The following is a 272,819-nucleotide window of genomic DNA, read 5'->3' on the forward strand; positions in this document are numbered from 1 at the left end:
CTCCCATTCTTTTTGATGAGACGTCTCGGTTGAACCAGAGGTTGTTGTTGATGTGTTTTTTTTTATTATTTGAAGGCATGTTTGGGACTTTGTTCCTTCCCCCCCCCCCCATTTCTGTTTACATCTGGACAGGAAGGAATAAAAAGGAAAAAGTAAGGTATTGTCAAGAAAGTTTTGGATCTTTGTGGTCTCTGTTTTGTTTGATTACCATTTCTGTTATTCTGTCCATTACGGGATCTGCGTATCCACGTTGTTCTATTTATGTGTAATCCTGTTGTTGCGGTAATGTCATTGTGGATTCTGTAAGTGCTGTTCCATTTTCTCTATTATCTTGACAATAAAAGTTGTTTGGATTAAAAAAACACATGTAGCAGCATTACATTTTGACCTATATTTATGACCACATTTGCGTTTATTGGATATTTTTTATAACAGAAAGTAGAAAATACCTTTTTTTTAAATCTTCTGTTGTTTATATCACAAAAAATAAAAAACCCAGTGGTGATCAAATACCACCAAAAGAAAGCTCTATTTGTGTGGAAAAAAGGACATACATTTTTAGGTACTGTGTTGACCACAGCTTAACCGTGCAATTACCAGTTGCAATAGCACAGAGCCGGATGGCAAAAAATGGCCTGGTCAAGAAGGGGGGAAAACCTTCCGGTGCTGAAGTGGTTAAATGTAATTTTTTAATTTATAGTGATTGAATTGCTTTACAGCACATAATTGTTTTGTATTGCCAGTGGGAAGGTGCATGTTTTTGATTTTACTTTTATTTTTTTTATTTTTATTTGGCTCAGCAAGTAAAGGCTTCTTTCTGGCAACTCGACTATGCATTTTTGTTCAAGTGTTGTTGTATTGCGCTCCTGAAAGCAGAGTTCCAGCCCCCCCTCCCAACAATTAAAAGTCAGCAGCTACAAATACTGTAGCTGCTGACTTTTAATATTAGGGCACTTGCCTATCCAGGCAGGGCTGTAGATAATTTTTTTTATGGGGGTGTTTCAGCTCACAACTGACCTGCATTTTTAACACCCCCACCACCACCAATTTCTCCCCCTTGAAGGAAGGAAGGGAGGAGAGGAAGGAAGGAAGGGGTGGGTGGGTAGAAGGAAGGAAGGGGTGGGTGGGTGTAAGGAAGGGGTGGATGGAAGGAAGGAAGGAAGGAAGGGGAGGGTGGAAGGAAGGAAGGGAGGGGTGGATGGAAGGAAGAAAGGGGTGGATGGAAGGAAAGAAGAAAGGGGTGGGTGGAAGGGAGTAAGGAAGAAAGGGGTGGGTGGGAGTAAGGAAGAAAGGGGTGGGTGGAAGGGAGTAAGGAAGAAAGGGGTGGGTGGAAGGAAGTAAGGAAGAAAGGGGTGGGTGGAATGAAGGAAGGGGTGGGTGGAGGAAGGAAAGGGTGGGTGGGAGTAAGGAAGGAAGGAAGGAAGGAAGGAATTGAGGGGTGGGTGGAAGAAAGGAGGGGAGGAAGGGAAGGGTGGAAGGAAGGAAGGGAGGGGTGGATGGAAGGAAGGAAAGGAGTGGTAGAAGGAAGGGAAGGGTGGATGGAAGGAAGGAAGGAAGGGGGGGTGGATGGAAGGAAGGAAGGAAGAAAGGGATGGGTGGAAGGAAGGAAGAAAGGGGTGGGTGGAGGAAGGAAGGGGTGGGTGGGTGGAGGAAGGAAGGGGGGGGTGGAAGGAAGGGAGGGGTGGGTGGAGGAAGGAAGGAAGGGAGGGGTGGGTGGAAGGAAGGGAGGAAGGGAAGGGTGGAAGGAAGGGAGGGGTGGATGGAAGGAAGGAAAGGAGTGGTAGAAGGAAGGGAGGGGTGGGTGGAAGGAAGGAAGAGGGGGTGGAAGGATGGAAGGTTAGGTCAGACTCACCATGACTCCTTCAGAAGCATAAGAGCTGCCGGCTGCTCTGTGTTAGGTTTCCCACCCACACATCCTTTGAAGCTGCACGGACTGGAGTGTGGGTGGACATACAGCTTCTCTCCCCTCTTCTCCTATTGGTGCGGAGGATGGAGGGAGGAGCTGGGCAGTAAGAAGAACACAGCAGTGGTGGGAGGGAGAGGGGTCCAGAAAGAAAACTGAACCGTTCTGTGCAGCGGTGGGGGCGGTGACGAGCAGCGATCTCCTGTATGGCTCTCATAAAGCAGCTGGAAGCTGCTTTTCCTCCTCCCCCTTCCGCGGCTTTCAGCTGCTTTATTGAAAGTCATACAGGAGATCACTGCTTGTCACTGCCTCCACAACCACACCTCCTACACACCCCTAGTCCTGGCACTGCTTGCCGCCCCCCAGCTTATTTCCAGTGGAAATTTTGAGGGCTGCAGCCTGCAGGGATGGTTGGCAACTCTCCTCTGGGGGGGGTGGTTCAGACCCCCCCTGACTCCCCCTTATCTACACCCATCTATTCAGGGATCCAGCGGTGTCCTTACCCCAAACCAATTCTTCTACTGGCTATTAGGTGCTGGTGCCACCATCTTGACTAAAGGACACCAGCAGTGAAGTCTCTCCTACTGCGCATGCGCAAAGTACGAAGTGCTTTGTGAATGGGCTGCAGTCTTCTGGGACCTGTGAGGTGTGCCAGAGGGCTGTGGGGAAAAGGAGGCAGTGCTGAACTTCCAGTTCAGTTCGCGACTGCGAACTGAACCAGAAGTGGGAGAAGGTACCTGTATAAACCAGGTATCCTCTCCCCCCCAAAAGATGCCAAATGTGGCAGCGGAGGGGGGGGGGGGAGGCAGATAAGCAGAACTTTCACTTTGGGGTGGAACTTCGCTTTAAAAAAAAAAAAAAAAACACACTGTCTTTTTCCAGAGCAGCCGATATTTCTCCAGAGATTACCTATGGGTTTTTCTTTGTATCTCAAACGATTCTTCTGGCAGTTGTGGCTGCAGTCTCTCTTAGTCTACCTGATCTTGGCTTGGTATCAAGAGGTCCCTTAACTTTCCACATCTTAGTGAGTGATTGAACAGCACTGACTGGCATATTCAAGACTTTGGATATCTCTTTATATCCTTTTCCATCTTTATAAGGTTCCATTACCTTGTAATGCAGGTCTTTTGACAGTTCTTTTCCACACCCCATGGCTCAGTATCTAAATTGCTCAGTGCATCTACATGAGAGCTAACAATCTAATTTAAACACAGTCACTAACTGCAATTTAAAAAGCCACAGATGTGAGAAATTATCCTTTAATTGGCATTTTAACCTGTGTGTGTCCCCTTATGTGTCTGTACTAAGGCCAAACATTCCAGGTATGTAAACTTTTGATCAGGGCCATTTGGGTGATTTCTGTTATCATTGTGATTTTAAAAGAAGCCAGACAACTATGTGTTAATGAATGGCAAAATATGATCCCTATATGATCAGTCATATTTTCAATATAAATGCCAAAATGTCATGATTTCTGACAGGAAATGCACACTTTTGAGCACAACTGTACTTCCTGGCCTGAGATGCTGGCTTAGAGTTGCCATAATCAAGGAAAATCCTAGTGCCTATTCCTGGCTGTGTTCACAAATTTCTGACACAGGTCAGCCCCCTACTGCAGCCTCTCCCCTTATGACTATAAGAAATTATAATGTTGAAAAATGATACTGCAGTTGAAAAGAGATGGAGGACTGAACCACTTACCCATGGTATGACATCCTATTAACACCCCTGACAGCCTTTCTTCCCAGTAAAATGAGAATTACAGTTGCTTGTGGCACCAGGAAAATGGAACTCTATCTGGACAGCAGTATACAAAAAGCTCATCCAATATTCTGGCAGTAAAAGCCAATTACAAGCTCATGCTTTGGCAGTCCTTAGCGCCATCTTGCATCTCTAGGATGCTCTCCACATACCCTGCAACATGTTTTAGAGGGTGTTCCTTGTGTGAAACATATAGACTGTTTTTTTTGGGGGGGTTTTAACAAGAAACATGTCATACTTACCTGCTCTGTGTAATGATTTTGCACCCTCCATCCTCCTCTTCTCTGGTCCCTCGCCAGCGCTGCTAGCCTCTCCCCCTTATTGAGTGCTCCCAGAGCAAGCTGCTTGCTGTGGGGACACTTGTGCATGCTTGCTCCCAAGCCCCACTTTGTGTGTCTATGAGACACACAGAGTGCCGATCAGCTTCACCCCTTGCTCGCTCCTCACTGGCTGAGATGGACAGCAGTGGAAGCCAATGGCCAATGTTCTTCTTTATGCTGCAGATATTTCTTAAAGTGTTACTAAACCCACAACAGTAAAATCAGTCTGTATATGTAGTAAAGCATGCTTGTTATACTCACTGTGGAAACTAAGTGGTTAATCCTTCCTATTATGCAAAAAGTCTGTTGAATCCTGTCTTCTCTGATCCTCCCCTTCTTTTGCTGTCCCCATTTCATCTGCAATAGTTAGAGCAGAAGTGGCAAGTCTGCACATACTCTATTTGAGGTGTATTGCTAGATATTTTTTTTTGGGGGGGGGTGCATGTGATAAGCACAGGGCCAATCAGCACTGTCTAGACAGAGGATCAGGGGTTATGCAGCCTCAAAGGACAGTCAGAGGTGCATGAAAACTCCTCCTACAAGATTAACCAGTGCTCTGCTGGACACCGATAGAAGTCACAAGACTTCTCTAACTGCTGATGAGAAAAGGTAGTTTATATTTGCTAAAATAACTATATTTCCATGTTCTGTGTACTGTGGGAGACCAGATATAGTGAATGCAGGGTCATGGTTTTAGGAACACTTTAAGCACTTCCCAACCACCCTATAGCAGTACTACTGCTACAGGGCGGCAGGGCTGTGCAAAATCATGTATATATAAATGATTTTGCATTTAGGTAGGGGGTGCGCCACCATTGGCGGCTACAGATGTCAATCACTGGGTCCCGGTTGGAGATTCCCCACCAGTACCCGGGAATAACCGAGGAAAAGTGACAGGAGAGACCTGTGTGTAAACAACACAGTTCTCTTTTCTGCCAGCAATAACATGCTGCTGTGTACTTTTCTGCACAGAAGAGAAATACATAGTAGCATGTTTACATAGTAAAACACAGCACACAATAAAACAGCGCACAGTTAACCCTTTGATCGCCCAATATGTTAATCCCTTTCTGCTCAGTGTCATTAGTACAGTGTCAGTGTTTTTATTAGCATTGATCACTGTATTAGTGTCATTGGGATGTCAATGGCACTTAGTCAGTTCCCTCCCAGTGTCACAATGCCCACCGCAGTCCCGCTATAAGTTGCTAATTGCCACAATTACTAGAATAAAAAAACGCTAGACACTATCATTTTAATGTAAACCAATTACTTTACACGTATTGGGATTTTTTTCAGCAAAGACATGAAGCAGAATACATTTTTGCCTAAATTTATGATGAATTTTTTTTTTTAATTTTTTTACTGGATATGTTTTATAGCCAAAAGTCAAAAATATATATTTTTTTTCAAAATTGGCGGTCTTTTTTGTTTATAGCGCAAAAAATAAAAAGCACAGAGGAGATCAAATACCACAGAAAGAAAGCTCTATTTGTGGGGAAAAAAAGGACATAAATTTCATTTGGGTGCAGCGTTGCATGACTGCGCAATTGTCAGTTAAAGTAATGCAGCACCGTATCACAAAAAATGGCCTGGTGAGGAAGGGGGGTAAATCCTCTGGAGGGCAAGTGGTTAGGAGCACTTCTTCCACTGGTGCCATATTTTTTCTAGTAACGTGCTGGGGTACCAATGGAGGATAGCCTTGTCTATTGTCAACAACCTACCCTGAGCCATCGAGCTCTCTGAATAGTTTTTTTCCTCTCACTAATTGTATGAACTCTCATCAAAGTCCCAGCACCTCTTGGATGCTTTTTTCTTCATTGAGGAGCTGCATGCAGGCAGCCCATGTAAGTCTATGGGGAAGCAGCAGCTTCATGGACACAACCGCTGGTCCTAATTTGACAGATGTGTGGGTAAATGGCTCCAAGCATAGACAGTGTGTGTTCAGGGCGAGTCTCCTGCATGCCTCTCACATGATCAGAGGCTGTGTCCATGTAGGCTGCTGCATCTCCATAGACTTACATGGGCTGCCTGCAAGCAGCACCTGGCAGCTCAAGCAGCATAAACAGTCAGGCTATTCACAATCTAAGGGGCTCAGCATCTGTGTGAATGAGACCAATGCCTGATGTCCTTGACTCTGCCTTCTGTTATAACGTTTAACAGAACTGTTCTTAGATTCTATGATTTATTAAACAGTTGTTGTCAGTTGACAAGCCCCTGCTTGTAGTCATTTACTAAATCTGAACTCCAGGATAAGTAAATATTGTCTAAATACAAGAACCATGTGCATTCTTCCTTGAATCTTTGTATATATCTTCTAGATCTGTGCAGTAATCCATTGTGAAAACTTTCCTCTGTGCAGGCGCTTCCTGTAATAAAAACCAGCCACTGCTGCCCTCTTTCCTTGTGCAGGGTGACTGGTCTTGTCTCCGCCCCCTCCTGTAGTTTTCTGCACGTAGCTTGTAGTGGGTGGAGCCAGCTGGGTCCCTCCCACACTTCTGCTCTCTGCACAGACTATATACAGCACGGTGATGATGTCACTACTGCTTTTATATGGCCTCACTTTGAGGCATTTGGTGCACCCAAAGTGAATTTATATCCTTTGTGGTTATTAAAGCTGAAATCCAAAAATTTAGCAACTTTGCAAAAAGTACAGGCACACTATGAGTTAAGTTCAATTAGGTTCATGTCACCTTCGGGACTTATCTCTATGACCTATATGTAAAGTTGAGTTCAAAATAATAGCAGTGTGTTGAAAAAAGTGAATAAAGCTCAAAATCCTTCTAATAGCTTTTATTTCCATACACACAAATGCATTGGGAACACTACACATTCTATTCCAAATCAAAACATGAAGAAAAATATATCAAATTTGTGTTGTTCCTCTAAAAAAAATTGAAGAAAAGTGAATATTAGACTGTTCAAAAAAATAGCAGTTTGTATTCTTCTTTACAAACTCAAACATTCACTATATAAACTGAAAAATGTTTGAAGATTTTGCTTTCCTTTGAATCACTTAATTAATATTTAGTTGTATAAGCACTGTTTCTGAGAACTGCTGTACATCTGTGTTGCATGGAGTCAACCAACTTCTGGCACCTGTGAACAGGTATTCCAGCCCAGGATGATTGGACTACATTCCACAGTTCTTCTCTATTTCTTGGTTTTGCCTCAGAAACTGCATTTTTGATGTGACCCCACAAGTTTTCTATTGGATTAAGATCCGGGGATTGGGCTGGCCACTCCATAACATCAATCTTGTTGGTCTGGAACCAAGATGTTGCACGTTTACTAGTGTGTTTGGGGTCGTTGTCTTGTTGGAACATCCATTTCAAGGGCATTTCCTCTTCAGCATAAGGCAGCATGACCTCTTCAAGTATTCTGATGTATTCAAACTGATCCATGATCCCTGGTATACGATAAATAGGCCCAACACCGTAGTATGAGAAACATCCCCATATCATGATGCTTGCGCAACCATGCTTCACTGTCTTCACAGTGTACTGTGGCTTGAATTCAGTGTCTGGGGGTCGTCTGAAAAACTGTCTCCGGCCACTAGACCCAAAAAGAACAATCTTACTTTCATCAGTCCACAAAATGTTTCGCCATTTCTCTTCAGGCCAGTCAATGTGCTCTTTGGCAAATTGTAACCTCTTCAGCACATGTCTTTTTTTCAACAGTGGGACTTTGCGGGGGCTTCTTGCAGATAGTTTGGCTTCACATAGGCGTCTTCTAATTGTAACAGTACTCACAGGTAACTTTAGACCTTCTTTGATCTTCCTGGAGCTGATTGTTGGCTGAGTCCTTGCCATTTTGGCTATTCTTCTATCCATTCGAATGGTAGTTTTTCGCTTTCTTCCACGTCTTTCAGGTTTTGGTTGCCATTTTAAAGCATTTGCGATCATTATAGCTGAGAAGCCTATCATTTTCTGCACTTCTTTATATGTTTTCCCCTCTCCAATCAACTTTTTAATCAAGGTACGCTGTTCTTCTGAACAATGTCTGGAACGACCCATTTTCCTCAGAATTTCAGAGAGAAATGCACTGTAACCAGCATGTACAACATTTGCTGCCTTCCTTCCTTAAATAAGGGCAATAATTGCCACCTGTTTTTCAAAGAATGAATGACCTCACTAATAGAACTCCACACTGTTATTATTTTGAACATGTCCTTTTCAATTAGTGATTCAATTACAAAGAATCAGCAGCATGCATGTCATGACTGTTGGGTCTGTTGGATTTCTATTACTCTACTACACCTGCTAGTAAATTATTTGCCATGTAGAAATATAATTTCTACCAAAAACAGTGATTGATCCGGTTAGTGATGTCTGACTGCTATTATTTTGAACACAACTGTATGTGACAAGTTTATTACACTCCCGGAGGATACACAGGACACTTAAGGCTATGAGGGGGGCGAGAAGCACACAGATCAGCTATGCTCACCACTTCCCTCTGTTGCCCATTCAAAGAAGCCTTTGTATTTTGTGAATGAATTCACCTAATACAAATAACTCCTGTGAATGGGCAAGAGGAAGTGAGGGGCGGGCACAGCAGTTCCAGCGATTCTGCTCTTGAAGGAACTGAAACCACAGCAACATCAGAGCTCCAGAAATTAGCTGTAGCCCATTGTTGGCCAAAAACAGGTCCCAGGAGTGCAGAACAAAGTGTACTCCTCAAACCTACAGAAGTATAGCCAAAAGAGGTTTGGCCATACTTCTCCTTTAACCACTTTCTGACCGCCCACCCTTAATGTACTGTGGCTGCTGTAGGCAAAGCAACGTATCCGTATGATGCTGCCTACTTCTGGGTTTTGGGCGCCCCTAGCTGGCACTTGCTGTGATTGTATACAGTGGGAGCCTGTCAGCAAGTCCCAGCCAATGATTCATGGCCATTATATGAGGATTTACAATACAGAGGTCACCTATGCTAGAGTCTGGGGGAGTCGCTGTCACCCATATATGGTCAGTATGTCCTATTAGGTTCGGAGAGCTTTGAGCGCGGCCAATGGTAGAGCGAGGGGGCGTGTCCGTCGGTCCTCGCTCACTTTACTCACTGTGCGAAAAAAATAGTAATACCTTCACAAACCGAGGCATTATTTTCAATGGATTTTAATTCATAAACCGAAAATTACATTAACTGAGGCATTCGTAAACCGAGGTACCACTGTGTGTGTGTGTGTGTATATATATATATATATATACACACACGTGATTTTGCAGTTCCAGATAGGGGGTGAGTGCGCCCTACCTTCGCGGCCTCGGCTGTCAATCACTGGGTCTCGGCTGGTGATTACTCGCTGGCACCCGGTGATCGCCAAGTATCTCTGATGGGGGAAAGACCTGTGTATAAATAACACAGATCTCTCACGCCAGCTGCTGCACACTGCTTTGTATGGCTCTGCATAGCAGAGCCATACAAAGCAGTGTGCTTACAGTGGACAGCACTCACGCAGCACACTGTGAAACAGCACACAGCTAACCTTTTGATCACCCCACGTTAACCCCTCCCTGCCCAGTGCCATTAGTAGTGTCAGTGTTGTTCTGTTAGCACTGATCACTGTATTGGTGTCACTGGGGATGTCAGTGACACCAAGTCAGTTCCCCCCAGTGTCAGAATGATTGCCGCCACTACTAGTAGAAAATAAATAAAATCCCAGTATATATACCGCCATTTGTAAACGCTATAACTTTCACGTAAACCAATAAATTTACATTAATGGCAGAAAGTATATGAGCGCTAGGTAGTGCAGGAAAAAGCAGCTGACATAAAGGCAAAGCCTCGTAACCTTCATAAAATCCAATAATAAATGTGCAGTGCTAATATAATATATCGCTGCATATTTATTATTCAATAACTTTACACGTATTGGGAGTTTGTTTTAGCAAAGACATGTCACAGAATACATTTTGGCCTCAATTTATGACGAAATTTGATTGTTTACATTCTTTTACTGGACGTTTAATAGCAAAAAGTAAAAATATTTTTTTCTCAAAATTGATTTTTTTTTGTAGCGCAAAAAATAAAAAATGCACAGGCGATAAAATATCACCAAAAAAAAGCTCAATTTGTGGGAAAAAAGGATGTAAATTTAATTTGGGTGCAGCATTGTCAGTTAAAAATAACAGTGCCGTAACGCAAAAAATGGCCTGGTGAGGAAGGGGGGTAAATCCTCTGGAGGACAAGTGGTTAGGAGCACTTCTTCCACTGGTGCCGTATTCGTTGGGGTTTTACTTGCAGGCATTGGGACTACTTTGTGGCGACTTCCCAGTCATGCAGATATAGCGGGTGAGAAGCGAAGTGTGTGTGACTTGCGAGCCCAGGCTGTGCGATGCTCAGTTCCTGTCCTGAATGGGTCACGTGTGTCCTTGCTGCCCATTAAGTCACCTCTACTCACACAGCCGGCCTTCAGCAGTCAATGGAGTTGTAAAGTGAGCGAGGACCGACGGACACACCCCCTCGCTCTACAATTGGCCGTTCTCAAAGTTCTCCGAACCTAATAGGACATCCTGACCATATATGGGTGACAGCGACTCCCCCAGACTCTAGCATAGGTGACCTCTGTATTGTAAATCCTCGTGTTCACTGTGATCACAGAGCGGAGAGTCCGATCCATTCACCGGGCGCTGTACACCACCGATCAGACATGCAGACCGAGACCGAGGGCCGGACACCGGGGATCCCCTACCCTGCACAGCTCCAGGACAGCCCGGGACAAGGTGAGACCGGCACCGATCACTCTATACAGGGCTGGGTCATGTGGGCTGACACTCTACACACTAGCTCTCCACGATTAGCTCCTGTACTACGTACTAATAGAACTATGTTCTGTAGATGGTCCATAGAAATGGATAGAGACGAATATATACGTCTGTATAAATACATCCAGCTGTAATCGCAGTATGAACACCTCTTGTCATATACTATCATACCGTATAGATCACATCACCTCCCCTGATCACCCGACCAGTAATCATTCAGCCCTGGCTGGAGCAGACGATACTTTGGGCAGACTAGTAGATGGAGAGTTGTGGTCATTCAACACGTGGGTGTGTGTACAGTCTGCCAAGGTCACCTCTGCTGGGAGGGAGCCCCACTATACTCAGTAGATGGGCGATCAGCCATCCATCCTGTCATGTCAGGTGTGTCCTCTCCACATACAGAACGTCACTCCAGTTCTCCAGGACATGATCAGAACATGGAGATCATATCATACACTGTACGTGTTGTATGGCCAGGTGAACGCTGCATGGAGTTCTCAGCTGTCCTACAAATAACGTTTTAAACCACAACTAGATATTCTTATCAAACCACAACTAGATCTTCTTATCAAACCACAACTAGATCTTCTTATCAGACCACAACTAGATCTTCTTATCAGACCACAACTAGATCTTCTTATCAAACCACAACTAGATCTTCTTATCAAACCACAACTAGATCTTCTTATCAGACCACAACTAGATCTTCTTATCAAACCACAACTAGATCTTCTTATCAGACCACAACTAGATCTTCTTATCAGACCACAACTAGATCTTCTTATCAGACCACAACTAGGTCTTCTTATCAGACCACAACTAGATCTTCTTATCAGACCACAACTAGATCTTCTTATCAGACCACAACTAGATCTTCTTATCAGACCACAACTAGGTCTTCTTATCAGACCACAACTAGGTCTTCTTATCAGACCACAACTAGGTCTTCTTATCAGACCACAACTAGATCTTATCAGACCCCAACTAGATCTTATCAGACCACAAATAGATCTTCTTATCAAACCACAACTAGATCTTCTTATCAAACCACAACTAGATCTTATCAGACCACAAATAGATCTTCTTATCAAACCACAACTAGATCTTATCAGACCCCAACTAGATCTTATCAGACCACAAATAGATCTTCTTATCAAACCACAACTAGATCTAATGATTACATCACAAACAGATCAGCTTTTTAAAAATGTAACTGATAGATTTACACTTTAGTATGAATGTTTATAAAATATGTGTTTTACTCATTAACAATCATTTGTATTCACATTCTTCTTCCTACAAGATAAGGGAGAGAGTACAGTTACTATAGACCAGGGGTCTCCAAACTTTCTGAACAAAGCCAGTTTTCTGGTCTTCTGACTTAAGGGGGGCCGGACTGTAACCAGCGGGAGTGGAGAATGCAGCAGAGATAGTGCCCAATCATTGGTGTCAGTAGAAGGAATAGTGCCCTATTATTGGTATCAGTGAGAGAAATAGTGCCCAATCATTGGTGTCAGTAGAAGGAATAGTGCCCTATTATTGGTATCACTGAGAGAAATAGTGCCCCAACATTGGTGTCAGTGGAAGGAATGGTTCCCCAACATTGGTGTCAGTGGAAGGACCGGTGCCCCAACATTGGTGTCAGTGGAAGGACCGGTGCCCCAACATTGGTGTCAGTGGAAGGACCAGTGCCCCAACATTGGTGTCAGTGGAAGGACCAGTGCCCCAATATTGGTGTCAGTGGAAGGACGGGTGCTCCAACATTGGTGTCAGTGGAAGGACCGGTGCTCCAACATTGGTGTCAGTGGAAGGACCGGTGCCACAACCTTGATGTCAGTGGAATGAACGGTGCCCCAACCTTGGTGTCAGTGGAAGGCCCAGTTCCCCAACATTGGTGTCAGTGGAAGGCCCAGTTCCCCAACATTGGTGTCAGTGGAAGGACCAGTGCCCCAACCTTGGTGTCAGTGGAAGGCCTGGTGCTCCAACCTTGGTGTCAGTGAAAGGCTGGTGCTCCAACATTGGTGTCAGTGGAAGGCCCGTGCCCCAGCAATGGTGTCAGTGGAAGGCCCCGTGCCCCAGCATTGGTGTCAGTTGAAGGCCCCGTGCCCCAGCATCGGTGTCAGTGGAAGGCCCCATGTCCCAACATTGGTGTCAGTGGCAGGAATAGTGCCCCATCTTTGGTGTTAGCTGGAGTAATAGTGCTCTGTATTTATATCTGTGGATGGAATTATGCCCCATTGTTGATGTCAGTGGCAGGAATAGTACCCCAATGATGGTACCAGTGAAAGGAAAAGTGCACCATCTTTAATGTTTGTGGAAGTAATAGTGTTCTGTAGTTTATATAAGTGGGAGGAATGATGTCCAATGTTGGTTTTAGTGGAAGGAATAGTGCCTCATATCAGTGGGAGGAATAGTGCCCCAAGGACCAGATAAAGGCAATCAAAGGGCCGCATCCAGCCCACGGGCCACAGTTTGGAGACCACTGCTATAGAATAAGGGTTGGGAGGACTCTGTTCCTGAGAGCTTACAATCTAATAGGAAGGCAGAATTATACAGAAGTAATAACTGTGGGGAAGAGCTGATGGAGAAAGACATTCAGTTTTTAGGTGGAGGCAGGATTGGCTTCCATGCATAGATGACGTTTCAGGGATCAGCTTGTAGGTGTAGGAGCAGGAGATAGCTGAATGGATTGGGGGTAGGGATCTATCTATCTATCTATCTATCTATCTATCTATCTATCTATCTATCTATCTACAACAGGTTGAGATGCAGATCAAACAGTTTGCAGGGTACTGCTTCCATTCACAGAATGCCCCACCTCTCTTCCTCATCCAATCAGAGAAAACTTTGCAGTCATTCAGAAATATACAAGGCATTATCTGATTGGTGCCTGTGCCCAGCAAGCAACCCCCTGTGGTGCAGCAAGGCAGCTGCTTGGTGTTCCTGCCTGAACACTGCTCAGGCGCTTGCTCAGAACTGCTGCCATTCATTTTTTTCAATTAATGCAAAGCATTTTCTCATTGGATAAGGTGGAGATTGTGACATCACTCCCCCGTCTCTGCACCATGTCCAAGCAGAAAGCCTCATACTCATTAAAAAATAAAGGGTGTTCTGTGAATGGCAGCATCATTATTCTTTATTAAATGATGGATATTAAAGTATGCAATAAGCCATGGTTCACACTGGTGCGACTTGTCATGAGATTTGACCATTCCAAATTGCATGACAAGGCACACCGTATTGTCGGCAATAGAACTGTTTAAAGCGGTGTGACTCCGTCTTTGTGGTGCCGCACCGATTTGAAAAAAAAAGGTTCCAGCACTATTTTTTGAGATTTCAGGTGTGACTTGTATAGACCTCTGTGCATGAAGTCATACAGATGTCAGGAAAATCGCACCTGAAATCGCATTAACCTGTTGCCCAAGTTGCACGATTTCAAAGTCGGGTTCAGTGTGAACCTAGTGTAAGGGATATTATTTGAGGGACATGATTAAAGCAAGATTTGAGGACACCCTCTTTATTTATTAAGTCCAAGTGAGTGACTGTCCCTGTTTCTTTTATTTTTTCCTCTTTGCTTTAACCACTTCCAGTCCGGACACTTTTACCACCTCCCTGTCCAAGCCAATTTTCAGCTTTCAGTGCTATCACACTTTGAATGACAATTGCGCGGTCATGCAACACTGTACCCATATGAATTTTTTTGAATTTGTTTTGAGACAGATAAAGCTTTATTTTGGTGGTATTTATTCACCACTGGGATTTTTTTTTTTTTTGCTATGTAAATTAAAAAGTCCAAACATTTTGAAAAAAAGTGTTTTTCTTATATAATTTTGCAAATAAATAGTATTTCATCATAAATCTTGGCCAAAATTTATTCTGTTATATTGTTAGTAAAAAAAAAATAACCCAAATTAGTTTATAACCTAAAATTATAATTTTTAAACATTTTTTTGACTTTTTTTATATTATTTTTTTATTTATTTATTTATTTATTTTTACATACTGTCACCCTAGCAGTACAGTGTCACCATGGTGACACTGTACTACTTGTAGGGGGTGATGAAGATTTATTATTTTTTTTTTTTACACTGAGTGCTTTTACACCCATAAAGGATGTAAAAGCAATCATTTCTCCTCTCTAGCTGCATTCTTGCAGCCATTGAGAACTACTGTGTGAGCTGTTATTGGTCACAGCTTGTCACATGGTACAAGGCTGTTGTGAATAGCCTTGTACCATGTGACCTCTGTGATCATTTACAGATTTCACACGTAGTAAGCAATGATGTCAGAAGTGAAATCTTGCTTATTACTCTGCAAGTGATCACTGATTGGCCAATCAGTGATCACATGATCGGGACCGCGTAGAGAGGTCCCGTCCGACGATCGGTGTTCCACTGTGTCCGGAGGACACAGCGGGCACCGGATCGCGGTGCTGCGCGCTCCCAGGGAGCACGCACAAGCAGGGTGCGGGGAGGCCGTTTATAAACGGGCACCCGACCCTGCACTGCCACCGTCCATCCGTTTATATACAATGGCTGGACGGGAAGTGGTTAATTGAAGCATTTAATCCATACAGACGATATTTGTGGTGGAACAGATCATACTGCACAACTTTATTGTTGTAAACTAATAACACTTACCCTAGGTTCACACCTAAGCGTTTTCCACAGCATTTTGCAGAAACGCACTACAGTCCATTTAACATGATTTTCTATGGGACACATTCAAATCTCTGTGTTTTCACCCAGTGCATTTTTTGGAAAGGGTCAGGGACTTTTTTGAACGCAAAAAGTAGTGTTTTTGGTTCTATAGACTTCAGTGGAAACGCTGCAGGAAAGCATGTAGTGCGTTTTTGCTGTGTTTTTGATGCCTTTTTATGTTTTAAATCTGCCTAGCAACAAGAAAAAAACCAAAAACCACATCAAAAACACGTAAAAAACATACGTTCAAAAACACAACGCAAAATGCACTTCAGAAACGGGTCAAACGCAAACTGCATACTGTAGGTGTGAACCTAGCCTTAGAAAATGTTCATCTGAACAGATCTCCTGTATGGTTTCGTCTCTTGCTGCCAATAGCCCATTTGGAGACCTTTTCTATTTAAGATTTTTCTGATGGCAGTGCTTTTGTTCAGGAATGTTATAAAATCAATATCCTCAGAAGATTTTGTTATAACTAGGCAGCACAGCAGCTAAGTGGCTAGCACTTCCACCTGGCAGTACTAGGGTCACTGGTTCAAATCCCAACCATGACACTACTTGTCTGAAGTTTGCATGTTCTCTCTGTGCCTGCGTGGGTTTCTGCTGGTTTCCTCCCACCCACCAAAGACATGCTGGTAGGTTAAATGGCTCCTATCTAAATTGTCCCTAGTATGTGTATGTATGAATGTGAGTTGGGGACATTAGATTGTATACTCCTTGAGGGTTAGGGATGGATGTGAATGTACAATATATATGTAAAGTGCTGTGTAAATTAACAGCTCTAAATAAGTACCAATATTAAATAACAATAATGAATTTTGTTTGTATTTTAACTATGCATATTACATATCTGTCTGATCCCAGTGGGAACAGACAATCACTGTAGTAGCTGCTGCTACTACAGTGATCTTGGCAGTCTGCTCTGCTGCATAGTAACCACAGGGGGCTGCTTGCTTGGCATGGGAGCCATTCAGAGAATGCCTTGCATTCTGTGAATCTCCACTTTGTCCAATTAGAGTACCCATTAGATTGATTAGGAAAAATACATGGCATTCTCTGAATGTCACCCATGCCAAGCAAGCAGCCTTCTGTGTACTGTGCAGCAGGGCAGCCGCATGGTATGGGACCTGGAAGATGCTGAGGACACTGTAGTAGTTACACCAATGGGGTCTCCAAGAGACTTTAGAAACCAATGGATTATCCAATGGTTTCTAAAGTCTCTTGAAGACCCCAATGGTGTGATGTCAGCATGTGCAGTTATAATGTCTCCAGCTTACCATAACAATCACAAGCTGGTTTCACTTTCACTATTTGATACATCATGGAGAATGCAATAGGAAGAGTGAGACTTCCCTTGGCAAGGCATGTGATTGAGAGTCCATGGAGACGTGACAAAGCCAGGCTATTTTGCCACTTGAGCCCCCAGACATATAAGAAGCCTTGTTGTGATCTACCAACTGGAACCCATCAATGGCCTAAACATAAACAGCATGGTAAAAGTAAAAATGGCACTTACTCTCACTGATAGTTTTAAAAGTGTTACTAAACCCATAACAGTAAAATTAGTCTGTATATAGTGCCTTGAAAAAGTATTCATACCTCTTAAAATTTTCCTCATCTTGTCATGTTACAACCAAAAACATAAATGTATTTTATTGGGATTGTATGTGATAGACCAACACAAAGTGGCACATAATTGTGAAGTAGAAGTAACATGATAATTTTTTTTACAAATAAATATGTGAAAAGTAGAACCTCCTTTCCCTGCAAATACAGCTGCAAGTCTTTTTGGGGATGTCTCTACCAGCTTTGCACATAGAGAGTGACATTTCTGTCCATTCTTCTTTGTAAAATAGCTCAAGCTCTGTCAAATTGGATGGAGAGCATCTGTGAACAGAAATTTTCAAGTCTTGCCACAGATTCTCAATTGGATTTAGGTCTGGACTTTGACTGGGCCATTCTAACACACGAATATGCTTTGATCTAAACCATTCCATTGTAGCTCTGGCTGTATGTTTAGGGTCGTTGTCCTGCTGGAGAGTGAACCTCTATCCCAGTCTCAAGTCTTTTACAGACTCTAACAGATTTTATTCTAAGATTGCCCTGTATATGGCTCCATCCATCTTCCCATCAACTCTAACCAGCTTCCTTGTCCCTGAAGAAAAGCATCCTTACAACATGATGCTGCCACCACCATGTTTCACGGTGGGCATGGTGTGTTCAGGGTGATGTGCAGTGTTAGTTTTCTGCACACATAGCATTTTGCTTTTAGGCCAAAAAGTGTAATGTTGGTCTCATCTGACCAGAGCAGCTTCTTCCACGTGTTTGCTGGGTCCCCACATGGCTTCTTGCAAACTGCAAACAGGACTTCTTATGACTTTCTTTCAACAATGGCTTTCTTCTTGCCACTCTTCCATAAAGGCCAGATTTGTGGAGTGCACGACTAATAGTTGTTCTGTGGACAGATTCTCTCACCTGTGCTGTGGATCTCTGCAGCTCCTCCAGAGTTACCATGGAGTTATTCCTCCACATTGTGTAGAAAAAAAAGGCGGTTTGAGCCTGTCTCCTCTGATCCTCCCCTTCTTCTACTGTCCCCAATCCATCTGCTGATAGTACAGAGCTCTAGGAGTCAACAGCACATGCTCAGTTTAGTGCATGTGATCAGCACAGGGCCAATCAGCACTGTCCAGGTCAGGGTTTATACAGCCTCATAGGACAGTCAGAGGAAAATGAAAATTCCTCCTACAAGCTTTAACGAGTGCTCAGCTGGACACTGAGAGAAGTCAGAAGACTGCTATATACTGCTGATGAGAAAAGGTATTTAGCAGTTTATATTTACTACAATAATTGCTTTTCTATATTCTGTGTACTGTGGGAGACCAGATATAGTGAACGCTGGGTCCTGGGTTTAGTAACACGTTAAATATCAGAGTTTTATTGGTATCTGAGTCCACTACAGTACTTTTTTCTGCATTTTTAGCTCCTTTATAAGTAATTTGTTTTAAAGCCTGAATAAAAAGCATCACAATGAACCACAACATGCTCCCATGCATTGCAGTCCATGTGTTAGTGGAATACTATGATACTGGAAGGAGAACTGTTCCAACATGTGTTGCTACATGTTAACGCAGTACACTACAGTGGTGGAAACCAGAGCAAAACCACAGTGCAGTGGAAATCAGTAAAGAAACGTGCAAAACATGATAAAATGTGCATGGGTTAATGTGCACCTTTTGAAGGGGATTTGGTGAAAGTGAACCCCAAACAAAACAACCGTACAAAAATGGGTGCTAATAAAACTAAACAATTTGCAAAGCTAGTCATCCTGTGGAACTGCATGTACATTTGTTATGTGCAAATTGAGGCAAAACCAAATGTTAACATGCTATTTCCTTTCCAGGTCGAATGTTGTTCAGTAAATTAGTAAAAGAGTGCATTGTGGTCACTAGATGGAGATGAATAGGATATAAATACTTATTTACTATGATGATCTGCTGCAGTGGGCATGTATGATTACCCTGTCATCTATCTTCTTGAGTAGTGGTCTTCAAACTTCGGCCCTGGGGCTGGATGTGGCCCTTTGCTGATGATCTGCTCTATCTAGTGGCTGTAATGTTGTATTCTCCTAAATCACATGAACATTTGACCTGGAGGAAAATAGCCTAATAACATTTGATTTTACTCCCATTCACACATAATGAATGTGCATGTAGTTTCACAGGGCAAATAGTTCTGAGAAGTGTTTTTATAAATACACGCCTAAGATCACTATATCTAGGATTAATACACAGTGCAGTTTGTTAGCCTTAGCAGTGCATGCTGGGAAATATGTGGACACTTTTTTTTGCTAAATCCGCACATCAGAGTCTGAGATCTTTGCAGGTGGAAATCATGTAGGGAGCTGAAATGATATAAATCTGTGATAGTTCAAAAATAAGGCATATAACTAATTCAGATGTCTGACAGCTATACAATATTTGTGGTTTAAAAAGTGAAGTTTTGTGTTAAAGGAAACTTTTTAGATAATGAAAACAGCCATTGCTGACTTGCTTTAAGTTCCATACTCAGGGACTGTCATCATTAACCTTGCTTTCTGAGTCCTTACCCTGGAACAAGGATGCAGCCAGGCAAGTTCTGTTGATCCTTGATATGTGTAATGACCCAGGTCAGAAACACTAAGAGGTAACCCAAGAACAGGGGTCTTCAAACTTTCCAAAGAAAGGGTCAGTTTACTGTCCTTCAGACTTTAGGGGGGCTGGCTGTGCCCAGTGGGAGTAAACAACACCTGATCTTTGGTTTAGGGGGAGAAGTAGTTGGTGCGTGTGGGACAAATAGTTCCCCATTGTTGATGTTAGTGGCAGGAATTAAACCCCATCGTTGATGTCAGTGGGAAAAATAGTGCCCCATTGTTGGTGTCAGTGGCAGGAATTATACTCCATCGTTGATGTCAGTGGGTGAATTAGTGCCCTATTGTTAGTGTCAGTGGCAGGAATTATACCCCATTGTTGATGCCAGTGGGAGGAATAGTGCCCCATTGTTGGTGTCAGTGGCAGGAATTATACCCCATCGTTGATGTCAGTGGGTGAATTAGTACCCCATTGTTAGTGTCAGTGGCAGGAATTATACCCCATTGTTGATGCCAGTGGGAAAAATAGTGCCCCATTGTTGGTGTCAGTGGCAGGAATTATACTCAATCGTTGATGTCAGTGGGTGAATTAGTGCCCCATTGTTAGTGTCAGTGGCAGGAATTATACCCCATTGTTGATGCCAGTGGGAGGAATAGTGCCCCATTGTTGGTGTCAGTGGCAGGATGTATACCCCATTGTTGATGTCAGTGGGTGAATTAGTGCCCCATTGTTAGTGTCAGTGGAAGGAATTATACCCCATTGTTGATGCCAGTGGGAGGAATAGTGCCCCATTGTTGGTGTCAGTGGCAGGAATTATACCCCATCATTGATGTCAGTGGGAGAAATAGTGCCCCAATGTTGGTGTCAGTGGCAGGAATTATACCCCATCCTTGATGTCAGTGGGAGAAATAGTGCCTCATTGTTGGTGTCAGTGGCAGGAATTATACCCCATCATTGATGTCAGTGGGTGAATTAGTACCCCATTGTTGGTGTCAGTGGCAGGAATTATACCGCATCATTGATGTCAGTGGGAGGAATAGTGCCCCATTGTTGGTGTCAGTGGCAGGAATAATGCCTCAAGGGCCGGATAAAGACAAGCACCAGGGCCAAAGTTTGGAGACCACTGCTCAAGAAGATAGATGACGGGGTAATCATACATGCCCACTGTTACTCCACTCCAAAATGCACAATATATACAAATAAAAGGACGCCTTTTTGCCATGGCCCTATATTGGGGTTTGATCAAAGATTAAGGCCCCTTGCACATAGGACCATCTAGTTGCAGTTTGTCTCTTCCGCTCTTTTAGCACCCCTGGGAGGGACATATGCAATGTCCAGCCCGGCTGCCTGCAGCCTGTCAAAGTCTACGGCAGGATTAATGCCCCTGAACACATAAGGACCTAAATGTGGGTTCCACTTGGTTCAACATTAAGCCCCATCCTAGAAGACTTTGACAGGCTGCAGACAGTGGGGCTGGATGCTGCTCTTGTGCCTCCTGGGCATGCCAAAACACCAAGAGGGGCACATTACCGCTAGATGGTCCTGTGTGCAAGGGGCCTTACTTTTAACTCATAAACTATAGCCATAGACATTGTATAACAAAAAAATATTAAATGATAAATTCACCTTTGGGAACATGCTGCGTGTTCCACCAGTTTTTAGGGTGCAACATGTAACATTTAAAACACTGTGCAGCACTGTTTAGTGAAATACACCCTCTACTATACAAAAAAATAATATCAGTGCTATATGACAAATAAAATATATAAAGAATGTTCATCAAAATAAAGTCCTCCACAATCAGTAAACAAGGTATTGTGCCTTTAAAATACATGCCACTATTTGTGCTTGATCTAGCAATACTGAGTGACTGCACCTCCACTATACAACCTCACATCAACTGTTTAGTCATAAAGCGCCTTTTGTCCCTTTAATGGACCACGTGGATCTTCTTTGTACATCTCAAATCAATGTCCACAGCTTTTTGAACACCTCCTCCTTAATCGCTACTCGTATGAAAATCAAACTGTACATAGTGCTTTATCCTTTAAAATGTTTAATTGCTTCATAAAACAAAGAAAATTACACTCACTTATGATCAGTGCTAGATCGCACCAGATATTTACAGCATGAATATGAGAAACAGTGGTCCTGTGCACTACTGCCTTCACTGCTATATGAGTGACGCACTCTCTGATCCTAACGAGTGTCATGACGTCATCCAGGGTCCCGTCCTTACGTGTCCCCATCACCTTACACGTGACTTCTTCAGGATATTTCCTGAAGTGCTGCACAATATTGTTTTAAATTTCTGGTGTGCTGAAACATATGAGATTCACATGAGGTTAATAGCTGCTGGTAAAAGGGGGGGTTCCTTAAAGTTTTTTCACTCTTGTAGTTTTTTACTATTTTAGTTTCAATCACTCACAGATATTTTGAGGAGGTTTTTTGAAACTGTTATTTGTCACATTTTTTTTTCACTCAGCAGTTCACAAGGTTTATACCAGGGGTTTCCAAACTTTTTAAACAAAGGCCCAGCTTACTGTCCTTCAGACTTTAGAGGGGCCACAATGTGGCCACTAGGAGTAGAAAATGTCCCAGCATCAGTTGGAGTAAACTATGCTCCATCCTTGGTGTCATTAGGAGGAATTGTGCCCCATTATTGGTGTCATTGGTAGGAATAGTGCCCCATCATTGGTCTCATTAGTAGTAATAGTGTCCCATCACTTGTGTGATTGGGAGAAATTGTTCTCCATCGTTGGTGTCATTGGTAGGAATAGTGCTCCATCATCGGTAGGAATAGTGTTCCATCACTGGTGTGATTGGGAGGAATTGTGCCCCATCGTTGATGTCATTGGGAAGAATTGTACCCCATCATTGGCGCCATTGATAGGAATTGTGCCCCATCATAAGAGTCATTGGGCCCCATTGTTGGTGTCATGGGGAGGAACTGTGCCCCATCATTGATATTATTAGTAGGAATTGTGCCCCATCATTGGTGTCATTGGTAGGAATTGTGCCCCATCATTAGTGCCATTGGGCTCCATTGTTGGTGTCATTGGGAGGAACTGTGCCCCATTGTTGATGTCATTGGCAGGAACTGTGCTGCTTTGTTGATGTCATTGGCAGGAATTGTGCACCATTGTTGGTGTTGGTGAATGAAATAGTGCCCCAAGGGCCAGATAAAGGCAAGCAAGGGCCACATCTGGCTCCCAGTCCACAGTTTGGAGACTACTGGTTTATACATTTTTTTTGGAACATGTAACATATTTCTAATGCCGCAGGTGCTGCTCACTGCCCCCCACCCTGTGACAGAAGTACGGGAAGAAATTCCCCGCCCACACGGCATCATCATTCATTCACATTGTTCTGTGAATGAATGAACTACAAGTCCTGACAGCCTTAGCGGCTGTGGACTTGTAGTTCTCAGTGATCTACCATGGTAGTTCATTGATTCTTCCTGTCAGTATCCTGTACAGGCAAGCAGATATACTAACAGATCTGCAGGAGACCTGCATGGCACCAGCGATCTGCTGATCACTGGTGCAATGCTTTACAGGCTCCTGCAACCAAAAATAATAAATGCACATTTTTTTACCTGAAAAAAAATGTGCATGTATTATTTTTGTGCAAAAGGTGAACTTATCCTTTAAACTATGGTACTATTGGACCCTTTTTACGTGCTCAAGGCAATATGTGTCAATTGTTCTTCAGCCCTCTCCCCTCCCTTTCTTTTTTTTTTCCTTTTTCCCCTACCCACCTTTTTCTTGCTGGATTCCTTTCTCTCTGTTGCTATTACTGTATGCTAAGCACTTGTCTTCTATAGTGTTCTTCTGTTTAAAACACAGATGGGATACATATGTTCTTTGATTTGCTACCTAAAGTTTTGCCTTTGCAGATAGCTTTTGCATTCTTTGCACTAGAAGGATCATTGTTCTGTCTAGGCTGTTGTATTGCTGTGGATATGTCTAATGCTGCACCTAGTGCTTATCTTTTGAAACATTCATGTCTGTATGTAAAACTTAAATAAAGAGTGCTTAATTAACAAAAAAAAATTTAAACTGGCCATACACCATACAAATTTTGTTTGGTTCTTAATGAATCGGATGAAATTTGCTGAATGGGTGGTCCTGTCACCACCCTCCTGCCTAATGTCCTTCGATTGGCTGAAAAGATGCTGAATTCAGTCTGATGCAGCTGATGTTCAATTATTCTCACAGCTGCTGATGCTGGCTATCATAATACAGTTTTGGGGGGATTTGTCCATCCACACTGTATGGCCAACCTTTGGCGGCATTACACAACCACCAGACTTTTTGAAAACCTATTAATGAAACAGAATTGGCCATCATGAATCATGTAAACCCTCTTAGATTGTAAGCTCCTAGGAGCAGGGCCCTCCTAACCCTCTTGTATTAAACTATATTGTTGCTGTATTGTCTCTCTTTATATTGTAAAGTGCTGAGCAAACTGTTGGCGCTATATAAATCCTGTATAATAATAAAAATGTAAAACGCTGTCCACCTATGAAAGGGGTAACACTTACCCAATAAAGATAAACTGGGACAGGGTGGGCAGGCGGGAAGGTCACAGCTAAAACTGCTACACGCCCTTCCTGGTTGCTCTGTGTAAGGCTAAAAGTACTTAATTATGGAATGTTGACGTTCCCACCAAAATGTCAGCCATCAATCTGGTGATCAGCTGTTTTCCCTCTGCCCAGTACAGCTACTTGCCTCTCAGCTTCTCCACAAAAACCCCAGGCAGATCTCACCCTGGAAGAAATCAGAAGAAAACCAGCAGAGCTGTTGAAATATGTAATTTTTTTTATATACTAAAAATTAAAATGAAATTGCTAAAGCAAGAAAAATGGGGTGCGGTGGGGAGTGACCAATATTCTTTATTTTGTGACTCTGACAATACTGGGTCCTACGTCTTTAAAAACAAGTTCTTAGATTGTAAGCTCCAAGGAGCAGGGCCCTCCTATCCCTCTTGTATTGAACTGTATTGTTGCTGTATTGTCTCCTGTTATATTGTAAAGTGCTGAGCAAACTGTTGGCGCTATTTAAATCCTGTATAATAATAAAGTTGGTAATGGCAGTTATACTAGTTTCTTTTACAATATTTTTGTAACAAAAGATGACACCGCTGTGGGCCCAGACGATGCAGCTGCTGGAGGCCTTGATCTCTGACTCCATGCTACATTCCAATGAAGTGTGTCTGGGGACCAGAGTTGTGTGTGAGGAGTGTCCCCACCACAGGTGATGATCTCACAGTCATTGTGAAGAAATCTTAGCAGTATAGAGACCCATCCACGACTTGGTGTAACATAGCTATTCATTTACACTGTATACTTTTAACTTCTTGCCAACTAGCCACTGTACAAATACGGTGGCAGGTCGGCACGGCTGGGCAAAACAACGTTTTAAAACGTGCCTTTGCAAAACAGGTAGGGGGCACGCGCAAGGTGCATGCCTGCCCTACCCGTCCCGCCGATCGCGGCCGCGGGTTTCAGTCTCCGGGTCACGCCAATTAGCGACAATCACTGACAGAGAGCAGGGCTGCAGTAGCTCTGCTTTCTGTCAGTCCCCTATCAGCTCCTGACATGCTGATTCAGAGAGAAGAGTTTATCTCTCTAGATCAGCGTGTTCCCTTGCAGTACACACCCCTGTCCCCTAGTAAAACACTCCCCTCACACAGTTAACCCTTTCAGTAAATAAAAAAGTTAACCCCTTCCTCCCCAGTGCCATTAATACAGTGTCAGTGTTTTGTTTTTTTTTGCAATGATCACTGTATTGGTGTCATTGGGGATGTCAGTGTCCCCAAGTCAGTTCCCCCCCAGTGTCAGAATGTCCGCCGCAGTCCTGCCATAAGTCGCTGATCGCTGCCATAAGTTGCTGATCGCCGCCATTATTAGTATAAAAAAAAAAAAAAAATCCCAGTATCTTTCCCGCCATTTGTAAACGCTATAACTTTCACGTAAACCAATTGATTTACACGTATTGGGGTTTTTTGTAGCAAAGACATGTCGCAGAATGCATTTTGGCAGAAATTTATGACTAAATTTGATTTTTATTTTTTTTTTTACTGGACATGTTTTATAGCAAAAAGTCCAAAATATTGTTTTTTTCCTCAAAATTGTCAGCCTTTTTTTTTATAGCGCAAAAAATAAAAAACGCACAGGCGATCAAATACCACCGAAAGAAAGCTCAATTTGTGGGAAAAAAAGGATGTAAATTTAATTTATGTACCGTATTGCACGACTGCGCAATTGTCCGTTAAACTAGCACAGCGCTGTATAGCAAAAAATGGCGTAAATTGCAGTATCTATACCATAGCTTGTAGATGCTATAACTTTCACACAAAGCAATCAATATACACTTATTGGGATTTTTTTACCAAAAACATGTAGCAGAATACATTTTGGCCTAAATTTATAACCAACTTTGAGTTTACTATATATTTTTTATAGCTGAAAGTAAAAAAAATTGTTTTTCTTTTGGTCTTTTTTTGTTTATAGCGTGAAAAATAAAAAGCGCACAGGTGATCAAATACCATCGAAAGAAAGCTCTATTTGTGTGAAAAAAAGGACGTAAATTTCATTTGGGTGCAGCATTGCATGACCACGCAGTTATCAGTTGAATTAGTGCAGCCGAGTAGCAAAAAGAGGCCTGGTCATTAAGGGGGGTACATTATTATACAGTATTTATATAGCACCAAAGGGTATGCTCAGCGCTGTACAGTAGCAAGGGGGACAGTACATGAGACAAGAAAGTAACAATACAATACACGAGGGGTTTGAGGGCCCTGCTCTTTCGAGCTTATAATCTAGGAGGGAGAGGAAGGTGATACAGGAGGAAATGGCTGTGGGGAATGAAGTGGTGGGAGGAGTGGAGCAGGTCAGCTGTTAGGTGAGGGTGGGGTAGGCTTCCCTGAAGCAGGGCAAGTGTTTAAAGGACTAGTCCATTCCGTTATTTTTTTCATATACAACGTGAAATCAAAAGGTTTTGAGACCAGTACTTTATTTATCTACGTATTCACACTATCACCTTCAAAATAGTCCCTTTGCAGAGCAATACAGCGCTCCCAGCATTCCTGCCACTTTTGAAATGTGTCCTGGAAGTCTTCTTTTCAAAGCGTGTCAAGTACCTTCTGCTATTCGTGCTGGATTTCCGCAATGTTGACCTTTGAGCTAGATCTTCATCTTTGAGTAAAAGGCAAAGTCAGCAGGAGCCAAATCTGGCGAGTAGAGTGGGTACGGAAGTGAGATCATTGCAGTCTGGGGACAAACTTGGCAGCAAAACGGTTCATGTTCAAATCACACTTGAGGATAGCCTGGGCTGTTCCATATGTCACACCAAAAATGGAAGCTATGTTGTCGATTGTTCTCTGACGATCATCATGTACAAGTTGCCAAATGGTTTCGACATTTCCAAAATTTTGGGGGGTTGAGCTCGTTAAGGTGTTTCTGATCTCTCATTGTCTTTCGGTGATGTTCTGCTCTTGAAGCACGCATGCCTCAAACGACTAATTGCAGCATCGCCATAAACTTGCCGAATCATGTCAAATGTCTCTGTGGCAGATTTGCCCAGTTTCATGTAGAATTTCACAGTTGCTTTTTGTTCTAACTTGCTGTCCATGATGAAATAACAGACGTGGTAACACACATGGTCAGAATAGCACCAATTGCACCGCTCCTGATGTACACAGGATGATGTATTTTGACACACTGACTTATGAAAGTCGATGCAACTTGTGACTGTGTGTGTAGCCTTGTGCTGCCATGTTAAAAAACTAGTCTTGAAAATTTTTTATACCACCTCATATGCTGGGGTAGCTTGAAGGTTAAGCATCAACAAAGAAAAGAACAAGCTGGATGTACTGTATAATAGTTATTATATTTAAAAGATAAGACAACATTTCTGTACCACCGCATTGGTTCTGAATTCATGTGACATCTGGTAAAGCTTTCTTCCATGAATGTGATGAAAACCTAGCAAAATCCATGAAAAAGTAAAGAGAAGAGAAGCTGAAATTAAGGCTATGGTAGTCATAGAAAGTAGAAGTCAGCGCTAGAGTGAATGGTGTTGGCAGCTAGCAATGCAAGTTAATATACATAAACCTCTCAAAATATTATATTTTATGGCACTGAGATTGAAAAAAAGATGCTCCCAACACAGGGTGGTTACTGTGAGGATACAAACAAGGCTCCAAAGTGCCACATCTTAATCATAACCATTTATAATTGAAGATAAAGAACCTTATGGACTTTATAGGCACTACAAACAATGGTTCCGAAAATGGAACACTTTATTGAACATGTACAACATAAATAATACATACATATATAAAAAATTTTTTACATCTCTGACAATGATCCAGGAACAAGACTCAGACACCCTTCAGCAGCCCGTACTGCTGTGACTATCTCTGACAATGATCCGTGAATGAGAGTCGGGCACCCTTCAGCAGCCCACACTGCTGTGCCTATCTCTGACAGCGATCCAGGAATGAGAGTCGGATACCCTTCAACAGCCTGCACTGCTGTGCCTATCTCTGACAGTGATCCAGGAATGAGAGTCAGACACTTTTTAGCAGCCTGCACTGCTGTGCCTATCTCTGACAGCGGTCCAGGAATGAGAGTCGGATACCCTTCAACAGCCTGCACTGCTGTGCCTGTCTCTGACAACGATCCAGGAACGAGAGTCAGACACCTTTCAACAGCTCGCACTGCTGTGCCTATCTCCGACAGCGATCCAGGAATGAGAGTCAAGACACCCTTCAGCAGCCCGTACTGCTGTGACAATCTCTGACAATGATCCGTGAATGAGAGTCGGGCACCCTTCAGCAGCCCGCACTGCTGTGCCTGTCTCTGACAGCGATCCAGGAATGAGAGTCAGACACTTTTTAGCAGCCTGCACTGCTGTGCCTATCTCTGACAACGATCCAGCAATGACAGTCAGACACCCTTCAGCAGCCCGTACTGCTGTGACTATCTCTGACAATGATCCGTGAATGAGAGTCGGGCACCCTTCAGCAGCCCGCACTGCTGTGCCTGTCTCTGACAGCGATCCAGGAATGAGAGTCAGACACTTTTTAGCAGCCTGCACTGCTGTGCCTATCTCTGACAACGATCCAGCAATGACAGTCAGACACCCTTCAGCAGCCCGTACTGCTGTGACTATCTCTGACAATGATCCGTGAATGAGAGTCGGGCACCCTTCAGCAGCCCGCACTGCTGTGCCTGTCTCTGACAGCGATCCAGGAATGAGAGTCAGACACTTTTTAGCAGCCTGCACTGCTGTGCCTATCTCTGACAGCGATCCAGGAATGAGAGTCGGATACCCTTCAACAGCCCGCACTGCTGTGCCTATCTCTGACAACGATCCAGGAACGAGAGTCAGACACCTTTCAACAGCCTGCACTGCTGTGCCTATCTCTGACAACGATCCAGGAACAAGAGTCAGACACCTTTCAACAGCTCGCACTGCTGTGGCTGTGCCTCACCTGCTCCTCATCCTCAGTCACCGGCTGCCATATGTTTCACTTCTGCTGGTAGGGGCGGTGCCGACCCACCCCCCTAAAAATGCCACTCTAGGCAATCGCCTTGTGGTAAATGTGTCTTTGGAGTGTGGGAGGAAACCAGAGTACATGGAGGAAATGCAAGCACAGGGAGAACATGCAAACTCAATGCAGATAATGTTCTGGTTTCCAATTTTAACCAAGAACCCAAGGACCATTAATCCTCTGTGCCGACCATTTTACTCGTACAGACTCTTAAAGTATCTCATGCACTAATGGGAAGTGCTTAGTTGCCAAGCGTTCTGCTTTCTGCAGAAGTCCCCTTATTTTTTATAGATTGACTTGCCCCCTTCTTGTCCTGTGTATAGCTTTTAGTATAAATAGACCCAACGGTTTATAGACAGAGTTGGGTTTTTGGTCCTCGAGCTTTCAGTTAAAAAGTTTACAAGTGGTGATGATTCATTGCCAGTACAGTATCAGGTTTGTCAGAAGGCTGTTGCCGGTCTTTGAAAAGAGCAGAGTACTGATTACACGGTATGGATAAAGCCTAGCACTGAACAGCTGCCATCATGTTCAGACCAGATTCTGGTCAATCTCCGTTACAACAAGTCTAAGTATGTTACAAATATGTGTGGCGCCTAAGTCTGCAAAATGTTCTCTCTGTGTCTGACTAATAATAAAATATTACAATAAAATGATTTCTAGGGCAAGGCAAATGAGGCACACAGAAGTGATGTACAAATGACAGTAAACCTAAGCAACCAATTACATTTTACCTTTCATTAGTTTACACCAGATATAATCTTAAAAGCTCATTTTGGATTAATATTATTATACAGGATTTATATAGCGCCAACAGTTTGATCAGAGCTTTACAATATAACGGGAGACAATACAGCAACGATACAGTTCAATACAAGAGGGTTAGGAGGGCCTGATCCTGGGAGCTTACAATCTAGAAGGGAGGGGCTAGCAGTACAAAAGCCAATAACTGTGTGGGATGGACTGGTAGGAGGAATAGAAGATTCCATTATTAGCTGAGGGCAGGATAGTTGCTGTGTTTAACTGTCAATTGTGCACTACAAGTTGCAGTAATTAAGTAAGCTGACTTTATGATTTTCTTTACAGTTGATTCGACTGTATTCCAGACAGGGAATTATCTCAGCACAAACACAACCAGCAATAAGAACCAGTTTAATATATAGGAGTAATTGCCACGTGTTTCCTGAGACCTGCAAGGTGTTCAATAGGTTGAGAAAGGCTAGTCTAGGGTTTTTGGAATAAAGGAAAAATATTTACCATATTCCTCATTCCAGCAGGGTCCCTCCAGCACTGTGACTGGTCCCCTGCAGCCTCCTCCCCTGCAGTCACATGCTTGCTGACCCCACTTCCAATGCAGTGTTAATAGCCCTGCATTGTATGTTATGAAACTGAGGGATGGCCCACAGAGCAGAACTTCAGGGAGTAAATGACAGCAATAGAGCCAGCAAGCCATAACTTATACAATTTTCTTTCATTCCACCATTGGTGGAAGAGAAGAAAATCACTTGATCAGTCAGTGTTGATGGGGGAATCCATCCCACAGCGCTACTGTGTTCTGCCAGCAGCTCTAGCTGGTGGCAGTGATCACATGAAAAAAATCCAACCATCTGGTTGTACTGAAGTTGATCAATGGATCAGCTTCAGTACAACCAGCCTGTCCATGGATGGATCGAATCTTAGACGGTCCCTGCTGATCCAGCTGAGATTTGATCCATCTATGACTGACTTTATGGTAAGTAATCTTTCCTCTTCCTTGACCCCCAAGATATGACAAGCATTTAAACCTTGAAGTGTGGGGGGCCCACTGCAAGAGTAGATTGCTTCTAATTGATGAGAGACAAAATGAGAAAAAAAATCCAGACAATCACATTGGCTGATTTGGAAAGAATTTATTTGCAAATTATGGTGGAAAATAAGTATTTGGTCACCTACAAACAAGCAAGAATTCTGGCTCTCACAGACCTGTACCTTCTTCTTTAAGAGGCTCCTCTGTCCTGCACTCATTACCTGTATCAATGGCACCTGTTTGAACTTGTTATCAGTATAAAAGACACCTGTCCACAACCTCAAACACTCACACTCCAAACTCCACTATGGTGAAGACCAAAGAGCTGTCGAAGGACACCAGAAACAAAACTGTAGACCTGCACCAGGCTGGGAAGACTGAATCTGCAATAGGCAAGCAGCTTGGTGTGAACAAATCAACTGTGGGAGCAATAATTAGAAAATGGAAGACATACTGATAATCTCCCTCGATCTGGGGCTCCACGCAAGATCTCACCCCGTGGGGTCAAAATGATCACAAGAACGGTGAGCAAAAATCCCAGGACCACACGGGGGGACCTAGTGAATGGCCTGCAGAGAGCTGGGATCAACGTAACAAAGGCTACCATCAGTAACACACTACGCCGCCAGGGACTCAGATCCTGCAGTGCCAGACGTGTCCCCCTGCTTAAGCCAGTACATGTCCGAGCCCATCTGAAGTTTGCTAAGGAGCATTTGGATGATCCAGAAGAGGATTGAGAGAATGTCATATGGTCAGATGAAACCAAAATAGAACTGTTTGGTAGATACACAACTCGTCGTGGAGAGAGAACGCTGAGTTGCATCCAAAGAACACCACACCTACTGTGAAGCATGGGGGTGGCAACATCATGCTTTGGGGCTGTTTCTCCACAAAGGGACCAGGACGACTGATCCATGTACAGGACAGAATGAATGGGGCCATGTATCGTGAGATTTTGAGTGCAAACCTCCTTCCATCAGCAAGGGCATTGAAGATGAAACGTGGCTGGGTCTTCCAACATGACAATGATCCCAAACATACCGCCCGGGCAACGAAGGAGTGGCTTCGTAGGAAGCATTTCAAGGTCCTGGAGTGGCCTAGCCAGTCTCCAGATCTCAACCCCATAGAAAACCTTTGGAGGGAGTTGAAAGTCTGTGTTGCCCAGCGACAGCCCCAAAACATCACTGCTCTAGAGGAGATCTGCATGGAGGATGGGCCAACATACCAGCAACAGTGTGTGCCAACCTTGTGAAGACTTACAGGAAACGTTTGACCTCTGTCATTGTCAACAAGGGATATATAACAAAGTATTGAGATGAACTTTTGATATTGACCAAATACTTATTTTCCACCATAATTTGCAAATAAATTCTTTCCAAATCAGCAAATGTCATTGTCTGGATTTGTTTTCTCATTTTGTCTCTCATAGTTGAGGTCTACCTATGATGCCAATTACAGGCCTCTCTCATCTTTTTAAGTGGGAGAACTTGCACAATTGGTGGCTGACTAAATACTTTTTTGCCCCACTGTATATACATGATTTTGCATTTCTGTCAATCACCGGGTCCCAGCCGGTGATTACTCAACAGTGTCCGGTGATTGCCGAGCATCTCCAACTGGGAGGAGAAATGTTTGTAAACAATACAGTTCTCCTACCTGTCAGCTCGTGCACACTGCTTCGGATGGCTGTGCCGCCATTACTAGTAAAAAATAAAATAAAAATTCCAGTATCTATACCACCATTTGTAAATGCTATAACTTTCATGTAAACAATTAATTTACACGTATTGGGATTTTTTTTAAGTTTACTGGACATGTTTAATATAATTTTTTTCCTCAAAATTGTGGGTCTTTTTTTTTGATAGTGTATAGCTAAAAAAATAAAAAGCACATAGGCAATCAAATATCTCCAAAAGAAAACTCAATTAGTGCAAAAAAAAGGACGTAAATGTCATGTGGGTGCAGTGTTGCATGACCGCGCAATTGTCATTTAAAGTAACTCAGCGCCGTAATGCAAAAAATGGCCTGGTCAGGAAGGGGGGGGGGGGGGGTAAATCCTCTGGAGGGCAAGTGGTTACGAATGTCTTATTTCCTTATACCAATCCTACAGACACAATGCTTAAAAACAAAGTTTTATGCACAAGACAAACATTTAACATCTCAGCAACTCTCCCAACAATGGGATCTGCTGTGTGACATCTTCATAGGATATCTCTAGACATTTAACTGCTTGGTGCATATGCAGAAATTTAAATTTATAGGGTCTGTATATTCATTTTTATCCATAAGCATTCTACAGACATATTCAAAAAGTGTGAGTTCCCATAATATAAAGTAATTGTTTAATTTAATGTGTATTTCCATAGCTTATTGAATTACAAATCTGCATTACAAATCTTCATAGCAATGTTAATTGGTAAGATTGTTAAACCATTGTTCTTTAATACCATTTATTCTTTTAAAGTGTCCTAAGATTCATTATTTTGTAATTCATAGGTAGTATATAATTTTTTGTGTTCTTTATACATTTTATCCAATGCCAAAACTTTTTTTTTTGGATAGAGTGATGTGGGTTTATGGATATTCAGTCTCTGTTGTTCTGGTGATCACCGTCAAAAGGACTTAAAATCTGGTTAAATCTAAAATTTCCAGTTGTCATCAGAACAGGATTAGAGGGGCAATCCTCCAATGGGGGGGGGGGGACTTTTTCCAGTGACAACTTTCTAAGAAGGATTTCCATCACTTTGGAGAGATTTTCTTGCTCTTTCTTTGGTGTCTGCAGGACTGGAAGAGAAATGTCCCCCAATAGGACACAGAAGGAAAACCTGGCAGGGCTTAAAGTATAAAACAAAACTTTTTTTTATAGTTTTCGACTATAGAGTGGAGAGAGATTTGAACACCTGTTAGGATTTTATTGCATTTGCCCTCTCTGTTTGTCATGTTTTTTTTATATTTGTCGTGTTTACCATTATCATCAAAAGTGAAAGTAAAAGAAACCCCAGATTTTGGGTTATCTCCAGAAAAGTAATATAGGGTAAATCTTCCAATGGGGACAGTAGGTCTGGTGACCTGGGGGTCCCGAAGGAATTCCCTTAATTTGCAGAGATTTTCTCATTTCCTGTTTTGGCTATGGGACCGGAAGTGATGGGAAATCTCCCCAATGGGAAACAGGTGGTAAAAAATAAGCTGACAGGGGCTATAACCCTGCCTTACTCTATCCAAAATGAAAAAAACATTTTTGCCTATTTTAACCTTTCCTACTCTAACCAAAATGAAAATGTTTTGGCTTTAGATATACAATAAATGAGGGAAACATGAGTCAAGTTAAAACACACCTTCCGATTCAGTACCAACTTGTAAAGACCCAGGTTTTGAAAAATTATAATTCAACAATGAAGTGATTGGCTGTAGAATCATTACTAAATTCCATATATATTCCATGATAGTTAGCTAATTTATTATGTACCAGATGGAGCATTCGCTATCTACTAGCCATATATTTTTAGCTAGGGAGCTAAGGATTCCACGTTTGGGTGTTTATTCTTTTAAATACAATTTGGAAGTAACGGACAAATGAAATAGTAATACCCCTCATGAAAATTATTTCATTTTTTTCACATATTTGAACAGGAAAACATTAGATCTTCATTCAATATAGATAAAGGTGATATACTTGAACAAATGACACTTAAAATTGACATGGTGTGCTCATTCCCACAATCTAAATGAACAAAAATGCTGAATTGTCACATGAAAAAAGATTTCAGATTAGGTGCCAATGATTAGAACCTTCTTAGGGAAGTATGCAGGTGGAACCTGTCTTATTTAAACCTTAAATGTCATGGGTCTGGTGTTTTTTTTGCTCATGTATGGTGTCATCATCCTAAAATCATTAGAGCTCTCTAATGCCCTCAGAAAAAAGGTTGTGGATGTCTATAAGTATTTAAAGGGATTTAAAAAAGATTGCCAAACTATCTGCAGCCGATCATTACAAGAAAATAATCAACATGTGGCTTGAATTTCTTAATGTCTTAGGCTTGTTTTGCTGCTTCGGGGCATGGGCAGCTTACAGTTACAAGTCAACTTTGAATTCTGTTTCATGCCATGGTATGCTTGATAAGAATGTGAGGCTATCTGTCCCAAAGTTGAAGTTGAAGCATACTAGAAAATCAACCAAGGAATGGCTCAGAAAGATGAAATTGAGCATGGGTAGCTTGCAGCCATCAAGTCAAAGTTTGCTTGATGCGAATGTGAGGCTGTCTGTCACAAAGTTGAACTTGCACCAGAAAAAAATGACTAGCAAATTGGCCATGGAACGACCTAAAAAAAAATAGAGGGTTATAGACGGTTTATATAAAACCCTGATTTGAATCTCATCGAAATTTTTTGGGGGATTTTAAACAGGCAGGTCATGCAAGGATACCCACAACATCTTTCAACTGAAGGATTTTTGCGTGGAAGAGTGGTGAAATTTTTCACCAAGTCAATGCCAGAGATTGGGGGGAAATTATGCCAAATGCTTATAAGAAGTAATTTCTGCTAAAGGGGCAATCCCAGTTTCTAAGGCCAGGAGTATACTTAGTTATCCATTACCTGATATTGCTGCTGAATAAATGATTAAAAATGCTACATTTTCAGGTTGTATTGACGTATTTCAGTAGACACTGTCTGAATGAAGATCTAATGTTTGGCGGATTAAAAATGTGGGAAAAGTGAACAATTTGCACCGGTTGTACTTACTTTTCACCACTGTGTATTACTGGGAAAATGAATGCATTTAGAGCATCAAAATAGATTTGAACATGCTTTGTATCTGCAAAATACTTGACCTGAGGGTCTCCATGACAGCTAAGGTGTGACTGAAAACATAAAATATTCCCCTGGAGGGGATTCTGCTAAATGAAAGCTTTTGTCAGCATTGTTTTATTATAGATGCCGGTCACTGCCAAACTGGAATTTCACAGGGGCTAATTCTAAGATACACCTGTCATCAGAATGTTATTTAGCCTGCCATAGCTGACCGTGCTTTTTGAGACTATTAATTCTTTGCCTGTGATATTGTTTTGGCTTCAACACTTTCTGAGTCTGACCCAGAACAAATGTAGTAATAAAAATTTCTGACATGGTATTTACAGTTTGCATGTTCCTGATCTGTGACTAGTAAATACTGAAGTTGGACACAGTAATAAGAGGTAATTAACATTTTTCAGCAAGATATTAGAAATGGCAGTCTCCTGCACTTTAATGGCACATATCTTTTAATCTACTATTATATGCTGCCTTTGTTAATCAGTTTATTGTGATTAAAATTTTTGGAGCTCTAAATAGAAATCTTTGAATAGTGTGTCCTGTAGACACAATAGGGAGTTAGAGAATTTCTGTGCAAAATGAGGGAAATCCCTTCCCAGACGGTTGTCACCAAAACAAGTATCTCAATTAAAATACTTCCTCTCTATTCTTCTGGTGACACTTGAAGATGTGGATTTCTTCTCACTTTCCTTCACTTTCAGTGTTCTGGTGACAGTGTTCAAATAAAGAGAGTGAATTTCCCAAGTGGGGACAAAGTCAGTTAGTAGATACACTTTAACAAATGTTTCTGAAGAGTTGCAGACTACTCACTTCTAGTTTCCAATGGTTTTTATTAAGTAATTTTTACAACAACAACAGGTAATACAAGCAAATAGTATACCATCAAACATACAAACATAAGGCACTAGGAACAACAAATTGTACCATGAACAACTGACAGTTTAAGGCAAAACGCTTAGTACAACCAAAACGAGAGCAGATGTTTTTTTGCCTTGTCAATCTATAAAAAAACAATACAGAACAGGGGAAAGGAAAAGAGAAAGCAAAGAAAAGATTAGAAGAGAGGGTCAAGATAGGAGACATAAAGGCACAGAGATCTATTGAATCCTCAGGTTCCATACGCTATCAAATTTCTTCGAAGCATTTTGCAGGATACAGGTGAGCTTGTCATTTAATCATAATCCAGTTTAGTTTCTTTTTAACATAATCAAGTGGAATAGCCGATTGCTTCCAATGTCTAGCTATGGTGATTCTCGCTGCCAGAAACATGCCAGAGATCAGCTTATGGGAATTCTTGGGAATATTATGAGGGAATTTATGAAAGAGCGCTGTCTCCGGGGATCTGCGTGTATTTACTCCCATCACTGAATTTACCAAGTTAAACATGCGAATACAAAATCTAATTGCAAGTGGACATTGCCACCAGACGTGATACATGGACCCCACCCGGCCACAGCGCCTAAAACACATCGCAGAAGCAGACGGATACATCCTTGCAATCGAAGTAGGAACCAAATACCATTGCAACAAAGTTTTATAATATGCTTCAATAAGGGTAGTATTCATAGAAATTTTTGACAGTGCAAAAGCAATATCTTGCCAATCCGATAAATCATAATTGACAGCTAAATCACTTTCCCAGTACTCCATATAAGGAAGTTTACAAAGCGGATCAGTGAGGAAAGTATATATCATCGAAATACGGCCTTTTGGAGAAGCCCTATTCCGGCAAGAAAGTTCAAAGGCGGTATGCAAAGGAAATTCATCCAAAAAAGCAAGCTTCGAGCAGAGAAATGAGACAATCTGGTTATATCTGAATATTTCAGAGGCAGGCATATGCAATTTGTCCTTAAAATATTGTAAAGATTATATGCACAAACTGTTAGATAGTCTCCTATCTGCAACAAGCCTTTATTGATGCACCATTAAAAAGGGGCCGGCTTCAAACCAGGCACAAATTCAGGGTTACAAATAACCAGAGCTACAGGCGTGTGTGGAGATACCAATGACTTACAATGGCGAACCCTGTCCCAAACTGCCAAAGAAGATGACAGAGTGGGGTACAATATAGGAGGGCATAAGCGATTAGGAAGCCAAAGCAACGCCCCGACCGCGAGAAGGTGACAAGAGAGAGCTTTGATTGAGACCCAAAGGGGAATATTTCCTCCAACGGTGGTGTAAGCCAGTTGGCTGATTTGTGCAGCCTGGAAGTACGCGTGGAGATTAGGGAGGCGACTACTCGCTTCTTGTTCTGAATTTGTCAGCTATTTGCTTTACCCAGAATCAATGGAGAAATAATGTTTAAGCTATGTGAAATTGTTTAGGGAAACTTTCACAATACATTTCCTTTGCAGCTCACCGTTAGCATGGCCTCTGCCAGCTGCAAAAAATATGGCCTGTGTTTTCCAGGGCAATGTTTTTATATGCTAAACTTTGCAATAACTCTTATATCTATAGAATTTCATCACCGGAATAAGCCACATCCAGAAGAATACAAGTGCACTTACCCTCTATTGCTGCTCAGGAACTGCTGCCAAGTTCCTCCATGAGGAGAGTTTAATACTGGTTTTAATATTGATCTGGGAAGTCACTGTTTTCTCCAAGTTTTATCCTATGTTGAAACCTGATGAAGGGGGAATGGTGTTGCCCTCAAAACACGTTGACTGTTTTTATATGACTTTTTTAATCAACAATTAAAATTATCGTGGATTCTTTTTTATATTTATATTTTTTGGTGCTTTCTGTAATTCTATGGTTTAAGCTACTGTTGGGTGCCCTTTGAGGGAAGCCTTGCTGTGTGGGAACAGCCTCGCCAAAGCTATTGAACCTCTTTGAAGTTTTCCTTGGTATACAGTTGCAAGAAAAAGTATGTGAACCCCTTGGAATTACATGGAGTTTTGCATGAATTGGGCATAAAATGTGCTCTGAGCGTCATCTAAATCACAACAATAGAAGAACACAGTCTGCTGAACATAATACTACACAAACATTAGATGTTGCCATTTTTTAATTGCACATAACATGTAAACATTCACAGTGCAGGGAGGAAAAAGTATGTGAGGCCCTAGCTTAATGACTTCTCCCAGAGCTAATTGGAGCCAGGAGTGAGCCAACCTTGACTCCAATCAGTGTGATGATATTGGATGTGTTGCTGACAGCTGTCCTGCCCTTAAAAAACACACACCTGTTTTGGGTTTCCTGGTTTCAAGAAGCACTGTCTGATGTGAACCATGCCTTGCAGAAAAGAGCTCTCAGAAGACCTACGATGAAGAATTGTTGACTTGCATGAAGCTGGAAAGGGTTACAAAAGTATCTCCAAAAGCCTTGATGTTCATGTGTCCACGGTAAGACAGACTGTCTACAAATGGAGAAAGTTTAGCACTGTTGCTACTCTCCCTAGGCGTGATCGTCCTGTAAAAATGACTGCAAGAGCACACCGCAGAATGCTGCATGAGGTAAAGAAGAATCCCAGAGTGTCAGCTAAAGACCTACAGAAATCTCTGGCACATGCTAACATTTTTGTTGACACATCTACAATCAGGAAAACATTAAACAAGAATGGAGTACATGGGAGGACACCACGGAGGAAGCCATTGCTGCCCAAAAAGAAGATTGCAGCACGTTTGAAGTTTGCAAAAGAGCACCTGGATGTTCCACAGCACTACTGGCAAAATATACTGTGGACAGATGAAACCAAGATTGAGTTGTTTGGGAAGAACACACAACACTATGTGTGGAGAAAAAAAGGCACAGCACACCAACATCAAAACCTCATCCCCACTGTGAAACATGGCGGAGGGAGCATCATGGTTTGGGGCTGCTTTGCTGCCTCAGGGCCTGGACGGATTGTTGTCATTGATGGGAAAATGAATTCCAGAGTTTATCAAGACATTTTGCAGGAAAACGTACGACCATCTGTCCGCCAACTGAAGCTCCGCAGAGGATGAGTGATGCAACAGGACAATGACCCAAAGCATACAAGTCATTCAACAAAACAATGGCTGCAACAGCACAGAATACGCCTTCTGGAGTGGCCCAGTCAGAGTCCTGACCTCAACCCGATTGAAATGCTGTGGCATGACCTTAAGAGAGTGATTCACACCAGACATCCCAAGAATATTGCTACACTGAAACAGTTTTGTGAAGAGGAGTGGTCCAAAATGACTCCAGATCGTTGTGCAGGTCTGATCTGCAACTACAGGAAACGTTTGGTTGAGGTTATTGCTGCCAAAGGAGGTCAACCAGTTATTAAGTCCAAAGGTTCACATACTTTTTCCTCCCTGCACTGTGAATGTTTACATGTTATGTGCAATTAAACCATGGCAACATCTAATGTTTGTGTAGTATTATGTTCAGCAGACTGTGTTCTTCTATTGTTGTGACTTAGATGACGTTCAGAGCACATTTTATGCCCAATTCATGGAAAACTCCATATAATCCCAAGGGGTTCACATACTTTTTCTTGCAACTGTAACTAAAAATTCCCAGCACCGTATGGCATTCTGAAGTACACTTTCCTACTTAGCCAGTCATCAGACATGCATCCATAAAAGCATATGTTTGTTCCAATACACTTTTGCAAATTCTGATGGACCACAATTGCTCTGTTTCATATACAGTAGATACACACGTATCCCCTTATATTGTATGCATGTGACATATGGAAGTTATAAGACATAGTTGTGGGTAGAAGAATGTCCATTATAAGGTCTCTCTGAGATCTGAGGAGTGTATGCGTCATCCCATTGTGTATGCTCCATTGATGCGTTGGCATACCTTCTGAATGGTATTAAAGTGTCAATGAATCAACATTTTACTAAGTGTAATTATTTTTAAAAATAGGTATTGTACTTTTTATGACAAGCTTTGAATGGTGCATGTCATCTGCATTAATAAATACTGTACCTGGTTCATCCTGCAATTTCTCCTCACTTCCTTGTCGGTGGTGTCAAGAAGATAGCAGCCGATTCTCCAGCTGTAGCATTGCCACTTTCATTGCATATGCTCCACCAGTGGACTCTTTCCATATGCACGCTGCTCCATGTGACTCTGTCAGACTTGACAGTCTGTCAACTTGTAGATACACATGTCCTCCCTGTCTCCCCCTTTCCATACCGTGTCATACCGGTATCATTGAGCAGGATGGATCTGGCAGGGATGATCGATAGAGTCTTCTCCCTACTAGCCAACCCATATGACACACATTACACAAGCTTGAAGGTTGTGTTATATATTTTGATTGGTAGCCGCTTCTCCAGAGAGCCACGTTGCCAGTCTTTTATCACATATTATTTTTTTTAGTACATGATCGCAACATTGCCAATCTAAAGTCTTTTTACTTCCTATTGTGATATATCTAGCTGTATCACAGGATTATTTCTAGCTCTTCTGCGATATATATAGTGAAAGATGATGAGCTATAGGAAGTTATACTCTGGGTTTAATAGCTCAATAACTCTTGTAACATATTTCAGCATTCAAACCAGTTATGTTAAATTATTTAGGTTGCTTTACATGGTAATTTTCTGTTCTTTTTCTATCATTCCATAGTGGAAAGGAAAGATGAAAACACAGTTGGGGTAAGCACAGAGGAAAGCTTGCTGAATATCTTTAATGTGAACATTCAACTGCCAGGAGGAGATGATGTAGAAATACAGGTGAGTAACCAGTTCTGAGTGGTCTTCTTAATTTATGTATTTTGTAGCAGTGAAGATTTTTTATTTTTTGGGGGGAATAGCAGTGGTGGTTGAATTGTGGAAGTCAGAAATTATAGGCTGTTGGTGCCAATGATTTGGAGTGGTGAACATGCCATGTTTCATGACTCGTTAGCCATGTAAATTTTTGATGTATGATTTAGAGATAGTCATGCAAAGCTGTATGACAGTGTTCTCCAGTTGTGGGGCAGTGTTCTTGCGTTTTGTGTGTCATAGGACCACACAAATAGACTGTGTACACCATGTGACCAAAAGTATGTGGACACCCCTCCAAATTTTTTGTACAGGGTTTCCAGTAAAAGGTATTGTTAATGTTACAGCAAACAGTACAAAGACATTCTAGACCAGTCTTTTCTACCCTTTTTAACGCAGAGGAACCCTTGAAATACAGTGGGGATCGAAAGTTTGGGCACCCCAGCTAAAAAATTGTATTAATGTGCATAAAGAAGCCAAGGAAAGATGGAAAAATCTCAAAAAGGCATCACATTACAGATTAGACATTCTTATAATATGTCAACAAAAGTTAGATTTTTTTTCCATCATTTACACTTTCAAAATAACAGAAAACAATAAAATGGCGTCTGCAAAAGTTTGGGCACCCTGCAGAATTTATAGCATGCACTGCCCCCTTTGCCAAGCTGAGACCTGCCAGTGTCATGGATTGTTCTCAATCATCGTCTGGGAAGACCAGGCGATGTCAATCTCAAAGGTTTTAAATGCCCAGACTCATCTGACCTTGCCCCAACAATCAGCACCATGGGTTCTTCTAAGCAGTTGTCTAGAAAACTGAAACTGAAAATAGTTGACGCTCACAAAGCTGGAGAAGGCTATAAGAAGATAGCAAAACGTTTTCAGATGTCAATATCCTCTGTTCGGAATGTAATTAAGAAATGGCAGTCATCAGGAACAGTGGAAGTTAAAGCAACATCTGGAAGACCAAGAAAAATATCAGACAGAACAGCTCGCAGGATTGTGAAAAAAACAATTCAAAACCCACGATTGACTGCACGATCCCTCCAGAAAGATCTGGCAGACACTGGAGTTGTAGTACACTATTCCACTATAAAGAGATACTTGTACAAATATGGTCTTCATGGAAGAGTCGTCAGAAGAAAACCTCTTCTACGTCCTCACCACAAAAATCATCGTTTGAACTTTGCAAATGAACATATAGACAAGCCTGATGCATTTTGGAAACAAGTTCTGTGGACCGATGAGGTTAAAATTGAACTTTTTGGCCGGAATGAGCAAAGGTACGTTTGGAGAAGAAGGGGCACAGAATTTAATGAAAAGAACCTCTGTCCAACTGTTAAGCATGGGGTTGGATCAATCATGCTTTGGGGTTGTGTTGCAGCTAGTGGCACAGGGAACATCTCACGAGTAGAAGGAAAAATGGATTCAATAAAATTTCAGCAAATTTTGGATGGTAACTTGATGCCATCTGTGAAAAAGCTGAAGTTAAAGAGAGGATGGCTTCTACAAATGGATAATGATCCTAAACACACCTCGAAATCCACGGGGGATTACATCAAGAGGCGTAAACTGAAGGTTTTGCCATGGCCTTCACAATCTCCTGACCTCAACATAATTGAAAATCTATGGATAGACCTTAAAAGAGCAGTGCGTGACAGACAGCCCAGAAATCTCAAAGAACTGGAAGACTTTTGTAAGGAAGAATGGGCAAAGATACCTCAAACAAGAATTGAAAGACTCTTGGCTGGCTACAAAAAGCATTTACAAGCTGTGATACTTGCCAAAGGGGGCAGTACAAGTATTAACTCTGCAGGGTGCCCAAACTTTTGCAGACGCCGTTTTTTTGTTTTCTGTTATTTTGAAAGTGTAAATGATGGAAATAAAATCTAACTTTTGTTGACATATTATAAGAATGTCTAATCTGTAATTTGATGCCTTTTGGAGATTTTTCCATCTTTCCTTGGCTTCTTTATGCACATTAATACAAATTTTTAGCTAGGGTGCCCAAGCTTTCGATCCCCACTGTAACTATCTGGTCTCAGGGAACTCCTGCTTAAAATGTCTAAGTCTACAATTCATGATATATTCGTGTGATAATCAAGAATGCTCCTTACACTTGTGGTCATTGGGAAGAAATACCTCCTTATAGATAAGCTCAGAAGATCAGTGGTGTTAGTGGGAACTTGTCTGAGAGGTAGAAATTGATCAAGGAATCCCTAGCAACCTCTAGAGGAACTCTATGGTTCCACGGAATCCTGATTAAGAAACCGTATTCTAGTTCCTTGTACACTTCACGTTTTGTGACAGCAGTTTGGGGAGGGCTCTGTTCTTTTCCAAAATGACTGTATCTCTCTTCTCAAAGCTAGATTCATACAGCCATGATTAGGGGAGTTTGGTGAGGAGTAACTTGAGTGATGTGTGCACAGGGCCAGTGTTACCACTAGACAAATTAGGCAGCTGCCTAGGGCGCAGCCATGGCCAGGGCCGCCATTAGGGCAATACAGACAGTATTTCGATAATATTAATTATATTTTCCTTGGGCCCCTTCAGGTCACCAAAGGGGCCCAGGGGGTGAGAAGCAGAGAGGCACTCCTTTTTTTGATAATTTTGGGTGCAGGCGGCTAAAGCCGTGCTGAGTTAATGACCCAAAAGCAAAATGTAAAATGTCACTTCTGAGTCCTGGTGTCACTGTCCCCAGACAGGATTAGATGATGTTAGCTGGGGAGAAAGCTGTCTCCTGAAAACTTCAGCCAACCCATTAAGAAGACGTAATTAGCCAATGAGGTGTTGTGCAAGCCGTTCTGCGCGCAACATCACTTCCTCTCAGCTTCCTAGACAGTTTCCACATGAAGCTAACAATAGCAAGGATTAGCTCCTTGTGGAGTTTTATTTTATGAAGTTTTATTTAAAGCCTAATTTAAAAAAAAAAAAATTTTTTTTTGGGGGGGGGGTGCAAGTACCTGGCCTTATTATATAGGGCGCGGTTGTTGGAGCCCAACCTTGGTAGCTGTAAGATAACGGTGCCAGATGGATATCAGGGATGGGTGGATGGGAGCAGTAACACTGAGGCAGCTCTTCTTAGAGTGGAAGCAAGGCTCTAATGCAGTAACATGAAAAAGAGAGGAAGGCGCCTCTAAGTGCAGTATTGACAATTTATTTAGTAAACAATGGATAAATTGCACTTACAAGATAAACATTTAAAAGACTCATCGTGTGGTAATTAGATCCAGGTGGGACATCCAGCCGTCCAGCAGCAAACTCTCTCTATAGGATCAGGAAGTAGAGTCCAGGATGTGCCTGTGCATCAAAAATGAAGCTTGGAGAGCAGTCAGAGGTAGGAGGTGAAGGGGGCTGTAATGCATTTCGGAGCATGCTCAATAGGCTCCTTCTTCAGACCTCTGGATCCCACCTGGATCTAATTACCACACGATGTGTTGTTTTAACTGTTTATCTTGTAAGTGCAATGTATCCATTGTTTACTAAATAAATTGTCAATACTGCACTTGGAGGCGCCTTCCTCTCTTTTTCTAAGTACCTGGTCTTACCTAGAGTACAAAATAGTCTAACACCAGCCCTGCCTGCCCAAAGCTCTGACCTCAACTCTGCTTAACACCTTTTGGATGAATTGGAACATTGCCAGTAAGTGGAAAGCCTTGTTGGAACACTGGAGCCTGCTATGGCAACAGATGGGAAGGGGAAACTCATTATTAATGCCCATGGTTTAGGAATGGGATGTCCAATAAATTGTATACGTGTGATATTGGGTGTCTACATACTTGTAATCATACAGTGTATGTCACTAGCTGTGCCTTTGAGACATAAGTCTTGTTCCCACTATCACAGGATGATCACGATAATGTAATGAATGTGGGGTCGCAAGATGACTTGTTCTGACTATTAGGCCTCATTCAAGAGAATTGCTTTATTTAGTAAAATAATAATTATACTATTTAATTAAACTATTTACTGTGTTTGTTCAATAAATTATCTTCATATATGCAGTAAAATTCAATAGGTAGTCTACAGAGTTGTACCATACCTGTCAAGTTTTTAAAGTATTGTGTTTAAAACTGTAGAAAGGCCTCATTATAAGGCATCGTAGTTATTTAGAAAAATTATTCTCAAGAAGAGTAGGCTCAGTTCACCAAGTTGTATAAGTATCTTTACTGACTGTAATTTTCTGATTTCATTATCCTGGTCTACTAACTTTCTGGATTTAGCCTAATGTGTGGGGCTAGCCAGTGAGGCTGTTACGGAGACCTTATTACTGAACCATTCATTTAAACAACAATCGTACCATAAGTTTGCCTTGTATGTGCGTGTAACGTGTTGTATGCATGTTATTTTCCAGTAAAGGCTTCCTTGTGTAGTCATCCAATAGTCCCGAAACTGCTGCTGGGTGCTGTCATTTTGACAGCAGCCCCAGTGGACTCAAAGCTTTCATTCAAGTGATAACTATACTCCCTTACACTTTTCTTCTATCTGCTACATGAATAGATTAGCTGGAAGGGCTGGGAGGGAGTTGCTGGGCCAGCACAGACAGCAATTTCACACTTTCAAAAGGGCAAAGAGGGCTATAACATGGAAGGAGGAAAGGGAATTTGATAGGGAATTGAATCTTCTTGAAGTCAAATTTGCTATCTCAAAGGCACATTGCAAGCAAATAAAAAATAATTTATGGGAAGGAAAACGCTGCAATAAGCAGGTAAACTTTTTTGTTCTTTTACCTTCAGGTTTTTAAACTGGTGACAGGGTCTATTTAATTAAAAAAAAAAGTATAAAAGATAATTCGATAAGTGAGAGGAAGAGATGAGAGAAGTAAGGGGGCTGTGGAAGTATTTAATATGAAGGCCCTTCTAATCATATCCATATCCTTGGGTTGTAATAATCCCTTAATTTGACAATGCCTTTGTACTTCTCAAGTGCCTTAATGGAACAAAAATGTATTATACTGCAGCTTACTATTCCTTAGATGTGGTTGTTGCATTATTTTCTATTCTGCAGAAAATTCTTAACAAACTCAGAATATATCAATTACTTAATTAAGTGTACTGTCCTTGTCACTTCCCTGGCTTGAAAGTATGCCCTACTAATCCCCTTATCTTCCATGCAATCATGGCTACATATATACACAGTATACATTAGAGGAGTGAGTGGCAACCCAGGGGCAGGAAGTGTATTATTCACAGGATTACCAGGTGAAAATGATAAAAAAAAGCTTGAAAACTAATGCAGCCACCACATCTATAGGCTAGTAAACTGCAGCATATTACAATTTTGTTTTTGAGTTTGGATACTCTTTAGTTCTGTGAATTTTACTTTGGGATGTTATCTTTGTTTTACTTGCACAGGTATCTCCAAAAGAGTTAGTACAGGAGATTATCCAGGTGTTAATGGAACATGAAGATTCCTGTCATAGGACATGCTTTTCACTGCAGTTAGAAGGCAATGGCCTGGACAACTTTTCAGAGCTGAAGTCTGTGACAGGACTGAAAGATGGTTCTGTTTTAAAAGTGGTGGAAGGTAAGAACAACCTTTATTGCCCGATATTAAAACCAGAGGAGGGGCAGCTCCTACTTACGCTTGTACCCATATGGCATGGCTATCTTAGCATGCTTTATAGTACTTTGGCTGCTTAGCGTGGTCATTTTTTTGTCTTTTTCAATTAAATGATATTGTTACATTGTAAGCAACATTGGGGTAGATTTACTAAAACTGGAACAGACAGATATACATAGTAACCAATCGGCTTCTATCTTTAGCTTGTTTAGTTAAAGTGGTTGTAAAATTTTTTTGTTTTTTTTTTAATATTAAAAACGTCATACGTATCTGCTCTGTGCAATAGTTTTGCACAGAGAAGCCCCAACCCTTCTCTTCTCAGGCCCCTACTGGCGCTCCAGGCCCCTTTCCCCTGCCGAGTGTCTCTAGAGCACTCATGCGTGCTCGCTCCCAAGCCGGCCTTGTATGTTGATAAGACATAGAGAGCACGGCTCTCAGCCAATGAGGAGAGAGAGGCCTGGGTGAGCCAAGACTCTTGTGCACAGCTCTGGATCGCGATCAGGCTCAGGTAAGTATTGAGGGGGCTGAGGGGGGAGCTGCACACTGAAGGTTTTTTACATTCATGCAAAGAATTTCATAAACGTAATAAACCTTCAGCCTTCAGAACCGCTTTTAACTTTTCAAATGCAAGATAGACGATGATTTGTTGTCATACACAGATGCTGCAGATTCTGGCTGCTCCATTCTTAGTAAATTCCCATCAATGTCTTTTTTAATGGTAATTTTCCATAATTACCCAATGCTTATTTACTGTGAGAGAAGGGGAAGGGATAAGAGCACAAAAAAAAATGATGGAGGCATGAATACGAGAGATCACCTCCCTGCCTATCAGTTGCTATAGTAGGCTTGTATGAGTTTTTACTGGTTTCTGAACCTGTGCTTTATTATGTAATGCTACATCAACCAACAAGTAATGGCTTGCTTATGTTTTCATAGAACCATACACCATCAGAGAGGCTCGAATTCACATACGCCATTTCCGAGATTTACTGAAAAGTTTGGAACTCACAGATGCCTACAATGGAATAGACTGTAGTTCATTGTCCTTCCTGAGCAACATTTCTGAGGGTGATATTGGAGGTAAAACATGAAAAATGATGACCCCTAAAAAAACATTTACAGTGTACATAAGGGCTTTACTTACAGTATATTATTGTAATCTTTTTTTTATTATACTGTTAGTTCAAAATGAAAGCATGTTTATACAGATGTATTGGACATATTGTTGTCATAAACACCTACTGTATACGCCTGCAGTTGTCCCTTGAGAAGCTGTACAAACAAATGAGAACTAGAGCGTTAATGCAACCATGTCATTACAGAAAAAAAACATTTTGGTGCCAATGTGATGGTGACAACAGATGGTGATAGTTGTCCTCCTTTCTAGATTTTTCGCCCCATGAAAACAATGTCAAGAAGAAAAAACGTTCTTCCTCAGAACAAGGGCTGGATCAAATAGATTGTTCTCCTCCAGAATATATTTTTCCTGGAAGTACAGAGCGTCCCCTGCAACCACTTCAACCTATTAATTCAGACAATAAGGTGAGAACGTGCTCTCCTTTCCATTTAAAGCAATTCTAAAGGTTATTTTTTTAAAAAATACCAAACATATCTATACTTACCTGCTGTGTGCAGTGGTTTTGCACAGAGCAGCCCAGATACTCCTCTTCTCGGGTCCTCGCAGGCTGTTCTAGTCCCTCCCTCTTGGGTGCCCCCACAGCAAGCAGCTTGCTATGGGGGTACCCGCTGCTCCTTGTGTCTATTCACACATGGAGCAACGGCTTGGCCCTTCCCCCTCTCTCTTCTCATTGGCTGTGATTGACAGCAGCAGGAGCTTGCTGTCTCAGCCAATGAGGGGACAGGGACCCGGGATAGCCAAGGCTGTCGTTCACATTGCTGGATTGCATTGAGGCTCAGGTAAGTATTCAGGGGGCTGGGGGCACTGCTGCACACAGAAGGTTTTTTGTCTTCACACATAGAATGCATGAAGATTAAAAACCTTAAGCCTTTACAACCATTTTAATACTGTCTAAGAAGCCATCTTAATCATTACTTATTTTGCTTATGTGTGATTGTATGGGTAATGAGATAATAATCAGAACAAATCATCCCATAACATTTAGTGAGAGCTTAGAGAATTAGAGAAGAGTTTTATAAATGCTGAGCCAACAAGCTTGCATTTTATTTTCCATAGTAGGTTCCTTTAAAACTATCTGCTCCTTATTCAGGGAAGCATTTGCACCAATTTTGTTAACAGCACCGACACATGCAACAAGTTCAGGCAGTTCTTACTACCCCCACTTTAAGAGCCTGTCACTATGGCTGTAACAGATTCCTAAATAATTACCACCAGTTTGCAGATTGAAAAACTGGCCATGAATAAGCCCAACTCAAAGCAGGTGTACAGGGACATGCTAGTGGGGCTTGTCTGTGCTGGGAAACTGTCATGTCATATCAGATTCCCGAACAGGGGTTCATCCACAACCGCATTCAGCTGTCAGCCAGGAGCAGGGGCGGACTGACCATCTGGAAACTCGGCACTGCCTGAGGGCCCGGGGTCAGTAGAAGGCCCCATGAGATGCCCCTGGTACCTTTTTCATAGGCTTTTTTGAGTTTGGGCAAGGACACAGGGGCGGACACAGGGGCCCCATGTCCCCTATTGCCCAGGGGCCTCATGAGTTGTCAGTCCGCCCCTGGCCAGGAGATTCCACAGACGAAAGCTGATTGTTAACACTGGATCTGGGGAAACTGGCTAACATCATTACCAAAATATGGCAATGACAAGTCACATAGGAGGCGAGCCTCGTGAAAAACTAGTCTCCACGCTCGCAACGCCTGTTGGGTAGGAGAAGCTGCAGCTATGAAATCCACCCACTGCCATGCATTGCAAAGTGAACATCAAGAGGAGGTAGTCATTCAGTTGCCTGCGATCAGGCTGCGCCCACCCCGCAGCAAAACTTCTCGGCAGTGGCCGGGGAGGGAGCTCACTGCTGCTGAGCTGCACTGAGGATAGAGAGCTGCCATCAACTAAGATAGATTCATGTACCTGTTCCAAACAGCTATATGAATCTTTTTGAAATAAAAACACCAAATGAATAAAGTGTTTAAAGTGGCGCTAAGTGAATTAATCAATAAAAAGTACAAAACCATATAATGAAAATCACATAAATGCCCATAAAATTCAATAATAATAACACAAATATGTGAATAGTCTGTGATTGCTGTAAAAAAATTATTACAAACTAAAAAGTGATGGAAGTGTACACTTAAGTTGCAATCAGCGCGATATAATAGATGTTGATCACATTATTACATTTATTTTAAAATTTTCTTTAGCTATATGAATCTGTCACAAACACCAAAAATTGGCGAGGTGCGAGAGAATTGTAACCAGTGTCTATGACACTCTTTATTAAATCTTCCGTGTACTGTATGTTTCCCATAGGTGCATATAAATGGAAACTCTAGCTTCCTATCTAATGCATATCCCACCATTCCACAGACAGTTTAAAAAGTCACTGTTATGGCAGTTTAGTTTTGGGAGAATTTGAGCAATAAAGTTAAAAGATCTGACAGATTTACTCTCTGTGTAGTATCCCTAGCTGGCTCTACACTGTTTGCCAATACATACACACAAGAGTCCCCAGTCTTTAAACCTGATGTGAAGCCAAACCTTTAAACAAAAAAGATGCTGCATTCTCTCAACCTCTGAAGCCTTTTGTAGACAAAAATTAAAAAGGACCGTTCTATTGTTCCTATCACTGATATCAGCCAACAAGACATGTAATGAACTGTCAAGACCGTAGAAAAAAAATTTGTCAGGCTACAAAGTGCTACAGAAAAATAATGACCGGGGACCCAGGCGGACCTGCTTCATCATTGGGAGCAGAGGGGTTGTCCTGGCCACCTGAGCTGCTCTTCATCATGTTATTTCAGCATGATTATACAAAAGTTGCGGATTCCTTATAATATTTGGAATAACGGCTATTTTGTGACTAGACTTATGTTCTTTGAAACATTTACTTATCCAACACTATGTTCTCTATTATGTCTTTGTGGTTTTTATGTGTACCAGTCCAACTATGTGAATGGTGCTGTTTGAACATCCACACATTTATTATGCTTTGTTCTTTCTCTCTGAAAAGAAAATTCTAATAAAAACGATTAAAACAGAAAAATGGTGACCGATTGCACTCAGGACGCCAATTCACTGTGACCTCATTGGTCACCTGTTACACTGCTTGGTTCAGAATTGGTCACTGAGTCATTGTTCTGAGAGCGATCTGTTGCCATTTTTCTGTAGCGCTCTGAAGCCTTTTCTCACATGAGACTTCTGCTCCTGGCTTGCTTCTCTTTGTTGCTTCTGTCATGTTCGGTAATGGAAAAAGGGAGTGGAAAATATGCCACAATGCTTCAAAACAAGACCTTTAACTTAACTTATGATAACATTTTAAATGATAAGTAGAGAACTCATAACCTTGGACATCAAATAGTAGAAGACTTCCTTTAATGTTAGACATACCAAGGTCTTTCTGTTCGTAAACTTGCTTCTCAATGTAATCCATGTCATATGTGACTGGCCGATGCCTTTTTCTGAAACAAATTAGATATCAGATGGTGAGCAAGTTGTATATTTTGCACAGAATGTACTATTGGAGAGCAGAGTGAGATTTATTATATAGCTTGTGTTAGACCTTGTGGTAGACTAATAAATAGTAAGAAACACTGGATTCTTTTTATGGTGGATCTGTCATTTATATGAAGCAAAAGGCACATGTTAAAAGAAACAAATTATATTGTTACCTTCTTGGATACTAGGAAAAAGAAACTGCTGCATCCAGCCTAGATTGCATGGTCTCTGACCGCCAGTCATTAGGGACTGCAGAGTCTATTTTCATCTAGACAAACCCATCTCTGAGAGACTTGCATTGACAAAAGAAGTAGGGCACAAAAGTGGCTACTAAAATAGATAATTACGCACTATATCCAAATTGTCATTTTACCCTCCTTTTAGCATTTGGGGAGTGTCAGTTATCAACTGGAAGAAGGTCAGAAGAAAAAAGTTCAGTTGCTTCTGCTGTAAAGGAATTGACCTTTCTCCCTCAAGATGCTTTCAAATTTGCACTGAGCTGTGCATGTACAGCTCAGTGTACTTTCTTAGCGCACTTCCGTGCCACCATGAATGAAATCCTGTAAGTATGTGCTGGAGTCACAGCATCCTTGCCTCTCAATCAAGGTGGCCAAAACCCTGAACCCAGAAAAAGCTGGGAAGTAGGCGCTGATGTTGGTGTTGGGGCTGGGGGACACTTCAACGATAGAGGGGACGTGAGTATTGAAGGGTTAGCTTAAAGTGTTACTAAACCCAGGACCCTACATTCATTATATCTGGTCTCCCACAGTACACAGAACATGGAAATGCAATTATTTTAGTAAATATAAACTGCTAAATACCTTTTCTCATCAGCACTTAGAGCAGTATTGTGACTTCAGCAGAGCACTGGTTAAAACTTGTAGGAGGAGCTTTCTTTTTGCTCTAGGAGGGGGCAAAACCCCTGACCCTCTGTCTGGGCTGTGCTGATTGGCCCTGTGCTGATCACATTCACTCTCCCAAGAAAAATATAAACCTCTAGCAATACACACTAAATTGAGCATGTAAAGAAGGGCTACGGGTTCAGTCTGTCTTATCAGTGTGGACATTTTAATAAGAGGGGGGGCTGAGAAGTCATGATCAACTAGGTTTTTTACACAATGCAGAGGATTAACCCCTTAGGTTTCACAGTGAGTATAACAAGCATGCTTTACTGCATATACAGACAGATTTTACTGTTGTGGGTTTAGTAACACTTTAACTTTAGGAGAAGATTCAAATTCCTATTAATTACTGGTTCCTTTTAAGTGTTTATGGGAATTTCGCTCATCTTATGATGGAGATGGCATGCAAGATGGGGCAATAAATGCTATTATTTAAGGTATAAAGTAAATTCCAGTTCTTTTCACTTTCTGACTCTCAGTGTTGTAGCATCCCATCTTACCAACCCTGTTCATTTCAGCTATTTTTGTTTTATACTTTAGCCTCCTCAGTGTCTTAAATCTCTGATTATGAGTGGCTGGAATCCTCCTCCAGGCAATCGCAAAATGCATGGAGACTTGATGTATTTGACAGTGGTTACAATGGAAGACCATCCTATTAATATCACTTCGTCCAACAGAGGATTTTACGTCAACCAGTAAGTGCTGCATCACAAGTATCTGTGTTCAGCTATTTCAGTAGCACATTTTTTACTATGTTTTCGTTTTTACAAATACCTGGGTACTTACAATAAGTTTTCGTTTGTTTAAAACAGCTAAGAAAACCTTACTCTGTGCTCTACCAGGCATTAAATAGAGTAAAATTAGACATTGCAAATATTTTCTCAAGTGGTCAAAATACCTTCTTATTCTCCTCCTTATTGATCTCTATACTTTAGTCCTGTATTATTTTTGTAGCTATATTTCTTACTATTATATTATATTTCTTACTTACCCCATTAGCTCTTGCTTCCATCCTAAACTGATAACTAATACGTTAATAATAAGTCTGAAATCATTATTATTCTTTAATTTTGACACTGGAGGCAGGCCAAATGCAGAATTCTAAAGAAATTAACAATGATCACTCAATCTGATGACAGCCATATACCATTATGTATTTTTATAGAAAGATAATACAATAAGTGTTGCATTTTGGGTACGGTTTAAGTTGCGTATGTAAAGCAAATCTGTCATGAAGAATACATGGGTTCACTATTTTTGATCTCCTGTTGAAAATGTTACATATCTAGTTTGCTAGCCAACTGGTTTTAAGCATCTGTGTTGATGGGCTTTGGGTTCGTGTTGATGGCATCAGTTTGACATTAGTTTGGGATGCTTCTTAGATCTTTCAGAAATTGACAGGTCCATTTGACCTGCAGTTGACCTTCTAAAATGGCATTTGACCTGCTTCCAGCAGGTTTAGCATTACCGTAGACTTGTATGGGAATGCAAAATCTGCTTGAAGCAAATGAATACCCTTCAACCTAATAGTATTTCCATAAGAAATACAAAAATCAGGAATGTCAGAGAAACAAAGACACTGCTCTTCTGGCAAGAACAAGGTACATTTTTCACTTCCTGAAAATATTTTATCCTTGAAAAACAAATGCACCCACCACATTAGGGCTTATTTGCCTTGCCGTCTCTCTGAAAAGTGATCTATGATGGATACGTTTTTAGAGGGTATTTGACAGACAGCTGCGAGGTAATGTGTGGCCTCCTCAGTGCTTGTTTTAAGTCTTGAAAGCCCATGCCCATTGCAGGGTGGTTGCAGTGTGGCCCTATTCACTTGTCCTGTTTGGCAGGCAGTACTACTGCTAGACAGACAGAGAGTATAAATTTTGCTGTAGCCGTGAAGCAAAGCATCAATGCCATAGTATATGTACAGCCCCCTCCAGCTGCTGTTTAGGTTAAGGGTGGCAGTCAGGGAGTGGTAAAACTGTGGTTCAATCACTTATTTTTTCCACCCCCAGGCTACACGTTTAACCACTTCCCGCTCAGTCTTAATAAACAAAAAAATCACCAGGCCCGCATCTATTCCTAGAATGAATTTCATCACTCCTGTACATTGACCCAACTTATCATTTACTTTTTAGGTCAACTGCAGAAACATTTAATCCCAAACCATCCTCACCAAGCCACTTGAGCCACAGTATTGTAGAACTGCTGAACCAAGTCAGCCCAGCATTCAAGAAGAATTTTTCTGCTCTACAAAAGAAGAGGTATAATTCTGAAACATTCTTGCTGTAGAAATGGAATGACACAATACATTGCTATGAGTAGTTTTACAGTGACTAAAATGAAATGGCCTCATTTTATGGATTCAGGATGCATATAGTTATAGTTCTTTGGTTTTCTGATTGTGAAAGTTTAATATCTATTTTCCTTTTACAGGGTAAATCGACATCCACTAGAGAGAATTGCAACCCCATATCAGGTTTATACTTGGATTGCCCCTAATACTAACCATATCATCGACTGTGTGCGAGCAGAGGATGCTTACAACTTGCGCCTAGGATATGAGGAACATATTCCCGGTCAGGTATAATAATGCTTTTAGTTTTAAGATGTTTCCACTGTGCCTTTAAATTACTCTTCTGAAGTCAGGCTTTTTTACATGAACACCAAGAAGAGCATGGTCTCTACTGCTCAAGCTCAGGAAGTCACAACATTTCCTCAAGCTTGGCCAACAATATACCTTGGAGTATGGATGGAGGCTTAAAGCAGAACTAAACTCCATAATACTTACTTTTCAATGGCCTGACGCCCTCAAGCTCCCTTACTGCCATCTCCCCATTTTCTTCCTGGTGGCGGTCTTCAGCTAACTCGATGGCCAAGCGGCAGATGATGTCACTCCGACGCATGTCCAGGGTGCAGTCATCCTGGCACACAGTCACTGTGATGGAATTTACATTCTATAGAAGATCGTGAGCAGACAGGTAGGTTTATTTTATTGCAAAAGAAACATTGCATTTCTCTTGTGCAATAAAGAGCCTGCCTATGCATCGATCACAGCCTATATTGCCAAGATACGTACCTTCCTCACCCCTGACACCACCAAACTTCTAGTACACTCCCTCATCATCTCACGCCTTGACTACTGCAATTCTCTTCTCACCGGCCTACCCAAGTGCAGGCTCTCCCCGCTCCAGACCATCCTGAACTCAGCGGCTAGACCAGGGGTGGGCAAACTGCGGCTTTCCAGCTGTTGTGGAACTACATTTCCCATGAGGCATTGCAACATCACAAATCTGACAGTTACAGCTAGGCATGATGGAACTTGTAGTCCTGCAACAGCTGGAGAGCCGCAGTTTGCCCACCCCTGGGCTAGACTCATCCACCTCACCACCCGCTCCACCTCTGCCACCCACCTCTGCCTCTCCCTCCACTGGCTCCCGATTGCCCAACGCTTCAAATTTAAACTTCTAACCCTGACCTACAAAGCCGTTCACAACACTGCCCCTGACTACCTCACCAACCTGATCCCCAAGTACCGCCCTACCCGTACCCTTCGCTCCTCACAGGACCTCCTTCTATCCTGCTCCCTGGTCTCCTCCTCCCATGCACGACTGCAAGACTTCTCCAGGTCCTCCCCCATCCTCTGGAACTCACTGCCCCAACCATCAGACTGTCGCCTTCCCTCCTCACATTCAGGCACTCCCTCAAAACCCATCTCTTCAGGGAAGCCTACCCCACCCTCACCTAACGGCCATTCTCCCTCTTTCCTCCCACCCCTCATTCCCCTCATCCACTTCCTACTGTACCATTACCCCTCCTAGATTGTAAGCTCGAAAGAGTAGGGCCCTCCTACCCCTCGTACGTTGTTTGTTATTGTTGTACTGTGCCATGTATTGTCCCCCCCCCTATTGTACAGCGCTGAGCAAACCCTTTGGCGCTATATAAACGCGATGTAATAATAATAATATATAACCACTTGCAAGTGACTTGTATCCTCCTTCATCCTTCATTCTGTGCATCAGGCAAGTGCTTGAAGTCCAGCAGTCCACTCACCCTCCACTATGCTCTGCAATCCAATAAAATGGAAGACGTCTGGTTCCAACACTGTGTGATCCACACACTAAAACTGTCACCGGAAACCATGTCCTAAAACATGTCACAGGGTTTAGTCGTAGTGCTAGAGCCTGTTAAATGGGAGCAAGATTCAATACTGCCACGGTGCTTACTTGACCTCTAGAAGATGTAGCCACCTTCCTGACCAGGCCATTTTTTTGTGATATGGCGCTGCATTACTTTTACTGACAATTGTGTGGTCATGCAACGCTGTACATAAATTAAATATATGTCATTTTTTTTCCACAAATAGAGCTTTCTTTTGGTGGTATTTGATCACCTTTGCGTTTTTTTACTTTTTGTGTAGAAAAAAATTTTGTGGAAAAAAAAATATTTTTTTATTTTCTACTATAAAACATATCTAATAAAAAATTCATAAATTTAGGCCAAAAGGTATTCTACATATTTTTGGTAAAAAAAATCCCAATAAGCATATATTGATTAGTTTGCGCAAAAGTTATAGTGTCGACATACAATGGGACATTTACTGCAATTTTTTTTTTTTAAATACTAGTAATGGCTGCGATCAGTGACTTATAGCAGGACTGTGATATAACGGCAGACATTTTTACACTAACTGACACTTTGTGGGAACCAGTGACACTAATACAGTGATCAGTGATAAAAATATTCACTGACACTATACTTATGACACTGGCTGGGAAGGGGTTAAACATCTAGGGTGATCAAATGGTTAACTGTGTGCCGAGCTGTCATTTGTGTACATTAGGAGATGCTTTTACTAGGGGTAGTGAAGAATCGTGCACCTAGCTTTGCAGGGACACTAGATCTTCCACTCCCCCACCTGTCAGAACAGAGCTCTGCCTTGTTTACATTGGCAGAACTTTGTTCTGTATCCTGCCCAACGATCGGCGAGTGCTGGAAGACATCCGTTCACTGGCACTCACAGATCGGCTTCTGCTATGAGTGTTTACAGCAGAAGCGATCCTCGGGCGACATAATATGTGATTTTGCACAGGAGGGCCACCCTGTAGCAGTAACACTGCTATAGGGCGGACCTTAAGTGGTTAATTGGACACAGCAGTTATCCATTATTGTTAAACACACTGAGAAATACATATATGGATTTGGTATTGGTCAGATATCCTGATCCAAAACTAAAAAAAAAGTCCTACAGCAGACTTCTAGATCAACAATCCACAGGCATTTCAGCTTAAAATTAAGTATTATTTGAACCCAACAGTGCCAAATCTGGTGCAGCTCTGCACAGAAACCAATCACCTTCCAGGTTTAATTGTCAAATGTTAACTGAACAAGCTGAAGTTAGAAGATGATTAGCTACCATGTACAGATTCTGAGAGCTTCAGTTTTAGTAAATCTACCGACCTATGTCTAACATACAAAAATGCCACCTATTACTGGGTCTTTGATTTTTCATGAGGGCCAAGTTCACGCTGTTAAGGGTGGTGCGGCTCGTGTTGGTGCAGGCACAGCAGCCCATTCATTTGAATAGGCTGCTGTAACTGTGGGAAACACAGGGAAAAAATGCCTGACTTTTTTTTTTAAATCTGCCACATGAAACCATGCACCCGAAAACACACCATATTTTCTGATGCTTGAGGGTGCCATTATGAATTAATGGCACCCTTGTGCATCTGCTAAAGAGCAGTGTGTTTGGGCTGCAGGTGTGAGAATGTATGCAATTTACACGCATTTCCACTCCCACTACAGTGAAAACCTAGACGAAGTCTGAGCAATGTGGACTGTCTACATTAACTACATTTGTATACAAATTTTTATGGTGATTTGGCAGCAAGAGATACATGGTATTACAGACTGACAGAGAAAATATAACGTTTCTTTTTCTCAACTATGCCAAAGAGTGATAAGAATTTACTAAAAGCAATGGGCAACACAGTGGCTAAATGGTTAGCCCTTCCACCTGGCAGTACTAGGGTCATTGGTTCAAATCCCAGCCACAGCACCTCCTGCCTGGAGTTTGCATGTTCTCCCTGTGTCTGCGTAGGTTTCCTCCCACACTCCAAAGACATGCCGGTAGGTTAAATGGCTCCTGTCTAAATTGGCCCTAGTATGTGTATATATGAATGTGAGTTAGGGACCTTAGATTGTACTCCCCTTGAGGGTTAGGGATTGATGTAAATGTACAATATATATGTAAAAGCACTGTGTAAATTGACGGTGCTATATAAGTACCTGAAATAAATACAGAACAAATTAATAAGGACTTGTTCACACCAGCAGTGTGGGGCAATTTGCCCAGATCAGTTCAAAGCACTGGGTCGTTGTGTGCTGAAAAAAATAGGGCATTTTGCACAGAGCTTTCCTACATGCTGTAACACATCACAAACTGCTATAGTACGTAAGAATTACATAAAAGTTGAGAAAAAAAGCCAGCACTGCCATGCATTTTAATAATATATGTGTGTGGTAAGCAAACATGAATGCACACTGTGTGAATGAGCCCCAAAAATGGTAAAAAAAAGGAGCTCTGGTATATTTTTACAGAATAGTACTGGGGCTTCATTATAGAAAATGTAGCTCATGTATCTTTTTTTTTTTTCACGTAGTTTAAGGTCACAAGACATAATGTGCAGAATGCGATTTAAATAGACAGAAATTTCTGGAGACAAATGACATAATTATCAAATATCTTGATTTCTTTACAGGCATGGTTACTTTGTGTTTTATTTTATATAGATAGTCCTGTCACATAATATAAGTAACAAAAATAATTGGTCATTTGTATCACAGACTAGAGACTGGAATGAAGAGCTGCAGACAACCAGAGAACTCCCCAGGGAGCTCCCAGCAGACCAGCAGCTGCGACAGAGGGCCAATTTTAAGGTAGTTAAAGCACGTTTTGACATTTTACCTATCAATCAAATAGAATGATAAAGAATAACATGTTCAAATGAAATTATTATTTTTTAAATTAGTAAAAATTGTTTTATATTATTATTTGTTTATTAGTATGTAATCATTTTTTTTACAAATAAACATTTATTTCAAGGTTCTTCTATGTCACTCTGTGAAGGATGGTCTAGCCTATCAGGCAGAGTTGAGGTTGGGCCATGTTGTTTCCAATTTTTTATAATAATTTAATGATGGTCTAGGACAGGGGTCCCCATACTTTGTAAAGAAAGGGCCATGTAGTGGTCTGTCCTCTGTAAAGGTGCCTGTATCCTGGTTTGGTGAATTTTGGGCTTTGCCCTGTGGGGTACCCTGTTAACCCTCTCACAACCAGTTACACCAACACCCTATGTCTTTGGGTAGTCCCTGGACGTTGGGCTCCTGCCTTGAGCACTCAGGGGTGGAGGATGCTGCAACACATTTAAAGAGTTTATCGCAGCAATGACTCAGCACCACTTAAATGGTTTGTGACAGCCATAAGCATAGCTGTTGCCTCTTCCATAGCAAGGAGATTCTGGTGCAAATCCTGTGACACATTCAGGCCTGCTCTGTGTGCATAGGCCAACCCTGTAGGAGGTATACATCCCTCCCCTTGCCTCCATGAACCATCTTGAGCACATTGTTCTATTACAGACACACTACAGCTCCAATTGATACTCTGCTCCAGTATTGGCTCAGGTCCCCACATCGGCCTTTATGGGGTTATCCAGCAGCATACAGTCTGTGTGCTGATTGAGGTTTTGTGTAATCCACAGGGGATTCCCTCACCCTCTTGGTGGACATCAAACAGAAGGAAAATGCGATGCAGGGGTAGGACAGCACACTCTGTGCACAGCGCTAGGATGAGGTTACTCAAGATTCCTCCCAAAGCTCTGCACCTGAGACTTTGTACCTCATTCCTTACACCCCTGACTCCCCCTTATTCCCTTGGGAACTCCCCTTTCCTCCTTTTTATTTAGAGAGGAATGTTTAGCCAACATGAGATACATTATGTGGAAAATCTCTCCTCTCCTTTGGCCTGCACGACGAACAGTGGGATGGTGATGAGGAAGTGGAAGGTGAATCCCCAGATTCCAGGAACTCCCGAAAGGATGGGCAGCCACCCTTGATCTTTTCCAAGCAGAAGGAGACCATTAAGGTTTTGGTGGATGAGGTGCACTCCTGTTTAAATCTAGAACCATTGCTACCTGCTGAACCTAAAGCTACCAGTATTGGATCTCAACAAACCTAATAGCTCCTTTCCGGTTCACCCACTAATACAGGTTGCTGTGTTTGAAGACTAGCCGCAGTTGTATTGCTTGAGGATGTTCTGTGGGCAGGACTTAAAAAAGCCTGTGTCTTGTACTGTACAATTAAGAAACAAGGATTTTGATATATTAGTAAAATCTTTTTTTGTGGATTACAAGAAACCATCCCCTCGATGTTGGCATTTTACTTTTATTGCTTGCTAAAAAAAACTTAGAAATGCTGGAAGTGGAAGGAGCTATATGGGTTGTACTAACAACTTGAAAGTGACAGAATATAACCCATGGTCAAGACTTAAAGGGACTTGTTCTGTAGTGTACTCCCAACAGAAGATAAGTAAAAATCCTTATTTCCTTTTTTAGACACTTAGGGTGCTGTACATAGCTTCCTGAAAACATCACAGCACCCTGTTGAAGTATTCCTCTCAGGAGCCCTCAGCCTTGATGCAAGTGTGGATTGGCTCTTCTGATGCAGAATTAATTCATTGCCATTTGCATGCAGACTACCTTAGGTAACACCCACATGTAATTCTGTGCCTGAAAAAAGCTGAAATCCAGTGAGTGAAAGGGATAGGCCAGGGATAGTAAGGCCCTGTTCACACCTATGCAGTTTGCTTTTTGTCCGTTTTGCAGTGCTTTTTGCAGTTTGTTTTACGTTTTTTCTACACACGTTTTTCATGCATTTTTACCGCGTTTTGTGTTTTTGTTCAGCTTTTTTTCTTTTTTAATTAAAGTGGATTTTTTTTTTTAAATAAACAATCTCTCATGAGCAGTATATGACAAAAAAACTGTGAATTACAATCTCCAAAGCAACTCGCACTACCACATATCTATAACCTGTGCACGTAAACCAATTGTTTATACAGTGCCGTGCTTCCTACATCATATATTAATACAACAAAAATAGTGTAAATATGTATCAATATGAAGTAACAACTGTGAACCAATTAAACAAAAACTGTAAAAATGATTTCTTCAGCTTGAATACATTTCATATTTCATCTTCTTCATGTGATTAAATCCTCTACCAAAAACAACACCAGATGTGCCTTCACCTGGAGTTTTTGACCAAACAACGCATGTGTCCCTTGAAGCGGACATGTATTAGTCGATGTATCCTGGCAATGGAATCTTCCTTCACAGATCACCACTCTCCTTAGTCTCTCCTCCTTCACTCACCATACATGGTGAAAAAATATAAAACCCAATAGTGCTTTATCCTTTTAAAAACATATAAAGTGGCCACTCACATAATCCAGGTGCTAAATCTCACCAGATATTTTGTGCAGACAGATAGTATAAAAACAAGCCAGCAAAGATCAATTCCACTCATCTGGAATGACATTGTAATGGTGTGCTAAAAGCATTGTGACGTCATCAAGCCCCTCCCCTACGTGTTGCGCCATAGGGTCATGTGGCTTCCTTAGGGGGATATGATTCATGTAGGGGAGGGGCTTGATGACGTCACGAAAAATGTTTTAAAAATGTATTTTCTTTAGTTCTGCTTATAATAAAGAAAATAAGAAAATACACTCACTTTCCACTTTATTAGGTACACCTGCTCAATTGCTTGGTAATACAAATTGCTAATCCACCAATCACATGGCAGCAACTCAATGCATATAGGCAGCTAGACATGGTGAAGACGACTTTCTGAAGTTCAAACCGAACATCAGACTGGGGAAGAAAGGGGATTTAAAGCGGAGCTTCACCCAAAAGGGGAAATTCTCCGCTTTAAGGACTGCTCCCCATTAAGGATTGGCACCTTTGGGGAGTGGGGGGGAGTGGGTACCCGAATTTGACAGGTACCCGCTCCCACTTCCGATCCAATCACCTAGGCGATTGGAAACAGAAGGTGTCCTCCCTCCCTCCCTCCCTGTTGTCTTGGGACATGTGACAGGTCCCAGAAGACTACAGGACCATTCACGAAGTGCAGCACTTCTCGCCCATGTGCAGTGGGTACCTGGCTGTGAAGCCGCAAGCCATCACAGCCGGGTGCCCACACTGAAGATGCCGGCCTCATGGAATCCAGGACAGTCGGTGAAACGGGCTGCAGGGGACACACCACGGGACCAAGGGACAGGTGAGTGGCTGTTTTTTAAAAGTCAGCAGCTACAGTTTTTGTAGCTGCTGACTTTTATTTTTTGATAGGTCAAGTGGAACTCCGCTTTAAGTATGATGTGTGAACTGTATATATTTTGTATGTGCTGTCAAAAATCTGTATTGATTTTTGGGGTGTCTTTATTGAATATGAACAGGTGTATTAGTGTACAAAGGTATTGGTGTACACGTGTTCTATTTTGGGAACTCTGTCCAGATCTGGGGGGAATGCAGTCTTAATTCAGCTGCTCTGGAGTGTAATCCTTGTATGCTATACATTCCATACATGTGCAGGGTATCAGGTTCTAAAGTTCAGTCTTTACGTACATGGTGGGCATTGTGTCAGATGTGTAAAAGATCACGTGTGTTCAGGAGCTACATTCCATTCATATGAACACATTCTGTGGAATGGATGAAACCACTTCTGTGAGTAGGATTCCTTCGCTTGTTATAAAGCCCAAGCATCAAAAACACAGATGCTTTCAAAAGAAAACATAGATATTCCTAACAAAAAAGATCTTCTGTAGTTCATGTAAAAGAAAATTGTCCTAAAGTATATTTAAAGCAATATTATTTATATTTGAATAGAGTAAGGAATAGTTAAAGTGATATTAAATGCATTAAAAAATAACAAACATGTTAAACTTACCTGCTATGTGCAGTGGTTTTGCACAGTGTCCCCGATCCTTCTCTTTTCAGGTACCCACAAGCGCTCCTGGTCCCTCCCTGCTGCCAAGTGCCCAGATATGGGAGGCACCTAAGCACCCAAGCTACTGCTCTGAGTGTCCATTCACACACAGAGCCATAACGCAGCCCCACCCCATCTCTCTCCTCATTGGCTCACTGGCTTTGATTGTCAGTGAGGAGTGAGAGTCTCCAGAGAGCTGAGGCTCTTGTGCACATCGCTGGATTGTGATGGGGCTCAGGTAAGTATTGGGTGCAGCTGGGAGACTGCTGCACACAGAAAGTTTTTTACTCTCATCCATAGAATGCATGAAGGTAAAAAAACCTTGAGCCTTTCCAACCACTTTAAAAGAGAAAGCATTTCTGGTCATACCTTTTCTCTGGGTGACAGGAGTTCCCATACTTGTGCTCTCCTGTGACCCAAAATTAGCCAACGCTAGCCACATCACAGATGTGGAAAGAATCCCGACCATATTGTCTGATCGGAAGCTGGCTCAGGCTCTCATCATGCCACTGAGAGCCTGAGCAGCTGCTCCCACCCTTTCCCTAGCCTGGCGCTCCATTGAGCACTGCAGGGGCAGTGCTGCATAGAGCACTTACAGTCACCGCTTTCTGCTCTGGGGAGACCAAGAATTGAGCAATCAGCGGTCATGTGATCTCTCACTTTTTAGGCTTAGAGCCAGCAGGGGACAGCTGCAGCACTGGATCAATGCTGCAGCATGGAGGTGAGTATAGATGTTTATTTTATTACAACTCCACACTTTTCCTTTAGGGCTGGTTCACACTGGGATCACACAGAAACACAGCACACATTCTTGTGCAATTCCTGCTCATTCCCGCGTTTTGCAGCCCATTCATTTGCATGCACTACTTTATTAAAAAAAGCACCACACCAAAACGTTTGGTATTACAGAACCATGCAATTTGGTGCCCGCAAACACACTGAGACTGCAATTTGTGGGGTGTTTGGGGTGCTGTTACCAACTGCAGCAGATCACAAAGAGTGCATTTGAGCACAGGGTGGAAAACGTGCATAGAAAGGGCCTTTCCTGCACCGCATTCTGGTGTGAACCAGCCCAGTCAGTATTTCTTTTGCATCTGTGGACTTATTCACAAGATATTTTTCTTCATTTTCTCTCCTGTAGACATAAAGTAAAGTGACAGAAATCTGTTCAAAGTGAGATAAATTCCTTCTTAAAGAATTGTCCCTGAAATAATTGTACTCATTAGAAGACTTTCCCTGTTTTAATGACCACTCAAACTTTGGGATTTTCCTCTCACTTGCTTTCCTGACAGTGGTCACTATAAATAGAGGGGTGAATCTCCCCAGCAGGACACAGACAGCAATAAAAACCTAATAGGAGTTTCAGCCCCTCGCCACCTTTACATTTCCAGCCAGTAGGTGGTGTTCTAAGCCCCTTTCAACATGCTATCCAAAACTAAACAAAAAGTTTTGGCTTTGGATACACATTATAATTTTTCATTTTTTGACCAAGTGCATAAAACATAAAAATAAATCACCAATGATGGCATTAGCATTGACATGATTACACATTTCTTCGCTATCATGCTGTTATGAGGATGTATATTTCTACATAATAAAGCACCGTCACAGGCATTCGCACCAGAGTGGATAAAAGTGTGGACAAGGACTGTTATAAAAACACTTTCAGGTTAGATTGGCTGGTTGTGATTTTGATTTAGAAAGTAATTTAGAAAAATATTCTGTACCCTCAGGATTTTCAGACATGAATCAGAAGTGGGTGCAGGAAAGGCACATTCTGTGCACATTTCCCTCACTGTACTCAAATTGCCTGTGCTGCAGGCGTCAACATGCTAAGGAAATTTGTAAATTTAGTTTATAAAACGTTTTTTCCATTTTCACTACATTCATTGTTTTCCACTGATGTCAGCACTTGGACTTTGTGCTTCTATGTGCAATGCAAACAGATCATGGCTAGTGGGATAGGCCAGCTGAGTGCTGTACATAGCATCCTGCTCTAATACCCTCTCTCCTCTGGTGCAAGCAGAGTGCTGGTTCTTGAAAGGAGTTATTCAAATACCAAAATGCCTTTTGATGGATTTATGTCAGTCTGGAGGAGTGGGAGTTCCTAGACATGCTGCATTTGTATGCATACTGCCATAAGTGATGCTGACATGTGATGCTGAACTTCCATGATTGAAAAAAGTCAGTTCTAAAAAATAGAAGTGGTGGGCCAGGGACAGGTTGGGTAGAAAAGTGCAAGATGCTACTGAATGTCCTCCAGCTGGGAAATGAGTTGGACTCCATCTAATGTGCTTCAGATTTTAATGCACCCTATGAGAAGCTCACAGTGTGCAGCAAAAACAATAATCCATTCCAGTGTGGGCTAGAATTGTGCTTCAGTTTCCCACACAAGCTGGTATTAGTAAATCACTGAGTTGCTCCATTGTTGGGTTTTACACGTTGTGTACTATACTGAACATAGTGAGAGCTGTTCTTTTTGATTATATTGCAGATCAATTCTGATTTTGTTGGAGCCTCCACTCGAGGAGCAATGGCAGCCATCGATGGAAATGTTATGGCCATTAACCCCGGGGAAGAGACAAAAATGCAGATGTTTATTTGGAACAACATTTTCTTTAGCTTTGGGTTTGATGTGAGGGATCACTATAAAGAACTGGGTGGAGACCATGCAGCCCATGTTGCTGCCAGCCATGACCTGAAAGGTGTACAGGCTTACAGTGACCTGGACATTGAAGAACTTTATGTCTTGGGTACTGTGGTTCTTGATTACCGAGGATACCGAGTAACTGCTCAGTCAATCATACCTGGAATTTTAGACCGTAAAGAAGACCAAAGTGTCCTTTATGGATCCATTGACTTTGGTAAAACTGTGTCAACAAGTGCAAAATATCTCTCTTTACTACATAAGGCCTGCAAACCACTGAAGATATTGAGGCATGCTGTTCTGAGTGAGAAGAATGAAGAATTGCTTCTATGTTCCTCTGTGGAATGCAAAGGGATTGTGGGTAATGATGGACGCCACTACATTTTGGACCTCCTCCGAACATTTCCTCCAGATGCGAACTTCCTTCCACTGCACGAAGAATATATATTACAAGAATGTCGTAACTTTGGATTTCCAAAACCTTACCGACACCGTCTCTGTAGTCTTCGCCAAGAACTCTTGGAAGTCTTTGTACAACACAAGTAAGTCATGCAGCAAGTGTAGATTCATTAACAAAAGTATTTAACATAATAAAGGAATACTAATTTTGAAGCTGGTTTGAATATTAGAGCTGTGATCTTAAAGCTGATCTCTAAGACGACCCACATCTAAATGATCAATGAGTTAAAAAAAAAACGACCTGCCTAAAAGTACCTTTTACTTACCTATAGCCATGGTCGTGTGATACAACAGGTCCTGAGTCTTCCATAGATTTACCTGGAGATGGACTTTACAATTCTGTAAGATGAAACAAGAACTATTTTTTTTTTTTTTGCATTTTACAGAGTGATTTTTTTTTTTGTCTTTTCTTTGCTATCTATGGCTCTGTTCTGGAAATTTCTCCTTCCTACTTATATTGGTGACAGTACTGTCACCGAGCAGAAAGCAAAGTCAGAGGAATCTCAGACAGGAACCCATGTAGCAATAAACGTTGATTGAGATTCTAGCCTTCAACCATTCTATTTCTGTTGTGACCCTTTTAGGGAAATCTCCTCCTTAGCTTCCTGCCTCTAATTAAATCTTCCTGGGGGGACACAGTCAGCAATAAAAACCTAGCAGGTGTTGTGTTTTGTGCACTTGATGCCAAATGATGTCTTCTTTGATATAGCCTAAGGGTTGCATCTCTACAACTGCAATGAATTTGGTGAGGCAGCTCCCTGACCAATAGGCCATTAAGTGGCATTTCATGTAAGTTATAGAAAATACAAAACAAAGAGGGCTTTTGACAGCTCTTGGTCCCCACTAGCAATCAGTAGCTGGCGGGACAAGCTGACGATCATATGATGACTGTGACAGCTAATCACAGTGTTTACATGATCACCAATCTTTCCCACTCCAGGCCATACAGATCTTAATAAAAGGATGCAGGGGCTGGGTGGGAAGGTGTTAAATAGTGATATTAAATCAAATGTATAAGCTACCGTATTTTTTGCTCCATAAGATACACCTGACAATAAGACGCGCCTAGGTTTTAGAGAAGAAAAACAAGAAAAAAAATATTCTGAACTAATGGACTGCAGACATAGTACAGGAGATGACCAGAGACTGCGGACACAGTACAGGAGATGACCAGAGACTGCAGACATAGTACAGGAGATGACCAGAGACTGCGGACACAGTACAGGAGATGACCAGAGACTGCGGACACAGTACAGGAGATGACCAGAGACTGCGGACACAGTACAGGAGATTACCAGAGACTGCGGACACAGTACAGGAGATGACCAGAGACTGCGGACATAGTACTGGATATGACCAGAGACTGCGGACACAGTACAGGAGATGACCAGAGACTACGGACACAGCACAGGACATGACCAGAGACTGCAGACATAGTACAGGAGATGACCAGAGACTGCAGACATAGTACAGATGACCAGAGACTGCGGACACAGTACAGGAGATGACCAGAGACTGCGGACACAGTACAGGGGATGACCAGAGACTGTGGACATAGTACAGGAGATGACCAGAGACTGCGGACACAGTACAGGAGATGACCAGAGACTGCGGACACAGTACAGGGGATGACCAGAGACTGCAGACATAGTACAGGAGATGACCAGAGACTGCGGACATAGTACAGATGACCAGAGACTGCGGACACAGTACAGATGACCAGAGACTGCGGATACAGTACAGGAGATGACCAGAGACTGCGGACGCAGTACAGGAGATGACCAGAGACTGCGGACACAGTAGAGGGGATGACCAGAGACTGCGGACACAGTACAGGAGATGACCAGCAACTGCAGACAGTACAGGGGATGACCAAAAGACTGCGGACATAGTACAGGGGATGACCAAAAAACTGCGGACATAGTACAGGAGATGATGACCAGAGACTGCAGACAGTGCAGGAGATGACCAGAGACTGCGGACATAGTACAAGAGAGGACCAGAGACTGCGGACATAGTACAGGAGATGACCAGAGACTGCAGACAGTACAGGAGATGACCAGAGACTGCAGACAGTGCAGGAGATGACCAGAGACTGCGGACAGTACAGGAGATGACCAGAGACTGCAGACAGTACAGGAGATGACCAGATACTGTGGACCTTTGGGGAATGAGGGGGAGCTGGTACCTGAATTTGTCAGGTACCCGCTCCCACTTCCGCAGAGTTGTCCTCCCTGTTGTGTGGGCACCCGGGTGCCCACTGCGCATGCGCAAGAAGTGCTGCGCTTTGTGAATGGCCCGACGTCTTCTGGGACATATGACAGGTCCCAGAAGACGCTGGACCATTCACAACACGTAGCGCTTCTCGTGCATGCGCAGTGGGCACCCGGCTGTCACAGCCGTGTGCCCACACTAAAGATGCCGGCGAGGGAAGGAACAGGTAAGGTCCTGCTGCAGAGAAGAGCTAAGCTGACAGCCCAGTGTTCTGACACGGTGTTGACGGTGGACATACTGGACCGGCCGCTCCATATTTGCTCCATAAGACGCACTGACATTTTCCCCCCTTTTTTGGGGGGAAAAAAGTGCTTCTTATGGAGCGAAAAATACGGTATTTATTGTATGCATTATAAAATGTGAAAGATTACAAACTGTGAAATGTTAGACTATGATTCACTGAATGTGTCACTGGGGGTCACAGCGATACACAGTGTCAAACTTTGGAACAAACTAGTGACAAATGTATGGTGCTGTATAACATTTAAGAGTCTTAAACTACTGTTTGAAATCTGCATTGGACATGAGACGGCATCGCTGTTTTATATAGGCCTCACTTTGCACCCCTCTGTACTGCTTTTCTGCCTCATTTCCTGCTTTTACAGGTATGCACAGTTTATGAAGATTGTAATGGAGAAGTCACAAAAAGGGGAATTGCTTCAGCCTGATGAGGATGAACATGGATCGCCAAAAGGTAATTTACTCATAATTTAAGATCTGAAATATCATCGTCATTATACTTATCCTGTCTGCATGCAGTGATTGCATCGACAAGATAAAAGACATACACATGCATCTTAAATTAAGAAAGTTGGTTTCCTCACCATGTTCTTATACAACCAGATATGTTCAGCTGAGATTAAATACATTGCCTTGAAAAAGTATTCATACCCCTTGAAATTTTCCACATTTTGTCATGTTACAACCAAAATGTAAATGGGATTTTATGTGATAGACCAACACAAAGTGGCACATAATTGTGCAGTGGAAGGAAAATGATAAATGGTTTTCAAACTTTTTTTACAAATATCGGAAAAGTGTGGTGTGCATTTGTATTCAGCCCTCCTTACTCTGATACCCCTAACTAAAATCTAGTGGAACCAATTGCCTTCAGAAGTCACCTAATTAGTAAATAGAGTCCACCTGTGTGTAATTTAATCTCAGTATAAATACAGCTATTCTGTGAAGCCCTCAAAGGTTTGTTAGAGAACATTAGTGAACAAACAGCATCATGAAGGTCAAGGAACACACCAGACTGGTCAGGGATAAAGTTGTTGAGAAGTTTAAAGCAGGGTTAGGTTATGAAAAAAATATCCTAAACTTTGAAGATCTCACGGAGCACTGTTCATTCCATCATCCAAAAATAGACTATGGCACAACTGCAAACCTACCAAAACATGGCCGTTCACCTAAACTGACAGGCCAGGGATGGACAGCAGTAATCACAGAAGCAGCCAAGAGGCCCATGGTAACTCTGGAGGAGCTGCAGAGATCCCCAGCTCAGATGGGAGAATCTGTCCACAGGACAACTATTAGTCGTGTGCTCCACAAATCTGGCATTTATGGAAAATTGGCCAATACAGTTTTCGAGAAATCATGTGGGGGACACAGCAAACATGTGGAAGAAGGTGCTCTGGTCAGATAAGACCAAAATTGAACTTTTTGGCCTACAAGTAAAACGCCATGTGTGGTGGAAAACTAACACTGCACATCACCCTGAACACACCATCCCCACTGTGAAACGTGGTGGCAGCATCATATTGTGGGGATTCTTTTCTTCAGCAGGGACAGGGAAGCTGGTCAGAGTTGATGGGAAGATGGATAGAGCCAAATACAGGGCAATCTTAGAAGAAATCACAAGTGTAATAAAAGCGCCACACCCTTAATACTTTAAAGCAGCAATTCCACCTCAAAGAAACCAAATAAATTTCTTAGTGCTATAATTTAAATAAAGGAATGCGCTAAAACCACAAACTATTCCTAATTTAGTGTAGAAACATTATTGCAAAAGATATATATATCTATTCTCAATTAATATCAAAAAATATCAAAATTATGTGCAAAACTATTTTTTAGTGCATAAGTAATTTAAATAATTAAATTTGTGAATATAAAAAAATGTCCAATTCTGAATTTCTTCAAATGTCCAAACAAATCCTTTTCAAATTCAGGTGCTCTCAAAGAAATTGTGCCAAAATCCACCACCAAAGTAAAGTTGGGTAACTCACCAGAGCTCCATGCTGATCAATCTCTAGATCAGCAAAAAACGCTTTTTGCTCTGGGAGCAGATGCAATGAATCAACTTCTCAGGTGTGATGATCAATAGCTACACAATCATCCATAAGGTAGGTATCCACCACTCAATATAATGGTTCCAGGAGCATTATATCACTCTCTCTTTTTATATCTCTCCACCGAGGTCATGTTTGGGAATGAAAAAGAAAATCATGGTGCAGCTAGTTTTTTTTATAAAAGTATCCAACAATTTAATAAAGATTTACACTCACAAAAAGGGTGTCTTCACCGACACCAGTATAACAGCATAAAACAGCAAATGGTATAACAGTCTCCTGTTCCCCGCACACTCACTACAGCGCTCGTGACTCAATTTTCTCTACAGACGTCAGCATCCAGCAAGCCAAGCCCTACTAGTTTCGTCATGAATGACGTCTTCAAGTCTTCTTGAGACTGCCCCTTGAAGACGTCATTCATGACGAAACTAGTAGGGCTTGGCTTGCTGGATGCTGACGTCTGTAGAGAAAATTGAGTCACGAGCGCTGTAGTGAGTGTGCGGGGAACAGGAGACTGTTATACCATTTGCTGTTTTATGCTGTTATACTGGTGTCGGTGAAGACACCCTTTTTGTGAGTGTAAATCTTTATTAAATTGTTGGATACTTTTATAAAAAAACTGGCTGCACCATGATTTTCTTTTTCATTCCCAAACATGACCTCGGTGGAGAGATATAAAAAGAGAGAGTGATATAATGCTCCTGGAACCATTATATTGAGTGGTGGATACCTACCTTATGGATGATTGTGTAGCTATTGATCATCACACCTGAGAAGTTGATTCATTGCACCTGCTCCCAGAGCAAAAAGCGTTTTTTGCTGATCTAGAGATTGATCAGCATGGAGCTCTGGTGAGTTACCCAACTTTACTTTGGTGGTGGATTTTGGCACAATTTCTTTGAGAGCACCTGAATTTGAAAAGGATTTGTTTGGACATTTGAAGAAATTCAGAATTGGACATTTTTTTATATTCACAAATTTAATTATTTAAATTACTTATGCACTAAAAAATAGTTTTGCACATAATTTTGATATTTTTTGATATTAATTGAGAATAGATATATATATATCTTTTGCACTAATGTTTCTACACTAAATTAGGAATAGTTTGTGGTTTTAGCGCATTCCTTTATTTAAATCTTAGAAGAAAACCTGTAGAGTCTGCAAAAGACTTGAGACTGGGGTGGAGGTTGACTCTCCAGCAGGATAACGACCCTAAACATACAGCCAGAGCTACAATGGAATGGTTTAGATCAAAGCATATTCATGTGTTAGAATGACCCAGTCAAAGTTCAGACCTAAATCCAATCGAGAATCTGTGGCAAGACTTGAAAATTGCTGTTCACAGACGCTCTCCATCCAATCTGACAGAGCTTGAGCTATTTTGCAAAGACGAATGAGCAAAAATGTCACTCTCTAGATGTGTAAATCTGGTAGAGACATATACAAAAGACCTGCAGTTGTAATTGCAGGGAAAGGTGGTTCTACAAAGTATTGACTCGGGGACTGAATACAAATGCATGCCACACTTTTCAGATATTTACTTGGAAAATATTTTGAAAACCATTTATAATTTTCCTTCCACTTCATAATTATGTGCCACTTTGTGTTGGTCTATCACATAAAATCCCAATAAAATACATTTACGTTTTTGGTTGTAACATGACAAAATGTGGAAAATTTCAAGGGTTATGAATAGTTTTTCAAGACACTGTAGCTCTTAGTACGCAATATGGCCAAAGATTTGTGGACACAAGACCGGAGGAGTAACTATGAATCATGGAGCCCCATAGCACACCTTAGATAGGGCCCCTGGCTAATTCTTCCTGTAGCAGCTGACAGTGTCATCTGTGCCAATACTGTCACCAATATTAACATAAAATATCAAGGACAGACAGCTGTCAGCATAGTCCGAACACTGTTAGGGAACAGTGCTTTGGATAAATGTTATACTTTTAGTCACGATAATAGTAATGATGATTCTGTTTTATCTCATGAAAAAATGATTACTGTTCTTTCACACAATTGCTTTATAACCTCAGTACAAATGTACTTACTCTTTTTTTCACAGATTTACAAACCTTAGCCTTCCTATAAAATTTTAGATGAGGAGAAACCCTGTGATTTGTGACTGTATTAGGCATACAGGGTTAATTTCAGTCTGTAGATGTTCAGAGGGTAATAAATCTACACTACTAAGATAGCTAAGTAAATTTTTCTTATGGGGGGGGGGGGGTCTGTGACTAACAAGGTCAAGGATCTGTCAGCCTTCTATACAGGAACCTTCACAGCTCCATTAACAAGCTCCCTAGCCCCCTTGGGAGCTGCATGGGCTGCTATAACTATTGTTATGTCACTGCACATTTATATTTATTTCAGGTACTTATATAGCACTGTCAATTTATAAAGCAATTTACGTATATATTGTACATTCACATCAGTCCCTGTCCTCAAGGAGCTTGCAATCTAAGGTCCCTAACTTACATTCATACATACACATACTAGGACCAGTTTAGACAGGAGCCAAATAGCCTACCAGCATGTCTTTTTGGAGTGTGGGAGGAAACCAGAGTACCTTAAGGAAACCCACGCAGGCACAGGGAGAACATGCAGACTCCATGCAGGTAGTGCTTTGGTTGGGATTAGAACTGATGACTCTAGTGCTGCTAGGGAGAAGTGCTAACCACTTAGTCACTTTGCACAACCATCACACCTACTACAAGGCCAAAAATAAGTGAAAACCTCCAAATTATTGTGTTTAGGGGTTTCCAGTAAAGGGTACTGTTAATGCTACAGCATACAGTAAATTGTGTGCTTTTAACCCAGTGGCAATAATTTGGAGAAGGCACTTTTCTGTTCCAGTATTACTGCACCCCACGCCTAAAGCTAGTTCCACAGATATGTAGTTTGATGAGTGTAGCATGGAAGAACTTTTAATTGGCCTGCATGGAGTCAAGGCCTTAACCTTACTGAACACCTTTGTGATGAACTGGAATGCCACTTAATGAAACTTGTAGTGTAACCAGTAATACAATATCACTTTGTACAAGGGCCCCTCTTAGCCACAGCTCTGTGCTGGTATTGCACTGTATGTTTGTTACATCCAAAATAGGAGTTACTAAAGAAATGAGTTTATAAGTTTGCTACATATTAAAATGTAATAACTAAAAAATATTTTAGAGGCTAAGTTAACCTTTTTTAGAAAAAATTAAAAAATAAATTAACACCCTATATCCCTGGTGCCCAACCTGTGGCCCGAGGGCCGCATGCAGCCTTTGGTATATGATGTGTGGCCCTCGGACCTCAGCAGTCTGTAGTGGGAACATTGAATAGGGTAATAGCTTTGATCTTTAAAAGCCTCATGTAACATGTTCCCAGTTTCATATTGCCTTCTGCACCAAATCCCCAGCCAAAAATGTAGTATGTTCACACTCTCTGACCCTCATTTCCTCTATTAGGTCTGCAGTTCCTGAAAGTCCTCTTAAGCATTACATATATTGAACATTGTATAATAAAGGCATGCGCTAAATAAAATATATATCCATATTATTAAATGTCCATAATCAATCTGTGCAACATAATTAAGTGTTCATAATTAATTTGTGCAAATCAAAGATTTTTTAGATGTATATAACTCCACTGTGAATTCATATATCAACATAATTAAATATCCAAAATTAATATTGTGAAAATTCAAAGTCAAAAATTTTTTTTTATAATAAAAATATATATCTCCTCTGTGAATTCATAAAAATGTGAATAATCCACCACCAGATATATTAGATGGACTCATCAGAGCTATATGCTGCTCAAATTATAGAACAGCAATAGCGCTTTTGCTCTGGGAGCGATGTGTAAACGGTATCCAGGTGATAATTGTAGTAACTTTTCAATCACATCCAGGTAAATACTAATGGTAATCGGATTTCATTGAAATAATCAATACTCTACAGCCATAGATCTCAAGATGCATCTCTCCATTAACTCCGTATCTCCATATATGAATCTCACTCAGGGACAAAGGAAAAAAATTGATGGTGCAGTACGTTTTAAACACATGTAAATTTATTTAAAATGCCGAACAACTCACAAGAGAGGTGTTCAGACAGACACCAGTTTCACCAGCAATATGCAGCACTGCACTGACAATGATCTCCGCTCACCGCGGATCACCTCCGACACACACTGCCAAAAGAGCGTCCTGACGTCAGCATCAAGTAGGCCACGCCCAACGCGTTTCGTCACCACGACGTCATCAAGGGGCGTATTGCTGGTGAAACTGGTGTCTGTCTGGACACCTCTCTTGTGAGTTGTTTGGCATTTTAAATAAATTTACATGTGTTTAAAACGTACTGCACCATCAATTTTTTTCCTTTGTCCCTGAGTGAGATTCATATATGGAGATACGGAGTTAATGGAGAGATGCATCATGAGATCTATGGCTGTAGAGAATTGATTATTTCAATGAAATCCGATTACCATTAGTATTTACCTGGATGTGATTGAAAAGTTACTACAATTATCACCTGGATACCGTTTACCCATCGCTCCCATAGCAAAAGCGCTATTGCTGTTCTATAATTTGAGCAGCATATAGCTCTGGTGAGTCCATCTAATTTATCTGGTGGTGGATTATTCACATTTTTATGAATTAACAGAGGAGATATATATTTCTATTATAAAAAATTTTTTTTGACTTTGAATTTTCACAATATTAATTTTGGATATTTAATTATGTTGATATATGAATTCACAGAGGAGTGATATACATCTAAAAAAATCTTTGATTTGCACAAATTAATTATGGACACTTAATTATGTCGCACAGATTGATTATGGACATTTAATAATATGGATATATATTTTATTTAGCGCATGCCTTTATTATACATTGTTTACTTTGCTAATAATAATTTTTGGTTGGGTTTTGCTGCTATCATATAATTTTATAGTGTGGCGCTTTTTCTATTTTGATTCATTTGATATATTGAACATTATATGTGGCCCTTTAATTATGCCAGGGGTTGCATTTGAGGCCGGTTTTAGCTCATTGACAACCACTGCCCTGCGCCCTCCCCAATCCTTGGTCCTCACTGCACTTACCTTTGTGGGTGATTAGCTGTCACTGCCACACAGGCGTTATTTGAGTATTTGAAATCCCCACTCTTCTTCCCTTTTTTTTCTGTTGGGCTTCTGGGACAGATCAGAGTGATTCTGACCGGTCAGTAATGGCACCTGACCAGTGCAGCCAATTAGAATCACTCTGATCCATCCTGCACATCCTACAGAAAGGAGAGGAAAACAGGAATTTCAATCCCTGGATTACAACACTGGCTGGGTGGGCACTGACCGCTAATCTCCCATGAAGGTAAGTGCAGCAGTGACTGGGATGGGGGCTGAAAGGGCATAGGGTATAGGGTGTTAGTTCACCTTTTCATTTTTTTCCCCCTAAACTTGAATCTATGCTTTAAGTATTGAGTAGAGTGGGGAGATCTTTGAGCCTCTTGTTACTCTTGTGTGGTTCCCTACCAAGGAGCAAACAGCAAAAAATGATATAGGTTTAATTTTTTTCATTGCTTTTTGTACACCTGTCGTAAAGATTTCTCTTCACATCCTGTTCAATTGATGATGGTGCCCAGGAGAGAATCTGAGCAGAAAACTCCCCAATGGATAAATAGTCAGCAGTAATCAAGGTTTTGACCTTTCCACCCTCTATCCATAGGCAAACAGAAGGTTTTGGCTGGGGATTCACTTAGCCATTGTGTATTCTAGAGATTTACATACATCTGTTTCAATTACTGATAAGCTAAGGTTTAAATTGCACTAAAATGCTATTTAAATTTTTTCTTTGCTTTAGATGAACTCAAGGGAGCAGACATTGTAAGGGAAGCGTGTCGACAGATTGGCTCTGTATCCGAGTATATTTTTGATATACAGTTTAATCCAGATGTGTACTCACCAGGTCAGTATTTATGGTAATGCAAATGCTTGATCTACAATCAATCATGTAATAATAAGGAGAAAAAATTACAAAAAACATATATAGATAATATGGCAGCGATTGCCAGTAGTAAATATTCCCTGCAGACAGTAGGCTTTTAGTAGGATAACACCTTTTCCTTTTGCTTAGTGGTTCGGTTTCCGGAGTCAAAAAACAAGGCCATCCAAATACAGAAGAGATTGCTGAGTGAAGCTGCAGCCTTTCTCCTGAGTGTACAAATCCCCAACTTTGTAAGTGCTCCAATGATTTCTGATGTGTATATAGTATGTACTCTTTTGTAAGCATTTGTATGTAAAGAAGGGGTAAGTACTTGGCAGTCATGCATACAGAATTTAAATGTAATACTTAGTGCATGTTGCTTGATGCATCATTGTGTGCCGTGGTACTTATTTCAATTAATTTCTTATGGATCCTTAAAGTGGTAGTAATATCTGCTTTTTGATTTATAATTACAGGTAAGCCTATCATAAGGTTTACCTGTAGGTGCAGTAAATATCTCCTTGCACAGTTTAGGAGATATATACTTTAGTAGCAGCCGGTGATGTAGCAGAGCTCTGTCATGGCTGTGACTCCCATGCACATGCGTGGGAGTGACGTCAGCTCGGCTCAGCCATTCAAATTGCCAAAGCCTGGAACCCGGGAAGGAAGACCAGGTGAAAATGGAAGCCCCAGCAGTGATGACAGAGCGCCGCTGGAGGGCTTCATTTTAAGGTAAGTCTGTCATAAATTGCTAGTGTGCAATACATACTACCACATTATCACATTGTCCTGTAAGGGCCCAATTTTAAAAAAAAACATAGCTGACCATTTTTTTCCTCTGCATGTGTTTTCAGTTGTATGCATTCTGGTAAATCGAGGGTCAAGTGCATTGTTTACTGCACAAATGTGTGTTGTGGGCACCTTTGAGATGAATGGGAAACCCCACAAAACAGAAGCACATAGCACGTGTTCAACATGGGTTGATGCACATTGATTGCTCCTTTTGTAGTAACGACCCTAGAAAAATGTTTAGTAATCAAAGTACAACATAAAATTGCAAATCAATATTGATTTTTAGCAGAATGGGACCGCTCAGGCAGACTCAACCGAACTTCACTTGATTTGCTGTTAATGCCATACAGAAAAGTTTACCTAATGTCCTTGCAGGAAACAATTCTCCATGGTATTAACTGCAATATACTGTATAATCACGTATGTTGATTTATTTAGCATTAGGATAATAGGAACCTGAAGTTTATGTGATACATAACATTCATTAATGATCTACTTTAACAAGGAATATTTAGCTTCCTATATCAATCAATTAAATTGTTAGATTAAGATTTATACAATGTTATGCGATTGCTTAATACCTTTCCATTAACTATTTCTGGCAGATAAAGGCATGCCTGGGGCATATTATTATTCCTCTGGATGGAAAAACTCTTACAGAGGCACTTCATCTTCATGGGATCAATGTGCGGTATTTAGGCACTGTGGCTGCTATGATTGATACATTAGAAGCACGTCCCTCTCTGGATCATCTTTATGTAAGCATCATGAAATCAGGTCTAATGTATCATTGTATTATTTAGACTTACTTTGTTAAAAACCTTCATGTGAATACATTGTTTCTAGCTTCAGAAATCAGCAGGTATAGTATCTACAGTAAGATATTACTGTCTGGTTTGAATACAAAGCCATACTAGGGCCATATAAACACTTGCATTGCCGAAGGTCCATATCTGTCTGATATCTTCATCCTCATAGCTGGGCAGATCTGTTACAGATATGACCACCTTCAGACCAAAATTCTAATTTATTTATAATCTGGCTTGGAGTCAGAAGTTGAAGTAAGTTTAAGGTCTCATTGGGTGATGAACCCCGTCCTCCTTGCAAAGCTGCATTTTGCAGTTTTGCATCCACCTTGGAGCTGCATACAGTCAGCCCATACAAGTGGGTGCATACGCAGTGCCTGCACAGACACAGTTGGTGGATTGGGTGCACTAATCCGAGTGTACAGTGTCTGCATTTGGATCTGTGCACCCATTCCTACCCTCATATCAAACTTTGACTTGCAACTTGTCTACATCCATTTGTATGGGCTGCCTGCACACAGCTCCAAGTATATGTGGCTCTGCACGCAGGACAGGGATCATCACTCGTCTGAATTAGCCTTAAAGGCTAGAGAATAGTGTTAGGACTGTTGCTACGGTAAATGTTTCGGATGAGTTATCATTGGCTGGCATGGGTACTTAAAGTAATAATATACATCCTGCCCTTTGATTGGTTGCTTATCCATATCCAGACATGTATTTTTCCTGATTAGACATGAGCCTATCCATAATTATCACCCAGTCCACCAGTTGATCTGTTTCGTCTTTTGTCTTTCCTTTCAGTTTACTCTATTTTTTAAACTGTTTTTAATTGACTTTTTACCTTTTTTTTTTATAACATACAAGCTGGTATCATTATAGCAAGAGGTCTGGAAAGGTGCAGGGCATACCTCCTGCAATAAAAATACCATCCCAATGCCCTCCTCATTTGGGAAGGTATTAACCAAAAAAGCCTACCTCTGCCTTCCACCAAAACCAACAGACAGAGATCTTTCACATACTATAAGCCTGTTAAAAAATGTATTAAAAGTGTTTAACTACTTGCTGACCAATATACGTATATAAATGTCATGTCAGCAATTGGTATTACAAGATCATGGCTGCAGCTGCAGCCTGGGTAGTGTTTTTTCAGCCAGCGATTGTCTGTTTTGTTAAAGTGACCCAGATAGCTTTACAGCTGCTAGATCACTTTTACAGAGCTGTGAAGGGTTGATCTTCTCCCGCCACCACCTGCAGTGGTTCCCAGAATGTTCTTCTGGGAGAATGAAATGCCCACCTCTCACCAAGAGTTCTACAGTTTTTTTTATTGAAGAAAAGTTTCCTTTTCATGATATAAAAAAAAATGTGTTAGTTTAGTTTGGAGCACCAAAGCCTCCCATGTGTCACATAGGGTGAGATTTAATAAAACTGGATGGAGCACTAAGAATCTGGTGCAGCTGTGCATGGTAGTCAATTAACTTCTAACTTCAGCTTCAGCTAAGAATCAGCTTCTAAATTCAGCTGCTCCAGATTCTGTGTGCACCAGCTTTAGTAAATCCCCCTTGTAGATTATAGTTGCTAGACACCCAAGCTTCTATTCCTACACCCTGGGGACACTGAAACAAGCAAGACAGTGGGCACAATTCACTAAAGCTTATCGCATGAGTTAAGTCAGTCACATGACCACATATCGCATGCGATACTGAAAATGTCAATTCACTATTGCTAGTATGCGGTATTTACCGAAAATAGCAAAAACACTCAGTAAATACCACATAAAAAGACCTTAAAGTCAATTCACAAAAAGAAATAAATCATTAAATGCATGCGGTAATTAAGTAGTAGTCCAGGCATTCGGAATGTACTGGTATCTGTCAGTATTATCAGAGGTAGTTAAGGAATAGGTGGCCGCGGAGTCCCTAACAACCTATGAGTCATCAGTTGTCAGAGGGGTTCCCCACTGACAGCTAAATGTAAGGTGAAAAAAAATTGCCGGCAATTAAAAAATAATAAGAAAATGGCGTGGGGTCCCCCCCTCCATCCATCTGAGTCTGGTTTGGAGTTTGAGGGGACCCCCCCACACCAACATTTAAAAAAAAAATGGCATGGGGTCCCCTCCAAAATCCATGCCAGACCCTTATCCGAGCATGCAGCCCGGCAGGTCAGGAGAGAGGGGGACGAGCGAGCTCTCCCCCTTTCCCGAACCATACCAGGCCGCATGCCCTCAACATCGGGGGGGTGCACTTTGGGGCAGCACCTTGTCCCCATGTTGATAGGGACAAGGGCCTCTTCCCCACCCCACAACCCTGGGCTGTGGTTGTGGGGGTCTTTGGGCAGGGGGCTTATCGGAATCTGTAAGCTAAAGGGGGCCCCCCCTATGTGAATGAGTATGGGGTACATGGTACTGCTACCCATTCACAAAAAAAAACAAAACTGTAGTGTGAAAAAAAACAGGAGACAGTCTTTGACAAGTCCTTTATTAAAAGAAGGAAAATAAAAGAATGTCCCCCAAAGTAGATCCAACGTCAAGACTGTCTCCTGTCTTTTTCACACTTTTGTTTTTTAGTTTGGAATAGGTAGTGGTACCAAGTACTCATTCACATGGGGTGGAGGCGCCGGGATCTGGGGGCCCCCTTGCTAAAGGGGGCTTCCAGATTCCGATAAGCCCCGAGCCCACAGACCCCCCCAACCACAGCCCAGGGATATGAGGAAGAGGCCCTTGTCCCCATCAACATGGGGACAAGATGTTTTGGGGAGGGTAGCCTTCCTTACCCCAAAGCACCTCCCCATGTCGAGGGCATGTGGCCTGGTATGGTTCAGGAGGGAGGGGCACGCTCGCTTGCCCCCCCTTTCCTGACCTGTCGGGTTGCATACTCAGATAAGGGTCTGGTATGGATTTTGAGGGGGACCCCCCACGCCATTTTTTTTAAAAGGTTTGGAGTGGGGGTTCCCCTCAAAATCCATACCAGACCCAAAGGGCTTGGTATGGATGAAGGGGGGCCGCCGTTTTTTAATTTTTTTTAATTGCCGTCAATTCTTTCTTTTACATTAAGCTGTCAGTGGGGAATGTTTTTCACTACTAAAATACTTGATAAAACAACTTATGCGGTATTTTAGTACCGTTTTTTAGTGAATTCAAACTTGTGTTTAAAAAAAATGCTGTGCGGTATTCTATTGCATACTCGGATGCAGTAAGATACCACTTAGTGAATTGTGCCCTTTGCCACATATCTCTATATTGTTCATTTTGTCTGTTTTAATGTATAATCTGATACCTGTTGGCATCAAAAGCTGGTGGTAGTCTGTACCTGGCCTGATTATTGCTTGGATAATAGTGTGCCAATGGGCACTTTAAGAGCTTCACAAGTATTTATAGTGGTTTAATTACAGTTGTATCTGGGTCAGATTGAGATATTCGGTGAAAAAGAATGTATTAATAGAACAGTTTCATGAGCTGCAGATAGTGATGCACGTTTGTAGTAGTAGATTCTGTAAACTGCCAAGACTTTAGTAAACACGGCTGAAATGCTGACTGTGTTTTACTTTTTTTTTTGTTCTCCAACAGAGAATTATAATCACGGAAATTGTCACACGATCAGCCAAAGCAATCCTGCGGCTGTACTTGCAGGTACATGCTAATTGTGAGAAGAAACTTAGTATGAATGCTTTTCGTATGCTAATGCTTTTACTAGAATGAATCTAATAAACTCTGTTACCAAAAATGCAATTCAACTTCTGAAAACCTAAATTGATGAATTGCAGGGCTGTTGTGGGTCAAGTTACCTAAAATGCTGGTTTTAGGTCATATGTCCCAGAACCAAAGAACCACAAATAGCCCTTTTATAAACCAGTCAGGTAAACCCTACATTTTATTAAAAATTATAGAAAAAGCTTAACTGGTTGCCAACAACTCCTCTTTTGTGCTCATATTTTTCTCCATACTCTATGAATCAGTCCAATTGAGCGCTTTCTGTGCACCGCAACACAAATTCATTGTCACTTTTGTAGTCAGATCGGTCTTTTCACTTGTGAAAACTAAGCTATGTATGACTACCTTTATTTTCTAAAATGTGTAGGTAGGTGTTTTGATTTTATATGCAAGGATGCTTGTAACCAAACTTGTTCTTTGTGTCAGGGAGTAGAGACGTCTGCCTTGTCAGCTGCTGTGAGCCATTTTCTGAATTGCTTTCTGAGTTCTTACCCCAACCCTGTGGCCCATCTGCCTCCTGATGAGTTAACCTCTCGCAAAAGGAAGAACAAGAAGAAGATGCGTCCACTGGAAAATGGAGACAGCACTACATGGACCAGTATGACTCCAGCTGACCTGTGGAGACGAATCCAGCGCAATGCAAAAGACAGTTTTGATTTTAAACTATCAAGGTGAAATATGAAAACTACTGGATAGATTTGTTTTCCTTCTTTAAAGTGACCATAGATGGATTGAAATTCAGCCAGCTCAGCAGGGACCAACCAAATTTCAATCCATGTGTGGTCACTGCAGTTGAGCAGAAGTTGAGCTTTTGATCGACATCTTTTCAACCTCCCTGTTGGATAAAAGGCCGTAGCCAATGGCACTCGGTGCTATCAATCTGTCCAGTGAGGAGGGACAGAGCCACTAGAGCCGATGCGTGCACGTCGCTGGATTGTGATCGGGTTCAGGTAAGTGTAAGGGGGACTGGGGGAACACACGCCGCACAGAAGGTTTTTTTTTACCTTAATGCATAAAGATAAAAAACTTTAAGGCTTTAGAACCACTTTAAAAGTATTCCTGAAAGGGACAAAAAATTTTCAGTTTGAAATAACTTGTCAGTATATACCATAAAGTGCCAGATCTTATCTTACTTGTTATGTCACATCTTCTGACAGCACCTCCAGAGCACTTCGAAGGTCCTATGTAAATACCGGCATTTAAAGTATACCTAAAGTGAAAACGTTTCTTTTTTTTTTTTTTGCTTTTTGGATTTTTTTTTTTACTTTTTGGATAGAATAGGGAATAGCTAAGAACAATTTTTTGATGTTCGTATAATGCTAGTGAGATTTTCCTTCATTTTCCGCCTCAGAGACACAACAGAAAGTAAAAGGAATTGTCTTCACTCTAATAGGAACCATCTCTTAGACAATTGTCACCAAAAAAAGTGTCCCCATTGATTTTACCTTTATTCATATTCCAGTGGCAACTCAAAATTTTTAATTCTCCCTCACTTCAAATACTGGTGACAATGTTCACCGGGACAAATGTAGAGGGTGAACCACTACAACGGGGACACAGACTGCAATAAAACCAGACTGAAGCTCTAACCTTTCCTTATTGGGTCTAAAAAAAAACTAAAAAAGAGAAGTTGGCTTTAGAAATCTTTTTATATGCTTCATTGGGAGATGAGGAGGGATGCGGCTACTCACCCCATACTCAGGAGGTTAGCACAATTTGGGTGGCTTTGACAGTGTTGTCACCTTTTAGCACAATCTGGCTCCACCAGGTAGCTTGGTCATTTTTTGTCTACTGCAGGTTTACTTTGACCACCGTAAATATAACTATGGCTTGATAAGTAACTCATTGAGAATGTGAGTGTATACATGTACATTTTTTTAAAATTCGCCTGAACCTATTTGCTTTTTTACATATAATGATAAATATTCACTTTTCAGAGTTTGGATGTAAATAATATGGTTCACATGGGGATGAGGTGTGGGGGTTACTAAAACTGGAGCACACAAAATCAGGTACAGCCATTCATAGTAACCTGTTAGTTTCCAGATTTTAATTATCAAAACTTCATTGAACAAGCTGAAGCTAGAAGCTGATTGGCTACCATGCACAGCTGCACCAGGTTCTGTAGACTTCATTTTTAGTAAATCCCCCAGTGGTGTCTATTGACCAATATTCCTGGCACATTTTTGTCAATAAAATTAGAAAGCTAGTCTTCTCTTCTGCCAGACTGAAGTGAAGGCAGGGTAATTGTTAGAGAGCCTCCTTTTCGCTGACATTACCCTGTTCTCCAAACCTGTTTCCTCTCTATTTCTTGACAAAACATGAATGGGGGGCTGGAGATAAATTCCCATGTATTTAATCACATATTTATTTAAACAAGTCATACACAATGATGGCTGATGTCTCATATTCCAGCGCAAGCACACAAACATACACACTTCTTATATGGGCAGTAAACTCCTTAATAAGTTGTGGTATCCTTAATTCATGCTTGTAAAAGTTTTATCCATTATAACAATACAGCCAGGAGATGTGCTAATTAATATTGATGAACTATATATACTGCTCCAAAAAATTAAAGGAACACTTTTTAATCAGAGTATAGCATCAAGTCAAATAAACTCCTGGGATATTTATCTGGTCAGTTAATTAGCAGAGGGGGTTGTTAATCAGTTTCAGTTGCTTTGGTGTTAATTAAATTAACAGGTGCACTAGATGAGCAACAATGAGACGACCCCCAAAACATGAATGGTTTTAAAGGTGGAGGCCACTGACATTTCATTCCCTGCTCATCTTTATTGACTGTTTTTCACTAGTTATGCATTTGGCTAGGGTCAGTGTCACTACTGGTAGCATGAGGCAATATCTGCACCCAACAGAGGTTGCACAGGCAGTCCAACTTCTCTAGGATGGCACATCAATACATGCCATTGCCAGAAGGTTTGTTGTGTCTCCCAGCACAATCTAAAGAGAATGGGGGAGATTTCAGGAGACGAAAGTTACTCTAGGAGAGCTGGAAAGGACCGTAGGAGGTCCTTAACCCATCAGCAGAACCGATATCTGCTCCTTTGTGCAAGGAGGAACAGGATGGGCACTGCCAGAGCCTACAAAATTACCTCCAGCTGGTCACTGGTGTGAATGTCTCTGACTAAACAATCAGCAACAGACTTCTTGAGGGTGGCCTGAGGGCCCGGTGTCCTCTGCTGGGCCCTGTGCTCACTGCCCGCCACCATAGAGCACGATTGGCATTTGCCATTGAACACCAGAATTGACAGGTCCACCACTGGTGCCCTGTGCTTTTCACAGATGAGAGCAGGTTCACCCTGATCACATGTGACAGACGTGATAGGGTCTGGAGAAGCCGTGAAGAACATTATGCTGCCTGTAACATTCAGCATGTGCATTTTGGTGGTGGGTCAGTGATGGTCTAGGGAGGCACATACATGGAGGGACACATAGACCTCTACAGGCTAGACAATGGCACCTTGACTGCCATTAGGTATCAGGATGAAATCCTTGAACCCATTGTCAGACCCTACACTGGTGCAGTGGGTCCTGGGTTCCTCCATGACAATGCCAAGCCTCATGTGGTGAGAGTATGCAGGCAGTCCCTGGAAGAGGAAGGAATTGATAGCATTGAATGGTTGCACCTCAGACGGTCCAGGAGCTCAGTGATGCCCTGGTCTAGAACTGGGAGGAAATACCCCAGGACACCATCCGTCATCTCATTAGGAGCATACCCCGACATTGTCAGTCATGCATACAAGCACGTGTGGACCATACAAACTACTGAGTACCATTTTGAGTTGCTGCAATGAAATTTCAGCAAAATTGACTAGTCTGCTGCATAATTTTTTCACTTTGATTTTCAGGGTGTCTTTGAATTCAGTCTTCTGCAGATTGATACTTTTCATTTCCTTCAAACAATGGTACATCCTTACATTCCTAACACATTACCCAGTCCATACCAGTATAGCTATCCAGCATGATATTTTTCCCCATTGAGATCTGATGTGTTTTCAAAGTGTTCTTTTAATTTGTTTTGAGCAGTGTATTAATATAGTTTCCTTTAAATCATATATTTGTCTCTAATCTATACCTTTATTCTGCATTCAGTGAATCTATGGAGCACTTGGTTGAGAAGCTTAGCCTGCAGAAAGTGACGCTGCTCCGGGAGTTCTGCATAAAGACTGGAGTCCAGGTACTGTCTCAACGTGTACAAGGAATGTCATGTTACTGTCTGCAGGGTTCAATCTGCAGATGTGGCAGCTTTCTGACATATGCTCAGAGTAATGTCATTCAAAGACAAATTGTTTTCTCTGTGCGTTCCCCTCCACTGTAGTAAGTTAATTTAAAATCTATGATTAATCTGTAAATCAGAATTACTGTTTAATTCATATAGAAACTGGTAGTTGACAGGATTTGTACTTGGGTGCTATTTAACTAATATGGAGCATTTGAAAAACGTTGTAGGTCACAAATTCACACCCGTGACCAGAGCCTGAAAAATAAATGCATGCTGTCATGGATTCCTCTAAAAAAGCAATGGGTCTTGTTAATGAAAACGCAGTTTTCCCAGGTCACACTTTCCTGCAAGCGGCTGTTTAATAGTGTTGGGTGCTGCAGTGACCATGGCTGGGAACCGCTGACAATCCAAAAGGAAGAATGTCACCAGCACACCAAGGAATCCTCAGTAGGGTCCAAAGCTGTATATAGTGGTCACATAAACAGCGGCAATGTTTCGGAGCCACCCAGGACCCTGATGAAGGGGTAAACAATTGATGAAGGGTAGCTCTGAAACAGTTGATGAAGGGTAGCTCTGAAATGTTGCCGCTGTTTATATTATGTGACCACTAAATAAAGCTTTAGACTCTTCTGGGGATTCCTTGGTGTGCTGGTGTCATTATTCCCCTCGGATTGTTTATGAAAATATCAAGGGAAACAATTGATCTAGTCCATTGTGTTTCCCCGTGGAATCAGATTTGTTGTTGTGAGGCTACATTCATTGGGATGATTATTGATTCAGACAGTGAGGTCAATCACTCAGTGGGCTCTACATGGCATTAGAAACCCACAAGCTGGTGGTATAAGTTCTTTTGCCTCAAATACTTTTAGAAACACACTGTACATTGTATTTCTTTCTTAGGTTCTTCTCCGGGAATATAATTTTGAAAGTCGTCATAAGCCAGCTTTTACAGAAGAGGATATCCTAAATATGTTCCCTGTGGTCAAACATATCAACATTAAGGCCAAGGAGGCCAATCAGCTGTTCCTTAAGGCCCAGATTAGCATCCAGCAGGGTAAGACATTTTGTTGCTTTTCATTATGATTTTTCTTGCAGTTGGCAGACTTGCCACTTTTAAAGTTTAAAGTTATTTTCTCTTCACCTTTAGTAGACTAGAGCCTATGAAAGTTGGTTCCCAATAGGTCACTATGGCTAACTGCAATTTGCCTCATTGAATAAAGTATCCATAATTTCAAATTTTAGACCTCGTTCACACCATGCGTGTAGAAAAACTGATGGAAACTGACTTGCAGGTTTTACATCAGTTTTCATGCACACTTCAGTCAATTTTGTACACGTTGCAGATTCCTGCTCAGAAAAAATCAGCACATGATACTAGTGTTGTGGAGTGAACAGGGCATATAGAGAACAATTAATTTTATTGTGCCCTTGCAGAACACGTGCAGAATAACTGATGTCTCTGCACCATGGGCCCTTATCGTCAGTTCTGGAAATAGTTCAGTGGTTTTTCAAATTAATATTTGTGCTAAAAATAGGCTTAACTGACAAGATTATGTGAGTTATTGCAAAGAAGAGAGCTGTCATATGCTATTACTTTATGTAAAGAAACTTTCAAGTATATAGTGCAACACTTTACTCACAAAGTGTAATTTCAGGAATTCTATAGCAAACTAAAAATGATTACCCCTGGATTAGTATTCTTTTTAGTCACCAAAACAACTACTGACAATTGGTTTGTATTTCCAGGTACAATAAAGAATTTCTTATCTATGTGCTTGGACTGACCTTTTGTAAAGGGAAAGTTTCTTATGAGCGTTCATTTCTGCTTAGAAGTCGCAGGAACTACCTACACATTAAAGTAGATCTCAACCCTAGTTGAAAATATTTAATTTGCTAAAGAACTGTAAAACAATTGTCAGTTTGTTTCTTACCGTTTTAAAAAAAATGTTACTACTTTTGCCTTTTTTTTGCATCTCAGTACTGCTGACTTCATCCAGCTTCTTTCAGTCACTTCCTCTCTATTGCATTCTGTCGGCTCCACAACATTGCTCTGAATCAGTTTTTTTTTATGGCGCCAATGGTTAAACAAGCCTCCACAGTGGGTTGGCATGGCTGCTTTTAGACCAGGGGATCATGTGTCAGGGTGACAACGCGGGAGCACAACTGCGAAACATTCGTTGCTGTGTAACAGAAAGTGTCCAAACAAGAATCTTCATGGCCAAATCACTAGGGGGGTTAATTAACTAAAACTAGATAGTGCAAAATCTGGTGCAGCTGGGCATGGTAGCCAATCAGCTTCAAGCTTCAGCTTGTTCATTTAGGTTTTGACAAAAAAAACTGAAAACTGATTGGTTTCTATGCAGAACTGCACCAGGTTGTGCACTCTCCAGTTTAAGTAGATCAACCCCTGGGTGCTGATTTAATGAAAATGCATATTTAGAAAACTTTGGAAACTGCATTAGCCCAAATGTATGGGCCACATACTGTGCTGGCTACACTCATTTGATGAATAGATAAATATTGAGTCCTTGATCTATTGAACCCTAATGGTTAGTTAGCACACTATATTGTACATTACCATGTTAAAGTTTATATCAGATTTTAGAGATCAGGTTTAGATATATTTTAAGTGCACTTACAGCAAATGTGTTAGGTATTATTATTATCAATTATACAACACCAACATTTTATTCAATTTGCTAAAAAGGGTATATAGCAGTATGCAGATGTTTTATCCATAATTTATATATTGTACAGTCACATTAGTCCCTGCCTTCAAGGAGCTTACATTCTAAGGTCCCTAACTCACATTCATACATACATAAACTAGGGACAATTTAGACAGGAGCCACTTAACCCACCCGCATGTCTTTGGAGTGTGGAAGGAAACCAGAGTATCTGTAAGAAACCCTCACAGGCACAGGGAGAACATGCAAACTCCATTCAGGTAGTGTCCTGGTTGAAAATAGAACGAAGGACCCTAGGTTACACCTCTATATCCATATTAACAATACTGACATGCTAAGCACACTCTCTACTGTTTAACTATCTAATAACAGACCTTCCAATGGTCTTTAAGGCTATGGCACTGGGCTGCTTAACAGTTAGGGTAAGGCTTAGGCTTCCATACACTATACAATTTTCTTGAGATTTTTGCTTTAGATTTACCTTTAGGTCAAACCTAACAACACTTTCAGTTGTATCCAGTTAGGAAGCCTCTTTCACTAAGGTAAATCTAAAGGAAATTGGACAGAAAAGTGTATAGTGTATGGCCAGCCTAAGTCCAGAAGAGAATGGCACTTTGACTGCATTGCTTGTCTAGGCAAAACTTGATGATATTCTTGATGTGTTCAATATTAGTGATAAAGATCACTTTTCATTTCTTTGTTTTGGCCTATGTGGTTTTCAAAGACTGTTCATTGTTTTTAAGATAGAAATGCAGAAAGGGTATTCAAATGCACTTCTGAAAAATCCAGTTGATCCAGTTGATATTTTTTTCATCATTGTTCTGTTCACAATAGCTAACGTGATTATTTGTTTTCCATACACTACGGGGGAGATTTACTAAAACTGGTGCACTGAGAATCTAGTGCAGTCGCGTGTGGTAGCCAATCAGCTTCTAACGTCAACTTCTTCAATTAAGCTTTTGACAATCAAACCTGAAAGCTGATTGGCTTCTATGCAGAGCTGCACCAGATTTTGCACTTCCTAGTTTTAGCAAATTTAGTAACCCTCTGTTTGTTGGCCAAGTGAATGCATCTGCATGTAGGCACTCTAAAACATTCATTAACAACTGGAAAATTTTATTCTGTGTTCATTTCTTCCATCTCATTTATTGAATAACTAATAAGCCTTGTAGCAACATTTTCCAGGTTTACAACCAACTCTCAGAATTAACTTGTTACCTTCTGTGTTTCACAGGTGGCCTTAAAGAAGGTGTAGTTTTATTAAATGAAGCTCTGGTCCAGTTCAACAGTGTGTATGGTGCTGTACATCCCGAGATTGCGGTGTGCCTGCGTTTACTTGCCCGAATCAAGTTCCTTTTAGGAGACATAGCAGAGGTGAGAATTATGACTTATTCTGTAGAAAGCATTTTAAAAGCAAAAGACATGGTATAATTATCTTTAATTGGCCAACCTTCTACATTTAAACTATTCTGCATAATTAGCCTGTATTGTAGAAGTAATGTTACGCAAAACAATTGCAGAAGTATCCACTGTTTGCCAATCCCTGAGTGGATAACTCTTACTTACATATCAACTGCCAGATTTACAGTTTAAGTTATTTCCTGCACCTTCATCTGCTTGTATTTCAAAGATTTCTATAATGTCTATAGAACCCAAATCCATTGCAGTAAAAAGGAGGCTGATAGGACTGGGAAAAGATGCATTACATTAAACGGATTAGTTGGCAGAATTGGGGGATAGGAGTAATTTGCATTTACACACTACTGTCATGTAATCCTGCCTGACCATTTGGTTCCTTGGGTAACCATACTTGGCTCAATAGCGACAATAGTTGGTCCTTATTTTGAGCATTGTTTGTGATAACCTCCAGTTGTTAACAGTGAGTTCTTGCAGCAGTTATAAGAGTTTTTGTTTTTTTTTATCACACATGACCATTTCTCTACAATGTTCTATGCAGAATAGGGGATGGGTGAAAAGTATTGTACGACATTTGCGTTTGAATTCATGAGGATATCTTGTATTGGAAACAAAGTGGATAGTTATGTGCATTCACATACGCTGAATATAGAGAAAATAAAAGCAGAAATGGGAATTTATTTGACTTTTGTTTCAGAGCCATTTAAATAAATATATATAATGTGAATTTTATTTGATTAAAATGCCAGCAGATATAACTTTTTATTAACTTATTTATTCGATAAGATAAATATTGAAAACCATCTCAATACACATTTTAGAACTAAAGTGCAGGCATGAATTAAAACCCACAAGTTAAAATTACTACTGGATGCTAACATTTATAGGTAAAGTTGATCCAGGGAATATCCGATTGCCTCTCTGGGGATCAGGAAGGAATTTTTTTCCCAGCAGGAGCAAATTGGATCATGCTTTGCTGGGTTTTTTTGCCTTCCTCTGGATCAACTGTGGGTATAGGATAACTTTTTTTTTCTATGGTTTAACTGGATGGACATTTGTCTTTTTTCAGCAAGACTAACTATGTAACTATGTAACTACTATTCAGTAATACATAATAACCAAAGAAATATATTGTCTGCTAAACACTTCAAATCCCAACTCGAGCTACAGATATTTTCTTTTTTTTGATGTTTTGGATATAGTGGGGATTAGAGCGTCTTTCAAGTTTTAATGCTGTGTCTGTTAAGTTTTTCATCATATTTTAAATGCTGTCTGTGTCACTGTTGAAGGGATTTCCCCTCACTTCCTGTCTGTCAAACATTCCAGCAAAGAGATACTCCCAGAGCACTCTAAGCAGTACTCTCTTTTTTTCAGTTTATATTGACTAACAATAATTTAAAAAGGATCCTGGCCAATAACAGTTCCCACGCTTTCTGAAGACACTGGATTGAGTCTAGGTTTCTTGAGAAGTGTGCACAGGGAATATTTTTTTGGCTGGGATCCTTTTAATTTGATTTTAGTTCTGATTTACGTCTGTGTGGAAGAGTAGAAAACATGCTCTGGGGTTTTTAGTTTGAATTAAAAGCTATCTGTAATGTGATCGCAGTGACCAAACACATTCAAGCTTCCAGCACAAGTTTCTATAAGGCAACACAATTCGATCGTAATTCAAACACTTTGATAAATGAGGCCAACAATGTGGGTGTATTTCAGGACTGCCATAAAAGATCACTTACCAGTTTTTACTTGAAAGCATTAAGTCTACTAAAATGTCAGATAATTTAGAGGAAATATCTGTACAAAAAAGTTATTTACTATGCTAATTATCTCATGTTTGGCACAGTTTGGAATATTAGCCTTTTTTACGTGTTTTAATCTTGCTAAAGTGTAAACTTTAAAATGTACAACACACAGGAACCAACTGCTTAGAGAGTGCCTTGAATTGCTAATTCTGACATAGACTAGTAGTACTGCATTCAACTGCAAGACATACAACAAAGTTTAATAAATCTGTTCTTTTTATTACCAGGCTCTGGATAATCAGCAGAAAGCAGTGATAATGACGGAGAGAACACTTGGATATGACAGCACAAACGCCATCCAAGATTATGTAGGTTTTCTGTGCTCTATGCTATACATTCTTGAGTTAGGCAGAATTAAAGGGCAGCTTTACTACAATTAATCCCGCCACCCCCTTGGCACATAGCCTGCCTGGTAAAAATACTTACCTTCCTCCCTGTTCCATCATTGTTACATAACACAATGCAGAGGTAAGGGCCAAAGTCAAAGTTTGCCTTCCAATTTTGGAAAGCTGTTTTCTTTATTTAGTTTTATAGTGTGATGCATGCAGGAGAAGATCATCTCTGTGTTTAATTGGTAGTGTTCCATTAAGTCAAGGTTGATTCGGGTTGTTTTAACAGTAATTAGTGTCATAGTGCCATTTTCACAAGTCCTCAAGTTCTAAAACTTGAATGACATCAAGCCTGCTTGTGTTAGTGTTTGACACTTAACAGGGTGGATAAAAATCAATGACTTTTTAAAAAAAAAAAAAAAAATCTGATTTTTTTAATTGAAATCTGATTTTTTTTATTTTTATCAAATGTATTTTAATAAAATGCTTTTGGAGTAAAAATCTATCTAAAGATTGTTTTTTTTGTTTAAGATACATTAATAATTTAGTTTATTCAGCATGAAATGGAGCTTAGTTATGTAATATGTGGCTGTATATTCTGCAATATTTACATTTTTGATAAACTAATTCAATAAATCCAAGCTGAGATAACATGCACTGCATTGATGCATTCACACAATTTTACAGTAACCATGAGAAAAAACATGAGATAAAAGAATTTGAGTAGTTCTCCAACTACGTGTGATGAACCTATTGACCTAAAATCGGTTCTGATATCGCTGTTTTACTAACGGCTTATTATTCTAAAAAGGAAACCTTCATTTGGTTTAAAAATATTAAAGATTCTAACTACCAGCTAGAATGAGTCGGATTCCTTACATTTAAAGAGCACCTGTCATTTTAGATCCATCATAGCAGCGCCTGTTGCGGGCATCCACTCACCTGCTGCCGCCACATCTCTCACCTTTTTGTGTCAGTGCTGCATCACCAGCCGTCCCAATAAAGTGAATGGGACTGTCGGTGAGTCAACAGTTGGTCAGAGGAGGAGCCGCTGCAGGACAGAGATGACAGTTGCTCTTTAATTATGATTTAAATCAAGCCTTTTCACTAGTGATTTAAATCATGATTTAAATCAACTTGATTTAAATCAAATCCACCCTGACACTTAATAAATGCAAATGTCATTGAAAAAATCCAAATTATTTGTAAAGACCAGGGCATATTTTTTATGTTTTTTTTATGGGATTAGTTCATAGAAATTAGATTCAGCTCCACCAAACACCCCCTTCCCGAATGCACCTCTCTAGCAGTTTACACATAACAGTAATCTATAGCTCGTTGTTATCAGCATGCAGTAGATCACTGTTACAATGATCAGTTGCTGAACGGAGAGGTAGGAAAGGACTGAAGAAGCTGTGTTGTACTTCAAAATGGCCAAGGCGCACACTGAATAACCAGTGATGTCAAGGTGGTATCACATGATTTTCCCTCCAACAATAATGTGGAAGTATTGTGCTACAGAATGCCCAGGGGTTGATAAGCTCTTGGACTTAGTACTGGACTTTATGCTGAAAATACTGGCTGTCAGTGACAGCTGAACACCTGCCAGAAAATGCTGCAGCAGCTTTTATTAGGTGCATTTAAAACGGCACTGGGTGCCCCTGTTTAATACCATTTTAAAGTCGTATCTGTTAAATTAAGATGCTAAACCCCAAAAAGTGATATTTGCTGATATTTTAGTTTTGGATGATAGATGTGTTGAGTTGCTCACTATCTTTTTATATTTCTTAGAGTTTCTGACTGCGCTGAAAGCAAATCTGTCAGCCATTTTAAACATTTTAAAAATTAAAGTGGCATTAAAGTCATTTTTTTTAATGAGTAGCTTATGGTAGGACTTGCCGGCTCTTGCTGTTCTTTTTGAAGTTTCCGCTTTGGTTCTTCATCTGCTAAGTGTGCCCCAGCTGAGATGGCTGACTTCAGGTATGTGGGTGCCCCCTGTGCCCGCCGGTACCTATGGAATCTGTAGTTTGTGCGTGTTCCCTTTCAGAATTACAACCTTAGGTGCAGCCATTACCAGGCAGAACATGAGGGACACAGAGCCAAAGTCATGCTGATTTGGGGGCTGCTGTAGAGGAGGAGATTTGTGGCTTTGTCTACATGTCCCTCTTGCTTTGCCTGTGTGTGCAGTGTTGGGAATAAGGTTGTAGTTCTAAATGCGAGCTTGCATGAACTGGAGACTCCAGCAAGACATCTTAGGTCCCAGTGGGCCCGGAGGGCCCAGAGGGTGTTCACATACCTAACGTTGGCCAGTGCAGCTAGGGCACAGTTAGCCGAGAATTTTTCAAAAAGAATAGCAAAAACGTAACTTATTCTATAGGCATCTTATTTTAAAAATTATCTTTTATGTTCATTTAAAGTCCTACCTAAGAAGTGAAACCATAACATTTCCCTATTAAGCTTTGAAACCCTCTTCTGTATACCTCTTATTTTCGATACTAGGGGCCTGAGTTCAGGACAAAGTCCCACCATCCACATTCCCCTGTCCACTGAGAGTGCCCATACTGCCACCCTCCTCTTTCTGCACCAAGTGTGGTTTTTCCATTTGGTGATATACATTGCTTTGGGCATTATACAGAGGTTGTCAGTATGAGAGATTGCCTCTGGGAGTAGTCTCACGCTGCCTGTTATCAGAATGACACCTTGGAGCACAATTTGAAAGCTTTGATCACATTGGAGTTCAATAGCAACTCTGATCTCTTGTCTTTTTGCTCCAGGGTCTCAAAGTAAAAAAATCTAGCATGATACAGCTCCTTCTCTTTCCTTCAATTGAACTTGAAGGATAGGGAGGTCCCATAAAAAGGCCAATACTTTCAAGGCACGCCTTCTATTATGTTCTGTCAATCATCTTAATCGTATCCTATGGTATCTTCCAACAGGTCCTTCTCTCACATTTCTGTTTTGCCAGCGGACAGCTACCAGTGTCTCTGAAGCTGTTATATCGTGCTCGATACCTAATGCTGCTTATAGCAGGTGAAGATCATCCTACCATGGCTACACTAGATGTAAGTACTGGCTTTCTAAGCAAGATTATATTTTATATGAAATTGTAGGGGACATTGAGGTACCTGGATAGAATGGAAAAACCTCATTACTGAACTATGTGGGTGGCTTTTGACCAAAAAATCCTTTTTTTTTTTTACAGGAGTTGAGAATTGTTGTGAGACTAGTAAACATAAATTGTATTTGGGTTTATATAAAAATTGTATATCGAAGAAAAATTTTATATCACTGATTGACAAATACATAGACGTTTCTGATCTAAAGTTGCAAAGTCATAAAGATGTTGTAGTGTAATCTGTTATTTTACAAATGTCAACACATTTGTCAACAAATTTGTGAATGTTAGCATACCTTTTTTTGCATTAAATAATTTGTAGTTTAGACATACAGGTCATTTTTATTTTGAAAAGATCTGGAAAAAACATAAATCAGCAATATACTAGTCAAAATGCAGTTGATCATGAAAATCAGTTTCTGAATGAACATCCAAAGCTACATGTATACAATCCTTTAGATCAGACATTGCTTCCTTATCTCAGTAAGAAAAGGAAAATGCTTTCATTCAACTAAAAAAAAGGAAAATGTTTCTTTCACATGTACCTTTTTTGAGGGGGCATTATTGATCAGGTTATCTGGCAGAATATAGGAACCTAACACTAACTTGCATTGAATCGGTTTTGCACAGGGTTGCAAATGCTGATAATTCTTAGCCACTGACACTAGTACATTTGTTGCACACAAATCTTTCCTATCTTTTTCTTATATTGACCCTGACCACACTGCTTTTATTAGCTATGTTTCTATCATCCACTGTGTTACATGTACAAAAGATAATATCTGGCCTTCATTGTATTTGTGATTGTACTCTTTTGATTATGGAATCATAATTTTGAAGGGACACTATACCACCTCCCTGCTTACCACCAGCAGATTCTGCCAAAGCCATGTGCCTCACTGTTTATGTTGTTTATTTATTTATTACAGATACTTATGTAGTGTTGCCAATTTACGCAGCACATTACATATATATTGTACATTCACATCAGTCCCTGCCCTCGAGGGGCGTACAATTTAAGGCCCCTAAACTCACATTCAGACATACATGTATTAGGGCCAATTTAGACAGGAGCCAATGAACCTTCCAGTTTAGTTTTACTATTTTGCCTGAGCACTGCAAGGCATAGAAGGATCTGCCACTTTGCTTACCTCACTTTCCCAAAACTGGTTATGCAGCTAACGGAGAGTGAACTTACTCCCACACTAGAGCTGGAGGTAAGGGACCCTGAATACCTCAAATCATGTATCAACTAGGGTTCCTCCAGAGCTTGCTAGGGATTGCTTGGGCCCTGGCTGATTGAACCCCCATCTGATGGTGCTTGCATGGTTTCAGGGCCAACAGCAGTCAGCAGCGTGACACCAATGACCTTTTTAGCTAGCTGAAATGGTAGCTGAAATGGTAGCAATCTAATCTCCACTGTAAGGTGTGTGTGGTATGGTGAGTATGCTTCTCACTGATCTCCAATTAATTGGTTTTAATAGGGTTTCCTGGAGATCTGGAAATTATTTCAAGGGTTCCTCAGGGGTAAAAAGGTTGAGAAAGGCTGTTGTATACATATTAAACAATTTTACAAAGTCATAAAAGTCTTTAAAAGGTCTGCTGGCTGCAAAAAATGTAAATTCCCCACAATTAAAAATCATTCTTTTTGTGGAGGTTTAGCCTAGAACATGAAAGCTAATTAAAGGGAACTCTGGTCATACTAACAATTATTTTTTTGTTTTAAATGTGATCTGAGAATTGTGTTGTATTCAGGTGAAACTGTTATCGCCTTCTTTTGTAAGCAATAAATGTATCTGTATTTTTCACTGATCAAATAATACAATTTGCTTAGCAGTGACCACATAGTACACATTCAGAGGCAGGTGTTTGAGTTTATAGTGGACTATTATGGACTAGTATCTTTTCTGCCAGACAGTATGTCCCAGAATAGGATGCAGATACAGGAATCCAGCTATTTTTATGGTTTATGCTTGAAGCTGTCCTTTAAGAAGGAAGTTGGAAAGAGTTTTGGGTTGAGTAAAGCTGCTTTTACATTTCCATCTTTTCAGACTTCATAGTGTGTACTTACCTTTGTATGAGTTACTATATCTGAAAGTTTTGTAGTTTTGACTAAAGATAAATATTTTTATCTATCTATATATATATATATATATATATATATATATTTTTTTTTTTTTAAGATCCTGCAGTAAAAATGTACACAGTGATGGCATTACTGTGCAGAGGTTACTGCTAACCCCTTCCCCAGACTTGATCAGAGCCATGCTGCAATTCCCAGAGCAATACTAAAGGTGACCTGAAAGATCAGAAAATGTAGGACCCAGGAACCCTCTATGTACATAGGAACAGTGCAGTAAGCAGTGATGTCATTTCTTCATCACTGGAATGAGATCAACAGAACTGACTCCTACTGACTCCCACCTTGTTTCCTGTTTCTTATCTTCTCATCTTCACAGAGCAATATCGGTGTAGTTCTACAAGCTGTGTTTGAATGTGACTTGTCTCTACGATTTCTTGAGAAAGCCTTGGAGCTTAACAGAAAGTATTATGGAATGAAATCCTTGGATGTGGCCTTGAGGTATCTAATTTGCAATTATACACTGCATGCCATACGCTGTGTAGGCTCTTTGTTATAGAACTGTTTTCCTATGCTTTGCTTCTTTATTATTCTGTTGAAATTTCTAAATATCTAAAGTTGATTTTTTTTATCATAAATCTTAAGAGTACCCCGCACACTTCACATACAAATTCAGTACAGGTCCATTGACATTTGCTTTTGTCTGCTAAAAATAAATTCAACTTATCCAGCCACTGTTTCGAACAAATTCATCTAGTTTATAATGGAACCATGTAGATAATATAGGTGCAGCGCTATAAAAATAGTATGAACATGAACATAAAATATACAATATATAGGACATTTATCAACGTGCAATAGCGTAGTAGTTATATTAATAATTCAAGGCAAGTGATATAACGTCCAAATGAAAAGACGTGTGATATGGAGATCCTGTAAAGTCCCTGCTTAAAGTAGGAATATGTGATCCAGAGGTGGTAGTTAATGAACAGAATGCGCACTCACCAGAAGTGCGTATTAAATACGCATTAGGAAAATCTCCTGTATCATCAGGCACGTGAAGGCTCTTCTATATTCAGATCAGGCTGCATTCACTATCAACATCTGGTCACTGACAGAACAGGATTCAGAAGTTCATCATTCGATATTCAGTCACAGCATCATGGAGTCACCTTTAAGGCACTGCGGGGGATGGCACTCACAGAGAGAGCCCAATAAGGGACATCACATAGTGTGATACTGTTTGATGAACTTTTATTAATGTATTAATGTATTTGATCTTAATACATTAATAAAAGTTCATCAAACAGTATCACACTATGTGATGTCCCTTATTGGGCTCTCTCTGTGAGTGCCATCCCCCGCAGTGCCTTAAAGGTGACTCCGTGATGCTGTGACTGAATATCGAATGATGAACTTCTGAATCCTGTTCTGTCGGTGACCAGATGTTGATAGTGAATGCAGCCTGATCTGAATATAGAAGAGCCTTCACGTGCCTGATGATACAGGAGAGTTTCCTAATGCGTATTTAATACGCACTTCTGGTGAGTGCGCATTCTGTTCATTAACTACCACCTCTGGATCACATATTCCTACTTTAAGCAGGGACTTTACAGGATCTCCATATCACACGTTTTTTCATTTGGACGTTATATCACTTGCCTTGAATTATTAATATAACTACTACGCTATTGCACGTTGATAAATGTCCTATATATTGTATATTTTATGTTCATATTCATACTATTTTTATAGCACTGCACCTATATTATCTACATATTTTCCTGGAAGGTGTATTGGTTACCTTATTTGGTGTTCTAGCTGCTCTCCTGATACATTATTTCCTTAATTTCGAGGTAGCGCTCACTAGATAACCTATTACTCTATAATGGAACCATATTTGATCCCACAAGTGAAGGGATTTGGTGGGCTGTAAGTTGTCTGATTTTAGCATGTGTGAACTGTAAAGCGAAATGGTGCTTTGCTGTTGCAGGATGACCAGTTCACTTTAATGGTGACCCCACCAGCAGCACCTTATCCTTAATCCTCCTAGGAAATGGAAGAAATACAATGACAGATGGACATTTTTTCTTCTATGCTGTAATTGGACAGGAAGTTAGCTATGGATTGGAAAATATAGTAGCCCCCCGTCTTCTTTTTGCTTCATACCCCTGTGTGGCTGACCAGTTGTATTGCAATGTTATATGTTTTAGTAAAATTATTGAAGCAGAAAAAAAAGTTATAATCCCATACCCACAGTTGATCCAGAGGAAGGCAAAAAAACCCCAATAATTTGTGTAGTGTAGTGTAGTGACTCTGAAAGTACTGAAACCATTGATTCAAAATAACAGAAAACCAGTGTTTACAGAGGGAAAGGTTAGGCATGGATCCTCCATACTTTCCTAATACAGGTGTACTTTAAAGCCTAAGTGTAGCCAAAAGCATAAACAGAAAAATCAGCATAAGGGACATAACTTAGAATCAGTAGGGTGTGTCGCTTGTGCTGATTCCTCTTCTTTCATTAGTAATCCTTCTCCATCTTACTGCAGCTTCTATGAATAGAACAGGATCTCTGAATGAAGGGGGTGGAGCTCTTAAATTGTTACTAAACCCAGGACCCTGCATTCACTATATCTGGTCTTCCACAGTACACAGAACATGGAAGTGCAATTATTTTAGTAAATGTAAACTGCTAAATACCTTTTCTTATCAGCAGTTAGAGCAGTCTTGTGACTTCTATCAGTGTTCAGCAGAGCACTGGTTAAAGCTTGTAGGAGGAGTTTTGTTTCTGCTCTAGGAGGATGTAAAACCCCTGACCTCTGTCTGGACAGTACTGATTGACCCTGAACACATGCACTCTACCAAGAAAACAAAAAACCTCACTAGCAATACACACCAAACTGAGTATGTGCAGAATGGTTATGGGTTTAGTCTGTCTTATCAGGAGATAAGTTGTGGACATTTGAACAAGAAGAGGAGCAGAGAAGTCAGGATCAAAGGGCCTTTTTACACAGTGCAGAGGATTAACCCCTTAGGTTCCACTGTGAGTATAACAAGCATGCTTTACTGCATATACAGACTGATTTTACTGTTGTGGGTTCAGTAACACTTTAATCTTCCACCTGTCCTTCATTCCTAAATCCTGTTCCATTCATGAAGCTGTAGTACAGCTTTTATGAAAGGTTGAAAACGATACTGCTATTGTTTAAGGAGCCTTCATTTTATTACCATGTGATCCTGCCAGTAGACCTGTTATTTTTTAATTTCCTTTAGCAGACCAAGTTGTCCAGCAAAAATGGCATTTGGGGAGGGGGGGGGGGGTTGAGATAAACCTTATAACATTGACAGGGAGTGCTTAAAATGCTCAGCTTCTATCCATACTTAAACCTTCCAAGGTGTTGTAACTAATTTAAAATTGGTGACAACACTGCTGTACAATTTCACTGCAGAGTGAACAGTGTTGTCACTCTGTTAATGAAAGTTAAAAATTAATGGATCTTCTGGCAGACCCAGCAGTTAATATGGTACAGAAGTGATTCAGAAAAAAAACCTGCTGATTTTATGTTAGTGACAGTTTGCATCATCTATGTTATTTTTGATTTTGCCTGTAGTTACACTTTAAAGATAGCAGCCAGAAAGGGGGCTGTTGGGTTACAAATACAAAATACGAGATGGCACTTGCAGGGATATAGAACTCTGTGACTCTTGAAGGTTGCTTTTTGATGTTTAAAATGATGTCTCAGGATATTCTATTGATCCAGAAAATAAGTGTACACAATTTTCCTCTTTGAGTCAATCTCTGCCTGCTGATTTTTGCATAATAGGGGTGTTGCCATAGCTTCATCTGTGACTGTGCACATACCTAGAAAACATTAATTTTGCCTGACACGTTTAAATCTAGCTTCATGCTGTTCTGACAGAGGAAAGCTATATAGCCCTTTGGCTACACGATTTGTAAACTCTTCTCTGACACTTTTCAGGATCATTTTCATCTTTTTCCCCCAGGTATTAACATGAAGCTGCTTATCTGTTACATAGCTACTAAATCTAAATTGCAGGCTAATGTAGAATAAAATGACATTTGGCAAGTCATAACAATTGAAGAAGTGATCTGTCATACCATATCTTTAGGCCACTCACACACCTAGGACCCCTTCACACACACATGCACATACATGTTGTTTAAACCCAGAGGGAGGAGAAGACAATAGACATGAAAAGGGTTTAAATGGATGGGCCACTTCTGTTCCACTAGTTTCCAGCAGAAAGCCACATATATCATAGACAACCCCTTCCAAAGCCTAACTCCAGTTATGCTGTCATTTATATAACGCAATGGACTAAACAGAGTTCAATTATGTTTGAATGGAAAAATACTAATTGTGGCCATTTTTTGTGGAAGCTGCAGGAACAAAGACATTATAAAAAATGGCCACTGACCCAGTCTATAACTGGCCTTCACAACAAGGAGCACATGGAAGGGCGACGCATGTCAAACAACAAAAAAGAAAAATTCCCAGCTCAACTTTCCAACCAGCCTGCAAACAAACAAACCGAATTATAATGTCTAACAGTATGCGTTAAAAACAGGGGTTTAGTTAGCACACATTTGCAAATACATGCGTAAGCTACAGAGCCTCGTCATGGCACCCCGATATTCTGTAGTTCCTAATTCTGCAAATTTTTAGAGCCCCCATAGTAGAGGCACATGTATTTAATGGATAGACCAAGGACAGGTGGACTTGAGGGAGCCCACCCCTACTTAAAGGTACAGGAGCGCACTGGACACCCAGCATGTAGCACAATGGCAGCTAAGGTGTCCAGTGCACCCCCTCACCAACAATTCAACAGTACAAAAAATGGCCGCTGACCCAGTCTATAACTGGCCTTCACAGCAAGAAACACATGGAAGGGCGACGCATGTCAGACAACAAAAGAGAAAAATTCCCAGGTCAACATGCCAACCAGCTGGGCTGGCTGGGGCAGTGGCCATTTTTTGTACTGTTGAATTGTTGGTGAGTGGGTGCACTGGACACCTTAGCTGCCATTGTGCTACATTCTGGGTGTCCAGTGCGCTCCTATACCTTTAAGGAGGGGTGGGCTCCCTCAGCTCCACCTGCCCTTGGTCTGTCCTTTTTTTTTTTTTTGACATATTAGTTTATCTTTTGACATATTACCAGGACTAAAAAACATCCCCATTCACCCTTCACATTTTATCTTTCAGGAACTCTGCTTGTTGTAGACTAAAGGCTGCAATAAGAAGGCCCCTTCTTATCGTATACCAAATTGAGCTTTCCTAATCCCCCTGACACCTATGATGGGAACCGACTTTTCCCACAGACATCAATGATGGGGCACTATTTTGCCCACTGATACCAACAGTGAAGCACTATTCCTCCTACTGATACCAATGACGAGGCACTTTTTCTCTTACTGACACCAATAGTGAGGCAGTTCTCCTCCTATTGACTCCAGCAATGGGGCACTATTCCTCCTACTGCCACCAATGTTATGGCACTATTCCCGCCAATGATACCAACAATGGGCGCTTTCCTCCCATTGGTGCCAACAATGGAACACAGTTCCTACAACTGACACCAATACAGCACTATCCCTCCCAATGACACTAGTATTGCACTATTCCTTCCTCTGGCACCAGCAATGGGGTACTTTTCCTCCCACTGACACCGATGCTGGGACACTATTCCTCACACTGACACCAACAATAGAGCACTGTTCCTCCCACTGATACCAATAGAGCACTATTACTCCCACTAACACCAAGAATGGAGCATTATTCCTGCAAAAGACACCAACATTAGGGCACTTTCCTCCCATTGACACCAACAATGGACTGCTGTTCCCACAACCAACACCAATGCAGCACTGTTCCTCCCAATGACACAAATAAAGGACTATTCCTTCCTCTGACACCAGCAGTGGGGCACTTTCTCTCCCACAGACACCAACAGAGCACTATTTTTCTCATTGACACCAATAGAACACTATGGGGTTGAATTACTGAAGGTAAATATACTGCAACTGCAAGTGCAGTTGCTTTAGATCTGAAGGGAAGCTCTGAAATGAGGCGAAGCTCAGCTGATTTCTCTAATTCAATCATGTGCAAGCAAAAATGATGTTTTTTATTTTCCTTGCATGCCCCCCGCCCCCCCCCCCCCCCCCAGATCTAGAGCAACTGCGCTTTCAGTGCACTTGGAGTGTACAGCCTATATAACTTTAGTAAATCAACCCCTGTGTCTCCCACTGACCCCAATAAAATAGTAATCCTTCCTCTATCACGGACAATGGGGAACTACTCCCCACTGCCATCAATGATGGAGCACTATTCTTCCCACTGACACCAACGATGGCATGCTTTTTCTCTCACTGACACCAACGATGAAGCACTATTTATCCTAATGACACCAACAGTGGAGCACTATTCCTCCCACTGGCACCAATGATGAGGCACTGTTCTTCCCACTGACACCAACAATGGGCTACTATTCCTCATACTGACACCAACAATGACTGACACCAGTGAGAGAGTACTACTTTCCCTAGTGTCACCAGCAGTGGGGCACTATTCCTCCCACTGACACCAGCAATGACTGTCAAGGCATTTATTATTCCCATTGAAACTGGGATATTTTGTGATTCCCACTGACCACTGATGCATTTGCATTTTCTATCCCTGCTGACCTGTAAGTCTGACATTAGGGCATTTTTCTTCTCACAAAAATAGACTGGCCCCCCATTGGTGAATTTGCCCTTTGTTTAAAAATTTGACAACACCTAGTGTAGAGTCCTATTCTCTATTACAACATTCTTAATCATGTAAGCTAGCATTCTAAATAGTTTTTATAACTACAAAAGTAATATATCCATTCTGGTGGAAAGAATTGTTGATATGCCTCTGAGGTGCACCAAGCAATAATTGTATCTGGAAAATAGTTTGTTGTAATAGTAGGTTAAAGTGATAAATGGTTATTGTTAGTGATTTCACCAGTGCCATGTCCTGCTTTTCAATGTCACTCCAGTTCTTAAACAGTAAATGACTCCTATTTTATCTTGCTGCTACCATTGCTGTGAATGTTCCCTAAATGATTGTTTGTTTGTTTTCCTTTCATACAGCCACCATCTGATAGCTCTTGCATATACCAGTAAAGCAGAATTTAGAGCAGCAATGCAGCATGAAAAGGAAACATACACTATATACAAAACAGTGGTAAGTAGATTTGTTGTTTGCAAAAATAACTGTGCAACAAAAACTGTATTAATAAGTGACTGCATGATTCAGATTTTCATGTTACATTTCAATCTAAAGGTGCTTTTCCTTTTTTTTCTGCCAGTGGTGGGCAGGTACCATGTAGGTGTCACGTTATGGAACTGAGCCATTCACAGACCTGCTTTTAAAGTGTTACTAAACCTACAACAGTTAAATCCATCTGTATATGCAGTAAAGTATGCTTTCTATACTCACTGTGGATCCTAAGGGGTTAATCCTCTGCACTGTGTGAAAAGGATGTTTGATCCTGTCTTCTCTGATCCTCTCCTTTTTCCACAGTCCCCAATCCATCTGCTGATAAAAAATTTATTTTACTTAAAAGTGTTATTACACCCAGGACCCTGCATTCACTATATCTGGTCTCCCACAATACACAGAACATGGAAGTGCAATTATTATAGTAAATATAAACCGCTAAATACCTTTTCTCATCAGCAGTTAAAGATAGTGACTTCTATCAGTGTCCAGCAGAGCACTGGTTAAAGACTGTAGGAGGAGTTTTCTTTCTGCTCTAGGAGGATGCAGAACCCCTGACTTCTGTCTGGACAGTGCTGATTGGTCCTGTGCTGATCACATGCAATCTCCCAAGAAAAAAAAAACCTCTCTAGCAATACACACCAAACTGAGCATGTACAGAGTGTCTACACACGATATGTCATATCAGGAGATAAGAAGGAGACACTGAAAAAGGGGAGGATCAGAGAAATCAGGATCAAACAGCCTTTTTACATAATGCAGCGTATTAACCCCTTCGGTTCCACAATGAGTATAACAAGCATGCTTTACTGCATATACAGACTGATTTTACTGTTGTGGGTTTAGTAAAACTTTGACAAAAAGTCCCCTATGTGATGATCTTTGGTGACAGGTTCTCTTTATTGAGACATTCAGGGTCTAAAAGACCCTGGATGTCTCCCCTGTACTGCACTGGATGTATGCAGTGCACATTGCACTGCATTACGTTCTTTCCTGGCCTTGATGGCTGGGAAATCTGTCAATGGGGATGTCAGAGCCTCATTTCCAGGTCTGAACAAGAAGGGGAGCAGACATGTCCGCTCTTATGCCTCCCCTATACCCACCAGCACCTGCTGAACTAGTCAAGGACCCGTAGATGGGCAAGCGGAGCCTGGGAGACATAGCGGGCAAGGAGGCTGGCACTGCAGTGGGCTGTGTGGAAGCATTTGGGTGGTAGCGCTGCCATCTGAATGCTTCCACCAGACAGGTGAGCCCTGCTGCTTGCCCTCAGCAGGGCTAAAGGTTCCAAAAAACCTACCTGCCCAGCTCCCAGAACCTTATGTCCTGGGTATTGTGTGATATGAATTGAACATCCCTGTGAGGCAATCAGATAAAACAAATCCTCCTACAGTTGTACCTGATTATCTGCAGTTGTCTTTCTCCTACATCTATACATCTATTCAAAGAGCAGAATTTACACAGGATCGCTCAGCACTGAAAAGGGGGGGGGGGCTAAAGTTACATCCCCCCCGATTGGAGGGAAGAGACACTCCCCCTTCACACAGCACACATGATCACAGCTGAGGCTGTCAATCTGATGTCACCATTTTTCTCTTGGTGTCAGAAAAACAGAAGTGACTTATGCAGGTAGCAGAGGAACAAGGCAGCAGACAGTAATAATACTTAGTTTTCTGGACTGAGACAAGCACAAACTATAAAAGGAAATGTTTTGATCATATTTCATATCTGAGGTTCACAACCACTTTAATTAACTTGAACTCTTGACAGTAGACGCCACCTTGCCAATTGCGGTTGCAAACTTACAGCAGCCTCCACTATGCCTCAAGAGGCTAAAGAAGTCCTCTGCAAATTTAGAGTTTTGACAAAGTGGGAGCATAGCCACAGTCCTATCATGTCCAAGAATGCAATATGAGTGCCCTTTAATTGTTCACTAGGACATGTGCACTGCAGTATGGGATGTGCTATCAATGCTCTTAAGCCATTTGGGAGTTCCAAAGGTGCAGTAAAGGCTTCCAAGTGCTGCCATCCATGCTATGTACACATTGGTTGGTGACTGCTATCAATAGATAAAGTTAGTATGATGTTTTATACCAGCACGCAATAGCAATGTGAAAATAGCTAAGTATTAAGTAAATCCATATTAATATCTGATATACAGCAGCTGACGTTCTAACAAGCAACATCAAGATTTGTCTTTCATGCCTTCCTTTTTCATTGCTTCTAGCTAGGTGATTCTCATGAGCGGACAAGAGAGAGTTCTGCTTTCTTGAAACATGTGACACAGCAAGCTGTAAACCTGCAAAGAACCATGAATGAAATCTACAAAAATGGATCGATTGCCACTTTACCACATGTCCAGGTATCTATGCAGTAGCCATGGCAGTGAAAGACTTACAAATAAAGAGAAATAGAACACCAAAACTAAACTCCAGGCTTACCTTCACTTTTGCACAGTTGTACATGCTCTTCTCCTGCACCAAATTGCTTACTTTGATTTCACTGCACACTGTAAGCATCTCACAGTGTGTAGTGGAAGCTTCAGGAAGTCGAAGAAAGCCTGCCTCATTTCATTTCTTTCATCTGGGATGACCACTGTTGAGAGGAATGCTGAGGGAAGGTGTTGTATTGTGTTTAGGAACATATGTACAGGACTCCCACCCATTCTACACACACACACACACACACACACTCCATGATCTGCCTACATTGCGTAGAGAAGTACAGTGGTTCCATTACTGGGTCTTAAATAAGGTATGTAATGAAAAGGAAAAGGTTTTAACATGATGAAGGTAAAGGGGGGAACTAAGGAAGGCAAAATAAATGCAGATTAAACATTGGCTTTTAATGGAAATGAGAGTTTTAACATTTCAAAGAAGAAAAGAGGGGCAGTATGTTGGGAATAAATTAAACACTGTGAAAGTGGATAGCTATATGTATTCTCAAGGAAAGAAAGAATCTGATCTTGCTTAACGTAAAACTGGATTCTGGAACATTTAAATCACTTTGCTAGAGAGCCCTGATACCCTTAATAAAATGAATAGTTAGTAGTAATTTTGCCAAAGCTGTATCCTTTAAAAAAAGAAAGAATGCCTTCCTTTTGTCTCCGGCCTAGGAACCCCTAATATAATGTATAGCTCTTGATGAACCCTTGCTTAACCACTAGCCTACAGGGCACTTATGCCCCCTTCCTGCCCAGGCCAATTTCCAGCTTTCAGCGCTGTCACACTTTGAATGACAATTGCGCAGTCATGCAACACTGTACCCATATGAAATTTTTAGCATTTTTTTGAGACAGATAGAGCTTTCTTTTGGTGGTATTTAATCACCTCTGGGATTTTTATTTTTTCTTAAACAAACCAAAAACCACTGAAAATTTTGAAAAACAACATTTTTTCTTAGTTTTTGTTATACAATTTTCTAAATAAGTGATTTTTCTCCTTCACTGATGTGCGCTAATGAGGCTGCAGTGATGGGCACTGATAGGCTGCACTGATGGACACTGATAGGTGGCACTGATGAGGAGGCACTTGTAGGTTGCACTGATGGACATTGACAGGCATCACTGATGGGCACTGAAAGACAGCACTGATATATGGCACTGATAGGCAGCACTGATAGGCGGCACTGACTGGCACTGATAGGCAGCACTGACTGGCACTGATAGGCGGCACTGAAGCACAGCACTGATAGGCGACACTGATGCGCAGCACTAATAGGCGGCACTGATTGGTAGCACTGATAGGTGGCACTGATGAGTGACATTGAAAGGCAGCTCAGATGGGCACTGATATGTGGCATTGATGTGCACTGGTATGCACTGATATGTGGCATTGATGTGGCACTGATGGGCACTGGCACGTGGCACTGATGAGCACTGACTGCTGGCACTGATGGACACTGACAGGTGGCACTTCTGGGGCCACACTGATCATCAGGGCACACTGATCATCAGTCCCTGATGATCATTGTACATGTCCCCTCCGCAGAAAGCCGATTACTGGCTCTCCTCTCCTCTCGAGCTGTCAGCGTGACAGCTCGTGGGGAGAGAAATGCCAATAACCGGCATTTCCGTGTTTACATGTGATCAGCTGTGATTGAAAACAGCTTATCACATGACCAAGCCGACATCTTCAGCTCTTTCCGTGATCCGCTATGTCCGAGGGACACAGCGCATTGGCAATCGCCGCACTGCGCGCTCCCTGAGCCGTGCATGCGCAGTGAGAATGGAAGGATGTCGTATGATGTCCTATCAGAACGAAAGAACTACCTTGTGCCCGTCATTGTACTATATGGCGGGCGGAAGGTGGTTAAACCAATTCATTGGAGGTCAGGAGGAAAAGGGGTCAGTGGAAAAATCGCTCCTTTTATTGGTGGTCAGGCAGAAGAATGCCCCTTACATTGGTGGTCAGTGAGAAGAATGAAAACCTTACATGGATACATGGCAACCCCTCATGGATAGCTAAAAAGATCATTGGTGTCATTCTGCTGGCTTTAACAAGTGGCATTATCCCCAGATCTATGCATGCACTATCAGAGGGGAGGTCTTTGAGGCACCGCTCAAAGAACCCCTAGCAACTTCCGTCAGAACCCCAGGGTTCCAAGAAACCCGGGTAAGAATGGCTGATATAGATCCCACTGTTGATTACACTGCTTATGGTTTACTTTATGCACCTTTTTTAGATTAACTACCTTCTAAATACAGAATTGTGTTGCATTACATGTTAGAAGTCCTTTTCTGCTTGTGTAATTAGAGTGGCTAACTCTATCTGTTGTTAACACTTGTGTAACACCCCCAAACCCTGGAGGAGTTTGAGGCACTCCCAGAGACAGGGTGGACTAGCATTTTCCCAAGGCTAGGTCCATGGCTGAATTGCGGGGGATATGTAACAATTGGGCACCAGTCATTTTAAAGACTTTTTAAAGATTTTATTCCTTACAGCAACACATGGGATAGAGGGATATGGAATTCTGAACACCCTTACTAATTTACATACTCAAAGACTCTATCCATAGACCTCAATACTAGCAAAAGGGGCCTTTAATCTGAAACCAGCAACCTGTACTTTTTCCATAAGCAGTAGAATATCTAACAGCACCAGCAGCAACCTCAGTGATCCTCTTGATGTTTTCCCAGGTACTCCACAATATTCTTGCCTTTGGGATCTCCAACAGTAGAGTCACCTCTGGTACACCATCCCAGGCATCACTGCCCCTTCCAGACTCCTGTCCATCACCTCCTGACACCTGAGCCATTGCCTCTAGCTGCAGGACAGGTAGATAGGCTACCTTATGCAGCTCCCAGACATTTGAACCAAGCACATGGAAATACACAACCTCCCAAGGCCGAAACCCAGGGGGGAAAGAAAGCTCACAAGGTCCACCCAAAATATTTATGCTCTCCCCCAACATACACCATTGGCAACAAACCTCCTACTGGTTGGCCAAAAATATAAAAAATATTTATAACTCAGTATTATTGTGGCATCTCACTCTATTGCTAGAGATACCAGGGACACCAATTGGTAGCAGGAAGCAACAACAGCAAAAGAGAGTTTAGAGGAAAACCAAATGAGTAAACTATATATCAGCTTGGGCTCTCTACCACCCAGTCAAACTAAATTTAGATAGTGTAATTTCAAAGTTACTAATATTGTAAGAATGGCTTAGCTATGGCTAATTTTAATAGACAAATATAGTTCAACACGTAGCTTTTCATTACCTTATTAACTAAAGAGAGGCTATACACAGTTACACGATTATAACAGTGCATTTTCCAAAAATTATTTATATATATATATATATATATATATTTATTTTTTTTGCCCCTGGTCATTTTGACATTTTATCATTTTCATGCAGATTGTCCCTCCTGGGATTGATTCCTTATTGCAACAGCTGAACCTTCTCAATGGGATTTTACGGATCAGTGTCAGGTAAGGGATATAACAAAAACTGGAAACCTATATAGTTCAATGTAGGGTGCATTTTAATAAAATGATTGCCTTGTAGCATTTAAATGTTCACTCACATTTGCCTTATTATCTTGCAGTATTAATGAACTCAATGACGGCAGCAACCTTATACAAAATAAAAGACAGAATTCTACAGACAGTGCAGATGAACACATAGAACAAGTTTTAAATTCTCTAGCTGCTGGGCAACCCAAAGATGGTGATGATAAAAATGATGGTGGTGAGCATTCCAAAGATACAGGTGACAAAAACAATGGCGGTGAGCCATCCAAAGGTGGTGATAACAAAAATGATGGTGGTGGTGAGTCGTCAAAAGGCAGTGGAGATGCAAAGGATGGAGGTGGTGAGTCATCAAAAGACAAAGGAGATGCAAAGGATGGCGATGATAAGCAGTCAAAAGATGGGGATGACAAAAAGGATGGCAGTGGTGACAAGCCCAAAGACGGTGATGACAAAAAGGACAACAGTGGCAACCAATCCCAAGATGGTGATGACAAAAAGGAAGGTGATGATGAGTCCAAAGATGGGGAAGACAAAAAGGAAAGTGGTGAAGAACAGTCCAAAGATGGGGATGAAAAGAAAGAAGATGATCAGCAGTCCAAAGATGGGGATGAAAAGAAAGAAGGTGATAATGAGCAATCCAAAGATGGAGATGACAAAAAAGGAGACAATGATCAGTCAATAGATGTGGTGAAGAAAACAGATGATAAAGAGGAGCAGTCCAAAGATGGTGAGGAGAAAAAAGAAAGCAGTGAGGATCAGACTAGAGATGATAGTGAGAATAAAGAAGGTGAAAAGGATAAATCCATAGACAGTGAAGAGAAAAAAGGAGATGAGGTGCAGTCGAAAGATGGGGAGGAAAAAGTGGAAGGAGACAGTGAGGGACCATCCACACAAGGGGAAGAGAAAAAGGAAGGAGAGAGTGAGAAACTGTCCACACATGGGGAGGAGGAAAAGGTAGATGAGAAGTCTAAAGATGGAGAGGAAATACAGGAAGGGTCTGCAGATCAAGCTACAGATCAAGTGAAGCCAGAGGAAGCTCAAGAGGTGAAGAAGGAAGGGGGGGATGAACAGGTTGATTCTGGAGAGAAAAAGGATGAAAGTGAGCAGGCAGCTAAAGATGAAGGGGGAAAAGAAGCCGTGGGTGAGGAACAGGCTAAAGATGGTGGAGATAAGCAGGAAGGTGGTGAGGATCAGCGCACAGATGATGGGGATAATAAGGAAGGAGGGGAGAAGTTGTCTAGCAAAGAGGAGGAAAACAAAGCAAATGAGGAGCAGGCTAAAGCTGGAGGAGAAGGCTCTGAGGAGTCCAGCAGTGACAAGGACAATACGAATATATCTGTAGAGCAGCCTAAAGACGCTGTTGAGAAGGATGCTGCTGTGGTGGAAAATGCTGATAAAAAAACTACAAGTGATGATCAAGGTGTAGCTGAGGAGCAAAAAAATAGTAGTGAAGAACAACAAGTTGCACCAAATGATGTCAGTGAGAATCCATCCACAGGGGATGAAGGGCAGCAGGATAAGAAGGATGAGTAAGGTTTGGCAGTGAGTGCCCAAAAGAGGGTAGGAAAACAAAAGAAATGTGAATTCTGATCCACAAACCCATCCAAAGCTATTTGATTTCTACTTTCAGATAAGAAATAGGTACACTTAGGTAAACAGTATGCTTTACTATTCTGTCTGGCTTTTTAAGTGAACTCCCAAACTTTTTCATATATATACAACTGCTTATGCCTGGATACAACACATATTTGCACTTTAGTATGGCAGAATAATGGGAAAGATCTTGGCAATGTTCCTTATGCAATAATGCACTTTGTAGAAGATGCAGGTCTATCTCAGGGCTCAGATATTTACAGTATATGCAGATTCAGAAAATAACCGGTATACCTCTATGCAAATTAAAGTCTGAGTCAGGACATTTTTATACATTGTTTTAACTTATTGCCTGTTGATCAAAGACTGGCAGACTTCACAAATGACTGATACTGTGATTTTAAAATGATAATACCAAGTTTATGTATATATAAAAACTGGACTCTAAGTGTAGTTGTTGACAAACATAAGCTAGATTTAATAATAATTTAAGGGGTAATAATGCAAATCTTATGTAGAGATATTTTACTTCTCAAAATTATAAATTGCATAAGCAGAAACACCTTCAATATACGAACTATAAAAATGGTCTCTGCCTATGTGTCTGTTGCAGGTGATTTCTGTAACCTGTACTTTGACCACCTCATGTATTAGAGGCTTTCATAAATATTCATGTTAAAACAGCAACTAGTGGACAGTTGGATATCCATACTGCAATCTGAAGGACCAGAAGCATGTTGTTTAAACTACAAACTGCTTATTATTCAGAATATTGCTTTCAGTGATAAAGCTGCATCAGAAAAATCACCCAATGTGGCCACGCAGTTCAATGACTATTGCATCTGCTTTTTCTTGCATACATTTTTTGTGCCAAGTTTTTTTTATTTAAATACACATTAGATCCAGAATGAAAAGCTGTCAAACATATTTTAAAGCATAGTCATTCATAACTGTACATTTGTACTACAACCCAGGACAGATCTGGTTTTAGGCAAATGGGTTCCAGGGCAAAAAGGATAAATCTTTCTTCTATAATTAACTCCCATTTTGGACATATGGGAAATGAAGAAGTTTAGAGGCTGCCATAGATGACTTTGACACTGACTCGAAACTTCTAGCATATTCTGAGTTCTAATATACAAATAACCACCCACGCCTATGATTACCAGATAAAAATAATAAATAAAATTTGTACTTACAGTCGCTATCCCTTCTCCAAAAAGATCCAGATTATTACATACACCAGATAGCACTTGCAAATCAACACTCAGTACAATGTGCAAATCTCATAAAAGAAAATATTTCCAAAAAATTATATGTATATTTAAAATAAATTGCTGTGCAAAGTTCCAAATATTGTGTACTTGCATCGATTTCAACACCATAAAATTATGGAAAGTCCATATGTTGCAGTGAAAGTGCTTTTGTACACCGATTCCACCATCCAGTGTGCCACCACCAACATGTGTTTAATATCCTCACTCCCCAAATTTCATTGACCTTCTTGTTGTACAACAAAAATTCACCTGCACTTTGCTCCCAGGGACCAGTTGTGATCTCCTGCCAAGCACTTGTCTGTGTTGTTACCTCCAGCAGTCCCAATAGATTTTCCAGTGGCGATAACGGCATCAAGAGGAATCACACTGTACACTATGAGAGGATTCTTCTTCTATCCTTTTGGAAATGTATGCTGTTTTCACCATTGGAAAATCTATTAGGACTGCTGGAGGTAACAATGCAGAGAAGTGCCGAGCAGGAGATTGCAGCTGGTCCCTGGGAGACCACAAAGCACAAGTGACTTTTCTTGTTGTACAACAAGAAGGGCTATGAAATCTGGTGAGTGAGGAGATTAAACACATATTGATGGTTACACACTGGATGGAGGAATCAGTGTACAGAGCACTTTTATTGCAACATATGGACTTTCCATAATTTTATGGTGTTGGGATCGATGGAAGTACACAATATTTGGGACTTTGCACTGTGATTTGTTTTAAATATAGATATCATTTTTTGGAAATATTTTCTTTTATGAGATTTGCACATTGTATTAAGTGTTGATTTGCAAGCACTATCTGGTGTATGTAATATTCTGAGTTCTGACTGCTGCCAAGTGTCCCAAGTGCTGCAGATTGCTCTCAGTACATGTTTCTTTTGGGATATTTCTATACACTGTGTTAGAAAAAAATATAATCCAATTCAAGGGCAACTTTTTATAAAAAGCTGCAATATTAACTGACACATACTACAAAGATTATGCTTGTACAATCCCACTGACTTGGTAGTCAGTGGGATTGTACAAGCATAATCTTTGTAGTATGTGTCAGTTAATATTGCTCCTTTTTATAAAAAAAGAGAACATTGTATAGAATTGTACATTCAAAGCACATAATACCGTTGTCTTTGATCGAATGAAAAATTTGAAGGCCAACAATGTTTTACCAAAGTGTTGAAGAAGTGCCATGTTTGTATATGCTATAGGCATTACCTGCCTTGCCTTTATTAAATCAAAAAGTACCTACACTAGTGAAATGATTTATGCTCAACAAAACAGGCAATGAGGAAATCAACTTCAGCTATTTTATTGCTGAGCATATTAAAACTTGACTACTAAGAAAAGCCTGCAGAAATCACGGGTGTCAAACTGGTGGCCCTCCAGGTGTTGCCAAACTACAAGTCCCATGAGGCATTGCAAGATTGACAGCATGACTCCCAAAGGCAGAGGCATGATGGGACTTGTAATTTCACAACAGCTGGAGGGCCACCAGTTTGACACCCAGGCGAGCTCATACCAAGCCTAAAAATAAGAAACCCGTTTGTAGACTAACACAATGCATTTAGAATATTCATAGAGGATGTCAGATTGAAAAAAGTAGGATAAATAGGTATTTTCTGTATACATGATTGAAAAAAAGCAGGGGAATATGCATATGTTTCAGATATGTGACTCACATAGTTTTTATGAGCACAGGGTTCACTGTAATAAAGGTAGCTTTTTGTTTCAGTACTTTTAATGGTAGCTGCAGTCGGGTGCACAAATCATTTCTTTTCACTAGTTACTGCAATCCAGAATCTTAATAGAAAGGTGTTCTTATCCAGCTATTTTCATACACAGTGGCCTTCATCCACAGAAAACGAGATGTCTGCAGGTCAGGTAAAGGAGCCTCATTGATAATATGGACTTGGCTGCCACTAGAGACACTTTTGGGAGCAAGGCTCCCCCATTTAGCATACCTCCCATTAGTACCATTCCATAGTGGCTGGAAGGAGCCATTGCAAAAACGGAATGGAAATACAACTTTGATATACTTCGTACCACAATATTTGTAACCCAGTATCAAGAAAACAGGTATTCTTTCATAATAATCAAAAGGAATGTAGCGCTAAAATGTACAGATAAAAATACATAAATAAGTAAAAGTCTTAAAAGTCATATTCAAAAAGGTGCAATGTGATAAACGTGGTTCACTAGATGGCTGTTGAGTTATCGTGACTTCCGTGGCTTGTGAGGAATGAGCATGCAAAGCACTAACCAGATAGCACAAAATTTTGTGCGTTGGAGTAAATAAGACCTACTCCAAGGTGCTCTGGAAGCGAACACTCTGCAAACAGGTGAAGTCGTCAGGTGGAGTTGAGTCACCAGATGTCATCAGACCAGGGCAGATTTTCTCATTCCAGTATAATGTATATTCATCAGATTAGATGCATCTTGTAGTACCGATTTCAGCCACCGGGGGGATCATACACTTAAGTGTGAGTCGCCTGCTATGGTGCATCTTGAAGGAGGGGGGGGGGCTCAGAATATCCCAAAAAAATGAGCCCAGAAGAGAGAAAAAGCTCCAATAGTGTAGTATTTATTGGATAAAAAGGAGTTACAATCAAAATCAAGGTAAAAAACGGACACTTACATCCATGAATAGAACAGAGTATAGCAAGGTCAGTAAGTCATGTACAGGGGGGTCTCTCTGACGCGTTTCGTGTAATAACACATTTTCAAAGGGGCCCCTTTGAAAATGTGTTATTACACGAAACGCGTCAGAGAGACCCCCCTGTACATGGATTACTGATCTTGCTATACTCTGTTCTATTCATGGATTGGAGCTTTTTCTCTCTTCTGGGCTAATTTTTTTGGGATATTCTGAGCCCCCCCTCCTTCAAGGTGCACCATAGCAGGCACATAACGCACATAATTTTGTGCTATCTGGTTAGTGCATTGTATTCTCATTCCTCACAAGCCACGGAAGTCACGATAACTCAACAGCCATCTAGTGAACCACGTTTATCACATTGCACCTTTTTGAATATCACTTTTAAGACTTTTACTTATTTATGTATTTTTATCTGTACATTTTAGCGCTGCATTCCTATTGATTATTTTGTATATTATTGGAGGATTCAAGGTATTTCCTCTTTTTTGCTGGCTGCTTATTTTGTTTGATGTACCCAGCGCTCGTATATTACTGCTTTACAGGTATTCTTTCATATTGAGATTTTTTTGACAGGTTGCAGGGACAAGTGAAAATAATTTGTACTTAAAGTGCACTTATCTTTTTTATACGCTCAAGAATACAATGAAATAGCAACATGCAGTAAAATTAAGGTTGATGATTCAAGTGTCCATATTTGTTACAATTTTGGAAAAGTAAAAAATCAATGTTCACAAGCTCTACAATTCATGTAAAAAGAGTCATCAATCACGTCTGCCAAATGGCACTGGCAAATTGTCAGTAACCAGGACATAATGAATGTTTACACGCCAGATCTGTATTCTAAAAAAATTGTTGTCTTTAACACCTTCTTCACAGGAATAAGGCAAATCTGATCTGGCTAATACATTTAACTATGCATTTTACTTCTGTATTCTTTATTTTTTTTCTATTTTTCTATTGTTTGTACTTTTTTCTAAACTATGTTGCTTTCTACGTCTACAAATATGCCATTAATAAATATGGCTGACTTACTGTCTGGTCTTTCTGTTATTATTTTATATTTGCTGTCAAAAGATGATGTTAAACTTTTAGTATTATATCGGTTAAAAGAAAACACTGCAGAACAGTGGTCTTCAAACTGTGGCCCGGGGGCCAGATGTGACCCTTTGCTTGATTTTATTTGGCCCTTTGGGGCACTATTGTATCCACTGTTACCAACAATGGGGCAAAATTCTCCCCATTGACACCAGTGAAGGGGCACAATTCCTCCCAATGTCACCAACAATGGGGCACACTTTCTCCCAATGACATACAATGGGGCCCAATGACACCATAGATGGGGCACAAGTTGTCCCAATGACATACATTAATGGGGCCCAATGACACCAATGATGGGGCACAATTCCTGTCATTGACACCAAAAATGGGGCAGTGTTTTTTCCCACTGACGTCAGCACCTTTTCTACTCTCAATGGTCACAGTCCAGCCCGCATAAAGTCTGAAGGACAGTAAACTGGCCCTTTGTTTCGAAAGTTTGGAGACCCCATGCGCAAGAAGATTACATTTACTGAAATAGCAATGGATAACCCTACATTGTGTTGGGTATGGGTAACACAGCAAGAAAATATTGATAGCTCCTTTATAAAAAAAAAAAAGAAAGAAAGAAAGAATTGGATTGCAGATGATAGGGGATACAGGGCCTGTGTGCAGCTCAAAAGCAACAGTGAGATGTGCGGGTTGATAGAGGAACTTCATAGGACAAGAGGGTCTTCAAAAGATTAGTATTTATTTGAACCAACATTGTGGGGGAAACCGACCCAAGTAAATCAAAGTAACAGCCACCATATCTTACAGTGCTATATGCTAAGGTCAGTACCATCCCTACAAACTATCCATCCAAAAAAATACACAAGGAAACATCAACGAAATGCCTGTTAAGCTGAAAAGCTACCTTTAGCCTGTTTTTGCTGTGAAAGGCAGCTGAAAAAATGTCATAGATAAATTTTGTCTATCTGCTAACTAAACATACACATATTCTAGAATTTCCTGAGGTGATGACCAGTATCTTAATAAAAACAATGATTTGCCCTTGGCCTCAGCCACAACTTATGGTAGTACAAAATGACATCCTGTCCAGCACTTTTACGCCTCATACAATTAGTGTCAGTGGCTTAACCACTTGCCCTCCAGAGGACTTACCCCCCTTCCTGACCAGGCCATTTTCTGCATTACGGCGCTGCGTTACTTTAACTGACAATTGCGTGGTCATGCAACGCTGCACCCAAAGGAAATTCACATCCTTTTTTATTTCCCCATGAATAGAGCTTTCTTTTGGTGGTACTGATTGCCTGTGTTTTTTATTTTTTGCGCTATTAAAAAAAAAAAAGACCGACAATTTTGCGGAAAAAAAAATGTATTTGACATTTTGCTATTAATCATGTCCAGTAAAAAAAAATTTTAAAAATCGAATTTTGTCATACATTTAGGCCAAAATGTATTCTGCTACGTCTGCTAAAAAAAAATCCCAATACATGTAAATTAATTGGTTCACGTGAAAGTTATAGCGTTTACAAATGGTGGTATATTTACTAGTATTTTTTGTCATTTTTACTAGTAATGGTGGAAATAAGTGACTTATTGCGGGACTGCGGCGGGCATTCTGACACTGGGGGGGAACTGACTTGGTGTCACTGACATCCCAATGACACCAATACAGTGATTAGTTCTAATAAAAAGCACTGACACTGTACTAATGGCACTGGGCAGGAAAGGGTTAACATGTGGGCCGATCAAAGGGTTAACTGTGTGCTGTTTTACTGTGGGCTGTGTTAGTGCTTTCCACTGTAAGCACACTGCCCATCCTTGCATGTGGTGACTGCATTTGTTTTGTTTTTTTCAGGCCTTTTTTCCCTTGATTTTCACCTGTAGATTTTAAGTTAGTAACTTCCGGTCTTATGGTGACGCTTACTTAAGCTACTTTATCTATTGAGGAGCAGCGTTGTCCCCGTAGGCTGGTTTGCTGATTGGACTACAATCACCCCCCCCCCCTCATCTCCATTACATAAGGGGAGGAGTGTGGTATGTTCCAGAAGACAGCTGGAAAGGCTAACTTTGTTTGCAATGTCAGTACAGAGCACAGAAAGAGACAAGGACACTAGATTTCTAGAATGATCAACAGCTATTTTTCTATAGCAACATAAATGTGGCAAACCTCTGCACACTACTTTTAGACATTCTTTAGTCCATTTATTTACAAAATGATCAACGTGCACTCCTGCCTGAGATAGCCGCTATCTCAACAGTTACTCCCTGCTTATTAGCCTCATGCACGCTAAGCGGTTTAAAAACACTGCTTTTAGGGGTGACTGGTGCCTCTAAATGCCCCTCCATGTTAGGCTATGTGTCCATGCACACACAGGCATTTAGAGGCAGAAAAAAATAACCCACTGCCAGCAGGTCCAGGAGCAGCCGCAGTTTGGCAGAAAACATACATAATGCGCCTTTAGACATGTTTGCATTCGTCAGCACTTATTATTCTGGTCAATTAAATGAATAAAGCCCTTGATGAGCAAAAACAAAGCTAGATGTGGGTGTTTTATTACCCTCTAAACGCCTGTGTGCATGTACACATAGGCTAACATGCAGGGGCATTTAGAGGCTGAAAAAAATTGCCAGATGCTCCTAATAGCAGCATTTTTAAAGGATAAGTTCAACTTTGGTAGCATGTTACATGTTCCACCTGTTTTTAGGGTGGAACATGCAACATGTTCCCAATACTGCAGCCGATGCCCCCTCCGACAGAAGTGAGAGGAGAAGTTCCACGTACTAGCTGTCAGATTTCGAAACAGCATTTTGTGAATGAATGAACTGCAAGTCCTGACAGCCGCTAAGGCCGTAGCGCTGTGGTAGTTCATTGAATCTTCCTGTCAGTATAGCTGCTTGGAGGTAAAAAAAAGTGCATTTATTATTTTTGTCTGCAGAAGACCTGCATGGTATCAGTGATCTGCTGATCGTTGGTGCAATGCTTTACAGGCTCCTGTAGACAAAAATAATAAATGCACATTTTTTTACCTCCAAAAAAAGTGCATTTTATTATTTTTATTCAAAAGGTGAATTTATCCTTTAATGCTCAGTGTGCATGAGGTCCAGGGATAAAACATGCAAATGTACTGATCATCTCGTAAATAAATATTGTAAAATATATTCGATATGGGTGTACAGTGATTTTCCAACTTTGTGTTGCTGTTGTTGAGCAGAGACAGGGTCATCAGTGGGGTACGCACCCATCTGCTGAGTGTGGGAGTCCTAACTTGCTTGGAGGAGAGTCAGTTCCTAGGGATTTTTCTTGCAGAAAATGTAATTAGCTTGAAACGATAAAACAAATGCAGTCGCTTTATCTAAGTCCTCTTTCACATGGACCTTGTTGGTGTGCGCCACAGCCACCTGTCAAAACTTGGCAATAGCTGCCAGACAGCCCCACACAAACTGATACAGCTGCAAGGCATTGTTACAGCCAAAAAAGTAGGGTGTGACATGTTCGGCATCTGATATCACCTGCCAATGTGCCCCATAGAAGTGAATTGATATGCAACTGTGGATGTGGTTTCTGCCTCCTGACCATCTCCTGATTGCCTGTTAACTATGGCACTACCTGCACAGAGTTTGCATGTTCTCCCTGTGCCTACGTGGGTCTCCTGCAAATTTCCAAAGACATGCTGGTAGGTTAATTGGCTTCTGTCTAAATTGGCCCTAGTATGTGTATGCATGTATAAATGTAAGTTAGGGACCTTAGATTGTAAGCTCCTTGAGGGTAGGGACTGATGTGGTGTGATGTATATACACTATATTGCCAAAAGTATTGGGACACCCCTCCCAATTATTGGATTCAGGTGTTCCAATCACCAGCATGACCACAGGTGTATAAAATCAAGCACCTAGGCATGCAGACTGCTTCTAGAAACATTTGTGAAAGAATGGGTCGCTCTCAGGAGCTCAGTGAAATCAAGTGTGGTACCATGATAGGTTGCCACCTGTGCAATAAGTCCATCTGTGAAATTTGCTTGCTACTAAATATTCCACGGTCAACTGTTTGTGGTATTACAACAAAGTGGAAGTAACTGGGAACAACAGCAACTCAGTCACGAAGTGGTAGGCCACGTAAAATGACAGAGCGGGGTCAGCACATGCTAAAGCACACAGTGTACAGAAGTTGCCAACTTTCTGCAGAGTCAATAGCTAAAGACCTCCAAACTTCATGTGGCCTGCAGATTAGCACAACAGTGCGTAGAGAGCTTCATGGAATGGGTTTCCATGGCTGAGCAGCTGCTTCCAAGCCTTACATCACCAAGTGCAATGCAAAGCATTGGATACAGTGGTGTAAAGCACGCTGCCACTTGACTCTAGAACAGTGGAGATGGGTTCTCTGGAGTGATGACTCATGCTTCTTTGTCTGGAAATCCAATGGACGTGCCAGGGTTTGGCAGTTGCCAGGTACTTTCCTGACTGCATTGTGCAATGTGGAAAGTTTGGTGGAGGGCGGATCATGATGTGGAGTTGCTTCTCAGGAGTTGGGCTTGGCCCCTTCTTCCAATGAAGGGAATACCAGCATACCAAGACATTTTGGACAATTTCATGCTCCCAACTCTGTGGGAACAGTTTGTGGATGTCCCCTTCCTGTTCCAACATGATTGTGCACAGTTCACAAAGCAAGGTCGATAAAGACATGGATGAGCGAGTTTGGGGTGGAGGAACTTGATTGGCCTGCACAGAGTTCTGACCTCAACCTAAAAGAACACCTTTGGGATGAATTAGAGCGGAGACTGCAAGCCAGGCCTTCTCGTCCAACATCTCTGCCTGACCGCACAAATGCGCTTCTGGAAGAATGGTCAAACATTCCCATAGACACACTCCTAAACCTTGTGGACAGCCTTCCCTGAAGAGTTGAAGCTGTTATAGCTGCAAAGGGTGGGCCAACTCTATGGGTTAAAACTAGGATGCCATTAAAGTTCATGTGCGTGTAAAGGCATCCCAAAACTTTTGGCAACATAGTGTATATATAGATACACTGTATATGTAAAGTGCTGCATAAATTGACAGAGCTATATAAATACCTGTAATAAATAAACTGTGGGCCAGCCATGGCTAACAGAGTGATGCACCGAGGATTGAGTGTCAGCACCTTGGCCCACATGAAAGGGGCCTAAGGACTGCTCAGTTACAGCATGCAGTATTATTTTCTTGAATAAAGAAGTACCTCTTTCCTACCTTGAAAGAAAACACTGGCATGAACTGCATTGTGTCATGTACTGCTTAAAAATAGTCTATGGCTAGCAGATGCCTTTGTGGGTGTTTGCGATCATTAGTGACTGCAGACAAACTAACATTTTCAATCAGTTTTTAATCTGATAGGAACATCAGCAAAGACAGTCTGCTTATGCAATAAGCAAATATGGCTGCCCCCATTTACATATACAATTACAAACTATATATAAAAATATGTTCTTTAAACATTAACACACTTTGTATAAGTTAGCTGAAATTTTATCTAAAAGCTCTATCAGCCCTTTCCTCTGAGCTCTTCACAAAAAGTGAATCAATTCTTATTCTTTCCAAAAAAAAATGTAGGATACAGTCTCTGCAAATAACATTTATATAGCAATGAATCTTGTCTACAAATGCAGGCTCTTCTGGGTACTAGCAAATAATTTACAAGATTTGCATATTAAAAAAGTGGTTTTCAGACCCCATATAAGACTTAATGTTTAATAAAGTAGATGTAAGCCCTGACTGCATGACATTTCAGTTGTTAAAACACTGTCTATCATATATTATTGAATAAAATACAGTTTTCACTTTTCTATCCTTTCTTTTTTTTCGCACATCAGTGCTGCTGATCTCCCCCAGACTTCTTCAGTTACCTTCTGTCTATATGTATTTGCTCGTCAGTCTGATGCACATTATTGCTCAGGACTGGCTTCCCAATAATAATGGTAGACACACAATATGTGTTATAACACTCCAGGTTACATATAATATATTCTTCTGCAAAGCAAGTAAATGATTATTGCTAGTTTTGTTAGTGAAACAAAAGTAACAGGATGACCATCAGACTAGTCAGCAAACAGATTTCATGAGGGCTGGGCAATAAGTAAATATCTACTATGGCTGACCTAAAATAACACTGACACTTAATTGCAATATCAGAAGCCAAAACCTCAGTGACCTTTTTCTCAAGCTTGAGGTTCCATCCTTGTTCGTTGAAGACCTTGGGATAAGCTTTAAAGACTAGAGCAGAGATGGAGTTGTTGCTCACAGTATTAAATCCAAGGCATGTTTCAATTTTCTAGTGCTGTTTAGAGGGTAAAACCTAAATCCTGCATTGCTGAGTCCAATTGTTCCTCTGCTGTAGTTTTTATCAAACAGCCACATTATTTACTAAACTGCTTATTTACACCAAGAACAACAAGGAGATACAATTAAAAACAACCTTTTCTGTCTGAGTGGTATTGGCTAAGTAGGCCCCTTTGACACTGATGTGACACAGTGTACCCACGGGTGGTGGTTCAGGTGGTGTAGTTCAGCTGCACTTTCCCACAGTTCTATTATGTCCCACAGTTTCGGTGTGCTTTCAGAAACCTGCGCTACACCTGTGGTGTGGTTAAACCGCACCACATCCATGTGACAGGGACCTTAGGATAGATCGTGAGAAATTACACATTTTAGAGATAAGGCTAGCCGTACACACGTAGATTTCTTTCTTTCATGCCGCAGGCAGACTAAGAAAATATCAATAGATTCCTTCATCTATGTCAGGGGTGGCCAACCTGCGGCTCTCCAGCTGCTGCAGGACTACAAGTTCCATCATGCCTCTGCAAGTCAGTAACTTCCCATCTTTGCAATGCCTCATGGGAAATGTAGTTCCACAACAGCTGGAGAGCCACAGGTTAGCCACCCCTGACTGAATACCTGAACAGTGGCGTCTGGATGTAGTCACTGTACAGCTGATAATTTTTTACCCAGCTCAGTCTAGTCCTTGGTGTTGACAGGGCCAACAAAGCCTTGAGGCTTGAGCCTTGTATGGCCAGCTTAAAGCAGAACTAAGTTCCCAAAAATACCTCCAACATCCACAGATGCAGTAGTCACATCTCTTGCCAGCCACTTTTCTCCTGGGGCCGCTTCTGGGTGCAGGGTTTTTGGCCACATGAATGGGCAGTGGGGGGTGACTTCAAACACAAGCTCATGGAGTCGGCCATTCCGGCACAGCCGGGAATGCACACTGAGCTGCACATGTACAACTTAGTGTACATTCAATAAAGGACTTAACAGGCAGGTATGTTTGTTATTAAAGAAGAGACATAGCATGTCTCTTCAATGAATAGCTTATATAGTACTGGTAAAGCATTGGATCCCTTAGAGACATGTGGGTGCACTGATAAAGAGAGACACCGTTATTCACCTGGCTCTCTTGGCCTTTTGGACGTTAATGGTGCATTTTACCTGTGAGACTTCTGGGCTATTAAACAATTGGAGGGTTGATCTTAGGGGGATGGATGTCTTCAAAGGATATTATCTCTATTCCTATCATCTTTTAAGGTAGTAGCTGTTCCTCCCTCCCCGCGCTTGAGCTGCTTTTATCACTCTGTGCATGCTTTGGCTGGGATGTTTCTTGCGTTGCATTTCATCCTGCACATACCCATTATTCCTTCATGGGGTTGGTCCGGATATGCAAACAATCATCAGTATGGTGCTTTCCCCTGGTATTTTGAACCCCTGAAGAAGCCCACCCGGTGAAACGTATTGCGACTTTCATCACCTCTCCAACTTAAGACTACTCTATTATGTATCAACAAATGACGACATGAGTATTCTTTTGAACAAATGATAGGAGAAGCGTTGGGGTTCGCTGTATTGAAGGGTTGTCATCTATTTTGTTTATTATTGTTGGGGAGAATTTATTTATGCCTATGCTTTTATGTGTTACATATTTTGTAATAAAATTTGATATTTTTTATAAAACTGTCTGTTTGAATACTCTTTCCTGAGGGTACCACGAGCACCTTAAAAATCCCATATACTGTATTTCTTTCTTTTCTTGTTTCAATAAATAGCTGCCTTCATGCAGTTTTTTACAAGCTAGGTTTAGATCCACTTTAAGTCCTAGCACGATTCTGACTCCAGTGTGAGCTGGTGAGAGAAAGGGCTTATTCAAATGTGTGGCTATTATTGCCCCTCTGAAATATGATCCATGTATACATTTTTCTATCATAAGCTCCACTCCCCTCCCATGTCCACTTACTTAGCCTATGCTGATCATTCCCCCGGGGTACTTACTTACCTTCTCCATTTGTGGCAGCTTCCTATGTTGTTTACATTATAGTTGTTAAAAATGTAGTCCTGGGCTTCCCACACCTATACACTAATGTCCCATAGACTTAAATGAGATGCCCATACTGCAGCAACATCCCATCCTTCAGGCAGTCCTGCACTAGTTTTATAATGGCTGGATTTTAAACAAAATGGAGAGAAATGGAGACTGCCACTGTAGGAGGTAAATAAGCATACGGGGCTGGTGGTCAGTTTAGGCAAGTTAAAGGGGCTAAGGGAGGATTTTAGATAATTAGTGAACATGTTAAAAGAATTAAAGTGGTTGTAAACCCTTACATATACCCAGTGAAGTGACTGGCCTCAGGTGATACACAGAGATGAAACAAATTCTCCTTCTTAAGTTGTACTGTACCTGTTTATTGGCAATCTTCTCTTCTCTACATCTGTTAAAAGTGCTGAATTTATAAAGCTGTCAAAAAAAGGGGGCAGAGAGCTGAAGTTACACTCTGCAGAGCTCAGTGAGGACAGCTCTGAGAGCTGATTGGAGGGAATGGATACCCCTTCTCCCCCTCCACACAGCTTACAGGAACAGAGCTGAGGCTGTCAATCTGCTGGAGGTCTCTCCCCTGTCACCTTTTTTCTCTTGGTGTCAGGAAAACTTGTCAGAAGTGATTCATGCTGATAGTAGAGGAATGAAGTAGCAGACAGAAATTACACTTGGTGCTCTTAATTGAGTAAACACTATAGAGGGATATGCTTTGTTCATATTTCATGTCTGAGGTTTACAACCATTTTTAGGGAATCACTAAACGTCAAACTTCCTACACTGACAGATAGCTTACACCATGCTACATCCTGCTACAGACATGGAACTTGTATTAATATCTGCTTGTTTAGCTTCAGCAGAGCACAGTCCTAGTTTATTTACCCATGACTAATAAACCAACACAGATCTGTGCAGTCCTAGATGCATGCATGTATTTGCAGTCTGTACAGCTAGTGTAGGGTACTTAGCAATGTTATATAATTATTCAAGATGTGCAACTTCGTAAGCAGGTTGGATGACTATATACTTTCAATACTATATTGTAAGACTTCGGATGATCTCCAGGTCATCACACGTTTCGTACTGAGGCTCCTCCTGAAGATGCCATACATCTTTAGGGACAGTTTCTAGTTTGGAAAGAGGAAAGCTATGTATGGATGTGTCATTGAAGATATCGCTGTACTTGGGGCTCTCTGGAAACGGTGCTTCTTCTATGGCTTGTAAACTCTGTAATGAAATGGAAGATTATAAAATACAGTACATTTTGGTTTTAACTAAGCTCATAAACAGCACCATGTACTGCCATCTGTGCACTATGCATAATCATTTAAACATCAACAGTAGAAGTTCAGTTTACGGTCAGGCAGGGCAGCTGACCTGATTTTTCTCTGCTGCAGTTAAAGTGTTACTAAACCCTGGACCCTGCATCCACTATATCTGGTGCCCCACAGTACACAGAACACGGAAATTCAATTATTTTAGTAAATATAAACTGATAAATACCTTTTATCATCACCAGTTAGAGAAGTCTTGTGACTTCTACAGTATCAGTGTCCAGCACAGCACTGGCTAAAGCTTGTAGGAGGAGTTTTCTTTCTGCTCTAGCAGGATGCAAAACCCCTGATATCTATCTGGACAGTGCTGATTGGCCCTGTGCTGATCACATGCACTCTCCCAAAAAAAACAAAATCTCTCTAGCAATACACAACAAACTGAACATGTGCAAATGCCTACGGTTCAATCTGTCTTATCAGGAGATAAGCGGTGGACACTTGAAAAAGGGGAGGAATAGAGAAGAAAGGATCAAACGGCCTTTTTACACAATGCAGAGGATTAACCCCTTGGGTTCCACAGTGAGTATAACAAGCATGCTTTACTGCATATACAGACTGATTTTACTGTTGTGGGTTTAGTAACACTTTAAGTAACACTTACAGGGCTTCCCTCAGCCTGTGACTGGACAGTAAACATAAAAGCAGCAGTCTGGTGAGCTCAACTCTGCTCTCTCCTCCTATCAGCATGCTCCAAGTAATGCAAACACTACAGCTCAGTTGATAGGCTCCTTGTGATATTAAAGGCATTTTTTTTTATAACAGAAATGTCATATTTACCTGCTCTGTGCAGTTGTTTTGTGCAGCGCAGCCCTAATCCTCCTCTTCTCAGGTACCCAGCTGGTGCTCCTGGATCCTCCCTCCTGCCGAGTGCCCCCAGAGCAAGCAACTTGCTATGGGGGCATCCGAGCAGGCTTACTCCCGAGCCGCTGCTGTGTGTGTCCATTCACAGACAGAGCTGCAGTTCAGCCTCCCCTCCTCTCTCCTCATTGGCTCAATGGCTGTGATTGACATCAGCAGGAGCCATTGGCTCCTACTGCTGTCTCAGCCAATGAGGAGGGAGAGTTCCTGAAGAGCTGAGGCTTTCGTGCACATCGCTAAATCGCGATGGGCCTCAGGTAAGTTTTAGGGGGGCTGCTGCACACACAAAGGTTTTTTTTACTACATGTATATAATGCATGAAGATAAAAAAAAAACCTTGAACATTTGCCACCACTTTAATTTATGATCATTGAATGATTTATCTTTCAAAAATTGTTCACTACATGATGGTAGTAATGTGAGCTCTGCTGAACAATGTTTACTTTTTCGAAAATGCTTTTGAACGAATTTTCGTATAGCGTATGGCTTGCATAAGAGGCTAATACTAACGTAGGTGATTACACAGCTTGTTCTACAAAAATGATGTATTACTGAATGCAGAACTGCAATAATGTGTATCTTTTATATCTGCCTGGAGTTCAGCCTTAAAGACGTACTTTATACCAGCATTCCAGTCCAGTTGGATGTTTAAGTGTTTTTATGTCAAAATATTACTTCTGCTTCTCAAGTGCCTAATTTTCTTATGCTGAAAGCCCTTCACCGAGCCTTTCCACAGTCCATATTTTGTATATTTCTTACTTCATAGAGAAATTTCTTTCTGCTCAGGACTTTCTGTTCTTTGGGTATGTTCCACATGCATAACAGAGGATTAGATTTTAGATTTTCATAAAATGGAGCCCCTAATGCCTTAAAGTACACCTGTCATGACAAGAATACAGGGGCTACCTTTGCCAACCCTTCCTATTGAATATGCTGTTCACCTATCATGTTCATCAACAATTCTTTGACTGTAAGCAGTATGCAGATAAGTATGGATTTTCCCTCAACTTTCCTGATCTATATTGTACTTCAGTGACTTAGAAAGTACTGAAATCAGTCAGGCACCTAGCTTTTTCAGGAAGACAATACTAAATAAATATTTAAAAATGCACTGAAAAGTTACTGTCCCTTATACAGTATATGTTAAAATGTCATATACAGTGCCTTGAAAAAGTATTCATACCTCTTGAAATTTTCCACATTTTGTCATGTTAAAACCAAAAACATAAATGTATTTTATTGGGATTTTATGTGATAGAACACCACAACAAAGTGGCACATATTTGTGAAGTGGAAGGAAAATGATAAATGGGTTTCAACATTTTTTACAAATATATATCTGAAAAGTGTGATGTGCATTTGCATTCAGCCCCCTTTCCTCTGATACCCCTAACTAAAATCTAGTGGAACCAATTGCTTTCAGAAGTCACCTAATTAGTAAATAGAATCCACCTGTGTATAATTTAATCTCAGTATAAATACAGATGTTCTGAGAAGCCCTCAGAGGTTTGTTAGAGAACATTAGTGAACAAACAGCATCATGAAGGCCAAGGAACACACCAGACGGGTCAGGGATAAAGTTGTGGAGAAGTTTAAAGCAGGGTTAGGTTATAAAAAAAATATCCCAAGCTTTGAACATCTCACGGAGCACTGTTCAATCCATCATCAGAAAACGGAAAGAGTGTGGCACAACTGCAAACCTACCAAAACATGGCTGTCCACCGAAACTGACAGGCCAGGCAAGGAGAGCATTAATCAAAGAAGCAGCCAGTAGGTAACTCTGGAGGAGCTGCAGAGATCCACAGCTCAGGTGGGAGAATCTGTCCACAGTACAACTATTAGTCGTGCACTCCACAAATCTGGCCTTTATGGAAGAATGGCAAGACAAAAGCCATTGTTGAAAGAAAGCCATAAGAAGTACTGTTTGCAGAGAAGCCATGTGGGGGACACAGCAAACATGTGGAAGGAGCTGCTCTGGTCAGATAAGACCAAAATTTTACTTTTTGACCTAAAAGCAAAACACTATGTGTGGCGGAAAACTAACACTGCACATCACCCTGAACACACCATCCCCACCGTGAAACATGGTGGTGGCAGCATCATGTTGTAGAGATGCTTTTCTTCAGCAGGGACAGGGAAGCTGGTCAGAGTTGATAGGAAGATGGATAGAGCTAAATACAGGACAATCTTAGAAGAAAACCTGTTAGAGTCTGCAAAAGACTTGACTGGTGCAGAGGTTCACCTTCCAGCAGGACAAAGACCCTAAACATACAGCAAGAGCTACAATGGAATGGTTTAGATCAAAGCATATTCATGTGTTAGAATGGCCCAGTCAAAGTCCAGACCTAAATCCAATTGCGAGTCTGTGGCAAGACTTAAAAATTGCTGTTCACAAACGCTCTCCATCCAATCTGACAGAGCTTGAGCTATTTTGAAAAGAAGAATGAGCAAAAATGTCACTCTCTATGTGCAAAGCTGGTAGAGACATCCCCAAAAAGACTTGCAGCTGTAATTGCAGCGAAAGGTGTTTCTACAAAGTATTGACTCGGAGGGGGCTGAACACAAATGCATTCCACACTTTTCAGATATTTATTTGTAAATAATGTGGAAAACCGTTTATCATTTTCCTTCCACTTCACAAATATGTGCCACTTTGTGTTGGTCTATCACAGGGGTCTCTAAACTGCAGCCCAAGGGCCGGATGTTGCCCTTTGCTAGCCTTCATCCAGCCCTTGGGGCACTATTCCTCCCAATGATATGAAGCAGTATTCCCACTGACACCAATAATGGGGCACTATTTCTTCCACTGATAACACTTATGTGGTACTATTCCTCCCAATAATACCAATGATGGGGCACTACTCTTCCTTCTACTGACCACCATACCTGAGGCCATGTTTATTCTCATTGATGCTGGGCCCAGAACATTTTCTATTCCCACTGGCCACACTCCAGCCCTCTTAAAGTCTGAAGGACCATAAACCAGCCCTTTGTTTGAAAAGTCTGGAGACCCCTGGTCTATCACATAAAATAGACTAACGCTTTTGGTTGTAACATGACAAAATGTGGACATTTTCAAGGGGTATGAATACTTTTTCAAGGAACTGTATTCATAAGAGAAAGTATTTTTACATTCCTGTCTAAAGGGTAAGTCATCTGCAAAACAAAACTCTGCAATAAAAAGCCTACCTTAAAGATGTAAGTATAGTCCCTTTGCAAAACTCTGGATAGCAATCTAAAAAATAAAATATTTTACAAATATAAGTAATGTATAACATGATATAGAACATACAAAGCAAATAATCTAAAGGGAAAAATCTGGAAAATCAAAAATGCAATTACGGTAATATTTTTTAGCGCTTGTTAACATTTGCTTTGATCTCTGAAGAGTGATGTGCATTCGGGTCAGGCGGTGAGGAGACACTGTATCACCTCCTCATTGCTTGCTTTAACATGCAATTGCACAGCGGCCTCTTTCAATAAAATGGGTTGCATTCTACGGATGCTACAACCAACAAAAGTATTTGCTTTATTAATCTCTGCCCCAGCTGAAAAGCATTGAAATCACAGCATGTGTACACCCCTGGTCGCTGCCTCTGCAACTAAAGGTGGTAGTGGTTGGGGGCAGTAAAAGCACAGCTCAACAGCAGGATTTTCCAGCCCCCAACCTCAGGTGTGAATAAATGTTTCTTTGTGGTTAGATACCAACACAGAAGAGTCCTAATTTGTTAATTTAGTCCTATAGGTTGCAATGTTTGGTATAGCCTGAAAAAAGAAAACTAATGCAGCCTTAACATCCAACAACTGGGAAGATGCAGTGTATTCCATTTTTGGTTTTGGGTTTAGATATGCTTTAGGGTGGGGTAAGAGTAAGGATTAGGCAGGCAGGGCTATGAGATTTTTTTTCTTTATAAATGTTAACTACCTCCAGTCAAGGCCATTTGTGGCACTTTTTGGTTACATGTAACAACCATTTTTTTTGCTAGAAAATTACTTAGAACCCCCAAACATTATATTTTTTTTAAAGCAGAGGCCCTAGAGAATAAACTGGTGGGTTTTGAAGTTTTTTTTATGTCACGTGGTATTTGCACAGCATTTCTTTAAATGAAATTTTATGGGGAAAAAAATACACTTTTTTGAGATTTAATGCAAAAAAACAATACATAATCCATTTTGTGTACAATATAAAAGATGATGTTACACCGAGTAAATAGATACCAAACATGTTAGGCTTTAAAATTCCGCACACCCGTGCAATGACAACAAACAATATAAATTTTACTATCCATAGGCGATGCTTTAAAAACCTTTACATGTTACCACTTTAGTTTTACAGAGGAGGTCCGGTGCTAAAATAATGGCCATGATCTAACATTTGCGGTGATACCACATGTGTGGATCGATTGCTGTTTGCATGCGTGCGTGACCGATACGAGCATGCGCCTTAGAGTGCGAACATGGGAGGATTTTAATTTTAAATTATTAATTTATTTTTTAATTTTTACAGTTTCTTTTCGTTTTTTTTTTCCTTAAATCACTGTTTATCACTAATGTTGCTGTCACAAGAATGTAAACATCCTTGTGACAGCAATTTGCACGTGATAGGTATTCTTTAGGGAGAGATCTGGGGTCTTTAAGAACCCAAATCCCTGCTCTGCACTTAAAAGTATTCAAAACCACCATGATTGGTGTTTCTGAATGTTTTTATTTTTTGAAAATGGTGCTGTTTACTTCCAAGTAAACTGGAAGTGATGTCAGGTCATCACTTCTGGTTTACTATATTGGAGAGCCAATCAAAGCCGATCCCGGTATGCGGTGTCTTGGGTCTCCTGGTGGGAAGGGAGAGCCTAAGAGAGCAGCAGAAGGTGGCAGAACGTCCCCTCCCACTGCTTGTAATAGCGATCTAGTGGCTGGAAAGCTGATCCAATTGCTATTACAAGACAGCCTACTGCTGGCTCTAAATAAGGGTTCCGGGGTGATGCCTACATCAATCCGGTATAAACACCAAAGGTCCAGCAACATACCAGTACCAGTACGCTCAGATGACAACAGGGATATAATTTATGGTCTGCATCTGTACACCCAGACTATGGACATTAACTCTTTTTGGCGCCAGCAATCTCCCGGCCCTCTAAGGGTTCTAAAAGCCGGGAGGCGGGCCTTCGGGTCATGTGACCGCTGTGCTGCTCTCACGGCAATCACATGATTGGAAAGCTCCCAATAAGAGGTATGCATCAGGAGCTTAATGATCACCACTGGCTACCATCCAGGGAGTGCGCTCTCAGTGCAGTAGGTAGTTTTAACAGGGCCGCATATATATGGCTGCTTGATGTTAAGGCTCACACGCCGAGCAACCACATATATGTATGCGGCAAGCGCTAAGAGGTTAAACCATTTAGATATTCTTAACAAGCACAAAGGACCATAACTGACCACTGTGAAGATGTTGCTTTTCAGGGGTCACAACGATGACTTGAGATTTGTAATATCTTAAAGGGTCTATAAAAGAAAATGGCTTAGGGAGCCACTCCAGGCCCCCAATCCAACTGCCTCTGGTCACTCACACTAGAAGGAAAGAGCCCATCCCTGTTCAATATACACACTAAACAAAAAATAAGTCCAAACATCGCATGCTAACAGAAGCTCAGGTGAAAACAGGTAAAAGCGGCTTCAGCCTGCTCCATCCAGGCTACACCACACCTAGTGCTTAGTCACGGAGCAGGGTCTGTTGGTCTACAGATAATAACAGCTCAGACCCTGCAAGTCCTTTATGTTTAAGAGGGGAAGGAAGGGGGGGTGGAGTATATGTGTAGAGGCAGGGGAAGAGAATAAGTTAGAATTTGAGGGGGAGGGGAGAACGTTCCGGTGGCTGTAGGCATAGCAGGGGCAGGGTGCAAGGGAACGTTTCGCATTGACAGTATCAGTCAGTGCCAAACCTCTTAGAAATACACACCTGGTTCTTTACTTTAGCAACTGGCAACATATTCTTTTCTCGTAAAGAAATTAAACAGTGTCTGTATTGTGAATTTTGAAAATTAATTCATTCACAATGCTTATAGGTACATGAATGAGGGCGTGTTTAAATGTGCTTTTACTGCTTGTTCTGTATATGGCATACTTACAGTGTGTGTTATGAGCCCAGGTTCACATTACAGTGGTTGTAAACACTTACATATGCAGAGTGATGTGACTGGCCTCAGGCAATACAAAGCAATGAAATAAACCCTCCTACGTAAGTTGTATCGGTTTATCTACTAAATGCTATCTTTCCCCTACATCCATTGAAAATTTAGAATCTCTCAGCTCTAACAAGCAAGGGGGTGGAGAGCTTAAATTTCATCAGTGAGGAGAGCCCTAAGAGCTGACTGGAGGGAAGGAACACCCCCCCCCCATTCACACAGCAAACAGGGCCAGAGCTGAGACTGTCAATCTGCTGGAGCTTCCTTACCGACACCTTTTTTTCTCTTGGTGTAAGGAAAAAATCAGAAGTGATTCATGCTGATAGCAGAGGAACAAATAAACAGACAAAAATCACACTTAGTGCTCTGGACTGAGTACATACTATAGAGGGATTTGCTTTGCTCATATTTCATATCTGAGGCTTACAACCACTTAAGACTAGAATCAGGGACATCATTTCTCACTTGTGTCCAGCACCAAAAACCCGCAATGAGAACTACCAGAGCTGCGGCTATTGGAGCTTTATAAAATGCTCATCTCTTTACTACATAGTACCTGACTCTACACAGAATACTGATGTAGCTAAATTCTATACAATATATAAAACAACTAATAGCTATCAGTAGACAGTGGTCTATGGCAGCCTTTCTCAACCAGGGTGCCCAGGAACCCTGTTGTGCCTTGAGGTTTCTTCAGGGGTGCCTTAGCAAAATATCTAAAAACTGCCCAAAACTTGTATAAAAGCCAGTGGGTGGAACAAGCCTGCCTTTTAGTTGCACAAAGCCACAGGTTTTCATTGTGCACCATTATGACCTTCTAGTTGCCAGCATCGTGACAACTAATGACATCATCAGTTGATAAGGTGGATGTTGGCTGCCTGCACAGCATCCTAGTTTGACTCTCCCCTGCCCCTCTCTATCAGTGCTGGGGTCACAAAAGCTCAGTGATGGAGAGAATCTGAGGGAGAAGAGAAACATAGGAATACTAGTCAGTACCAGTGTGCAAAAGTGTATTTGCTTTGGAAGAATAAATCACCTCTAATGTCCGGTGTTCTACGTGTGGATGTTGCTGCGTTGTATAAAGCTATTAGAATCGTTTTTCACATATTAGATTGGGGTGTCCTTTTAAAATTATGGACATTCTTGAGGCACCCCATTTTAGAATGCCTCAAGACTGTCCATTATTTTAAAGGGTGCCTCGAGACTGTCCATAATTTTAAAGGGTGCCTTGACTGAAAAACGGTTGAGAAACACTGATCTATGGAAAAAGCAGTTATAGTTATAGAGTACACAAAGAGCTGGATGCATGAAATACATACAATATATACATTTTCTGTTGTACCCGACAAACGTGGCCAGCTGTTCTTCTGATACACACACCTCTGCTGTTTATGACTTTGCTCCTTAGTGTGAATAAATCAAAGAGTGCGCTAAATATAAGTAAATACAAAAATTTTTAGTTTAAAATAATGTCCGTGATAGAAAAAATTTTATATTAAAGTCCATCCACCATAACAAAGTAATTAAACAGTTCTGAAATCTTGTATAAATCAAACACCGTGCAAAAAAAAACAAAAACAATCCACCACCGAATGAAATGGGTACACTCACCAGAGCTCCATGCTGACCAGATTATAAATCAGCAAAGATAGCGTTTGCTCTGGGAGCGATGATCAGCAGAAGTAATCCAAACTGGGAGCAATATACTGCAAGCAGCCAATCAGCACAATATGGAATAGCCTTAACAGCAGGTAGTCATCACGTCTCCATACCATAGATCATGTTCGGGGAATCAAAAAAGGAAATCATGGTGCAGTACATTTACTAGTTTCGTCATCCGACGTCCTAACGGGGGGGAATAATTCGAATGACGAAACTAGTAGGGTGGGGCTTCTTTTGGATGTGACGTCTGGACGCTCCTCGTAGACTGTTGGCTGTGATATCGCGGTGAGCGTAGCTCGTCCCTGCTTTCTTGAGGCTGTCATTGCTGGTGTCGGCTAGACACCCTGTTTGTGAGTGCATTTCTGACGTTTTAATTAAACATTTTGGTTTTAAACGTACTGCACCATGATTTCCTTTTTTGATTCCCCGAATATTGTGCTGACTGGCTGCTTGCAGTATATTGCTCCCAGTTTGGATTACTTCTGCTGATCATCGCTCCCAGAGCAAACGCTATCTTTGCTGACTTATAATCTGGTCAGCATGGAGCTCTGGTGAGTGCACCCATTTCATTCGGTGGTGGATTTTTTTTCACAGTGTTTGATTTATACAAGATTTCAGAACTGGTTAATTACTTTGTGATGGTGGATGGACTTTTATATAAAATTTTTTCTATCATGGACATCATTATTTTAAACTAATAATTTTTGTATTTACTTATATTTAGCGCACTCTTTGATTTATTCACATTTTTACCTTTTTTTGGTTAGGAGTGCAGCTTTTGTTCTATTTAGTTTGTGGCGCTTTTTTTTTTTTTTCTTCTCTATTTCTCATATTATCTTTGCTCCTTAGCGCTTTAGCATTAGTGTATGTAGGTCAGCTCACTAGACAGAGGTGATGTGTCCTGGGTATTCAGCCTTTTCAATCTAAACACTGCCAAATTTCAAATCACAAAGGTGGTTAAAGCCATGTCATGAGATGGTATACAGCTTACCTTTCTTCAATCCCTCTGAAACTGTTGCCAATGATAATTATTTGTGACAAAGCCTCCAATGACCAGTTCCTCCACAGCAAGTTATTGTAAAGAGCCTTGCCACAATGCAGCATGTAGAACACTGTGGGTTTTTGCACACCACGCTTTCCCTCCTAGAATGATAACAGAACCTTCTGTAGCATCTCTTGGTAACTCTATATAGATTTACAAAGCATTAATAAATAACTGTGCATTTCACATTGGAATGGTGCGTGTTCAGAAAAACAGCATAAAAAGCAATGACTGTTCTGCCCCACTTTTATTTTCTGTGTTGTATTGAACAGCATTAGGTTGTTATTGCTCTGTGGTATGCTAACATCTAGTGGAGCTGCTACAACTTGTTTACTCTGTGATTTGGTTTCTTCCTCTGTCCTCCTCTCATGTTTAGTACTTGTTAGTTTCGTCCTAGCTAGACCTTCCCTATTTCTTCCAAGTTCCCTCAGCCAGTGTTAGTTATTTGCAGACACATGGCTTAAACAAGTAATTGGGACTGATTTTCTAAAACTGGAGAGGCATGATAGCCAATCAGCTTCCAATTTCAGCTTGTTCAATTAAGCTTTGACAATAAGTTTCTATGAGGAGCTGCACCAGATGTTGCACTCTCCAATTTTAGTAAATCAACCCCAATGAATATGTGTTGCAGTGTACAGAAAGCTGTCTCAATAGGACTGATTTGTGAAGAATGGAGAAAAATAAGAGCACAAAAGTGGAGCTGTTGGTAGCCAGCTAACCATTTCCACACCGGGCACTTTTACCCCCTTCCCTCCCAGGCCATTTTTCAGGTTTCAGCGCTCTCACACTTTGAATGACAATTGCGCGGTCATACAACATTGTACCCAAACTAAAATTTTATCATTTTCTTCACACAACTAGAGCTTTCTTTTGGTGGTATTTAATCACTGCCGGGGTTTTTATTTTTTGCTAAATTAACAAAAAAAGACCGAAAATTTTGGAAAAAAAAATACATTTTTCTTTGTTTCTGTTATAAAATTTTGCAAATAAATAATTGTTCTTCATAAATTTAGGCCAAGATGTATTCTACTACATGTCTTTGGTGAAAATAACCCAAATTAGGATGTATTTTTTAGTTTGTAGGAAAGTTATAGAGTTCACAAACTATGGTATAGATCTGAATATTGATTAATCCTGAAGTACTGACAGCCAATCTAATTTCTTGAGGGCCAAGAATATCAGAACAGTACAGATATCCCCCAAATGACTCCTTTTTGCAAAGTAGACAGTCCGACGTACTTCATAAGAGGAATGGCAAGTTTTTTGAAGTTGTATTTTTTTGTCATAATTTTTCGGAAAATGAAAAAATTAAAAAAAAATATTTTCACTATTTTTTTTACATACTGTCACCAGTGCAGTACAGCGTTATCATATAACTGGCATGGCGGTGATCAGGGACAATGACTATATATATATATTGTTTTAATTTTTTTTATTATTTTTAATTTTTTATTACATTTTCTTTTCTTTTTTTTAAGATTTTTTTTTCATATTTCACTATGTCCAAAGTAGTACAATGTTACCATAGCAACATTGTACTACTTTGGGGAAGTGATCAGTATTTATTTATTTATTTATTTTTTTACACAATTTGCTTATAGCAAAGAATTACTTTGCTATAAGCAAGCATTTACCTGAATGACATCGATTCATTCAGGGTTTTTTTTTTTTGTATATTTGTTCAAGCCAGTAACTTATTACTAATGTGTGAGGGTCAGTATGATAGCCAAACAATAGTGAACAATAGTAACAAAATATGTCCCTTCTGGCAAGTATCCCTGAGGTCAATACAAACACATAGTGTATATACATTATATATATTTTTATTCCAAACTGCCTACTGTAAAATAAAAAACCCGATTTCTGTTTAGAATCCTATTTACAATGTCTACCTGACATTTATGTACTGTATTTCTTTGCTTTTCTCTTTCACAGCCCCTAGGGATTTACTTAACAAGCTCGTGAAAACAGCAACTACATGCTGCAAGTCATGTCAGCTAGTCTGTAATTTGTCTGATTGGTTGCCATGCAAATCATTGACTTGTGATTCTGGTTTTAAATAAATCCTATTCTGTTGTACCAGCATTTCTTTCTTATATAAAATGAGCAGCACATTATTATCTTACCTCATTTTTGCTAATAACTTTTAAGTCCAGTTCTTGAAGTACAGAAATCTCTGACAGGGAAAATACTGGGTCAAAAACATAGCACTGCTGATATGAGATCTGAAGGAGAAAAACAAAACTTTAGACCCAAATTCTCTTAAATACATTAAGCACATTAAACAGTATATATACAGTCGATGATATTAGATTGATGCCATGACTTTTAAAAAAAAAAACATTTAATTGAAAGGGATCATACTGGACCTGACAGAGGAATGCACTATAAAAGTACAATTAAAACAAGCTTGTTTCACAATAGGACATGTTTTTAACCTGTCCAACCTGTCCAAAGTCTCAGTTTGTTGTGTAAGGCTAGGAAAGTACCAAGCCTGAGCATAAAATGTTTGTTACACCTAACTTCATCCCAAAATTGGAGTCCTGGTCCATTCCATCCCTCTCCCTACCCCAACATTCCTTAAAATGCATGTCGCCATCCTTCTTTTTCCCCCTATATCCCTTAAAATATACATTATACAATCAAGTGTTGGGGGTCCCCAAAACTTCAAAGTCCTCTGATCTACACTTAGTACTTGAATTGCAAGTGGCAATATCAAAGGTCAATGGAGGTACCCACATTGCACTGTACGATGTTATGGTTGTGTCTAAGCTCAGGCTTGAAGCATTTGGTGGCCCCATTAGCAGCTTATACTTACTTTCCCTTTGCTGCTCCATTCTGCCACCAGGATTTGAACAATATTGGCCCTGTGTAAACTCCAAGTTGCAACTTCAAGCTTACATACGTTAAGGAGTCTCTCCATGTCCACATGTGACAGCACTGGGTGCCTAAGAGGCCAATTGCCAATCACAAGTGCTGTCATGTGGGAGGATCAGTAGTGGATCACATGATCCATTGTACCTGAAAGTACAGGTATCTTGTCTTTGCTCCTGGGGGTGAACAGGTTGGAGGGGGGAGCAAAGGTAATCATATGCAGCAGAAGCAGCATGGGCAAAAAAAGGTTCACTATAAAAATAGCTATTTAATTTTGACAACTATGCTTTTCTTAAACTGTCCAAAAAAAGAAAATGTTGCTTCTTAGTAAACAAGGTAACGGGGGTAATCTGTACACAAACACCCCCTGATATCTTCTTCCCTGCTCATATGACTGGCTCGTTGATTATCCACAGAAGGCTGCACAGATCTCAATCTCAAATTTCAGTTACCCCCTGCAGCAGAAATATCATTTAAGATACTTCCAAACACTAATCCACTTATAATGGGATACAGAGCCTGCAGAACTATTAATACAGTGAGACTGATCACAAGATTGTAATGAAGATAGGTAAATGTACTGCCAAAGCAAACATCAATGTCTATAAAACTGAAAATAGTAACTATCTGTAACATGGAGTGGATAAAAACAGAGATCAGGAGCCAGTCAGTCCAATCCAGGAGCCAGCAGGATTTTTAGGGACTAGCTCCATTGACAACAACTAGAGAAAACATCTAAATGTAGGTCATAATGTTCATCAGCAATATGAAACATTGCATATAAAGATTCTGTATCGTTGTGGCTATGCATTTTTGTTTTGTTTCCTAGTTTCCACTAACCATCCATTTTAACAGCTTCAGGACCACCTGCCTCAAATTTACTGCAGCAGAATGGCCCCTCTGCGCCAGATCACATACATGTACGTGGTCCAGTATTTCTGGGTAGGGGGTGCATGCATCGCCAAACCTGTGCTGTCACTGGGATTTTTTTTTTATCAAAGACATGTAGGAGAATACATTTTGGGCTAAATTTAAGACATTTTATTTTTTGCTCTGATATATTTTAGTGTAAAAAAAAATTTTTTTTCCAACATCTTTTTTGCTTTATATAATAAAAAATAAAAATCCCCAGTGGTGATCAAATGACACCAAAAGAAATCTCTATTTGTGTGAAAAAAAGTATATATATTTCATTTGCATACAGTGTTAAATGATCGCTCAATTGCCAGTTAAAGTAGTGCAATGCCAAACAGCAAAAAGAATGCCCTGGTCACGAAAGGGGTAAAACCTGGAGCTGAAGTGGTTTAAATGCTTGTTTATAGGGCCAAATTGTACAGTGGAATACACACACACATAATAATGTGCCCCCCTCCTTCCATAGGAGATTTCCACCAGGGGCAGGGTGTCTGAAATTAAATTGCAGTGCTCTGGGAATCCTTTGTCATGGGTGCACCCTTTAACAAATTATAATTTGTAAACCAGGATAGTGTTTGTGTGTATGTACAGTATGTAAGTATATACATTCTTCATATTCAACAGCAACACAGACAAAAGTAAAATATGTTCAAATGATTGTATGAGTAGTGTAGGGGAAAGCTAAAAACCCCTGTCAACTTTTTTATCTGTTGTGTTGCAGATTTCCCTTCACTTACTGTCTGGTGAAATTGTTGTCATTAAGATAGTAGGGGGAAAACATTCTAACAGAGCCCTGGATGGCAATTAAACTTGACAGGGATTTTTTAATCCCTCCCCAGGCTATCCAAAATTAAAACAAAAGAAAACTTTGGGCTCTAGTTATGTTCACAGTGCATTAAGAGTGCTTTAACTTGCCAGTGAATTTTCACATATTTTACATGGTTTTGCTTGAGTGCAAAGCCAATTTAAACAATGGCGGCTCATAATCCACACTTTTTTGTGCTGTGTTCTCATTAGTACAGGCTTCTACCTTAAACTGTTTGAGGAATAGCAGTAAGAAAGCCAGCTGATGCCGAGCTATGACACATGAAGCGAAATTTCCCAGACCATAACAGACGCATTCATAGTCTTGGAGACAACGATGAGAAGGCACATCTTCCTCAAGGCACTGACTTTTCATTAACTCTCCATTGTCACTGTTGTCTTTTGAAACTGCTGGAGCTATATTTTGACATTTGCAAAGACAACCTGCGGGAAATAAAGATAATAATGTCACTGCAGTTGGAAATGGCTTGTAAAAACTGTGTCAATAAATCTCTGTTTTGCAAAGTTGTGCTCTATAAAGGGCTTCACTTAGTTACATAATTTGGTTTTTACAATGTCATTCCGAATAAAATTCTGAAAGTAAGAAAATCACAGATTTAAAATGACAATATTTCATTTAGATGAAAGCAGTCAACTTTAAGAGTTACAGCATTTTTCTCTAAAACAGTTACTTCTAATAATATCAATACTGGGGTATTATTACTTATACAGCTCTGATATAGTTGCAGAGATTTATAGCTGATGGAAATGCTTTAATATTGTATCAATAAAGGTACTTACATGTGTAGGAAGCAATGCTCTGTATCCACAAGCAAAACATTCTGTAGATATTGCTGCATCCCAAATATATATATATATATATATATATATATATATATATACACACACACACACACACACACACACACGTTTATTGGGTTACAATAACCACTTGCCCTCCGGAAGATTTACCCCCTTAAGGCTAGGTTCACATATATGCGAGTGGTGCCGCTGCGGATCCGTGCAAAAATCCGTGCAGCCGCATCAAAGAATGCGAACCCGCGGGCGGGTGCCATTAATTCTAATGGCGTGCTGCCCGTACTGGAAATCGTAACCGTACTGGGAACCGACTTCTCTGTGTGTTCCGGGGCAGGGGAGTCCTTTCAATTGAAAGGGTTCTCATGCCCATGCAAAACGCGGCCCGCAGGAACGCACATATGTGAACCAGGGCTAATAACTAGACCATTTTTTGCTATTCAGCACTGCGCTATTTCAACTGGTAATTGTGCAGTTATGCAATGCTGTACCCAAACAAAATGTATGTCCTTATTTTCATACAAATAGAGCTTTCTGTTGGTGGTATTTGATCGCCAATGGGTTTTCAATTTTTGTGATATAAAAGAAAAAATGACAAAGTTGTCAGTTAAATTATATTTTGCATACGCATGCCATGGGTATATGTGGAATAACACAGAAAAACACATTCTGCTACTTCTCCCAAGTGTGTGGATACCACATGTGAGAGACTGTTTGGAAGCCTAGCCATATACACGACCCCAAAATCCAATGACCACTTTCAGGCTTTCAAAGGGCATATTTCCTCTTATCACTTCCTTACTACCCATCACAGTTTTGGAGGTCCTAAAATGCCAGTACAGCACAAACACCCCTACCCCCCCCCAGAAATGACCCCTTTTTGGATATTAGACACCCCAAGGAATTTTATAAGAGCCATGGTGAGTATTTTGCATTTATCATTTTTGTCACAGGGTTTTGAAAAAGAATAAAAGTAAAGAAAAAATAAATATTCGTTTTCTTTCTTCTTTCTCCAAAAACTTGTGGCAACAAATGAGATTTGCTAAATACTCACCGTGCCTCTTAACAAATACCTTGGAGTGTCTACTTTTCAAAAAGGGGTCATTTAGGGGGGAGGGGGTATTATCCTGGCATTTTAGGGCCAGCATTAGGAGCTTATGTCAGACATCACTTTACCAACCGCTCTGTTTCCGCCACTCCCCTCTGCCAATCCCTCCACTGGCTTCCGATTGCGCAACGGATCAAATTCAAAATCCTAACACTGACGTACAAAGCTGTCCACCATACTGTTCCAAATTACATCACCGACCTAATATTCAAGTACCACCCAACACGCACACCCTGCTTCTCACAAGACCTCCTTCTCTCTAGTTCCCTGGTCTCCTCCTCCCATGCCCGCCTCCAGGATTTCTCCAGGGTGTCACCCATCCTCTGGAACTCCCTACCCCAACCCATCAGACTATCACCTACTCCCCTCTCCTTTAGGTGCACCCTGAAAACCCATCTCTTCAGGGAAGCCTACCCCACCCCCTGCTAATTTGCCGACCTCCTCCACTCTTCCTACCACTCCATCCCCCACAGCTATCTCCTCCTGTACCATTATCCCCTCCCTCCTAGATTGTAAGCTCGAAGGAGCAGGGCCCTCGAACCCCTCGTGTATCGCATTGTATTGTTATTGTACTGTCGCATGTTCTGTCTCCCTTTGTAATGTACAGGCTGAGCGAACTGTTGGCGCTTTATAAATACTGTATAATAATAGTTACCCAATTTTCTAACCACTTGAAGACCAAGACCTCTTCTAACACTTGAAAAAAACATTTTTCTTTGCTAGAAAATTACTAAATTACGCCAACTTAATTACTTAATTACGCCAACAAAGTATGCAAATTTGTAATATCCATAGGCGACAATTTAAAAGCCTTTACAGGTCACCACTTTAGATTTACACAGGAGGTCTACTGCTACTGCCCTCAATCTGACGTTCATGGTGATACCTCACTTGCATGGTGCAATCTCTGTTTACATACCGCCATGGGACCACTGCTTACGTTTGCCTTTGCGCGCGAGCACAGGGGAGGGGATGAATTTTTTTTTCATTATTTTTTTTGCTTTTTTAAATTATTTTTACACTGTCCATTTCATTTTTTTTGTTATCACAAGACATGTAAATACCCCCTGTGATAGTAATAGGCAGTGACAGGTACTCTTTTCTGGGAAATCTCGGGTCTATTAGACTCTACATCTCTCCTCTGCCCTCACGATCGGTGTGATCATATGCTTTCGCAATTTTAAAATAGCGCTGTTTATTTCAAAACAGAAATGATGAAATGCTCGTAGCTTCAAGTCTCTTAGACCATAGAAATGACTGGAGGCATTCCAGCCTCCGATAAGCTCTATTGTCAGCCAGCGGAACTGCCGGCTGCATTTTGGGTGGACGGGAGAGCCCAAGAAAACCTTGGAAGGCGGCAGGAGGGGTGGAAGAGTCCTTTTCCGCTGCTTGTAAAAGTGATACAGGAGCTAATTACCCGCTAGGATTGTTTTTACATGAAAGCCAAAGGCAAACAGAAAAAAACAATACCAGAATAATGCCTGAAGCTGCAGGCATCATCCTGGTATAACCACCCAAAGTCTAATGACGTACCAGTACATTGCTGGTCCTTGGGCATATATGTAACAGTAGAGAACATAGACATATGATGAATTGGCTCTGTGGACCAATATGACCGCAATTCATTCTTTTTTGTAAAGCCAATGCTGAGGGTTAGGCCCAAAGAAGTTTTAAATTAAGAAACTGTGATAGGTTTCCATGCAAACTGTCTGTCGAGCTGAATTTGGGTGGGCGGCCATGTATTGTTGTGCATATAAATTGCTTTGGCCCACAATCAATTGATACAAATCTTCCATGAAAAACAGCAGAGGAACTGTGTTTTTGGGGACACTAGACAAAAGGAGGCACTGGTATAGTTCTGTTTGTGATCAATATATTGATCTGTACAAACACTATACTAGTAATGGCGGTGATCAGCGACCTAAAGCATGAAAGCATGAGTACAATAGTGTGCAAGCAATCTAACACTAGCTGACCCTGGCTGGGAGGGGCGCTAACTGACCCTGATGCTATCTGATGTCACTAGTGGCAGTAATGAAGTGATCAGTGAAAAAATCCAATTTACAGACACTGTAGTAATGGTACTGGCAGGGTGACGGGGTGATCAAAGGGATAATAGGGGCGATCAAAGAGTTAAATGTGATAATTTAACATGTGAGTGTAAATTGTAGTGCTTTTACTCAGTGCCATGTTCATTCTTCTCTCCCTGGACGGCATAGGGGAAAGTGGGACACACACACATGTGCACGCACACCCGGAAATAGAAAGCGACACAAGATTACATCGCTTTGCTCAGAGCCACTGCTCGCCCACTTTGAAATGTCATGAACGTGTTGAGTTAGTGACAGTTCAATATAATAGCAATCTGTGATTGACTCCAGCTGGTCACATGGTACAGGGTTTATGAATCAGACAGATTTGTTGTCATTGTGATCATGTCATTGCATAGCAATCACATGATCACTGGGTCCCGATTACCGGGATTCTCATTCCATGAGAATTCAATTCAATTCATTTATTACGTGGTGGGGTATGGTTTCATCCCTGCTTGGGCACGCAGCACCCCCCAGTGTTGGCAAAAGGCCAGCAACATACGGTACGTTGCTTGTCCTGTAGGCAGCCAGAAAGTGGTTAATTAGCATCAATGCTGAACAACACAAGCTCAAACCAAGGACGCATAGAAGATATTGTTTCTATTTGCCCTGCTCACACCACACATGTTGAAGTGTGTTGTATGAAAATGTACAAAGCATGCATACATAGAAGTCAGTATTACAGCTTCTATGAATGAAAAGTGAACTATAAACCGTGCCTCCTGCACAGCTCTTATATGTCCCTATCCCACTTAGGACGATTCCAGGCCTGCCACTCCATACAACTTCTCTGTGACCAACAGCTTTAGACGTCCACTTTCCACACTGGAGGAATCTTGCTCAGCTGAGGGCACCCTACCCCATGCCTTGTCTAAATGATATGCTCTACTGGTGCTGCCACCCGAAGGCTTCTCTCCTCCCTATCTATCAAAGTGGGAGCCGGATCTGGGAAGAACCTTTACAGAAGACCAAAAAATCAACATACTTAGTTTTTCTCTGAAATCATCTTTGTGCACGAAAACAGAGGAGAACAACTTTAAGATATTGGCTCGGTGGAACAGAACTCCTATATTGCTACATAAGTTCTCTCCCATCAACCCTAATACTTGTTGGAGATGTCAGGAGGAGGATGGAGCTCTCCTCCATGTGTTCTGGTCCTGCCCTTGGCTTACACACTAATGGTGAGAGGTCCGCTGTATCATCCAAAAACTCATGGACCTTTCTGTGCCTGTAGATCCGGTATTTTCTTCTTTTACATGTTGCCAATAAGCCATCCAAGACTTACAAGAGGTATGTACTATGCCATCTATTGAATGCAGCCAACTTTTGCATCTCCCTATGTTGGACAGAAGAGAAACCACCATCGATTGGGCTTTGGCTACGCAAAGTCGAGGAAATAAACCATATGGAATATTTGGTGCTTTTGCATAGGCATAAACATAAGGTATATTCTAAAACCTAGACACTCTGGAACTTGTTTGTTTACTCAGATGAAGGGAGGTCTCTCCTCGAGGCAGGGGAAGGGTGACCACCTCTCACCTGGCATCTGGTTCCTTCTTTCCTGTCCCCTCTGCCCTCCCACCCCCTTTCTTCCTTTTTCTATCTCATCTCTCTATTTTTTTCCTCTTTCTCTATTTTTCCCAGCTGTATTTCTTTTCTTTTTTTGATTTTCAATTTCCACATTCTTTTCAATTTAATTTTTATATAAAAAACAGATCCCATAATAAGGCTCGTGAGGACTAGTGCCCTGTTACTTATTTTCAATATTTTATCCAAAGAGAGAAGGCAAAACAATTAACAAATGCAAACATTTTTTGGGTTTGAAATAAATTTGAAGGGACCCTCAGTGTATAGCTATTCATGGAAGGTATCTGTAAATGTAAAAACTGTAGCTAAGTGGATTTTATTGAGATGTGGCATCACTTTATTTCTATAACTGGATTTATGGTTTGTAACTGGGTTTGTAAACGAGGGCATACATAATACAAAGTACTCACCTTGACAGGATTTCCAAAAGTCAGAGATTCTTAGGTTTTCCCTATTGGAGGAAAACAAAAAAACATATTCATGGCCAGTACTTTTAGACATGCTAGAACAAAACCATAAACATCATAAACCAAAGACATCATTCATAAAATGTCATACTATTTTCAGTCATAGGTACTGTAAGTCATTTTGATATATTGACACATATAGGACTCATATCTCCTCCATGTGCTGCAAAATGCATTTGGTTTATGTATATGCACTAAATCAGTCACTGCAACCAGCTGTTACTGTATATCCAGGAATATTTTTTGATGTGCTACACAATATATGACTAACATTACCCTTTCTTTATATACTTCTTATGTGGTGGACTTTATAACCTTCAGTTGAGTATGTCAATCCAGCATGACTATTCACCATTTAAATGGACAAAGCTTGATGCACAATGTTTTTGGTACTGCACCAAAATCTACAGTATGGTTACCTCTAACCCAGTCTCCAGGACATCCTTGTCTAAGAACATCGAAATTCCACGTTTTTAACTCTGCCTACATGAAAATATTTCAATGTACACATGCATCTGATTATTTAGAAGCATGCTGGCAATGTTTCCTTTAGTACCGGTTCACATACACTATACTGCCTTAGGACACCCTTCCAAATCACTGGACTCAGGTGTTCCAATCACCTCCATTGCCACAAGTGTATAAAATCAAACACCTAGGCATGCAGACTGCTTCTACAAACATTTGTGAAAGAATGGGTCGCTCTCAGCAGCTCAGTGAATTCAAGTGTGGTGCCATGATAGGTTGCCACCTGTGCAATAAGTCCATCCGTGAAATTTTGCTACTAAATATTCCACAGTCAACTGTTAGTGGTATTGTAAGAAAGTGGAAGCAACTGGGAACAACAGCAACTCAGCCATGAAGTGGTAGGACACGTAAAATGATAGAGCGGGGTCAGCGCCTCCAAACTTTGTGTGGCCTTCAGATTAGCACAACAACAGTGCGTACAGCGCTTCATGGAATGGGTTTCCATGACCAAGCAGCTGCAACCAAACCTTACATCACGAAGTGCAAAGCGTTGGATGCAGTGGTGTAAAGCACACCACCACTGGACTCTAGAGCACTGGAGACGTGTTCTCTGGAGTGACCAATCACACTTCTCTGTCTGACAATCCGAGGGATGTGGCTGGGTTTGGCGGTTGCCAAGAGAACGGTACTTGCCTGACTGCATTGTGCTCCCAACATTGTGGGAACAGTTTGGGGATGGCCCCTTCCTGTTCCAACATGACTGCGCACCAGTGCACAAAGCAAGGTCCACAAAGACCTGGATGAGGGAGTTTGGGATGGAGGAACTTGATTGGCCTGCACAGAGTCCTGACCTCAACCCGATACAACACCTTTGGGATGAATTAGAACGGAGACTGCGAGCCAGGCCTTCTCTTCCAACATCATTGCCTGACCTCACAAATGCACTTCTGGAAAAATGGTCAAATCTTCCCATAGACACACTCCTGAACCTTATGGACAGCCTTCCCAGAAGAGCTGAAGCTGTTATAGCTACAAATCGTGGGCCAACTCAATATTGAACCCTACGGAATAAGACTGGGAAGCAATTAAAGTTCATGTGCATGTAAACGCAGGCGTCCCAATACTTATGCTTGCCGTCACAACCTCTGATAGTGTACCTCGCAACACAGTAAATAAATTGGCAACTTTAGTCACAGAGGCACCAGCTAAGCAGTACCAGCAATTTGTCCTCTTTGAAGCTCAGTAATCTCTGACATGACTCTGTATTACTAACTATCTTCCCAACTGTTAGCTATGTGTATCATCACACAGCGGAAACAAAAGAATGTTACATCAATTCCACTTTCAACACGAAACATGTTGCAACTTTCACATCTGCAAATCATGTAATGTTTCCTTTTTTCTGTCTAACCCTGATAGATAGATAGATAGATAGATAGATAGATAGATAGATAGATAGATAGATAGATAGATAGATAGATAGATAAATATGTACATACACACAGGTTTACTCACATGGTGTCCCTAATTTTTTTAATGACATCTTTGCCATTTACAACCAGATCCAGATCTTGTGAAGATCCTTCAGCTTTACAAAGTGAGTTTTCTTTAATCCGCTGTGACTTCTTTCTTATCTTTCTCTTGCCTACCACCTGCCAGGCATCTGACTCCATACCTGGGAATAGTGCAGACACCTAAAAACAGCAGAAAAATTTGTTAGAAAATAAAAGTCTGAAAAACAATTTTAATATTTCTGACAAAAATAACAAGTAATTGACCAGAGACAAATGATATCTGAAGGGGGAAATAAAAAATACTTTTGTATGTTAAAGGGGAGCTCCAGAGAAGATTTTCTAATTTGTGTTGTGTAATAAAAGGCTCTCAAACCAGCCTTGCAATCAATAGGGCATAGAAACCACGTTTTCCAGCAGTCAAAATGGTTGTGGCAGCACTTCCTCTAACGCATTTCGTCACTTCCGGAAGTGACGAAATGTGTTAGGGGAAATGACGTCCAGACGCAGCATGAAAACCGGAAGTGCCGCCACAGCCATTTTGACTGCTGGAAAACGTGGTTTCTATGCCCTATTGATTGCAAGGCTGGTTTGTTTGCCACAGAGCTGATATTTGATATCCCCAATGTAAGATATTTGTTAAATGTATCCCTATACTTGGAATATCTATTATATGAGTCTCCTTTGCTTTATGAAGAATATGGAGGATGGGCTCCTGAAGTGAAGGAAAACTTGGAAGTAATACTTTTACCAGGAATATCGTGATAAACTTATGAATACTACCAGAGGGTAATGGTATTTAATATCACTATTTGGAGTGGTCACTGAGTGTTCACTATATGTATTGAAGTGTTCACTTTAATATTGGATTTTGGTTCACATTTATTTTAGTTGATTATTAGTAAATACATTTTGGATATATATTTATATTCACATATTTTTTTTTTTTTCCTCTCGCATAATCACTATTAATCACAGTTGTAGTGGTTTGGATTTTTTGCACAGATTTATTGATTGCACTTTTTCTGTAATTTGTTATTTGGAAGATAATGCACTATATGAGTGTTCTTTTTTTTTGAGGTATCACGAGGATTGAAATAGGATTTGGAATCCTTCCTACTGGACCTATTTGTATTTGTTTTGGTGGACTTTTGATTTAGACTTTAATTGGACTATTTTTCATTCATTTTATATATATATATATATATATATATATATATTAATTTTTAGAACTATTTGGTTAGTTGGTTAGATAATATTCAGATTATTCACTTGATATGGTGAAAGAAAGGTTATAATATATCATTGGTTGCTGCAGATCACTATGTGGAACTAATTTTCTGAATACTGAAAAACAGGAGATAGGAGAGGTAGAGGAGGAAGGGAAAACCGAGAGAAGAGGGGAGAGGAAAGCGGGTAATGGGAGAAGGAAGAGGGGAGAGGGGAGGAAGAAGAGGAAAGAGGGTAGGAGAAGAAGAAGAAAGAGGGGAGAGAATAAAGGGAGAAGAAGAGGGTGAGAAAGAAGGGGGGGGGGCGGAAGAAGAAGAGAAGGGAGAGGGAGAAGAGGAAAGGAGAAGAAACACACAAAATGGGGAGATAGTAAATGGGGAAGAGGAGGGTGAGCAGGAAGGGGGAAAGAGGAGGGTGAGAAGGAAGGGGGAAAGAGGAGGGTGAGAAGGAAGGGGGGAAGAGGAGGGTGAGAAGGAAGGGGGGAAGAGGAGGGTGAGAAGAAAGGGGGGAAGAGGAGAGTGAGAAGGAAGGGGGGAAGAGAAGGGTGAGAAGGAAGGGGGGAAGAGAAGGGTGAGAAGGAAGGGGGGAAGAGGAGGGTGAGAAGGAAGGGGGAAAGAGGAGGGTGAGAAGGAAGGGGGAAAGAGGAGGGTGAGAAGGAAGGGGGAAAGAAGAGAGGGAAGATGGAGAAGAGCAAAGAGGGGAAGGAGAGACCAAGAAAGAGGGGAGAGAGTAAAGGGAGAAGAAGAGGGTGAGAAGGAAGGGGGGAAGAGAAGTGGGCAGAGGTGGAGAGGGAGAAGAGGAAAGAGGGGAGGGGGAAAGGGAGAAGAGGAAAGAGGGGAGGGGGAGAGGGCAGAAGAGAAGGATGAGGAGAAGGATAGGGGTAAAGAGGGAAGGAGAAATGAGGAAGATGAAAGGGGAAAGGGACACGGGAAGAGGGGTGGGAAAAGGGGAGGGGGAGGAGAAAGAGAAGGAAAGATGGAAGGGGAAAAAGAAGAGGAGGCATGGGGAAAGGGAAGGTGAGGGGGAAGGGGAGAGGGATGGAGAAAGGAAGGAGGAAAACGTGGTTTCTATGCCCTATTGATTGCAAGGCTGGTTTGTTTGCCACAGAGCTGATATTTGATATCCCCAATGTAAGATATTTATTAAATGTATCCCTATACTTGGAATATCTATTATATGAGTCTCCTTTGCTTTATGAAGAATATGGAGGATGGGCTCCTGAAGTGAAGGAAAACTTGGAAGTAATACTTTTACCAGGAATATCGTGATAAGCTTATGAATACTACCAGAGGGTAATGGTATTTAATATCACTATTTGGAGTGGTCACTGAGTGTTCACTATATGTATTGAAGTGTTCACTTTAATATTGGATTTTGTTTCACATTTATTTTAGTTGATTATTAGTAAATACATTTTGAATATATATTTATATTCACATATTTTTTTTTTTCCTCTCGCATAATCACTATTAATCACAGTTGTAGTGGTTTGGATTTTTTGCACAGATTTATTGATTGCACTTTTTCTGTAATTTGTTATTTGGAAGATAATGCACTATATGAGTGTTCTTTTTTTTTGAGGTATCACGAGGATTGAAATAGGATTTGGAATCCTTCCTACTGGACCTATTTGTATTTGTTTTGGTGGACTTTTGATTTAGACTTTAATTGGACTATTTTTCATTCATTTTATATATATATATATATATTTATTATTTTTAGAACTATTTGGTTAGTTGGTTAGATAATATTCAGATTATTCACTTGATATGGTGAAAGAAAGGTTATAATATATCATTGGTTGCTGCAGATCACTATGTGGAACTAATTTTCTGAATACTGAAAAACAGGAGATAGGAGAGGTAGAGGAGGAAGGGAAAACCGAGAGAAGAGGGGAGAGGAAAGCGGGTAATGGGAGAAGGAAGAGGGGAGAGGGGAGGAAGAAGAGGAAAGAGGGTAGGAGAAGAAGAAGAAAGAGGGGAGAGAATAAAGGGAGAAGAAGAGGGTGAGAAAGAAGGGGGGGGGGGCGGAAGAAGAAGAGAAGGGAGAGGGAGAAGAGGAAAGGAGAAGAAACAAAATGGGGAGACAGTAAATGGGGAAGAGGAGGGTGAGAAGGAAGGGGGAAAGAGGAGGGTGAGAAGGAAGGGGGAAAGAGGAGGGTGAGAAGGAAGGGGGGAAGAGGAGGGTGAGAAGGAAGGGGGGAAGAGGAGGGTGAGAAGAAAGGGGGGAAGAGGAGAGTGAGAAGGAAGGGGGGAAGAGAAGGGTGAGAAGGAAGGGGGGAAGAGAAGGGTGAGAAGGAAGGGGGGAAGAGAAGGGTGAGAAGGAAGGGGGGAAGAGAAGGGTGAGAAGGAAGGGGGAAAGAGGAGGGTGAGAAGGAAGGGGGAAAGAGGAGGGTGAGAAGGAAGGAGGAAAGAGGAGGGTGAGAAGGAAGGGGGAAAGAGGAGGGTGAGAAGGAAGGGGGGAAGAAGAGAGGGAAGATGGAGAAGAGCAAAGAGGGGAAGGAGAGACCAAGAAAGAGGGGAGAGAATAAAGGGAGAAGAGGGTGAGAAGGAAGGGGGGAAGAGGAGTGGGCAGAGGTGGAGAGGGAGAAGAGGAAAAAGGGGAGGGGGAAAGGGAGAAGAGGAAAGAGGGGAGGGGGAGAGGCAGAAGAGAAGGAAGAGGAGAAGGATAGGGGTAAAGAGGGAAGGAGAAATGAGGAAGATGAAAGGGGAAAGGGACACGGGAAGAGGGGTGGGAAAAGGGGAGGGGGAGGAGAAAGAGAAGGAAAGATGGAAGGGGAAAAAGAAGAGGAGGCATGGGGAAATGGAAGGTGAGGGGGAAGGGGAGAGGGTAAGAGGAGAGGGATGGAGAAAGGAAGGAGGGAAGAGAAGAAGGAAAAAGAGATGGAAGAGGAGAAAGGGTAAAAAACAGGAGAAGGGGAGAGGGGAAGAGAAGAGGAAAAGGTTGGGGAGAAGTAAGATAAAATGTTGAGGGAAAAGGAGAAGGGAAGGGGGAAGGGGAGAGGAGAAGGAAGAAGAGAGAGAAGTGAAGATCAGAGGGGAAGAGAAGAAGAGAGGGAAGATGTCAAGGGAAGAGGAGAGGAAGTGGGGGAGATGGAAAAGAAGAGGGAAGAGGAGAGGGGGAAATGGAAAAGAAGAGGGAAGAGGAGAGGGAGTGGGGGAAATGGAAAAGAAGAGGGAAGAGGAGTGGGAGAGGGGGGAAATGGAAAAGAAGAGTGAAGAGGAGTGGGAGAGGGGGGAAATGGAAAAGAAGAGTGAAGAGGAGTGGGAGAGGGGGGAAATGGAAAAAAGAGGGAAGAAGAGAGTGAGAGGGGGGAAATGGAAAAGAAGAGGAAAGCTGAGAGTGAGAGGGGGGAAATGGAAAAGAAGAGGGAAGAGGAGAGGGAGAGGGGGAGAAATGGAAAAGAAGCGGGAAGAGGAGAGGGGGGAAATGGAAAAGAAGAGGGAGGAAGAGAGGGGGAAATGGAAAAGAAGAGGGAAGAGGAGAGGGAGAGGGGGGGAAATGGAAAAGAAGAAAGGAGTGGGGGGGAAATAGAAAAGAAGAGGGAAGCAGAGAGGGGGGAAATAGAAAAGAAGAGGGAAGAGGAGAGGGAGAAAATGGAAAAGAGGGAAGAGGAGAGGGAGAGGGGGAAATGGAAAAGAAGAGGAGAGGGGGGAAATGGACAAGAAGAGGGAAGAGGAGAGGGAGAGGGGGGAAATGGAAAAGAAGAGGAGAGGGAGAGGGGGGAAATGGAAAAGAAGAGGGAAGAGGAGGGAAATGGAAAAGAAGAGGAGAGGGGGGAAATGGAAAAGAAGAGGGAAGAGGAGAGGGAGAGGGGGGAAATGGAAAAGGAGAGGGAGAGGGGGAAATAGAAAAGAAGGGGGAAGAGGAGAGGTAGAGGGGGGAAATGGAAAAGAAGAGGAGAGGGAGAGGGGGGAAATGGAAAAGAAGAGGGAAGAGGAGAGGGGGAAATGGAAAAGAAGAGGGAAGAGGAGAGGGAGAGGGGGAAATGGAAAAGAAGAGGAGAGGGAGAGGGGGGAAATGGAAAAGAAGAGGGAAGAGGAGAGGGAGAGGGGGGAAATGGAAAAGAAGAGGAGAGGGAGAGGGGGGAAATGGAAAAGAGGGGGGAAATGGAAAAGAAGGGGGAAGAGGAGAGGGAGAGGGGGGAAATGGAAAAGAAGAGGAGAGGGAGAGGGGGGAAATGGAAAAGAAGGGGGAAGAGGAGAGGGAGAGGGGGGAAATGGAAAAGAAGAGGAGAGGGAGAGGGGGGAAATAGAAGAGGGAAGAGTAGAAGGGAAGACAAAAGCAGCGGGAAGGGGAGACGAGAGAGAAGACGGGAAGGGAGTGAAGAGAGAGGGATAGAGCAGAACAAGTAAACTATAATGTATGTACACCGAGAGCCATTTATAGGACACTGCTCATCTATCGGCCATACAGCCTTCACAGTAGATGTGTATGTGGACTAATGACATTACACTGGGTACTCAGTCCGCTCGGAACATTCTGTGCATGGAATGTCTGTGGAAGGGAAGGAGCACGTGGTCTCCAGCTCCTCACACATAGGTAATAGAGGGAGTTCGGCTATATACACGGCTGGAGGAAGGGCTGACAGCCGGGATATTCCAGCGATCATTGCATGGGTTAGTCTTGCTTTCCAGCAGCATGCTCACTTACCTCTGCGTTCCAACAAGAGCAATAAGCGGAAGAGTATATGCGTCCCAAGCCTCGCTCCTCCCTCCGCCTGCAGTGACGTGTATGTGGTGCGCTGTGTGTTTGAGAAATGAGGAAGGAAGCAGGGGAATTTAGCTAGTATATCACATGATAGAGGAAGAGCAGGTAGGGAGGTGCGGGCCCAGCATACTGTCATTGTATCACCCAGAGCAATGTGTGTTGTAAAGCGATCAGTTTTGAGTGGACATGTATGCTGGGACTTGTTGTTCCACTGCAACTGGAGACCCTCCTAGATGGGTTATTCCGGGAGACGGACACCACTGTGAGAAGAGGATCTCGGGACCTTTTCCTGACACTGATTGATGTATCTCTAGGCAGAGACCTTTGTTTAGTTTCGGATAATTTGGGAAGGATTAGACCCTCTATACTATGGTATTGTGGTCTGTGTCCCTATTGGGGAGATTCACCCCTTTATTTATAGTGATGACCAGAGAGCGGAAAGCCAACACTTTAGAGTTACCTTCCATTGGGGACACCTGTCTAAGAGGAGGGTTCCTCTCACTTTCCTAGATTGTAAGCTCCAAGGAGCAGGGCCCTCGAACCCCTCGTGTATCACATTGTATTGGTATTGTACTGTCACATGTTCTGTCTCCCTTTGTAATGTACAGCGCTGAGCGAACTGTTGGCGCTTTATAAATACTGTATAATAATAATAAAGAGTGCTAACTTCCTGTTGTAACTCTGGGACAGGAAGTGAAGGGAAACCTCCCAAATGGAACACAGGCTGAGGATTTAACCCTTCCATGCTCTATCCAAAACATATATATTATATATATATACACTTTAAAGTGAGGCTGTGGATTGTTTTTTCCAGTGGGGAAGGATGGATTTTTATTGCTGTCTGTGTTTTGGCTGGAGATATTTCTGCTCACTTTTTGCCCTACTGTCCACTCTGTGGGATAATTATTAATAATAGAGTAGATGTCAGCTCCAGGTGACCACATGGATAGTGTTTCTCCAGAAAGATCGACATCTTCACCATGTCATGTTTAGAATTTCGCTGACTGTATCCATACTCCATCTTTTCCAAGTAGAATTGTCTTTTGCAGTTAGTTGGTTCTCCTCCTAATATGTCCACAATAAGACGTCATCAGCCTAGTCCTCTGGGCTTCCAGTGCAAGGCTGGCCTTGATTTGTTGAAGGATCCATGTGTTTATCTTACTTGCTGTCTATGGCATTCATTGAATTCTTAGCAAACACCAAAGTTGAAAGGTATCCATATTTTTCCTTACTTGCTTCTTCATTATCCAGCTTTTACACATGCGGCAGACCTTGCTGCCCCTCTGACAAGCCATCCATCATGGGTGGCTTTTCAGAAGTGTTTGCCAGGCATTGAGGAACTGATATGAGACTTCTCAGCTGTTTTAACATTGTAAAGCCTGCACCACCATGCCATTGTATTCACTTGAATGGGTCACATTTGGTGGCGGTGGTAATGGCAACAAAGCACAACTTTTTTGCTGCAGTATGTATACTACCCCATCAGGCTGAATGATGAGGATTGGTATACCTGGCTCACATCTTCCCATATAATAAACTTTATTGAGCAAATAAAATGTGCACATAAAATGGCTTACGCGTTTCGGCAATAAGCCTTAGTCATGCCCATCTGACTGCCTTTGCAGCTTAAAGCCTAACTCCAGCTTTTCTATCACTGTAACCGCCTCCCGCCTGCAGTATAAGGAAATGACGGGCGCAAGGCAGTTCTCTCATTCTGGGAGGACGTCATATGATGTCTTCCCACTCTAATCGCACGCAGCGCAGCGATTGATGGTGCGTTGTGTCCCTGGGACACAGCGGATCACCGATCAGCAGAAAGAGCTGTCATGTCATGTGATCAGTTGTGTCCAATCACAGCTGATCGCATGTAAATAAGGAAATGCCGGTTAGCGGCACTTCTTTCCGCACAAGCTGTCATGCTGACAGCTTTTGAGGAGAGCCGGTAATCGGCATTCCTCAGAGGGGACATCTGCACTGATGATCAGTGCCCTGATGATCAGTCTAGCCCCATCAGTGCCACCTGTCATTGCCCATCAATGCCACCTGTCAGTGCACATCAATGCCACATATCAGTGCCTACCAGTGCACATCAATGCCACCTATTAGTGCCCATCTGAGCTGCCTTTCAGTGCCAACTATCAGTGCTGCCAATCAGTGCCTCCAGTCAGTGCCATATATGAGTACTGCCTATCAGTACCCATCACTGCAGCCTCATTAGCCCACATCAGTGAAGGAGAAATATTACAATGTTTTATAACAGAAACTAATGAAAAAACTTTTTTTTTTTCTCAAACTTTTCCACTGTTTTTGGTTTGTTTATCAAAAAATAAAAAAACCCAGTGGTGATTAAATACCACCAAAAGAAAGCTCTATTTGTATGAAAAAAAGGATAAAAATGTCATATTGGTACAGTGTTGCATGTACCCAGTAGGCAATTGGTTAAACAGTTTATTTGGGCCAAGCTGGCTCAAACAAACAATTCTCTTCACTAAGAATTGTAGCTGCTGTCAGCTCTGCATCAGCTATATAAAGCAAAGAGCACTGTGTGCCGGCTGCCAACAGGGACTTCCATCCCATTCACTGAGCAAAATCAATTCATCGATCAATTCCCGCCTTTCACAGATAGCTTTGCATCTTTCCAATGAATACAAGGATTTCACAGACTGGTTGAGGTGGAGAAGCGGGCCGATTATGTTCTGATCCCTACCACAACCAGAGGAAGCCTTGTATTCATTGATGAGTCCTCATGCACACTGGACGTTTTTACAGCTGCTGTTTTTGGCTTTTGACTTTTTTTCCTGCAGCCAGTAAACTCCCCAGCATGTTATCCTATGTGTCCATGCACACAGACTGTAATCAATGTTTTTTTACAAAACCCAGGGCTTCTACAGGAGTTTTTTAGCTGTAAAAATGCTCTAACGGTGCAAATCGCGGTAAACCTGGATGTTTTTTTTTTTACCCCAAACAATTTTTTTTTTTTGTAAAAAAAACCGCTAAAAAACGCAAACACGAAAAAATGCGGCAAAATGCTGGTACACGCTAATACAAAAATGCTAAAAAAAACACTGAAAAACTCACGTTTTTAACATGACTTTACACAGCTAACGTTACAAGCGTTATTAAAACGCCCCGTGTGCATGGAGCCTAAGCGTACAAGGCTTCCTGTGAATAGCTGAGCAGCACACAGCCCCACTCAAATTTTGAATCTTTGCCACTGAGACATTTACATGCAGACAGTTATCCTATTAGCATTACATTGATTTCAGTATAATGCCATTAAAATGACTGCCAACAAGTAGGTAGGGGCCTATTCTCACCAGATGTGTTGGGCTGGAATGGACAGCCTTGCCCAAAGCATAGACAAAGCAAAAAGCTTGTTTCCTTATCCTGTTAGTTCATACCTAGTAAAACACACACAGCACTTCATGTAAAACAGCACACTGTTAACCCTTTGATCGCTCCAGATGTTGACCCCTTCCTGCCCAGTGTCATTAGTACAGTGTCAGTGCTTTTTCTTAGCACTGATCACTGTATTAGTGTCATTGGGTTGTCAGTGGCAGTTAGTCAGTTCCCTCCAGTGTCAGAATGCCCGCCGCAGTCCAGCTATAAGTTGCTATTACTAGTAAAAATTCCAGTATATATCCCGTCATTTGTCTAACTTTCACGTAAACCAATTAATTTACACATATTGGGATTTTTTTTAGGAAAGACATGTAGAAGAATACATTTTGGCCTAAATTTATGACGAAATTTGATTTTTTAATTTTTTTTTACTGGACATGTTTAATAGCAAAAAGTCAAAAATATTTTTTTTCTCAAAATTGTCTTTTTTTTTTTTTTTAGTGCAAAAAAAAAAAAGACGCACAGGCGATCAAATACCACCAAAAGAAAGACCAATTTGTGGGGGAAAAAAGGACAGAAATTTAATTTGGGTGCAGCATTGCATGACCGCGCAATTGTCCGTTAAATTAATGCATCGCCGTAACGCAAAAAATGGATTGGTCAGGAAGGGGGGTAAATCCTCAGGAGGGCAAGTGGTTAATTGAACAAACTGAAGTTAGAAGCTGATTGGCTACCATACACAGTTGCACCAGATTCTGAGCGCTCCAGTTTTAGTAAATCTCCCCCAATGTGCTCTTCTCATTTTAAATCTGGACGTGGTCATTGGATTTATTGTCTAATTAAGTCAATGATGTTGTGGTTGGATAATTAGGGGAAGATAGAGGAAGGAAGTGTGTAGCCACTGGCAGGTATAACACAAGCAGTTGGTTTGTTTCTTTGATGTAGATACAGTGCACATTTGTATACTGTACCTTGATAAAATTCTGTATCGTAAAGACAGGGCAGAGAGAACAGAGGGAGGAGGATTTACTAAGGGGAGAATCCTCACTGAAAAATGTGAAAAGCAAATTACACTTCACTCTTACTACTCAGGCATGTGCAGATACTTTTCATATGATTAGATAATTGAGGTGAATACTAACACAATATTTTCAGTGTAGATTCTCCTTCTTTAGTAAATCAGCCACTATAATTAGCTGAGAGCTCCCTTACATCCTGCCAGTAACATAGACCAGTGCGTGTGCTCCACCTACTGGTGTGTTTGTAATATTACAGGCTAAGTGGGGAGGGGGAGGAATCACGCGAATTGTGTCTTGTGATCATTGATGTGATCTTGACTTGTCTTCTCTTCCTTTGGTGTTTCCAGGCTGACTGGTTTGGGTGGATGGTGAGGAAATGCTGTGAAGGCGACTGCGCTCACCTGTCGCGTGAGGTTGGTGCAATATATGAGATGAATGTTAGATGCAGATAGACAAGGAAAAGAGTGCAGACTATTCACATGTGATCACTCGCGGCACCGAATGGGGGCTTGTCAGGATCTCATGTAAAGTTCTTTTCAACTTAATATGGGGGCACTGCACAGGTGTACACTGGATGATGGGGGCTGTATGTTCAGGATCACTGTCTCCTTGGGGCCTGTCATAGCACTCCACAGATCTCTGATTTGAATAGGTTTCTATTTTTATAGCTTGAAGACAATAATCTGATTAATGCATGGTATTGTTTAAATACAAAAATAAATATTATTTTATTCTATGTAACCCATGGAGTGGTTGTAGTTGATAGTCATTTTACCCATGCTGTTTCTTGTTTATAAATATAGTAGTATTTATGCTTTAGGGCCCATTTAGATTAATGCATGTGTGTAGAGGCACTTTTTTTTTTTTCATGTTAGGTAGATGTGTTGACATTCATGTTGATGTGCATTTTCCCTGCAATTTGAAATTTATAATTTAGAGTTGATAGAGTTAAGGTCGTCATAGATGTATCAAAATTCATCTGGTCCAGCAAGGACCAGGCGGATTTTGATCCATGCTTGCCACTGCAGTTGAACAGAAGTTTATCTATCAATCAATTTCTGTTCAACCTCTCTGTCAGATAAAAGACACTCGATCAGCTCTGATCTGTGTATTCTGACAGCGGGGAGACTCCTCCACTGTCAGAATACAATAGTACAGCAGGGAGGATGCCCCTATCCATCTTGAATGTTTGGGTGGAGGAATCAGTTCAATTTTTTTTTTCATTCAGCCCACTGGATGAATGAAAAAAACTGAACAGTATATGGCAGCTATTGGCCATGTTATATGTGTTTTGATATGTCGCTGTTGAATTGCATAGGCCTTTCAACTTACTAAAATATAGTAAAAAAGGACTATTTTTTTTTTTTTTTGTGGGTTGGACAAATGCATTTTAGCCCATTGTAACACATGTTGAGATGCAACGTTGTAATTGGGGCCTCTGCACAATTGTCTGTTTTCATGCGACAAAACTAATTTCTCTGCAATAAAATGCATGTCAAATAGAAATCCATTTTTTTTGCCTATACAGTATATCTGCACATCGTAGCTTAGGCCCCTTTCACACCTGAGTCATTTGAGCCATTTGAACTAGTACTTTGTCCTTTGACACCAGATTTCAATTTTGTTCTGCGGGGCCCGTTCATACCTGAGTTATATGCCAAAGAAATACAATACATTTTCATGCCTAGCAATGGTCTCCTCCCAATCAGTTGTAGTAACCTGCTTTTAACTGGCCTGAATAATAAAGCGTACTCCCGAAAATGTTTGTACAAACACACTTAAAAAAAAATATGCCAAAATGAACAAAGCCAGTGCTCAAAAATTAAATACTGGAAATAGCTGGATTAGTATGCCACTAGAAAAATGTGGATGTGTTGCCCCCCCCTAATTCCTGCCACTTCTTTTTGATTAATGTTGAAGGATGAGTTGGACCCTCCCACTACCTTTTAGGCTCAATTTTGGGAAAAGTAAGAAATCTTCTTTGCAGGGGGGGGGGGGGGTGCCGCCGCACTGCATGAGTTATTTGCAGTTGGCCTAGGGGAAGGGAAAGCAGTTGTATCTGATTATACACTTCCCTGACAGATGGTGCTCCCCTATGCTCAGGCTGTGAACTGATCCTTAGCGTCCTCCCTTCTAATGCAGGGCTGTGGACCTTGCATCTGTCCAGATGCATCCAGCTGCCAAAGTATAGAGGGAAAGACGCTGTGGGGACAGGCCTTGCACTACAGAGGAGCCTGTGGGAACAGAGGCCTGGGATAGTGATACTGCTTTTCCACGTCCATAAATTAGTATTTAACCTTTCCAGTGTGGGGGCAGCCCCATTGAAAGAGGATTTTTTTTCCCCAGAGTTCACATTTAAGATTTTTGACAGGTTCACTTCAACTTAGCTCTCTCTAGCGGTGTATACTTACCTTTACTTCTCTCACCCGCCACTTCAGTCAGCCACTGTCAGGGAAGGGAAGACCTGTGTAAGCTATGAGTTACGGGAATCATAGCTTGGACAGGGCTACGGCCTCCCTTGTGAAAGTTCTGTCACGAGGGAATGAGTCACATGCTCCTCCATACCTGGAAGATTTGGGTGTTTCCTTTGGCTCCCCTCTGTAAATGAAGCAAAGAAAGGGTGAGTATATGCGGAGGATGGTGTATTAAATCAAACCTGTTGCTTTGCCCTGAATGGGAAAAGCATAAGTTTGTTTTATATTTTTCGGGGGGATACCAGAGGTATAATCTCACTCCTGCTACATTGTAAATACATAACTCAGCACAAAGACCGAGATTTTCGCCCTTGTGGTCCTAGCAGATGGGTTTGTTTGTAACTGAGGCTTGAGAGGCCTGGTCCCCAGAGCTTCTGATAGCTGGTTAATCCATCCCACTTTAATCCACCAATAAATGATCTAGTGGATATCATTTTAATCATAAGTAAGCAGTTTGCAGAATACTTTACATTGACTGTTTTAACTGTGCTTGACTTTGCAGTTGAAGGGAAAGATATGCTACCGCACAATGAATGCTGCAAATTTGTCACAGTGAAGTGTTTGTGGCTGTGATGGGATTAAGTCACACAACTGTCCAGTAACTTCATGGCATCTCCCATTGTAGAAACAAAGCCAACATTATGGTGAGTCTATGTTTTACAGAGCATTTATTTTACTAGCATTTTTATTACTCTACAGGATCTATATAGCGGCAACAGTTTATGCAGCGAGACAGGAAGGGAGGCAGTACAGTTAAGCTGGCCATACGCCTTCCGGCTGAATGAAAAAAATCAAACCGATTCCTCCATTTATGCTAACAGTTCAAATGGATGGAACTCACTGCTGATCACCTGTCAGTACCCGCATAGTGCCCAAGTGGATTCAGGCAATGTTTGGCCAACAATTTTCTGACAGGCTCCTTCAACAAGGTTCAATTAAACAAACAACTTTGTTCAAACAGAGCAGTACCAGCAGGCCATACACTGCTTGAACTGAGGCAAGCAGGAATCAGCCAATATTTGAACAGTGTATGACTATCTTAAGAATTCAAGACATTGATTAGGTGGGCCTTGCCCATTAGAGTTTGCAGTCTTCAGGGGAGGGGCAAGCAATCTAAAAGGTCATAACTGTGGAGTATGAACTGATATAGACTGTAGAAGTTCTGTTTTTAGGTGGAGGCAGTTAGGATGAGTTTTCAGGGATTGCCTAAAAGGGGGGAGTAGGAGACCGCTAGACAGATTGGGGCAAGGTTCTGGAGAAGTCTGGGTGTGAGCATGGAAGGAGGCGACAAAAAGAGCTAGAGAGCCGGAAGTGTTGGGCGGAATGGAGAGGACGGTTTGGGTGATATTTTGAAAGGAGGTTGGTGATGTGGCTGTGGATAGAGTTGTTAGTATTTTGGGTTTTATTCCCAGGGCTAGTGGAAGCCAGTGGAGGGAATGGCAGAGAAGGGTGTGATTGGTAAGATGGATGAGTGAGAATAAAATAAGAATCGTATATGTCAAAATTGTTAAGACACAAAAACAGGAAGATAATGCAATATATCACAACATAACAAAAAAAACCTAGATGATGGGAAAAGGATGGCAAAGGTGGAAATAAGAAAGTCGAAGAAATTAAAAGTGAAGAGACAGTGGTGCACTGCACATTTCCTTTAGGTTTCTTCAATAACTGTCCTTAAAGTAGATCCTTGTGCTTATGGCTAGAGTTCCCTAAACCTTTTTAAACAAATAAATATGCATAATGGTACATAATCAGTATAACTAAATGGGAAAACATAGTCTCCATTTTTAATGAAATTGAAGTTTTCCTTTTAAAGCTGACCTCTGGGCACAAAGGCTTTGATTTAAAAATACTCTTAAAACAACACAAAGGAAATAAAAAACACTTTTTGTTCACTGTAGTCTTTTGCCAGCCCAGTTATTACCTTGTAAAGGTATCATCATCATCACTATGCTGTACATAGCCTATTCAGAAAACAGCACTGTGAGGGGGACCCAGCTCATACCAGCTAGTGCAGACTGCCTGTAGAAAATTACAGGAGAGGTTCAGATGCAAGACCAATCACCCTACGTAAAGAGAGAGCGCAACAGTGACTGTTCTGTAACACAAAACACTCGTGCCAAGTACAGGAGCTGATCCGTGCTGGATTACTGCACAGATCTGCAAAAAAAAAATAAAAGACACCATGTAGGAATACAAATGGCTCTTGCGTTTAGAAAATAGTTTAGCCTGGATTTAAGATTTAAAGTTCACCTTTTAAGGAAAAATAGCCTATACAGGGTCTCCATGAGGTACGAAAAATTCTGCAGCTTTAAAAAAGTTGAATAAGTTAAACGTACTTGTAGGCCATTTATGTCCCCCAGAAGCCTGGCTGAAAATCTCCCATCTGAGCTCTGTGATGCTGCAAGTAGAGACATTGATGTGGATTCTAGTGAGGAAGCGCACTCACTCCACTGATGCTAGGGATGAGCTTCCAGCAGCTACATTGTCCTAGCAACAGGACAGGACACAAATCTATAAGAGAATTTCAGCCATTCTTCTGAGGGGTGGGTGCAAATGGCCTACAGGAATTTCAACTCCATTAGTCACCATTTGTTAACGTCTTCCTACTGACATTATGCAAACAGCTTGCCCTGCCACACCAATGCGTCCTCGAGTTTTTTGTTGAGAGTGCACTCAGAGCACACTGACTGAGCTGTCACCAACAGCTCCCGGTCACAATTTGTAATTGGGAGCCAGCGGGACCTGCTCCTAATCATGTGACAGCCAATCACCGTGATCAACTGATTGGGAAGAAAAACTTTTTATTACCTTCTGGGAACCTTGACTGTATAGGCTATATTCTGTAAAAGATGATCTTGGCCTGTAAGACAACTTGTGCCTACATATGTAACCCTCTTCTAAAAATACGAATTGTTGGTCTGTCTGCAACACTTTCTGAGACACTGCTCTGGATTTGGAATGATAAAAAAAAAAATAGATTGAAGTCAAATCTGATCTGCTTCCGTGTTCCAGATAAGTAACTAAGAAATTACTGAAACCACTGGATCCACACATCAATCAGGCACCTAGAATTTCCAGGAGTGGTCAACAGTAACAGCCTCCATATCCATATTCCCTCAGAATTGGAGACCTTTAATGACTTATTCTGGTGTGAATTGTACTTGTGAAGCGTGCTCAATATACTCTCACCAGCCACTTTATTAGATACACCTGTACAATTGCTTGGTAACACAATTTGCCAATCAGCCAAAACCAGGTAAGCAGCAACTGCAACATCATTTAGGCATCTAGATGTGGTGAAGACGACTTGCTGAAGTTCAAACCGAGCATCAGAATGGGGAAGAAAGGGGATTTAAGTGACTGAACGTGGCATGGTTGTTGGTGACAGATGGGTTGGTCTGAGTATTTAAAAAACTGCTGATCTACTGGAATTTTCGCGCACGTCCATCCTTAGGGTCTGCAGAGAATGATCCAAAAAAGAGAAAATATCCAGAGAGCCGCAGTTCTATGGACGAAAATGCCTTGTTGATATCAGAGTTCAGAGGAGAATGGGAAGGTTGGTTCAAGATGACAGAAAGCCAACAGTAACTCAAATAACCACTCGTTACAACCAAGGTATGCAGAATACCATCTCTGAACACACAACACTTCGAACCTTGAAGCAGATAGGCTACAGCAGCAGAAGAGCACACCGGGTGCCACTCCTGTCAGCTAAGGATAAGAAACGGAGGCTACTATTTGCACAGGCTCACCAAAATTGGACACTAAAAGATTGGAAAAACGTTGCCTGGTCTGATGAGTCTTGATTTCCCTAGAGATGGTCATGTGTGTAAATCCCAGTAGATCAGTTTTTGATATACTTAGACCAGCCTGTCTGGTACCAACAATCATGTCACATTCAAAGTCACCTAAATCCCCTTTCTTTCCCATTCTGATGCTCAGTTTGAACTGCGAATCATTCACCACGTATACAGTTGCTGCCATGTGATTGGCTGATTAACAATTTGTGTTACCAAGCAACTGAACAGGTGTACCTAATAAAGTGGTCGGTGAGTGTAGTTTGCTGATCATTTTTCTTTTTGATATAATTGCAGGTTGAGTTACTTCTTTCTTTATGATGGTTCAAAAGTGAAAGAGGAAGGTGACCCCACAAGGGCTGGAATTAATTACTTTTACCCCCCTCAGGTAATCAACATTATCTGCAAAATTCTATACAAATTACAGATGTCATTGGCATTGTAGAGGCCTAATATGAGGCAGTGTTGCAAAAAATTAGATTTAAGAAAAAAACAAAACTGTAGAAAAAAAAGCAACTGTGGAGAAGAACAGGAGTGACATGTAGTGGTTAAAAATAAAAAAGTGCAACCATTGATGTTTGCACAGGCAGTCTATGTGCATTGGGGTCTGTTTTACAGTCAAGTGTAGCTGTAGTGCAGCAGGCCAGCTCTCTGGTTAATTGTTAATTTGTGCTATGTAGATACTAATTAGTGAGCCAATGAACATGCACACCAGGAATTCTGAACTGCTTGATGGATTTTAGAGAGGGTTCAAGCAGATCTAAATGAAAAGCGACCCTTTGCAGTTGGCACTATAGGGTATATACTGTAAATGTCCGTATAAAGTGTTCAGGTGCCTGATCTACCTTTTTTTGAGTGCTTGTCTACAAAGTGGACCTAAGCATGCCTAGTTGATTTTCAGAAAGTCAGTATTTACATTAATTGATGTATATTTCCAGGTTTTTAGTGTTGATTTAAAGACATTTGCAGCCTTTTGTAGAGGGTTGCTTTAATTTTGTAACAGGCGTACTTTAAATTAACTGCTTGCCAAGATACCATACGCAAGCATTGCATTACTTCAGGACTACAGTGATATATTATTATACAGTGTTTATATAGCACCAACAGTTTGCTCAGCGCTGTACATTGCAATGGGAGACAATACATGAGACAGTACAATGACAAAACAATGCGATACACGAGGGGTTCGGGGGCCCTGCTCCTTGGAGCTTACAATCTAGGAGGGAGGGGATAGTGGTACGGGAGGAATAGCTGTGGGGGATGGAGTGGTAGGAAGAGTGGAGGAGGTTGGCAATTAGCAGGGGGGTGGGGAAGGCTTCCATGAAGAGGTGGGTTTTCAGGGAGCGCCTAAAGGAGAGGAGAGTAGGTGATAGTCTGATGGATTGGGGTAGGGAGTTCCAGAGGATGGAAGAAGCCCTAGAGAAGTCCTGGAGACGGGCATGGGAGGAGGAGACCAGGGAATATAGGAGTCAGATGATGGAACCATTGTGCACAATGGGAGGGCACAGGCATTTAACGCTGCCAGAAGTGCCCAGGGCTGAAGAGTCTAACAGAGGCTGCAGCATTGAGACTGTGTGAAGGTAAGGGACACAGATTACCACATAAGAGCTTTTCCATTGCAGAGTAGTTTTTCTTAAAGCAGGCCTGCAACCTCTTCACCCATTTCCATCATCTTACTCTCTGCCTCTCTCAATAATAATTATTATTATTATACAGGATTTATATAGTGCCAACAGTTTGCTCAGCACTTTACAATATAACAGGAGACAATACAGCAACGATACAGTTCAATACAAGAGGGTTAGGAGAGCCTTGCTCCTTGGAGCTTACAATTCTTTTCATAGCTTTTTTTTTTTTTCTTGTCCATCCCACACTAGGATTCTGGGCTAGGTGAGAATGATGTACACTGGTACCCTCAGCCTCCTGCGATACTGATGTCATGCATGCCAGGACACCTTAGGGAACTCAACAGCGCATGTGCCGCTGCAAGTCATCAAATGGCAAGCTGTCTCTTCCTGGTTCTTGCCGCTTGACCCTGGTGGTGATATGCGTGCGTGTCACTAGGAGGCCAACTGCAAGAACCTGTAGGAGACAGGAGTCCCCTGATGGCATCAGTAAAGAAGATGGTATGATGTTCACATCTGGCACGTTTCAGATGTCATATGACTGGTTCTCTGTTCCACTGTGATTCCTTGTGACAGCCCTGTTGTCACTACTGTGTCCCACAGTGGTATAGTAGTTGGTGGAATGCCAGTGACAGACTTTTGGAGTATCAAACTGTCAGCATTCTTCAGCAGGCTTGGATCTTCCTCACAGCAGTAGGACAGGTAAGTATTGTTTTCTTTGCGTGAATGCCTTTTGTTTATTTGGAAATGCAGCAGAATCACTTTGTTAGTTGCATAAAACAGAACCATAGGACATGAGGCTGCAGGATTGCCCCGACGTTCTTGCTGTATCTGGCTACAGGGTATTTCATAGAAATAGAGTGGCATTTCTTTACAGAAACAGTATTTTGTGGAAAATATACATCATTTTTTTTTTGTTTTTTTCTGATCTTTTATACAAATCCTACTTTCCTACTCCTCATGTTCTACATACTTTATTTTTCCCATTCTCTAATCTCCCTACTTGCTGCTTGTGTAAAGAAAATATTGACACCAAGAGAGGCATATAGTATATACAATACCTCTGAGCAGGAGTGGACTGACAACTCATGGGGCCCCTGGGCAATAGGGGATCATGGGGTCCGTGTCCATGCCCAAACTCAAAAACGCCTATGAAAAAGGTACCAGGGGCATCTCATGGGGCCCCCTACTGACCCCGGGCCCTCGGGCAGTGCCCGAGTTTCCAAATGGTCAGTTTGCCCCTGCCTCTGAGTGACATTTCCAGGTGACTACCTGTCTATTTTTGCAATTCACTACATCTCATTATTGCAAAGTATAAAGAAAACGACTTTTAACATTGTGACCATTCTTCCACCAGATGGCGCTCTTCTCTCATGATGTAATGAAAATACATGAGTAGTTTATTTCATGTTCTGATCTAAGCAATGCATGCAACTGTACTGATAAATGAACTTCTTTGTTTTGAATGAGGATATTCATTGACTGGTAAAGAGTAACAGGATGTTTAATTTTAGATCTTCTTAGGCATTGTGGAGTTTTTAACTTTTTTTTTTCTTTTATGAGGCAACATATTTCCTTATAAAATCATTTTTTTCTGAAAATAAATCAAAAGTACTGTATGTATTTTTTTTTGTGGAAAGAAATCCAAGAAAACATTGGAAGAAAATGCAATGGATACTAATCTAAGAAATTTTGTTCAGCTAGGAAATATTATTATTGTTGTTAATATTATTATTATAAAGCATCAACAGTTTTTGCAGTGCTTTACAATATAAAGTGAGACAGTACAGTTACAATACAATTCAAGAGGGTTAAGAGGACCCTGCTCATAAGAGCTTACAGTCTAATACTAACAAGATTTGCTAACCAGGCAGGTTTATTTACTGCTACTGTGTTGCTAGAGAATACACAATGTGGAGTTGAAAGCCCAATTTATTTCATCTTTTTTCTTGCTGGGTAGTGGGGTAATGGTTAGAACATTTGGCAAGTTTTTATTACTGCCCTCTTGGGGAAGATTTCTTTTCACCTCCTTGACAAAGTGACATGGAGGGGAATTACAGGAACTTAGCAGGTTCTAACACTAAACCCCCTCTCTATCTTAAATTTTATATAAAAAAAAAATATTTGCTGTAGTTATCCTTTTAAATGCTTTTGTGAATAATATAAGCCACAATATAAAAAATGCTGTCTTAAACTTTTTTTTATCTCCTTTTATTTAGTAGTATTGGCTTTTTCAATAGCTTCACCTAAACACATTACCACCATCTCTGCTTTTTAGACATGTATTGACCAGCAAGAGTTACTGTGTGGACAGATTGCTGGGGTTGTTCGCTGCATGACCGAAATTTCAAAGTCTCCTCCGAACCTCATCAGGCTGCGGAAGCTGAAATTTGCTATTCAGGTTCATGGCGAGTATTTGTGGGTGAGTGTGCTTTGTTTGAATAGCTAGTGCAAATACTTTTTCTCCCTTTTTTATGGGTACTATATGAGTTTACCAGTACAATTTATATGTGCTGTTTAAGTGGTTCCCAACCGCGCTATAGCTGAAGGACGGCTGCAGCATGGATATGTAATCCTGGGATGACGTCCATAGACGTCATTCCAGGACACGCCCCCCTGCGCGCCCCCAGCGGCGTGCACCCGGCCCCGCCGGTGATCGCTGTGTCCTACAGACAGCTGATGACATGGTACGGTAAACGGCCAATCATGGCAGTTTTTAACCACATGATCAGTTGTGTCCAATGACACAGCGATCACCGGGTAAATACAGTTGCCGGTTATCAGCTGCACTTTCCTCACTCTGATACAGCGTGAGAAAAGTACTGCCGAGAACCGGCAATTGTCAGCGAAGGGATCAGTACTGATGATCAGTGCTGCCTTCCTGTGCCATTCACCTGTGCTTATCAGTGCTGCCTTCCTGTACCCACCTGTGCCCATCAATGCCACCCATCTCCATCAGTGCCACCCATCTGTGCCCATAAATGCCATCCACCTCCATCAGTGCCACCCACCTGTGCCCATCAATGCCACTCACTTGTGTCACTCAGCAGTGCCACCCACCTGTGCCCAGCAGTGCCACCCATCAGTGCAGCATCATCAATGCCACCTCATCAGTGCCTCCTATCAGTGCTGCCTATCAGTACCTCCTCAATGCCCATCACTGCTGCCTATTCGTGCCACGTCATCAGTGCCCATCGGTGCCGACTATCAGTGCCCATCGGTACTGCCTATCAGTTCAGCCTCATCAACGCACATCAGTGAAAGAGAAAAATTACCTGTTTACAAAATTTTATAATAGATACAAAGAAAAACTTTTTTTTTTTTTTTTCAATTTTTTTGCTCTTTTTTTGTTTATAGCGCAAAAAATAAAACACCCAGTGGTGATGAAATACCACCAAAATAAAGCTCTATTTGTGTGAAAAAAATTATAACAATTTCATATGGGTACAATGTTGCATGCCCGTACAATTGTCATTCAAAGTGAGATAACGCTGAAAGCTAAAAACTAGCCTGGGCAGGAAGGGGGTATAAGTGCCCAGTAGACAAGTGGTTAATTAAAGGATAGGTTCACCTTTGGGAACACGTTACATGTTCCACCTGTTTTTAGGGTGGAACATGTAACATGTTCCCATAGCTGCAGCTACATCCGCTGCCCCCCCTTTCTCTGACAGATAGTATGGGCAGAAGTTTCTCCGTACTATCTGTCAGATTTGAAAACAGTGCGGCCTCCACCCACGCGACCGTGTCATTCATTCACGGACTTTCGTGAATGAATGAACTGCAAGTCCCGACAACCTTAGCTGCTGGCTTGTAGCTTTCAATGAATTACCACAGCACTGTGGAGCGCCATGGTAGTTTATTGAAGCTTCCTGTGAGAATATCTGCTTGCACGTACATCCCGTACGGCAAGCAGATATTCTGACAGGTCTGCAGGAGTGCTGCATGGCATCAGCTGATCGCTGGTGCAATTCCTTACAGGCTCCTTTTGGACAAAAATAATGCACATTTTTTACCTGCAAAAAAATGTGCATTTATTATTTAATATTAAAAATTAAAAAGAGTTTTTTTTAACCCAAATAGAAGAGAAATATTACAGCAGTATTGTGCTACAGAGCCCCCATTACAGAAAAGAAAACGTCTCATCATGCAGTCAACTACATAGTCAAAGAATTGAAGCATTGGCTTTACACCACATACATGTTACAGGTTATAAGTAACTATATCAAGTACATACAAAAACGGCAAACTGAAACATAAACATTAGCCTGAAGGGCCTCGCAGGATTCGCATTTTAACCAGATCCAGTGGTCTCAACCCAAAAAGCCCAAAATTTGCCAAGGCATCCCCTTTGTTGGTATATATATTTTTCTAATCTCAAGGAGTTACCCAGAAAATGAATCCATTCTCTCTGGGAGTTAGGAGTTTTTTGTTTTTTTTAATCCAATTGCTCTCCTGAGGATTTACCCTCCTTCCTGACCAGGCCATTTTTTGCGTTACGGCTCTGCGTTCCTTTACCTGACAATTGCATTTCCAAGAAATCAAAAGTAATTTAGGTGCCACAAATAGAGCTCTGGAAATAGCTACACGGATACATTCTCTAGGCTCAACATCCCCCAATATACTCAACAGACAGCATTTAGGGTCTAGTGGAATTGTTGCTTGGAACACCATGTTAATGGTGTCCTCCCCCCCTTCCAATATAGATGAAGTTTGGGGCAACACCAGAATAGATCTCCATAGTCGCATTGGCATTTTGGGACAAAGGAGATCTGGCTAAATACCCGTTCTATGCAGCCACAGTGGGGTATAATACACTCTGAGTAGAATATATAGTTGTGACAGTCTTTTGAGACTCATTAAGAGAACAAGTGGTAACAGCCTCAAAGGCCTCTTCCCATTGATCACCTGACATGGACCTCAGGTCTCTTTCCCACAGTGCCAAAACCTTTAGGGGGTACTTATTAAGATGTTCATTCAAGAGCTTAAAATCAAAGTGTGGAACAGTAACCTAGAGGATTTGGCAGTAAAAATCAGGTCAAAGAGTGGCATAGGTGATGGACTCCTGCCAGGAGTATCCCCCATCACTCTTAACAGCATGTCGCTGGGGAGAACAAGGCCACCATCATCGTGGAGGCGCAGAAAATGGAATTCACGAGTCTAAAAGTTTTTAATGGGATTACAACAGGGTTGTTGTGCAAAAAATAAAGAAGCTGCGGCATAAGGATCATCTTGATCAGGTTTGTTTTACCCACTACAGACATATTGAACTTGGACCAGATTTTAGTTTTTATCTCGAAATCGAGTAAAGAGTGGAGAAATCTTATGCCTACAAAAATCTGCAAGGACCGGGGTAACCTATAATTCCTTAGTATTTAAACTTAGTAGTGATTGGTATTGGGCAGGAGTGAGCCACGGGCTCATCTGCATCCCCATCTAGTAACATCAGGGCAGATTTGGTCCAATTAATAGTTAGGCCTGAAAAGGTCCTAAATTTAACAATGATGTCCATGACTGCTTGTAAGGATGATGACATGTCTCTAAGCATCAATATCATGTCATCGGCATATAACATGACTTTCTCATGTAAGGGGCCGTATTGAAGGCCAGTGATATCAGGACTAGAGTGAATAAAAGCAGCCAGTGGCTCAATGCCAAGGGCAAATAAAAGGGGCAATAGTGGGCAGCCCTGTAGGGTTCCTCTGTCCAAGGTGAATGGGGCTGAAACTCTACCTGACACTCTGATTGCAGCCTGAGGCTTACAGTATAAGAGACGAACCCAGGAGGTTAAAACTTTACCAAACCCGAATTTGTCTAGCACTGCCCGCAAGTACTGCCATTCAATGTTGTCAAAAGCCTTATTGGCATCAAATGATAGTAGAGCCCTTTGTCCCATGTTTTATGAATGGGATTTGCATGTTCATATATAGCTGTCGTAAATTGACAGCAGTGGATTTGTGTGGCATAAATCCTGCCTGATCTGGGTGGATAATGGAAGAAATAACTGTTTTTACCCGAAGGGCTAGTACTTTGGCAAGGATCTTAATATCACACTGTAATAAAGAGATGGGCCTAATGGAGTCAGGTTCTAGTGGATCTTCCAGGTTTCAGCAATTAAATAATTTGTGCCCTGGAACATGAAAGAGGATGTCGCTGGGAAATGAGGGCCTCAGTATACACCTTATGTAGAAATGGCAAAATTTGTTCCTCATAACGAGCAAACACCTTCACTGGTAGGCGATGATGTGCTTTTAAAAAAAGAAAAGAAAGTATGGCCTAAGCTACAATTTCTTTTGTCCTCCTGTGACCCAGAGTCAGTTTATAGCTGGCTACTGCCCACTATAATGGAGCAGGGCTGCTCCAGGTTTGGAAAGCATCTCGACAGTCAGGATCAGCCTGGCTGCCTGATTAACTGTTGGCTCCACTTCTCGGCCAGCCGCTCCTGTCCCCTCCCCAGCCTGGCACTCCAGTGAGCACTGGAGAGGCAAAGCAAAGAGTGAAGACTGGCAGTAACTTGTTCTCCACACTGAGCAGACGGAAAACTGAGCGATCACCCGTGATGTAGTCATTCAGTTCTCAATCTTAGAGCCCAAGTGGGACAGCTGCAGCATCACACCAATGTTGCACCATGGAAGTGAGTATGTGAATTTATTTTTTTTTTAAATCCTTTACTTCTCATTTAAGTACAAATTTACTAACTAATTTCAGCCAGAGTAGTAATGCTGGGGAAGCAGTGCAGAATCAGCAGCTTATGTGAAAGTTTATATCTTGATAAAACTCTTATTTAAGCAGGGTCTATCAGTTGTACAGACAAGTTCTGTCCTTGTCTTAATGTGGTTCTAACTATAGTTTAAACGCTTCTCGCTACAGTACATACATAGCGGGGCGGCAGCTAGAGGAAAAACTATGTACTGGTACGTCGCTGCCTGTTTACACCAGCCTACTCCTGCTGTGATTGTACACAGTGGGAGTCTGTCAGCAGGTCCTGGCCAGTGATTCTTGGCTGGGACCTGTTTATCGACTGTGTACAATTCCAGCCTAGAGTCCTGTGTTGACTATCTTTGCATAAAATCAGCACATAATACACCCCTTACGCAATTGTTAGGCACTTATTTAACCCCTTGACTGCCCTAGATATTAACCCCTTCCCAGCCAGTGTCATTAGTACAGTGACAATGTATGGTATTATCACTGATCACTGTATTAGTGTCACTGGAGATGTCAGGGGCAGTTAGTTCTCCTTACCGTCAGTGTCAGATTGCCTGCTGCTCTATCGCAGTCCTACTATAAGTTGCTGATCATCGCCATTAGCAGTATAAAAATAAATAGAAATTCCAATATGTATCCTATAGTATTTTTTTCGTTTGTATTTCAAAAAGTAAAAAAAAAAACCAGTGGTGATCAAATACTACCAAAAGAATGCTCTTTTTGTGTGGAAAATGCCATAAATTTTGCTTGGATACAGCGTTGCATGACCATGCAATTACCAGTTAAAGCAGTGCAGTGCTTAATGGGAAATAATGGCCTGGTCATGAAGGGGGTAAAACCTTCTGGAGCTCAAGTGGTAAAGTGAGCAGAAGAAAGTAAAGCCTAGTATATTGTAAGCTCCAAGGAGCAGGGCCCTCCTATCCCTTTTGTATTGAACTGTATTGTCTCCCATTATATTGTAAAGTGCTGAGTAAACTGTTGGTGCTATATAAATCCTGTATAATAATAATAGTATATCTACATTCCCTACCATAGTGGGTATACACAATATATAATATAAAGTACTGGTTGGCTGCAGTGCACTTCAAAACTTCACCAGAAGGTGGCACAATATAAAATGTGTAATTGAATGACTCATTATTACTGCACAGAGGGATATTATGCAGAGAGAAGATTTTACATTTTACTGGGCATCTCTTTGGAAAGAAATGTATTTCCTTTAAAGTCTACCTAGGGCAGATAAACACTGAGGAGTAAAATAAGGGCCCATTCACACCAGCTGTGGTGTGTTAAACATACGCAGAGGTGCCAAGGCATCCCATTTATTAGAATGGCCTACCTAACTTGCCACAACAAATCAGAGATTTTCAGCAGTGCACTGCAATGGTAATGCATTACTGCTTGTTGAAGTGCCATTCAAAATTGATGGCACCGCATTGCATCAACATGCATTACTGTATCGCACTGGTGAATGGGCTCTAAGCGGGTAGTGTTAGGGGGTGATCTAACATACAAATTGATGAAGTGACTTGGAAGGTAGTCTAGAAGGGCTAAACATCCAGGTTTTAGATTGTAAAAGCAGTTGGACAATTATTGTAGGTACCTCTCATCACAGTGTACATTGTTCCTGATAATATGTTACAGACTTTCTAGATTTGATCACGGCACCAGCTCTGCCTCATTGTTTACTTTCTTGTTAAAGGCACTTGGATGCTCAGTGGATGTTGCTGATGTCAGCTGCAAGTGTTTTCTGGAGGATCTTGTTGGGCTCTTCCGGCTCTATAATGGACCCTTATGGCATGCTTATCAGGTAAGTATATTTTTGCTAGAGAGCAGCTGGTTGACAGTTTTACATTGCTGCTTGGAGCTTTAGGTTATGTTCCCATCTCCATGTTGTGGGTGGGGTGCATGGAATACATGGTAACAAGTGTACAAAGAAGCCTAAAATACAAATGATGTGTTTTATATCAGATAGAACTGTACTTGTGTCTGTTGATTTGTTAGGTAAATCATCTTAAAAAAATTCACCTTCATGTAGTGTTATGTGTGAGTAGCTAGATATGATTAAGCAATACAGAACACCAGGGTTAATAATTATCACAGGTGTCCGAGATTGTTTTCAGTGATCAAAAGAGCCCTGACACACAATGCCATCCATGAGTTAAACTGAAAAACAAAATATTTCATCTTTGTGACACTTATGCAGGCCATAGATGGGTCGAAAATCGGGCGATAATAAAGTCGGACGATTTTCGGATCGTTAGTGGGCTAAATGTTCGGCCGTTTTTTGGTATTTTGGCAAATTTTTTTTATCGGTAAAGTTGGAAAAAAATCGGCTGATTGTGCCGATCGGCCGATTTTCGCAGCAATGATGGGCAAATTGGCCGATCTTTTACCGATAAAAAAATCTGCGCATGAGCAGTGACCTGCAAGAGGAAGACAAAAAGAAGAAGAGGATGAAGAAGAGGAGGAAGAAGAGGATGAAGAAGAAGAGGAAGAAGGAGAGGATGAAGAAGAAGAAGAGGATGAAGAAGAGGATGAAGAAGAAGAAGAGGATGAAGAAGAAGAAGATGAAGAAGAAGAGGATGAAGAAGAAGAAGAGGAGGATGAAGAAGAAGAAGAGGAGGATGAAGAAGAGGAGGATGAAGAAGAAGAGGAGGAGGATGAAGAAGATGAAGAAGAAGAAGACAAGGATGAAGAAGATGAAGAAGAAGAAGACGAGGATGAAGAAGACAAGGATGAAGAAGACGAGGATAAAGAAGACGAGGATGAAGAAGAAGAGGAAGATGAAGAAGGGGAAGATGAAGAAGAGGATGATGAAGAAGAAGAAGAAGAGGAGGATGAAGAAGAGGAGGATGAAGAAGAGGAGGATGAAGAAGAGGAGGATGAAGAAGAGGAGGATGAAGAAGAGGAGAATGAAGCTGAAGAAGAGGATGAAGCTGAAGAAGAGGATGAAGCTGAAGAAGAGGATGAAGCTGAAGAAGAGGATGAAGATGAAGAAGAGGATGAAGATGAAGAAGAAGAAGGAAGATGAAGAAGAAGAGGAAGATGAAGAAGAAGAGGAGGATGAAGAAGAGGAGGATGAAGAAGAGGAGGATGAAGAAGAGGAGGATGAAGAAGAGGAGGATGAAGAAGAGGAGGATGAAGAAGAGGAGGATGAAGCTGAAGAAGAGGATGAAGCTGAAGAAGGAAGATGAAGAAGAAGAGGAAGATGAAGAAGAAGAGGATGATGAAGAGGAGGATGAAGAAGAGGAAGATGAAGAAGAGGAAGATGAAGAAGAGGATGAAAAAGAAGATGAAGAAGAAGAGGATGAAGAAAAAGAAGAAGAGGATGAAGAAGAAGAGGAATTCCAGTCCGGCAAAAAGTGTCCCTGCAGAGAGCTCCGCTATTTCTTTGACAGTTCCTTGACATTTATAGCGGTTGCAACAATGTATCTATTTGTTTCTGAATAAAAACATCTGTATCCTAAATGGATACAAATAGATACATTGTTGCAACCGCTATAAATGTCAAGGAACTGTCAAAGAAATAGCGGAGCTCTCTGCAGGGACACTTTTTGCCGGCTGTAGACGGAATGAAAATTGGCCGATTTTTTTTTTTACCGTTGCTGGTAACATCGGCCGATTGAAAGACCGATTTTTCATTTTTTTAAAGAAATCGGCCGATTTTCGACCCGTCTATGGCCTGCATAAAATAGAATTTGCATAATAATTTGGAACAGGGTGTATCTGCTGGACTTTTTTTGTAATACAGTTCAGTGACTGTGATTTATTATTCTATTGGAATGCTGGGACATAATCTGCTAGCCATATAAGGTAACTGATACCTTCAGTCAAATTTCAATCTGTGTGTAGCCCTCTATTCAACAGAAGCTGGTCATTAGAATGCAAAACCAGCATTAGATCAGCCGCTGGAGCGCCAATCAGTGTATTCTGTTGGAGTGGGGGATAGTCCCCACTGTCAGAATACAGTAGCACAGCAGAGCTGTTCCTACATCCACAATGCTTGCAGGAATGGAACAAAAAAAAAATTCAGCGTGCCTGCTTCACCACCCAAACACACCTTGCTGTTTTTCCTCTTCCTGATAGTGGAGAGCATGGAGCTGTCCTACAATGCATTTCCATAGCTCAGGATGTAATCTTGAATAACATGTATTTTATGGTGAATAAGAAATGAATGAATCAGACTGATCATTCACAGCATACGTTAGATGTAAACCCTAAATTAGTGATGTTTACGGTTGATTTACTAAAACTGGAGAGTGCAAAATCTGGTACAGCTCTGCATCGAAACCAATCCGCTTCCAGGTTTTTTTTGTCAAAGCTTAATTGAACAAGCGGATGTTAGAAGCTGATTGGCTATTATGCACAGCTGCACCAGATTTTCCACTCTCCGGTTTTAGTAAATCAACCCCTTTGTTAGCTAAAGCACTGTGTATTTGAGCAATTGCATTTTTTAATTTAAAATACTTGTTTTCACCTTTTTTAAAAGTTTTTACTATCTCAGAGCTGCAGGGCTCTGTCCACCCAGCCACATAATTCTAAAGTTTGGCCAGCTCCTGAGTCCCCCCACCTTGGGCTGCCCTACTTGCAGGGCTCAACAAGGTCACTTTTGGCCGTCTGGCAGAGCCAAGGCTCACTGTCAGCTCTTCCATGCGCAATCCTCACCATCTTCCTGAACAGCCAATGGGAGAAGTTGCTGTCTCCAGCTCTCCTTCCAATTGGGGGAGGTTGAAAAGGGGGCAGGCAGGAAGCTCTGGCCAATGCAGAGGGGAGAGGCTGACGGTGCCAAATCTTCGCTCCCCCACGTAAGGTAGGCATGTCATACTCGGCCAATGGAGGAGAGAAGGTGAGGAGCTCAGTGGGTGGCTGCCAGGGCACCAGGTCGCAATTCCTGGTCACTGTGGCAAACTGACGCCTACAATTTGTTGAGCCCTGGATTAGAACACCAGTTAGGCTTTTAGTGCTATTCAAAAAAGGGAAGTTTGTGAAAAGAGATTCACAGAAAAGCGGCTACATTATGAACAGACCGTGACACTCAGAAAATTTTCCAAAAATTATGCTTTATTACACAGATATAAATATGACATATGGGCATTCGCCCTGGTTTACCATCACCTCAGTATGAGACAATAACACACAGACCTAAAACCATATAAAATGACATCAAGACCGGTCTAAATGTATGTGCAACAGAAAAAGTGACTGCAAGAGTCTAATATCTCTGTAGTACAAACACATAGGTAAACACTTCCCTGAAGAGGTGTATCCAAAAATTATACCATAGGTATACCATAATATTGAATAATGAATTTACACCAATATCATAATGGTGAATCCCGAACAGGGAATCCAAAAATTATACTATGGACTCGTCCATGGAGGACCGCAAGATACTGGATATGTTGATATCTCTCATAGAGGAAAATGAGGATGGTGATGAAAGTATAACAGACTTGGATAATCCCAACAATATAATTAGAAAGGTTGATCTAAATATTAGATCGACAAAAATGCCGAAAATTCGTTCCAATATGAGGATCTCGACATTTCTAGATTTTGTTGCTGATGACCTTAAAAATCTTGAGTGGAAAATGCCAATTGGTGATAACCTTACCAAAAAAGAAAGAAAAGCTCTTAAAGAACTAAAAGAGACCAAAGATATTGTCATTAAGAGAAGTGATAAAGGGGGCAATGTAGTGATTTTGAATGAACAAGACTATGTCAGGGAGGTGAAGCGCTTATTGAGTGATTCATCCACATATAGGAAAGTGACTGCAAATCCTTTCCATCTGGTGGTTAAAAAATTAAATTCCATTTTGACACTAGGAAAAGAAGTGGGCTTGTTAACTAAGAAAGAATATGACTATTTGAGAACTGAAGAATTCAATCACCCTACGTTTTACATTATCCCTAAAATACATAAAAACCAAGAAAACCCTCCAGGTAGACCTATTGTTTCAGCCATTAATGGTCCCCTAGATAAAACAGGGAAGTATATAGATTTGTTTCTTAAGGATATGGTTCCGAATCTCCCCTCCTATGTGAGGGACACTAAGGATGTGTTGGCTAAGATTGAAAATATGACCATTAAGGATAACTCCATTCTAGTGGGAATAGATGTGGAATCACTTTACACCTCTATCCCACATGAATGTGGCGTGAGATCAGTTTCCTATTTTCTTGAAAAAACATATCCTACTTTGGGAGGACAGAATGAATTCATTAGTGAGTTATTGGAGTTTGCTTTAAAACATAACTTTTTTCAATTTAACAATACCTTCTATCAACAAACTAGAGGTACTAGTATGGGAGCACCATGGGCTCCGGCCTACGCATGTCTCCATTTGGGGTTTTGGGAGGAAGAGGTTGTCTTTAAATCATCAAGATTTCTTGCTAATGTCCAGATCTGGTTAAGATATATAGATGATGTGTTCCTTGTGTGGCAAGGAACATCTGAGGAATTAAAATCATTTTTGGGAGAGTTAAATCAGAACTCCTTCAATATTGGACTTACATATATATGTGACGAAAGATGTATTTCTTTTCTGGATCTGGAGATTAGACTTGAAAATGGAAAACTCCTCACTAAGACATATAGGAAACCTACTGCTGCCAATACCCTATTAGAGGCAAGAAGCTACCATCCACGTTCACTGATCTCAGGGATTCCAGTGGGACAGTTTTTGAGATGTCGGAGAAACTGCTCAAACATCAATGATTTTAAAATGGAAGCTCAGGATCTCTATAGAAGATTTAGGGAAAGGGGGTATTCCCACTCCCAAATTAGAAATGCTCGGAGACGGGCATATCAAACTGATCGTGAGGATTTATTATCTACCAAAAAGGAAGTGAAGGCTAGATTGAGTGATCAGCCTGTGAGAATGATTACCCAATTTGGAGCTCAATGGCAAGATGTTAAATTAATATTGGAAAAACACTGGAAGATTCTTACTCAATGCCCCAGGTTGAGCAAGATTGTAGGTGAACGTCCCCAGATGGTAGCAAGAAGAGCACCAAATCTTGGTGACCTCCTTATTCATTCAGATTATCAACCATTAAAACGAACAACATGGTTAAAATCACGTACCAAGGGGATGTTTAAATGTGGAAAATGTCAAATCTGCAAATATGTGGATCGCACGGATTCCTTTTATGATTCAGGAAATAACACTCACTATAAGATTCAGAGTCTTATAAACTGTTCCACAGTAAGGGTATTATATATCTTAACCTGTCCCTGTAAAAAGATGTATGTAGGTAAGACTAAAAGACAACTTAAAGTAAGAATTGGTGAACACTTTAGAGATATTAGATCAAATGATCCTGATAGTAACCTTGCCCAACATTACGCTAAATATCATGGAGGTAAACTGGACGGCACTAAAGTAAAAGGTTTCTATGCACTGCACTTCCCACAGAGGAGAGGTGATTTTGATAGAGAACTGCTTAAAAAGGAGAAACATTGGATATATAAACTTGATACACTGTACCCTAAGGGGTTAAATGTGGAGTGTGATCTCCAAGTGTTTTTGGAAAAATAGGTTTATGGGACTATGTACCGGTGTTGGGAATATTAATGAAAATATGGATGATCTTATGATATGAGTTTTTTATATAGCTCTAAACAATGCAAAAGGACTTACTATCTGGCTAAATGTCCCTTAATACCTTCTGTCTCTGAACAATGACCATACCATAGGATGGATGTTAAAAAACTGGGGTATTTCTGTTATTATGACCCTCATGTGAATTTTCAGATTATATTGCCATCTTGTGGTATTTGTTGGTATTTTCTGATAATTGACATTGTCTCCCCCAAAAAACCCGATTCAGTAGATGGAATTGTTGATTCTCTGATTTACTGCCATGTGGCGGTTAGTTGATGGCATTTCTTAGTTTTTCTTAATGGCTGGAATTGCGATAAACCTGTGTATATTGGGAATATTAACGTAAATATGGATGACATTACGATATGAGTTTTTTATATAGCTCTAAATAATGCAAAAGGATTCACTGTCAGGTTATATGTCCCTTAATACCTTTCGTCTCTGAACAATAACCATACCATAGGATGGATGTAAAAAACTGGGGTATTTTTGTTATAATGACCCTCATGTGAATTTTCAGAGTATATTGCCATCTTGTGGTATTTGTTGGTATCTTTTGATAATTGATATTGTCTCCCCAAGAACCCGATTCAGTGGATGGAATCCATGATTCTTTGATTTATATCGCCATCTCCTGGTTAAAGTGTGATAAAAGCCCCAACAGACTGGTATATGTAATTTATGACCTTTGACTAATATATGTTTTGGTTAAAATATCAAGCCTCTCCCCTCCCTGTGGACTCCAGCCGCCTGCCTTTTTAATTTTAATTAAGACCAGTAGCTGTGCTAAGTATTTAGCCCCCCCCCTTGTTCTCTTCCATTAGGAACAACTGCAGGTCACCTCTTTTGCATTAATGGGTGGGTCTTTACCCACTATAAATAGGATATTGAAATGCAGCTGTCCCATTGGTCCTGACGAAGCTGAGTGAGATACGCCCATCGGCGAAACGCGTTGACGTCATACGTCAGATACGTCACTTCCGGTCATGCGCACTAGGTGGAACGCACGCTGACCCATAAGGAGGAAGCCATCTTCACATGCCATGAGGCAAGCGTGAGCAGTACAGGCGCTGAGAGGGGGCTGGAACCCGCGGTATATCGGCGGATGTCAGCGGTGGTTCCTGGGCCTCTGTGGCCGTGTTTGGCAATATCCATGAAGGACATTTCTTTCATTCCCTTTATCCACGGCACAGGTGGTGAGTGGATTGTTACAGGACATTAGATATACGGTCCTCTGTGATCAATATGACCTACATATCTTATTGAGTGCAAGCTCTGTCAGTGACTTCCCACATTATTTGTTTCACTACAGGATGGGGACATTATGGTGCTTTGTGTAGGATACAGGACATACCGCATATAGCTCAACAGGCAGAAGATTCCTTGGGATATGTTTTGCTTTTCCTACAAAGGGTGGTGTGTAGTCCACATACAGTGGTGAAGACACCATTTCAAGCAGAGTGCTGCAATCTGCACCTTTTCTCCCATCCTGGGAATAAATGGGGCTTATTTCCATTCAAGAGCTTTATGATACAGCTGTTCACATAACAGATGAACGGGCCCCAACCACGTGTGCCGGCACAGGAATGTATTGCATCATATATGTGACATTTATGTCTTTTTCCAAACAGGCCTGAGGCTTACTGTTCCCCTCTTTACGCTTATTGTGCTTACCGCATTTCATACATGTGATATACGTATATCCATAGTATAATTTTTGGATTCCCTGTTCGGGATTCACCATTATGATATTGGTGTAAATTCATTATTCAATATTATGGTATACCTATGGTATAATTTTTGGATACACCTCTTCAGGGAAGTGTTTACCTATGTGTTTGTACTACAGAGATATTAGACTCTTGCAGTCACTTTTTCTGTTGCACATACATTTAGACCGGTCTTGATGTCATTTTATATGGTTTTAGGTCTGTGTGTTATTGTCTCATACTGAGGTGATGGTAAACCAGGGCGAATGCCCATATGTCATATTTATATCTGTGTAATAAAGCATAATTTTTGGAAAATTTTCTGAGTGTCACGGTCTGTTCATAATGTAGCCGCTTTTCTGTGAATCTCTTTTCACAAACTTCCCTTTTTTGAATGTCTTTTTTGGCTACTGAATGGAAACCAAACATTGGGTGACACGATAACTTAATTAACAACCTCTTAATAACTACCTATAATATATAGGCTTTTAGTGCTACCCTTGATCTTGTTAACCACTTCCAGACCGGACACTTTTACCCCCTTCCTGTCCAGGGCAATTTTCAGCTTTCAGCGCTATCACACTTTGAATGACAATTGCGCGGTCATGCAACACTGTACCCAAATGAATTTTTTACCATTTTTTTGAGACAGATAAAGCTTTATTTTGGTGGTATTTATTCACCACTGGGATTTGTATTTTTTTTGCTATGTAAATGAAATGTCCAAAAATTTTGAAAAAAAGTGTTTTTTTTATAACATTTTGCAAATAAATAATATTTCATCATAAATCTTAGCCAAAATTTATTCCGTTATCTTTTTAGTAAAAAAAAAAAATCCAAATTAGTTTATAAGCAAAAATTATAATTTTTAAACATTTTTTTTTACATTTTTATTTTATTTTTTTATATTATTTTTTATTTATTTATTTTTTACATACTGTCACCCTAGCAGTACAGTGTCACCATGGTGACACTGTATTACTTGTGGGGGGTGATGAAGATTTTTTTTTTTTTTTTTTACACTGATTGCTTTTACACTCATATAGGATGTAAAAGCAATCATTTCTCTTTCTCTCTGTGTGCATTCTTGCACTCATTGAGAAGTACTGAGTGAGCTGTGATTGGTCACAGCTTGTCACATGGTACAAGGCTTTTGTGAATAGCCTTGTACCATGTGACCTCTGTGATCATTCACAGATTTCACACGTAGTAAACAATGATGTCACAAGTGACATCTTGCTTACTACTTTGCATGTGATCACTGATTGGCCAATCAGTGATCACATGATCGGGACCTCGTACAGAGGTCCCATCCGACGATTGGTGTTTCACTGTGTCCAGAGGACACAGCGGGCACCGGATCGTGGTGCTGCGCGCTCCCAGGGAGCGCGCACAAGCAGGGTGCGGGGAGGCCGTTTATAAACGGCCACCCGACCCTGCAATGCCACCGTCCGGCCGTTTATATGCAACGGCCGGTCGGGAAGTGGTTAAATGTCACCCATCAGTGCCACCTATCAATGCCAGTCAGTGCCACCTATCAGTGCTGCCAATCAGTGTCACCTGTCAGTGCCACCTATCAGTGTGCATCAGTGCCATATATGAGTGCTGCCTTTCAGTGCCCATCAGTGATGCCTGTCAATGCCCATCAGTGCCACCTATCAGTGTCCATCAGTGCAGCCTATCAGTGCCCATCATTGCAGCCTCATTAGCGCACATCAGTGAAGGAGAAAAATCACTTATTTACAAAATTGTTTAACAAAAACTAAGAAAAAAAAGTTTCTTTTTCCAAATTTTCAGTGGTTTTTGGTTTAAGAAAAAATAAAAAACCCAGAGGTGATTAAATACCACCAAAATAAAGCTCTATCTGTCACAAAAAATTATAACAATTTCATATGGGTACAGTGTTGCATGACCGCGTAATTGTCATTCAAAGTGCAAATCGCTAAAAGCTGGAAATTGGCCTGGGCAGGAAGGGGGTATAAGTGCCCTGTAGGCTAGTGGTTAAAGATTAACACGTATCCATCAATAGCAGGATAGTAGATATAAAAGCTATCCCGAAGGATCCAGACGCAATTTTTATTAAGTGATATATGTAATAAAAATGTTGACTATAAGGATTAAAGCGGAGTTCCAGTCACGCTGGGAAAAAATAAAAGCAGCAACAAAAACTGGAGCTGCTGACTTTGAAAAAAACCAGCATCTCACCTGTCCCTCGATCCCGCTGTGTTCCATCCACAGTCCAGTTCATCAGCCGCCCTGTGTTCCCAGCGCCAGCATCTTCACTGTGGGCACACGGCTGTGACAGCTCGCGGCTTCGCAGCCGAGTGCCCACTGCGCATGCGCAAGTAGCGCTGCACTTTCTGAATGGTCCCGTAGTTTTCTGGGACCTGGCATGTGTCCCAGAAGACTACAGGAGGGAGGGGGGGAAGACAACGTCCGCTTCTGATCACCTAGGCGATTGCAGTGGGAGTGGGTACCTGACCATTTCAGGTACCTGCTCCCCAAAGGTGCCAGTCCTTAATGGGGAATGGGGAACCAGTCTTTAAAGCCGATCTTCCACTTTTGGGTGGAGCTCCGCTTTAAGGTGACTGTGTCTACACAATCTGATTGAACAATCTACTTTAGATCTACCTTCAACTATGTTGTGCAAGGGCCTACAAATTAAATAGGTTGTTTAGGTATGTCTTTCTGTGACATAGTTTTGGTAAAAAAGGAGATTATACAGAGTGTGTACAATCAGATTGTGTAGTGTATGACCAGCTTTAGCAGTATTCAGTAGTTGTAATCTGTTTTTAACACTATTTAGTTTCCTCTCAGGTCCGTTCTCAGGCAGAGCTGAGCGAGGAATGGAACCTTTACCTGGAACACATGCAGAACACTCCTGAGTTACACCGAATCTTCAACTCCCTCAGCCATGTGGACAAAACCAAAGTATGGGTTCCAGTTATGTTGGACTATCATCCCCAGGAACTGACTAAGCCATATTCTTCTTTGTAAAGAGCTCTGGAGATTATAGTTGATGCTATGCATGCACTGCCTTTCCTTTCAGCTTGCTGAAATGATAGATTTGTTAAACATCTCTATTACAGATATTGGCAGTGAAGCAGTGGTTATCAGTCTTTCTGGCATATGGCTCTTTGCCCAGGGACAAGGAACAATGCTCAGTTGGCAAACTTCCTAACCTGTTACTGTAGCAACCCAGAGCTGGCTTTTAAATAACTGTCAACATTGTTGCATAATTATATTTACTGTAAACCCTATTGATGATATCTATGTTCTTATGTTGGGATAACATTTTTTCACAGCTGTGACTGTTTTGTACTAGAAAGTGTCAGGACAGTCATTAAATTTTACATATGCCATGTGTGGACACGTTATAAGTAGCCTTATGAAAATACATTTACATCCATGACAATGTCTAACCACAAAAAAATGCATTTTTAAAGGCTAAGTTCACCTTTGAAATATATTACACCCTTATTTAGGGTGTAGCATGTAATCTGTTCCAGCTCGTGTCCTACTCAACCACCCTCACCTTCTCCCCTGTGACAGTGAGTGGGGGATCCTCTCCCCACAACTGCTGTCATGTTTTAAAATCCGTGCGGCTCTGAGGGTCTCTGCTCGCACAGCCACACATTCATTCACAGGAATCTGTGAATGAAGAAAATAAAAGTCCCGTCTGTCATCACAGCAGACAGATTGTAGTTCTTAATGAAGTTTGTTGACACTTCCTCCAGCCTGTACAGAGGTTCGGGCAAGAAAGTTGGAGTAAGTGACTGCAAGAGCCTGACATTCAGTGATTGTGAGTGCAATGCTTTGCAGGCTCTTAGTGGAAAAAATAATAAATGCACATTTTTTTTTTTCTGCAAAAATATGTGCTTTTATTATATTTTCCTATAAGATGAACTTAGCCTTCAAATCCTTCAATCTGTATGGTTGTTTCTTTTAACTGAAGCCTGACTATTTGCATGTAATGCCCTAAGCACAAAGGCAATATTTAATTGGCATATTGGCTTCAGTAAGCATTTAAATGCTTTAAACAAGTTTCCAGCAGTTTTCTTAAAGTTTTGACTGTACCCTTTAGCAGATTTTATTCAGGGTCAAGTAGCGTTAAACATGTAAAGCTACTTCCAGTTCAGGACAATGACCTTTACATTCTGTGATTATTAGTAACTAATAGTCAGTGGATGTAATCTTCAATATTTTTACTCATGAAGCTCCTGTTGAAGCTGATGTTCTTTCTACTGATTACAAGCTGCCATGTCTGTAAACAGGGGACCAGCCAATACTATGCTGTATGCAAACATGGGAGGGGGGACAGTTCACAAGCTTCACTAATGAATATGTCAGAAGTCTATGCAGTGTAAAAATATAAATATAATTTTGTTAGCCGATCATTCTTACCCCATTATGTTATGCAGGTGGATCCGCTTCTTTTACTGAAGGCTGCACTCATTCTGCAGACTTGTCAGCGCTTCCCTCATGTCCTGGCTGGCTGCATTATGTATAACAATCGGTAAGGCAAACATCCTTTAACTTTTGTTAATAGAGCATGTTATGTAGACATCTTGTTCTGTACGGTGGAATGTAAAATAAATCTGTGCTGAGAGAAATATGGAGGCTACCGTTGCTTGCATTCTTTTGAAAATGATAGTTGCCTAGCTGTCATGGTGATCTTTTGGATTTGAACATTTCCAAGCCACTGACCAGGTATGCAGTATGCAAAAATCAGAATTTCTGCTTAATTGTTCCAGGTCAGTGACACAAAGGACTGAAGCCATTGTATAAACAATACAAATAAAATACAGCTAAAATAAGGTACTTGCTCAAACATTAAGAGCACCATCAGACTACTCAGCCTGCTGCTTTAGCTCATCAATTTAACAGTAAAATTCCAGGACCGGGACAAAGCTTCATAAAACCTTTTAATGGGCCCAGGGAAAATGTTTGTGGATGATCTTTTTCTCCAAAGAACATCAAATTGTAGCATATTTTTACATAAATTGTGATAATAATTTGTGAGTTTTTGTTGATACAGATATTCTTTTGTGTTGTAAGTTGATATCACTATTATTACATTTTTTTTATCTGAGTATGTTTGGGGCAGCACAGTGGCTAAATGGTTAGCACTTCCACCTGGCAGTACACGGTCGTCGGTTAGAATCCCAACCACTGCACCACCTGCCTAGAGTTTGCATGTTCTCCCTGTGCCTGCGTGGGTTTCCTCCGGGTACTCCGGTTTCCTCCCACACTCCAGAGACATGCTGGTAGGTTAATTGGATCCTGTCTATATTGGCCCTAGTATGTGTATGTATGAATGTGAGTTAGGGACCTTAGATTGTACGCCCCTTGAGGGTTAGGGACCGATGTGAATGTACAATATATATGTAAAGCGCTGCGTAAATTGATGTCTCTATATAAGTACCTGAAATAAATAAATGTTTGTTATCCTTCAATCACATCAATATATCGGTCCTGAATGCTTACTATTTACCTACTATGTTCCTATGATAATTTGTGTATCTTATATTTTACAAATAATAAAAACTTTCTAACAAATGATAAACTGAAAGCAAACAATTTATGTTCTATGTTTTTTTCTAGGATAGTGAGTACACAGCTGCCTCCTTCTTTGACTTCCAGGATTCTAATACAGAGACTTATACAAGCTGTAAGTACCCTGGAAAGTATTGTATTTATAACTAACTGTTAAAACACAGCTAGACCCAAAAACAATGTATTGTATGGTAGCTCACCAGTCCTTAGATACGGTGGCTACATTTGTTTTCTTTGTTTTTATGGCTTCTTTCCCTTCATTTCCACCTGTTTTTTCTGCAAATAACCTGTTTCTTGCCCTTGTATTCTCCACTGTATCTATGAAGGGAGCCATGGTTGTCACCTAGGCTGGCCTTTAAACAAGTTTGCCTCTATTCATTTCTATTACATAGGAACAGAGAGATGAGTAGTTTACAGATGAAAGATATTGCTTCATGCTTTCTGGTCAGCTTACAGCAAGTGACAAGGACACAACATTTTTGCCAAGATAATTACTGCAAATGTTCTTAGTCGGGTAAAAAAAAGGGAAAACTAAGGCCCCATGCACACTAAACTTAAAAAACTGCCAGTTCCCTTGGAAGAACAAACGCTGATATAGAGCATTTTTGTACACAGTTTAGGCGAGTTTAGTGTTTTTTTTGCCAGAAAGCTCCAATCAAAAACGCAAACCGGAAGGTCTTTTTTTTTCTGCCTCTAAACGTTGAGCCTAAATGCCTCTAATTATCCTAATGTGCATGGATACATAGGATAACACTGAGCTGCTTCTACAGGCAAAACACAAAACTCCTGTAGAAGCAGCGATTTGTAAGCCAGTGTGCATGGAGCCTAATGCAGACGCCACACTGCAAGACAGACAAGCTGCAATATCACATCTCTGTTCTTGGGTTTAGTTATCCCTTAAATTAGAAGGAAAGGCTAAAGAACAAGCCTACTTTAAAATGTTGCTTCCCCATTGCTCTGCATACATGTTAGCAAAAAATTGCTGTGCTAATACCTCTTCTTTTTTTTTTTTTTATTTCCAGAATTTTTTCTGCAGCCACATGACCTCAAAGCCCCAGCTCCTTACTGTTAGCTTGCAGCTGATAGGAAGGAATTCTCTCCCCCTCAGACAACACCTGAGGCAGTGGGTGATGTCAGCACTCTAGTTGATTCAGCCCCATTATCCAATTTACACAGAGGAGCCAAAGCTTTGTGGTAATGTGACCCAATGGTAAAACTTGGGATTTTCACTATCCATAACATACCAAGTCATGATTTGTTGTAATTGTACCAGAGTAATTGCACTTCTTTAAATATAGCATACGTACAGTATATCCAATTTGGCTAATTTATAAGATATTATGCTGTGCTACCTAGCAACCTGTCAGAAACTAGCATTCATCAGTTTAGAAAGCTGCTAGGTTGGGTTCTTCTAGCACTATTCAATAAAGTTATTGTATAGGATATTTTTTTAATAACAAACAGGTTTATACTTACCTTCTCTGTGCAATGGTTTTGCACAGAGCAGTCCCGATCCTCTTCTTCTCGGGTCCACTGCTGGCGCTCTTGGCCCCTACCCCCTGCCGAGTGAAAGAAAGAAGGAGATCGATATATAAAACAAATCCTGACATTAATTTGTTAAAGCTGTGTCAGTGATGATGTAATATTATAGAAAGGCATTCACAGACTGCAGATCACAATTCACCAAAAACAACCTGCTGCATATAGATGGATTATTAAAGTGTTACTAAACCCACAACAGTAAAATCATTCTGTATATGCAATAAGGCATGCTTGTTATACTCACTGTGGAACCTAAGGGGCTAATCCTCTGCATTGTGTAAAAAGGCTGTTTGATCCTGACTTTTCTGCCCCTCCTCTTGTTCAAATGTCCACGCTGATAAGACAGACTGAACCTGTAGCCCTTCTGTGCATGCTCAGTTTAGTTTGTATTGCTAGAGTTTTTTGTTTTTTCTTGGGAGAGTGCATGTCATCAGCACAAGGCCAATCAGTACTGTCCAGACAGAGGTCAGGGGTTTTGCATCCTCCTAGTGCAGAAAGAAAACTCCTCCTGCAAGCTTTAACCAGTGCTCAGTTGAAGTCAGAAGACTGCTCTAACTGCTGATGAAAAAAGGTATTTAGCAGTTTATATTTACTAGAATAATTGCACTTCCATGTTCTGTGTACTGTGGGAGACCAGATATAGTGAATGTAGGGTCCTGGGTTTAGTAACACTTTAACAAGAAATGATAATAAAAGAATAACCAAATTGTTATTTATCTATATATCCCATCTATGATTCCATCTATCCCATCTATGATTTATTCCTGAGGGAATTCCAGTCTGTAGAGTGAAGATCCATGTAGCTCCTTTCTCTAATAAGATCTGATGTACATCTCCACCATTTGCTGGTCTTTTAGCACTCTCTATGCCATGAAATCTAAATAAACTCATGTTGCCACAGTGAACATCTCTAAAATGCTTGGAAATATTAGAAATGTTCCTCGCATTAGGATTGCCAGCATCATTGTAATGTTCAGATATTCTGACACTTAGAGGTCTGATGGTGCAACCTATATACTTTAGGATGTAAACTGTGCATTCCACCACTTCCACTTTCCAGTCACAGGTTGGGGAGAATACCAAATTGTATTACTGGACTGCAGAAGAGAACAATCAGGTCTGCAGGATGGTTTTGACAGTGTGTCAGTGTGGAGTAAATCTCAGGAATAAATGGAATCAAATACACATCCTTTGGTGTATCTAATCGGTAAGCTGTTTGCCTGCAATGCAGCTTTAAATAGCAGTGACCATGTGCTGTACCTTCTACAGCCACAGATCATTTGGTGGATTTAAAGTTGGTTACACTGAAGACAATGCTCTTTTTATGATTAAATGACCATATCTTTGGTATATCATATAGTACATTTATACCTAAAAAAAGAGCTCATATAAACATCAGATTCTTTGATTAGCATCCTACACCCTACATATTGTAAGCCATTTAGTCATTTTCTTTTTTAAAAATCAACTTTTAATGAATTACAAGAGGTATTTTAGATATTACTTGAATAACATGGGTAGTGAAAATTTTCAGTGTAAAGAGTGGGCCTATTTGTTAATGGTCCAGCTTAAACATTTATCCTTCTAGATTTCCAAACCTTTGAAGTTGGAATAGCAGCTAATAGGATTGATGTGCATATGTTTGCATGGCCTTTGCCATCATTTCCATACATGTGATGAGCAGATGAGAGGTCTGTCATCCACCTAGTGAGAGGCATTGTTCTGTCAGCAAACGGATAATTTCTGTGTCTTGTGGTTTGATCTGACTTTATCCATTTAGTGTAAACTAATTAATCCTATCAGTACTGTTTGCACATCCAGCCTTTGTAAGAGCCGATCTCTGTGCAGGAATGTGTGAGGCCAGCTCCAGCATTGAAGACTAAAATAAGGGATATAATACATGTAGGGTGCAATTGAAACTTGATGGAAACCTCTAGAAACTAATTTTTGTCTTTCGTTTTTTTCTGCCCAAATTACACTTTTTTTCAGCTGGTCTTGCTCTTCTGTCATATGGTACCTAATTGGGTGTTCCTATTGTTACTGACAATATTACTGCATTTATTATATTCTTTTACCCACGTTCCACCTATAATCCTACTGCTCACAACTCCAACCTGAGGCTTTTGAGCCTTCATTCCTATGGGTCTAAACTTTGGGAGCTATATTATCATCTGTATTTAAAAATACAGCTAAAATGTCTGCATAGTTTCCTTTGTCCTGTGCCATCTCCAGTGATAATTCCACTTACTTCAATGTAAACCCACCCATCAAGATTCAGAGTCCACAGTAACAGGCAATGAAGTGAGCATGTTCTCACAAAGTGCTTCGCGTTGTGATGCTCTCCAGCCTTCTTTTCTCCTGGAGTAATTGGGTCTGGTCTTGGATACATCCCAAGCATAGGTTTTCTTTCCAAAGAAGAAGATTTTGTCCATGCTCGAGAATTGAGATCAAAGGGACATCCTGTAATGAGATTCTCATTGAGAGTTCTAGGCCTCATTGTAGCCTTTTTCAAGGGTTTAACTATTGCTCAGTTCCATTCAAGAGCTCTCCAACACAGCATCCTGTCGATCTGGAACTGGCATGCTTCTTCTCTCAACCTACCCATGCTCCTGTCCAGCCAAGCAAGGGACTCCCTATTTTAGTGTATTTCATGCCCTGCCCTAACCATAGGGAATTCTTTCCTTCCCTTTCACTGGAAAATGATAACAATAGATACTGATCTTTCAGGCTGGAGACAAATGTTCTAGAACCTCATTGTTCACCGAACCTAGTCACTGGTGGAGGCCAAGCTCCCAATCAACATCCCTCAGTTCAGAACAGTTCAGTTAGCTCTACAACATTCCTCCCCCCCTTTTGTGAGCAGTCAAAATGCAGTTATACAAGGCCATGGCTGTGGTCTACATCAGCCATCAAGCGGTTACCCAAGGGTGGAAACTCACCACCCAGTGATCACTGCAGTCCACATCCCAGTAGTGAAAAATTGGAAAGTGGACTATCTCAGACGCCACTCCCTGGATCAAGGGAAATGAGCCCTTCACTCAGACATTTTCAGTCAGGTATGTCAAAAAAAGGGTACTCTGGCTGTACACAATCCTAGCTTCTAGATTCAACTAGAAACTTCCTCTGTTTGCAGCCAGGACCAAAGAACCAAGGCTCTTCTAGCCTTAGCCTCGTATGCCTTAATAATTTGCTGCTCTCAGTTCAGTGCAAATCCTGCCTCATCTGCTCAAAAAAGATAGAGCTAGAGAGGAAAACGGTGATTCTAATTGCACCAAACTAGCTCAGAAGTACCTGGCACGCAGACAGACATACTCCAACATCTAACACACGATTCTTTGCCTCTTCCCAACAGGCAAGATCTGCTATCTCAAGGCCTTCTATTCCATCCTGTTTCACAGTCTCTGGCTTTCACAGCATGGCTGTCAAAGCCAAGTTGTTAAAAGAGGGGTCTCTGAGTGTGTTATACCGACCATACTAAAAGCAAGAAAAGCCACTTCCAGGAAGATCTACTCTCATACCTAGAAAACCTTCTTTGCCTGGTATACACAAAGGCACTTAAATCCCAGAAATGTCTTGCATTTTGACCTCTCACCTCTGGCTTTATTTGCCCTTGTAAAAAAACATTTCTTCAAGGTGTATCTAACATTAAGCCCTCCTTGGGATCTCAGCTTGGTTCTCTCTGCCCTGCAGAAACCACCCTTTGAAGCAGTAAGGGATATACCCTTAGAAGATCTTTCCTGCAAAGTAGCCTTTTTTGGTTGCTATCACATCAGTCAGACGTGTCTCTTAGTTGTAAAAGGAGTAGTAGTTGCCATAAGCAGAATACCAAAGTAGGTAATGAACATCCAAGCAGTTTAGCTCATGTGTAAAATCACATATTTTTATTAATCCCTTGTAGGGAAAAAAGGATAATATCCCTGGATGGTGACATATACAATCACTGAATACACATTAAAAACAAGGACAGACAAGCAATCCGGATTGCAACATTAGAATTTTCTGGTGGTTTTCAATAAAGACTGGTTTGAGATATAAAGCAGCATTGTTGCATAAAATGCCAACTTCTGCCATGTATCAAAAGGCTTAGTATTATAAACATATAAGCTATACATACATAGTAATAGCAATGAGTCAAAAAATTAGCCAAGCATGTAGCTAGATATGCATTAACTTAGGATGCGTGGGAACTGCAAAAGATGCAGATTTAAAAAAGGAAAAAATGAGTATGTCCGTTTGTAGAGTGCCAAAAGAAGATTCCATGGAATTATACAGTGTTTTATCCTTTTTTCCCTACAAGAGATTAATAAAAATTTGATTTTACACATGAGCTAAATTGCTTGGGTGTTTATTACCTGTTTTGGTAGTCTGCTTATGGCAACTACTACTCCTTTTACTATATATTATTTTTTGGTTTACACCCACACCAATATTAGGTGCAATCTTTGAGCTCATCAATAGGTTACCCCACCTAACACTTTGTGGTATATTTATATTTTTGAGTACTTGTGTCTCTGAGTTGGCAGCTTTTTCCTGTAAGGAGGACATCTGCTGCAAAATATCCTAAGAATATTTCTCTTCATTGCTGGACTAGTCAGTCATTAGTCTTCAATGTTGCAACTTTGATAAGACAGATGGATTCCCTATTTGTCCAGATGTCAGGATCTCTCAAGGGACATGCTGCTTCAAAGTCCACCATCGTGAGATGGATTAGAAATCCAATCGCTAGAGATTACACACAAGGGAATATCTCCTCCTGCACTTGTCTCCATTCCACTAGATTGATGGGATTTTTCTGGGCATTTTGACACCAGGTTTCAGTAGCCCAGCTGTGTAAGGCCTCTACCTGGTCCTCTGTTCATACCTTTTCAGGGTTCTACCACATGGATATCCAGTCTTCTGCGAAGGCAGCTTTCAGCCTCAAGGTTTTTGCAGTGGCTCTTTGAAGTTGGGTCCTTTCTTATCCTTGTTGTTGTTGGGTCTGTTGGCAGTTCTGTTTGTCTCTCTGGAACTCTCCCTCCTCATTGGCTAAGACAGCAGTGGTAGCCATTGCCTCCAGCTGTTGTCAATCACAGCCAGTGAGCCAATAAGGTAAAAGGTGCGTGTCCAAGCCATGGCTTTGTGTGTGAATATAAAGTCAGGAGAGGCTTCCATCTTGTGCACTGTTGTGGGGAGAACAGCTGGGATGCTTCCCAAGAAACAAACCTGCAGATTACACCAGGTGGGTGACTATCCAATGTAATCTGCAGGGCCCCACTATCATTTTGACAGCTGATCCTGTTCTTTTTCAGGCATGCAATTGCTGACCTATTATTAAAATGGTAACTGCCTAGCTGTCTTTGGACTCTGCATTTCTTTTGCTGACCTGGAATGTTACCTGGTCAGGAAACTTATCTTTCTAAAGGCTTAAAATGTGCAAAAGCCTAGGCATAATCACACTTGATTCTCCTCCATCTCATCATGCCGCTTTGGGTACCAAGAGACTTGTTAAGTCTATAAAAGGCATTCCTTATTCATAAACAAATAAAATGGGTAATTTATGGTGATTGGGTTAACCCTGAAAAGATTTTCACTCCTTAGAGAATCGTTGCAAAATGCTATCCAGTGGAAAAAGAGTTCACTAAAAAGCAGTCAGTTTTGGTAGTAGACTCTGCCGTCTCAGTCTTAAACATATTACTGTTCCTATAGAAGATGTTCTTTGATTTAAAGATTCTGCTGATATAAAATTTTAGGTGCTTTTACGAGGTGGTATCAAAAAGTTTTGAGACTAGCTTTGTTTACAAGACAGTACTTTGTTTATCTATGTTTACACACGATCACCTGCAAAAAAACTCCCTAGCACAGCAATACAGCGATCCCACAGTTCCTGCCACTTCTGGAATGTGTCCTGGAAGTCTTCATTTCATAGCGTGTCAAGCACCTTTTGCTATTCTGAATCTCCGCAATGTTGTCAAACAGCGCCTTTGAGCTGGATCTTCATGTTTGGAAAGAGGGCGAAGTCCACTGGGGCCAAATCTGGAGAGTAGGGTGGGTGTGGAAGTGAGATCATTGCAGCCTGGGGTCAAACTTGGCAGCAACACGGTGCATGCTCAAATCACATGTGAGGATTGTCTGGACTTTTCCATATGACACACTGACAATGGCAGAAGTGTTGTGGATTGTTCTTTGACGATCATCATGCACAAGTTGCCAAATGGTTTCGACATTTCAACATTTTCGGGGGTTGAGCTTGTTGAAGTCCTTCGTGATCTCTCGTCATCTTCCGGTGATGTTCTTCCACTCTTGAAGCATGCATGCCATTCAAATCACCTCATTGCAGCAACCCTGTAAACTTACCAAATCATGTCAAACATCTCTGTGGCAAATTTGCCCATTTTCTCTTTGCTCTTTGTTCTAACTTGCTGTGCATGATGAAATAGCAGGTGTGGTTACGCATGTGGTAAGATTAGCACCAGTTGCACAGCTCCCAATGTACACAGGACAGCATCTTTTGGCACACTGACTTCTGAAGGTCGGTGCTCCCTGTGATTGTGTGTGCAGTCTTGTGCTGCCATCTGTTGGTGTGTTACAAAACTAGTCTCAAAACTTTTTGATACCACCACATAAAGGAACTCTTTAACCTCACAGGCCTGACTCTGAAACTGGCTTTTGCCGTTATTTCTGTTTGTTAGACTGCAGCTAGTTGGATTAGGTCTTTGTACAACCAGCAGGATCCCATCTTCCAGGGCCAAACCTTGGCAGAGCAGAAACTGCTCTCTGCTTTATTCTTTTGTGTTTATGCCCTAGAACAAGTAATGACACAGATCTCTAGGATGGCTCTCATTTCTATTGATATGCACAGAATCCTATGGCTAAAAGTTTGGTCAACTAAAGCTGTTTGCAAACATCGCCTCACACATACGCCCTTTGAAAAAGGACGTCTATTTGGTGAGGTGATTGTGAAATTCATCAAAGATGTAACAGAAGGAAAAGTCATTCTTCCAAAAGGGAAGTTTCCAAAACCCCTTCCTGGAGGGACTTCTACCTCCTGAAATAGAAAAGTGCCTCATCACTCTCCTCGGGCTTCATCTTCAAAGCCAAAGCACGGTCCCTCCTTTCAGCAAGGAGTTGGAACACAAAACCTACCCAGTGCACCCCAAAACCCTCTTCACAATGAGGGGGTGCTTAATTCCTAGTGGGGGCTTCAGTCATTTTCAACACTAAGCCTGTTAGCTGCTAGGATGTGTGTTTTAGGCTCCCAAAACTGGAGTGGAAAGGTGCTTTTAAAGGCTTCAGCAAAGCTGCTTAAAGTGGTATTAAACTCAAAACCTTAAATGAAACATATTGCAGCTTACCAATCCTTATATGTGGTGGCTGCATTAGTTTTTTTTCTTTTTAAGGCGTTTGTTCTCTGTTTTCACCTGTTGATGTGGCCAGTTACATACCTCCTGTATTAGAGTGCCTCCACTTTGGATGAAGGAGCACAAGGGCAACTTTGGACAGCAGAATTATCAGTCTGGGGGATCGGAGTGTTAGATGTGCTAGCAGATTTAGATACACTAACAAACTGAAGCTGAACTCCAACTAACCTTTTGTAAGCAGTTACAGCAACAGTTTTTTTTTTTCATTTTGGAATAAAGGTTTTATATAAATAAAAGATGATCAATGTACGCACCCCTGCCAGTGGTAAATGGTTTGTCTCAGTCCTGTAAGAGGTATATCTGTGCCACTAGGATAACTTGTTCTGTTGAAAAACATTTACTGGAAAGATCACCAGGTTATTATAAAAAAAATGCCTAAAAAAGAAAACTAATGCAGCCATCACATTATTATTATATAGGATTTATATAGCACCAACAGTTTTTGCGTCACTTTACAATATAAAGGGGGACAGTAAAACTACAATACAGTTCAACACCGAAGGAATATGAGGACCCTGCTCATGGAGCTTACAGTCTAAAGGAGGGGGGAGATGGTACAACAGGTAACTACTTTCTGGGGATGATCTGATGGAGATGACTTAAGTACAGTTCTTAGGTGGAGGTGAAGATGGGGTAGGTTTCCCGGAATGACTGAATTTTCAAAGATCACCTGAAGGCAAACAGGGTGGGGGCTGACCAGACATACTGGGGTAGGGAGTTCCAGAGGATGGGAGAGGGTCTGGAAAAATCCTGGAGGCGAGCATGGGAGGAGGTGACAAGGGAGCTAGAGAGCTAGATGTCTTGGGAGGAGCGAAGCGGACAATTAGGACAAAATCTGAATGTGCGGTTGGTGATATAGCTAGGGGCAGAGTTGTAGATGGCTTTGTATGTTGTGGTTAGTATTTTGAATTATAAAAATTTGGCTAGTGGAAGCCAGTGAAGAGATTAGCAGGGGCCGGTGTATAAGTCTAGCAGCAGCAGCATTCATAATAGGAAAGTTAGTGTTGGAGGGTGAGAACATTTTAACCCCTTCACACCGGCGCCTCCTGGCCCTTTAAGTGTTTCAGAAGCCAGAAGGGCGGGTTTCAGGGTCATGTGACCTTCGTGATATACCGTCACGGTGGTCACATGATCGGGAAAGGTCCCGATTGAAAGAGGAGATCGGGACCTTTCGGTGAGTACCAGACATGTGTGTTGGGAGCACGCAGGGCGCACGCTCTCGGCACATATGTCCTTTTTTAATTGAACTCAAATGTGCGGCCACTCAGCGTCTAGGCCCAGACGCCAGGAGGCTGCACATTTGCGTTTGGCCGGCGTGAAGAGGTTAACCACTTGAGCTCCTGAGGATTTACCCCCCTTAATGACCAGGCCTCTTTTTGCTACTCGGCGCTGCACTAATTCAACTGATAATTGCGCGGTCATGCAATGCTACACCCAAACGAAATTTACGTCCTTTTTTTCACACAAATAGAGCTTTCTTTCGGTGTAATTTGATCACCTGTGCGATTTTTATTTTTCACGCTATAAACAAAAAAAGGCCAAAAATTTTGAAGAAAAACAATATTTTTTATTTTCAGCTATAAAAAATATATAGTAAACTCAAAGTTGGTTATAAATTTAGGCCAAAATGTATTCTGCTACATGTTTTTGGTAAAAAAAATCCCAATAAGTGTATATTGATTGCTTTGTGTGGAAGTTATAGCGTCTACAAACTATGGTATAGATACTGCAATTTACGCCATTTTTTTGCTATACAGCGCTGCACTAGTTTAATGGACAATTGCGCGGTCATGCAATATGGTACATAAATGAAATTTACATCCTTTTTTCCCCAGAAATTGAGCTTTCTTTTGGTGGTATTTGATCGCCTGTGCGGTTTTTATTTTTTGCGCTATAAAAAAAAAGGCTGACAATTTTGAGGAAAAAAAACCAATATTTTGGACTTTTTGCTATAAAACATGTCCAGTAAAAAAAAAATGCAAATGTAGCAGGCTCCTTGTACAAGAGGATTCAGAAGGAATCACATGTTCAGCAGTCAGTCCTTTATCTCTCTCTCCTGTTTGTAAAACCTGGGCATTCTGCCAAGTTGATGACTCATCCACTACACAGCAAAGAATGCAGGGAAGGGGAGGAAGCAGGAAGTGAAGGGGAGAACAGGGAGACACGAGGCTGGAGAAAAGACAGGGACACGTGGAGCCCGTCCAAGCAGAGGAGGAGGCACTACAGCACTCAGCGCGGATAGAGGGACCCTGCTGTGTGTTCAGAGTCTGGTGAGCTGTCCCACTGGAGAGAGTAAGACACACCATTTACACTTTGCATATAGACTGGGACATCCGCACCCCACTGCTGGGATCTCACCCATCCGGGGCCTTGTGCAAGCCACAGATCCCTCTGCCTGCTTTGCCCCTCACCACCAGTGTAATTGAGACTGTCTGCCCCGGGGACTGACACATACTGGGAGATTGCATCCTGCGACTGCTCCTGGTCTTGGGGTGCTTTGTGTTGCTTTTAGACACTGAGGTTGGACCCTCTCACCCAGAAACCTAGTGAAATTGGATGTAACCCACACCAGCTGAAACTCCAAAGAAGCCTTCAGCTGCTATTTACTTCATTGTAAGCACTAAACCTGCACCAACTAGAGCTCCACCGTTACAAGGACTGAAGTGGGGGAATCTGGCTTAGTAGCTTTATTAGAGGGACCTCTTTATTGCATTCTGTTCTGACTCTGAGGTGATTTTTGGCTAACGCCCCTCAGAAGCAGAATCATACACCGGTGTGGGTAAAACATTTCATTGATAGAGTATAAGTAAGTTTATTTGTTTGATATCAGTTGAATTCTGCTTAAAGTGCGACTCTGCCATCCGGAGACTCTTGGCTGTGAGGCCCTCTAGTGGCAGACCAAATTTACTGCATTGCATAAAAGAAGAAAAGTAAGTTTGGAAGTTAAAAGGGGAACCCCACCCCTCTACACTGCATTTCATTCTCCATAAAATTGTTCTTGTTTCATTTAACCCTGTGTCAGCAAATTTCTTGGCGGGGTATTTGCTATTCATTACCAGTTGTGCCAGAGGGATTGGGTTTGCTTAGGGTTGGATCTATTGAGCGCAGGACCCATAATATATTCCAGCTTGTCCCAAGGGGCAGTGCTACACAAAAATCAAATTTAGTCATAAATTTCTGCCAAAATGCATTCTGCGACATGTCTTTGCTAAAAAAAAACCAATACGTGTAAATTAATTGGTTTACGTGAAAGTTATAGCGTTTACAAATGGCGGGAAAGATACTGTGATTTGTAGGGGTTTTTTGTTATACTAATAATGGCGGCAATCAGGGACTTATGGCAGCGACAAGCGACTTATGGCGGGACTGCGGCAGACATTTTGACATTGGGGGGCACTGATTTGGGGTACTGACTTGGGGTCACTGACTGGCTCTCTGTCACTGTTTGCCGCCGATCGCCGGGACATAGCCGCTAAGGAGCGGCTGTGACCCGGCGACTGACATCTGCGGCGGTGATCCGCGGGACAAATAGGGCGGCGGCGCGCCTCGCGCGCGCCCCCTATTTGTTTACAAAACACACGTCTTAAAACGTGGTTTTGCCTGTGAGTGCCGCCCTGCCGCCGTATATGTACAGTGGCTGGGCGGCATGCGGTTAAAGAAGGGGGGAAAAAAAGGCTGAGGGAAAGAGATGTGAATCTAAGAATTGGTAAGCTGCAATATAATAAATGTTTGCTTTGGGGTTTAATACTGCTTTAATGCTGACATTGCCAATGCTTTGTGCACACACTACCAAGTGAAGCTCATATGTTCAGTGCTCAGCATAAATGAGTACACCCCTTTTGAAAAGTAAGATTTTAATTAATATCTCAATGAACACAAGAACAATTTCCAAAATTTTGACAAAATTGAGTTTTAGAGAACATTGTTTAGCTCATTACATAAAAATAAGGTTAATAATTTAACTTAATTACAAAATCTTCAGTTTTACTCAATTAGTTGATGCAAAAATGAATACACCCCACAACAAAAACGACTTCATCTAGTATTTTGTATGACCTCCATGATTTGTAAGGACATCACCAAGTCTTCTAGGCATGGAATTAACAAGTTTTTGACATATTGCAACATCTATCTTTTTCCATTCTTCAAGAACGACCTCTTTTAGAGCCTGGATGCTGGATGGAGAGTGATGATCAACTTGTCTCTTCAGAATTCCCCATAGGTGTTCGATTGGGTTCAGATCAGAAGACATACTTGGCCACTGAATCACTTTCACCCTTTTCTTCTTCAGAAATGCAACAGTGGCCTTAGATATGTGTTTTGGATCATTGTCATGTTGGAAAAGTGCATGACGACCAAGGAGATGAAGTGATGTAGCATCTTCTTTTTCAATATAGAGCAGTACATCTGTGAATTCATGATACCATCAGTGAAATGCAGCTTCCCGACACCAGCAGCACTCATGCACCAAAGGACAACACTGCCACCACGTTTCACTGTAGGCATCATGCATTTTTCTTTGTACTCCTCAGCTTTGCGACGCCATACAGTTTTGAAGGCATCATTTAAAAAAAAAAAATGTATCTTGGTCTCATCACTGCAGAATACAGAGTCCCAATAGTCTTCCTCTTTTTCAGCACGGGCCCTAGCAATTTCTAGGCAGGCTTTTTTGTGCATGGGCTTTAGGAGAGGCTTCCTTCTATTTCTTTCTCAGGCCTTGTGACATTTCTCTTCCATGTGGTGCCATTGCTGACAGCATGAAATGGGAAGGAGTTTTCTTTAAGTAACGCCCTTTTATAATCAACTATCTGCTAGACACCTCTTTAATGAAAAATTAGACTCACTTGTAGTTGAATTCTTGTTAATTAGGATTTTGTTGTCTAAAATTTAGCTTTGCTCCTAAGACTTTCATTGGGGTGTATTCATTTTTGTAACATGGTCTTGAATGAATTTGTTAGGAAAAATACTTTTTTGTGTGTGCAAATTAACAAATCGTGTTTGCAATCAATGGCCTGCATTTGTGGGAGTATTTTGTAGTATAGTGTCCCATTGAAAATGTTGATTCTGAAATGAATGTAAAGGTTTTCTGACATCTGTTGGGGTGTACTCATTTATGCTGAGCACTATACAAGGCCTTAGCATTTTGCTTGAAATTGGTTTTTAAAGTGATTCTAAAGGCTTATTTTTTTAAGAAAAAATAAACATGTCTATACTTACCTGCCATGTGCAGTGGTTTTGCACAGAGCTGCCTGGATCCTCCTCTTCTTGGGTCCCCTGCTGGCCCTCCTGGCCCCTTCCTCCTGTCGGGTGCCTCCACAGCAATTAGCTTGCTAGAATGTATAAATCGCATGAAGGTAAAAAAAACCTTGAGCCTTTACAACCACTGTAACTGCTTTACAGAAGGTAGATCAGATCATGAAACAACAGAATACTACAGTCAAAAACCAACGCATGACTGCTTTCAGATTAAATCCCTGAGGACTACAGCCTTATTGAAGTCAGTCCACAGGATACACCACAGATACATCATCACAAATTGACCCCAGATCTCACAAACATCTATTTTACACCACTCAGAACAGAGTTTGTAAATCCGCTATAAGGTCTTGATTTAAAAAAATAATGTACAATGTTGTCACCCACACTTATCTGAACTGCTGAGTTTTTTTTTTTTTGCTGCTTGTTTCTAATGTTCTAAGAAATGTAGCATTCTGTGGTGAAAACTAGTTGGCATTACAGATCTGTGCACAAAAGCATTTATTTAAATATATTTATCAGTGGTCACAAATGATATAAATCCTCTCTCTGTGCACCAAATTCCTTTGCAAACTAAGGTATTACTCCGTAAAAGCAGCAGCAGCATCATCACTGTGCTGTACGTAGCCTGTGCACATAGCAGAGCTGTGGGAGGGACACAGCAGGCTCCACCCACTGCCTGCAAAAAGTACAGGAGGCGGTGGAGACAAGACAGGATGGGCTGCGGGTGGGGTTGGAGGCGGTCCTGGGCAAGGTTGGGTGGGGCAACTGGTGGAGAGTAAGGTTTGTGCCTGGCTAGTAGGTCTAGACTCAACATTTTAAGCCCTGTACTATAGAATGTGTTGGTCACTTCTGAGCGATTCACTGTACCAGTAGGCAAGCTATGAAAATGTTGAGTATTCATTTTAGGACTAAAGCTGCAGGTTATCCCGGTATAACCAATTGAAGTCTTGTGACATACGGGTACATTGCTGGTTATCAAGTGGGTATCCTCTGACTTGTTGTTTAGTAAGGTGTTAAAAAATAAAAAAAAGAAATCTCATGGTAACTCACCCTGTGTAATGCACACACTATACAGTATACTGTAGATATTCTGATTTGTACTTCATTCAGTGACTGTACATATGTTGTGCATGGAAGTCTTTAGCTTTCAATAAAAAAAAGTATTTGATTTAAAAAAAAAAAAAACAAATGCCAGAAATTATAACAGAACACATAAAACATGACATGATGCAGCTAGGACATGCAAGGTGAGAGACAAATGACGTTGATACAAAAATGTATTTACAGTTAAGTGGTTTTCTTTTTTTTTTCCCTGTGTGCGTCATTTTTCTTATGTGTTTTATTCAATTATGACATTTCCGTTTCTTCTGAAACATCCATTACTATTTTTTTTTTTTTATGTGACTCATACTTTTTGTTAGCTTCTTGATGTATTCTATTCTGAGGTTTGCTAGTATCACAAAGGATTGATAAAACAAAGACATTGACTTCATAACTGTGTTCTCTTTGCAGTCACCACCAGCATGCAGCTATCAAAGTCCTGGTAAGAATGCTGATCAATTGTGGATGTAGTAATGGGGGGGTGGGGGAGTTATATTCTGTGGTGACAATTTATTTACTCTGAGATCAGCAGCTCACACGAATGAACCTTGCACTTTATTTATTGGACAGCTTTCATAATTCTCTCTTGACAGGTTTCTTTGGTTATCTTTCTTTAGAAGAGGTTTTTTTTAACTGTACTTTGTTTTCATATGGTTTAAATCCAGCTTTGGACTTACTTTGAATTTTAGTGAGGATGATAGAACCCTTGTTGGTTGTTTGCTGATAATCCAGAGCTCTATTAGTTATTTTGCATCTGTGACATTATTTTCACCAGACTCAAAGTGAGAAAAACTCTCCAACAGAAATACAGACAGAAATAAAATTACTTTTTTATATATGGAAAAGGAAAAGGCTCAAAAAGTGCTTTTAATTTTTAGTTTTGTCTCGGCATACACATTAAAGGGACTTTTACTGTAGATATTTACATTGCCCCCCCTAAGGCAACCCAGTCGGTTGAGCAAAAATGGAAAAAAAAAAACAATTAAATTCCCCTATACACACATTCGAGGTGGATGAGGGAATCCTCCCCCTGTATTATTGTGTTCTGGCAGTGGGAAGCCTTCCCTGCCATCAGAATACAATGATCAGTGCTGTTAGCCATACCTGGGGGCACTGATTGATTGGAGAAAAACCCGATGGTTGTACAAAAGCTGATTGGTAGATCGACTTTTCTACAACCAGAGTGCCCACACATGAATTTGCCCACTCCCTTCTGAACCGGACGAATTTTGATCCATAAAAATATAAGAAGTGCGGCGCTAATAAATATGTGTCAAATGAACCAAAACACAAATATGATAAATAAGCAAAAAATTAATACATCAGATAAATAATAATGTCCAAGTAAAACGCAGGATCTTGCATGAAGTAAAAAGAACCAGGATCCAACAGTAAAATTGCGCACTCACCGGACGCGCTATAAAAAAGCGCATATGTAGTATGACCACTGGAAATCCCTCATCATGCGGGGACAGTAGATAGCCATCCAGGAACAGGTGATCTCAGTGTAATGGACAACTTCCAGATCCAGAAATCCCGTTTAGACTGGGTGAATGATAAGTAAGGGACTCCCTCCGGTGGTGAAGATGAGAAATGGAATTTCCTGAAATATGTTAGCTCCAGATAGGAGCCAAAAAACACCTCATAGTGTAGTATGTAAAAAGCAAAAACGTTTATTCCAAAAATTTAAGAACTTAAAACAGGACAGAAACACTGTGACAGTGAACAATGAATGGGAGTGTAACTGACCCAAAAGTAAGATGGCCGCCGGGCCTCCTCGTGGCTCCAGGCGGCTGAATGTCACGCTCTGCTGGCTCCTGGAGGAGGTGGAAGTTGGATCTGGATCTGGAAGTTGTCCATTACACTGAGATCACCTGTTCCTGGATGGCTATCTACTGTCCCCGCATGATGAGGGATTTCCAGTGGTCATACTACATATGCGCTTTTTTATAGCGCGTCCGGTGAGTGCGCAATTTTACTGTTGGATCCTGGTTCTTTTTACTTCATGCAAGATCCTGCGTTTTACTTGGACATTATTATTTATCTGATGTATTAATTTTTTGCTTATTTATCATATTTGTGTTTTGGTTCATTTGAGACATATTTATTAGCGCCGCACTTCTTATATTTTTGTGTATTTTGAGGGTTTTGCTGTGATTACCTTGAGTGCATTGGCTGCTGCTGAGAGAGCGCTCACTTTTTTATTTTTTCTCTTTTGGGAATTTTGATCCATGTATGGCCGGCTTAAGCTATCACCAATATGAACCATTCTTTTGACTCCTAACAAGTATGCTGACCAGGTAAGTAAGTCAGAGAAAAGGCAAAAGTCCTTTTGTATATGTTAGTGACTCAAAGATAGTGGAGTCAAAGGTACAGCATGACATCATATTTTCAGAAGAGTTTTGTTTTAGTGGTCTCCATATTTAGTCATTATAGGATTAGTTTAGTGGTGAAAACAATAAGCGTTCCAAGTGCAGGATTCAAGTTTTTTTTCATGTTGCCATTCCCCAGAACTGAGTCTGGTGTCTTAGGATGCGGATGTGCAGATAACAATATTAATGGGTCATATCAACTTTCTTTAGTTAACATTGGTTAAAGATCTTTCTGGGCCTCAGCCAATGAGACTTATCAAATCTCTTGAATGACAAAAAAAACAATGCTTTCACCCACCCCACAGTTACCACAAATAAAACTTAAGTTGTCTTTACTTTAGCAAAAACTTTGCGTCTCTGTGCATGTCAGTGCATTTTGTCACAAAACCCAGCACCAATATATGCTAAGCAGGATGTTTCCTATCTGCAAAGTAGCCGCTGTCTCATGAGTGTCTTGGATGTGCTAATGAAAGCTAATTAATACTTATGCTTTAATTTTATAGATGCTTTCTTACCACAAGATGTCTACATGATTCCAGTATATCTAATGGAAAAGGAAGCGACAGCACTGCGGCAGTACCCTGTCCAGTGGATGACCAGGTAGTGAAAAGATTCAGACTGAAGTGTTGGCCTAACCAACTCTGACTCATTGCTTTTTATGTCACTGAGGAGTTCTGATGAAGTTGAACCAGGAATTTCATCGGAGCTCCTCAGAGACATAAAAAGCCACACCTCCACCACACCTGAGCATAATGGGTAACAGAAATCTTTTTTCCATTGTCCAGAACGGAGTGGAAATGAACGTGAATGTTACTGGGAACTTGGGTGTATAGATCATGTTGCCAGAGATATGAGAAGCCAGTGGGTGACTCATCCTGGAGACTAGCCCAAAAGCAAAATATCTGTTGTAAGAGTACAAACTCTTTCTAATTTTGCTGAATTAAACTGAACCTGTGCTTTTCTTGCAAGGCAAACAACAAGTTCACTTTAATGCTACATAACGTACACTCTCTTGATCATGTGATGTACTCTGCTTTAGGGCTTAGAACTATCATGGGAACATGGGTAAAATCATGTAATCTCCAAGTTGGAGTTTCTTCTCTTCTCTCCTGCAAATTGCTTAGCAAGGGCCATCCATTTGTCTGACGAAGCAATGGTCAATCCATTTGTCTGAGGTAACGTGGAGAAGAAGCTTTCTGTAACTGGCTTGGAGTCTACACAGGGCTTAGGACCCTCTTCCCACCTCAATGTAGCAGTACTGAGCCCAAGAATGACTGACCACCAGCGCTGTCATGTAGAGATAAGCAAATTAAATCACATACTTCCTCATACCAAGCAAGTAAAACAGCAGGACAGTGAAGAGATGTTTAGCAAATGGATAGACCAGCACCAAGTGAACTTCTTGCTTTTGACTTGCATGAGCAAAGTACAGGTTCAGTTTAAGACTGTGTTGCTGCTGTTTGTATGCTATACATTTTCTTACTTTCAAATAATGGCAACATCCCCAGTACTGTATAATGTATGGAAAATCAGTGGTAGTCAGTGCCTGGTGTTCTTTTTACATTAAGCAATGGGTTTGTTCTTCATTCATTCACATGCCTGGTGTTCTTTTTACATTGAGCAATGGGCCTGTTCTTCATTTATACATATCGAAAATGAAGAGGTTACTAAAGTTACTAAAATTCTTGCACGACAGAATAAAAATTCGGAAGTGATGTAATGTTTTGTATTGTATTTTCATCCGAAAACTGTACTAATGAAATTAAAATCGTACGCTCTGGTATCATATGAGAAAAATTTTCATGCTTGTCCTTAATTTCGGACGAAAGCTGTGTACTAATGGTCAGATTATTGTACGATCACTTCAAAAGCTGTATTTTTCGTATGATTTTCTGATTGTGTGTACTAGGCTTTACAGTCCACGTTTATATGTTCTGCCTTTGTTACTTTACAACATTACTTTACACATCAACATGCTGTTGCTTTGCTTGCCTTTAGAATACCAAGTTTTTCAAGGAGAACATCTAGCATGTCCCACAGCCTCAGTGAAGAAGCACAGATCAATCAGTCGCATATTTCAGACACAGACTTCCTAGACGAAGAACAAATGCAGGAGGAATCTTCTTTGACAATGACTAATCTTTTAGAGGACTCTGTGGGGATTGTCACTAGTGAACAGGAGAGTGTTATCTCAGAAACAGAGTTTGTCAGTACTACGGTGCCTACTGCGATACAAGGCTCCTCTCCAGTACATTGTACACATCATACAGGTGATAAAATAGAGCAAGAGTCTATAAAAGTAGGTGACCCTGACAATGTATTCATTGATACCAATCTGGAAAATGTTCCTCAGGTGGCTTTTGGTGACCAACCAGGGCATTTATCACAAAGAGATTTTGATCTCAGAAGTGGCTTCTTGTCCACAGGAAGTTATGTAACATGTTATTCTACAGATAATTTGGAGAAGAGCAGCCCTGAATCAGACATCTCCAACCTTGAGGACAGCACTGACACAGTGAAAGCACAAGTTACAGAAGGCCATAAAGAGCCTCCAACTATGGAAAATTCTCCTGAAGACCATCAAGCACATTTACTTAGTACAGTTGTGAGTTCAACAGAATTATTGGACATTACAGAAAGTGACACCCATGTCACTAAAAAGGGTAGCACAGAAATAATTACACAACTGAATGAAATCAGAAGTAATCAGAACAATCTGTCACACAGAACCTCTAGTATCACAGACTGGACGTTAACACTGGACTCCAATCCATCAATCAGCAGCCCCAAACTGGTTAAGATGGTTTTATATGTCCATAATGTGAATGGCTTAGTTCTATCATTAATAGCGGAAAATTATTTCAAAAACATCAAGGAATCCATTCAGGATGTGGTAAGTGTTATCCTGTCTACATCTACAGTACACAACACACAGTTTATATGGCAAGACATATTTCTTTCATGTTCATTGAAGGACACAGGAGTTCAGATACAGTTGAGTTATACTTATGCCTACAAGAGGATAGGACACTGGCAAGCAAAAGAATCACAAGCTAGCCATCCCAGTATATCCCCTTCTCTACCCATCATGTTTTTTTTCTATTGTCCTGGGGGTATGGACATATACACTCCCAACTTATCTGAGCAAAGTCTAACCAATATTTTGTGTTTAGCTTTTTTTTTTTTCTTTTTTTTATTTATGGATTCCTCTTTCATCAACTTCAATAACTCCTTGTCACATCACTGCTTGGATTGGTCTCTATATAGCAGCTATCCAGATCTGAGTTTCCTCAGCTTAGCTTTACTAGGACCCTGCTGGACTGGATGTGCAAGACTAGCCTGGAATGTGACCTTTTAAGCACTGGGCTTTTTTAAGCAGTTCTAGGGGTGTTAACTACATATCCTCTGAAGGATGTGGGATCTGGAACTCGGTAACCCAATTGTTATTTGGTTTTCGTGGGAGGCTTTCTCCGCTCTGTTAGGTGGAGCTGAGTTCTTGACCCTGTCCTCTGGGACCACAATATCCACTCTGGACTTTTTAACTACGTTTGTCTCAACTTACACATCGATCGCAGAGGATTTTAATGCATTCCAGTGTCATCCCCTACAGAGTCTATCTCTGACCCTCTAGAGGTTTTAGCTAAGGTCAGACCACTGGTCCCTGTGACTATCTCTAACTCAGAGTGAGAGTGGTTTCTTTCTGCAGAGACTGTTTTTGAAGCATCTCAGTCACCTGCTATCACCCCAGATTTACAGGATGGTATATTGAATCTTATCACTGTCGTGCCCTATATTTGGAATCTTTAAGGGCTACTACAAACTTAACCTTTACATCTGCTGTTTGAGGCATTCTTCTAGACAGACTGGAAGTACCCTGAAGGGTCTGGGGCCCTACCTGAGAGTGTACTGAAATGTTCCCTTTTCAGAAGGAATTCATTAGATGGTGTACTGTTCTCACTGTGGATCAACCTGTATACCACCTAATTAGGAACACCACTATTCAGGTTGACGTTTTTCTTACCTTTTAAGTTTCTGCTAAGAGACCGTTAGAATCCCTCCTCAAATCTCAGTTTAAGCTTAGTTGGTAGTATAAAGTAACTATAAAACTCCAAGAGTGCTGGTGTGCTTAATACAAAGAACATTAAAAATAAAATATAATATTTTAAATTGGTTGTAAAGGCTCAAGGTTTTTTTTGTAAAAAACCTGATTGCAGCAGTGCCCAAAGCCCTGCCACTATTTACCTGAGCCTCATTGCAATCCAATAATGTGCAAGACAGCCTCGGTTGTCTCAGGTCTCTGCCTCCTCAATGGCTGAGACAGCAAGCGGGAGCCATTGAGGAAGGGGGGGGGGGTGCAAGCCGCTGCTCCTTTTGTGAATGGATAGATGGAGTAGTGGATGCCCCATAGCAAGCTGCTTGCTGTGGGGGCACCTGACGGGAGGGAGGAGCCAGGAGAGCCTGCGGAGGACCCGAGAAGAGGAGCATCCAGGCTGCTCTGTGAAAAACCACTGCACCCAGTAGGTAAGTATAACACGTTTGTTATTTAAAAAAAAAAAAAATGAACCTTTAGAATCGCTTTAAAGAAAGCGTCCAAATTGAAATCAATAAGTCCCAGGAGTGTGTCCATAAAATGTGTGCAAAAGAGCAAGAAAAGAGTGCAAACTGCTAGTGTTTATGTGTAAATGCTACAATGCTTTTCCTCCTTGTATAAGTTCTAGGAATGTGTCCATGAAGCTTGTGCAAAACTACAGTGTACCTCTTCCTTTGGGGCAACTCGGTAACACCATTCAAACTGCATTATAGGCGTTTTAACGCTCGGCAAACGCCTAGCAACTGCCGCTAAACCGCGCATGCGGTGTTTGCGGAGCGTTTGCCAAGCGTTGAAAAACACTCCGCAAACGCTGGACCAACAATTGCCAAACGCTATATGGGTGTTTGGCAAGCATTGGCAAAACAGCCAAGTGTGAACGAGCCCTAAGTATCCTAGACCAAGTATCTACTTTAAGCAACCTTGTATATCAATAAATTCTCCTCCAAATCCACATTGTGACAAGAAAGCCATAACAGAAACAGGTCCAGAAATAGTACAATCCCGTTTATTAAAAGTGTTAAAAACAATGCAATAAAACACTCACTGTTATGTGTGCCTCCTCTAGCACCCTAGACGTAAGCGTAGACACATAAGTCACACAGAATTGGGGTGCAAACACGTATACCTTTCAGCGGATGTGCCATATGGTTCAAAGCCCCACGTCATTACCAGGACATTGTCAGGAGCAGGTGAGTGGGTGGAAGAAATGGAGTAAAGATCACCACTCATGATGTAATGAGCCAAAGTGTATACAGACCCATATTTATTGGGGTCTATGGATCTGGTGAGTGCATTATTTGAGGGTTGTCATGAAGGATGAGGCACATTGTAGCAAAGAGGATAAGTTGCACTGTAGAATTTGCAGATCAACACACGTATTTAGAACAGCCTTTTTGCTGTTTTCCAAGTTTTATGGACACATTCATGGAACTTATTGAAGGAGGTAAAATTCATGCACAAACACTACCAGTTTGCACAGTTTCTTGCTGTTTTACACAAGTGCAATGGGCACGCTCCTGGGGCTTATTGATTTCATTTTTGACACCTTAAGTTAAGCTATTAAATGTAATTTTTAATGTTCTTTGTATTTAGGCAGCACTCTTGGTTTTACTTCTTATTACTTTGTTTTGTATATATTTTGTATTATTAGTAATCTTAATCTGTCAAGCCCTCTAAGTGTGGGTTAGTTTCCTCCATAGGGATCTCTCCTCGGCATGGGTGTACTCCTCGGAATGGTAATGGGCATGGGCGTACTCATTTCACACTTCAAAGAGTGCACAGAGAAAATGGTTAAAACCTTATGATTCAGTTGTGATGGCTTGTTAGAAGCTTCTAAACTCATGTCCCACCTTAGCATGATGTCCATGCAGATGGCTCTGTGGCTGTGCATCGTAATAGGTCACTGGGCAGTCTCCCTTTCAAACATTCAAGTGCAGGGATCCCCCTTCTAGCCTTTGGATAATTCCTTGTTTCTGGTGCCCCATTCAGTTGTTCCTTCTCATTTCCCATATTCTTTGGCTCCAGGCTTTGCATCTTCCCCATTCTGTCTGGGTTCTTCACACCTTGAGTCCCCATGTTCCAGCTCTTATGATATTTGGGGTTCTGGAGCTTTTCTCTAGCTTGGAGAGGTGGCTGAGAGGAGGGGGTTATACTGGAGGTATATTGGGAGCTTGCTTACGACTTTTCTGTTTTGAGCATGTTTTGTCCTCCCTGTAGCCTGCAATAAATCCTGACTGCAACCTCAATTACTGTGTTTGGTACAGAGTGTGTGGTAAGTACAAAATCCTGACATCTTATATGTGCAGGACACAGAAATTGATTCATAGACCATGGGTTATATATATCTACCTTCAGGTGATTAGCTGTCAGCTGGAATGGTTGATGGTAGTTGTATTTCATTCATACACAGAAGTCTGATGAATGATGCCGCTGGGTGGGTGGAGCCCCACACCCCGCATGGCTGCGTTCTTTTTCAATTGTGACGAGTTTGGAGAGTGTTGTCACAATGGAGAGTTGGGGGGATGCAGGGACTGCTGATTTAGTAATATGTTATATGTTACACCCTGAATACAGACATTATATGAAAGGTGAACTTCTCCTTTAATTACTGTGTAGCTAGGCTTTTGTCAGGTCTCATGTGGACCTGCCACAATAGCTCTCATGTGGGAGTTCTTTTCTAGCTTTAATAGTAATTGCAATGTAATGGGTTATACTCGATTCACACATCATTGTAGTCCTTGCTTTGCTGAAAAAATCACCACCTCTGTGGTGCTATTGTATGAGACTCTTAACATTCATATCCCAGAGTGCCTTGAAGACCATTTGCTACAAGGCTCTTGAGTCTAAGTCTTTGAACCGTTTGCTCAAATACTGATGCTCACACTTCTCCTTTTCGGTTGATCCTGCATCGTTCTCAGGCTTATATCCTGACCTTTTCCTGTGTGGGGTACCTGGGTTTTTTCCTGACATCACAACATTATTGTCTGTGCCTGGTCACATGTTCAGCAACATACTCTCATTAGCACCCCTCAGTTGCCACTCCACGAGAATTTCTCTCAGGTTCCGGTGGTGGACTCTTTTGGGGTAGCCCAGACTTTGGTTTCTCTCCTTAGGGTCACTAAGACTCTCCTTCTTACTACTTGGGGAGGTTAACTCCATTGCCTAGAGCCCTTTTACTCATTATTGCCATAACATATATCTCCCTGGCTTACAACCCTCAGATTCAGCTCCGAGCTGTGATATACAGTTGTGGCCAAAATTATTCAACCCCCACTGAAATTGAGTGTTTTGGCCAGTTTGACATTGCTTTTGATCATTCAGTCATCTTGCTTACATTTACATTAAAGAGGCACTTGTAGGTCAGACAAATATAACATAACAGTTATAATGAAATAACCACAAATGTCTTTTCTGTGCTCACAGCATTATCAGTTTTATTCAACCCCCAAGTGACATTCAATCTTAGTACTTAGTACAGCATCCTTTTACAGTTATAACAGCTTTTAAACGTGAAGCATAGCTTGACACAAGTGTCTTGCAGCGATCTACGGGTATCTTCGCCCATTCTTCATGGGCAAAGGCCTCCAGTTCAGTCACATTCTTAGGCTTGCGCACTGCAACTGCTTTCTTTAAGTCCCACCAGAGGTTCTCAATCGGATTTAAGTCTGGTGACTGCGATGGCCACTCCAAAATGTTCCAGCCTTTCCTCTGCAACCATGCTCTAGTGGACTTGGAGGTATGCTTGGGATCATTGTCCTGTTGAAAGGTCCAACGTCTCCCAAGCCTCAGGTGTGTGACGGACTGCATCACGTTTCCATCCAATATCTCCTGGTACTGAAGAGAATTCATGGTACCTTGCACACGCTGAAGCTTCCCTGTACCTGCAGAAGCAAAACAGCCCCAAAGCATGATTGACCCTCCACCATGCTTCACAGTAGGCAAGGTGTTCTTTTCATCATAGGCCTTGTTCTTCCTCCTCCAAACATAGCGTTGATCCATGGGCCCAAACAGTTCTAATTTTGTTTCATCAGTCCACAGAACACTATCCCACAACTTTTGTGGTTTGTCCACATGGCTTTTGGCATACTGCAGTCGACTCTTCTTATTCTTTGGAGACAGCAAGGGGGTACGCCTGGGAGTTCTGGCACGGAGGCCTTCATTACGCAGTGTGCGTCTTATTGTCTGGGCTGAAACTTCTGTACCCACATCTGACAAATCTTTTCTCAGTTCCTCAGCAGTCACACGGGGACTTCTCTCCACTCTACGCTTCAGGTAGCGCACAGCAGTCGAAGTCAGCATCTTCTTTCTGCCACGACCAGGTAGCGTTTCAACAGTGCCCTTTGCCTTGAATTTGCGAATGATGCTTCCTAAGGTGTCTCTTGGTATGTTTAACATCTTTGCAATCTTCTTATAGCCATTGCCCTTCCTGTGAAGAGAAATCACCTCTTCTCTTGTCTTCCTGGACCATTCTCTTGCCTTCACCATGTTTGTAACCACACCAGTAAATGTCTAGAAGGAGCTGAGTATCACAGTCATTTTAAAGCTGCCTAATTGGTGCTTATTATGCTTGATTGCTGCTCGGTGACATCCACAGGTGTTTTCAATACCTGATGGAAAGCACCTGTATGAACCTCTGTTCTTCAGAGTGGTAGTCTTTAAGGGGTTGAATAATTGTGGCAATGAAGAAACCACATAAGAACCATTTACTACTGTATTACATAAACAATTGATGTCATTTTAGTTGCATTTGGGTAGTTACAACGTCCTTGTAGGATTTGATTCTGAATACAATTCCAAATGTACACTATAGTCCCTAAACCCCTTTACAGCATTGGGGGTTGAATAATTTTGGCCACAACTGTATCTTTCCCTTTCCGGATCAGGGTTATGGATTATAAGTTGCCAGTTTTATGGGTTTCCGTCTTCTCAAAACCCTGTCCTTTTGTACAAGTTGTCTTCTATTTGCTGCCTTACGCTGACCATAGACGGTTTGAAACTCGACCGGTTCAGCAGGAACTACTTTTCAAGCTATCACGTGAGGTCGTTTTAACCTAGTATGATGGTAGAGAACACAGTCTATAAATGTATTCCCAGGAAGGAGATTCTGAACCATTTCCAGTGTTGAGGTTCCAGTGGGAAAACTTGTGAACCTCTGATGCGTGTTCTATCTACCTATGGTCTAAACTGGAACTCATGTTATATCTCTGTGATTTATCGGCTGGCCTGACAAAAAAATAACCCTGTATAACAATTCCCTTGGGACATGACCCTCCTGCTTTCCCACATCCTGTTTGGGATTCCTCCCTCCTTTTCCACGCTTCTGATCAGGCATTTTAGCCTTCTTCTAGAGGTTTTGCCCTCCCTGTGCCCATTCTTCTGGAGGTGTTAGGGTTCCTGGGCTTCTTCAGCATAAAGCATCTGCTTTTTTTTTTCTCCTTTGATTGATCACCTTATCCTCTGTTCACATTTTCAAAACTTTTTTTGCAAGGTGGTTGGTTGTTGAAGTCTCTGCTGATGTGTGCTTCACCTGCATGATGCTTCAGATGTCAACTATCTGTCTAGGTCTGTTTGCCCTTCTTGTTTTTTTCCTGTGAGCCTATTACTGTTGTTTTGGCTATTTTGTTGCCTACCCCTTGGATTATTGCTTTTGGGGGTATCCCATGGTCTTAGAATAATTCCTGTGTCCTGTACTATACAATTACTAATTAATATGAATTATCACTTACCTGTAAGTTCCATACCTTTGAGAAAAGTACAGTACAGGACTCGGGTCCCTTTCTTCTGTCCTCTGTGATCGTACTGCTTGCTTACAAAACTGCTGCATGGAGTGAGCATTTTATATCGATACACTGTGAGGCGCTCCCAGCAATGCTTTTTGCCAGTGTCCAATCACCTGAAGATAGCGCCACATGACCCATAAATTCCCATGTCATGAACCTGTTGAAAGGGGTACATCAGGTCTACAATTTTAAATGGATGCTAATATACAGTGCTGTGAAAAAATAAATACACCCCATGGAAGTAAAGGATAGATAAACTTATATACGCCCTAATACATTAAACCCATGTATGATATAAAACTCTGTACAAACATTGCCTTACACATATATCAACATTAAAATGAACAAATGCAAAATATTATATACACACGTTACTGTTATATAGTCATAGACAGGTGTGATAAAATGCTGTAAATGAAGAATGCTTTAAGAAACAGAAGTGTTCATAGTTTATTTTTATCAGTTAACAAAATGGAAAGTAAATGAATAGAAGTGACTACCTTTTACCTTCAAAATAGCATCAGTTCTTCAATTCTTCTAGGTACACTTGCACACAGTTTTTGAAGGAACTCGGCAGGTAGGTTGTTCCAAACATCTTGGATAACTAACCACAGATGTTCTGTGGATGTAGGCTGCTTCAAAGCCTTCTACCGCTTCATGTAATACCAGACAGATTCCATGATGTTGAGATCAGGGACCTGTGGGAGCCAAACCATCACTTCCAGGACTCCTTGTTCTTCTTTATGCTGCAGATATTTCTTAAAGTCTTACTAAACCCACAACAGTAAGATCAGTCTGTATATGCAGTAAAGCATGCTTGTTATACTCCCTACGGAACCTAAGGGGTTAATCCTCCGCATTGTGTAAAAAGGCTGATTGATCCTGTCTTCTCTGATTTTCCCCTTCTTCTACTGTCCCCAATCCATCTGCTGATAGTACAGAGTTTTAGGAGTCACTCTGCACATGCTCAGTTTAGTGTGTTGCTAAAGAAGTTTTTTTTTTTTCTTTGGGAGGGTGCATGTGATCAGCACAGAGCCAATCCCCACTGTCCAGACAGAGGGTAAGGGGTTATTCAGCATCATAGGACAGTCAGATCAGAATGAAAGCTGCTCCTCCAAGGTTAACCAGTGCTCAGATGGACACTGATAGAAGTCACAAGATGAGAAAAGGTATTTAGCCGTTTATATTTACTAAACTAATTGCATTTCCATGTTCTGTGTACTGTGGAAGACCAGATATAGTGAATGCAGGGACCTGGGTTTATTAACACTTAATGATATTGGCTGTATGTTTGTTGTTGTCCTGCTGCAGAATACATTTTGTGGCCAATCACACTGATGGTATAGAATTATGAATAAGTATCTTCCTGTATTTCTCAGCATTGAGGACACCATTGATCCTGACCAAATCTCCAACTCCATTTCCAGAACTGTAGCCCCAAACTTGCAAGTAATCTCCACCATGCTTCACTGTTGACTGCATACACTCATTATTGTACCACTCTCCAGCCCTTTGAAATATTTGACTGTTGCAAAAGGCAGTTTGTCTGCAAAGCATGACTAGTCTAGAGTACCTGCTGCCATTTTTCTCCACCACAGTTTCTATGTTTTCATGCATTGTTAAGTCCCCTTAGCCTTGTCTCCATGTCCTATGTTTCAGGTTAGATGCCAATAATTAGAGTCTGGTTAAGGATTCTGCAGGTGGAATTTCATCTTAAATCTCAGCTATCCTAGGGTCTGTCGTTCTTTTTGCTAAATCTAAGTGGCAACCTTTAAAGGCTTTTAAAGCACTGCCTATGGATAATAATATTTACGCCATTTGTCACTGTTGAACAGGTGTACACAAATTTAAAGCGTGGCATCTATTTACTTGGTGTAATATCATCTTTTATATTTTACCAAACAATTGAGTATTATGTTGTGTTTTTGTGCATTAAAATTCAAAAAAGTTCTTTTTTTTTTCAAAAACAAATTGTTTCAAAATTGCTGCACAAATACCGTTTGACATAAAAATTGCAACATCCACATGATATTTTCTAGCGCCTCTGCTTTAAAAAATATATATAATTTGTGCGGGTTTCGAACTATGTTTTCTAGCAAAAAAATAATTATTTTTAAATGTACACAAAAAAAGTGACAGAAAAGTCCTGGTCTTCAAGTGGATATACAGTACAAGTGTCTAATTCCATTAGCAAGGTTTCATGTCTATACAAAAGCCTTGCATTCCTATGCCATGAATTGTATCCATACAGGAGGGCTTCAGTCCCATGCATTATTATTGTTAGGTTATATTTTAACTTTTGATAAGCTCCTGAAATTATCATGTTAGCCAGCTGTTAGAAGCAATGAGACCAGTCAACCATGGAAAATATTAGATATAGGTAATGAGCAACACCATACTTAAATATTCAAGAGATCTGTGTTTCCTCAACTGATTCGATTTCGTATCAAATAGTGAAGGGAAAGTAGTGAGAGGAAGGTTTAAAACCTCTGTTAGAATTTGATTGTTGTCTGAGCCCTCATGGTGGGTATCTAGTCCCCTCTTCCTAACCAGGAATACTTTTTCAAGGCACTGTCGATCTGTGTCCACTTTGAGGAAACAGATGTACATAGTTACATAGTTAGTCTGGCTGAAAAAAGACAAAAGTCCATCCAGTTCAACCATTAAAAAAAAGTTATAATCCTATATCCACAGTTGATCCAGAGGAAGGCAAAAAAACCCCAGCAAAACATGATCCAATTTGCTCCTGCTGGGAAAAAAATTTCTTCCTGATCCCCCGAGAGGCAATCGGATATTCCCTGGATCAACTTTACCTATAAATGTTAGTATCCAGTTATATTCTGTGTATCTAAGAAAGAATCCAGGCCTTTTTTAAAGCAATCCACTTAGCTGGCCAGAACTAACTTTTGAGGGAGTCTATTCCACATTGTCACAGCTCTCACTGTGAAGAAACCTTTCCGTGTTTGGAGATTAAATTTCTTTTCCTCCAGACGTAAAGAGTGCCCCCTTGTCCTCTGTGATGACCTCAGGGTGAATAGCTCTACACTGAGTTCACTATATGAACCACTGATGTATTTATACATGTTGATCATATCCCCCCTTAATCTCCTCTTCTCAAGAGAGAATAAATTCAGTTCCTCTAATCTTTCCTCATAGCTGAGCTCCTCCATGCCTCTTATCAGTTTGGTTGCCCTTCTCTGTACTTTCTCCGGTTCCCCAATATTCTTCTTGTGAATTGGTGCCCAAAACTGAACTGCATATTCCAGATGAGGTCTTACTAATGATTTGTACAGGGGTAATATGATATCTCTCTCTCTGGAGTCTATACCTCTTTTAATACAAGAGAGGATTTTGCTCGCTTTAGAAACCGCAGCTTGGCATTGCATGCTATTATTAAGCTTGTGATCTACCAGAACTCCCAGATCCTTCTCCACCATTGATTCCCCCAGTTGTACCCCCCCTAGTATGTATGATGCATGCATACATTAAACCTAATTTGCCACATAGTTGCCCAATTAAACAGTACATTGAGGTCGTTTTGTAAATTGAAGACATTCTATAAGGACGTTATTCCACTGCACAGCTTGGTGTCATCTGCAAAGACTGAAATGGGATTTTTAATCCAAGACCCTATATCGTTTATAAATATATTAAAAAGTAAGGGTCCCAACACTGAACCTTGGGGTACACCACTGACAAAGTAGAGTCTATTCCACATTTTCACAGCTCTCACTGTGAAGAAACATTTCCGTGTTTGGAGAGTACATTTCTTTTCCTCCAAACGTAAAGAGTATCCCCCTTGTCCTCTGTGATGACCTCTACACTGAGTTCACTATATGAACCACTGATGTATTTATACATGTTGACCATATCCCCCCTTAATCTCCTCTTCTCAAGAGAGAATAAATTCAGTTCCTCTAATCTTTCCTCATAGCTGAGCTCCTCCATGCCTCTTATCAGTTTGGTTGCCCTTCTCTGTACTTTCTCCAGTTCCCCAATGTTCTTTTTGTGAATTGGTGCCCAAAACTGAACTGCATATTCCAGATGAGGTGTTACTAATGCTTTGTACATGACAAAATGTGGAAAATTTCAAGGGGTATGAATACTTTTACAAAGCACTGTATAAATCTTCTATGTCCAAGCTCATATTTACAATTTGCAGTCAGTAGTTGGAGCTGCACACTCCTTCCACAAGAAAAAAAAACACATTTATGGGACTCAGAAGCTAATGGTTAGATAATACACACAACAGTCTTTTTACAATACCCGACAGATTTCAATTTAAAGAGGAACCAAAAACAAAAATCTATTGCTTAAGAAAACCTATAATGCTCTGTGAAATCTGTTTCATGGGTGATTCCAATATCTAATGTTTCAGCTGTTAAAGATTTGTGAACTTACAAAAAAATGGATTCAAACCTTTGCAGTTTTCCATTAGGCCTAGAAAGGTTTAAGTGCATTCATCCTCTAAATAATTTATTGATTTAACAGTGTGCAAACATTCAGTGATTTTTTTTTTTTTTTTACTTTCAGCAGAGAGAACAATGTGCTGTTAGTGTTTTTACAAGGACATAAGACAAAATTTGGATTTTACAGTATATTATCATTTTGCTGAATGTAGGATGACAGACACATCTATATTAACCTCTCCTGTCTTTTCTTTGGTCTACAGTATGACAGCACTTTGGCTTCTCTGAATGGCTTAGAAGTTCATCTGAAGGAGACTTTAACCCAGGACAGTAACAATGTGGCAAAAACCACTTACAACTTTACCCACTATGATTCAATCCAGAATATTCTCACAGGTGCATAATGTGAACTGCATTGGTCAAATCTGTTTAAAGTATGCTTGCTATACACAGGAAGTTGCTGTTTTCATTTTGTGGGATGCCATAAAACAAACATCAATAAATAAATGGTGGGCAGCATTTTCTATAAATGCGACTGCCTCTGATTGACTGTTATTTGTCATTGGCAATACAATAAGTAGAAACTTAGAAATTGCCTTTGTTTGTTCTCTGTTTCTATAGAAGATATCCAACCTAAAAAGAGAGAACACCACACACTTCTGAATACCAGAGAATCAAGTGTTTATTAAAAAGATGAATGTATCTCCTGCCAGATGTAAGCTCCACCTCTGATGTGTTGAGGATGATAACATGTCAAGGTAGAGCCTGCATCCAGCGAGCCATAAATCTACATCTTTTTAATAAAGGCTCAGTCTTCTGTAATTCAGCAGTGTGTGGCTTACTTCCTTTTGTTGTAGATTTGGATGTATGATGGATAACTACATGCCAAGGCACCCACGGTTGGCTACTGTACTGAATGTGAGCTTGGAGAAATACCTTCAGCAGAATGCCAAAAATGATTATAGTCAGCTAAGCTACAAAAATTGTTGTTAGTTGAATAGACAATGTTATGGTCATAGCATGGACCTTTCTCAAATTAGGCCTATGGGAGGGCATAAAGAACTTCTTTTGTTTGTGTGTGTTGTTTTTTTTTTTTTTTTCTTTTCAGTTCACAATTTATGCTTGGTTTCCCACAGTGATTGCAGACATGGCTACTAAGATTGTTTCCACTCTCGATCCACTGAACAAACTGAGAAAAATGTTGTACCAAAATTGACTTAAATCCACTTTCTAACTAGGATGCTCCATAAGTAATCCCTACCTAGGATCTATGATTAAGCCCTTATTCGGTGAAGTGTATCAGAAGAGGTTCCAGCTAGGGGATTACTATGGGACATCCTAGTGAAAAATTGGATTTTTGGTTGATTTCAGTGCATATAGGAGTTGTGTTCGTTTTCTTCTTGTCCGTTGAGGAACACAACTATTCTTACACCTTCAGATTATACTGCTGCCTGCAGAAGTAATGGACACTGGAGAACAGGAAAACTGTAGGCAAGCCTGAGGTATAATTTTCACATTTGCAGCATGTCCTAGTGTTTTGCTAGTGTCTTTGGAGTATAGCCTTTTTAAAAGTTGTTTTAAAGGCTACCCTGTGAGCTTTCCAGCAACTTCTCCAACACGCAGCTATCCAGCTTGGTCATCCTGGCTCAGACTCTGAGCACAGAGGCCATGAACAAGTTAACAGTACCTCTCCAGCAGATTCTATATTGGATTTGCTTATTACCTTCTGAGCCATCCTAATAAAGCGGACAGTGAGTGTATGTCCTCATTGGCCAGTCCTGCCTTACACCCCATTTTGGCTATGATCTTGCTTTGTCAAACTATGCCTGAATGGTCCAAATTCCTTGAAAAGGATCTTACTGCTGCTGGCATTGACCCTCAGATCATTTAGTGCATGGAACAGATATCTGTGGCTTTAAACTTTAGCTGTGATGGACTTTTGGAAGCCTCCCAGCTTGTTTCCTGTACTGCCCGCATGTCACTAAAAATGCGTGATGCTATGTTCTGCAGTCTAGGACTTTAGCCCATTGGCTAAAGTTTTGGACTGCCAAACTTTATTGCAAGAAACATTTTATATGCATGGCCTTCCATGGACATCTCTTACACCAGTGCTGGACGCCATCATCAAGGATGCCCACTTGGAGGCAAAAGCGCTCATCTTTGCTGATTCTGCACTTGGCAAACATCATTTGGAATACTATACTGATTACAGATCTTATGAGGGCCATTTTAAGTGTGTCTCACTGGAGGCATTATACATGCCTCCATTGAGACTTTCCAATGTGCTTATATGCTCATTGGAATACAGCTTACCTACGGAGAAATTGTCCTATGAAAAAAGTAAAGTTAATGTTCCTCAAGGCTCTGGAGGACAATGCGTCTCTGACTGTACAGACGTTGCAGAGGTTTAACTGGATCCTGCACCTTCAAGAATCACTGGAATAATTTCTTGAAATATTAGGGGCTGGTCTTGGAGACTTCCCAGGCCAGATTATTCATTTTCTAGAAAAAAAAACAGGCTCTTGATTCCATAAGTCATCTATCTTCATCTTCTGTATGATGTTCACAGAGCTGATGGTAGCCTTCTTCAAGACATATTCCTTTGCCCGATCCCACTCTATACATTTGCAAGTTAACATCCTATCATCATGGTTCTGTCTCTGAATAGATCAATTTGGTAAACACAGAGACCAGACTGTCCGTGTCTTGTTTACATTTGGATCTGGTGTTGGAGTAATTTCTTCCCATGTTAATGAAGATTCTGATGATGGATGCCAGCCTGTTTGACTGGGGGGTCCTGAGCACCTTGTTGCTGTCGCAGACATGCTCACCAAAGGGATCTATTTATCCAATTATCATCTTGGAAATTCTGGTGGGCTGGCTGTCCCTCCAACATTGACCCAACCTGTTAAAGGGTCATCCTAGTCAGATCCTGTTGAACAGAATCACAGCCATTTTTGCATACAGTACATCAACCATCAGGGATGTCTAACTGTGACAAATGAGGTAAAATGGATCCTGTCCAGAGTGGAACTTCGGGTTCCAGCCTTGTCAGCCATTTACTTTCCAGACGTAGACAATTGACAGGCAGATTTTCTTAACTGGCAGTGTCTTGACCGGGGAGAGGCTTTCCCCACCTGAAGGTGTTCCAGAAGTTGTGCCACATGTGCGGACATCAGATCAGGACCTCTTGGACTGCATATTCAACAACTGGACAGATTTGTATCCAGGTTCAAGGATCTGCTGGCAGAGGCAGTAGATGCTCTAGTTGCTCCATGGGATTAGAACACTCTAACCATTTATTTTCCTGCTCAGAAGCACTTTCTTTGTCTGCACTGTAGGATCAAAATTGAGGACATTCTGGTAATACTCATTGCTGCAGATTGGCTTAGGTTGATGTGGTATGCCAGCCTGATATGACTTGCAACAGACAAGCCATAGACTCTGCCAGACAATCTGCTTCCTGATTCCTGCACCCTGCTTCCTGATTGCAGGCATTAACAGCATGGCTGTCAATGCCTAGGTTCTAGAGGGACAGGGTTATGTGAGTCTTATTATCACAATGCCCAAGGCTAGAAAGTATAGTTCCCACAAGATCTGTCATTGGAATTGTAAGGTTGTAGTTTGGTTGGAATTTCTCAAAAAAACAGACCCCCCTTCTCTGCAGTTGGGTGTGGACTACACTTAGCTCTTGGTACCAGATCTCTACTTACTTACTTTCTTTCTTTCTTTCTTTTCCTTCACCCCCCCCCCCCCCCCCAAAGAAAAAATCAGGACATTGTTCTCTTGTTTGGTTTAGGCTGTATGTGTATATTTTTCAGCCACTGCTTCTTCTGAAGACTGATTCATTTTTATAATACCTATGGGCTCAAGGAAAGCACCCTGGCTTCTCCTTCCACCATTTCTAGGTGGCTCAGATAGACTATTATTTAGGTTTATGATCTTAAGGATCAGGTTCCTCCCCTTCCTGTTCAGGCTCACTTCAATGGGGCTTGAGTACTTTTTTGGGCTTTTTGGTATCAGGCCTCTTTCCTAAATTTGCAAGGTTGCAGCTTAGTCCTCTGTTCACGCTTTCTCTAACCTTTTCCAGGTGGATGTTTCTGCCTCATCTGATGCCAGCTTCAGACATAAGGTCCTTCATGCAGGTCTTGAGCTGCATGCAGTCACCAGTTCTTGTTTACAATGGGTCTGGTAGCGGTTGTTCTGCTGTGTTGCCCACCTCTGAGTTGGGCTGCCTTTGGATGTCTTGAAGGTTTTAGGACTGTTTCCCTCAATTAATGAATAAGAAAATCAGACTTTTGTACTCACTATTTAAATCGTTGTCTTGATATCCTGCTAAAGATTTATCATTTTGGCCGGCTATTGTTATAGTGCACACACTTCTCTCTGTAAAATAACTCTCCTACCTCCTGGTTTAGTGTTTTCTGCTACTTATGTCAACTCTTTGCTCACTGGACACAGGTCTTGATGCTGATTCTGTGTCCAGTGACGAGGTTGGGTGGAGAATTGATATAGGAAGATGAATTGCTGAACCAGGAGGGAGGAATTGCTTAATTAGGAACTATGCATGTAATCTGTTTCTACAGTGTGCAAATCGCTAGAAGGACTGCACAGAACTATAAATCTTTTTTTTTCTTGCCAGAGATTGTTCCCTCCACTCTTTTTTTTTTTTTTTTTTTCTACTGCCTCAGAATCGGATTCCTCCTATTTCCCATTTCTGACACAGCTCTCTTTTACAGTACATGCATTTTCTGGCATTTTTAAGCTCTTTTAAGATCAATAGAATCGTAAAAATCACACAAAAGCACAGCTACACATTACATTGCTTTTTGGACAGGAACAAATGGTCATCATCTAAAGTTGTACTCAATGTTGTGTCTGTCAATATCCTTTCTTATAGCTAATCTTCCATCTTCATCAAACACTCAAGACCGCCAGTTACTTCGAGCTGCCAACCTGATCCATGCTGACTTTAGTGCACATCCTTCTCTGCTGGAGGTTACCATAAGGTAAGTGTTATTTCTGCAACTGGAAATCTTGCAGAACTGGTTGTTCAGCATTATGCAGAGAACATGCTGAGGGATATTTCAGTCTAATGCATTTTATGATTGAGATGTAAAATGTGGAGTAATTACTGCATTGTCCTGCGGATGGCTGTGTCAACTCTTCATTTTCAGTAGTCCCCTATGTATGATAGAAAACCAGCACTGCGCAAAACCCTGCGAATGCCATCTATATGATGAAGTGTGGTGATGGTAGCATCATGTTGTGTGGATGCTTTCATTGGCAGGGACTGGAAAACGTGTCAGGATTGAGGGCAAGTTAGAAGAGGGCAAGGTAGAAGAAGCCACATACAAGGAAATTTCAGAGAAAACCTTTCTGATATGTGCTGTATTGTAGGGTCAGCTTACAGTATAGTGAACGCAACAGCGTTTCTTAGCACAGAGGGCTGCTGTTTCACATGTGTGTGGGTTGTGATTTGCGTGGGCACGAAAGCCCATTCATTTGAATGGACTCCCATGCCCCGGGGCATGCAGGGAAGAAGTCCTTGCACTATTTTGGAAATCGCAGCCCGCACAGGAACCGAGGTTCCCAGTACGGTTGTGATCTCCAGTGCGGGCGGCGTGCCATTAGAATTAATGGCACCCTCCTGTGGGTCCCGCATTCCTCTATGCGGGTGGTGCAGCTGCAAGTATTTGTGTGAGTCCCGCAGCGACACCACCCGCACAGATGTGAACCGGGGGTTAAGAACACTGTTTGGACTAGTCAAGTTACAAGGTATAGGAGGCTTCAACTGTAGCACCCAACCTCACCAAGGGGCTGCAGGGAATATACCCTATTTCTAATGCTACAGAACGCTGTCATACAATACATGGTGAGACATTGTGGACATGCTGCAGGAGTAATTGGAGACAGACAGCGTTGAGACATGTAAATGCTAAAGATCACTGTCATTACAGCCCATTTACAAATCAGATTTCCCACTCATGACTGCTGGGTTCTGAAGCCTGCACAACAAGTATTAAAAGGCTGCAGGATGGGCACTAGAGTTTTAGCTAGTATTAGTTGTTTCTGGAGTTTTTTTATATTCTATCATTTTTACTTTGTCACTCTTTCATTCTTTATTTACAAATGTATAACTTGTGAAAAAAAGAATAGTTACGACAGTACTGTGGCAAGTATCAAATATGTTATGTTTTCTTCTTTTTGATAACCTTTGTAGAAATGGCTCTTCCGCTGTCTATGGTTGCCAGAGCAGTGTCCACGAGACTTTCTTCCAGCAACTGGCACCTCCCTTCCGGAACTCTGGAGGTCCAGATTCCCAGGACACTGCTTTCATGTTACACAACAAAGCCAAGCAGAAGCTGCTGAAATATGGGCTTAACCTGCTGTAAAACAATGACTCAAAACAAAGCATTTCTTCCTGCTGCCATTATGGGCTTCCAATACACCTTCTACATCTCAATATAAGCACTGCGAGACTTTCACTGCAGTTAATGGACCACATACGAAGTCATACATTGTGAATTTCTCTATTTCATAAACCTGTTTCTAACTAAAATCTTCTGCAATTGTTTCTTTCATCACATATTAAAGTAATAAGTCAACCCTGTTGCTGGTGTGTAAATGTCCAATAGTGACTGGCAGTTGTGTTAAAAGCTATGTTAAAAATTGGCTAGGCTGAAATTATTTTCTTCCATGTTGTTCAACATGTCAGGTAAGTGGCTTAAAGACAACCAATCATGTCTGGGCTTTTGTACAAATCTAAACATTCATTCTTTATAATTTACAAACGTTTGGGCACAGCAGGGATCAGTGGATGTAATAATGTCATTATATATTTCAAAGTGCACTGTAGAAGTAACAATGATGTTTATATTCCAATAGTGTTTATTGAACAATTTTTCAAATAACAGGTAATACAAATGAACAATGTCCTGTCAAAATATGTAGATTATAAATCAATGCAAATAAATTTTATCGGACATAAAATAATCAACTGGAGAGTAGCTATTGGATAATCTAGACCAGGGTCCACAGCCCTTATCCGACCATATATGGGGGACTGACACATTGGTAGAGAAAGGGATCTGGGAAGGGAACCAGGAGGGGGGAAGTTAGGAGGTGTAGTGGCAGGGAATGGGGAAGAACCACTGTTCAAGGACCTGAAATTACACACACAGTAATTGTCATTTGAGGCAGGACAAATGTTGTAGAACATATAGGGAATGGGCGTAACCCACCCTAACAGACAAAAGAGAGAATGATGAAGAATAGAGAAAACAGAATCGAAAAAGAGGAGAGGGTCAAGTTGAGGGACATTAAGGCACATAAATTGTTTTGTCAAATTTTGTAGTATTATTGTGTAGAATACAGGTGAGCTTGTCATTAATCATAATCCAGTTCAATTTATTCTGTAACATTGATGTTTAAATGGAGAGATCACATACCATTCATCCAAAGACACAAGTAGCAGAGCACCAATATTCAGAAAAATTAGGCTGTGAATGACTGCTAGTTATTACCAGTATCTAGGGGCGGACTGACAATTTGGAAACTCGGGCACTGGCCGAGGGCCCGGAGTCAGTAGGGGGCCCCATGATATGCCCCTGGTATCTTTTTCATAGGCTTTTTTGAGTTTTGGCAAGGACACAGGCCACTTTATTAGGTACACCTTGCTAGTACCGGATTGGATCCTCTTTTACCTTCAGAATTGCTTTAATTCTTCGTTACACAGATTCAACAAGGTGTTAGAAACATTCCTCTGAGATTTTGGTTCATATTGACATGAGTTACTATTGCCTTTCTTTCATCTCGAACCAGTCTGCCCATTCTCCTCTGACATTAACAAGACATTTTCATCCACACAACTGCCATTCACTGGATATTTTCAGGGTTTTTTTTATGTACTATTCTCTGTAAACCCTAGAGATGATTGTGCATGAAATCCCAGTAGATCAGCAGTTTTTGAAATACTCAGATCAGCCCATCAGGCGCCAACAACTCTGCCACATTCAAAGTCACTTAAATCTCCTTTCTTCACATTCTGGTGCTCGGCTTGAACTTCAGCAAGTTGAATTCACCACGTCTAGATGCCTAAATGCATTGAGTTGCTGCCACGTGATTGGCTGATTTGCAATTTATGTTACCAAGCAATTGAACGGGTGTACCTAATAAAGTGGCCGGTGAGTGTATAACATTTTCAGAAGGTTTTCAGACTCTAATGCTTAGGACACATGATAAGAAAATTGGATGAAAAATACAGCTTTTGGAGAGATCATATGATAATCTGATTGTTAATACACAGCTTTCGAGAGCCAATCAAAACAGTTCATGTGAAATTGTCCAAAGGGACAAACACCCACATTTTTCTTGTACGATACCAGAACAAAAGATTTTTGTTTAATCAGTACAGTATTCGTCCGTAAAAAATAGAGAGACCAAGACTGTGCATGCTCAGAAATAAAGAATACATAATACATTACATCACTTCCAAGTTGTATTCTGTCTTACGAGAACTTCAGTAACCTCTTCATTTTCCATATGGGACTAGCATGCAAAACAAACCAAAAAGACACAAAAAAAAATGGGCGATCATTTGTCTGATATTCTCATTCTGTGTGCGTGCCTTAAGGATTCCCCAGCCCTAATATTAGCCAAGGTCCTGGAAGGGGCTAAGAAGTATGAGGAACTGCATATATCTGGAATGCAGAGACTCTGTAGTGTCAGAAGTGATTAAAAAGAAGAGGTTGATTTACAACACAGCAATGGTAAATACGTTTAAATTAAATAGCCCAGGGTATGCTTATGTGGGTACTTTAACCAGAGATGATCATCTCAATTGGCATAGGATGGTGACAGGCTCATTTAAAGCTCCCACACCTTTTTCTTTGTTTTTTTTAATTCTTTATTTCTGAAAGGCAATTCTAACAAACAGGATTTCCAAAGAACATATACAGCAAGCAAAGGAAAGAAAAACAACTCCATATCTTTTCTGATGTCTGACCAGTCATGTGGCATGCTGAGTCCTCTAAAGCCTAGTACACATGATCAGAAAATTGTACGGAAAATATTGTTTTTGGAGCGATTATACGATAATGATTGTTAGTACACAGGTTTTGTCTGAAATTAAGGGACAAGCATAAACATTTTTCTCATCTGATACCAGATTTTCGTTTTAACTGCTTTCCCACCACCCTATAGCAGATATATTGCTACAGGATGACAGTGGTCGTGTATATATACATGATTTTGCGTTTATGGGTAGGGGGGCGCACGACCTACCTGCACCGCTATTCGTTCAATCACCGGGTCCAGGCTGGTGAATCCTCAACGGCACCCAGTGATCGCCGAGCATTACTGACAGGAGGAGTGAACTGTATGTAAACAACATAAAAGTGTAATAAGCGAGCGCTGACCTGTCAGCAGCTATGCACCCAAGGTAACCAACAAAACCTTAATGAAATAAATAAATACAATAGTGCAGCGCTAAATTGATGATTAAAATATAACCATAGGTGGAATATATAAGCAATAAAATATGAGCGTACTTATGCGTATAATTATACTTAAAACATATAGATGAAGATACGTAAGATAAATGTCAATCCTGAGCAATGTAAAAAAATTACATGGGGCAAAGTGATCCCTAATGGTGACTATATAGTGCTCTTAATGTCCCCAAAGCTTCAATCGGTGCTTGTGATAGCGGAAGAAATGCGCACTCACCGGATGCGCAATAGTAATGCGCGTTTTTAAGATTTAAGATAGGGTGTTGACTGTGCTGATCGCGCTCCCTGCATGCTCCCAGAACAGGGCAGCTACTGTTCTGGGAGCATGCAGGGAGTGCGATCAGCACAGTCAACGCCCTGCTATCTTAAATTACACTTGCCAGATTTTTTTACTGGACATGTTTAATAGCAAAATGTAAAAAATAGTTTTTTTTTCTAAAAATTGTCAGTCTTTTTTTTTTTTTATGGCGCAAAAAATAAAAAATGCACAGGCGATCAAATAACCACCAAAAGAAAGCTCAATTGGTGGGGAAAAAAGGACGTAAATGTCATTTGAGTGCAGCATTGCATGACCGCACAATTGTCAGTTAAAATAACGCAGCGCCATAACCCTAAAAATGGCCTGGTCAGGAAGGGGGGTTAATCCTCAGGAGGGCAAGTGGTTAATCAGTACAGTTTTCGTCTGAAAGTATAATACAAATACATTACATCACTTTCAAATTTTAAATCTGTCATACAAGAATTTTCATAACTGCAGTAACCTCTTCACTTTCGATGTGAGACTAGCATGCAAAATAAAACGGACAATCATTTGTCCAATATTCTCATCTTGGGTATTGGGATTTAGGATCTTCTCCAGGTAGCAGACAGTCTTTGATGATGCAGAGTAGTACTGATTTGATATCACAGTCCTTCTCCACATCAGGTAATCCAGGTAACCATTAAGAAAAAAAAGTATGGATTTTCTCACTCGGCCTAAAATTTCATTAATCCAACTTTTCCAACATGCGTGTGTTTTCTTTTACCCTCCTCTTTATGCTTGTTGCTACCTGCTTCCAGATTGAATGATGGTCTGCATCTTTTTTTTTTGTGCAACCAGCAGGTTGCACAAAAAAAAATTGACTGCATTCCAGCATTCATACATTTGAGGTGGATGGGGGAATCCTCCTCGCTGAGCTATTGTATTCCGAGAGACTTCCCTGCCATCAGAAAACACTGATCAGTGTTTCCGGCTATAGCTGGTGGCACTGATTGAGCAGAAATATTTCAAGAGGGTGGCTGTAGAGAAGTTGATTGGTTGCTGCTAAATCATACAAATTGTGATCCATGTATGGCTGGCTTTTCTGGTGAGCTCAGCTGTCAGGGACACTGCCTCTTGGGAGTGCGTCATCATGCCAGCCTAGTTTTACAGTAGTGTATGGTAAGTACTATCCTATGCCAGCAGTATAGAAGAGAAAGGACCTCTAACATCACTGAAAAAGCACGGTGATCACTTGCACCAAGGTATATATTTGGGAAATTTAAAAATATTTGGTGGTTGAGGGGGAGAGAGTTAGGAAGACTGGACCTTGAGCTATGTAACAATTTCCTACTTCCAATTTTTTAGCTTGTAAATAACTCACCGCTGCGTAATCGGTTATCAAAAACTCTCATCCATTTTGTCTCCTGAGACTTCAGGTGCGAATACACGATTAGAAAATCGACCGATCGGTCATCCGACAACCGAAAGGCGTTTGTTCGTTGGTCGAAATTGTGGCCCACATTCACCAATCTAAAAAAGTTGTTCATCGGGCAATACGTAGTGTTGACGTCTTCCGTACAACTGGAAGTGATGCAGTGTGCGTGTGACCTTGTAGCCACTCCCTTCCGGCCAGAACAAGCGATATACACAATTAACTGCAATGAGTATAATATAGTTTATGACATTATCTATATACATAAATAGTGATACATGAAATATAATATGCAGAATTCTGGTTTCATCTCAATCTACTTTTAACATTTGGATTTTCCGTTTGTGTTTACGAAGATTTCTTGGACATAAACATCCGAGTCATCTTCTGTTTCCACTCATGCATGATAGCGCTTGATAGATTTTTTTCATACGACCGTTATACCACCACATAGAAAATCGGTTGTTCGTATGCAAAACAACAAAATTTCTCACTGTTGTTCAACTGGATTTTTTCGTTCACAATATTGTTATCGGCTAAAACATCCTGCTCATCAACGAAGAGAAAATCGTTCGATCAGTGGTTCCATAAAATTTTTTGTACGATTTTCTTATCATGTGTACGGGGTATTACTTATTTCTCAATATCCATGTTCAGTATTCATGTGGACCTTTAAGCAACTTTACAAGTCAGTATGAATAGATTGCTGTGTCAGAACATACAGCAACAGCATTACTTTAGTAAAGTTGTACTTTTTATGAGCAAAAAATACTCTCTGAGCTCCAACCAATGACTATGCCCAGGCTAAGAAAGTGTCATCAATCTGCTGCAGGCAGAAAGAAGAATTTCCTCAGTCTCCTCTCCACCAGTGATCATTCCTGCAACATTGGACGGAATTCACAAGGTAATGCTGATCTATGTCAGACATTTGTTAACACACCCATAAGTTACAAGGTAACCAAGATTTACATGATTGTGTCATCTCTAAGCCAGCCAGCATCTCAGTCCAGGAAGAGGATGACCCAGGATGATGCTGAAACAAAGATGGCTATGTCCTACTGGAAGGAAAGACTATTGAAGGCAATGGTAGAGGGGGTACTTTACGCTTTGTAAATGGTCATATACCCCTAAAGCTAGGTATACATAGATTTTTTTTGTTTAGCCTGAAGACTGAACAAAAATAATCAGATTCCCCCATGCATGCTGGTAGACACAGGTGAACAAATCTGCTGCAGGTATTGGATGCAGCCGCTATTCAATTGACAATTTTCTGCCCAGCTTCTTTGATTTTTCAATTGAAGAATGTCAGCCAGGAGGCATCTGACGGGCCAATCATATAGCAAATGTTGGCCGGTTCCACAGGAAAAACTAAAATTTGTATAGTGTGTACACAGCTTTGCACATTATTTAACTTACATGTACACATATAATGAAAAAATATATGATATATGATACTAGATCCAAGCTGACAATTACAGCACACCAATTGGACACCTTAACTTCCTATGACAGTCACATGTCAATCACTAACCACTGTATGTCAACTGCCAGAGAAAGTGGCTGGAAATGGAATGCAACAACGCCACCATCAAACCCGCCCCGCAGGCCAGAGTACTTGGTGTCATTCTGGACTCCAACCTATTCTTCCAGCCCCAAGTCCAATCTTTAACTAACTCATGCAGACTCCACCTCCGCAACATCGCCAAAATTCGCACGTTCCTAACCCCAGAAACCACTAAACAGCTCATCCACTCCCTCATCATATCACGACTCGACTACTGCAACTCCCTCCTCACTGGCCTGCCTCGCCGCTGGCTATCCCCGCTTCAGTCCATCCTGAATACGGCTGCCAGACTCATTCACCTTTCCAACCTCTCCATTTCCGCCACCCCCCTCTGCCAATCCCTCCACTGGCTTCCGATTGCGCAAAGGATCAAATTCAAAATCCTAACACTGACGTACAAAGCTGTCCATCATACTGCCCCAAACTACATCACCGACCTAATATCCAAGTACCACCCAGCACGCACACTCCGCTCCTCACAAGACATCCTTCTCTCTAGTTCCCTGGTCTCCTCCTCCCATGCCCGCCTCCAGGACTTCTCCAGGGTGTCACCCATCCTCTGGAACTCCCTACCCCAACCTATCAGATTATCACCTACTCTCCACTCCTTTAGGCGCACCCTGAAAACCCATCTCTTCAGGGAAGCCTACCCCACCCCCTGCTAACTTGCCGACCTCCTCCACTCTTCCTACCACTCCATCCCCCACAGCTATCTCCTCCTGTGCCACCACCCCCTCCCTCCTAGATTGTAAGCTCGAAAGAGCAGGGCCCTCGATCCCCTCATGTTTTGCATTGTATTGGTATTGTTCTGTCACATGTTCTGTCCCCCTTTGTAATGTACAGCGCTGAGCGAACTATTGGCGCTTTATAAATACTGTATAATAATAATAATAATGAAGGGCATTGGTGCCAGTGACAATCAGTAAGGCTACCCATACATTAAACAATTTTCTTTTAGATTTACCCAAACCATATAATAGGTCAAACCTAAACATTTTCAAATTGTATGCAGTCAGGCAGGCCCTTGCACTACATAGCTGAAGATAAATCTAAAGGAAATTGAATGCGAAAATTGCATAATGTATGGATAGCTTAAGGCTTTGTTCACACAGGCTCCTACTTGTATGAGAAGCTTTTTGCAAAGCATTCAGCAAGGTTCAAGTGATATTTAAAAAAAACATGTTCTACTTACCTGCTTACACACAGAGCTCTGGCTCGGCCCTGCCCCTCTCTCCTCATTGGCTCACTAGTTGTGATCGCGATGGAGCTCAGCTAAGTATTGGGGGGGGGGGGCTGCTGCTGCACACAGCCTTTACAATCACTTTAAATAACTCTTCAATTCCAGTTTTGGAATGCTAAACATAGATCTGTATGGGAGTGCTGCCACTTAGCCCTCTAATGGGGTTTCAACAAGCTTTACAAAGCGCTGAATCCTGCTAGTAGCTTGTTTAAGTGCCTCCCACCCGCCATATAAGGTAATGACGGACGCAAGGTGGTCCTCTTGTTCTCCCACTCTAACCGCGTGTGCGAGACTCCGGGAGCACGCAGTGAGGCGATCGGTGGTGTGCTGTGTCCCTCGGACACAGTGGATCATAGATCAACGGAAAGAGCCAAAGCTGTCGGCTCGGTCATGTGTTCAGCTGTGTCCAATCACAGCTGATCGCATGTAAATGGGGAAATGCCGGTTATTGGCATTTCTCTCCCCACGAGCTCTCAAGCTGACAGCTCGAGGTGAGAGGAGAGCCGGTAATCAGCATTTCTCAGAGGGGACATGTGCACTGATCATCAGGGCACAGCAGTGCCACCTGTCAGTGTCCATCAATGCCACTTGTCAGTGCCCATCAATGCCACCTACCAGTGCCTTCCAGTGCACATCAATGCAACATATCAGTACCCATCTAAGCTGCCTTTCAGTGTCACCTGTCAGTGCCACCTATCAGTGATGGCAGTCAGTGCCGCCTAACAGTGCCAGTCAGTGCCACCTATCAGTGCCATATATGAGTGCTGCCTTTCAGTGCCCATCAGTGATGCCTGTCAATGCCCATCAGTGCAACCTACTAGTGCCTCCTCATCAATGCCCATCAGTGCCACCTATCAGTGTCCATCAGTGCAGCCTATCAGTTCCCATCACTGCAGCGTCATTAGTGCACATCAGTGAAGGAAAAAAATCACTTATTTACAAAATGTTATAACAAAAACTAAGAAAAAAATGTTTTTTCAAACTTTTCAGTTGTTTTTGGTTTGTTTAGCAAACAATAAAAAACCCAGAGGTGATTAAATACCACCAAAAGAAAGCTCTATCTGTCACAAAAAAATGATAAAAATTTCATATGGGTACAATGTTGCATGACCACGCAATTGTCATTCAAAGTGTGACCGTCCTGAAAGCTGAAAACTGGTCTGTGCAGGAAGGGGGTATAAGTGCCCTGTAGGCAAAGGGGTTAAAGGCTTCAACCAAAGCTTGACAAAAGCTCTGTAAAAGCTTTGTAAATGCTCTGTGTACTTACTGCTCTTGTAGAAGCTGAAGCCTGTGCTGTTTAGTAACCAAAATTACTATTTGTGATAATGCTTACTGTCTGTATTATGTTAGTGAATTTGTACAAAGAAAGCTGCCAGTTCCAGACATGGAAGTGAGAGCGAGACGTCAGCAGGGGCGGACTGACCATTCGAGCACTCGGGCACTACCCGAGGGCCCGGGGTCAGTAGGAGGCCCCATGAAATGCCCCTGGTACCTTTTTTATAGGTTTTTTTGAGTGTGGGCAAGGACACAGGGGCCCCATGATCCCTATTGCCCGGGGGGGCCCCATGAGTTGTCAGTCCGCCCCTGGACGTCAGTGTAGATCCTGCCTCAGTTGATTTCATGCGAATGCACTAGCATCCCCTGAAGACATGCATTCACATGAAACTGGTTGGGGCAGGATCTACACTAACGTCTCACTGGCACTTACATGTCTGGAACTGGCGGCTTTCTCTGCAAGTGCACTGTTTTATTTGTCATGACAATCATTTTACTGGCATTTGGATGTTTGGATGAAACCATTTGCTTTTTTATGTGAAATTTCTACTTTTTAATTAACATACATCCTATGTGGTCCACTGCTTGTATTCCCAGACAGTATCAAGCAAACCTTCTGATGATCCCCACTGATGAGAAGCGGTACTGCAGGGTGTCCCCATTGTAAGAATGGAGCTGGTTGACAACGTGAAGGATCCTGTTGACAAAAATACGCAGTTTCTGCTTTCCTCTGCCAGCTTTAATGTCAGTGAGTACATTTTAGCTCTATTGCTCATGTGTGGTGGAGAGGATTTCCATTAGTTGGTGGAAGACACTTTCTCTGCGGTGATATTTATCATATATTTCGAAATTTTTTTGCATTGGACTTTATTTACACTGATTTGTTTTTCATTTTTGAGTATTGTGGATGCTTTTTGCACATTATGAATGTTGTGTTTAGCACATGCTTTAAGCGTGTAATAATTTATATTTAGAGGCACTGAATTATTTTCTTTGTTGTATTTCCATAGACTTGTATGGTACATGCTGGGGGCTGGTACATGACAGCCTTGGCTCAGAGGAAGTGGGTTGAAAGATGATGGCCATCATTGATTCTTCAAGATTGAGGACATGTAGTGGCAGAAAAGAAAGACATGTAGTGGCAGAAAAGAAATACTGTGTGAGGTAGCACCGGAGTGAAGGTGCATATTGCAGCAAAGGTGTTTTTTTAATCCCTTCATGACTATAACATTTTAAAGATTGTGTAAGAGGAGTGTATGTGGGGCAATAGTGTTAGTTACAAATTGTACCATTGGAGGGTATCATCCCTATATGAAACAACATAAAAGAATACATATACTGGGACTTTAAATCCCCCCCCCCCATAGTAAAGTATATACACAGCAAAGAATGTTAAAAAGATTTACATATCTTTATTACTTCAATTTAAAAACTTCAGTTACAAGTTCATAGTAAGATGCCAACTCTACCACTTGTCCTCCACATAAATAAACAGAAGATCTGTAGCATGAAAGTCCTTAGAGACCTTTAGGCTTCATGTACACTACAGCTAATAAACTCACGTTCAGGAGCTGTTCAGCATTTTTTTTCAGCAGCCCCTGAATTCTCCCTAATGTTTTCCTATGTGTCTATGTACAGATATTTGTTTACAGGCAGTTGAGTTTACAGTCGTTTTTTTGAACACACCAAGCTTGTGTTCAGGAATAGATTCCGGGGATTCATCCTCTGTGCACATCACGTCAGGCATCATACCGCTGAGCGAATGTATTTATTTGCCTGACTGTATTTATCGTATGCTTGGAACTGTATTGCTATGTGGTGCGCTGCGTCGCAGTACAGGGTGAGATGTACCCCGATTACACGTAACATGTTGTTTTTGATGCTTCTGCAATAAAAGTATCTTTTCAATCAAAAAAAAAAAATAGATTTTATCGCTTCTCGGCCTTTTAGCTAAGATCAAGTGTAGTATCTGTTCTTATCAGTGTCCAGTGGGGGTGCTCCCGGCCATTCTAGCTTTGCGGGGATGGCTGTTGTATAGTACCTTCACTGGTATGATGGGGGTCTGGATGGCTATTACGGGGGGAACAGAAACCGGGACGCCCACATGTAGCTGGGGCCTGGGAGTAATTCCCCTTTGGAACGTCTGAAGGACCCAGTACCTCCTGATTTGGACGGATCTACCTTGTCTGGCCAGGGGCTGGGAAGGCAGAAAGTCCGCAAACTCAGTGCCCCCTGAGTAGACGCCCTCAGGGGTGCCACTAGTAACACCTGGGTGTGGGACCCCACAGTGTGAAGATGGCACAAGGCCACTGTTTTTCACTCTTTTTGCACAAGTGCCCTTAGGACCAGGCCTTTTGACTAGGACCAGGGCAATTTTTGCTACAGGCCTCAGGGCACGGTCCACTTTTTTATTTTCTATCTATTTAATTTATTCACTCCCACGTTTTGTCACTTTTTCTTGCTTATGTGTGTGTTTTTCACAGGATGGAGGGTGTGGGTCCTTGGGCCTGCCCTGAAGTCTAGGGGGAGGATGTGTGGCCTTTTGGTTCCTTCCTCCCCTGATCCCTAGGGGGTTTTCTCTTCGGGAGAGCCCCCTGACCAAATACTGGGTGTCCGGCTTCGGCTGGACACAAGGAACGGTGGTCCACCAGGCCTTTTGGCCAGGAGGACCAAATGGGAACCTTGTCCCTGTCAGGAGCTTCGTGCCCCGGGGGATCAGGGTAGTGGTCCATCTCCTTCGGGGGAAGGGCAAAGCACACCCCTAAGTGCACTTTTTTGTGTGGTGTTCGCACTTGCACTTTTTTTGTGATCACTTACGGGTTTTTTGTTCTAGTTTGCACGTTTGCGGACTTAAAAAAAAAAAAAAATTGATTTTATCAGCGTTTCAAATGCCAAATGCGCGTAAACGTGGTTAACCACGTTTATAAGCGTTTGCGTTTAGAAGTGTTTTTTAATTGTTCCATATCCAAATGCTGTCCAGAGCCTTTTTTCATCATCAGAAATGCATGCAAAGCGTTTTCCATGTATTCAAATGGACCTAGCACACCAGCGGAGTCAGTTCCAGGTTTCACGTGAAGGAAAAAATGGTAGAACGTGGCTAGATATCGCCCAAATCGCCTACTCTGCTCCTCCCAAGACATCTTCCTCTCTAGCTCCCTCATCACCTCCTCCCATGCTCGCCTCCAGGACTTCTCCAGAGCCTCTCCCATCCTCTGGAACTCCCTACCTCAGTATGTCCAGTCAGCCCCCACCCCGTCGGCCATTAGGCGATCTTTGACAACTAACAGATTCAGGGAAGCCTACCCCACCTCCGCCTAAGAACTGTACTTGAGCCACCTCCATCAGAACATCGCCTACAGCTATCACCTTTTGTATCTCCTCCCCCTTCCTTTAGATTGTAAGCTCCACGAGCAGGGCCCTCCTACTCCTTCTGTACTGAAATGTATTGTAATTGTACCCCATTCTATTGTAAAGCGCTGCGCAAACTGTTGGTGCTATATAAATCCTGTATAATAATAATAATGCATGTTTAGGCTCTTTTGTGCTTTTTTATGCTCCAAAGTTCCTCTCCTGAACGTACAGGATATGGGTTTTTCTTTTTTGACCTCTAAACGCTCCTTCCTCTAAACTCCTATGTGTACATGGCCACTTAGGTTAACATGGAGGGGTGTCTGGAGGCTGAAAAAAGAAAGCTCAAATGCCTGTAAATGGCAGTATTTTTTGAGCTCAAGTGTGCATGGGGCCTAACCTGAGAGCTGGACAGCAACATTCTTCAGCATTTAGGCCAAAGAGGAAATGACGGTGTGGATGCAGGTGAGTAGTTTTTTTTTAAAGATCCTTTTGCTGTTAATTTGCCACAAACAATATAATAATTAATGTGGCATAGTTACATAGCCTGGCTGAAAAAGACAAAAGTCCATCCAGTTCAACCATTAAAAAAAAAAGTTATAATCCTATACCCACAGCTGATCCAGAGGAAGGCAAAAAACCCAGCAAAGCATGATCCAATTTGCTCCTGCAGGGGAAAAATTCCTTTCTGATCCCGAGAGGCAATCGGATATTTCCTGGATCAACTTTACCTATAAATGTTAGTATCCAGTTATATTCTGTGTATCCAAGAAAGAATCCAGGCCTTTTTTACCACTTGCCTACAGGGCACTTATACCCCCTTCCTGCCCAGGCCAATTTTCAGCTTTCAGTGCTGTCACACTTTGAATGACAATTGCGCGGTCATGCAACACTGTACCCATATAAAATTTTTATCATTTTTTTGAGACAGATAGAGCTTTATTTTGGGGGTATTTAATTACCTCTGGGTTTTTTATTTTTTGCTAAACAAACCAAAAACAACTGAAAATTGTGAAAAAAAAAAGTTTTTTTCTTAGTATTTGTTATAAAATTTGTAAATAAGTGATTTTTCTCCTTCACTGATGTGCGCTAATGACTCTGCAGTGATGGGAACTGATAGGCTGCACTGATAGGTGGCACTGATGAGGAGGAACTTGTAGGTGGCTCTGATGGGCAGTGACAGGCATCACTGATGGGCACTGAAAGACAGCACTCGTATATGGCACTGACAGTTGGCACTGACTGGCACAGTTAGGCGGCACTGATAGGCAGCACTTATGGGCACTGATAGGTGGCTCTGAAAAGCAGCTCATATGGGCACTGATATGTGGCATTGATGTGGCACTGATGGGCACTGGCAGGTGGCATTGATGAGCACTGACAGCTGGCATTGATGGGCAGTGACAGGTGGCACTGCTGGGGCTACACTGATCATCAAGGCACACTGATCATCAGTGCCCTGATGATCAGTGTAGATGTCCCCTCTGAAGATTGCCGATTACAGGCTCTCCTCTCCTCTCAAGCTGTCCCAGTGGACAGCTCGTGAGGAAAGAAATGCCGATAACCGACATTTCCTTATTTACATGCGATCCGCTGTGATTGGACACAGCTGATCACATGACTGAGCCGACATCTTCAGCTCTTTCCATTGATTGGTGATCCGCTGTGTCTGAGGGACACAACGCACCAGCAATCGCCGCAGTGCGCGCACCCGGAGCCGCAAACGCCCAGTTAGAGTGGGAGGATGTCATATGACATCCTCCCAGATCAAGAGATCCGCCTTGCGCCCATCATTACCTTATATGGCGGGTGTGAGGAGGTTAAAGCAATCCACTGAGCTGTCCAGAACCAACTCTCCAGGGAGTCTATTCCACATTTTCACAGCTCTCACTGTGAAGAAACCTTTCCGTGTTTGAAGATTACATTTCTTTTCCTCCAGATGTAAAGAGTGCCCCCTTGTCCTCTGTGATGACCTCAGGGTGAATAACTCCACACCAAGTTCACTATATGAACCACTGATGTAAAATATACATGTTGATCATATCCCCCCTTAATCTCCTCTTCTCAAGAGAGAATAAATTCAGTTCCTCTAATCTTTCCCCATAGCTGATCTCCTCCATGCCTTAAAAACCTAAGTCTAGTACACACTATGAGAAAATAGGATGACTGATTGTCCAATTTTACACAAAAGTGCATATCATGATGTAGTCAGAATGGTATTGACTTGTAAGAAAATTCCCATCCAACAAAGGCAAATGTAGCTATATACTAGCGTAGTGGAAGAGGAAGTGTAGGGTCGTTCTTTGCTTCTGATCATGCACTTCTTTTCTGTTCGATTATTTATGTATGATTATTGTACACATTATTATTATTATACAGTATTTATAAAGCGCCAATAGTTCGCTCAGTGCTGTACATTACAAAGGGGGACAGAACATGTGACAGAACAATACAATGCAAAACATGAGGGGATCGAGGGCCCTGCTCTTTCGAGCTTACAATCTAGGAGATTGAATGAAAAGCTGACACTGTCTTCATGTACAATAACATTTTTCTAGCAACCTTGGTTTTTGTCATCTGAAATGTTCTGTGGGCTATTGAAAGCACTATACTAGCAATCATATAATCAGCCGATCGTTCCTCGTACGGAAATGTTTGTACGATTTTCGTATCGTGTGTACAGGGCATTAGATGTGAACACGGGTGGAATATTACACATGGGTGATTTCATAAAGTGCACACCCTGGGTTCACTGGTTCCCCTTTATGTTGGAGTGGATTTAATACAGGAGCATGCACACAATCGTATCTTGTGGTACCTCTTATCACACAGTTACCCCGGTTTATTTGTATCAAGGGCCAGGTTTCCTTTAAGCAATAATAAACAGGTAGATTTTATTTCCTCGCCTCTTTCACTCACTCTCTCTGTTGTGTTGAGGAATGTTTTTTCTAAAGGGCAGTGCCATGAAGTCAAGTTTCAGTTGACACCAGTCTAGTAAAATTTGACACCCACATGTTCCCAGTTGATTGAGTGTCATTCAGAGCAGAATAACAAAGACCTCTGCTTATGACACCTATTGTTTTCTGATGAGGACACTTCACCTTTAGCTGAGAACTATGCAGATATTTCTGTCCAGTGATAAATGTACCAACTCCAGCTACACTATTTTCTCTACATGGACATTAATGAGGTATCTGCACTTAATTGCTATGCACAAGGCATATATTGCTCTGCTCTATATTTTCCTTTATTAATATAAATGAGCTCCTGCCTTGATTGCTATGGCTTGTATGATGAAAAACTAGGCTGAAACGAGCAATCAGATTTGTGATACATCATATAAATGACATTAATAATCAATGGCTTCTGAACTAAGCCTCTCTGGTAGTGTGTGTCTCTTCTGCTTACTGCATGAATATTGTGTGTACATAAAATGTCAGATTCCCAGCAACCTAGAACAAGCAAATAGTTTGTGTGTTTATATTGCTTAGAGCAGTGTTTCTCAACCTTTTTTCAGTCAAGGCACCCTTTAAGATTATGAACAGTCCCGAGGCACCCTTTAAAATTATGAACAGTCCCGAGGCACCCTTTAAAATTATGGACTGTCCCGAGGCACCCTTTAAAATTATGAACAGTCTCGGGGCACCCTTTAAAATTATGAACAGTCCCGAGGCACCCTTTAAAATTATGGACAGTCCCGAGGCACCCTTTAAAATTATGGACAGTCCCGAGGCACCCTTTAATATTATGAACAGTCCCGAGGCACCCTTTAAAATTATGGACCGTTCCAAGGCACCCTTTAAAATTATGGACCATCCCAAGGCACCCTTTAAAATTATGGACCGTCCCAAGGCACCCTTTAAAATTATGGACAGTCTTGAGGCACCCCATTCTAAAATGTGAAAAGCTATTCTAATCATTTTATATAACGCAGCAACATCCACACATGTAGGACACCCAACATTAGAGGCGATTTATTCTTCCAAAGCAAATACATTTTTTCACACTGGTACTGACTAGTATTCCAATGTTTCTCCTCTCCCTCAGTTTTTCTCCATCACTGAGATAATGTGACCCCAGCACTGCTGGAAAGAGGCAGGGGAGGGTCAAACTAGGATGCTGTGCAGGCAGCTGACATCCTCCTTATCCACTGATGATGTCATTGGTTGTCAAAATGCCGGCAGCTAGAAGGTTGTAATGGTGCACAATTAAAATCTGTGACTTCGTGTAACTAAAAGGCAGGCTTGTTCCACCTGCTGGCTTTTTTAGACATTTTGCCAAGGCACCCCTGAAGAAACCTCAAGGCACCCAAGGGTGCCTGGGCACCCTGGTTGAGAAAGGCTGTCTTAGAGTGTAAGCTCTAAGACAAAGGGATTATCTCCTTGGGAGTTAAAAAAAAAAAAAAAAGTAAAAAGTAAAACGGAATACAAAATCCAGTTGCATGATAATGAGTACTTTCAGCACAAGGTTTAACTTTAGCCATAGCAGATGATGCAACTGGGACCCAGGAACACAGGGGGTCCAGAGCGATATGTAGAGGCAGCAAGAGTATTATTTATTTATTTCAGGTACTTATATAGCGCCATCAATTTACACAGCGCTTTACATACATATTGTACATTCACATCAGTCCCTAACCCTCAAAAGGCATACAATCTAAGGTCCCTAACTTGCATTCATACCTACACATGCTAGGCCCAACTTTAGACAGGATCCACTTAATCCATCAGCATGTCTTTGGAGAGTGGGAGGAAACCAGAGTACCCAGAGGAAACCCACGCAGGCACAGGGAAAACATGCAAACTCCAGGCAGGTGGTGCCGTGGTTGGGATTCGAACCAACGATCCTAGTACTGCCTGGTGGAAGTGATAAACATTTAGCCACTGCGCACAAATAAATCTGAAAACTTCAAGTACACATAGTTCAACCTCTGGAAGGTTTTACCCCCCTCATAACCAAAAATTTTTTTTGCTTTTCAGCACTACACTATTTTAACTGGCATTTGCACGGTCATGCAACACTATACGCAAATTAACTACATATAATTTTTTCACACAAATAGAGATTTCTTTTGGTGATATTTGATCACCACTGGGTTTTTTTTGTTTATTTTTTGCAATATAAACACAAAAACACTCATAATTTTGCAAAAAACTCAATATATCTAGTTTCTGTTATAAAACATATCAAATAAGAAAAAACAAATCTAATTTCTTCATATATTTAGGCCAAAATATATTCTGGTGCATGTCTTTGGAAAAAAAAAAATCACAATATGTGAATATTAATTGGCTTGTGTGACAGTTATAGCATCTACAACCTATGGTATATATACTGGAATGTATGCAGTTATGACACTATAGTGGTAGTGGCAGTGATCAGCAACTTATAGTGGGACTGTGATAGTGTGGTGGAAATCTGACAGTAGCCGACACTGGCTGGGAGGTACACTAACTGATACTGACATCAATAGTGACACAAATATAGTGATCAGTGCCAATAGTGTACACGGTCACTGTACTAATGACACTGGCTGGGAAGGGGTTAACATTTAGGGGCAATCAAAGGGTTAACTGTGTGCCTAACAATGTGTAATATGTGCTGCTTTTACTTTACTATCTGTCTGCTTTTTCTCCCTGCTTTGTAAACACATAACTCTATGTGTGAATGGTCAAATCCGATCAGCTGACTCCAGCCAAAATCATTGGCTGAAATCAACTGCCAAACTTGTGCTGTGTCCAATCACCTAACCCGGAAGAAAGATTCGGACATACAGGTACATTTCCCGGCCTGGAACTGCTGCCTGCTCGCAGTACAACTACTGTGGGTGGGCAGCAAGCGGTCAAGAGCCTCTATAACAGTAGTTTCCAGATTTGGCCCTTTGCTTGCCTTTATCCAGCCCTTGAGGCATTATTCCTGCCACTGACACCAATGTTGGGACACAATTCCTCCCACTGACACCAACTATTTTTCCTCCTAATACCTAAGATGGAGCATTGTTTACGGTTCTTCAGACTTCGGGGGGGGGGGGGGGGGGCAGACTGCGCCAAGTGGGAGTAAACTGGCCCTTTGTGTAAACGTATGGAGACCTCTGCTTTATAGGATTGCTATAAAAGAATTTGTTATTCTACATCACCAGCAAAAAATGTTTTTTGTGGTGGAAATTATGCTTGAGGTGATTGTAGCCATATTAGTGCACCTACAACAGAAACAATTGAGTACTGTCCGTGATACTTTTTTTTATTTGCACTAACATCCAGTTTTCAGGACAAGCTTCTACTGAAACTTTGTGTATTAGTACTGCTTGGGCCTTGAAGAAGGGGGCCTCAGAAGCTTGTCCTGAAAATTTGGATGTTAGTGTAAATAAAAAAAAGTACTCAATTGTTTCTGGTGGAAATTAGAAAGGCAGGGGGTCCCTTAATGGTTTTATTATGGATCCTAAATGCATATAGTTACAGCTATGACACATCTATTTGTTATTGCTTGAGAAGTGACATTTAAGAGGCCCAACTCAAAAGCAGTGTTAAGGTTTTAATCAATTCCAACGCAAAACTGGCCATAGTTATAAAGAAAATGAATGCTGGAAGTTGTACCCAAAAAAAGGCAGGCAGAGGGCAAAGGACTAGTCATCAACATGGCCGTGATCTCCCTGCAGCTGATCTTTATTGACTTACCAGGTCTTGATCTCCACTGTGTCTCTATATGGAGCTGGCCATCTTAGTAGAGGCAGCTTTTGCTTCTTCATATTAGAACCTCCACCAAGGAGAACAGTGAGCAACAAAGTAGTGACATGACAAAATCTCTCTCCACTGCTCCTCAGACTAGCAGTCAGAAGCAGCAGTGCCTTAGATCTCACACTGCAGATATACAGCTTTAAGGTTGTAGGGCATGAGTATCTAGGCACACTCATATACCAGAAAATGCTCTGCTATTTTTTTAAGAAACATTCTAGACAAAGGGAACATTTTCAGGGTGCTGCTTAAGTACAATTAACAATTTTGAATTGTCCTTACAACATAGCTAATCTCTTTTTTTAAGAGTTCAGTTTACTTTAGCTGTAATAGCTATCCCAGGATAACTTTCCTTTTTATTTATTTCCATGTACACGATCTGGTATGACTGCTCTCCAACTCCCAGACATGCTTTAGACAGTGGAATTGGGCACCAGATAGCTGGACCCCCCATGTATTATCTACGTGGGAGGTAAAAATTACTGTCTATTGGGGGAGTCAAGTAGCAATACTGTTTTATCCTTTAATCAATTTGCCAGCATATTACACCGTTTTTGTTTTTAAATCATAGAATATTAAAAGGGATCAAATAGTGGACTCCAAAGAACAAACAATAATGGAGATAGGGCATAGGATGAAAAGGCCCTGCCCATAGGCTTATAAAAGAAAGAGTTAGGGAAAAAAACACAATAGTTAAGTCAGTTTAATCTTTCAGGCTAAATCTGTGCTTGTTTTATGTTTTCTTAAATCTCACTTTCATTGCACCAATGCTGTGTCTACTGGAAGGAAGTAGACAAGTAATGTCCTAGCCTTTACTCACATGTATCAGATTAAATGGCCCAAAGCAGTGGTCTACAAACTGCGGCCTGGGGGCCAAATGTAGCCCTTTGCTTGCCTTCCACCCCCCCATATGAGACACTATTCCTATCACCGACACCAAAACTGGAGCATGATTCCTACCACAGACACCAAAAATGGGGTACTATTCCTTCCCCTAATGTCAAAGATGGGCGCTGTTTACTCCCACTGGCAACAGGACACTTTCTACCCCCAGTGGACACAGTCCAGCCCCAATAAAGTAGGAAGGACAGTAAACTGGATCTTTTTTTAGAACTTTTGGAGACCCCTGGTCAAAAGTCTAGTAGAGGAAAAGTGCAATGTACACTGTACAAAGTACTATGTATAAAGTGTTCACATATGGCCTTATGTCAGAATGATCCTCTACGCAGTAAGATTTTCATATTGAAACTTGTCTAATTAGAAACTGACTAAATTAGAATGGTATGCTTTACCAAATGTAAACCGGCTGAAAGAGCACAATGTGTTCATGGGTTTTCCAGGATACAAAAATACATATTCCATGAATCTTCTTCATGAACTTTTAAAAAGGCAAGTATAGACAGCATTGGATGGCTGGATATGCAGCACAATTCAGCCACCATTAGGCTTCTGAATTTGTTTGGCAATTCCCTGAATTTCAAAAGGGTGATCTTATGTGACTGTTCATATTTATTCTATGAAAGGAGCAAGGGGGCTGTTCTATAGACACCTTTGGTGCTGCCTTATAGGGGGAAACCATATTGGTTGGATAAGATTTTACATCACATCTCATTGCTTCTTTCCTGTACAAGCTCTGACCAGTAGTGTTTGCTGCTGCACCATAGAAATGACACTGCCTATCTGGAAGCAAAGCCTATTACACACGAACAAAAAATTGTACGAAAAATACCGCTTTTGAAATGATTGAACAATAATCTGACCGTTAGTACACAGCTTTCGTCCCAAATTATTTGAAGAGACAAGCACAACATTTTTTCTTGTATGATACCATGTTTATTCAGTACAGTTTTCGTCCGAAAATACAATACAAATGCAATACAATACATTCCATCACTTTCAAATTTATATTCTGTTGTACAAACATTTTCGTAACTTTAGTAACCTCTTCACTTTTGATAGGAGACTAGCATGCAAAAAACAAAACGGACGATCATTCTCCGATATTCTCATCGTGTGTACGGGGTTAAGACACATCAGTAGTCTGAAATCTAATGGCTTTGGGCACCTTTAGTCTACAGCTGCCAGAGCAGTAAAAGTAAGATCAATCAGAATAGAGAGATTCTAAGATGACATCTTACGACATTTAAATTATTTAATCAACTAAGGATAGCATCAGTTTTTAATTATCCCAACTTTACAGGCATCTTTTTTTTTTTAAATAGAAGATAGTTAATTATTCTTGTAATAACAGTAAAAAGCACTTGAAAGATTTCCCTGTGAAACTCACATCCATGCAAATATGTTAATTGTTTCTAAAAGTCACTGTTAATTAAATTTTGTTGATTGACACCTTTAGACAGATAAATGAAATGCATAGAATGAAAGTGGCCCCTGAGGGTTACAATTATGAAGGATAATCAATTCTAACTAGAAATTTTCAGGAGACAGAACACCATTTTTGTTTGGTGCATACATTTTGCAGCAGTTTGTTGTACTGGCTTTAGAGCATAACAGGGATGTTGCCTGACATAACAATACATAGCGGATATACAGAAGATATCAAGACATTGTATAGCCTTACATGGGAAAGGATTGCTGGATGATACAAACTTTTTCTACATGGGTATGGGTGAGCAAGCAAGAGAAGATTCACTGCCATGAATTTGTTAGAAATGGCAGATTTCATATTTATATTCTAACTTTCTGTTGAAGGTTCAGGATTTGGGGTTGTTATTCTTATCCTTCCTTCACTACCTAGTGAGTCACTGACCCATGCATGCTAGTCTCATATCGAAAATGAATAGGTTACTAAAGTTACAAAAATTCTCGTAAGATAGAATACAACTTCAGAAGTGATGTATTGCAATGTATTCTTTCATTTCTGAGCATGCATGGTATTGCTCACTTGATTTTTTTTTTTACGGATGAATACTAATGAAAATTGTCCGTTCTGTTATCGTACGAGAAACATTTTCGTGCTGATCTCTTTGCATATTTTCACATGAACTGTCTTGACCAGCTCTCGAATACTGTGTGCTAATGATCAGATTATCGGATGATAGCTCTGAAAAGCGGTATTTTTCATTCGATATTCTCATCGTGTGTATGAGCTTGTGTCAGAGCCCCTTGATATGCATGTACTACTTCCAAACAAATGACTTGCTAAGCATTGATGCTGTTATAACAGCCCCACACCCTGCACCTTCACAACCTGCACCTTTGCTATATATTTTATCATTTCTGTATAATGTGGAATAGACTCCCTCAAGGGTTCGTTCTGGCCAGCTCAGTAGGTTGCTTTAAAAAAATGCCTGGATTCTTTCCTAGATACACATATTATAACTGGATATTAACAGTTAGTAAAGTTTATCCAGGGAATATCAGATTGCTTCTCAGGAGGATCAGGAAGGATTTTTTTCTTCTGCAGGAGCAAATTGGATCATGTTTTGTTGGGGTTTTTTTTGCCTTCTTTATTTTATGGTTGAACCAGATGGACTTTTGTCTTTTTTTCAGCCAGACTATGTACTTACACTTTTATGGCAGATGGGCATTTTGGGTAAAGGAAATATTCTATAAATCACTAATCTAGTTTCTGAATGATCACAGCCTTCAGTGTATTGTCAATTTTAATAATAAATGATTGGATTAGCCTATGCTTTTAGGGACGTGCCAAATGTTCTGCCCTGTTAGAGTTTCAGTATATACATTGCTTAATGCTGTATATGTGTTACATCTCTGAACACAGTAATGATGGCTAAAATAAGGTCCCTACAACCGGAGCCGACACCTCTTGACCCTTCTTTCTTTTTTGTCATGTTCATTACAAGATCATTTTTGCAAAAAAATTAATGAAAAAAATACAGTATTGGCAATCCCTCTAATCTTTTCATACAATGTTTTACTGTTATAATATTAAACATAAAAATATGTAAATTAGTCATTTTGTATACTAATAAGCTACACGGTGCTTTTAAGTTCCAGTGCAAGTTAATTTAACCCTTCCTATCACATTTTTAGTTTCCATTAATTATAGTACTAAAGTCATTATACTATATAGCCAAACTTTTTATGCCCTCCAACCATCACATCTACACTTTATGGCCAAAAGAATGTGGACATCCCTCCAAATTATTGAGTTCAGGTGTTTCCAGTGAGTACTGTTAACATATACAGACAATTTAGATAATTGTGTGCTTTCAAACTTGTGCCAAGTGTGGGTAGGCCGTTTTCTGGTCAAACATGTTTTTGCTTTGTGAACAAAACCAAGTCCAAGTAATGGTTTGCAGAAACTTGAGTGATCTGCAGGGAAGCCTGCTCTGAACCCTATTGAACACCTTTGGGATGAATTGGAATGGAAGTTGGAGGGTGATCTTGTTGTCCAACATCATTACCTCACTTTAGAGAAGCTCTTTGAGCTAAATATTTCCATAAACACACTCCAAAGTCTTGTGGAAAGCTTTTCCTTAATAGCGGACACTGGTATAGCTGCAACTGTGGGACCAGCCCCAGATTAATGCCCATTATTTATTATCACCAAATATAGATGCAGTGGGCCAGTGTCCACAAACGTTTGGTCATATAGTGTACATGCCCATGTCACTTCTCTGAGTATTCTATTTTTAGAACAATGATCAGATTGTTTTTCTCGGTGGAAGGAGAACAACTGGGTCTTGTACACACAAGTGTTAAAAGGGAGCATTCACATCACATTACAGGCACTAGGTTAAAAATAAAAAGTGTATTTAGGCCAGCCATAGACTGAGTGATTTTCTTTCTTGCAACCATAGATTTCAGGAAGGAAATTGCTGGATTCCCCCATCGACACAGTGACTGTTGATAGGAGAATCCATTCCAAGGAGCCATTGTTTTTTTTTCCCGGGACAGGGGGGAGCCATCCCAACTGGGAGAACACAGTGATTACTACTAGCAGTTATAATAGTCACTAGCAATAATCGCATGTAAAATCCAACAGGCTGGTTGTACCCAAGTTGATTGATCAATCAACTTGGGTACATTCAACTTGTCCATAATGGTTCGAATCTTGACCAGTCCCTACGAACCAGCTGAGATTCAAACCATCTATGGCCGGCTTTAGTAGTTGCTTTAAATGTCTCTACATATCAGTACTCCACACATCACAAAATGTTAAAGGAAACCTGATATGAGGGAAACACAACAACTGCATCTCCTATAGAAATTCTATTTGGCTGGCTTCTATACTTTGTTAGTAACCCGAGATAGGTATGTAAATCAGGATGCTGAACACTGACTCAAAAAGAATTGAAGCCAAATACAGCCAGCATTTTCAGGAGAAGTTCAATAATGGCAGCCTCTCTATTCCTATCATGTCAGTTTCTTTAGAATAAATGTGGACTTCAGCAGTCTCATTGATTTGCATTGTAGTCCAGAGGAGAGTGCTGAAAGGAACAAGGCCAGGATTTTCACACAGGCAACAGATGAGCTGACTGCACCTGTGTATACACAACTAAATGTGCTACATACAGCTGCGGGATTTCATCAAAAGCTGCAGCGAGGTACCCCAACTAAAATGATGAAAAAAGCATGAATGGCCCGACTAAGTGAATAAGGAGGAACAGATTAATCATGAAAGTATAATATTCTGTTTTAGGGCAATATTAAAGTGTAGTATATCTGACAATTACAATAACATTCTGCTGAAAGCTGCCACATTACATGAACAGGTCACATGCCTGATGAAGGGGTCCTGCGAGACTCTGAAACGTTGCCTTGCTGTAACTATGTGATCGTTCATTAATACTTTTGGACCCATATTGGTGATCCTCGGTGTGCTGGTGACATTCTCCCTTGCGGATTCGGTTCGGTTCCAGCCGGCGGTCGCTGCAGCACCCACTTATACACAGCCATTTTTAACGCAGGAATGTGTGCGTTTGGATTGTACACTTACATTACATGAACAGACACATTAATATTCGGAACATGTGGCAGATTTGGTTTTATTTAATGTTTTCCTTGTAATGTTTAAAGAGAAAGTTCACCTTTACCAAAAATGCCAATAAGGGGTGTCTGTAGATAAAAACGAACGGGGTAGCTCTGACTAAAGTTGAATAATGCCCTAGGTAGCTCTGACTAAAGTTGAATAATGTCCTCGTTATAGGTGTAGGCCATTTATATACCTTCTGAAGCTTGAATGGAAAACTCCAAGGGCATTGCTAGGTGAGACCTAGTCATTACTGCTCACCTCCACCATCACATGAGTGAGCTCTCAGATCCTGAGCTCAGAGCTACTATATTGGGGGAGAGAAAGAGCATGTAAGGGGGTCTAAATCAGAGAAAAAAGGTGAGCAGCAAAGACTAGGCCTCACTTAGCAACGTCCTGGGAATATTCCAGTCAGGCTTCACGAGTCACATAAAATGCCTACACTGATAGCAAGTACATTATTCAACTTTAGTTAGACACACAGTTTGTTATTATCCACAGATGCCCATTATCTGCATAGGCAGGTTTCTGGTAAAGGTGAACCAACACTGTATCGGCACAAGGGTGTATATGTATGTATATATATATATATATATATATATATATATATAATGGTCTATGTTGTTGAGAGAAATAATCCCTACAGTATATTTAATAGGTAAGTGCAAAAGCAGGTATAGCACACAGTCAAGATATAAACTTTTAGAAGCTGATTGCATCATCATCATTACCTTTTTTGTAAACATTTCAAGAGTCATGAAAGACGTCTTGATTGAATTGTCAACCACATTTTAACATACATCATTTGGACCGATTCTTTTTAATGATAAAGGAAAAAAACCAGAAGTTACAGTAGGTTTTACCTTTTCCCCTTTGAAAAGTGAAAGAAAATGGTTTCATTTTCTTTGCTTCAGTTTTCATAGATCAACCCTGTAAGTCTACATTTGATAAAAAACTAGGTTCAGCTAGAAGAATGTCAAATTTTGTTTTGTGAAGGCGGCAGAATACAGATAGACTCACAATAAACCTGACACATGGCCAACTATATTATATTGGATGATGAACTTCATATATACGACCCAGTCAACTAACCTGAGGAAATAGCTAATGGCCAACTGCTATTTTTTTCTGGAGATGGGCTAGTGCTAAAGCACCACATCTTGCCTTCTAATGTATAAAGGTGGCCACAAGAGTGCATGTTTATTTGACAATTTGTAGGGAAAAAATCTGGGGGAGGTTGGATTGTGCCTGCATTTTTTTATCGCCCTCTAATCTTATGGCTGGCTAAAGCTACACACTTTCTACAGTTCATTAAAACCTTGCTCAAGGCAATCATTTCTATAAATGTGTGAACAGTGTATTGCCTAGTGTTTACTGTGTATTGGTTCCTGTTGTCCCAACACACACTATTGAAATGCAATTGGAATGAGACAGATACTTTGGTAAAGGTTTTCAAAAGGTGGCTATAGCCATGTGATGATTGTCTTTCAGTCTGGCCAGTTATGATAAGCTGAATAATTGCATGTCTGCTGACACTCAGACTTCTACAGACCCACCCTCGCCAATCATTTTCAGCAAGTCCAGATTTTTATTACTGGTGTCTGTAGGCTCACTGGGGTTGATTTATTATATCTGGAGAGTGCAAAATCTGGTGCAGCTCTGCACAGAAACCAATCAGCTTCTAGTTTTTATTGCCAAAGCTTAACTGAACACAGTGAAGTTAGAAGCTGATTGGCTACCATGCAATCTCTAGATTTAGTAAATCAACCCCACAGTCTGACACCCAACACAACAACCCTCTACTAGAATCTTCTTTTATATACAAACCATTTTCTCCCATTAAGGATCCTAACTGTGCTCAGAAAAATGTGTATATGTGATTACTGTAATGTACTTATAATATGAAAAAAATGTATGGCTGATAACTTGGAAAAGTTGCCTCTTTCTTTGGCTTCCTATTTACACTGAGCCTTAAGCCGGCCATAGATGGATCAAATCTCGGCCGGTTCGTCAGGGACTGGCCAAGATTCAATCCATCTATGGGCAGGCAGCTTATATCCAAGTTGATCCATCGATCAGCTTGGGTACAATCAGCCTGTCATACTTTTTACATGCTATTATTACCAGCGACTATAGCCGCTAGCAGTAATTCTGTCGGCTGAGAAGGCTCCCTACCGGCAGAACACTACCGGTATAGCGCTGTGGGAGGGATTGTGTTGATGGTGTAATTGAGCAATTTTCTTTCCTGTGGAAGGAAAAAAAATTGTATTATCTATGGCTTGCCTAATGGTAAACCTGGTCCCAGGTTTTGGTGATAATGAATGGGCTGGATTTCCTTGGAATGTTGCTATTTGGCACTGGAATTTCTGCTCAGTTCAAAACCTGTATATTCAGCTGACAAAGGAGTGCAATTTTATGCCATAAACCCTAAAATAACAGATGTATCTTTCAAAACCAATCACATATTTATGGGTACTTTTTCCTGTCATAAATATAGGAATCTTTTGGAAATTAAAAAATTGACCCCTATACTTTATCAAGATTTTTTTTAAGAGTCTTACGTGGCCTGATTCTTAATGAAATAGAGTGACTATTGAATAGTGGGAATAAAATAATGCTGTACAGGAAAGCCAGGAGGCCTCCTGATTAGTTATTTCTCACCTCCCTTGATCACTGCAGACAGCACCCCCTGCAGAGGCTCATTACTATGCATATGAATGACCACCAGCTCTGCAACATGCATATGCCTTTGTTAAGAAAGTTAAGTAGCCCAAACAGTTGATTTGAACACACAACATTTCCTAAAGCATTGCACTATAAGTTATGGGGATCTGTAAACAAAAAAGAGAATTCTTGTTAAAAGAGCATGCCATATTGGTGATTTAATTATTGTAACCTTGTACAAGCAGAGCTGGCTCTTTGTATCGTGATCTTGTATTCTGCAAGCGTTGCTATGTAACTGCATATACTTGTTAAAATGTTTTAAGTATCTGCAGTTTACTTTATGCACTTTTGCTAGAAACAATTCATTTCTACAGTACTACAAAAGAGGATTGTACTATACAAATATATATTGAATAGAATTTTTGACATTTATTAAAGTGCATACTGTGTGTACAGATCAGTCTACAAGACATGCCCACTAACAGGGGCATAATACCATTTTACTGCAATCTATAAAGATGGTACACTACATCAACTCAACATAATTTGACCACTGGCTGTTACAAGAACAGAACTTTACTATGCTATGAATGTGGCACATTCAGCTACGTAGCAAGAGAGATTACAAGTGTTTTTTTTTTCTAAAAACATGATAAAGGGAATAGACTTATTTAGTATTGGGACAGAGCAATGTGCGATAGATTGGTGAACGATGAATTCTGAATGTTGCCAATGACTATCTGCATAATATTGAAATCTTACTTGCTAAGGGTACTGCATTTTATACAGTCTTACACCCATGTATGGATAAAATGCTTTTACTGGGTTTTAGTAGAGTATTAATAATTTGTAGAGGCCAATCTGCTGACAGCCCAGGGCCTCTGGGCTTCAGCAAAATGGCAGCCTCCAGCAAGAAGAAACGGGAACAACACTGGAGGCAATTTACAGCACACACTAATTGTGGTAGCATAATTATTAATGTAGAATGTATGTTTCTTGCTAAAGAATATTATTTTTTTTACCATGTTGATATTGGTAAAGTTCCACTTTACGTTGGCCAATAAAGTACATTGCTTAAACTCTCAAAATTCAAATCTCCCTGCCATCATTTTTGATTCCACCTGGGCGCACCCACCCAAGCTTTGTGTGTCCTAGCCTTTGTAGTTTATTCTAATTAATTGAAGATAAAGAAAAACAAGAGTGGGACCCCTTAAAGTGCCCAACAGATGTGCAGACCCAAGAACTCAAATACAAATATTTTACCAATAGAGTCTCTGAGAGATAGAATACATTGCTAATATTGCAATAGAAAGTGCAGGAAAACATCTAATGTTAGCTACCCCTGAGGAAAGCAAGTGTCACTGGTCAAAAAAAAAAAAAAAGTCCAGACAGTCACTTGCTATTTTCCTCAAAACAGCTGGAGATGTCATTGGTAGTCAGACAGGTCATAGACATGAACATCCTAATAGGATTGCCATAAAATTGGAGACTAGGGTGTGTGTGTGTAGGATGGTCTAACCAGGTTGTTAGGAATGAACAATACAACTTCTGAATATCCAGAGGAGAACATGCTTTTTAGTTGGATTGGGAAATCTCACATTTCTATCTGTGGTGGTACCTGCTTACTGACCAGTTAGGAAAATTCGACCAGTCTTGGTTAAGTTGTCATGGATAATTACTACTGCATTCCCAGAGAAAGGTGCCCATGGAAAACAGATGAGAAAGCCAAACTGTTAGAGCTGATTCACACATGTGCAGTGTGGATTGAAGCTCATGTTTCACAGGTAATTGACACAGTAGTTGTTTAGCGGTTCAGTTCTTTTTTTTTTCCTGTTCACAACTAAATGACGTGTGGTTTAGAAACGGTTCCCATAGAAGTCAATGGTTTGTAATCCGCACCTGAAGCGGACAGCACTGCTCAGAAATCAGACAGGATGCTTTTTTTTTTTTTTCTTTCAATCAGCACTGAATCCACACTGCTAGTTCACTGGACATATGTGAACAGGCACCATAGGAAGCAATGTTATTTCACATGTCATGCGGATTGAACACAGTTCAAACTTCATCCAATCCACATATATGTGAACCACTAAAGAATTTCTACATAAACATTTTCTTGAGGGAACCATAAAAATAAACTGGGAAATTCCAACCGGCTTATTGATTCCTCCATTGGTCTGCCAGTAAGCGTCTAACAAGGTCATAGAATTTTTATAGACAAATCAATGTTTCACATTTTGGTCCACGTGGGTGAATGACTGATGCAAGCACATTTTATTATGATACATGAACAAAACTGCAGGTCTATATAGGCATGAAATCATCATTGGCGGAGTTGACCAGTTTCAGTCAACAGAAAATCATCAAGTCTATAATGACTCTGCTACCTCTGCAGACAGATTTCCTCTCCTGCCTGAAGACTTGATCAAGCTAAAAATAATTATCAGTTGGATTTTATGAACAGTCATCTCATATCTATGGTCAACTTTACAGTGTTAGAAAAGATTTAAATTCAAATATTAAGATTGTTACCTGGTTTGAAAATTGTCCAGTACTTGAAAATGTGTATACTGGCTATTATGTTAGCCTATACAAAATAAGAACTGATGGGGTATGAGAAAAGCCATAGGTTTTCTTGTAGGCTAGGTAACATGGCAGCTATCGCCTTTACAAATTGTTGACTGGAGGACTCAAAGTCCATTGCTTGCTTTGGATATAAATCATGATGCTTCAAATAATTAATTCACAATAGCTTTCATGTAACGGTTTCTATGGGTAGATACTGTATGTCTTTATACTGTGAAAAAAATGCAAAACAGAACTAGGCAAACAGGTAAATTCTTCTAAATTCTAAAAATCTTAAAATTCTTCTGTGTATTGATATGAACAAGCAAATGTAAGCAAGCCTTCAACTAAAATGTTTTTTAATGTATGTCATACTTTCTGCTTGGCTTTAAGAAAAAATAGGTCATACAGGCCTACTCCCAACACCAGTAAGATTTGCCCATTTTACTGATGGCCACATAAACATTCATTCTCTGGTGATCTATGTGTGTACATTTACACCTGTAGTAGAAGAAGGAGATGAAGCATGCCTAGACAACTTTACTGGCCAAAAGTAATCCAAGATGGCCAATAGCTACTTCTTCCCTGAGATCCGGGGAACCTTCCCAAAGCCTATCCAACAGAAATTTATATGCTTAGCTTAGTCCCACAAACATATGTTGTTGCACATAGCAGATAAATACTACCTGTTCCAACCTTACTGTAAATGGGGATTAATATCAATCAGATAATGATTTAAAACCTGTCTAATTGGGTTCAGTTGCCAGGAGTGGCTGAAGATGTCTGCAGACATAAGACTGTTTGAAGGTCCAGAAGATTGGGCAATTGTCATCTCATGTCTATGAGCACATTTACAGCAGAACTATTTGCTGTCTAATTCATCAGAACATGTTGAATGAAGCAGATCATTCATGTTCTTGTCTTTCCCATACAGTGTTTTCTAACTTCAGTAAAGAGCTTAGGATTCTCATTACCATAATGGTAGCTGTGCAAACAAGTCATTATCTCAGCTTGCGAAACACATTGTTCAGAGGTTTGACACCAATATCCTATATGAAAGGCCTTTTTCCATTCAATGCCCCTTGCCACATCCTGAAAAAGAGGCCTTTGAAGGGGAAATAAGACTGGTGTATTTAAGGGACCCTTGCAGACAACTTAGAAGCTATTTCCAAAGGGAGGAAAAATGTCTACATTGTTGCTCTGGCTATGTGTCCTTCAGGTCTCCTGGGCTTACCCTGTGGTTTTAAGGAAAATCTCTGGACATGTACCAGTGCATGCCAAGCCAGAAAGGACAGCACAAACAAATATCATCATCAAGAAACAGAAAGCAGATAATCAAAATAGCGACAGAATAGAGACAATGATGGCAAAACTGACTGCTGACAGACCAAAAGGACAGGATATCCTAAACTTTCACAGGGCACAATGTAATTACATGAACCAGTCTTGGACACATTGGCACGATTCTACTGATAATCAAGATCCCAAGTCAGTTTACATGTTCAGAGTATTCACCGGACAACTGAAGGCAACATTCCCTCAACGGAATCTCTTCCAATATGTAAGCAGGGTCTACAGGTGCTGCAAGCTTCGGCTGAACTGTCCTAAAATAAAGGGACTCCAGGGAACAATGGTGGATGGTATGTCTTTTTGATACATCTTATTATGTAAACTATATGTTAGAGTTAATGTTATAATGAAAGTAAAGCAGATCAAATGTCTTCTATATCTAAAATGAATGACTATATAATGTGAAAGTTGCCTGAATTTGTTTTTAAAATTTTGGTTTCAGTAGGAAGGGATTTAAACACCCTGTTATTTTTTTCCCCATCTGTTTCTCATTGAGAAGATTTCCCTTTACTTCCTGTCCTATAGATACAACAGGAAGTAGGAGGGAAATGCCAGTTGTCACTAGAACAAGCATCTCCATGGGAAATGTTCCCTTCTATTGCTATTCTGATGGCTATTTAGATTTTGGATTTTTTCTTACTTTCATTCCCAGTAAAATTAGTCACCAGGGTAAAAAGAGGGTAAATATCCCCAATGGGGAAATAGTTAGAAAAAAAACAAAAAAACAACAGGGGTTCTGTCTATTTACCACTAAAAATAAAAAATTCAAGAATGCCTTCATAATTATTTGGGAAGAGAGAATATAACGTTTTGTGAGGCCTATGTGAGCTAGAAAGCATGCAGAAGGAGGCAACCAAATTATAGTTTTTAGTTTTCTTAAAAATATCTTTATTGTCCTTACCAAAAGGAAAAAAAAAAAAAAAAGACTGCCTTCCAGTGAAGTAGGGTTGTTCCTTGTGCATTGATTGATATTATCTTGAGGGAGCAATCCCTTTTTGCTGTGTGTTCTCTTCAGTATCGTTGCATTGTTGGTTTTAAATGGAGCTATATAATCCAAATATCAGTTTGAGACAAAACCGTTTTCTCTACACCAACTCTTCTCAACCAGGGTTCTGTGGCACCATAGAGTTCCTCAAGAGGTTGCTAGGGGTTACTTGAGATTTGGAAGATTGACCTCCCATATGAATGCATCAGCATAAAGATACAGAGCCAAAAGCACTTGGCAAAGCCAGCAGCATTACACCTATGATTTTTTTAGTTGTCTGTAAAGAGGGGAATTCTTCCAACTAACCATCAATGTAAGGAGAATTTTTCCTGATTACCCCTGATAAATTGGCTTCCCACACATGAAAAATATTTTAGGGGTCCCTCAGAGGTCAAAAAGGTTGAAAAAGGCTTCTCTGGACAGTAAGTGTAATCTTTAATTGGTTTTGCAGGCAATGTGTCTTTATTATTGCCTTATCTAAAGTGATACGTGAGGTTCCAGTGGCAAATTTGGCATTCGACAGGAGGATTGCTCTTCTCTAATACTGCCCTTAAAAAAGAATTCTAGGTATGGTATGTTTTACATAGTTACATTGACCAGCATGGACAAATGTAACTATGCATATGCAAAACCTGTGGGGTGCCTCTAGAAGCTGGAAATCAATGTAGTAGACAGCACTACTCTAGTGATCTTCATTAACGTTTGGACCCCAAGCCAAATGGCTGCCCTGGCCAACCTCCTGTGTTCAGAATTCAGCAAGGCAGCTGCTCTGCACAGGACATGAAAACATGTGGAGATCACTGGAGTAGCAGTGTCTACTATAGTGATTTCCAGCTTCTAGAGCAGGGGTGTCAAACTGGCGGTCCTCCAGCTGTTGCAAAACTACAAGTCTCATCATGCCTCTGCCTTTGGGAGTCATGCTTGTAACTGTCAATCTTTCAATGCCTCATGGGACTTTTAGTTTGGTAACAGCTGGAGGGCCACCAGTTTGACACCTGTGTTCTAGAGAGATCCCATAGGTATGGTAGGTATATGCATAGTTACATTAGTCCAAGTTAGACTAGTGTAAATATGCCATACCTGGAATTGCAAGTGGGCTTTACTCCTACTACCTTTATTTAATTTTTTCAGGGTTCTATTGGGGAGATTTTTCTTCACTTCATTTCCTAGAGAGTGGGTATAAACCAAAGTCAGAGGCAATCCCCTCTTAAGCTGGGCATACATTATACAATTTTCTTGTTCAATTTCCTTTAGATTTACCTTCAACTATGTTGTGCAAGAGGCTGCCTGACTGTATACAAATTGAAAGTGTTTAAGTTTGAACTCATATTATATGGTTTTGGTAAATCTAAAGAACAAATGTAGTCAAATATTGTATAATGTATGGCCAGCATTAGTTCTTGCTGGAACAGGCGCTCCAATGAACAAAATCTTGCCTGCATATAGGGCATTGTCAGATTCAGTGACAATAGTGTGTAATGTTAGATGGAGTGTTTATTGCTAGAAACAGGTCTAGCCCTCTAAAGTTTAGTGCTAATGAGGTAGAATGATGAGCACATGTATTATACTAAATCTTCTCAGCATGTCCACCAGTTGGCGACCAGGTGAGTTCCCTCATTGCCCATTGAATCCTAGGACTTTTTCCACACATGAAACTACTTTCTGTGTATTTGTTCCTCCACAGGAACCTGGAGAGTCAGGGATAATATACACAGCTACAACTTATTTCTGATTTTGCCAACAGAGTTAAGCAGTCCATGGCAAATTCTTAGTTTATGTGGACAAAGTTGTAACATTTATATATTTTTTTATGACATGTGCTAGGCCCATTATCATTTTGTTGCTTTTTGCAAATTTGCAGTTGACCCTTAAAGTATAATTAAAAGGCAAAACTTTTTTTTTAGTTTTGGATAGAGAGTGGAGATGGATTAGAACATATATTACGTTTTTATTGCCGTTTGTGCTCCTGTTAAGCTCCTTTCACATGAGTAATCCAATCAGGTCCACCTGTCCGTTGTTCAGTTGGATCTGATCGAACCCTCCATTCTCCCCTATGGAGTAGCAGATGTAAATGGAAGGGGATCTTTTCCGTCTGGGCAGATAAGATCAGGAGGCAGTCAGGTGTAATCAGACAGCCAGTCTGTTTACAACTGATGGCCCATTCAGCATAGACGGCTGTGTCCATGCCTGCTCTGCATGTGTGGATTAGACACAAACCTGTCATCCACCCACTCTGCTCAGCAGAAAAAAAACAGGTCCATTCACCCTCTCTATTTGTTCATTACCACTGAAAGTGAAAGGAAATGAAAATCCCAAATTCTGGGTTGTCCCTAGAAAAGTAATTAAGGGGAAATCTTCCAATGGGGACACTGGTTCTGGTGACCTTGGGGGCCCAAGGGATTACCTCAATTTGCATGGATTTCCTCTTACTTCCGCTTTTGGCTATGGGACAGGGAGTGAAGGGAAATTTCCCCAATGGGGTACAGATGGCAAAAAAAAAAAAAAAAACTGACAGGGGTTATAACCTCCCTTACCCTAGGTTCACACCTAAGCATTTTCCACAGCGGTTTGTGTTTTTCAGAAATGCACTACAGTCCATTTAACATATTTCCTATGGGACATGTTCACATCTCCATGTTTTCACCCGGTGCGTTTTTTGGAAAGGGCCATGGACTTTTTTGAACGCAAAAAGTTCCATTCTTGGTTCTATTGACTTCAATGGAAATGCTGCAGAAAAGCATGTAGTGTGTTTTTTATGCATTTCTGCAGCGTTTTTAATGTGTTTTTGATGCGTTTTGCATTTTAAATCTGCCTAGCAACAAGGAAAAAAAAAACAAAAAAAAAACAAAAAAAAAAAAAACGCAAAATGTGGCAAAAACGCTGTTGCAAAAAAAAAAAAAAAAAAAAAAAAAAAAAACACAAAATGCAACGCAAATCACAATGCAGAAACGGGTCAAAAGCAAACAGCATAGATGTGAACCTAGCCTTACTCTGTCCAAAATTAAAAGTTTTGCCTATAGTTCTACTGCAAGTTAAATATCCCCAGCGGGACGACCATTAAAAAAAACCATAAAAAAAAACCCAAAAACACAATTTTATGGCGTTTTTAACTCATTTTCTAATCAAAAACTATAAAAGGTTTGACTTTAACTATATGAATTTGACTAATGTAAACTAAAAATTCTGGGGGTTTTTTTGGTACAGGGAAAAAAGAAATCAGCCTCTACATTGACCCAGAAAATTTTGGCCTTTCTATTCGCCGGGCTGAATTACATTTGGAGGTTTTAGCTGATGAACAGCTAACAGTATTTCCAGCGTTAACCATCAACGGACACACTCACTCAAGGTATCTACTTTCCAGCATGATGGCTTTGTGTAAATAACTGTTCTGAACATAAAGACTATATTCAAACTACAGGATTATATGTATATTTAAAATGTAACTGAAGATGAAACATTTTTTTTTTAGATTTGGATAGAGTGGAGAAGGATTAGTACACCTGTCACGTGCTAATGTGCCCCTATTAGGGAGAGTCACCATCTCTTTTTGTCCTCTTTACCTTTATCACCAAAAGTAAAAGAAACTCTCAAATTTTGGGTTGTCCTCAGAACAGAAATAGAGGGGATATGTTCCATTGGGGACACTAGTTCTGGTGTCAGAGATTCCCTCACTTTAGAGCGGGGGTGTTAAACTGGCAGCCCTCCAGCTGTTGCGAAACTACAAGTCCCATCATGCCTCTACCTTTGGGAGTCATGCTTGTAACTGTCAGTCTTGCAATGTCTTATGGGACTTGTAGTTTGGCAACAGCTAGAGGGCCGCCAGTTTGACACCTGTGCTTTAGAGGGATTCTCTCTCACTTCCTGTTGTGGCTATGGGACAGGAAGTGAAGGAATATCCCCACAATGGGACACAGATTACAAAAATAAATCTTACAGGAGTCATGACCTTCCCTTACTATTTAAATTGAAAATAATGCCTTGAATTCTACTTAACATACTTTATGCATGTTATTCACCTTTAAAATACTCCGTTATGTAGATATCCAAAAAGTCATGTGACTGCTACAGCACCCTGCCATCTTGTAGATGATGTCAGCAGCCCCAGTAGACTTTGAGCTGTCACACAGGTGGCACTCTATAGTATTCCCCTTTGCTTCTTCCCCAGAAGTTGCATATAGGGAGGTGAAGGGAACGATGGAGGAGCTGGACCAACACTCCCCGAAGAGAAGAGGGCTACAACATGGCAGAAGGGAGGGGACTTTACTAGGGAATTGACTTTTCAGTAGTCAATTTTTTTAGCTAGGCACATTGCAAGTGAATGCAAAATCTTTTGTGGAAAGTAAAGCACTGCAAGTAAGCAATAAAAGTATTTGATTTTCTGTGCCTTTACCTGCAAATTTTGTAAGTTGGCAACAGGGTCTCTCCAAGACACTGAGAAACTACACATGAATATTGATCACTCTTTATTATTAGCCATCGAATAGTTCTATTTAAATAGCAGTGCAGGCATCCTTATTACAGTATTCATGAGCAAATATCCCATCCACACAAACTTTGACAAATCCTGCATCAAGGGACTTAATAAATCAAATTTTGATGATTGTATTATTTTAAGCATTGTATCTTAGGGCTTATTTCTTAATACAAGGTGCAGTGATGTGTAGTAACCAATGTCAATAATCTGAATTTATCATCTTAAAATGGGTGGATTAATGAAAGCTAATTCTGGATGACTGCTGCATGCAATTTCACCTATTCAAAACACAGCTAGGGGCTAGTTGTATCTAAAATGGTCTCCAATAGAATTACATTTAGGATATCTTTCACTGTCTATGGGAAATACTTTTTTTTTTTTTTTGGTGCTCTCAAGCTTTTGCCTGAAAACATGAGAAGGAATGAGAACTGTTCTCATTGACCTTTCCTCCTCATTGCAGCAGAATGTATATCTCATAGTATATGATGGAAGGGCTAAGCACAGGTACAAGATATTCACGAGGGCCAGTTACTAAACTGCATACCTGCATCTTTATCATTTGCAAGGATAAAAGGGAAAACGTCTTAATTTGTTGTAGTTTAGATGGGTACTTTGTTATTCAAAAGTGTTCTGCTGCATTTTGGGAAATTAATTAAGACTTGGTTCACACTCCTGCGTCTTTGAATCTAACTTGTGACACCCAAAGACACAGGACATGAGAAATGCCATGCTTTTCTATGACAGCTGTTCCAATTACTTCCTCTGAAGTTGCTGCAATTTGTGACCTGAGTGCCATATAGTGTAAAAGTTGCATGAAAGGCACACGAAAGTTGCACTGAAAATCATGTGACCTGACCTAAGGAATATAAGTAAAGGCAAGCAAACACAAATCAGTTCTTGCTTATTAAAATGTTCCAAAGAACCAGCTTGATAAACAGCCCAAAGTTCAGGAAAATACAAAAAAAATCTGCCCTTGCAGTGGGTCCACCCTGCTTTTCCTCCTACACTACAAGGGTTAAATGTTTGTTAAATCTAGGGGTAGAGGCTTAGGGGGTAAATACTTACCCTAAGCCACACAGGAACAAAGCTGTAAGCTGACCATACATTATGCAATTTTTTAATTCAATTTCCTTTAGATTTACCTTCAACTATGCAGTGTGAAGGCCTGCCTGATTGAATGCAAATTGTAGGTGTTTAGGTTTGACCTCATATTAGATGGCTTTTGTAAATCTAAAAGAAAATTGTATAATATATGGCCGACCCTACTTTTCACTCCAGCAAGGTCCCTCTAGTACTGCAACCCTCTTTACACGGAGACCGGCGCACTCCAGCCTCCTCAACATACAATACTGGGTTAATGTTCCTGTATTGTACGTGATGATGCTGAGGCTCTGCACACTGATCAGAGCTTCAGGAGGATGAGAGCGCTGGAGCCCACAGGAGTGGAGTGTAAGGTAAGTAAATCTGCTTGCACAGTAACCCTAATGCTGGCCATACATTATACAATTTTCTTGAGAATTTTGCTTTAGATTTACCAAAAACCATATAATATGAGGTCAAACCTAAACACTTTCAATTTTATCCAATTAGGCAGGCCCTTGCACTACATAGTTGAAGGTACATCTAAAGAAAATTGGACAGAAAATTGTATAGTGTATGACCAGCCTTAGGCATAATAAGCATTTAACCCTTGCAGTGGGGGCGGGGATTTTTCATTTTCTTGGAGATGGGCTTTAAGAAACTAATAGGCTTCCTACTGTGTTTTCAGTGGACATTTGAAAGCAAAGGAAAATTGATTGTGGAAAGACATTGCATTGTCTGCTTGTTTGGGAGCCCCCACACCCATTTAAAAACAAACACTCAGTCAAATGCCAAAAAAAATTGAAAGAAGTAAAAAATACTCCTCTTCCACCCCAGACTGCATCTACTTCCTCCAAGTGCTGGTGACATTATTGGGCCTTATTGATGAATCCCAGAAAAAAAATGGAGGATTCCAAATCTTATAAGAGGCCATAGCACTGTGCAGGGACACATTCATAAAAATGTTAAATTCTGCACTCCTAATATTGGAAAAGGACAAAGCAACAAGTTAACATTAATGGTGACCCTGCAGCAGCCTAAACTTATCTTCCTTTTACTCCCTGAGGCTCTTTTTGCTGGCAAGAGAATAGAGGGGAAGGCTTGTGTTTGTTACAATTCATACTGGGTTTCTACATGGTCATTAAACAAATACCAGCACTATCCCATGGAAAGAAAGGGAGTGAACCACTTGCTTCCCCAAATCTGGAAGTATTGGGCATGTCAGTGCAGAGGTGGAGCAGAGTATAAGCTGTTGCAGGAGTAAGCAATTTGGTGAACTAGATTCTTTGCTCCGTGTTGGCAAAGCAGTTTCCCTTTATTGCCTGTATCAAACTGGGACATGTGCCAGACTCAGTTTTGCAGTTTGACTTAAAATAGGAAGTATTGTCATAATTAATTTTTGCATAGAAGAGTGAGGTGTTGGATACAAATGGGTATTTCTAAGTGATTTATTGCACAGTTTTCTTACCTTTACATATTTTATTTTGCAGGTTCACACAGTTGAGGAGTGGCCATATTATTGATTTAATGTTGGATGTAATGTTCCTGTTCCAAGCCTTGAGGGAGAAAGAAACAGACAGCATGGTGAATGAAGAACTGACAGAGCTAAGCCTGACCTTACACTGTATGAAGAATGAACTTCACGTACCCTGCAATTCTCACGGGGTGTCTTTGCTTCACGCTCCTTTTATAGCTCTTCAGTATTAGCTGCAAGACTCAATTGACCCCACACTGGGCTATGTCCTGCAAGCAGGGGATAGCGACACTTAATTTGAGATGATCTTACAAAATGCCACGTGGACCAATGTCGCTAAAGACTGCTGATATGAGTAATGCCTGACTAACCAGCCAAGTTATAGCCTTCATGGAATACAAAGGCGTCCAGTATACCTCCATAATACATATAATTATATTATTTTAATGTCTACACTTGTATATATTTTCTTTTAGCACTTTTCATTTTTGGAATCATAACACTTGAGACGTATTAGAACTGTAGAAGTGGCTTGGAGAAGCTACGAAGCATCTTTAACATTGCAGAACAAGTCCAGTTGAATGCAACTAACTACTGCTAGACATATCATGACCCTCTTTAAAGGAGAACCTTCACAGACATAACACTAGAGAGTATTGAAATGACATAGAATAACATAGCGGCCTTGGACTAGAGGTTATTTAGGAGTGTAAAAGAACACATTGGACTAAGATCACCTCTTAGCAGCAGAGTGTGAGCAGTTTAATTAAGGCTTTTTCTTCTCCTGAATGACTGCGGTTTTTACTAAACCCTACTGCTCTGTGCATTATGTCATTAAAGAACCCCTCGGCGGCACAAGAACTGCAACCATGTATGTCATCCTGCTGCATTTATTAGGATTCCTTCAGATGCTGTGAGCCATTTATCTTTTTTGACATGTCCCAATTTAATCCTTGAAGCATAACTAATGAAAACATCTCATTCACTCTCTAAGGCAGCGTAATACAGTTAAAATACAATCCATCAGTGACATCTGCATTTTATTATTCTGTGTCATCACCTCTCCAGGACCCTAAGTGACAACAGGATTTTTCTATCCTCTGTGATTAGTGAAATGGGGTAGTAACCATAGCATACTCTTAAGTTTATTGACTTCACAAGATGGCATGTGTGCTTCAAACAACGGGGTACTTCACAATGAGGATGACTAGAGCAAACTAGTAGAAAGGTGCAGGTGTTGTCTAGAACAGCCAGATGCTTGTTATCTTAGCTAGCTATACAATGACAAATCTGTACCCTGGGAGGTAAGAGATCTAAATTGTGCATAGTTGGATTGTGGTACAGCTCTGCAAGTCAATTGCCTAATTTGGCTTAACATCCAGAGTATGTCAAGCTTGCTGGCCAATCCATGTGCGATAAGCAACTCATGTGCTTGTAGTACTCATCACTTAAGAGCTGAAGTTACAAGTAGTGTTTATTCACAATTTCTTGTCCAATCATTAACAGTTGTCACTAGAACAAAAGGTTCCCATTAGAGCATTTTCCTTCAACATCTGTTCTGGTTAAAATTATAACAGTTTGGTATATTTTCTTTAGTTTTCATAAATGTTCCTCAATGCAGAAATGTTAATAATGTTAAGTTTAGCACTTTGTATTTAACTTGTAAATAATAGTTCATATTTTAAATGATGTGTAGTTAAAAGACATATTACATTCTTCTTATAACAACATTAATCAATATAAACCTAAATTCTCAATAGAGTTAGCAATGCAAGGTTGTAAACTTTCAGAAAATTCTCCATTTTCTTCATTGATACATGCAGTGCTATGTCCAATTCCTATGGACTCCTTATTAATCATAAAATAAATTGTTAAGCATATGAATGAAGGCTTATGTATAAACATGTTACAAGTATTTGTATTTTTTGGGTGAAGTGGGGACAGAAGAGATAACCTCTGCCATATTTGTTTTTGGAAATAATTAAAAAAACAAAAAAACAAAACTTGTTTTGGAATTATTTTTCCCCACTTATATGATGAAAAGTAGGTAATGAAAGATGAAATCGGTCATGTAACAAGGTGAAGACTAAAGAGACCAGCTGTACATATCAAAATACAAAAGGAACCATGAAGACTACTACTAACAACTACTTATTTATATAAACATGCAACACTTATTTGTATTAGAACACCACCCACCAAACATATCAATCTGATAAAAAAGTGATATACTTCAAAACACATAAAAAAACGCCTTTCATTAAATTTTAAAATTTCCCAGTGAAAGACAATCATATCACTCCAAAATCAAAATTCCTTTGAAAATTGTATTCTTCTTCCAAAGATAATGTGCACGTTAGTGAATATACACCTCTTTCTTTTCCAACACACACCATGATCTCCACCTAAAATTAGAACCACATTTACCAGCTTTCTTGCATCTCCAATCAAAGAAAGGCAAACCTGCTAGGGATAACCTTGATGAAGGCCAAACAAACAAAATGCATCAGCGCAGAGTCTGGTGACATTATGCAGCACAGCCTCTGTGAATCCTATGTGGCAGTGCTAATGGAGGACACAACCAGGGAGTGAGATATGGATAAGCCAGTGGGGATGAACGGTCAGACATAAGAGATTGCATCTGCGGATGCTGGATGCTTTGTAAGCACTAACATGTGCGTGTAAGTTATTTTTTAATAAATGAAAAGGTTTTACACTCTATGCTATTCTTTGCTTCCAATGTACCAATTGATGGTCACAACCATCATGGAGGATTTGTTCTGGGAAAAAAAAAAAGTGTCAGATGTAGACATCAGTGAAATATTTGGTTTAAGTAAATGTGGTAGTGTAGAGCCTGGAGGAGCAGTATCCCTGTATTGTGTGATTGCCTTTGGTTAGAGAGTCAAGAAGGTTGGTAAGTGTGGTTTCAAATTTTAGGTGGAGGGATCTTGGTTTGTGGCAGAAAAATGGAAGAGGAGTATAATTACTAATGTATGTAATATTTTTGGATTAATAAATTAAACATTGAATACAATTTTCAAAGAAAGTTTAGACAGACTTTGGAGTAATTATTTGATTGGTTTTCATTGGGTCAGATCAGTTAAAGGTATTTTTTGTGTGTTGCAGTGCATGACTTGTTTTAGACAGATTTGGTGGGTAGTGTTATATTACAAATAGGAGAATAGTGAAATATCTTAATGATTCAGTGATACTACTCAAGTAGTAGCTGTATTAGGGTAGCTTCACTATCTACAGCACAGCTTGTGCTACAAATTTTGTACTACTACAGTATACTGTACTGTATACTGTGTATTTATTTCAGGTACTTATATAGCGCCATTCACTTTCGCAGCGCTGTACACATACACACACACATGTGTATATATATATATATATATATAAATATTGTATATTCACATCAGTCCCGAACCCTCAAGGGGTGTACAATCTAGGGTCCCTAACTTACATTCATACACATACTAGGGACAATTTAGACAGGAGCCAATTAATCTACCAGCATGTCTTTGGAGTGTGGGAGGAAACCAGAGTACCCAGAGAAAACCCACACAGGCACAGGGAGAACAAGCAAACTCCAGGCAGGTGGTGCCGTGGCTGGGATTCGAACCAACGACCATAGTACTGCCAGGCGTAAGTGCTAACCATTTAGCCACTGTGCTGCCCATATTTCTACTAAGAGATATAAGGCCTATGGAGGTAATACAAATACACATTTTTATGTTTGGCAGATCCATAAAAAATGAATTCAATATGAATTTATTGACATCACACAGGTAATTCCTAGTCTATGGATTATTAATCCAGATCTTGAATTAAAATCCACAGTTCAGGGATCTTCACAGCACATCTGCCCACAGTAGCGATGCTTTCAGGCCTTTAGCACAGTATTGTAATTGACTGTTACACAAGTCAATAATGTGACATTTGGCATATATCATGCCTAGTGGTTAACATGTAAACTGGCCTTCAGCCAAATGTAGCAGCACGTTACCAGACCATTAATTACAACAAAATGATTCTACAAAAAGCGTTCACAGACTTTTCTATATTAGGAAAATCAGAACACAATATTTAAGACAATTGGGAGATTGGCTGCTATCACTGGATCTACTCAGATCCACATTTTGTTTAAAAGAAAATTACAAAGTGTTAATCTGTCCGGTCAGAGGGTGCCATTCGCGAAAATTGACATTAAACTGCAGGTTGCTCAAGAATTCAGTGGACCACCATTACCTTAATGAATGGATGGCAATCTCAGAAAGTGATTTCAACTGGTTGTAAACCTCAGATATGAATTATGAACAAAGCATTTCCCTCTATAGTGTGTACTTGTCTCAATTAGGGGCACTAAGTGTCATTTCTGTCTGCTGCTTCGTTCCTCCTCTCTCTGCATGAATTACTTCTGATCATTTTTCTCTTGGTGTCAGGAAAAATTGACAGCGCAGGGACCTTTAGTAGATTGACAGCCTCAGCTCTGTTCCATTGAGCTGTGTGGAAGGAGTGTATCCTGTCCCTCCAATCAGCTCTCCTCACTGAGTGAGTGTAATTTCAGATCCCCCGTTCCTTTTTTCTGAACGCTCAGACAAGCTGTATAAGTTCTGGAGTTTAAATATATGTAGGGAAGAGAATACTGCAGATAGATAAAACAGGTACAATTTATGTAGGAGGAATTGTTTAACCAGTTCTGACCTATAGCAGAAATACTGCTACAGGGCAGCACATGTGCACAAAATCACGTATATACAGTATCTCCCAGAAGTGAGTACACCCCTCACATTTTTGTAAATGTTTGATTCTATCTTTTCATGTGACAACACTGAAGAAATGACACTTTGCTACAATGTGATGTAGTGAGTGTACAGCTTGTATAACAGTGTAAATTTACTGTCCCCTCAAAATAACTCAACACACAGCCATTAATGTCTAAACCGCTGGCAACAAAAGTGAGTACACCCCTAAGTGAACATTTCCAAATTGGGCCCATTAGCCATTTTCCCTCCCCGGTGTCATGTGACTCATTAGTGTTACAAGGTCTCAGGTGTGAATGGGGAGCAAATTTGGTGTTAATCGCTCTCACTCTCTCATACTGGTCACTGAAAGTTCAACATGGCACCTCATGACAAAGAACTCTCTGAGGATCTGAAAAAAAGAATTGTTG

The 272,819-nt window shown here is 41.0% G+C and overlaps 4 protein-coding genes, 1 long non-coding RNA gene and 1 pseudogene across 9 annotated transcripts; 5 read left to right on the forward strand and 1 right to left on the reverse strand.

The window, feature by feature from the left end:
• The first annotated feature begins 10,564 nt into the window (after positions 1-10,564).
• LOC149448728 (clustered mitochondria protein homolog) lies at positions 10,565-114,181 on the forward strand. Its single transcript, XM_089651727.1, has 26 exons — positions 10,565-10,703; positions 41,279-41,385; positions 46,767-46,938; positions 47,911-48,054; positions 48,362-48,516; positions 53,047-53,201; positions 54,642-54,767; positions 54,940-55,087; positions 59,350-59,442; positions 66,035-66,729; positions 69,526-69,614; positions 77,069-77,173; positions 77,342-77,442; positions 78,589-78,741; positions 82,352-82,414; positions 82,922-83,166; positions 86,612-86,696; positions 87,642-87,795; positions 90,663-90,802; positions 92,874-92,954; positions 95,912-96,037; positions 98,550-98,671; positions 105,305-105,398; positions 107,659-107,793; positions 111,294-111,367; positions 111,484-114,181. The coding sequence occupies exons 1-26, from the start codon at positions 10,631-10,633 to the stop codon at positions 112,940-112,942; spliced, it is 5,094 nt and encodes a 1,697-aa protein (XP_089507853.1). The 5' UTR covers positions 10,565-10,630; the 3' UTR covers positions 112,943-114,181.
• Positions 114,182-114,341: 160 nt separating this feature from the next.
• Positions 114,342-117,963, forward strand: LOC149448729 (uncharacterized). Its single transcript, XR_016305801.1, has 2 exons — positions 114,342-116,351; positions 117,474-117,963. It is a non-coding gene; the product is annotated as an uncharacterized LOC149448729 (long non-coding RNA).
• Positions 117,964-123,308: 5,345 nt separating this feature from the next.
• Positions 123,309-155,979, reverse strand: SRRD (SRR1 domain containing). Its single transcript, XM_089651734.1, has 8 exons — positions 155,903-155,979; positions 150,024-150,202; positions 147,984-148,024; positions 142,196-142,413; positions 139,503-139,601; positions 137,326-137,477; positions 131,683-131,728; positions 123,309-127,528 (listed from the first exon to the last, which is right to left on the reverse strand). The coding sequence occupies exons 2-8, from the start codon at positions 150,179-150,181 to the stop codon at positions 127,337-127,339; spliced, it is 906 nt and encodes a 301-aa protein (XP_089507860.1). The 5' UTR covers positions 150,182-150,202; positions 155,903-155,979; the 3' UTR covers positions 123,309-127,336.
• Positions 155,980-155,994: 15 nt separating this feature from the next.
• HPS4 (HPS4 biogenesis of lysosomal organelles complex 3 subunit 2) lies at positions 155,995-228,362 on the forward strand. 5 transcript variants are annotated; one of them, XM_089651729.1, is made up of 15 exons: positions 155,995-156,064; positions 160,668-160,733; positions 163,297-163,438; positions 166,892-166,982; positions 170,498-170,641; positions 176,627-176,734; positions 187,061-187,174; positions 188,665-188,759; positions 189,848-189,914; positions 205,510-205,540; positions 207,974-208,070; positions 209,469-210,363; positions 222,013-222,145; positions 226,650-226,758; positions 227,973-228,362. In XM_089651729.1, exons 3-15 carry the CDS (start codon positions 163,401-163,403, stop codon positions 228,142-228,144), a joined length of 2,094 nt encoding a protein of 697 aa, XP_089507855.1. In that variant the 5' UTR covers positions 155,995-156,064; positions 160,668-160,733; positions 163,297-163,400; the 3' UTR covers positions 228,145-228,362. The 5 variants fall into 5 exon arrangements, with proteins under 5 accessions (XP_089507855.1, XP_089507854.1, XP_089507857.1 ...); XM_089651728.1 differs by lacking the exon at positions 155,995-156,064 and having other exon boundaries at positions 160,585-160,733; XM_089651731.1 differs by lacking the exons at positions 155,995-156,064; positions 187,061-187,174 and having other exon boundaries at positions 160,585-160,733.
• A 10,581-nt stretch (positions 228,363-238,943) lies between these two features.
• Positions 238,944-239,103, forward strand: LOC149448732 (U2 spliceosomal RNA; annotated as a pseudogene).
• Positions 239,104-259,447: 20,344 nt separating this feature from the next.
• Positions 259,448-269,640, forward strand: LOC149448733 (uncharacterized). Its single transcript, XM_089651735.1, has 3 exons — positions 259,448-259,920; positions 263,820-263,961; positions 267,660-269,640. Exons 1-3 carry the CDS (start codon positions 259,464-259,466, stop codon positions 267,874-267,876), a joined length of 816 nt encoding a protein of 271 aa, XP_089507861.1. The 5' UTR covers positions 259,448-259,463; the 3' UTR covers positions 267,877-269,640.
• The last annotated feature ends 3,179 nt before the right edge of the window (positions 269,641-272,819 follow it).

The sequence above is a fragment of the Staurois parvus genome, unplaced genomic scaffold (genome assembly GCF_062004578.1).
Source record: "Staurois parvus isolate SC_StPar_1 unplaced genomic scaffold, SC_StPar_1.0 ptg000661l, whole genome shotgun sequence".
NCBI classification, from domain to species: domain Eukaryota; kingdom Metazoa; phylum Chordata; class Amphibia; order Anura; family Ranidae; genus Staurois; species Staurois parvus.

What these genes read in the sequence shown, in the direction of transcription:
- LOC149448733 (XM_089651735.1), top strand. Translation starts at nt 259,464, where the DNA reads ATGTCTACATTGTTGCTCTGGCTATGTGTCCTTCAGGTCTCCTGGGCT. An exon ending in CCAGGGAACAATGGTGGATG is followed by an intron (nt 259,921 to 263,819) that starts GTATGTCTTTTT and finishes TTTTTGGTACAG; the next exon opens with GGAAAAAAGAAATCAGCCTC. An exon ending in AACGGACACACTCACTCAAG is followed by an intron (nt 263,962 to 267,659) that starts GTATCTACTTTC and finishes TTTATTTTGCAG; the next exon opens with GTTCACACAGTTGAGGAGTG.
- SRRD (XM_089651734.1), bottom strand. Translation starts at nt 150,181, where the DNA reads ATGGAGTCAGATGCCTGGCAGGTGGTAGGCAAGAGAAAGATAAGAAAG. An exon ending in CTTTTGGAAATCCTGTCAAG is followed by an intron (nt 142,414 to 147,983) that starts GTGAGTACTTTG and finishes TATTTCCCGCAG; the next exon opens with GTTGTCTTTGCAAATGTCAA. An exon ending in TATTCCTCAAACAGTTTAAG is followed by an intron (nt 139,602 to 142,195) that starts GTAGAAGCCTGT and finishes TTTCTCCTTCAG; the next exon opens with ATCTCATATCAGCAGTGCTA.
- LOC149448728 (XM_089651727.1), top strand. Translation starts at nt 10,631, where the DNA reads ATGCAGACCGAGACCGAGGGCCGGACACCGGGGATCCCCTACCCTGCA. An exon ending in TCCAGATGTGTACTCACCAG is followed by an intron (nt 77,174 to 77,341) that starts GTCAGTATTTAT and finishes CCTTTTGCTTAG; the next exon opens with TGGTTCGGTTTCCGGAGTCA. An exon ending in TCCTGCGGCTGTACTTGCAG is followed by an intron (nt 82,415 to 82,921) that starts GTACATGCTAAT and finishes TCTTTGTGTCAG; the next exon opens with GGAGTAGAGACGTCTGCCTT.
- HPS4 (XM_089651729.1), top strand. Translation starts at nt 163,401, where the DNA reads ATGGCATCTCCCATTGTAGAAACAAAGCCAACATTATG. An exon ending in CCTTATGGCATGCTTATCAG is followed by an intron (nt 176,735 to 187,060) that starts GTAAGTATATTT and finishes GTTTCCTCTCAG; the next exon opens with GTCCGTTCTCAGGCAGAGCT. An exon ending in TACAGAGACTTATACAAGCT is followed by an intron (nt 189,915 to 205,509) that starts GTAAGTACCCTG and finishes TTCTCTTTGCAG; the next exon opens with TCACCACCAGCATGCAGCTA.